General features: G+C 40.2%; 7 protein-coding genes across 20 annotated transcripts in view; all 7 read right to left on the bottom strand.

Moving 5' to 3' along the window:
- LOC106091530 (putative inorganic phosphate cotransporter) overlaps positions 1–4,710 on the bottom strand; it is a 7,100-nt gene extending 2,390 nt beyond the window's left edge. The window contains exon 1 of the mRNA XM_013258073.2: positions 4,587–4,710. The gene's annotated coding sequence lies outside the window, so the exon portion shown is untranslated. The remainder of the gene's footprint in view (positions 1–4,586) is intronic.
- Positions 4,711–21,241: 16,531 nt separating this feature from the next.
- On the bottom strand, positions 21,242–22,662 carry LOC106091528 (putative inorganic phosphate cotransporter). Its single transcript, XM_059369892.1, has 2 exons — positions 21,559–22,662; positions 21,242–21,497 (listed from the first exon to the last, which is right to left on the bottom strand). The coding sequence occupies exons 1-2, from the start codon at positions 22,660–22,662 to the stop codon at positions 21,252–21,254; spliced, it is 1,350 nt and encodes a 449-aa protein (XP_059225875.1). The 3' UTR covers positions 21,242–21,251.
- Positions 22,663–36,708: 14,046 nt separating this feature from the next.
- On the bottom strand, positions 36,709–43,869 carry LOC106091527 (putative inorganic phosphate cotransporter). Its single transcript, XM_059368989.1, has 4 exons — positions 43,727–43,869; positions 38,201–38,337; positions 37,057–38,130; positions 36,709–36,974 (listed from the first exon to the last, which is right to left on the bottom strand). Exons 1-4 carry the CDS (start codon positions 43,752–43,754, stop codon positions 36,726–36,728), a joined length of 1,488 nt encoding a protein of 495 aa, XP_059224972.1. The 5' UTR covers positions 43,755–43,869; the 3' UTR covers positions 36,709–36,725.
- Positions 43,870–48,950: 5,081 nt separating this feature from the next.
- LOC106087755 (putative inorganic phosphate cotransporter) lies at positions 48,951–58,971 on the bottom strand. 2 transcript variants are annotated; one of them, XM_013252896.2, is made up of 4 exons: positions 58,908–58,971; positions 50,450–50,586; positions 49,315–50,388; positions 48,951–49,245 (listed from the first exon to the last, which is right to left on the bottom strand). In XM_013252896.2, the coding sequence occupies exons 2-4, from the start codon at positions 50,570–50,572 to the stop codon at positions 49,003–49,005; spliced, it is 1,440 nt and encodes a 479-aa protein (XP_013108350.2). In that variant the 5' UTR covers positions 50,573–50,586; positions 58,908–58,971; the 3' UTR covers positions 48,951–49,002. The 2 variants fall into 2 exon arrangements, with proteins under 2 accessions (XP_013108350.2, XP_013108348.2); XM_013252894.2 differs by lacking the exon at positions 58,908–58,971 and adding an exon at positions 58,536–58,722.
- An 8,404-nt stretch (positions 58,972–67,375) lies between these two features.
- On the bottom strand, positions 67,376–78,472 carry LOC106087760 (putative inorganic phosphate cotransporter). 2 transcript variants are annotated; one of them, XM_013252912.2, is made up of 4 exons: positions 78,379–78,472; positions 74,601–74,737; positions 67,786–68,874; positions 67,376–67,724 (listed from the first exon to the last, which is right to left on the bottom strand). In XM_013252912.2, the coding sequence occupies exons 1-4, from the start codon at positions 78,398–78,400 to the stop codon at positions 67,512–67,514; spliced, it is 1,461 nt and encodes a 486-aa protein (XP_013108366.2). In that variant the 5' UTR covers positions 78,401–78,472; the 3' UTR covers positions 67,376–67,511. The 2 variants fall into 2 exon arrangements, with proteins under 2 accessions (XP_013108366.2, XP_013108367.2); XM_013252913.2 differs by having other exon boundaries at positions 78,365–78,453.
- A 16,976-nt stretch (positions 78,473–95,448) lies between these two features.
- Positions 95,449–102,045, bottom strand: LOC106087761 (putative inorganic phosphate cotransporter). The gene is made up of 4 exons (XM_013252914.2): positions 101,945–102,045; positions 97,035–97,171; positions 95,879–96,964; positions 95,449–95,819 (listed from the first exon to the last, which is right to left on the bottom strand). The coding sequence occupies exons 1-4, from the start codon at positions 101,964–101,966 to the stop codon at positions 95,622–95,624; spliced, it is 1,443 nt and encodes a 480-aa protein (XP_013108368.2). The 5' UTR covers positions 101,967–102,045; the 3' UTR covers positions 95,449–95,621.
- Positions 102,046–120,754: 18,709 nt separating this feature from the next.
- On the bottom strand, positions 120,755–280,149 carry LOC106087756 (arginine kinase). 12 transcript variants are annotated; one of them, XM_059369207.1, is made up of 20 exons: positions 279,933–280,149; positions 236,514–237,115; positions 202,649–202,708; positions 190,045–190,205; positions 189,660–189,971; positions 189,358–189,501; positions 189,176–189,270; positions 182,246–182,507; positions 179,881–181,488; positions 168,782–169,060; positions 168,018–168,164; positions 167,798–167,951; positions 162,677–162,834; positions 152,600–152,720; positions 127,949–128,020; positions 127,328–127,882; positions 127,115–127,266; positions 121,841–121,952; positions 121,634–121,731; positions 120,755–121,571 (listed from the first exon to the last, which is right to left on the bottom strand). In XM_059369207.1, exons 2-20 carry the CDS (start codon positions 236,572–236,574, stop codon positions 121,389–121,391), a joined length of 4,734 nt encoding a protein of 1,577 aa, XP_059225190.1. In that variant the 5' UTR covers positions 236,575–237,115; positions 279,933–280,149; the 3' UTR covers positions 120,755–121,388. The 12 variants fall into 12 exon arrangements, with proteins under 12 accessions (XP_059225190.1, XP_013108361.2, XP_013108358.2 ...); XM_013252904.2 differs by lacking the exons at positions 120,755–121,571; positions 121,634–121,731; positions 121,841–121,952; ... (1 more) ...; positions 127,328–127,882; positions 127,949–128,020 and adding an exon at positions 138,353–139,988 and having other exon boundaries at positions 168,749–169,060; positions 179,881–180,056; positions 180,903–181,488; XM_013252897.2 differs by lacking the exons at positions 120,755–121,571; positions 121,634–121,731; positions 121,841–121,952; ... (1 more) ...; positions 127,328–127,882; positions 127,949–128,020 and adding an exon at positions 138,353–139,988 and having other exon boundaries at positions 168,749–169,060.
- Positions 280,150–288,358: the final 8,209 nt, after the last annotated feature.

The raw sequence follows: 288,358 nt of genomic DNA, 5'->3' as shown, positions 1-288,358 counted from the left end.
GGAACAGAAGAAGAAAAATGCCTTCCAGTTCCTACCGTTGAGGCATTCAGATCGCTTTAAAAAGCCCAATAACTTGCGAATGTTTACATCCGCCAAATCAGACAGGTATTCAAAGAAATGAGAACCTAAAGTGGAACTCCTTCTGACTGCTAGTGCGGAACACACACAAAGAAGGTGTTCTATAGTCTCTTCTTCTTCGATGTCCCTACAGCTTAAGCAAAAGTCGTTACTGGCAACCTTTAGTCTGTCATCATGTTTTCCGATTAGACAGTGACCTGTCATGACGGACACAATGACTGAGACGTCTGTTCTAGCCAATGACAGCAAAGCAGTAGTCTAGATTAGGCCACATAGTTTTCGAATGCTCACAGCCCCCTCTTTGTGACCATCTCTCATTCGTTATCCTTCGGGCCCAGTCCTCAAAATTATGCTTACATGTCGCTAGAGGCCAGTGTCCCTGGACATCATCCGCCTTACAATTCCCTGGGATATCTTGTGATATATCACAAAACTCATTTGTTACTTAAAATTGGATTAAAATTTGTTGTTGAATTAGCATTGCATTGGGTGATGTGATAACATCAGATAGACCGTTTCAGAGATTGTACATGGACATAATTGGCCCATTACCACGATCTATGTCAGGTTACATTGGGATTTTATTGTAGTAGTCTTGGATCACTTTTCAAAATTCATATTTGTAAAACCACTGCGTCGGCTAAAATCCAAGCCCATTATTGATTATTTGAAAAGTGACATTTTTAAATGTTATGGTGTCCCAGAGCTTGTAGTAACAGACAACTGCTCACAATTCACTTGCAAGGAGTTTAACAAGTTTCTAGGGAAATATGGCATAAGACACGTTTTGACCGCACTATATAGCCCACGCTAGTAAAAATGAGTAAACCGCGTAATAAATGAAGCTTTACGCACTTATGTAAGGAACGACCTCAGAAATTGGGATATTTTTCTCGAAAGCATTAAATGTGCTCTCCGGAACAGTATTCATCAAAGCACTGGACGGACGCCTTATGAAATAGTGTATGGCCAGAGGATGCTGAGCCACGCCAAAGACTACGAACTGTTAAGAAATCTTAAAATTTTATCTGCGACTGATACTGACATTGAAAGAATGCATCAATTTCCAGTAATACGAGAGTCCATAAGGAAATGCATGAAGAAGGCTTATCAGCGAAATCAGAAATATTACAATACAATGGCTTGTGTTAAGGAATTTGAAATAGGCCAAGAAGTTTTCAGAAGAACTTTCTTTAATTGGCTATGACAGAATATTTGTTCCACAAGCCGAACGTAGAATAGCGTTCCAAGCGCCTCGATCTTCTGCGCTCATTCTAAAACTCCTGGCACCAAGTTTCGAGGTGTCTCCCACCACTTGATCTTTCCATGGGGCTTTTGGTTTTCCCGGTTTGCGTGTAGGACCGTATTTGCCTTCAAAAGACTTCTTTGCTGGAGCTTCTTCATCCATTCTGACAACATGACTTAGCCGACGAAGCCGTTGTATTTTGATGCTATCGTCGTCATATAGCTCATACAGCTCGTGGTTCATACGTCGCCTATATTCTCCATTTACGCAAACTGGTCCATATATTTTACGAAGGATCTGTCTCTCAAACACTCCAAGCACTGCCTCATCTGCTTTCACAAGTACCCATGCTTCAGAACCATATAACAGCACGGTTAGTATCAATGTCTTGTAAAGTGTAATCTTCGTCTGTCGAGAGGTGGCATTGTTTCTAAACTGCTTACTTAGTCCAAAGTAGCATCTGTTTGCCAGTATTATTCTTCGCTTAATCTCAAAACTGGTGTCATTCGTTTCGGTTACGGCCGTGCCGAGGTAGATAAAGTTACTGACTTTCTCAAAGTTATGGTACCCAACTTTCTCCATTTTCTTTACCTGCTCGATTGTAGAAGGCGTTTTGGGAATTGAAATCATCCATCTTATCTCCATTAACTGCCAGACCCATTTTCACTGACTCTCTTTCGATTCTTTCGAAGGCTGCAGTTACTACTTCCGGTGACCGATCTAAAACAGAACACCGCATGCAAAATTTCAGCCAAATCGGACAAAAATTGTTGCTTCTAGGGGTTCAAGAAATCGGGAGATCGGATCACGTTACAGACCGATTTGATTCTGACTTGGCGCAGTCGTTAGAAGTTATAAGAGAACACTATGTGCAGAATTTAAGCCAAAATGAATGAAAATTAAGGCATCCAGGGGCTCAAGAAGTCAAAACGGGAGATCGGCTTACATGGGAGCTATACCAGGTTAAAGACCGATTTAGACCTCACTTAACACAATTGTTGGATTGTTGTGCAAAATTTCAGCCAAATCGGACAAAAATTGTTGCTTCTAAGGGTTCAAGAAGTCAAATCGGGAGATCGGTTTAAAAGGCAGCTATATTACGTTGCAGACCGATTTGATTCTGACTTGGCGCAGTCGTTAGAAGTTATAAGAGAACACTATGTGCAGAATTTAAGCCAAAATGAATGAAAATTGAGGCTTCCAGTGGCTCAAAAAGTCAAATCAGGAGACCGGCTTACATGGGAGCTATACCAGGTTATAGACCGATTTAGACCGCACTTAACACAATTGTTGTAGGTCATAAGAGAACACCATGTGCAGCCAAATTAGATGAAAATTGTGGCTTCCAGGGGCTCAAGAAGTCAAAACGGGAGATCAGTTTACATGGGAGCTATACCAGGTTAAAGACCTGGTATAGCTCCAATACCTTTATTGGGAGATCGGTATATATGGCAGCTATATCTAAATATAGTCCAATCTGAACCGTATTTAGGTCAGTGGTCGGGAGGCTTAAAATAACCCACTGTTTTAAATTTCAGCGAAATCAGATATAAAATACAGCTTTTATGGCCTTGAGACCCTTTATTGGGAGATCGGTATATATGGCAGCTATATCTAAATATAGTCCAATCTGCACCATATTTGAGCCAGATGTCGTGAGGCTTCAAAAAAAAACCCTCTGATTTAAATTTCAGCGAAATCGGATAATAATAAAGCTTTAGTGGGCTTCAGACCCTTTATCGGCAGATTGGTCTATATGACAGCTATATCTAAATATGGACCGATCTAATCCATATGCAGGTCAGATATCGGGAAGCTTAAAATAACCCACTGTTTCAAATTTCAGCGAAATCGGGTAATAAATAAAGCTTTTATGGCTTTCAGACCCTTTCTCGGGAGATCGGTCTATATGGCAGCTATGTCTAAATATAGTCCGATCGGAACCATATTTTGGTCAGATGTTCGGAAGCATTAAACTCACTCACTGTTTTCAAATTTCAGCGACATCGGATAAAAATAAAGCATTAATTGGCATTAGACCCTTTATCTAAAAATCGGTCTATATAGCAGCTATATCCAAATATGGACCGATCTTATCCATATGCAGGTCAGATGTCGGGAAGCCTTAAACTACTCACTGTTTTCAAATTTCAGCGACATCGGATAAAAATAAAGCATTAATGGGCATTAGACCCTTTATCGAAAAATCGGTCTATATAGCAGCTATATCCAAATATGGTTCGATTTTTCTTGTTCAAGAACTTAACCAAAGTGCATCAAAAAGACGTATCTGTGCCAAATTTCAGCTATATATCTCAATTTTTCGAGGCTGTAGAGTGATTACTGATTGATATTTCGATGTGTTGCAAACGGAATGACTAAATGAATATACCCCATTTACTACGGTGGTGGGTATAAAAAGTCATCACCCTAATATATATACTTTATAGGGTTTCAGATGAATATTTCGAGGTGCTACAAACGGAATGACTGGATTAGGATATCCCCATCCTATGATGGGTTTGAAGTTTTAAATTTTTTGTGGTCTTGGCTCAAGATTAGGGGCTTAAATTATTGCATTATATACATATGATTTTTTTTTTTTTTTTGATCAACAAGCTTCCAATAATCTAAATATGGGTCTTAATGGTAAATAAATTAGTATCACATTTTATTTTGCATAAAAACGCGCTACAATACAATCCTCGAAAAGTCATCAAAAAAAAATTTCGGTTTATCACCAAATAAGTACGTCACTTGTACATATGTTTGCATTTACATACCTACATTTATACAAAGCATGCGTATTCATTTTCCAAATTTAAGGTAAACAGACCAAGTCCACTAGGACTAAAAATGTGGTGGTGATGGAACCTTCATGTCAAACAAATTAACTATTAAAGTTTAAAGAGGAATTCATATATTGTCGGACTAAACTATAGATTATTATTTTTTGCTATGGAAATATGAGTAACCTCAATCTTGAGATCTTATATTGGCAAAACACAACACTTAAATCCAAATGGACTTGGTCTATTTCTGCAGTATCACACCCATTCATTTGGCGGCATTTGTTGTCACGCATTAATTTTTTGTTACATATTCATGGGAAATTAATGTGTTTTCATTTCACTTCCAATGGGAGTTACGAGCAGTATTTCGCTTTTACATTCCTTATCCATTGACATTATTTACACATTTATCGCAATGATAACAAAGCTTTGCTGAAACAAAATTTGTTTAAAATATTGTATATACATACTTAGTGTTATAACTTTCTTGTGGGTTAATAAAACGAAAATTTTATGGCTTCATTGCCACAAATTAACACAAAAATTACAATTAAATTCGACAATGTTTGAACGTTTCACAAGAGATGTTTACTTTTCCACTACACTACAGCAAGTGAAGCAAGAAAATAAAAACAACATAAGAATTACTTGTGCGTGCACGGGAAAGCAAACACATGGTTAGTCACTCATGTGTTTGACAAACTGACCAACCGAGATAAACAATGAAAGAGAACAACACCAAAATAAAAGAAGAGAACTTTACTCACTGAGAGGGAGGGAGAGAGAGAGAAAGAGAGTAAGATGGGTATGAATGGAATACATGAATGGGTGAATCAGGGAAGATAAATGTGGTGGGCGAAATGGTATTAAAAATAATTTAAAAAAGTACTTTTTGTAGACAAAAGGTAAAATTTTTAACTTAATACGTGTAGTGTTGCTGACCGATATTCGAATTGGCAAGAATTGGACTACAAACCTAAAATTTCACTCTTGGTTCAAAGTTGCATATTAAAACTAGTAAATTACTTAGCACCCCATTGTTTTTATACCCACCACCGAAGGACGGGGGTATATTCATTTTGTCATTCCCTTTGCCACACATCAAAATATTCATTTCCGACGCTATCTTTTATATAAAATTCAATTTGTTTTAGACGGTTTGTTTGTTTGTTCCGTATAGACACAAAAACGGCTAAACCGATTACCTTGAAATTTTCATGGATTGTGTAGGTTGGTCTGGAAGGAAACGTAGGCTGTATAATTTTTTGATATCGGGAGGGGGATGGACCCTCCCCCTTACCCCAAAAGTACTACCCATAACTAAAAGTGGACCGATCGGGACAATATGGGATTAAAATGAAAGATATTCAAGAGTAGAGTACGAATTTCATAATAAAAGTTGGGTCCTCATACCTGGGGGGACGCCCCAGCCCCAAAACCTCTTAAAATAGGTTTATTTTCCAATCATGACAATATTGGTATCAAATGAAAGGTATTCGGGAGAAGATTACGAACGTGGTCAGGAAGTAGGAATAGGCTTTATAATTTATTGATAACGGAAGGGGCGGACCCTCCACGGCTACCCCAAAAACACCACCCTGAATCAAAAGTAGACCGATAAACACAATATGGGTATCAAATGAAAAGTATGCGGGAGTAGATAACGAATCTGGCATACTAATTCATGTCGAAGTATAGGCGGTCACCCCACCCCCACAAAAACGCCCAAAATGGCCACATTGGCTAATCACGGATATATGGGACTCGGTTTGTTTGTTCCGTATAGACTGAATAACGGCAGAATAGATTTTCTCGAAATTTTCGCATATTGTGTAGGTTGGTCTGGAAGGTATCGAAAGGGGGCGGAGCCTCCCCCTTATGCCATAAACACCACCCAAAATCAAAAGTGCACCGATGGGGCCAAAATAGGTATCAAATAAAACGTTAAAATTTGAGTCTAAGTATCCATGGGGCCGCCCCAACCCCAAGACTCCCTCAAACAGACATATTCGGGAGTAGTTTTCGAATCTGGTATACAAAATCAGATCGCAGTACAAAATCAGATGAGTCTAAGTACCCATCGGGCCGCCCCAACCCCAAAACTCCCCCATAGAGACATATTCGGGAGTAGATTTCGAATCTGGTAAACAAAATCAGATCGAAGTATAGGGGGTCACGCCACACCTCAAAAACGCCATAAGACCCATTTTGACTATATGATACTTGGCTAAACCGATTTTCTTAAAATTGGTCATAGATTGTGTACGTTTGTCTGGAAAGAAAAAATACTGTATAGTTTTTAGATATCGGGTGGAGGTGGACCCTTACCCCAAAAACGCCACCCATATCCGAAAGTGGTCCGATGGGCATAATAAAGGTATCAAATGAAAGATATTGGGGACCAGAACTCGAATATGATATTAAAATTTGGGTCAAAGTACCTAGCGGGCCCCCCCAACCCCAAAACTCGTGTAAACAGATATATTCGAAATTCATGCCAATATGGGACTCAAATGAAAAGTATTAGGCAGGTCCAAGTAATGGGAGGTCGCCCACCCCCAAATTCCCCCAAATGGGCATATTAGACGACCATGGCTATATGGGGCTCAAGTGAAAGGTATTTGGGAGTAGATTACGAATATTAAATTAAATTTTGCGTACAAGTATAGGTGGCGCTTTTCCTCCTAAAGATAAGTCAAATGGGTTATTTGACCCATTGGGACTCAAATGAACGGCATTTGAGAGTATGAAACTAATTTGATAGCCAATTTTGGAGCTAAGTGATTTGGGGTACGCCCTAAAGCACCCCCTAAACTGAACTTCAATTCCGTTGGGAATAAAGATCGAATTTGATATCTATTTTTAGTGAAAAGTGCCGGTGGCCGCTCCAGCCTCAAGACACCCTTCAAAAGGTTCATATTTACCAGCCATGGCAATATGGGGCTCAAATTAAAGGGCTTTGGAAATACAGCACGAATTTGATATAAAGATATCAAATTTGTTAAGTCGAAATGTATGAAGTGCCATTCCTCCCCTGGGGTGCCATCCTTACCCTAAGGAAGAACATTACCACCAGGTAATGTTTGAAATCGTGCTACAGTCTTTGAAACTTTGCACAGATTCTTTTTTTGTCCATAAGCAGGCTAAATTCGAAGATGGGTTATATCGGACTTTATCTTGATATAGCTCCCACATAGACCGATCCGCCGATTTTAGGTCTTAGGCCCACAAAAGGCGCATTTATTGTCCGATTTTGCCAAAATTTGGGCCCTTTGATTTATTTCTGCAATTTATCCAATGTAGGTCCAGATTTGGATATAACTGCCATATAGACCGATCTCTCGATTTGAGGTTTTGGGGCCATAAAAGGCGTATTTATTGTCCGATGACGCCAAAAATTGGGACAGTAAATTGTGTAAGGGCCTTCGACATCCTTCTTCAATTTGGCTCAGATCGACGTAGATTTGAATAGAGCTGCCATATAGACCGATTTCTCGATTTAAGGTCTTGGGCCCATAAAAGGCGCATTTATTGTGCAATTTCGCCGAAATTTGGGGCAGTGAGTTGTGTTAGGCTTTTCGACATCCGTGTCGTATATAGTTCAGATCAGTCTATATTTGGATATAGCTACCTAAAAGACCAATATGGGGGCATAAATTATGCATTCTTCATCGGATTATGACGAAAGGTGGTTAACATATATACCCGCGGTGGTGGGTATCCAAAGTTCGACCCGGCCGAACTTAACGCCTTTTCACTTGTTGCCCTTCACTTAAGATTCATTCATTTGTGCTAATGCAAAGCCATATAACAACAACAGTAGTAAGGTAAAAATATGAGAGAAACCCGTTAGGTGTAAGACATACACAGTCGCCCCCACAAATAGAGTACCATAATATGAGAGCACTAGGTTACAGTATGAGAGATAAAAGTTGGATGCGTGAAAGATAAAAATCACTGTTGCTTTGGGCTGTTGTAAAGGCGGGTGATGTGCGTGGCTTAGGTTAGAGTATGAGAGATAAAAGTTGGACGCGTGAAAGATAAAAATCACTATTGCTTTGGTGTGTTGTAAAGGCGGGTGATGTACGTGTTTTTTTTCATAAGGAGTTCAATTGCGTGTATATACTTCTTCTTTAGACTTTGTATTTTGTACTTATTGTTTGATTTGTTGTTGTAGTTGTTGTAGCAGTGTGTTGTACACTAAGGTGGCAGCCTTTGCCGATGGAGGATAACATATTCTTTTTGTTTTATCTCATTATGTCAAAGTGCTGCTTTGTTTGAAAGTTTGTGTATTGGCATGCTACATTAAGTCTCCAAAACGGCTGAATCGATTTTCATGAAATTGTCATGGAATGCAAACCCAAGGTGTTAATAGTGTACTTCACTTTTCAATATAAAATCGTTAAAATTTCTTTATCTTGATATGTGTGCGCAGATTTAAGAATAAAGCAAATGAAAAAAAACCTAGTATAAAAATAAAACCAAAAATTAAAAAAGTAGTGTGAACGGTTTTGGTAGATTTTCTCATATCAAGTGGATTTGGGTTGTAGTGTAAACGTCGTAGTTTATTTTTCCAAATAGTTTTGGCAAAATCTTTCTACAACTACAGAAAATCAAAACCACCTGGATTCGAACCCAGGCGTTCAGCGTCATAGGCGGACATGCTAACCTCCACCATAGGATGGGGGTATACTAATTTCGCCATTCCGTTTGTAACTCATTGAAATAACGATCTGAGAACTATTGATCGTCTTGACGTTAGATAGACTTACTATTTTTTGAATGAGTGAAGCTAGGCGCTTGAAATTTTTCACAAGTATATAAAAATCAATTTGTGTTTGTTAGGCGGTTCGTTTGTGTGTTTCTCAAAAACGGCTGAACCTATGATGCCGTGGTGAAAATAGGGTACAACATTTTTTGACATCTGGGTGGGGAGGGGCGGATCCTCACCCCTACCCTAATTTTCAGAAACGCCAGATCTCGGTGATGGGTGGTGCGATTTAAGCGAAATTTTATATACTCTCTTATAGTACTCTAAAAATAACAATTTGGTATCCAAGATTCGGTTGGGGTACCCACCCTAAAACCTACCAAATATATATTTAGACCAATCACGACAATATGGGACTCAAGTGAAAGGTATTTAGGATAAGAAGACGTATATGATATCAAATTGTCGGACTAAGTGTTAGGGGGTCCACCCCAACCCCCAAAACACCCCTAAATCGGATATATTTATCGACCTTCGCAATATGGGGCTCAAATGAAAGGTAGTTGCGAGCAGAATACGAATCTGATATCCGAAAGTGGGACCAAGTTTCTGGGGGTCCAACCCTTCTCCAAAACACCCCCACCCCCCTCCAAACAGGACTTATTTACTGACCATTGAAATATGGGGCTTAGATAAAAGTTATTTGAGTGTAGATTACGAATCTGATATCCAAATGTGGAGCCAAATGTTTGGGGGTTCCCCTCTCAAAAGCATCCCTAAAGAGGATAAATTTACGACCATAGCAATATGGGGCTCAAATGAAAGGTCTTTGGGAGTCAAGAAGGAATCTGATATCAATATTCGGGAAAAGGTGTCTATGGGGCCACCTACACCTACACCATCCATATAGGAAGTATTTGCTGACCATTCCAATATGGGGGCTGTAATAAGAGGTATTTAAGAGTAGAACACAAATTTTATATATATTTTCTGGGCCAAGTCACTGAGGGGCCCATCCCTCAAAACACTCCCCAAACCGGTCATGTTTGGGACTATGGAAATATGGGGCTCAAATGAAAGGTATTTGGGAGTAGACCTCGAATCTGATATCAACATTTGGGTCCAACTGCCTAGCGGACGTTCCACCACCATCATAAGAACCCCCAAATGGGACGGATTTTTGTACCATGACATTTTGGGTATTAAAGGGTGTGGATCTCGATTTTAGGGCCCATTGCCCAAACCGGACATATTTGCTGACTTTTGCAATAAGGGGTTAAATGAAAAGTATTAGAGGTTAGAAATCGAATTTGATATACAAATTTGAGGCCAATGCCAATGTGGAGTTCAAATAAATGATATTTGAGAGTAGAGAACGATGCTGATGTATTTTCAGGGCTAAGTGTTTGGGGGACGAATCCTTTCCCCATAACACCCCTAAATCGACCTTATTTACCGACCACGTCAATTTGGGGCTCAAATAAAGGTATTTGACAGTTAAAAACGAATCTGATATCTAAATATGGGGCCATGTATTTGGGGCACCGCCCCTTTTTCAAAACAGCCCCCAAAGAGTAAAAATTTTGAAGCCAAGAGTTTAAGGACGCCTCATCTCATAAACTCCCCTTAAACCAATGACAATATGGAGTTTAAACAAATGGTATTTGAGCATGATGCTGATATTTTTTCAGTGCCAAGTGTCTAGGGGACCACCCCGAAAACACCCCCGAATCGGACATCATGACAACAGCTGACTGAAATAAAGACTTTTAAGAATAGAGTATATCAAGCACCTAGACGTTAATGACCCCAAACCCTCCTAGCGAATTCATAGACCAATAAAGATCATATAGGATTCAGATAAAGGCATTTATATTCTGATACTTTTAGTCAAGCGATATACATATACTATTTTCGTAGCATGGTATTTCACTAAAGGCTCTTTTATTGCCGAAAATACAAATTCGAAGAATAATTTTGTTCCATATAAAGTAAAACAAGGCGCAGCGGAGCGGGCCCAGTTTAGCTAGTATTTCTTATAAGTGCATATCGGTTGGGATTGTAAATGGGCCAAATCGATCCGTGTTTTGGTATAGATGCCATATAAACTCCTTGAGCCTCTAAAGGACGCAAATCTTGTCCGATTTGGCTGAAACTTTGCAAGTAGAGGTTCATAATCTGATATAGCAACCATATAAACCGATCTCGGGTCTCGATTTCTTAAGCTATTACAGTTCGTAATTCTCATCCGTTGTGGCTGAAATTTTGCGTATGTTGCATACGATTGCTATGAAACTAGATATAATATATCTATGTATCTTGTAAACATTGTTCGCATAGATTCATATTTCGACGAAGGTATGTACTACAATAATATTAAAGAAATACCTTACGAATAAGAAATGTATTTCGAACCGAACACTGATTTTGGTAATAAAATTCAATGATTTGCAAGCGTTGCTCGTTAGTAAGTCTATTCATGATGAAATGTCAAAGCATACTGAGCATCTTTCTCTTTGACACCATGTCTGAAATCCCACGTGATCTGTCAAATACTAATGCATGAAAATCCTAACCTCAAAAAAATCACCCTTTATTAGATAGGTTATGCTAATGTCAATTGGCGAATTCGAGATTTTTTATTTCTTGAGTCTTCAGTCTATGTACATCTATAATGAAAAATTGTTATTCCTGAAAAAGTACTAAATGACTCGCCGGGGTACAATGGAACTTTTGATGTTTAAAAAGTATCAAAAAAGTACCAAATTATCAAAGATATCATCCCTGGCATGAATTGTTTTGGTGGCAATGAGAATATTACATTTAAGTTCTCCCTTTTGCTCTCCTTCTCTTACCAACACCGGCTTACAACAAAAAAATAATTGTGGAAATTTTGCGTGTTTTAATATTTCTCTGATCGGCAGACGATACAAAACAATTAAATAACATACAATTGTGTAAACATGGGAAGATTTGCCATCAATTAAAATATTGTTGCAATTACATCGATGTATGTTGATTTCAGTAAATTTATTTTATTTGCTCGAAAGTGGGCTGTAGAAGCACTAAATGTCCGTTACCAATTCAAAACCAGTGTAAAATGTCAGCCAATTCGAATAAGAATTGCGCCCTTTGTGGGCTCAAGAAATAAAGTAGAGAGATCGATTTACATGGGAGCTGTATCAGGCTATAGACCGATTCAGACCATAACAAGCACGTATGATGATGGTCATGAGAGGATCCGTCGGACAAAATTTCAGGCAAATCGGATAAGAATTGCGCCCTCTAGAGGCTCAAGAAGTCACTATCCCAGATCGGTTTGTATGGCAGCTACATCAGGTTATGAACCGATTTGAACCATACTTGGCACAGTTCTTGGAAATCATAACAAAACACGTCGTGCAAAATTTTACGCCCTCTAGAGGCTCAAGAAGTGAAGACCCAAGATCGGTTTATCTAACAGTTATATCAGGTTATAGACCGATTTGAACCATACTTGGCACAGTTGTTGGATATCATAACAAAACACGTCGTGCAAAATTTCATTCCAATCGGATAAGAATTGCGCCCTCTAGAATCACGCTCAAGAAGTCAAGACTTAAGATCGGTTTATATGACAGCTATATCAGGTTATGGACCGATTTGAATCATGCTCGGCACAGTTGTTGTATATCATAACAAAACACTTCGAGTAAAATTTCATTCCAATTGGATAAGGATTGCGCCCTCTAGAGGCTAAGAAGTCAAGACCCAAGATCGGTTTATATGGCAGCTATATCAGGTTATGAACCGATTTGAACCATACTTGGCACAGATGTTGGATATCATAACAAAACACGTCGTGCAATTCATTACAATCGGATAAGAATTGCGCCCTCTAGAGGCACAAGAAGGAGGACTTCCAAAAACCTAGGAAGTCCCTCATTTTATAAGATTATGTAGTTTTGTAATGATTGCATATAAAATTTCAGAAATCTGTCCCCTTCTATAAAGAAAGTACCAATTAGTAGCAAAAATAACAATCCACCGGAAATATCATTATGTCGCCCAATATATATTGACAAGGTATATATGAATCCCACTTTCGAGAGTTTTAGCTCAACTCTTAAAGAAAGTACCACCTTGTATGTTTTAGTACCTAAAATTTTACATTTTATAACAAAATTTATGGTCAAGGTGTGGCTGTATCCCAATTTTGAGATCTTAAGATCATTTTGTAAAGAAGAATGAATGAATAAAAAATATCTTCTAGTCGCCCAATATATATTTTCGAGGTACCATTTACACCACACTTTATGCGTTTTCTTTCACATGTCGTATTTTTGTAAAGACTGCGATAATGTTTGTCAATTGGCTTAGCTTTATCAGTCCCCGTTCGCTGTAGCCCAAAATAAGCTATTTCGTACTGTTTTGCACTTTTTGGTACCAAAATGTACGAGTTTTGTATAAATCATTTAGTCACCCATTATATATTTCCTTCTTGTACCTACATGCCAAATTCCAGACCTTTAGCTCCATCTTAAAAAAAGTACTAAATGGTACCAAAATGTTCGGATTTTGAATAGATTATTTAGTCCCCCATCATATATTTCTTAGTTGTACCTACATGCCAAATTTCAGAACTCTAGTTCCATATATGAAGAAGGTACCGATTTTGGTACCAAAATGGGCGAATGGGTCATTTAGCCAACCATCATATCTTTCTTAGTTTTACCTACATGCCAAATTTCAGACCTCCAACTCCATCTGCACAGAAAGTACTAAATGTTACCAATATTGGATCCAAAATGTACGAATTGTAAAAAGATCATAGTCACCCATTATATATTTCCTTCTTGTACCTACATGCCAAATACCAGACCTCTAGTTTCATCTGTTAAGAAGGTACCAAATGGTATCAATTTTGGTACCAAAATGTATGAATTTTGAATAGATCATTTAGTCACCCATCATCATTTTTTTTCTAGTTGTAACTACATGTCAAATTTTAGACCTGTGTGTCCCGTTATGATACCAATAGCTATGCTGACCTCCTTCTTACTTCCTTTCAGTAATAGCCTCCTTTTTTCTCACGATCTGGAGCGCCCCATAGGATTTTTGCCATCCTACCGACCGTTTCGCTGTTCCACAGGGTTGAATGTGCATTCGTTGCCCATGCCCTTAACTCGGACTGGGTCGACCCGAAAGGCTTACTTTGTTTCAGTAATAGCCTCGTCTTCTCACGATCTGGAGCCCCCCATAGGATTTTTGCCATCCTACCGACCGTTTCGCTGTTCCACAGGGTTGAATGCGCATTCGTTGCCCATGCCCTTAACTCGGACTGGGTCGACCCGAAAGGATGCCCTTTCATACACCCTTACTCCGTTATGGCCTCAAAGAAGGCGTTAATCTCCTTCTTACACTGCAAGACGTGACCTTACCGTCCTGGTTGTTATTGCCCTTAAGGCAATTTTACTGTCGGTAAAGATGTTCACACTCGACGTTTTCGTGTTAGCACCACACCACATCACGCATTCCGTGATCGCATTGATCTGCGCCTGCGGGACCATATAATGGTCAGGCTGTCTAAAACAGATCTCAGTCCCTGGGTTCTCAATGTACACACCCAGGCCCACTCGGTCCTCTAGCTTTGATGCATCCGTGTAACATGATCTTACGGATGGCAAATACTAGGGTTCCGTCAGTCCAAGACTGTGCCGCTGGCAGCGGGGCCTCGCAGTCGACCTCAAGTGTCGTCTCAGGTATCCGATCGGAAACCTCTCCTCTTCCTTCCAGGTTTCCTATCGTTGCCTCGATTATCCGCGATGGTATGCTGGCCGATGGCTGCTTCCATCCTCAATCCATTCTCCTATCGCCTTAAGTCTCATAGCCGCAATGGCTGCCTCACACTTAATCTGTATGTCAATGGGTAGGATATCTAGAATAGTCTCCAGTGCCCTAGTGGGCGTGGCCCTTATCGCTCCGTTAATGCCAAGACAACATGTTCTCTGAACCTGTTGTATGTTCCTTATGTTGCACTTTTTTCCATAGCAGTTCACCAAACTACTGAGGCGTAAGCAAGTATTGGTATATTCACGCTCCCGTCCAGCCAGTTGAATATCCTCGAATTCAGGCTCCATTTCGAGCCTACGACCCTTCAAAATAGTACCCAATCTCTGTGAGCCTTCTCAGTACGCTCCTGAATATGACACTTCCAATTCAATTTCCTGTCCAAGATCACACTTGAGTATTTGACCTTGTCAAATATCGAAATCGTCTTATTGAGGAAACGTGGTGCGTTCAATTGACCCGTTTGGATCCTTGCCCCTTAGAAGTATTGGGTTGCCCAAAAAGTAATTGCGGATTTTTCATATAGTCAGCTTTGACAAATTTTTTCACAGCTTTTGACTCTGTAATTGCATTCTTTCTTCTGTCAGTTATCAGCTGTTACTTTTAGCTTGCTTTAGAAAAAAAGTGTATAAAAAGTATATTTGATTAAAGTTCATTCTAAGTTTTATTAAAAATGCATTTACTTTCTTTTAAAAAATCCGCAATTACTTTTTGGGCTACCCAATATATACCAAGCCATCAATTTAGTAAAATTATTTGGAAGTTTTTATTACATTCCACTAATCGAGATCTCAAATCACCATTTCATTCAATTCATAAATTGTATTTTAAATTCATAGGTGAGCTTATATGATTTATACAAGTAGCAAACAGCATAGAATGCCCAATCTGTAGAATATTTACAGTGTATTTTATTTTGTTTATTCAATCAGACATTTAATTGATCAGCAATCATAGAGCACCCACAATGTAACATTGCGGATAACCCCGAAAAAACCCAACATTGTATTTGACAACTTTTTTCTAGTTACTCGATTGTTCTCTTGCATTTTTTAACTTTAAAGAGAATGGAGATTGAGAGTACTTTTTCTGAGAATTAGATAATTTCACTAAAGCACTTTAAGAGAATACTCTCTTAGAAAATACAACAGAGATATATGAGGCTAAATGGCTTATAGAAGCTAATATGTATTGACACCAATTGCCTATTAATTATGTTGTACTTTTGCCGCTGGGCTAAGTTGTAATCAAGTGTGAACGAATAGCCACCAAAAAATTGATTAGGTCAATAGCATCTAGAAAAATGTGACAAATGTTTTGTGCGCAAGGTTAAGTTATCTTATCTCTAATTGGAATTTCTCTATAGGATGGGGGTATACTAATTTCGTCATTCCGTTTGTAACACCTCGAAATATCCGTCCAAGACCCCATAAAGTATATATATTCTCGTTCGTCAAGACATTTTAAGTCGATCTAGCCATGTCCGTCCGTCTGCCTGTCTAAAGTACACCAGTACGCTCTATACCGGACAAAACGACCTATGCAAAATTTCATCCAAATGGGATAAGAATTGCGCCTTCTAGAAGCTCAAGAAATCTAATCAGGAGATCGGTTTATAAGGCAGCTATATCGGGTTATGGACCGATTTGAACCGAACTTAGCCCAATTATTGGAATTGATATCAAAACGTGCTAAATTTTAGTCACTTCGGATAACAATTGCGCCCTCTAGCGGCTCAAGAAGTCAGGACGCAAGATTGGTTTATATAGCAGCTATATGAAAACATGGACCGATTTTTCCATTCTCAACCGACCTGCACTAATTAGAAGTATTTGTGCAAAATTTCAAGCGCCTAGCTTTACTCCTTCGAAATTTAGCGATAACAATTGCGCCCTCTAGCGGCTCAAGAAGTCAGGACCCAAGATTGGTTTATATAGCAGCTATATGAAAACATGGACCGATGTTTCCATTTTCAACCGACCTGCACTAATTAGAAGGATTTGTGCAAAATTTCAAGCGCCTAGTTTTACTCCTTCGAAAGTTAGCGATCTTTCGACAGACAGACGGACGGACATGTCTAGGTAGACTTAAAAAATCTTGTCGATCGAAAATATATATATTCTATGGTGTCATAGACGCATATTTCGAGGTGTTACAAACAGAATGACGAAATTAGCATACCCTTATCCTATGGTGAAGAATATAAAAAAACAAGTAAAATCTAAGTTCGACCGGGCCGAATCTTGGGTACCCAGTAGTCTCAAGAATTCATATCGGTACTTAGGGGGAAAGCTTTACGCGATCATGGCTAGATCGACTCACAATGTCGAGACGATCCAGAATATATATATATGGTTGCAGATCAATATTTCGAGGTGTTTAACACGGTATGACTAGATTAGTATACCCCCATCCCATGGTTGTGATTATAAAAAGCAAATTTTTTAGCTGAAAATGGGCAGGCATGACTGCTGTTTTAGCAAACATTTCGGCCTGTTAGTTTAACCAGAACAAGTAAGAGCGTGCTTAGTTCGGCCGGGCCGAATCTTATGTAAGCATAATCGGGAGATCGGTTCATATGGGAGCTATATCAGGCTATAAATCGATTAAGAGCATATCGGACATGTATGTTGAGGGTCATGGGAGTAGCCGTTGTACAAAATTTCAGCAAACTCGGATAAAAATTGCTATCTCTAGTGGCTAAAGAAGTCAACAAGATCTCTGATCGGTTTATATGGCAGCTATATCAGGTTATGGACCGATTTGAACCATACATAGCACAGTTGTTGGAAGTCATAACAAACAAATTTATGCAAAATTTCAGCGAAATTAGACGAATATTGCGCCCTCTAATGGTTTAAGAAGTCATAATCTCAGATCGGTTTATATGACAGCTATATCAGGTTATGAACCGATTTGAACCATACTTAGCACAATAGTTGAAAGTTCTAATAACACACTTCGTGCAAAATTTCAACCAAATCGAATGAGAATTGGGCCCTCTAGTGGCTCAAGAATTTAAGATCTCAGATCAGTTTATATGACAGCTATACCAGGTTATGAACCGATATGAATCATATTTAGCGCAGTAGTTGAAAGTTCTAATAAAACGCTTCGCGCAAAATTTCAGCCAAATCGGATGAGAATTGCGCCCTCTAGTGGCTCAAGAAGTCAGGATCCCATATCAGTTTATATGACAGCTATATCAGGTTACCCCGATCCGAACCAGCTAAGCAGATTCGCCGAAAGGGTCTTGCATATGGCATATGACGGGGCTAGACCCAGAGGTCTCAATGTTAAACCAGAGAAGACTGAAATATGCCTGTTCATGAGGAAGACGAAGGTGGGTCAAATTAACGCACCACGTTTACGCAATAAGACGATTTCGATATCTGTCAAGGTCAAATACTTTGGTGTGATCTTGGACAGGAAACTGAATTGGAAGTGTCACATTCAGTAGCGTACTGAGAAGGTTCACAGATGTCGGGCACCACTATGTAGACGGGTAGTAGGTTCAAAATGGGGCCTGAATCCAAGGATTGTCCTCCGGCTCTTTACTTACTTTAATTCGCTATGACAGAATATTTGTTCCACGAGCCGAACGTAGAATAGCGTTCCAAGCGCCTCGATCTTCTGCGCTCATCCTTCCCGGTTTGCGTGTACCACCGTGTTTGCTTTCAAAAAACTTCTTTGCTGGAGCTTCTTCATCCATTCTGACAACATGCCCTAGCCAACGCAGCCGTTGCACTTGAGACTATTCTAGATATCCAACCCATTGACATTCAGATTAAGTGTTAGGCTGCCACTGCGCCTATGAGACTTAAGGCGATGGGAGAATGTATTGAGGATGGGAGCAGCTCATACCATACCTGGAAGGAAGGGAAGAGGTTTCCGATCGCATACCTGAGATGAACCTTGAAGTCGAGTGCGAGGCACTGCTGCCATCGGCACAGTCTTGGATTATCGGAACCCTAGTATTGCCATCTGGAAGATCATGTTACACGGATGGATCAAAGCTAGAGGACAGAGTTAGCCTGGGGGTTTACATTGAGAACCCAGGGACTGAGATCTGTTTTAGACTGCCTGACTATAATACGGTCCTGCAGGAGGAGATCCGGGTGATCACGGAATGCGTGAGGTGTGTGTTGCTAACGCGAGGACGTCGAGTCTGAACATCTTTTCCGACACTAAAGTTGGCATAAGAGCAATAACAACCAGGACGGTAAGATCACGAACAGTCTTGGAATGTAAGAAGGAGTTTAACGCCTACTCAGGATGGCAAAATCCGCATCGTGCCGGGACATAACGGAGTATGGAGGAATGAAAGTGCAGACGATTTGGCAGTGAACGCCAGAGAAATGCCGTCAAAAAACTTGGTTAACCCGAAGCCTTTCGGGTCGACGCTGTCCGAGTTAAGGGAGTGGGCGACGGAAGCGCACGCAACATTGTGGAACAGCGAAACGGTCGGTAGAAAGGTGAAAATCCTATGGACGGATCCAGATCGTGATAAGACGAGACTATTACTGAAAGGAAGGTAGAAGGAGGTCAGTATAGCTATTGGCATCATAACGGGACACATAGGACTGCGAGCTCACCTATGTAAAATCGGTGCCGCAAGTAATAGCATTTGTAGGGCATGGGGGTAGATTATGAGACGTTGGAGCATTTCCTTTGCTAATGGCTGGCTTTCGTGGCTAACAGATATTGACAATGAGGTGGGGACACAATACCAGACATGAACCAACTTAGAAGCGTGGTATGGAAAACAATTAAGAATTTTGTAAGTAGCCTTGAATTCGTAACTTAGATTTTCTTTTTCGAGGTTACTTTTTTAGTATGAAGAGCGCACAACAATTCAAATACTGGTTTAGGTGTATGTCCACAGTGGCATGGGGCGAATTAATATCTTTTCAACCTAACCTAGCCTTCTTTTAAGACGCCTCGGCGCGACTTGCTGGAATGCTTTTGTAAAATCAACCAGTTTGCCTTCGTACAAGTTTTGTACCACAAAAGCAGACGACAAGAAAAATACTTTGTCTGAAGCAAATTGTACAACATACACTCACTGAAATCTTAATCAATCTCTTTTTATAACCTCCAACATATGGGGGCATACGAATTTCGTCACTCCGTTTGTAGCACCGCGAAATGTGTGTCTAAGACCCCTTAATGTATATATATTCTTGATCGTCATGACATTTTAAGTCGATCTATGTCCGTCCATCTGCCTGTCGAAAGGACGCAAACTTTCGAAGAAATAAAGCTAGCCGCTTCAAATTTTGCACAAATACTTCTTATAGGTGTAGGTCGGTTGGGATTGTAAATGGGCCATATCGGTCCGTGTTTTGATAAAGCTGCCATATAAACCGATCTTGGGTCTTGGCTTCTTGAGCTTCTAGAGGACCCAATATTTATCTGATTTGGCTGAAATTTTGCACATGGTGTTTCGGTATCACTTCCGACAACTGTGCCTGGTATGGTCTAATATAAACCGACCTTGGGTCTTGACTTCTACAGCTTCTAGCGTGCGCAATTCTTATCCGATTTGGCTGAAATTTAGCATGAGGTGTTCTGTTATGACTTCCAACAACTGTGCCAAGTATGGTTCAAATCGGTTAATAACCTGATATAGCTTCCATATAAACCGATCTGGGGACTTGACTTCTTGAGCCACTAGAGGGCGCAATTCTTATCCGATTTGAATGAAATTTTACTCGAAGTATTTTGTTATGATATCTAACAAATGTGCTAACTATTGTTCAAATCGGTCTATAACCTGATATAGCTGTCATATTAACCGATCTGGGGACTTGACTTCTTGAGCTTCTAAAGGACGCAATTCCTATCCGATTTGGCTGGAATTTTGCAAGACGTATTTTATTATAGCTTTCAACAACTGTGTCAAATTAGGTTCAAATCGGTTCATAACATGATATAGCTTCCATATAAACCGATCTGGGATCTTGACTTCTTGAGCCTCTAGAGGTCGCAATTATTATCCGATTTGCCTGAAATTTTGTACGACGGATCCTCTCATGACCATCAACATACGTGTTTATTATGGTCTGAATCGGTCTATAGCCTGATACAGCTCTCATATAAATCGATTTTTCTACTTTACTTCTTGAGCCCCCAAAGGGAGCAATTCTTATTCGAATTGGCTGACATTTTACACAGGTCTCCAACATATAATTTAATTGTGGTCAAAACCGGACCATATATTGATATCGCTCTAACAGCAGAGCAAATCTTTTCTTTTATCCTTTTCTTGCCTAAGAAGAGATGCCGGGAAAAGAACTCGACAAATGCGATCCATGGTGGAGGGTATATAAGATTCGGCCCTGCCGAACTTAACTCGCTTTTACGTGTTGCATTTACTCTTCTCTCCCAACAGTAGGAAATCTCCTCTTTCGCAGGATGTTACTTTCGAATTCCATAAATCAAAAAAGTTTCTTTTTGGCATTTTTCATCGTAACTTATACTAGAATTTTAATGGTACCATTCAGAAGTCTTTTTGGCACTTCATCCATATCCAAGGCTTTCTAGTGAGTACCCAGGGTACCATGTGGACAAATTTGAATACTGTTTCCTCTTTTTATTTTTCCGCTTTATTTAAGTCAGATATATTTGTCTCCAAATCCATTCCCTTATTATACACCCCCAAATCATCTATGCTTTTGTTATATCCCCTTTCAGAACTCTGCGAAACCTTGGGTATTAAGAAGTCTTCAGCGTCCCAAGGTTGAGTATCCGTGGTGCCACAGGTGATGTAGAAAAAATTGCCAAAGAAGAAGATAGCAGCTGCAATGGCAAACACTATTTGCCACAAGGAACGTTCATGCTGAAAATACCAAAGCCATTAATTGGGTAAGTCTTAGAGCTATTACATCATTAAAACTTACCACATCGGTGACTATGACCCCCACCACTAAAGGCGATATGAAAGGGGTGAAATTTGACACAGTATTGACCACAGACATTAAACTGCCAGCATGATTGGGTGCCAAATCGATGGTATTTAAGGCACTGCCTATTATATTGCCACTGTTGATGGCCACACTCAAGGTCATTAGGGAAATGGCCAAAGGTTTATTGTCACCATCCAGAAATCCAATGCCTATCAAACCACATGCGGGTATCCAAAATGAGACTGTGTTAAAAACTCTACGCACTCCTTTTAGGGTTAGAATCTTTTTTCGCCTTAGTACATCCTCAAGCATCAAATAGACAAAGGACATCACCAACATGCCCATAAAGGGCAACGATGAAAACAGGCCATTGGCTTGGATTTCCATATCTAAAACTCCATTGAGATAAGACGGTATTTGAGACTGCATTGTAGATAAGCCCCAGTTTTGTGCAGATCTGGCAACTATTAAGGCATAAAAAGGCAAGGACGTGAGTACAGCCTTCCAAGGAACCGGAATTTTTTGGTCTTGAGAATCATTCTTGTGAGCCACACTTAGCTCCAAATACTGTTTTTCGGACTCAGTAATGAATTTTGATTCATTAGGGCTATTGGATCCCAATATTAGCCATAGTAAACACCAAGCAAAGCAAATTCCTGCAGATACATAAGATATTCCTGGCCAACCCATGGACCCTTTGGCTATTATGCCACTTATGGCCATGGCTAATATTGTGCCACAATCCACTCCGGTCATACTGAATCCGCCCAAGCGATTTCTTTCTTCTGCTGGGGACCACAAGGCCAAGTGTTCGTATATGCAGGGAAATATCACGCCTTGAACCAGGCCTTGTATTACTCGTATGGCACAAAACACTTGCCAACCCCCCCAGCCCACACACCATGGCGTCAAAACAGTTAACAGGGCTGACACAAAGGTTGATACGCCCATATTTATTTTGGCTCCAAATTTCTTGCACAGAATGCCACCGAGAAACTGTGTACACACATAGCCCCAAAAGAAACTGGACAATATGTAGGATATCTCCTTCTCGGTCCAATCATATTCCTGAAAAGTGGAAAAATAAATATATTGCATGTTAATTTTTCTTTCCAGATGAGTTTAATGATCAAAATTTTTATACAATCGAAAAATTAAAGCCATAGCCTATACACCGAGCAGTAATCGACTTGTTGTGCGCTCTGAATACTTAAAATTTACTTCGAAAAAGAAAATCTAAGTCTGGAATTCCATGCTACTTACAAAATCTCGAATTGTTTTCCATACCACGCCCCTACGTTGGTTCATGTCTGGTATTGTGACTCCAATTAAGTGTCGGTGTCTGTTAACCGCGAAAGCCGGGCAATGATATAAGAAATGCTCCAAAGTGTCATCATCTTCTCCACATTTCCCACACATGCTATCACTTGCCGTATCGATTTTGCATAAGCGATCTCGTAGTCCCATGTGTCCTGTAATGATAGCAAAAGCTTCACTGACCTCCTGCTTACTTCCTTTCTGTAGTATCCTCGTCTTCTTACAATCTGGATCTCCCCATAGGATTTTTGTCGTCCTGCCAACCGTTTCGCTATTTCACAGTATTACATGCGCGTTTGTAACCTACGCTCTTAACATGGACTTCGTCTGCCAGAGAGGCTTCGGGTTCACCAATTTTATCGACGGCAATTCTCTGGCCTTCACTGCTAAGTCGTCTGTTTTTTTCATTTCTCCTCACTCCGCTATGACCCGGCACCCAAATGATGCTGATCGTGCCATCCTCAGAGAAAGCTTTACCGTCCTGGTTCTTATCGCCCTTGGCCAGTTTACTGTACGTAAACATGTTCACACTCGACGTCCTTGTGTTAGCACCACACCACGCATTCCGTGTTCGCCTATATCTCCGCCTTCTGGATCGTGTTATGGTCAGGCAGTCGAAAACAGATCTCAGTCCCTGGGTTCTCAATGTAGACCCCCAGGCTCACTCTGTCTTCCAGCTTTGAACAATCCGTGTAAAATGATCTTCCAGATGGCAATAGTATGGTTCCGTCAATCCAAGACTGTGCCGCTGGCAGCTGTGCCTCGTACTCGACCTCAAGTGTCGTCTCAGGTATCCGATTGGAAAACTTTTCTATCTCGTCCTAATTACGCTACTGTAGAGCCAGCAAGGACAATCCTCGGATTCATTGCCCTTTTCGCACTTTTGGTTGCGAACAAGTTCTTATGATGTAGAAAAGCGTTTAAGGAGCCACTTCATGTCACTATGAAACCCATATTTAGACTAAAGTCTACATCTGGGGGACCGGTATGAACGTCGCTCCACGAACATCCTATCATCAAGGCGACCTAAAAGAAGAATCTAAGACAGCCTAACATCCCCTTTTGTCAGTTCAGAAACAGTAAACTAATAGAAATCCTCTTTTTAAATCTGTACGGAACAGCCATGTAACTCACTAACAGACTTTTTGGGTTTCTTTTTTATAAAGGGTGATTTTTTTGAGGTTAGGATTTTCATGCATTAGTATTTGACAGATCACGTGGGATTTCAGACATGGTGTCAAAGAGAAAGATGCTCAGTATGCTTTGACATTTCATCATGAATAGACTTACTAACGAGCAACGCTTGCAAATCATTGAATTTTATTACCAAAATCAGTGTTCGGTTCGAAGATCTCTAAAAACTAGTTTTTGTACCCTCCACCATAGGATGGGAGTATACTAATTTCGTCATTCTGTTTGTAATACCGCGAAATATGCGTCTAAGACCACACAAAGTATATATATATTCTTGATCGTCATGACATTTTAAGTCGATCTAGCCATGTCCGTCCGTTCGTCTGTCTGTCGAAAGCACGTTAACTTTTATTAGTGTAGGTCGGTTGGGATTGCAAATGGGCCATATTGGTCCATGTTTTGATATAGCCGCCATATAAACCGATCTTGGGTCTTGACTTCTTGACACATGGTGTTCTGATATCACTTCCAAAAACTGTGCTATGTATGGTTCAAATCGGTTCATAACCTGATATAACTGTCATATAAACCTATCTTCGGTCTTGACTTCTTGAGTCCCTAGAGGGCGCAATTCGCGTGCGATTTGACTGAAATTTTGCTCGTGATGTTCTGGTATCACTTCCAACAAAGTATGTTTCTAATCGGCTCATAACCTGATATAACTGCCATATAAACCGACCTTGGACTTTGAGCTCTTCAGCTTAGTGAGCGCAATTCTTATCCGATTTGGCTGTTTTTTTTTGCAAGTAGTGCTTTGGTATTTTTTCCAACAACTGTGCTAAGTGTGGTTCAAATCGGTTCATAATTTGATGTAGCTGCCGTAAAAACCGATCTGGGATCTTGACTTCTTGAGCCTCTAGAGGGCGCAATTCTCATCCGATTTGGGTGAAATTTAGCATGAAGTGTTTTGTTATGACTTGTAACAACTGTGTTAAGTATGGTTTAAATCGGTTCATGACCTGATATGGCTGCCATATAAACCGATCTTGGATCTTGACTTCTTGAGCCTCTAGAGGGCGCAATTCTCTTCCGCTTTAGCAGAAATTTTGTACAACGGCTTCTCCCATGACCTTCAATATACGTGTGCAATATGGTCTGAATCGATCTATAGCTCCCATATAAATCGATCTACCAATCTTGCTTCTTGACTTTACATTTTACACAATGACTTCTACAATGTTCAGAAAAAAATGCAAATTTTGCTCATGAACATTCCACTAAGGAACAGCGGCATACTTCTCACATAACGATGAGTGCAATCCGATTCAAGTTAAAGTAAAGTTAAAGTTCAATGAGTTGCCGAGTCCGAACGGCATGCCGTAGTGCGACACCTCTTTGGAGAGAAGTTTTATTTACATGGCATAGTACCTCACAAATGTTGCCAGCATTAGGAGGGGAAAACCACAGCTGAAAAATGTTTCTCTCGCCAGGATTAGAACCTAGGCTTTCAGCGTCATAGGCGGACATGCTAACCTCTGCGCTACGGTGGCCTCCAGCAGCATTCAATTCATTTATGGTCGGAATCGGACTGTAAATTGATAGAGCTCCAATATCATAACAGTTCTTATTCATTATTCTTTGTTTGCCTAAAAAGAGATACCGCGCAAAGAACTCGACAAATGCGATCCATGGTGTAGCGTATATAAGATTCGGCCCTGCCGAACTTAGCACGTTCTTACTTGATACTTTTTCAGTAGTTTTTATTCAGTTTCTTTTTTATTTTTCATTTTACTTACGCGAAAGTCCGGATTTGTGGTATTGGCATTTGTCATGGCTACTACAGCAACTCCAATATTAAGGCGACTGCAATATATAGCAGTAACATTGAAAAAAATCAGAAAGGTTTGTACATGCCGCATTCCAAGTATGGGACCTGCAAATAGAAGAGTCAAAGAGTTGTTTCAATGTGTAATGAATGATTTATCTATCGAAAATATGAGTAATAAATATGATTTTGGAAAGGTTAAACAGGACAAAGTTGATATTTAAGGCATATCAATTAATATTTGTTTTTTTTTAATGGATGGTACTTAGTAAAGGTATTGGAATCCTTGCATATGTTGTTAACACACAATATGTCCTGCTACACATTCGACGTTCTTATAATATTTATATAAATCGCTAGCTGAACCGGGCCCGCTCCGCTGCGCCTTCTTTAACTTTATATGGAACAAAATTATCCTTTGAATATATGTTTTCGACAATTAAAGAGTATATGCAAATCGCTTGACTAACAGTATAACAAAATATAAATGCCTTTATCTGGATCCTATATGAATTTTTTGGAGTACAAATTAATGTCATTTAAGTTTGGATATTAGATGTACTCCATTCATAAAAGACTTTATGATGTCCCATTTAGGGGCCTTTTCGGTGGTAAGGTGGTCCCCTAGTCACTTGGCCCTGAAAAAAAATATCAGCATCATGCTCTTCTCTCAAATACGATTTGTCTATACCCTGTATTGCCATTGGATTAAGGGGAGTTTATAGGATGAGACGTCCCCCAAAACTGGTTATCAATTTTTGGTTTTCTTATCTCAAATACCACCGTAGGCCACCGTAGCGCAGAGGATAGCATGTCCGCCTATGACGCTGAACGCCTGGGTTCGAATTCTGGCGAGACCATCAGAAAAAATTTTAGCGGTGGTTTTCCCCTCCTAACGCTGGCAACATTTGCGAGGTACTATGCCATATGAAACTTCTCTCCAAAGCGGTGTCGCACTGTGGCACGCCGTTCGGACTCGGCTATAAAAAGGAGGCCCCTCCTCATTGAGCTTAAACTTCAATCGGAACCATATTGACATTGACCTCGAAATTAGATATCAAATTCGTTTTCTAATCTCAAATAAATACCTTTAATTTAAACCCCTTATTGCAAAAGTCAGTAAATATGTCCAGTTTGGGGTATGGGCCCTAAAAACTTTCAATATTGAGCTCCACTGTCTTGCAGACCCAAATTGCCTTGGTGAGCAAATACGTCCTATTTTGGGGTTTTTATGGTGGCGGGAGGTCCCCTAGATATTTGGTCCCGAATGTTGATATCAGATTCGTGGTCTACTCCCAAACAACTTTCATTTTTGCCCCATATTTCCTTAGTCGGCAAACATGACCGGTTCAGGGGGTGCTTTGGGTGATGGGGCAGCCACTCAGTGACTTGGCCTCTAATGGCCACGAATATATCATATTCCTGTTTTACTCTAAAATACCTGTTATTTGAGCCCCATATTGCAATGGTCAGCAAATACTTCCTATATGGGTGGTGCTATGGGGGTGGAGTGGTCTCATAGACACTTTTTTATACCCTCCACCATAAGATGGGGTATACTAATTTCGTCATTCTGTTTTGTAACTACTCGAAATATTCGTCTGAGACCCCATAAAGTATATATATTCTTGATCGTTGTGACATTTCATGTCGATATAGCCATGTCCGTCCGTCCCTCTGTCCGTCTGTCTGTCGAAAGCACGCTAACTTTCGAAGGAATAAAGTTAGCCACCTGAAATTTTGCACAAATACTTCTTATTAGTGTAGGTCGGTTGGGATTGTAAATGGGCCAAATCGGTCCATGTTTTGATATAGCTGCCATATAAACCGATCTTGGGTCTTGACTTCTTGGGTCCCTAGAGGGCGCAATTCTTATCCGATTGGAATGAAATTTTGCACGACGTGTTTTGTTATGATATCCAAACCAACTGTGCCAATTATGGTGCAAATCGGTTCATGACCTGATAAAGCTGCCATATAAACCGATCTTGAGTCTTGACTTCTTGAGCCCCTAGAGGACGCAATTCTTATCCGTTATGACTTCCAATAAGTCTGCCAAGTATGGTCCAAATCGGTACATAACCTGCTATAGCTGTCATATAAACCGATCTGGGTGCTTGACTTCTTGAGCTTCTAGACGGTGCAATTCCTATCCCATTTGGCTGAAATTTTGCTTGACGTATATAAGCCGATCTTATATCTTGACTTTTTGATCCTCTAGAGGTCGCAATTATTATCCGATTTGCCTGAAATTTTGTACGACTGATCCTCTCATGACCATAAACATAGGTGTTTATTATGGTCTGAATCGGTCTATAGTCTGATACAGCTCCCATATAAATTGATCTCTCTTTTTTACTTCTTGAGCCACTAAAGAGCGCTATTCTTATTCGAATTGGGTGACATTTTACACAGGTCTCCAACATATAATTTTATTGTGGTCCAAACCGGACCATATCTTGACATGGCTATAATAGCAGAGCAAATCTTTTCTTATATCCTTTTGGGCCTAAGAAGAGATGCCGGGAAAAGAACTCGATAAATGCGATCCATGGTGGAGGGTATATAAGATTCGACCTGGCCGAACTTTGCTTTGCTTTTACTTGTTTTATTGATGTCAAATTCGTGCTATACTTCCAAAGATCTTTCATTTTTGCCCCATATTTCTATGGTCATTAATTTGGCTTCTTTGAGCAATGTTTTTGGGGAGGGACGGCTTCCTAAATGCTTGTTAACACATTTCGATATCAAATTCGTATTCTACACTCGAATAGCTGTTATTTAAGCCCCATGGTCAGCAAATAAATCATGTTTGGGGAGTGTTTCGGGGAAGGGGTGGGCCCCCAAAAACTTGATCCCACATTTGGATATCAAATTCGTATTCTACTCGTAAATAACTTTCATTTGAGTCCCATACTGCCATGGTGGGTGAATATGTCCGATTTAGGGGTGTTTTGGGAATTGGGGGGGTCCCCCAAACACTTGGTCCGACAATTGGATATCAGATACGTGTTCTAATCTTAAATGCCATTCATTTGAGTCCCATATTGTCGTGATTGGTCTATATATATATATTTTGCAGGACTTGAGGGTGGGGCGGCCCTCCAGGTACCTTATTCGAAATTTGGATACCAAATTTTTGTTTTTGGGTTACTATAAGAGAGCACACAAAATTTCGCTTAAATCGCACCACACATCTCCAAGATCTGGGGTTTCTGAAAATTATGGTAAGGGGGAGGGTCCGATCCCCCTATAGATATCAACCAATTTAATACCTTATTTTCACCACGGGATCATTATGCACTATTTGTTAAAAATTCAAGAAAATCGGTTCTTGCAAGGGGGAGGGTCCGCTCCGCCTTCAGATATCAAAAAATGTTATACCCTATTTTCACTACGGGATCAGTATGCACCATTTGTTAAAATTTCAAGAAAATCGCCGGCGTCTTTCTTCTCTTTTACCTGTGGTATCACAACGTCTAAGTGAATCTGATGTCAGACTGCTACTTAGTACAACCTGACCTAGGGTCTAATTATACTTAACAAAAAAAAAACGTGCTTAGTTTGGCCGGCACAATACTGGGTACCCACCACAATGGATTCCGCTTTAATTTCTACCCTTAGGAACTCAGTTTGTACTTGAATTATTCGGTCTTTAACCTGATATGGCGTCCATATAAACAGATCTTCCTATTATCTTTATTCGGCTCCTTGAAGCTTTAATTTATGCCTGGTTTGACAAAAATTGGGTACGTAGAATAAAAGTTTGCCCTTCAACTCAATTAATTTTGTGCACATTTTTGACAAAATCCATGGTGGTGGGTTCTCAAGATTCGGTCCGACCGAACTCAGCACGTTTAAACTTGTTATCAAATTAAAATAATTAATAACACCAAGGTTTAAATCAGTATATACAATATTTTGTATTCAATTAACGATAGTATGTAATTGTTGTAATTTTATCGAATTTTTATACATCTTTATGAGCGTTGACTAATTATTCGCTGGGAAAAAAAATTATTTAATTTGTTTTTTGTTTTGTTTATTAAATTTTGTTTTGTTGTTATTAGTGCTGGAGCCCGAAAACTATATGGTCATTGAAAATTGTATAGAGGAGGTGATACACACAATAAGTGAAAAAAAGTCTGAGCTGTTTTAATTGTCATAATTGAATAAAACTAATATATAAATAAGTATGTTATAGCCACCACCGAAGGATGGGGTATATTCATTTCGTAATTCCGTTTGCAACACATCGAAATATCCATTTCCCACCCCATAAAGTATATATATTCCGGATCAGCGTTAAAAATCTAAGACGATCTAGACATGTCCATCTGTTTGTCTGTTGAAATTACGCTAGAGTCTTGAACAAGTAAGAGCGTGCTAAATTTGGCCGGGCCGAATCTTATATACCCTCCACCATTGATCGCATTTGTCTAGTTCTATGCGCACTATTTTTTTTTTAGACAAACTTAGAATATTGAATAAGAACTGTTATGCTATTGGAGCTATATCAAGTTATAATCCGATTCGGACCACAAATGAATGCTGAACATTGTAGAAGTCATTGTGTAATATTTCAGTTCATTCGGATAAAAATTGCGCCTTGTAGGGGCTCAAGAAGCAAAATCGGGCAGCTGTATCAAGCTATTGATCGATTCAGACCATACTAGACACGTATGTTGAAGGTCATGGGAGAAGCCGTTGTACACAATTTCAGCCAAATCGGAAGAGAATTGCGCCCTCTAGAAGCTCAAGAAGTAACCTGAAATAGCTGTCATATAAACCGATCGTAGGTCTTGACTTCGTGAGCCTCTAGAGGGCGCAATTCTTATCCGCTTGGAATAAAATTTTGCACGACGTGTTTCGCAATGACTTCCAACAACTGTGCTAAGTTAGGTTCAAATCGGCTCATAACCTGATATAGCTGTCATATAAACCGATCTGGGATCTTGACTTCTTGAGCCGCTAGAGGTGGCAATTATTATCCGATTTGCCTGAAATATTGTACGACGGATTCTCTCATGACCATCAACATACGTGTTTATTATGATCTGAATCGGTCTATAGCCCGATACAGCTCCCATATAAATCGATCTCTCTATTTTACTTCTTGGGTCCCCAAAGGGCGCAATTCATATTCGAATTGGCTGACATTGTACACAGGTCTCCAACATATAATTTAATTGTGGTCCAAACCGGACCATATCTTGATATCTTGATATGGAGCCCACAAAGGAGCATTTTCGTCATATTTTACTTTATTATTTCCGTAAAGGAAAAAACGCGGAGCAGGTTGCTAAAAAGTTACGAGATGTGTATGGTGATAAAGCCTTAAAAGGAAGACAGTGTCAAAATTGGTTTCGCAAATTCCGTTCTGGAGATTTTTCACTTAAAGATGAGCCACGTTCAGGTCGGCCAAATTAAGTTGATGATGACCAAATCAAAGCATTAATCGAATTGGATCGTCATGTAACTGAGCGTGAGATAGGAGAGAAGTTAAATATACCAAAATCAACCGTTCATTATCACATAAAAAGTCTTGGACTGGTGAAAAAGCTTGACATTTGGGTACCACATGTATTGAAAGAAATTCATTTAACAAACCGAATCAACGCTTGTGATATCCACCTTAAACGCAATGAATTCGATCAGTTATTAAAACGAATCATAACTGGAGATGAAAAATGGATTGTTTACAACAACGTTAGTCGAAAACGATCATGGTCCAAGCATGGTGAACCAGCTCAAACCACTTCAAAGGCTGATATCCACCAAAAGAAGGTTATGCTGTCTGTTTGGTGGAATCCAACCAGGGTGTGGTATATTTTGAGCTGCTTCCAAGGAACCAAACGATTAATTCGAATGTTACTGTCAACAATTGGACAAATCGAATACAGCCATCAAGGAGAAGCGACCAGAATTGGTCAATCATAAAGGTGTCATATTCCACCAGGACAACGCTAGACCGCATACATCTTTGGTCACTCGCCAAAAACTGAGTGAGCTTGGCTGGGAACTTTTAATGCATCCACCATATAGCCCTGACCTTGCACCATCAGACTACCATTGATTTCGATCTTTGCATAACTCCTTAAATGATAAAACTTTCGGCAATGATGAGGCTATAAAATCGCACTTGGTTCAGTTTTTTGCAGATAAAGGCCAGAAGTTCTATGAGCGTGGAATTTGGCAGGAAGATGGCAAGAGGTTATCGAACAAAATGGCAATTATATATTTGATTAAAGTTCATTCTAAGTTTTATTAAAAATGCATTTACTTTCTTCTAAAAAATCCGCAATTATTTTTTGGGCAACCAATATCAGAGCAAATCTTTTCTTATATCCTTTTTTTGCCATAGAAGAGATGCCGGGAAAAGAACTCGACAAATGCGATCAATGGTGAAGGGTATATAAGATTTGGCCCGGCCGAACTTAGCACGCTTTTACTTGTTTACAATTGAAGTTTACTTATCGAAAATACCGTTTATAGCTTATATATTAATTTTTTGCGTGTATACACCTGCACCCATATGGAGGCTTAAACAGCATCTCATACACTGGTGATGTGGTTCGGTGGTCGGCACTCTCACAAATCTAGCTACTGTTCAAAAGTCAGACGGAACCAAAAGATGGTTTGTTTGTCCAAGTTTTAGGAACACACCGCACAGCCACCCAATTGTATTATTGCTCCCTCTCTATATTTGGTCCATTTGGACCATGCTCTGCGATTCAAAGTGTGAGAGCAGTGCAAATACCGAGTATAGAGTTAGTTTCACACCGGCTTATTCGAATTGCAGACTGGCTACTGGACGATGATCAGAACCAGTAGAAGAAGAAGGGTGAGTTCAGTTACGGCAGCCGGCAAGAACAGGTTCTCATCAATCCCATGGCAGCTGGTTGTACGTACCGGATTGACCCCATGGAATTCCCCATCGGCAAGGGCTGCAGCCTCAATGTACAACACACTACTACAACAACAATAACAGATTCTAGTTGAGAATAGTCGGAAGGCGAAATTGGCTCACTTTTATTTTTCTGCTGGTTTCGATCATCGGTCAGCAGCCAGTCTGCAATTCGAATAAGCTCCAGGGTGAGCGTGAAACTAACTATCCACTCGGTATTTGAATTGCTCTCACATTTGTATCGCAGAGCATGATTAGAGCAAATATAGAGTGGGAGCAATTGGGTGGATGTGCGGTGTGTGCCATTAGCTTGCTTACAGATGTATTGAGGAGGACACTACCTAGTTCACTGAACTGAATGTTACACTTAAGGCCTCTAGGTATTTCCTTTGTTTTATTTTCACAGTAACTTTATAATCATAATTGGCGATTTGCCTGTTTTAGTATAAATAATCAATTAGGTTGTTATTTATATTGAACTGCAAGCAGGTTTGAATGAAATTAGTTTTCTTTTTTTATTGTGTGTTTTTGTTCTTTTTATTTATTTATTTTTTATTTAATTTATCATGGCCCATTGATACCTTTGTTAATTTTAGATTCCATTGTTTTATATTATATAGAGCGCACTTATTAAATTTAATCGCCTTGTTTTACCAAATTAGCAGACTATGGGAATGCAAAAGCTAATCTATTTTTCAACCCAAACACTTCTACATCACTCAGCAGGTGAATAACTAATGAAGTCGTATCAACAGCAGTTCTACAACGGTAAAGATTGCAATAAATATTCTAAAATGAAAAAAAAAAACACATTCCAAAAGAGTAGAGAAAGTTATCGGATTTAGAACTTTGAATAGGAGGATTATATATAGATGTAAGGTATTTCAAAAATTTAATACGAATGAGAGTAGTTGAACCGTGTTCATATTTCTCATTGCATGTATAACACTTTCAGTATGACAAATAATTCTACTGTTAAGTATAACACGTTATATGGTGGCAATTGGAGTACAGTGAGTTGTTTTCTGTCCATTATATAGAGCTTTTAACGGAAACTAAAGCTTAAAGCTTGATACTGTTATTTTGCGTGATACTATGTATTGGCAAAGATGGGATTCTAACCGGTATTTCCCAGATGTATGGGGAAATACTAGGTAAATATCTTATTATACCCACCACCGAAGGATGGGGGTATATTCATTTTGTCATTCCGTTTGCAACACATCGAAATATCCATTTCCGACACTATAAAGTATATATATTGGGTTGCCCAAAAAGTAATTGCGGATTTTTCATATAGTCGGCGTTGACAAATTTTTTCACAGCTTGTGACTCTATAATTGCATTCTTTCTTCTGTCAATTATCAGCTGTTACTTTTAGCTTGCTTTTGAAAAAAAGTGTAAAAAAAGTATATTTGATTAAAGTTCATTCTAAGTTTTATTAAAAATGCATTTACTTTCTTTTAAAAAATCCGCAATTACTTTTTGGGCAACCCAATATATTCTTGATCAGCGTAAAAATCTAAGACGATCTAGACATGTCCGTCCGTCTGTCTGTTGAAATCACGCTACAGTCTTTAAAAATAGAGATATTGAGCTGAAACTTTGCATAAGCAGGTTCATTTCGAAGATGGGCTATATCGGACTGTATTTTGATATAGGCGCCATATAGACCGATCCTCCGATTTAGGGTCTTAGGCCCATAAAAGCTACATTTATTATCCGATTATGCCAAATTTTGGGACAGTGAGTTGTGTAGGGCCACTCGACATCCTTCTTCAATTTGGTCTTCAATAGACCGATCCTCTGATTTAAGGTCTTAGGCCCATAAAAGCCACTTTTATTATCCGATTATGCCAAATTTTGTGACGGTGAGTAGATCGGTTCAGATTTGGATATAGCTACCATATAGACCGATCCTCCGATTTAGGGTCTTAGACCCATAAAAGCCACATTTATTATCCGATTTTGTTGAAATTTTGGACAGTGAGTTGTGTTAGGCCCTTCGACATCCTTCGTCAATTTGGCTCAGATAGGTCCAGATTTCGATATAGGTACCATATAGACCGATCCTTCGATTTAGGGTCTTAGACCCATAAAAGGCACATTTATTATCCGATTTTACTGAAATTTGGGACAGTGAGTTGTGTTAGGCCCTTCGACATCCTTCGTTAATTTGACGTAGATCGCTCCAGATTTGGATATAGCTGCCGATTTAGGATTTTAGACCCATAAAAGCCACATTTATCATTCGATTTTGCTGAAATTTGGAACAGTAAGTTGTGTTAGTCCCTTCGACATTCTTCGTCAATTTGGCCTAGATCGGTTCAGATTTGGATATAGCTGCCATATAGACCGATCAGCAGATTTAGGGTTTTAGGCACATAAAAGGCACATTTATTATCCGATTTTACAGAAATTTGGGACAGTGAGTTGTGTAAGGCCCTTCTACATCATTCGTCAATTTGGCTCAGATAGGTCCAGATTTCGATATAGCTGCCATATAGACCGATCCTCCGATTTAGGGTTTTAGGCTCATAAAAGCCACATTTATCATTCGATTTTGCTGAAATTTGGGACAGTAAGTTGTGTTAGGCTCTTCGACATCCTTCGTCAATTTGGCTCAGATCGGTCGAGATTTGGATATAGCTGCCATATCGACCGATCTCTCGATATAAGATTATGGGCCTATAAAAGGCGAATTTATTATCCGATTTTGCTGAAATTTGGGACAGTGAGTTAGGTTTAACCCCTTGATATACTTCTGCAATATGGCCCTGATCGGTCCAGATTTGGATATAGCTGCCATGTACACCGATCTCTTGGTTTTAGGTTTTGGGGCCGTAAAAGGGGCATTTATTGTCCGATGTCGCCGAAATTTGGGACTGTGAGTTCCGTTAGGCCCTTCGACATCCTTCTTCAATTTCGCTCAGATCGGTTCAGATTTGGATATAGCTGCCATATATCCTCCGATTTAGGGTCTTAGGCCCGTAAAAGCCACATTTATCATTCGATTTTGCTGAAATTTGGGACAGTGAGTTGTCTTTTGCCCATCGACATCTTCCTTTATTTTGGCCCTGATCGGTTCAGATTTGGATATAGCTGCCATATAGTCCGATCTCTCGATTTAAGCTAATGGGCCTATAAAAGACGCACTTAATGTCCGATGTCGCCAAAATTTAGGACAGTGAGTTAAGTTATGCCCCTCGACATAATTCTGTAATATGGCGCAGATCGGTCCAGATTTGGATATAGCTGCCATATAGACTGATCTCTCGATTTAAGCTAATGGGTCTATAAAAGGCGCATTTATTGTCCGATGTCGCGAAAATTTAGGACAGTGAGTTAAATTAAGCCCCTTGATATACTTCTGCAATATGGCCCTGATCGGTCCAGATTTGGATATAGCTGCCATATAGTCTGATCTCTCGATTTAAGCTTATGGGCCTATAAAAGGCGCACTTATTGTCCGATGTCGGCAAAATTTAGGACAGTGAGTTAAGTTAAGCCCCTTGATATACTTCTGTAATATGGCGCAGATCGATCCAGATTTGGATATAGCTGCCATATAGACCGATCTCTCAATTTTAGGTTTTGGGGCCATAAAAGGCGCATTAATTGTTCGATGTTGCCGAAAATTGGGACAGAAAGTTAAGTTAAGCCCCTCCACATATTTCTGCAATTTGGTCTAAATCTATCAAGATTTGCATATAGCTGCCATACAGATCAATAAAGCGATTTAAAGTCTTGGCCCCATAAATGGCCCATTTATAATCCGAAAGGTGATTTACATATATAACCGATGTGGTGGGTATCCAAAGTTCGGCCCGGCCGAACTTAACGTCGTTTTACTTGTTTACCTTGATTCTACCATTTTTCTACTCTAGGTGTTGTTTGTTATTTTAAGTACTTAAAAAAAGACAACTTTTATTCTAAATTAATCTAAGTTTATTTTAATTTGTTACATTGCTCTATTACCTAATCAGTTTTTCCCGCATTTGATTTAATTGATGTAATAGTCCCCAAAGTTGGAATAGTTGTTTTAGAATTATCTTCATTAGTTGCCTGATTTTCTTTGGAAACAGTTTCCGTATCTTTTGGCACCAAGTAATCTTCGGCATCCCAGGGTTGTTGTGCAGTTGAGCCCCATATAAGGTAAACGATGTTGCCCAAGAAGAAAACCACAGCGGAGACGGCAAATACAATTTGCCATTCGGTGCGATTGCTCTGAAAATTTAAATATGATGAATGAAACATAATAAAAAAATGAAATATGTTGCTTCGTTAAGGCCATAGCCCTAGAACTTACCGAATCGGTGACTATAACGCCCACCACCAAAGGTGATATCAATGGCATGAAATTCGCTATGGTATTGTTAATGCCCATCAGTATGCCAGCATGATTCGGTGACAAATCGATGGTATTGAGCAAACTTCCTATAGTCGCTCCACTATTAACGCCCACACTTATTGTCATCAAAGCTATGGCCAAGGGCTTGTTGTCGGCATCCAAAAAGCCTATGGCTATCAATCCTGCAGCTGGTATCCAGTAAGCACAACTGTTTATGGTTTTGCGTATGGCGGATAAACTTAAAATCTGTTTGCGCTGTAAAATATCTGCCGCAATTACATAGACATAGGACATTACCCACATAGCCAAGAAGGGTAGGGCCGAGAACAAGGCATTCGATTTGATTTCCATACCCAACACCCCATTCAAGTAGGAAGGTATTTGGGCTTGCAAGGTGGTTAGTCCCCAACCTTCGGCACAACGTGTTATTAGAAAGGCATTAAAGGGTACCGACAACGATATGGCCTTCCAAGGTATGGGAATCTGTTTCTTGTGAAAATCTTCAGCATGTTCCAATGATGTTTCTATGTAGCTCTTCTCTGATTCGGTGGCAAATCTGGACTCTGTGGGGTTATTGGCAGCAAATATAAACCATAGAATGCACCATCCAAAGCACAAGCCTGCGGAGATGTAAGAAATACCCGGCCAACCCATGGGACCACTGGCAATGACACCTGTAATACCCAGCGCCAAAACGGTGCCACACTCAATGCCTGTGTGACTTAAAGCACCCAGACGATTACGTTCTTCCAATGGCGACCATTTGGCCAGATGAGCATGCACACAGGGAAACAACATGCCCTGAAATATGCCCTGCACCACTCTTATGGCACAGAAAGCCTCCCATCCTCCCCAAGTAACGCTGACCGGTGTAACTGCACTCAAAATCGCTGAGAAGAATGTTGCAAGGCCCATAGTTATTTTGGCACCGAAATGTTTGCTCAAGGCACCTCCCAGAAATTGGGTGCAAACATAGCCCCAATAGAAACTAGAGAGGATATATGAAATTTGCTTTTCACTCCAATCGAATTCCTGAAAAGATACGAATTTAGTTTAGTGAGAAAGGAATATTCGTTTACTTCGTTATTGGTTGTAAAATTACCGGAAAATCAGGATTCGTGGATTCAGCTTTGGTCATGGCGACCACAGCCACTCCAATATTCAGGCGGCTGATATAGATAACCACAATATCCAGGAATATCAGAAGGGCTTGCATGTGACGCATGCCCAGTGTGGGTCCTGCAAATAATCACCAGAATGAAATCTACAAATAAGTGGGGGAAATATTCGTGTTTGATAGAAGGTAAAACAAAAAAACGCCTCAAGTTAGGCTGGGTCGAACTTTGGATATCCATCACCTCGAATATACATATTAACCCCTTAACGCCTGACCTTCTATTCCCTGGTCCGATTTTGATGATATTTCATGGGTTCATTATTTAGAGATACACCGGTCTTCTGTGAAAAGGTGAACCGGTCAAATGTATAGACCATCTTATTTGAGTTCCCTCCAATACAGTTATGGTTATTTTCAATATAAATACAACATGTTATTGTAAACACTGTTGGAATTGCAGAATTTTATAATCTCTACCTAATTCAACACTTCGTTTTGCCTTTGCTAAATCAGCATGCTTATCGTATTTTGTTATCTTGGAACGATTAATAATCCAATAATCTGGGAATATAAATTTTTATACGCCACGATAGGATGGGGTATACAAATTTCCTCATTTCGTTTGTAACACCTCAAAATATTCCTCAAAGTACCCTTAAGGTAGACGTATAGGTTGGCAAAAACGCCCTCAGGCAGGCAGCCATCCTCCTCATCCTCATTTCGTTTGTAACACCTCAAAATATTCCTCAAAGTCCCCTTAAGGTAGACGTATAGGTTGGCAAAAACGCCCTCAGGCAGGCAGCCATGCAGCCACTAAATTCTTAGTTACTTTAATTGGCTATGACAGAATATTTCTCCCACTAGCCGAACGTAGAATAGCTTTCCAAGCGCCTCGATCTTCTGTGCTCATTCCAAAATCTCTGACACCAAGTTTCGAGGTGTCTCCCACAACTTGATCTTTCCATCGGGCTTTTGGTCTTCCCGGTTTGCGTGTACCACCATGTTTGCCTTCAAAAGACTTCTTTGCTGGAGCTTCATCATCCATTCTGACAACATGACCTAGCCAACGCAGCCGTTGTATTTTGGTGCGTGTAAATATGCTATCGTCGTCATAGAGCTCGTGGTTCATACGTCGCCTTTATTCTCCATTAACGCAAACTGGTCCATATATTTTACGAAGAATCTTTCTCTCAAATACTCCAAGCACTGCTTCATCTGCTTTGACAAGTACCCATGCTTCAGAACCATATAACAGCACGGGTAGTATCAGTGTCTTGCATAGTGTAATCTTCGTCTGTCGAGAGGTGGCCTTGTATCTAAACTGCTTACTTAATCCAAGTAGCATCTGTTTGCCAGTATTATTCTTCGCTTAATCTCAAAACTGGTATCATTTGTTTCGGTTACGGCGGTGCCGAGGTAGATAAAGTTACTGATTGTCTCAAAGTTGTGGTTCCCAACTTTCTCCATTTTCTTTATCTGCTCGGTTGTGCAAGGCTTTTTGGGAGTTGAAACCATCTGTCTGCCTGAAACCATCTACCTGCCAGACCCATTTTCACTGACTCACTTTCGATTCTTTCAAAGGCTACAGTTACTACCACCGGTGATATCGATGTCGTCGGCATAGGTGAGTAGCATGTGTTCTCTTGGGATTAGTGTGCCATATCTATTCACATCTGCATCTCGTTTAATCTTCCCCAACAGGATATTTAAAAGATCACATGATAGGCTGTCTCCTTGTCTGAAACCTCGTTTGGTATTAAATGGTTCGGAGAGATTCTTTTCCATTCTTACTGAGGAACGCGTATCAGCAAGTGTCATCCTGCAGAGTCTTATTACAGGAATACCAAACTCAGCATGGCTTGAAATACCTTTGAACATAAAGGAGTATCGAAGGCGGCTTTGTAGTCACCAAAGAGATGGTAGGTGTTGATTTGTCCTTCTCGGGTCTTTTCCAGGATTTGGCGCAGTGCGAATATCTGGTCTAGGGTGGATTTACCAGGTCTAAAGCCACATTGATAGGGCCCAATTATCTCATGGACTTTAGGTTTTAATCTTTCACACAGTACGCTCGAGAGTATCTTGTATGCGATGGGGAGGAGACTTATTCCTCTGTAGTTGGCACAATCCGTCTTGTCTCCTTTCTTGTGTACAGGACATAGTATGCTGAGGTTCCGATCATCGGGTATGCGTTCTTCTAGCCCGAATGCGCAGATAAGCTGATGCACACGCCTTATCATCGTGTCGCCTCCGGTCTTAAATAGTTCAGCGGGTAACCCATCGGCTCCTGCTGCCTTGTTGTTCTTTAGTCGGGTCACTGCAACTTGGACCCCATTCTGACTAGGAGGTAAACAGAACCATCATCAGGGATTGGTTCTGCGGTATCCTCTTCGCCGCCAACGTCGGACACTAGCAGTTGGGTAAAATGTTCTTTCCATATCCTCAGCATGTTATCTTTGTTAGTGACCAGATTTCCTTCTTTGTCTCTGCAGGAGGATGTGCCTGCACCAAAGCCTTCGGTTTGATGTTTAATTCTTTGGTAGAATTTCCGGACTTCATTCTGACTCCTGTACATCTCAATTCGCTCACACTCACGTCTTCCCATTTTCTTTTTCTTTCTGCTGAATAGAAGTTTCTCCTCTCTCCCTTTCTCCCGAAACTTCATCTGGCGTTGCTGCTGATTGCAGGGTTGCTCTATATGCCGCATTCTTGGCTTCAGTAGCATCTCGACACTCTTGGTCGTACCATGGGTTTCTTGGAGGAGGCTTTCGGTACCCAAGTACGGATTTCGCGTCATTTTCAATGGAGTGGGCAATAGTTTGCCACTGCGCCATTATATCATAGGAACAAGGAGTGCTTTCATCAAGCAGTTGGGTCAGTCGTGTGGAGTATGCCGCTGCCATTTGCTGTGTTTGCAGATTTTCAATGTCCAGCTTCCGTGCAGTGTCAGATCGTACCTTCCTCGCCATAGTCAAACGGGTGCGAACCTTTGCTGCAACGAGGTAATGATCCGAATCTATATTCGCTCAACGGATAGATCGTTCATCTAATGAATGCCTTCCATCTATCACAACGTGATCAATTTGGTTTCTCGTGTTTTGATCGGGTGACAGCCATGTGGCTTTGTGAGTATTTTTATGTTGAAATCTGGTGCTACTAACTACCATGTTTTCTGCCGCGGCGATATCTATGAGCCTCAACCCATTACTGGACGTTATCTCGTGGAGGCTCGAATTTTCGACTGTTGGACCAACGATGCCTTCCTTCCCTATCTTCGCATTAAAATCACCCAGAACGATTTCAATATCATGGGCGAGGCAGCGGTCGTATTCTCTCTCTAGGCGCTCGTAGAAAATATCCTTGGTCTGCTCGTCTTTGACTTCCGTCGGGTCATGGGCACAAATAAGGATGATGTTGAAGAATTTGGCTTTTATGCGGATTGTGGCTAGCATCTCATCCACCGGAGTAGAGCTGGAGACAAGGTGTTCCAGTCTCCGACTAACCACAAATTCACAGCCAAATTCATGCCTCGTGTAATGGCAGCTATAGTATAGTTCGTCAGTTCGCCATTCCCAGTCCATCGCACTTTCTGTAAGGCGGTAATATCTGCCTTGTATTTCTCTAATACATCCGCCAGCGCGTATACTGCACCTTCTCTATAAAGAGTGCGGACATTGCAGGTGCAGATCCGCAAATCCTGGTCCTTTTTTCGTTTGCGTGGGTCGTCAACGTTGGGGGGGTCCGTTTTTACTATTCCTTTGTTTCTTTTAGCAGTTCTCAGTTTTCCGGGGGCGGGTTACTGGCCCAGCGCCCCAACCGCATGGGTTTTGTGGGATTGCACGTGTATCCCTCGTTGTGGCGAGCTGCTTGCTTCAAGATCCGACGCTCGCCGCCAGCCGCACTTAACCCGGAAACAGACGTTGATGTTAGCCATTGGTTATTTGAATGCGCCATCGCGAGTATCATTGGCACTCAGTATTTAATTAAGAGCCAGTGCCACCTGACTCCTCACTAAGACTCTCCTCTCGAAAATCGCTGACTGCCCGCGGCCGCATTTGCAGCTACTCCGCATAAAAACGGAGCTTTCTACCATCCGCAACCTTCTGGACGCGCCTGGTAGTTTTCAGCTAAGCTTTCCGTGATAACGATGGGCACCACACAAGTCGGAGCACAAAGTTCCAGCCTGGGTGGTGCTCATAGTTATCCCGTATCGGCCGGGAGCCACTAAATTCAGATCTCAAATTTCTCAGCGAGATGGTCGAATATTTCAAAATTCACCTGTTATGCCTCTAGCGACATGTGAGCTAGTCTTCAGGATAAGGTCCGAAGGACAACAGATGACAGATGGTCACAATCATTATGTGGCCTATCGCTGGCTAGAGCAGACGTTTCAGTCATAGTGTCCATCATGACAGATAACTGTCTGCACGGAAGATGTGCTGACAGACTGAAGGTTGCAAGTAACGACTTTTGCAGAAGCGGTGAGGAAGTCGAAAAAGAAGAGACTATAGAGCATCTGCTGTGTGTGAGTGTCCCACCCTGGCACTCAGAAGGAGTTCCACTACACGGAAAGAAAAATGTAAAACTCCTCTCCAAAGAGGTGTCGCACTGCTGCACGCCGTTCGGACTCGGCTGTAAAAAGGAGGCCCCTAATCATTGAGCTTAAAATTGAATCGGAGAGCATTCATTGATTTATGAGAAGTTTGCCCCTGTTCCTTAGTGGAATGTTCATGGGCAAAATTTGTATTTTTGTAAGGACATCGAAGAAGAGACTATTGAATACCTTCTGAGTGTGTGTGTCCCGTACAAGCAGTCAGAAGCGTTCCACTTTAAGTTCTCATTTCCGTGAGAACTTGTCAGATTTTGTGGATGTGAATAATCGCAAGTTAATGGGGTTTTTACAGCGATCTGGATGTTTCAACGGTAAGAACTAGACGACCTTCTGTTCCTGTGGTATCACAATGGACCAGACGTTTTAGTTAGTCTGATGAACCTAACATACTTTTGCTTTTGAAGTCACTCGCAAGGTTTTGGTTTGGCTATGTTGGAGTTTTAACAAGATATTTGGAACACTTATCACTGTTTAGGGCAAAATTAGGGCAAAATTTGCATTTGCAATCACTGTTTATTTAAGCAAATTAACAAAACAGGATTTTTTTCTTCATCATGAATACATATTCTTGAAAATATTTTTTTTCGTATGTTGTTTTGTTTTACTTTTTTCTTAATATATTTATTTTTTTAAATTTTTTTTGTTAATTTTTTTTTATTTTTTTTTATTTATTTTTTTATTATTTTTTTATTTTTTTTTATTATTTTTTTATTTTTTTTTTTTATTTTTTTTTTATTTTTTTTTATTTTTTTTTTAATATTTTTGAATTTTTTAATATTTTTTTATGTGTTCGATAGTTTTTAATCCCTTCCACTCTTCCGATTGGCGCACATCCACATTAAATTTCTCGATCTTAGTTGGTTTATCTCAATAGTTGTAATTGTCTTGAAATTTGCATGTACCTTTATCATTGGCGGTGGTAGTGGTCATATTTCTGATAAATTAATCCAAAACTGGTAAAAATTTAATTCCTCTCTTGTTTTGAAGGCAGTGCCATAGTCGAAGTTTAAATCCAATTACGTCTACACCAAGCTAAAGCTTCACAGCGTTTAAAACATTCGTAAACATTTTGCTTCTGTGACTGAAATTGTTCACATTCCTTAGTACTACCCGTTGGGGGTATATAAATTTAATCGCAATTTATGCCGATAAACCGGTTGTTGCTGTTTATTGACCTTATTAGCCCCTATGATATGGCTTTTATTTATTTTTTGTGCTTTTTTTTCTACAACACAAATCCTAATTATCAACAGCTATCTATCAGAAGATAAGCAATCAAATAGGATTCACTAATAGTTCCGGTTTTATTTACATAAAAAATTGATAAATTTTTCTGAAACGCTTTTGAGGCCAAAATAAAAATTATCGCAAAAATATGGGGAACATTTTGTTGACACATTTTTTTTAATTTTTGAAATTTTCGTTGTTCAGTTTAAATTTTCTGAAAAATATTCCTGCAAAAATTTCCTTTCTTTAAAAAAAAAGTTCACAATCTTCTGTAATTTTTGCTCTATGTATCTGTTTTTATACCCTCCCCAATAGGATGGGGGCATACTAATTTCGTCATTCTGTTTGTAACACCTCGAAATATGCGTCTGAGACCCCATAAAGTATATATATTCTTGATCTTGATCTTGATGTCATTCTGAGTCGATCTATTCATGTCCGTCCGTCCGTCTGTCTGTCGAAAGCACGCTAACTTTCGAAGGAGTAAAGCTAGCAGTTCGAAATTTTTTACAAATATTTTATATAAGGTCAGTTGGTATTGTAAATGAGTTAAATCGGTCCATGTTTTGATATAACCGCAATATAAACCCGGCCGATACGGGATGACTATGAGCACCACACAGGCTGGAACTTTAAGCTCCGACTTCTGTAATGCCCATCGTTATCACGGGAAGCTTAGCTGAAAGTTACCACAGCTTGCGGATGGTGGAAAGCTCCGTTTTTATGCGGAGTAGCTGCAAATGCGGCCGCGGGCAGTCAGCGATTTTCGAGAGGAGAGTCTCAGTGAAGAGTCAGGTAGCACTGGCTCTTAATTAAATACTGAGTGCCAATGATACTCTAGATGACAAGGCGAGTTATTGGCGCCTTCAAATAACCAATGGCCAACATAAGCGTCTGTTCTCAGGTTAGGGGCGGCGAGCGTCGGAACTTGGAGCAAGCGGCTCGCCACAACGAGGGATACGTGTGCAATTCCACAAAACCCATGCGGTTGGGGCGCTGGGCCAGTAACCCGCCCCCGGTAAACTAAGAACTACTATGAGAAACAAGGGAATAGTAAAAACGGACCCCCCCCCAACTTTGACGACCCACGCAAACGAAAAAAAGTCCATGATTTGCGGATCTGCATCTGGAATGTCCGCACTCTTTATGGAGAAGGTGTAGTATACGCGCTGGCAGATGTATTAGAGAAGTACAAGGCAGATATTACCGTTTTACAGGAAGTCCGATGGACTGGGAATGGCGTCACTACAACACCAAACGGTGACGAACTATACTATAGCTGCCATGACACGAGGCATGAATTTGGCTGTGGATTTGTGGTTAGTCGGAGACTGAAACACCTTGTCTCCAGCTTTACTCCGGTGGATGAGGGGCTAGCCTCAATTCCCGTAAAAGCCAAATTCTTCAACATCAGCCTTATTTGTGCCCATGCCCCTGACGGAAGACAAAGACGAGCAGACCAAGGATATTTTCTACGAGCGTCTAGAGAGAGAATATGACCGCTGCCCAGCCCATAATATTAAAATCGTTCTTAATGCGAAGATAGGAGAAGGAAGACCTTTTTGGTCCAACAGTCGGAAAGTTTAGCCTCCACAACATAACGTCCAGTAAAAGGTTGAGGCTGATAGATTACGCCGCGGCAAAAAACATTGTAGTTAGTAGCACCAGACTTCAACATAAAAATATTCACAAAGCCACATGGCTGTCACCCGATCAAAACACGAGAAACCAAATTGATCTCGTTGTGATAGATGAAAGGCATTCATCCAGCGTCTTAGATTCGGATCATTACCTTGTTGTAGCAAAGGTTCGCACCCGTTTGAACATGGCGAGGAAAGTACGATCTCACGGAAGCTGGACATTGAAAAGCTGCAAACACAACAAATGGCAGGGGCATACTGCACTCGATTGACCCAACTGCTTGATGAAAGCACTCTTTGTTCCTATGATATAATGGCGCAGTGGCAAACTATTGCCCACTGGGTACCGGAAGCCTCCTCCAAGATACCCATGGTACGACCAAGGGTGTCGAGATGCTACTGAAGCCAAGAATGTGGCATATAGAGCTACCCTGCAATCAGTAGCAACGAGCCAGATGAAAAAGAGGTATCGGGAGAAAAGGAGAGAGGAGAAACGTCTCTTCCGCAGAAAGAAAAAGGAACTAGAAAGACGTGAGTGTGAGCAAATTGAGATATAGAGATATACAGGAGTCAGAATGAAGTCCGAAAATTCCTACAAAGAATGAAACATCAAACCGATGACTTTGGTGCAGGCACATCCTCCTGCAGAGACAAATAAGGAAATCTGGTAACTGACACAGATAACATGCTGAGGATATGGAAAGAACATTTTACCCAACTGCTAGTGTCCGACGTTGGCGGCGAAGAGGATACCGCAGAACCAATCCCTGATGATGGTATAAAATGTTTACCTCCTAGTCAGAATGAGGTCCTAGTAGCAGTGACCCGACTAAAGAACAACAAGGCAGCAGGAGCCGAAGGGTTACCCGCTGAACTTTTGAAGACCGGAGGCGACATGCTGATAAGGCTTATGCATCAGCTTATCTGCGCAATCTGGCTAGAAGAATGCATACCCGATGATTGGAACCTCAACATACTATGTCCCGTACGCAAGAAAGGAGACAAGACGGAATGTGCCAACTACAGAGGAATAAGTCTCCTCCCCATCGCATACAAGATACTCTCGAGCGTACTGTGTTAAAGAGTAAAACCTAAAGTCAATATGATAATTGGGTCCTATCAATGCGGCTTTAGACCTGGTAAATCCTCCCTGGCCCAGATATTCACATTGCGCCAAATCCTGGAAAACACCCGAGAAAAACAAATCAACACCTACCAACTCTTTGTTGACTACAAAACTGCCTTCGATACTCCTTTACGTTCAAAGGTATTTCAAGCCATGTCTGGGTTTGGTGTCCCTGCAAAATTAATAACCCTGGGCCCGATATTCACACTGCGCCAGATCCTGGAAAAGACCCGAGAAGGACAAATCAACACCTACCATCTCTTTGTTGACTACAAAGCTGCCTTCGATACTCCTTTACGTTCAAAGGTATTTCAAACCATGTCTGAGTTTGGTATCCCTGCAAAATTAATAAGACTCTGTAGGATGACATTTGCTGATACGCGTTCCTCAGTAACAATAGGAAGGAATCTCTCCGAACCATTTAATACCAAACGAGGTTTCAGACAACGAGACAACGTATCGCGTGAACTCTTTAATATCATTCTGGAGAAGATAATACGAGATGCAGATGTGAATAGATATGGCACACTAATCACAAGAGAACACATGCTACTCGCTTATGCCAACGACATCGATACCATAGGTCGGTCACCGGAAGTAGTAACTGCAGCCTTTGAAAGAATCGAAAGAGTGTCAGTGAAAATGGGTTGGCAGCAAATGGAGATAAGACGAAATGGATGGTTTCAACTCCCAAAAAGCCTTGCACAACCGAGCAGATAAAGAAATTGGAGAAAGTTGGGAACCATAACTTTGAGAAAGTCAGTAACTTTATCTACCTCGGCACCGCCGTAACCGAAACGAATGACACCAGTTTTGAGATTAAGCGAAGAATAATACTGGCAAACAGATGCTACTTTGGGCTAAGTAAGCAGTTTCGATACAAGGCCACCTCTCGACAAACGAAGATTACACTATACAAGACACTGATACTAGCCGTGCTGTTATATGGTTCTGAAGCCTGCGTACTTGTCAAAGCACATGAGGCAGTGCTTGGAGCATTTGAGAGAAAGATTCTTCGTGGAACCAGTACTAGTTCGCATTAACGGAGAATATAGGCGACGTATGAACCATGACGACGGCAGCATAGTTACTTGCATCAAAATACAACGGCTGCGTTGGCCAGGTCATGTTGTCAGAATGGATGAAGAAGCTCCTGCAAAGAAGCCTTTTGAAGGCGAACACGGTGGTACACGCAAACCGGGAAGACCAAAAGCCCAATGGAAAGATCAAGTTGTGGGAGACACCTCGAAACTTGGTGTCAGAGATTGTAGAATGAGCGCAGATGATCGAGGCGCTTGGAACGCTATTCTACGTTCGGCTAGTGGAACAAATATTCTGTCATAGCCAATTAAAGAAGAAGAAGCTATATAAACCGATCCCGGGTCTGGACTTCTTGAGCCTCTAGAGGGCGCAATTCTCGTCCGATTTGACTGAAATTTTGCACGTGGTGTTTTGGTATTACTTCCAACAACTACGCTAGGTATGGCTCAAACAACTACGCTAGGTAGGGTTCAAATCGGTCTATGTTTTAATATATTGGGTTGCCCAAAAAGTAATTGCGGATTTTTCATATAGTCGGCGTTGACAAACTTTTTCACAGCTTGTGACTCTGTAATTGCATTCTTTCTTCTGTCAGTTATCAGCTGTTACTTTTAGCTTGCTTTAGAAAAAAAGTGTAAAAAAGTATATTTGATTAAAGTTCATTCTAAGTTTTATTAAAAATGCATTTACTTTCTTTTAAAAAATCCGCAATTACTTTTTGGGCAACCCAATAGCTGCCATATAAACCGATCTTGGGTCTTGTTTTCTTGAGCCTCTAGAGGGCGCAATTCACATCCGATTTAGAAGAAATTTTGTACAACGGCTTCCCCCATGATCTTCAATATACGTGTCTCTTATGATCTGAATCGATCTATAGCTTGATACAGCTCCCATATAAACCGATCTCTCGATTTTGCTTCTTGAGCCCCTACAAGGAGCAATTGTTATTCGAATGAACTGAAACATTGCACAATGACTTCTACAATGTTCAGCATTCATCTATGGTCCGAATCGGTCTATGACTTGTTTAATAACAGTTTGGATTTAAATTTGGATCTAATTTTTTTATTAACAATTTTTTTTGTTATAACATTAAAATTAACTACAAAATTAAAACTACATTAATTTGTATCAAATGTGGCTGCTAATTTTCTTTCACTCCATCTTCTGAATTATCTGTAATTTCCAACGCTTTATTAGTATATCCACTAGCACTTTGATTGTTGTCATTTGCTTTGGAAGAACTCTCCGCATCCTTTGGCATTAAATAATCCTCGGCATCCCAGGGTTGAGATACAGCAGTGCCCCATATGATGTAGACTAAATTGCCAACGAAGAAGACCACTGCTGAGATGGCAAATACAATTTGCCATTGGGTTCGATTGGACTTTAAAAAGAAAATTTATAAAAATTAGGTATTACATCAAATTGGCTCAACTATAAAAATTTCACTCACCGAATCTGTTACTATGACCCCCACCACCAAAGGTGAAAACAAGGGCATAAAATTCGCTATGGTATTGACAATGCCCATTAAAATACCCGCATGATTCGGTGACAAATCAATGGAATTCAGAGAACTGCCAATGGTTGCTCCACTATTTACACCCACACTCAGTGTCATAAGGATAATGGCCCATGTCTTACTGTCACTATCCAGAAAGCCTATTGCAACCAAACCCACAGCTGGTATCCAAAAGGCAAAACTGTTCATGGTTTTGCGTATGGCCGATAAGGTTAAAATCTTTCGACGCTGTAAAATATCCGCCGAAATCAAATACACATAGGACATCACCCACATGGCTAAGAAGGGCAGGGCTGAGAACAAGGCATTCGATTTGATCTCCATATCCAAAACACCATTCAGGTAGGAAGGTATTTGGGCTTGTAAGGTGGCTAGGCCCCAACCTTCAGCACAGCGGGCCAATAGCAGCGCATTAAAGGGTACTGACAACCATATGGCCTTCCAAGGTATGGGTATCTTTTTCTTATGAAAATCATCAGCATGTTCCAAAGACGATTCTATGTAGCTTTTCTCGGCCTCTTTTATAAACCGTGATTCTGTGGCATTATTTGCAGCGAACACAAACCAAAGCAGGCACCAAGCAAAGCATAGAGCAGCTGAAACATATGAAATACCCGGCCAACCCATGGGCCCTCCAGCAATGAGGCCTGTAATACCCAAAGCCAAGACCGTGCCACACTCAATGCCGGTGTGACTTAAGGCTCCCAGGCGATTACGCTCCTGCAATGGTGACCACTTAGCCAGATGTTCATGTATACAGGGGAAAAGCATGCCCTGGAAGATGCCTTGCAAACCTCTGATAACACAAAATGCCTTCCATCCTCCCCATGTTACAGAGACCGGTGTCACTGCACTCAAAATGGCGGAGAAAAATGTGGCCAGACCCATGGTAATCTTGGCACCAAAACGTTTGCTCAAGGCTCCTCCGGGAAATTGGGTAAACACATAGCCCCAATAGAAACTGGAAAGAATGTAGGAAATTTGTTTTTCACTCCAATCGAATTCCTGCAATGGAAAATTTAAATTTAGTTAATAAGACAATAAAACTAGTCTTGTCTTGTTTTACCGGAAAATCTGGATTTGTTGTTTCGGCATTTGTCATGGCAACCACAGCTACTCCGATATTAAGGCGGCTAATGTAGACTACCACAATATTGAGAAATAAAAGTAGGGTCTGCATATGGCGCATGCCAAATGTGGGTCCTGCAAGAAATTAAAAGAACGAGTATTGGTAAATGTGTAAATTAGGTTAGGTTAGATTAGAAGTAAATACTAAAAAGTAAAAGCGTGCCAAGTTCGACCGGGCCAAATTTTATATACCCTCCACCATGGATCGCATATGTCAGGTTATTTGCCCGGTATGTCTTTATAGGCAAATAAAGAATAATGGATGAGAATTGCTATGCTATTGGTGTCAGGTTATAGACCGATTCGGGGCATACTTGATTTCGATGTTGGAGACTATACCAGAAGTCATTGTGCAAAATTTCACCCAAATCGGACAAAAATTGCGCTCTTTAGCGGCTCAAGAAGTAGAATGGGGAGATCGGTTTATATGGGAGCTATATGAGGTTATAAACCGATTCCGACCATGTTTGGCACGCATTTTGAAGGACATAGTAGAAGTCGTTGTGCGAAATTTCAGCCAAATCAGACAAGAACTGGGACGTCAAGGGGCTCAAGAAGGGCAATCGGGAGATCGGGTTATATGGGAGCTATATAAGGTTTTACACCGATTGACAGGTTTGTACGAGGTCATAAGAGAAGTCACTGTGCAAAATTTCAGCCACATCGGTTAAAAATTGCCCTCTATAGGGGCTCAAGAAGTAAAAACGAGAGTTCGATTTATATGGGAGCTATGTGAGGTTATGGGCTGATCCATACCATATTTGACACGTATGTTGGAGGTCATAGCAGAAGACACTGTGCAAAATTTCATCTAAATCGGATAAGAATTGCGCCCTTTCAGCCACATCAGATAAGAACTGCGACGTCTAGGGGCTGAAGAAGTGCAAACGGGAGATCGGGTTGTATGGGAGCTACATCAGGTTTTAGTTCGATTAAAATCATACTAGGCACGTAGGTTGGAGGTCATAAGAGAAGTCACTGTATAAAGTTTCAGTCAAAACGGATAAGAATTGCGCCCTCTAGAGGCTGAAGGAGTTTAATCGGAAGATCGGTTTATATGTGAGCTTTATCAGGTTTGGATCCATACTAAGCACATCTGTTGATGGTCATAGAAAACGTCAAATTATATAATTTCAGCCAAAGCGGATAAGAATTGCGCCCTCTAAAGGATCAAGAAGTCAAGATCGATTCACATGGGAGCTATATCAAAACATATACCGATAGAGGATCCAAAAGTCAAGATCCAAGATCGGTTTATATATACCGATTTCCGCCATTCTTAGCACAGTTGTTGAAAGTCATAACAAAACACCTCTTGCAAAATTTCAGCCAAATCGGATAAGAATTGCGCCCTCTAGAGGCTCAAGAACTCAAGACCCAAGATCGGTTTATATGGCAGCTATTTCAGGTAATTTACCGATTTGCGCCACACTAAGTACAGTTATTGGAAGTCATAATAAAATACTTCATGCAAAATCTCAGCCTTAAAGGATAAGAAGTGTACCCGATTTGAACCATACTTGGCACAGTTGTTGGAAATGATACCAAAACTCCACGTGCAATATTAGGGCTAAATCGGATAAAACTTGCGCCCTCTAAAATCTCTAGAAGTTAAGACCCAAGATCGGTTTATATGGCAGCTATATCAGGTTATGAACCGGTTTGAACCATACTTAGCACAGTTGCTGGAAGTGATATGAAAACACCTCGTGTAAAATTTCAGTCAAATCGGACGAGAATTGCGCCCTCTAGAGGCTCATGAAGTCAAGACCCAAGATCGTTTTATATGGCATCTATATCAAAACATGGATCGATTTGGCCCATTTGCAAACCCAACCGGCCTACACTAATAAGAAGTATTTGTTCAAAATTTCAAGCGGCTAGCTTTACTCCTTAAAAAGTTAGCGTGGTTTCGACAAACTGGCGGTCCGACGGACGGACGGAGGGACAGACATACATGGCGAACTATAATGTCATGACGATCAAGATTATATATATTTTATGGGATCTTAGACGCATATTTCGAGGGGTTACAATCAGAATGATAAATTTAGTATACCCCCATCCTATGGTGGAGCGTATAGTTTGTACCCAAGACCTATGTGTCCGCACATAGTTGTATGTGTTTGACACACTGATCCAATCTTTAGACTAGTAAAGGGTGGACCGGGTCCAAAGAAACTGGATAAGCGGTATGCTAAGGAACTGGCTAATAAATGTTGGTTCCCATGACATAAAGATAAAGGAGAAAGTGGTACAACGCATGCCACAGGGGTCATTTTATCGCCACTACTATGGGTGACAACTACTCTGCTTGCCATAACCGCACATATTTGCCATGACTTCCATCAGCCCAGGCCATGTGATATGACGTTTCTCGTGGCACTGAACCTATTGAAGTCATTCGACACTGCCATTGCAATCTATTTGAGGACATCGCCAATACGTTCCTTCAGCCAGGCCTGAAACGCTGGGTCGGGAATTATCTGTGTTGTCGCCAGTCATTTGTGGAATTTAGGGATAAGAAATATTGGGTTGCCCAAAAAGTAATTGCGGATTTGACAAATTTTTTCACATCTTGTGACTCTGTAATTGCATTCTTTCTTCTGTCAGTTATCAGCTGTTACTTTTAGCTTGCTTTAGAAAAAAAGTATATTTGATTAAAGTTCATTCTAAGTTTTATTAAAAATGCATTTACTTTCTTTTAAAAAATCCGCAATTACTTTTTGGGCAACCCAATAGACCTCTACTTATCCTCCATTTCCCCCACTTCGACGTCATAGAGATCGTATCATATGTGGCGCACACCTTAAGCCCAGTCCAACCGGATGGCTCACCCAGACAGGGTTTGTCGGGTCCAGTTTCGATGCCTTCCTCTCCTGTTTCGATCGTGACAGAGGTATTTTAAGTCTCCTTAAATCCGACAGACTTTAGCGTTGAGGTCGATAGTTCCTCAGGCAAGTGTTCAGCAACAACTGCTGAGCTGTCTCTTGTTTCCCCAACCCCACCGCTTCTATAGACCTTCAGTTTCAACTTGTTGAATACGTAGGATACAACCCCTTCAGACTTGTTGAGGTCTGCGGGACACCCGGAGTTTAGTACGAATGCTGCATGTCTCCGATCGCCATCAGCCTTATCCAATATACCAGTCGGTGGTTGAAAGATTGGCATTACATTTCCTTAGTCTTCCAAGTTTGGATTCAGGATTTGAGAGAATCCTTGGTATCCAAGCATGCTTAATTGGTCAAGAAGGAATATTCTCTAATCTAGTGCTGCACCTGGCCAGATCTCACCAATATTTTTAGTGCAGAATGATACATTTCAAATGATGTCCGCAAGGACATCCGAGTGTCTTGATGACAGTTCATTGACTATCCCACTCCAATTTGTTTTCCCTTTTCGACAATTGCCATCACCAAACTGTCCCTAGTGACATTAGCAAATATTCTTGGACCCATCTTGTGTGTTCTACAACCTACTCTAGTTGGGTTGGTATGTAGAGCACCACAATCCATTTAACAAATTCCGCTGATAAAGATACTTGGTGAAGCAGAAATCGCAATACAGATTGCCGGTCAAATGTTTTTTTTAGCAACATCACACATTTTTGCCTTACTTTTGAAGGTTCCTTGCTGTGCTATTCTTTGAAAAGAAAGTATTGAACGAAACGGTCTATAGCCAGACAATATCCTGGAATGGAATCTAGATATTAAATAAATTCAAATCAGAACTGAAGTCTTCCTACTACATTTCCAAATTACGATCGCATTAAAACTGCGTTCTGAAGATTCTTTAGAAGGCAAGTTGAAGGATTAGTTTATACAGGAGCTGTATCATGAGGATGTTAATATTCACGTTGAAAATGAGGGGAGTCCAAGATTGTTCTTGACTTTGCCAAATTGAAGGTAGTAACAACCGACAACCAAGGTACCCATTATCTTCGACGTCATCCCACCCAATATACAATACAATATTGAGATACAAGAAGGCTTTATATTTAAAATTATTTTTACCATTTTTCGATTGTTTTCAAACAACAATTCTCAATTCTGCAGGTGATAAGAGTGCAGTAAAGTTAACCTTTACCATACCAATACCATACGCATAATCCTATTCAGCGATAGACTACACGTTTAGCGATAGCATTGATAAGGCCACTTTATTGCAATTATTACCAATCACTTCAATGAAATTAAACATACCCTAAACCCAAACATGCCTTATCTTAAATTTATTGGTAATTAAAAACGCGTTATCGGCAAATATAAACAAATGGAACATAGGTGGACAGAATAAGATAATCCATTGGTGTTCTTTTCTATAAATAATACCCAGTTATGTTGGTTCACGATAAAAGTCAATATGAAGCTTTTGTGAAAAGAAATTGTAGGACCTCCAATAGGTTTTGGGTTGATTCTTTTACTCACGATTTTTAGTGTGGGTGAGTATTAGGGTTAATAAAATTGTGTAAACTTTTCATTTATTCTTTATTCAGTTAGTTGATAATAATGATTGTCACATGGTGTTTGGATTTTACTGAAGCTTGAGGTCAAAGATAGTGATTTAATTAAATTACTGTCATACAGTAAATCTCAAACAATAGATCCTAAATTACTACAGGTATGAATGATACCGACAGATTTATATGACGATCCATAGTGTAAGGTGTGATGCAGATTAGTTCTCCCGTAGACATCATCCTCCTACAGATGTGGTTTTTTGGGAAACCAAATACAGCAGAGGTACTAAATCAACCGAAAATGAAGATACTTGTTTAAATATCTTTGTTGGTGTGGCTATAAAATTTGTATACCCTCCCCCATAGGATGGGGGTATACAAATTTCGTCATGCTGTTTGTAACTCCTCGAAATAATCGTCTAAGACCTTATAAAGTATATATATTCTTGACCTTCATGACATTTTAAGTCGATCTAGCCATGTCCGTCTGTCCGTCCGTCCGTCTGTCTGTCGAAAGCAAGCTAACTTTCAATGGAGTTAAGCTAGCCGCTTTAAAATTTTGCACAACTAATTCTTATAAGTGTAGGTCGCTTGGGATTGTAAATGGGCCATATAGGTCCATATTTAGATATAGCTACCATATAAACAGATCTGGGATCTTGACTTCTTGAGCCTCTAGAGGGCGCAATTCTTATCCGATTTGGCTAAATTTTTGCATTAGGTGTTTTGTTACGACTTCCAACAACTGTGCCAAATAGGGTTCAAATCGGTACATGATCTGATATAGCTGCCATATAAACCGATCTTGAATCTTGACTTCTTAAGCCTCTAGGGGGCGCAATTATTATCCGATTTAGCTGAAATTTTGTACAACGGCTTCTCTCATGACCTTTAACATACGTGACGAAAATGAAATCAATCGGTTTATAGCCTAATGCAGCTCCCCTATAAACGGATCTCCCTATTTTACTTCTTCGGCCCCTAAAGTGCGTAATTCTTACTAGATTTGGCTGAAATTTTACACAATGACTTCTATTATGGTCTCTAATATTCAGTTCAATTATGGTCCGAAATGAACCATAACCTGTTTTATTCTATTTTATTATATCATAGGATGGGGGTATACAAATTTCGTCATGCTGTTTGTAACTCCTCGAAATAATCGTCTAAGACCTTATAAAGTATATATATTCTTGACCTTCATGACATTTTAAGTCGATCTAGCCATGTCCGCCTGTCCGTCCGTCCGTCTGTCTGTCGAAAGCAAGCTAACTTTCAAAGGAGTTAAGCTAGCCGCTTTAAAATTTTGCACTACTACTTCTTATTAGTGTAGGTCGGTTGGGATTGTAAATGGGCCATATAAGTCCATATTTAAATATAGCAGCCATAGAAACCTATCTGGGATCTTGACTTCTTGAGCCTCTAGAGGGCGAAATTATCATCCGATATGGCTGAAATTTTGCATGACGTGTTTAAATAAGACTTTCAACAACTGTTATAAGTATGGTTCAAATCGGTCCATTACCTGATATAGCTGCCATATAAACCGATCTTGAATCTTGACTTCTCGAGCCAATAGAGGGCGCAATTCTTATCCAATTTGGCTGAAAATTTGCACGGCATGTTTTGTTATAATTTCCAACAACTGTGTCAAATAAGGTTCAAATCGGTTCATAATCTGATATAGCTGCCATATAAACCGATCTGGGATCTTGACTTCTTGAGCCTCTAGAGGTCGCAATTATTATCCGATTTGCCTAAAATTTTGCATGACTTGTTTCAATATGACTTCCAACAACTGTGCCAAATATGGTTCAAATCGGTTCATGACCTGATGTAGCTGCCATATAAACCGATCTGGGATCTTGACTTCTTGAGCCTCTAAAGGGCGAAATTCTTATCCGATTGGAATGAAATTTTGCACGACATGTTTTGTTACGATTTCCAACAACTGTGCCAAGTATGGTTGAAGTCGGTCCATAACCTGATATAGCTGCCATATAAACCGATCTTGGGTCTTGATTTTCTTGAGCCTCTAGAGTGCGCAATTCTTATTTGATTGGAATGAAATGTTGCACGACGTCTTTTGTTATGACTTCCAACAACTGTATTATGAATGGTTCAAATCGGCCCATGTCCTGATATAGCTGCTATATAAACCGATCTGGGGTCTTGACTTCTTGAGCCTCTAGAGGTCGCAATTCTTATCCGATTTGGCTGAAATTTTTCATGACGTATTTTATTCTTACTTTCAACAATTGTGTCAAATAAGGTTCAAATCGGTTCATAATCTGATATAGCTGCCATATAAACCGATCTGGGATCTTGACTTCTTGAGCCTCTAGAGGTCGCAATTATTATCCGATTTACCTGAAATTTTGTACGAAGGATCCTCTCATGACCATCACCATACGTGTTTATTATGGTCTGAATCGGCCTGATGCAGCTCCCATATAAATCGATCTCTCTCTATTTTACTTCTTGAGCCCCCAAAGGGCGCAATTCTTATTCGAATTGGCTGACTTTTTACACAGGTCTCCAACTTGTAATTTAATTGTGGTCAAAACCGGACCATATCTTGATATTGCTCTAATAGCAGAGCAAATCTTTTCTTATATCCTTTTTTTCCTTAGAAGAGATGCCGGGAAAAGAATTCGACTAATGCCATCCATGGTGGAAGGTATATAAAATTCGGCCCGGCCGAATTTAGCGAGCTGTTACATGTTTTTTGTTTAATGACAGACACTCTGTCTGCGACAAATTACACTTCTTCCGTACTACACATGATTTGGTGCATCTGTTGGAAGTTGTATTGATGGCTTCGAACGCTAACACAACGTCAATGGCTCTCGCTGTTGCTCCGTGCGCCTAGGTTCGAATCCTGCCCGTGCTCTGCCGAATTTTTCATTTTTCAAGTTTTTTGCGTGTTTGGGCGAGATCATTAAATTTTACAATTTTTGTTTGTTTCTCTTGCGAGACGAGCTCAATGATCGGAGATGCAAATGATCTCGACCTAACAGGCAAAAAACTTGAAAAATTAAATTTTGTCTTTATAAAAATTTTGTCTACCGAGGAAATTTTCACTGAAATATTGGGAAAGCTTCGTCTCTAAAGAAAATTTTATAGAAATTTAGTCCAATAAGACAATTTTATAGAAATTCAGACTATAGAGAAAATTTCATTGAAATGTTTTCTCAAGAAGAAATGTAGACAGTTTTTCTTTTGAGAGAAAAATTCGAAGTTATTTTCATTGTGTATTTATTTCTTTCATTAGGAAAACATTTATTTAGATTTTTTCTAAAGAGCAAAATTCATTGGAAGTATAGCTTTTGGATGTTTTCCTATATTCCATTACTGTTATTTAATTTTTACTGAATTAATCCTTTCAGTTGATTTATTTCCACTCTTCATTCATTCATTTTTTAGTCACGGCGGTAGCCTTTCACTTTTTATAAACATTTGACTATAAATTTATAACACCATACGTAGCTATGCAATAACCGTCGATTGCTTTGTTTACTCTTGGATTTATTAACGTTTCGTTTATTTATCACCAATAATATACCTTTATCCTCGACGGCTGTCATATTTATGGTCTATTTATTTCTGCAATTAAAACTGAAATATTCTTCAAATTTGTATTTAGGTAGTCCTTTGATTTTTTGAAATTTCCATTCTATTTCCGAAACGACGACAACATCTTGACCGTGCCAACGAACCGAGTTATTTAAACTTGAAAAACAATATTTGAAACATACTAGGTCTGGAATTTCTATGGGATTTCTCGCTGATTATGATTCTTAGTGCTAGTAACCACCATTCATATGGGGCGAAATATAAAACTAATCTCGTATGACGATTAAATATATACGACGATAAAAATAACAGCAACTTTATGAGCAGGCTGCCTGGTGAGAATTGTTTTGCTGGTATTTACTTTGTTTTATTGGGCCTACTATGGTGGATGTTTGAAAACGTTTTGCTGCCAATCATCAACGGCCTCATGATATATGCGACTATTACTGATTTTGTCTACAGTAACCTCAGATGCAAACATTTATCTAAACGATAAGTAGCATTGCTGGGTTAGCTTCGATGCACTTCACTGCTTCTTAGGGAAAGATAACTCTTCAATGTTATTTTCTCTTAGGCTGTGTGCCCATTGATATAAAAGTTGCAGGGTTTGTAAATTTATGACGTTCGGGTGTGGTGAATAAGTTTTGAGTAGCCCAGGGGTTAGTAAGATTTTTTACAGAAGCAAGGCAAATTTTGACGTTCATAGAGCAGAGTTGCATTTTGGTATTTGTGAATAGATACGCAGCTGTAATAAAATTTGCGAGCGGCGATTGCTACCCACTTACACACACATATATATTTGTTTATTGATTCCCAGCCGAACCGGACCCACTCCGCTGCGCCTTTAGCTCTCTGATATCTTTTTAGGGTGGGGACACTTTGCCCTGAATGTGAATATCGAATTAGTGCCACTGTAGCCTATGTCCTCCTTGACGCTAAACGCCTGCGTTCGAATCCTGGCGAGAACATCGGACAATATTTAAAGCGGTTGCTATCCCCTCTTAATGCTGGTGATATTTGCGAGGAATCACGCCATGATGGTCATGTAAAAAAATTCTTCCCAAAGAGGTGTCGCTCTGCGGCACGCCGTTGGAACTTGGCTATAAAAAAAAAGTCCCTTATAATCGAGATTAAACTTGAATCGAAAGGAACTCATTGATGTGTGAGAAGTTTGTTCCTGGGCTAATTTTTCTCCTACTCTGAAATGCCCTTCTTTTGAGTCCTATATTACCGAATTGGTAAATTGCGTGGTCATGTAAACAATTCTCCCCAAAGCGGTGTCGCACTGCGGCACGCCGTTGGAACTCGGCTATAAAAAAGGTCCATTATCATTGAGTTTAAACTTGAATCGGATAGCACTCATTGATGTGTGAGAAGTTTGCCCTTGCTCGGTTTCTGGACAAATGTTTACTCTACTCTCAAGTGCCCTTCTTTTGAATCCTATATTACAGTATTGGTAAATATTTCCGGTTTAGGGGTTATTTCGAAGTTAGGGTGCCCAGCCAAACACTTGGCTCGTGCTCTAATTTCAAATACATTTTACATGAGTCCCATATTGGCATGATCAGTAAATAACTTCTGCTTGAGGGTGTAGCGGACCCCTGGTCTTTGTCCCGAAAATGGGTATAAATTTCCCGAGTCACATATAACCATGGCCAGTAAAATTTTATATGAGTCACATATTACCATGGCCACTAAATACGTCCGATTAGGGAGTTATTTTAGGGTATGGTGGCTCCCCAAACACATGGCTCTTCAATTGGATATCATATTCGTTTTTATACACTCTACCTTAGGATGAGGGGTGTACTAATTTCGGAATTCCGTTTGCAACACCTCGCCATATGCATCTAGGACCCCACAAAGTATACATATTCTTGATCGTTGTGACATTTTAAGTCGAACAGGCAATGTCCGTCCGTCTGTCAGTCCGTCTGTCGAAAGCACGCTAACTTTTGAAGGAGTAAAGCTAGCCGCCTACAGTTTTGCACAAATACTTCTTATTAGCGTAGGTCGTTTGGGAGTGTAATGGGCCATATTGGTCCATGTTTTGATATAGCTGCCATATCAACCGACCTTGGGTCTTGACTTCTAGAGCTTCTATAGGGCGCAATTCTTATCCGATTTGACTGAAATTTTGCACGTAGTGTTATGATATCACTTCCAACAACTGTTTTAAGTATGGTTTAAATCGGTTCATAACCTGATATAGCTGCCATATAAACCGTTCTTGGGTCTTGACTTTTTGAGCTTTTAGAAGCCGCAATTCTTATCCGATTTGGCTGTAATTTTGCAGGTGAAGTTTTGGTATCACTTCCAACATTTGTGGAAATATGGTTCAAATCGGTCCATAACCTGGCATAGGTGCTATATAAACCGATCTTGGATCTAAACTTATTGAGCCTCTGCAGGGCTCAATTCCCATCCGTTTTGGCTAAAATTTTGTAGAGGTGTTTTGATATTACTTCCAACAACTGTGAAGAGTATGGCGCAAATAGGTACATAACCTGATATAGCTGCCATATATACTGAACTGGGATCTTGACTTCTTGAGCCTCTAGAGAGCGCAATTCACTTCCGATTTGACACAAATTTTGTACAACGGCTTCTCTCATGGCCTTTAACATACGTGTGCCATATGGTTTGAATCGATCTATAGCTTGATACAGCTTCCATATAAACCGATCTCCCGATTTTGCTTTTTAAGCCTCGAATCTGACTATAACTTGATATATTGGGTTGCCCAAAAAGTAATTGCGGATTTTTCATATAGTCGGCGTTGACAAGTTTTTTCAACGGCTTGTGACTCTGTAATTGCATTCTTTCTTCTGTCAGTTATCAGCTGTTACTTTTAGCTTGCTTTAGAAAAAAAGTGTGCGAAATTTTGTTTACATTTGTTTGTTTGGCGTCAATTTTAATATGGAGCCCACAAAGGAGCATTTTCGTCATATTTTACTTCATTATTTCCGTAAAGGAAAAAACGCAGAGCAGGTTGCTAAAAAGTTACGAGATGTGTATGGTGATAAAGCCTTAAAAGGAAGACAGTGTCAAAATTGGTTTCGCAAATTCCGTTCTGGAGATTTTTCACTTAAAGATGAGCCACGTTCAGGTCGGCCAAATGAAGTTGATGATGACGAAATCAAAGCATTAATCGAATTGGATCGTCATGTAACTGAGCGTGAGATAGGAGAAAAGTTAAATATACCAAAATCAACCGTTCATTATCACATAAAAAGTCTTGGACTGGTGAAAAAGCTTGATATTTGGGTACCACATGTATTGAAAGAAATGCATTTAACAAACCGAATCAACGCTTGTGATATCCACCTTAAACGCAATGAATTCGATCCGTTTTTAAAACGAATCATAACTGGAGATGAAAAATGGATTGTTTACAACAACGTTAGTCGCAAACGATCATGGTCCAAGCATGGTGAACCAGCTCAAACCACTTTAAATGCTGATATCCACCAAAAGAAGGTTATGCTGTCTCCTTCTCCTCCGTACTTATTCATTATTCTTGGTTTGTCTAAAAAGAGATTCTGCGCAAAGAACTCGACAGACGCGATCCATGGTGGAGGGTAAATAAGATTTGGCCAGGCCGAACTTAGCACGCTTTTACTTGTTTCTCTTAAGCAGCTTTCGTTTGAGCTCTATATTGCCGTGTTTGGTTCATTTGGCGGCTTTTGGGTGGCTCCCGAGGCACCCGCCCTCAACAATAGAACCGATATGGCTGAAATTTTGCATGGCGTATTTTGTTCTTACTTTCAACAAGTGTGTCAAATAAAGTTTAAATCGGTTCATAACCTGATATAGCTGCCATATAAACCGATCTGGGATCTTGACTTCTTGAGTCTTTAGAGGTCGCAATTATTATCCGATTTGCCTGAAATTTTGTACGACGGATTCTCTCATGACCATCAACATACGTGTTTATTATGGTCTGCATCGGCCTATAGCCTGATACAGCTCCCATATCAATCGATCTCTCTATTTTACTTCTTGAGACCCCAAAGGGCTCAATTCTTATTCGAATTGGCTGACATTTTACACAGGTCTCCAACATATAATTTAATTGTGGTCCAAATCGGACCATATCTTGATATCGCTCTAATAGCAGAGCAAAACTTTTCTTATATCCTTTTTTGCCTAAGAAGAGATGCCGGGAAAAGAACTCGACAAATGCGATCCATGGTGGAGGCCCGGCCTAACTTAGCATGCTTTTACTTGTGTTTTTTTTTTTAATTTCAAAGATATTTTCTCAAAACTTAAAACTTTTATAAAATTTTCTCTGCAGACAAAATATCTAAAAAAAAAATTTCTACAAAATTTTTACCGAATATAGATTTGGACAGGCAGCCAATCAATTACCTGTCTTTTGGACAAAACAATTAAATAGCATATACTCCAAGTTGATGCTATTTTGTGGTGGTATTTATTTACTACGTAAATTGATAAGCTTACCATTGGCGATTGAAAAAAATTCCACCATTATTTTTTTAAATATAAATTGGCTGTATGTTATCGCGTTACTGCTGTTATCGATTTTTTCGAACTTAGCACGGACAAGAACCTCAGCAACCAAGTTGCCAACTTTTTTAAAAAAACAATTTGCCATCATTTTGTTTACCTTTAGTTAGTCACTTTTATTAAAGTTGTTAGGGTGGTGTGTGCGGTTGCCATAAAGGTATATATATTATATAAAATATATATTTTAGATCCTATATACTTGCTGTATTTTATTTAAGTACTAGAGTAGACAAGCCGCGAAGGGCAAAAATAAAAAGCAAAAAAATTTCCTGTACAAGTCTGCTTGTTTGCCATGAGGCGGTAACGCTATTTGCCAACCTGTCAAACAATGCAAGAAAAAATGTTCAAATAATTGCAAAACCTATTGGGTTGCCCAAAAAGTAATTGCGGATTTTTTAAAAGAAAATAAATTCATTTTTAATAAATCTTAGAATGAACTTTAATCAAATATACTTTTTTTACACTTTTTTTCTAAAGCAAGCTAAAAGTAACAGCTGATAACTGACAGAAGAAAGAATGCAATTACAGAGTCACAAGCTGTGAAAAAATTTGTCAACGTCGACTATATGAAAAATCCGCAACTACTTTTTGGGCAACCCAATATAAATAAAATTTGCAGAATCTACGAGTGGCCACGCTTATTTGTGAAAAACATATCATGGCAACCCTGACCACATATGTTCTACTTAAGCCTGCACTGGTAATATATCCAGAACTTTGTTATTCTGGATAGATGTCATTCTCATCCAAATTTCATTGCACCGAAACATCGGATATTGTATCAAGGATAACACAGTGTCAGTAGCCGCCACACGACCAATGAGAAAGCACACTTAACCTCAAGGCAATGATCGCTGCAATTTGGGTAGCCACAATGTCCAAAGGCATTAGATGTAGCATTAAATTCAGTGCATAAGATGGTATAGTCCTAAGTGCGGCTGTGATACAGAAGCAAGCCATCCTTTGGTTAAGTATTGAGCAGTAGATGGACTTTTGAAGCGCCGTCCACCAGACCACAACACCATATATCATTATAGGTCTAACAACTGCAATATATATATACAGTGGATGACACGCGGTCCAAGCCCCCAACTTTTGCCAATGGTCTGACAACTGCAATATATATCCAATGAATGGCATGCGGTCCAAGCCCCCAACTTTTGCCAATGGCTCTCTTGCAGATGTATAGGGCAAGAGTTGCTTTTCTTGGTCTTTCCAAAATGTTGGATTTGAAGTTCAATTTCCTGTTCAGCAAAACACCCAGATATTTTGCGCCTTCTATAAATGGAGCATTCTCACCACCCAAGTAGACAGGTTCCACTGTAAGCAACTTGTATCTCCTGCTGAACAACTTGGAACATATGTGCATCACAGCCGCACTGAGGACGACACCATCTGATGCGCTGAATTTTATGCTACATCTTATGCCTCGGGACATTGTGGTTAGACAAATTGCTGCGACCATTGACGTCAGGTTATCCTTGATAAAATATCCGAAGTTCCAGGCAGTGTGGATAACACCCTACCTGAGCCGCTTTTTGATGAAAAGTAATGTACCACTATACCTGACAGAATCGATTGGAACTACGATATCCCTGGTAACAGAAGTTACATAGACTTCTATGTGGATGTTTCCAAACCAAACGACCAGGTGGGCTTCATGGTGTACTCTAAAGATCTAGAACTGGTAATATGAAAAATTTTACCGCACCACTCCAGTGTGTATCAAGCGGAAATCGTTGCAATTAAGGAAGTAGTAGAACGACTAAGATACAATATCATTATGACGATTGGCATAAATATCATCTCAGACAGCCAGGCATCGCTTAAAATACCTGGAGAACGTATGGTTGCCCAAAAAGTAATTGCGGATTTTTCATATAGTCGGCGTTGACAAATTTTTTCACAGCTTGTGACTCTGTAATTGCATTCTTTCTTCTGTCAGTTATCAGCTGTTACTTTTAGCTTGCTTTAGAAAAAAATGTAAAAAAAAGTATATTTGATTAAAGTTCATTCTAAGTTTTATTAAAAATGCATTTACTTTTTTTTTAAAATCCGCAATTACTTTTTGGGCAACCTTTCTGAAAACAAAAACCGCCCTCGGCTGTGTCAGATCTCTTAACGAGATGGCTGAACAGTTCAAAATTCATCTGTTTTGAGTGTCGGGCCACAGAGATATCACTGGGAATTTTAAAGCGGACGAGCTTGCGAGACTAGGAACTACCCTACACATTCCAGGGATACTGGAATCTGTGGATATGCCTCTAGCGACATGTAAGCTAAGTTTTCAGGACCAGACCGAAAGACATCGTATGATTGATGGTCACAAAGAAGGGCTGTGAGCATCCAAAACTATGGGGCCTAGTCTAGACTTAAAGAGGTCTACCGCTTTGCTGTCATTGGCTAGCACAGGGGTCTCAGTCATTGAGTCCGTCATGACAGGTCACTGTGTAATCGGAAAACATGCTGACAGACTGAAGGTAGCCAACAACGACTTTTACAGAAGCTGTTAGGGCATCGAAGAAGAAGATACTATAGAACACCTTCTGTGTATGTGTCCTGCACTAGCAATCAGAAGGAGTTCCACTTTAGGTTCTCATTTCTTTGAGAACCTGTCTGATTTAGCGGATGTGAACATTTCCAAGTTATTAGGCTTTATAAAGCGATCTGGATGGTTCAACGTTAGGAACTAGAAGGCATCTTCCTACTTCTGTTTCTGTGGTATTACAATGGGCGAAAACGTCTAAGTGAGTCTGGTGGCAGACTGCCACTTCAAACTAACCTAACCTAACTATGTACGGGCAAATCTAATTTTTAAGTTACAATGTGTTGTTGTTGGCATGTCTGACCAAAATTAAACCAGTAAGGAAAGCCAGAAGTCGGGCGGTGCTGACTTTATAATACCCTACACCTACCCTATAGATACAAAGTGGGAGCTATGCCTTATTCTAAACCAATTTTGATGGACCTCGCCGGATGTTTGCGGATGGGTTATTAAACAATCCGTATCACATTTCGAGCAAATATGTCCAAACTGTAATAACTTCGGTTCACATATGACAACATTATTGCAAATTACCCAAAATTTGATAATGTGGTGCTCTTCGAGAAAAGCGTTGTGCAAAACTTTAGCAAGATTGATCAAAAAATACCCTTGCAGTGGCTCTAGAAGTGAAAATCGGGCGATATACGTATATGACAGCCATATCTAAATCTGAACCGATTTCTATGAATTTCATCTATAATGTCGAGAAGCAAGAGAAAATCGTTCCGCCATATTTCGAGAGAATCGATTAACAAATGAACGTTTGATTGCAATATTATTGCAAATGAGAGCTATATCTATGGTTGCCCAAAAAGTAATTGCGGATTTTTTAAAAGAAAGTAAATGCATTTTTAATAAAACTTAGAATGAACTTTAATCAAATATACTTTTTTTTCTAAAGCAAGCTAAAAGTAACATCTGATAACTGACAGAAGAAAGAATGCAATTACAGAGTCACAAGCTGTGAAAAAATTTGTCAACGCCGACTATATGAAAAATCCGCAATTACTTTTTGGGCAACCCAATAAATCTGAACCCATTTCGAGCAAACTTTATAGTCATTGTGGAAGTCGTCGAGGAAAGCGTTGTACAAAATTTTGGGAAGATTGGAGTGCAAATCGGACGAATATGGGAGCTATATCCAAATCTGAACCGATTTCCATGAAATTCACCTAAAATATTATGAGTCATAAGAAAGCCCTTCCTGCCAAATTTGGAGAAAATCGGGTAACAAATGACAATTTTATAGCAGTATTACTGCAAATCAGACGAACATATATATGAGAGCTATATCTACATCTGAACCGATTTTTTCCAATTTTAATAGGCTTCGTCTCTAGGCCGAAAAACATGCCCATACCGAATTTGAAGACGATCAGATGAAAATTGCGCCCTGTTGTTAGTACACAAATTAACATGGACAGACAGACGGACAGACAGACGGACAGACAGACGGACGGACAGACAGACAGACGGACAGACGGACAGAGGGACAGACAGACAGACAGACAGACGGACAGACAGACGGAAATAGCTTAATCGAATCAGAAAGTGATTCTGAGTCGATCGGTATACTTATCAGTGGGTCTATCCACAGTGGGTACCACAGTAGTGGTACTGCAAAAAAACGCTTTTATTTATTTACTATAAAAGTGTAAATTTGCTAAATTCCACCAAAATACAAATTTCTTTTTATTTATAAAACCATTTGTGGGAGTATTCTATTTTTCTACAAATTTGCTAAATTCCACAAAAATACAAATTTCTTTTTATTTATAAAACCATTTATGGGAGTATTCTCTTTTTCTACAAAAATAACGTGTTTTATCTGCCATTTTTTATCACAGGTATTTTTTTGTAAATATTTTTTCAAACTTGATCTTATTTATATTAAGCTACAAATATTTGTTTGTATTTTTCAGTTACTTCTTTAACAGCTGCACCATTCTTATGCTGCTCATTGCAGTGATGTTTTGCAACAAGGTAATGCGGATCATCCCACTCCTGCAAATTTGTTGTTCCAAAAATGATATAAAACAAATTGCCAAAAAAGAAGACAGTCGCTGATATGGCAAAGACAATTTGCCAATGTGTGCGATCACTCTGAAAAAATCAAAAACACAGAATGTTAATGTGTTTCGCCTTTGTACTCTCTGAAATTTACCTCTTCCTTAACTATAGCGCCCGCCAAAAGAGGCGTCACAATGGGCCATATACTGGCCGAAGCATTGGTCAGGCTCATCAAGACGCCGGCATGATTGGGTGACAAGTCAATGGTGTTCAAGCCACTGCCTATCATGTTGCCAGAATTGAAGCCCACTATGACGATCATCAAAACAACGGCCAACGTTTGCTGGTGCGAGTCCACAAATCCCAAAGCTATGAGACCCGCTGCTGGTATCCAAAAGGCTATGGTGTTATACGTCTTCCTCAAGCCATTCAAGGTAAGTAGTTTCCGATTTAACAAGGTATCTGCCAATACAAGATACACATAGGCCATACACCATAGCGTAATGTAGGGCAAAGCTGAAAAAATGGCATTTTTTCGCATGTCCATGTCAAAGACTCCTTTCATGTACGAAGGCACCTGTGTCTGTATTGTGGTAAAGCCCCACATTTCGGCACTTCGAGCCATTAGCAAAGCCCACACGGGCATGGAAGTAAGAATTGCTCTCCAGGGTACTGGGATTTTCTCTGCCCTTCCTTTGGAATCCTGCTCTTTCTTCATTTTATTTATGGAAGATTGAATGAAATTGAGCTCAATTTCAGTTATCCGTTTCGATTCGTTAGGAGTGTTGGCAGCATATATCAACCAAAAGATACACCACACCACACCCATGCCGCAGGAAACATAGAAAATGCCAGGCCATCCCATGCTGGAGGCAGCTATCATGCCGCTAAGAAAGATGGCCAATACAATGCCAGTCTCAATGCCAGTACTTGCCATTGCTCCCAAACGATTTCTCTCCTCCACCGGACACCACACCGCCAAATGGGCATGAATACCGGGTAGCTCAAGGCCCTGGAACATGCCTTGCACAAATCGAATGGCACAAAAGATCTGCCATCCACCCCAGTCCACGGTGAATGGCACAAGCAGGCCCACCACAGATGACCCCAATGTGGAAACGAATAGAGTCTTCTTCACTCCGAAATAACGACAAATATTTCCAGCGGGAAATTGGGTAATAACAAAGCCCCAAAAAAAGCTCGAAAGGATGTAGGACTTTTCCATTTGACTCCAGTTATATTCCTGAAAATAAAAAAAAAAAACAATTATTACTCAAGGATTTGCAGAGTAAAATATTCATGGTTGTACTAAAATCGGACTTTGCTTTAGAATTCAAGCTATATAAGAACTTATGGCACTTTAAGTGGTGCTCCACAATATGGACAGGATCCTATTGAAATACCTTTGAATTTGGAATAAAGTTCCTGAAGAGCATTGTATACATATATATTATACCCTTCATCATAGGATGGGGGTATACTTATTTCGTCATTCCCTTTGTAACAGCTTGAAATATTCGTCTAAGACCCCATAAAGTCTATATATTCTTGATCGTCATGACATTTGAAGCCGATCTAGCCATGTCCGTCCGTCCGTCCGTCTATCGAAGCACACTAACTTTCGAAGGAGTAGACCTAGCCGCTTGAAATTTTGTATAATTATGTTTTATTAAAGTAGGTCGGTTGGGATTGTTAAAGGGCAAAATCGGTCCACGTTTAGATATAGCTCCCATAGAAACCGGTCTCCCGAATATACTTCTTGAGCCCATAGAGGGCGCAATTCTTATACGATTTTGCTGATTTGCGCCATCACTTTTGCGCGATGACTTTGCCTATGACCTCCAATAGATGTACTAAGTATGGTTTCAATCGGTTCAAAACCTAATATAGCTCCGATAGAAACTTGTCTCCCGAATATACACCTTGAGCCACTAGAGGGCGCAGTTCTTATCCGATTTTGCTGAAATTTTGCACGATGACTTTTCCTATGACTTCCAACTGATGTACCAAGTATGGTTCTAATCGACTCAAAACCTGATATAGCTCCCATATAAACCGATCTCCCGAATATACTTCTTGAGCCACTAGAGGGCGCAATTCTTATCTGAGTTTGCAGAAATTTTCCACGATGACTTTTTCTATGACTTCCAATTGATGTACCAAGTATGATTCTAATCGACTCAAAACCTGATATAGCTCCCATATAAACCGATCTCCCGAATATACTTCTTGAGCCCATAGAGGGCGCAATTCTTATCCGATTTTGCTGATTTGCGCCATCACTTTTGCGCGATGACTTTGTTTATGACCTCCAATAGATGTACCAAGTATGGTTTCAATCGGTTCAAAACCTGATATAGCTCCGATAGAAACTTGTCTCCCGAATATACACCTTGAGCCACTAGAGGGCGCAGTTCTTATCCGATTTTGCTGAAATTTTCTACGATTGCCTTGCCTATGATCTTCTATAGATGTACCAAGTATGGTTTTAATCGGTTCAAAACCTGATATAGTTTCCGTAGCAACCGGTCTCCCGAATATACTTCTTGAGCCCATAAAGGGCGCAATTCTTATCCGATTTGGCTAAAATATTGCACTAGAACCTTTCCTATGACCTCCAACAGATGTATGGAATATGCTTCTAATCGGTACAAAACCTGATATAGCTCCCATATAAACCGATCTTTTATCCGAGATATTACCGAGTATGGTTCCAATCGGTCCAAAACCTGATGTAGCTGCCATATTAACCAATCTCCCGAATATACTTCTTGAGCCTCTAAACGGCGCTATTCTTATCCAAGCTTGTACAAAATCCACGTGGGTTTCTTGTTTTTATCCTTTTTTTGTTTCTGCCTTGAAAGAAAAACCATTCGAAGAACTTGACAAATGTGATCCATGGTGGAGGGTATAAAAGATTCGGCCCAGCTCGTTTTTACTTGTTTTTGATTGATATGTTGCGCTTTGTTTGTTTCGAATAGAAACGAATGAACCGATTTTCATGAAGATGGTAGAGTTTAGCTCCCACCGTCAAAAGGGTACTTCATTCCGTGATATTCCCGAGGGGGCGGACCCTGCCCCTAATCTCAATTTTTAAAAACGCCAGATCTCGGAGACGGATGCATCGATTAAAGTGAAATTTTGTATGTCACCTTATGGTAACCCAAAATCTCACAACTGGTGTCAAATAACCGGGGGGACGCCCTACCGCGAAACCCATCCAAATGGACATGTTTATTGATTGGTACAATATGGGTATCAATTGAAAGGTATTTAAGAGTAGAAAACGAACTTGATATACAAATTCGACCCCACGTGGCGAGGTGCCCTCCCCACCCCCGGAAAACAGGAAAATTACATGTTTTCCGTTTGGGGCAAAATGGGTATCAAATGAAAGACAATTGGAAGTAGAATTGGAAACTTGTTTAAAAATCTGGGGTCAAGTCCAAGAGGGGCCGCCCCATCCCAAAAATCACCCCTTCCATGTATGCCGATCGGAACAATATAAGACTCAAACGAAAGGTATTTTAGAGTAGAAAACGAAAATTGAAGGGGAGTAACCCCATCCTAAAACTATGTCCCAAATGGATATGTATATCAAACGGGACAATATGGGGTTCTAATTAGAGTTGTTTGAGAGTTAAATACGAATATAAATAATTTTCAAAATTGGACCATGTCAAAAGGAGGAAGCAAACATTTATGGGTGTAGCGAAGCACACCGGGCCAGCTAGTAACATATAAAAATTACTCCCAAAAGAAGTGTCGCACTGGGGCTCGCCATTCGGACTCAGCTATTAAATGTAGGTCCCTTATCATTGAGCTAACATTTCAATCGGACAACACTCATTGATATGTGAGAAATTTGCCCCTATTCCATTAAGGAACAAAGAGGGAAACATGGGTGCAGGCTACTTCACTTTGGCGGACTTCTTGGATATATAGAAGGGGCTTTTAATAACGTGGTGTTGGAGTCTATTCGTCGTTCTCTGGTTGATATGTTAGTCCCTTCTCTTCTGGTGAACTGGATTGATATTATGCTCAAGGGTTGAATTATCAATGCACCACTTGCGAACCCTCTGCAAGTGGTGCATTGATATTGTTGAGGAAAATTGTGACCAGGGTGACGCCACAGGGAGTTGGGGGATTGTCCCCTCTCTTGTGGCTCTTGTCACCAGTAGGATTCTTAGGTTCCTCTAGGAGGAAAGAGAAAAAGTGGTTGCCTTCACTGAGACGTCGTAATTTTGAGTGGGGTCGCTTTCTCTTTACTGTCAGGGATATCCTTCAGATCACGCCAAGGAAGTTGACGAGATCGGCGAGGGCCAATGGTCTTGGCGTAAACCCCAGGAAAACAGAGCTCATGTCGTTCTCGATAAGGAAGAGATATGGCAAGTTTAGAGGACCGGTATTTGATGGAAAGGAGCTGGATTCTATTCTTGACCAGAAACCGAACTGTTAAAGTAACGTTGATGATGAGTCAAAATTTAGCTGAATGGGCTCAACTGCCTTTGGCGTCCTTCATTGATATAGACGGGGCTTTTAATAACGTTGAATTGGGGTCCATACGTCCTTCTCTAGTTGATATGGGAGTCCCCTAACTTCTGGTGAAGTGGTTTAATTTTATGCTCCAGGGTAGAAATGTCAAAGCATCACTGACTGAGTGTTCGGTTAGGAAGATTGTGACCAGGAGGACGCCGCGGGGTTGAAGGATTTGTCCCGCTCTTGTGGTTCTTGATTATCCATGGGTTTCTTAAGTCGTTCGAGGAGAAAAGAGTGAAATTGGTTGCCTACGCAATTGACTTCGTTATTTTGAGTGGCGGTCGCTTTCTCTCTATTGTCTAGGATATCCTTCAGGGCGCGCCGAGGTAGCAGCCGAGGCTTTATACTGCTGTGGTTGGGCCGATCCTCACCTATGGCCCTCGAGAAGGTGTGTCTTCGCGGTGTGTTGTTAAAGGGGCTGGGTATTGGGGCGGTGCTGCTATCGGGAGCCAAGAGAAGTGCTTCGTGTGCAGCTTGGACCCATCCGTCTCTCTGTCTACACGGAAGGGTCCAAGCTGCATGGAGGCACCGAGCCAGGGGTTTTGTTGAATTCCTAGGAATTAGGGAGTCCCATAGTCTTCTGTATGGGTGCAGTGTCTTTCACGCAGAGGTTTTCGCGATGCTTGGAAAATTTTGCACTGTCACTATTTATGTGGATAGTCAGGCGGCGTTAAGGGCCTGGCTCCGGCCCGCGTGAGTACGAGCTTGTCGGTAGATGCAAGCGGCGTCTCGTACGTTTGTGGGCCTGCTTCCAGATTAAGCTAAATTCCGAGAATGGACCTCTGTCTGCACGGATGGCTCCAAGCGGCATAGGGGCACCGGGGTAGGGGTTTCTGTTGAATTGATAGGAATTTGGGTGTCACATAGACGTGCACTGTCTTTCAGACAGAGGAGGCGTTGAAGGCCCTGGCTACGACTCGCATGTGGTCGAAGCTTGTCGGGAGATGTAAGGAGCTTCTCGGACGTTTGGGCCTGCTGTTAGATTGCGCTGGGTTCCGGGAACGGACTATATGCAGGGCGGATCTTTCTTCGATGGCGACCTAGAGGTTGTGTTGCTGGGGAGGGAGCTTTGAACTGGGGGCGTCCCGTCGTTCTTGGGTCTCTCTATCTACACTTATATGTCCAAGCTGCATGGGGGCATCGGGGTAGGGGCTTGTGTTGAATTATTAGGAATGAGGTAGTCTCTTGGAGTTCTGCATTGGTTCATTTTCTTTCAGGCAGAGGTTTTCGCGATCCTTATGGTCTTGGATGGGATCTTGAATCAGGAGTTTCGAGCTTCTCAGGCTGTCAAGATTTCTGTAGATAGTCAGGAGGCGTTGAAGGCCCAGGCTAAGAGTCGCGTAAGATCAGGGCTTGTCGGCGTGGGCTGGCGTTGTAGGTTGTCGGGTTGCCAAGACCCTGTGGCCGAAATTCTCTACAACGAGGACGTTGGTTGGTCTCGAGCTGAGGAAGAGTAACCTTGGATTATTGTTTGTTGTTGTTGTAGCAGTGTGTTATACACTGAGGCGGCAGCCCTTGCCGATGAAGAACTCCATCGAGTCAATCCGGTACGTCAATGTCATGTTGCTGACATGGCAAGGGGCTTGGAAAGATGAGTATTCAGACAATGTCATGTTGCTAACATGGCAATGGGCTTGGAAAGATGAGTATTCAGACAAGGTCTTTGGGGATGCAAAAGGAGTTGGAGGTGGTTTAGCATTTGCTGTGCCAGTGCACCGCGATGATGAAAAGAAGACGTTGGATTATAGTTGAACACCTCTTCTCTTCACTGAGCTCTCTATAGTCTCTCGAGTCATTTTGCAATTTTAGGATAGCTGACAGATAGACCCCCTAGTTGGTGAGACTTCTTCGGTCTCTATGCCGTTTCTCTCTTTTCTTAGTTTCTCTCCTTTCTCCTATTTCTTTTCTTTCTAGAACGATCACAATAGACAAATGGCTTCCGAGTGAAGAGGTTGGCACCTGCGGTTGCCAGGCCCTTGTCCTTTAAGTTAACTAACCTTATGGAATGTTTATGGACTTATTTGCATAGCATGCTGGCAATGTCCGTTCGTATGTTCATGAGTCCCTACTTTCCGTCCGTTTATGAATCTCAACGTTTGCCTACTAAGTTCTCCCTAACTTAAACCCTTCGTATTGACATTCCATTAATGAACAGGTGCAAACATCCCACATGTCACTGAGTGGTGTCCGATTCCAGTCTGAACGGCGTGCCGCAGTGCGACACCTCTTTGGGGAGAAGTTGTTACATGGCATAGTACCTCACAAATGTGGCCATCATTAGGAGGAGATAAATACAGCTGAAAAAATTTTCTCTGATTTTCTCAGCAGTTTTCGATCCCATGCGTTTGTTGTCATAGGCGGACTTGCTAACCTCTGCGCTACGGTGGCTTGTTAGGTCTTTAATTAGATTATCTTTTTGTTTGAACTTACCGGAAAATTTGGATTAGTCGTTGCCGCGTTCGTCATTGCAACCACACATATTCCGGCATTAAACTTTGTCATATAGTTAACCACATGGCAGGTATACAAGAAAATTATTTGCACATGTCTTTGTCCCAAAACAGGTCCTGTAGGAATAAAAAAACGAAAACAACAATAAAGTTGAGTTGATAAATGTAATATGAACTTGCTTGTGTTTAAAATGAAAATCAGCTAAAACTTATTCCGTTAACATTGTTATACCCTCCACCATAGTTAGATAATCCACTAACTTCGTCACTCCGTTTGTAACACATCGAGATATTGATCTGAGACTCAACGAAGAGTATATATACCTGATTCTCTTGATATTCAAAGTCGATTTAAACATGTCCCTCCGTCTGTCTATCGATTCTTATTGTCATATTTTTTATTCCCATAAAGATTGAAGTACACTATCTAAAAATTTTTCTGAACTATTTAAAAAAGTGCTAGATAATGTAAATTCTTCATACAAGTTTCTTTCGATAAAAAAATGTAACTGTCAACTCTTATCAACACTTAGCTATGAAAAATTATCAAATAATTTTTTTACATTCCAACAGCATGCTATTTAAGACGTGCGATTGGGCTATGATGCAAGTGAATGTGTAACTCTACGAAAGTTGTAAATCGGGTATTTAAATTCAAAACTTAAAACCAATATCAAATTTTGGTCTTGCACATTGTACACATTTTTATACCCACCATCCATAGGGAGTATATTCATTTAGTCATTCCGTTTGCAACACATCAAAATATCAATTTCCGACCCTACAAAGTTTATATTGGGTTGCCCAAAAAGTAATTGCGGATTTTTCATATAGTCGGCGTTGACAAATTTTTTCACAGCTTGTGACTCTGTAATTGCATTCTATCTTCTGTCAGTTATCAGCTGTTACTTTCACCTTGCTTTAGAAAAAAAGTGTAAAAAAGTATATTTGATTAAAATTCATTCTAAGTTTTATTAAAAATGGATTTACTTTCTTTTAAAAAATCCGCAATTACTTTTTGGGCAACCCAATATAAAGGGTGATTTTTTTGAGGTTAGGATTTTCATGCATTAGTATTTGACAGATCACGTGGGATTTCAGACATGGTGTCAAAAAGAAAGATGCTCAGTATGCTTTGACATTTCATCATGAATAGACTTACTAACGAGCAACGCTTGCAAATCATTGAATTTTATTACCAAAATCAGAGTTCGGTTCGAAATGTGTTCAAATTTTGACAAATTTTGTTCAGCGATGAGGCTCATTTCTGGTTGAATGGCTACGTAAATAAGCAAAATTGCCGCATTTGGAGTGAAGAGCAACCAGAAGCCGTTCAAGAACTGCCCATGCATCCCGAAAAATGCACTGTTTGGTGTGGTTTGTACGCTGGTGGAATCATTGGACCGTATTTTTTCAAAGATGCTGTTGGACGCAACGTTACGGTGAATGAACACATTTCGAACCGAACACTGATTTTAGTAATAAAATTCAATGATTTGCAAGCGTTGCTCGTTAGTAAGTCTATTCATGATGAAATGTCAAAGCATACTGAGCATCTTTCTCTTTGACACCATGTCTGAAATCCCACGTGATCTGTCAAATACTAATGCATGAAAATCCTAACCTCAAAAAAATCACCCTTTATATTTCGGATCGTCGTAAAATTCTATGACGATTTAACGATGTCCCTGTATATGTCCGTCCGTCTGTTGTTATCACTCTAGAGCCTTTAAACATTGAGATATTGTGCTGACATTTGGCACAGATATGTCTTTTTGATGCAAATCGGATCATATTTAGATATATCTGCTATATAGACCGATTTTCCGATAAAGGGTCTGAAACCCATAAAAACTAAATTTTTCATCCGATTTTGCTGAAATTTTAAACAGTGAGTAGTTTGATGCCTCCCAACATAGGACCCAAATATGGTTCAGATCGGACTATATTTAAATATAGCTGCCATATAGACCGATCTCCAAATAAAGGGTCTGAAGCCCATAAAAGCTTTGCTGAAATTTGAAGCAGTAAGTAGTTTGACGCCTCCCAACATACGACTGTCATATAGACCGATCTGACGATAAATGGTCTGAAGCCTATAAAAACTTTATTTTTCATCCGATTTCGCTGAAATTTAGATCAGTGAGTAGTTTATGGCCACCCGCCACACGACCAAAATATGATAAAAATCGGGCTGTATTTATATATAGCTGTCATATAAACCGACATGCCGGTTAAGGGTCTGAAACTCATTAAAATTTGTTCAAATTTCATTCAAATTAAAATTTGTTCAAATTTTAATTCGAATACAAATATGCATCGATTTTTGTTTTTCTTTTTTTTATACCCTCCACCATAAGATGGAGGGCATACTTATTTCGTCATTCTGTTTGTAACTACTCGAAATATTCGTCTGAGACCCCATAAAATATATATATATTCTTGATCGTCGCGACATTTTATGTCGATCTAGCCATGTCCGTCCGTCTGTCCGTCCGTCTGTCTGTCTGTCGAAAGCACGCTAACTTCCGAAGGAGTAAAGCTAGCCGCTTGAAATTTTGCACAAATACTTCTTATTAGTGTAGGTCGGTTGTTATTGCATATGGGCCATATCGGTCCATGTTTTGATATAGCTGCCATATTAACCGATCTTGGGTCTTGACTTCTTGAGCCTCTAGAGTGCGCAATTCTTATCCGATTGGAATGAAATTTTGCACGACGTGTTTTGCTATGATATCCAACAACTGTGCCAAGTATGGTTCAAATCGGTTTACAACCTGATATAGCTGCCATATAAACCGATCTTGGGTCTTGACTTCTTGAGCCTCTAGAGGGCACAATTCTTATCTGATTGGAATGGAATTTTGCACGACGTGTTTTGTTATGATACCCAACAACTGTGCCACGTATGGTTCAAATCGGTCCATAACCTGATATAGCTGTCATAGAAACAGATTTGGGGATTTGACTTCTTGAGCTTTTAGAGGGCCTATCCGATTTGGCTGAAATTTTGTATGACGTATTTTATTCTTTCTTTCAACAACTGTGTCAAATAACGTTCAAATCTGTCTATAACCTGATATAGCTGCCATATAAACCGATCTGGGATCTTGACTTCTTGATCCCTAGAGGTCGCAATTATTATCCGATATGCCTGAAATTTTGTACGACGGATCCTCTCATGACCATCAACAAACGTGCTTATTATGGTCTGAATTGGTCTATTGCCCGATACAGCTCCCATATAAATCGTTCTCTCTATTTTACTTCTTGAGCCCCCAATGGGCGCAATTCTTATTCGAATTGGCTGAAATTTTACACAGTTCTTCAACATATTATTTAATTGTGGTCCGAACCGGACCATATCTTAATATCGCTCTAATAGCAGAGCAAATCTTTTCTTATATCCTTTTTTGCCTGAGAAGAGATGCCGGAAAAAGAACTCGACAAATGCGATCCATGGTGGAGGGTATATAAGATTCGGCCCGGCCGAACTTAGCACACATTTACTTGTTTTTTCATTCAAATGTTTTGAAAAGCAATACTCGTATCAAAACTTTTCAAATCAACCACATTTTTTTTTGTTCTTGTCTAATGTTTGTTGCACCAAACTAAATACTGTTTTTTTATCTGACACTTCAAACTGAATTTATTATTCCCTTGGGCTAGCAACGACCGATTGCAAAATCTCATTTAATTTTTCTTTAACCATTGTGGTACACTGGTCTTAAGTCTCCTTCCCACCTTTTTTGTTCTACCTTTGTCCGCACTAGCTGTCATAGTAGTGCTCTTTCCGGATATTTTTCAATTTTGCTTTTTTGTTCTAGACCGAGGGATCGAATACCGCTTCCGTTAACGTTCAACAATCAACTAATTGTTTCAATCAACTCTCCACACAATCGAAGACCTAAGTTGCTCAGCTAAATAGCAGCATACATTGTAATTAAAACTTTTTTTTATATGTGCATACGCATATAACAAGCAATAGTCGACATTGTAGTGGTTGGTCTATGGTACTTTTGAGTATTATTTGAAATTCTCGCATCAAAAGTTAATAATTGAACGTTAATATCAGGGAATTTGTGGGTGTTAAGTAGAATTTGAGCACGTTTTCATGGTTGATTGCATAATAAATTGTTCTTAACTGAAATTGAAGCGTGCAAATTTATGATTTGGTTCCAACACATGAAAGAAAACAATTAAAAACGTGCTAAGTTCCGCCGAATCTTAGGTATTCTAAGATTCCACCATGGAATCTGGCAAAAATGTTCTCTTATTAACTCAGTTTGTAGTTGAATTATTTTGGAACAATCAAATAGGGTATTGATTGAGGCTTCTATATTCCCAAGAAATCATATTGGGGTACCGCCTTTGAAGTTGATTCCGCAAACGGCACGGACGGACGGATATGGCTAGAATGTCAAGAGGATAAAGATATATACACTTTACTAGCCGAACAGGGCCCGCTCCGCGACGTCTTCTTTAACTCTCTAATATCTTTTTAGGGTGGGAACACTTCGCCCTCAATGCGGATATCGAATTCGTGCCATTGTAGCCTATCACGCTGAATGCATTCGAATCTTGGCGAGAACATCGGACAAAGCGGTGTCTAACCCCTCTTAATGTTGGCGACATTTGCGAGGTACAATGCCATCCATGGTCATTTAAAAAGTGTTCCCCAAAGAGGTGTCGCACTGCGGGACGCTGTTCAGATTCGGCTATAAAAAAAGGTCCCTTGTCACTGAGTTTAAACTTCGGAAATCGGAAAGCACTCATTTAAAGTTTGCCCCTGCTCGATTCCTGGTGTTATTAAAAATTAGGGTAATGAGAAGTGCTTTTTAGGGAGGAATGGCATCTCAGGTATTTGGACTCAAATATGGGTATTAAATTCGTGCTGCACTTCCACATAGCTTTAATTTGAGCCCCATATTGATGGCCGGTAAATATAAACCATTTGGAGGGTGTTTAGAGGCTGGGACAGCCACCGGCACTTTGCACTGAAAATAGATATCAAATTCGTTCTTTATTCCCAAAGGAAATGAAGTTCAGTTTCATTTCCGGCAGGGCTTTAGGGCCTACCCCAAAACAGTTGGCTCCAAAATTGGATATCAAATTCGTTTTCTACTCTCAAATACCTTTTATTTGAGTCCCATATTGTTATAATGGGTTAAATAACCCTTTTGACGTTTCTTTAGGAGGAAAAGCGCCGCCTAGACTTGAACGCAAATGTTAATGTCGTATTCGTAATCTGCTCCCTAATACCTTTCATTTGAGTCCCACATAGCCATGGTCGGCAAATATGCCCATTTGGGAGTATTTGAGGGTGGGCGACCTTCCATTACTTGGACCAAATGTTTTATGCCATGTTTGTAATCCATTACCTGGTTTGGGGTTGGGGGCGGCCGCCCGCTGGGTACTTAGACGCAAATTTTAATAACATATTCGTTTTTTGGTCTCCAATACATTTCATTGATACCCTTATTGTGCCCATCGGACCACTTTTGGTAATGGGTTGCGTTTTTGGGGAAGGGTCCGCCTCCACCCGATTTTTAAAAATTATATAGCCAATGTTTACTTCCAGACAAACGTACACAATCTATGAAAATTTAAAGAAAATCGGTTCAGCCAAGTATCATATAGTCATAATGAGTCTAATGTCGTTTTTGAGGCGTGGCGTCACTCCCTATACTTCGATCTAATTTTGTATGCCAGATTCGAAATCTACTCCCGAATACCTTTCATTTGAGCCCCATATTGAAATGAACGTCCAATTTGTCTGTTTGGAGGAGTTTTGGGATTGGGGCGGCCCAATGGGTACTTGGACTCAAATTTTAATACCATACTCGTATTCTACTCTTCAATACCTTTCATTTGATACCTATATTGTCTCGATCGGTCCACTTTTGTTTTTGGATTGTGTTTTGGGCATAAGGGGGAGCGTCCGTCCCCCTTCCGATACCGAAAAATTATATATCCTATCCAACCTACACAATATGCGAAAATTTCGAGAAGATCGGTTCTGCCGTTTTTCATTCTACAAACAAACCGAGACCCATATATCCGTGATTGGCTAATGTGCCATTTTTATGGGGGTGGGGGGTCCTCCTATACTTCGACATGAATTTGTATGACAGATTCGTTATCTACTCCCGCATACTTTGATACTCATATTGTCCTTATCGGTCCACTTTTGATTTTGGGTGGTATTTTTGGGCTAACGGTAAAGGGTCCGTCCCCTTCCGTTATCAATAAATTATATTACTTCCTGGTCATATTCGTAATGTACTCCCGAATACCTTTCATTTCAGTCCCATATTGTCATGATAGTCAAATAAACCTATATTACGGGGTCTTGGGGCTGGGGCGGCCCCCAGATACTTGGGCCCAACTTTTATTATGAAATTCGTACTCTACTCTTGAATACCTTTCATTTGAATCCCATATTGTTCCGATTGGTCCACTTTTATTTTTGGGTAGTACTGTTGGGATAAGGGGGAGGGTCCGCAAGGGTCCATTCGTATCTCTGTCTATCGAAAGCACTCAATGCGCTTTAAGTTCGGCTGGGACGAAACTTATATACCCCCTCTTAATAGATTGCATTTGAAAGAATTTTCCAAATGTATAGTAGATCATCAAGTTATGGACCGATATCGACCATATTTGTCATGACTATTAGATAAGGTTAGATTAATGGCAGTCTGTCATCAGACGCACTTAGACGTTGTCGTCCATTGTGATACCACAGGAACAGAAAAAGCAAGATGCCTTCTAGTTCCTACCGTTGAACCATCCAGATCGCTTTAAAAAGCTCAATAACTTGCAAATGTTCACATCAGACATGCTCTCAAAGAAATGAGAACCTAAAGTGGAACTTCTTCTGACTGCTAGTGCCGGACACACACAGAAGGTGTTCTATAGTTTCTTCTTCGTCGATGTCCTCATATCTTCTGCAAAAGTCGTTGCTGGCAACCTTCAGTCTGTCAGCATGTTTTGCGACTAGACAGTGACCGTCATGACGGACACAATGACTGAGACGTCTGTTCTAGCCAGTGACAGCAAAGCGGTAGACCTCTTCAAGTCTAGATTAGGCCACATAGCTTTGGAATGCTTTCGGCCCCCTCTTTGTGACCCTCTATCATTCGTCGTCCTTCGGGCCTGGTCCTGAAAACTTAGCTTTCATGTCGCTAGAGGCTATTCCATTATCCCTGGAATGCATAAGATAGTTCCTAGTCTTGCAAGCTCGTCCGCTTTACAATTCCCTAGGATATTTCTGTGGCCGGCACCCAGAATAGGTGAATTTTTAACAGTTCAGCCATCTCATTGAGAGATTTGCGACAGTCGAAGGCGGTTGTTGTGTTCAGATACGTTCTCCAGGGATTTAAGGGCTGCCTGGCTGTCTGAGAAGATATTTATGCCAATCGTCGTAATGACATTATATCTTAGCCATTCCACCACTTCATTAATTGCAAGGATCTCTGCTTGATACACACTGCAGTGGTCCGGTAACCTTTTCGATATGACCAGTTTTAGATTTTACACCCCAAAGCCCACCTGATCGTTTGGTTTGGAACCATCCGTATAGAAGTCTTTGTAACTTCTGTTACCAGGCAATCGCAGTTCAAAACGGTTCTGTCATTAATAGGTAATGTGTTATCCACGCTGCCTGGAACATCGGACTTTGAATCCAGGATAACACAGTGTCCGTAGCCGCCACATGGTCAAAAACAAAGCTCCCTTAACTTCACGGCAGTGGTCGCGGCAATTTGCGTAGCAACAATGTCCAAAGGCATAAGATGTGGCATTAAATTCAGTGCATCAGATGGTGTCGGTGTAGTCCATAATGCGGCTGTGATGCACAAACAACCCATCCTTTGGATCCGGTTAAGTATTGAGCAGTAGGTGGACTTTTGAAGTGCCGTCCACCAGAACACAACACCATATAGCATTATAGATCTGCCAACTGCAATACACATCCAATGCGAGACACGCACTTTAAACCAGGGCTGCGAAGTCTAGCCCTCGAATACATTCCCGGGTCGAAGTCGGGGAAAGCGATATCAACTCTGAACCAAAGTCCGACTCCTGCTCAATAGTCCGACTCCGGCCTCAAAAACTCGACTCCGGTCGACTGCGCAGGTCTGGTTAAAACCACCAAATTTTTGCCAATGCAGGTGAATAGGGCAAGATTTGCCATTCTTGCTTTCTCCAAAATATTTTATTAGAAGTTCAAACAAGACAGCCAGGTATTTTTCGCTTTCAGTAAATGGAAAACTCTCTTCCCCCAAGGTAACTGCTACCACCGTGGGTAACTTGAAAATCCTACCTAAAACAAAAACTTCTATCTTAGACAGATTTACGCCTAGACCACCTTCATTAGCCCACTTCGTGTCGTACGTAGAGCTTCCTGATGCTATAGCCACATCAGCAGTATTCGCCCCCGCTTGTACACTTATTTCTTCCAGATACAAACATATATTATTAATGGCTATATTTCAAAGTAGAGGAGGCAGTTCTCGCCCTTGAGGTATTTCTGCTGACCCACTTTAAGATCTACAGGTCCAAGCCTCACCTTTTGGTAAGTAAGTAAGTTTATTAACAAACTTTCTTACAGTAGTGCTGAGGCATAGAAACTCCAGCTCCTTGATGATTGACGTCGGTTTTACAATATTGTTTTATTTGGCAGCGAGAGAACCTTTCTTTTTAAAATAGCCCAAATGAAATAGTCGGCCGGATTGGCATCTTGCGAATTGGATAGCTACTGTGGTTAACATGCGCGGTATGTGACGGTGCCGAGTCTTTGCCAGTCCTTGACTCGCCCATGGCTCCAAAACAGGTTCCAAAATGATTTCCCTATAAAAAGTCGCACTAGCTTTGACATCTTGGGCTCGGTCAAACCATTTGGAGAGAGGCCATTGACGGTCACAGCTGCCTATACCATCACTTGAAATGAAATTTTGAAAAATTCTGGCTGAAATTCTCGTACGTGTACTCGCTTTAGTAAGTACGATCATCTTGGGAGATTACGAATTGCACAATGTTCGGAAATTTACCACGTTTGTGCATTTGGCTTTACCTTGACCACGGTTTTCAATATATGGTGCATTCAATCACAGGATATTTTCAGATCCTTATCCATTTGATTGTCAAGTTATGGATTTAGTTGAATTCAAGCTTCACTCGCCAGAATCTTTCAGGTATTGCTGCAGTATTTTTGGCGTTTGGCAGCGTTACCAGTTTCATTATAATGATTCATGGTGCGAAACACAAACATTTTGTTCACTTTGAGGTGTTTGAGTTCGCCAACAATAGGGGGTTGTGATTTTCCAGCCATATATAATGCAATCACACTATTACGCTTGAAATTCCATCACGAATAACTCTCTTTTTAAATTACCACAGAGCCAAGTGACTTGAAAACAATATAATGAGCTGTCAGCAGAACAAATATCATGTAGCTGTAAATTCTAGTTTAACAAATATACCATTGTGAACTGGCAACACTTCATGCCACCTAGCCTATACCACCTAATCTGTCTATGAAAAGATTTTTCAAAGAGGTTGACAAATGCGATCCATGGTGAAGGGTATGATTGATTCGGCCCTGTTAAGCTAAACGGACTCACATTTGTTTAACTTCATTGGATGATGATGATCGTTAACTTCATTTGGATGAGAAGAAATTAAAAAAACCCACTCTGCATTAAAGTTCCTAATCATTCGTTTTCCAGCAGTGGAATTTGGGAGTATGTAGTAATTATTTAGGCCTTATTTTCTCAAGGGATGTAGGTAAGATTAGTTTAGTTTGAAAAGCAGGTGTGTATGCTGTCACTTGGCGCACCGTTTTTGCATAAGTGTGGTCGTAGTCCTATGCGTTCCGTTAGGATACAGAAAGCTATACTGACCTCCTTCCTACTTGCTATCAGTATGACCCTCGTCTTCTCATGATCCGTGTCATTGTTCTACCGACAGGTTCTCTGTTTCACAGTGTTATATGTTCGACGCCCTCGCCCTTTATTAGGATTGCGTCGCCCCGAAAGGCTTCGAACAAGCCAAGTTTATTAGCGGCAGTCCTCCGGCCTTTAAATCGCCCTACTCATCTCCGAGATCTGGTGTTTTTGAAAATTATTGTTAAGGCCCGTCTTAGAGTGGGAAAGTTAAAAAATAAATGCTGTATGATTTTGACCACTCTGCCCTCTTTCTGTTCATGTTGGCTTCTTCAAATTAGCGCCATTTACTGGCTGTTTTCAATTGGATCAACTAAATCTATGTGAAAACAGCCAGTAGATGGCGCTAACATAAATGTTAATGCTACTACTGGTATGGAATGGCTTAACTCCTATAACATTGATTATCATGTGGGGGTTGTCTATAAATTACTATATCACTATACCTATTAAATAGACATTTTTTAGTTTTTTTTTTCAAAATCAAATCAAATTGCCATATTAATCGATTTTCTGTGGTAAAGAACTAATTTGCCAGTCTATATATTTGATGCGGTGGCGATAGTTCTTACTATTAAACCATGTAAAACTTTTGAACAAAAAAGTATTGCCCAGCAGCACGTCGTTTGGTCTTGTCTATCGATGAGCTAAAAATGGTTCAAATCTTAACGTTTAGATTTGCAACTCCCCTTACACGCTGAACGTCATAATTTTGGGGGTAGGGCGGCCTACATATATTTGTGCAGTTAGGCGACCCCTTGAATGTTTGAACCCAATTTTTAATACCATATTCACATTCTGCTCTCCAATAGCTTTCGTTGGATACCCATACTGTCCCTATCGGTTCACTTTTGATTTTGTGTGGAGTTTTTGGGATGACGGGGAAGGGTCCGCCCCCTTCCAATATCAACAAATTCTAAAGCCTATACCTAATTTCCGACCATATTCATAATCTACTCCCGAATACCTTTCATTCGAGTCGTATATTGTCATTATCGTCCAATAAACCTATTTTAGGGTGTTTTGTGGTCGGGGCAGCCCCCTAAGTACTGGGACCCACATTATGATATGAAATTTGTTTTCTACTACCGAATACCTTTATTTTGAGTCCACTATTGCCCCGATCGGTCTACTTTTATTTTTGGTGGTAAATTTGGGGAAAGGGGGAGAGTCCGCCCGTCCGATCGAGACCGAGGCCCTGGAACCCCTAAATGTTTTCCGACCTGGATGAAATTCTGCACGGTGTGCTGTTATGACTTTCAATATCCGTGGTTAGTATGGTTCAAATCCATCTTTACCTACACTTGATAGAACACCCATATAAACCATTTTCCCAACTAGATTTCTACGGCCCCTAAAAACTTCGATTTATGCATATTTTGGTTAAAATTTGGTACATGAAGTACAACTATGCCCTTGAACTAAGTTTATCATGTTTAGATTGTTAGCAATATAAATGGGGGTGGGTTCCTAAGATTTCGCAGGGCCGAACATAGTATGATTTTACTTGTTTGAAATTGGTTTGCATAGTTTCACTTAGATTACTTTGTCATGCGAGCGCGAATTGTTTTGTACATTGTATTAATCGATCGGAGACCATCGTAGCGCAGAGGTTAGCATGTCCGCCTATGACGCTGATCACCTGGGTTCGAATCCTGGCGAGACCATCAGAAAAAATTTTTCAACGGTGGTTTTCCCCTCCTAATGCTGGAAACATTTGTGAGGAACTATGCCATATAAAACTTCTCTCCGAAGAGGTGTCGCACTGCGGCACGCCGTTCGAACTCGGCTATAAAAAGGAGGCCCCTTATCATTGAGCTAAAACTTGAATCGGACTGCACTCATTGATAGGTGAGAAGTTTGCCCCTAATGGAATGTTCATAGGCAAAATTTGCAATTTGTTTATCGAGACCTCAATGAATATACTCAAGAATTGAAGTATTTTCGTATTGTCATTCTAACACATCGAAGTATCTATTTCTGACCCTACGATGTATACATACAAAACACATATGTATGTATTTAAAGAACGTCATCAAATTCTTTTGATTCAAAAGGCCTCAAAATGTAAGACCTACCGAAATTCCCTCGCTGTATTCTTGGACTACCCACAGCATCTTATGCCTGCAGTTTAAGAGAACTGATAAAACCCTCATTCCACTCATGCCATACACTTTAGTCAGTGACTATATCATACATTGACTCACATAATAGACCAGACTCACTTGCATTTGAGATAACCCTTAGTCGCAAAAAAAAAAAAGTTTATCAGCTGACTCAAACAGTATCTTCTTGCACAATATGCTTGAAATATTTTCTATTCTTAAGTACAACGAACTTTTCTATTCTTGTCTTATGGACTGACTAGTATACTAAATAGAAAATGCAGTTCAATTTTAAATCTCAGACAGTGGAATGGAAAGAAAATAAAGTGGAAAAAAGTTCGACATATTTGAATGGTTAGATAATTTTTGCAAAATTTTATATCGTAATGCCTAAAATGGAAGTTATAGCATATCCTTGACTGATGTTGAAAATGTTTGACAATTCATTAGAAAAATGTCAGAATACCTAAAATCGGACAAAAACTTTACTGATACGAAAACAAGGACTGGTGATGCCCATTTCTAGCGCCAAGTATATATTGGGTTGCCCAAAAAGTAATTGCGGATTTTTTAAAAGAAAGTAAATGCATTTTTAATAAAACTTAGAATGAACTTTAATCAAATATACTTTTTTTACACTTTTTTTCTAAAGCAAGCTAAAAGTAACAGCTGATAACTGACAGAATTACAGACTCACAAGCTGTGAAAAAATTTGCCAACGCCGACTATATGAAAAATCCGCAATTACTTTTTGGGCAACTCATTCAATACGTTTCATTGTCAAATTTCAAAACTATATCGGTTCGAATAATTCGGTCTCTTCAACTTTACTGATAATTAGAAACTATACATATAATGGGTCTTAAAACATTTTTTGTCCTAACAAGGCCAAACTAAATGAAAAAAGCTTTTTTGGCCAAAAAAAATACAAAAATAATTTTTTTTAAATTCACCCTCACAGTATCATGTATCATGGACTAAAGAATTGGCACTTGTCACAAAATACAAGATCAGCTGTGATCAAAATTTAAAAAAGCTCGAAGCCCTAGTATTTAATAACAGCTCGTAGTATTTTACAACAACAAGTAAAAGCGTGCTAAGTACGACCGGGCCGAATCTTATATACCCTCCACCATGGATCGCATTTGTCACGTTCTTTGTGCAATATCTCTTTATAGACAAAACTTGAGCCAGAGGTAACACGGCCAGTAAGCTCTTCCCCTAGAAAAACAATGGTTCTTTTGCTTGTGTGACTGGTAGCGCTGTCTTGTTGAATGTAAACGTTGTGCAGATCGATATCATACAACTCCGACCATAAAAAAATCATCTCTCGATAGCACAATCCAAGTGTCATGCATTGGGTATATACTGCAGTTGTCATACCTATTATGCTATATGGTGTTGTGGTCTGGTGAACGGCGCTTAATACTTAACCGGATCTAAAGGATGGCTTGTTTGTGCATCACAGCCGCACTGAGGACGACACCATCTGAAGCACTGAATTTAATGTTTCATCTATGCCTCTGGAGGCCACCGTAGCGCAGAGATTAGCATGTCCGCCTATGACGCTGAACGCCTGGGTTCGAATCCTGGCGAGACTATCCAAAACAATTTTCAGCGGTGGTTTTCCCCTCCTAATGCTGCCATGTAAAACTTCTCTCCAAAGAGGTGTCGCACTGCGGCACGCCGTTTGGACTCGGCTATAAAAGGGAGGCCCCTTATTATTGAGCTTAAACCTAAATCGGACTGCACTCATTTGTATGTGAGAAGTTTGCCCCTGTTCCTTAGTGGAATGTTCATGGGAAAAATTTGCAATTTGCATAGATGAGCAAACAGAGGGAAGGACAAATATTTTTTTTATCGGCTCATAAATTGATTCAATGTCAATCAATTACGTCTGCATTCTCAAATAAATCCACGCAATAGATACCAAACTATAGCAGCGTGACATACTAAAAGGTGTAACAGATAACGCTAACATAGTCAAAGCTCTTGAGCTTCTGTGGAAAACGATACGTACCCGCTGTGCTATCTGGAAGTCGTCATAATAATAATAAATTAATTGACGGTTATTGCAACTGATAGTAGTTGAAACATGTTTTCCAAGCAGCACAAAAACAATTTTGCAAACTGGACAAATCGAATAATGTTTATATTTTTATTATTTTAAATAAAAAGTGGTCATAGACTTATATGTAAGGTAAATCCCCTCATGCATGACTTAGATGAGGTATTCAACAAATTATGAATAATAATGTAAGACACATATCAGATATAATAAAAACATGTGAATAATTATAGCCGCGAAGACAGACAAACTGTGTTTATCTCTACTGAGGGATTTTTTTGTACTTTTGAAGTACATATGTATGTACAACCCTGATACAGATTTGGATTTTCCCATTGCAATGATTTATTAAAGCACCGTAATATGCTTGCGATGCAAAAAATAGTACATACTTGAATAATGACTTTGGGTTAGGTTTAAGTGGCAGTCTGCCATCAGACTCACTTAGAAGTTTTCGTCCATTGTGATACCACAGGAACAGCAGTAGGAAGATGCCTTCTTGTTCCTACCGTTGAACCATCCAGATCGCTTTAAAAAGCTCAATAACTTGCGAATTTTCACATCCCCTAAATCAGACAGATTCTCAAAGAAATGAGAACCTAAAGTGGAACTCCTTCTAACTGCTAGTGTGGGACCCACACACAGAAGGTGTTCTATAGTCTCTTCTTCCTCGATGTCCCAACAGCTTCTGTAAAAGTCGTTACTGGCAACCTTTAGTCTGTCAGGATGTTTTCCGATTAGACAGTGACCTGTCATAACGGACACAATGACCGAGACGTCTGTTCTAGCCAATGGCCGCAACGCAGTAGACCTCTTCAAGTCTAGATGAGGCCACATAGTTTTGGAATGCTCACAGCCCCCTTTTTGTGACCATCTATCATTCGTTGTACTTCGGGCCTGGTCCTGAAAACTTAGCTTACTTGTACCTAGAGGCATAGCCACAGATTCCAGTGTCCCTGGAGTGTGTAAGATAGTTCCTAGCCTCGCATGATCGTCCGCTTTACAATTCCCTGCGATATGTGTGTGGCCCGGACCCAGAACAGGTGTTCTGCCATCTCTTTAAGAGATCTGCTACAGTCGAGAGCGAATTCTGTGTTCAGAAATACGTTCTCCAGCAATTTAATGGCTGCCTGAGAAGATATTTATACCAATCGTCGTAATGACATTATATCTTAGCCATTCCACCACTTCATTAATTGCAAGGATCTCTGCTTTATAAACACTGTAGTGGTCCGGTAACCTCTTCGATATGACCAGTTCTAGATTTTTAGAGTACACCCCAAGGCCCACCTGGTCTTTTAGTTTGGAACCATTTATATAGAAGTCTATTTAACTTCTGTTACCAGGGATATCGTTCCAATCGGTTCTATCAGGAATAGTGGTACAGTAATTTTTATCAAAAAGCGGCTCAGGTAGGGTGTAATCCATACTGCCTGGAACATCGGATATTGTATCAAGTATAACATAGCGTCCGTGGCCGCCACATGACCAATGAGAAAGCTCCCTTAACCTCACGACAGTGGTCGCTGCAATTTGGGTAGCCACAATGTCCAGAGGCATAAGATGTAGCATTAAATTCAGTGCAGTGCGGCTATGATGCACAAACAAGTCACCCTTTGGATCCGGTTAAATATTGAGCAGTAGGTGGATTTTTGAAGCGTCGTCCACCAGACCACAACACCATATATACCCAATGCAGTATATATCCAATGCATGACACGTGGTCTAAATCCCCAACTTTTGCCAATGGCTTTCTTGCAGATGTATAGAGCAATAGTAGCCTTTCTTGCCCTTTCCAAAATGTTGGATTTGAAGTTAAATTTTCTGTCCAGTAGAACTCCCAGCTAATTTGCGCTTTCTGTAAATGGAACATTCTCTCCTTCCAAGGAGACAGGTGCCACTGTCGGTAACTTGTATCTTCTGCTGAAAAGAACTACTTCTGTCTTACACGGATTTATAAATAGACCACTTTCGGTAGCCCACTTCGCTGTGGCAAGTAGAGCTTCCTGAAGTATATCTCTTAGAGTGCTGGAATGGAGGGTTTTCCACAGGGAGGAGGAGGAGGAGGAAAGAGCTCTCCCTGGGGAAGACATTGAACAAGTCTCCGTGACAAGTTTGGCTATCTGTGGAATGCTGGAAAACTTTTCCCTAACCACAATTGTCACGTCATCAACATACGCGACCACTTTTACTCCTTTTTTTCCAGACACAATAATAAAATTAGTAATGGCTATATTCCAAAGTAGAGAAGGCAGAACACCTTGAGAAGTTCCTCAGCTGACCCATCTTTTTAGATCCACGGATCCCAAGCCTACCATAATGCATTAATTATCTTACGGTAGAATTGATGCCTAGAAACTCCAATTCCTTCATGATTGACGTCGGCTTTACATTATTGAAAAAACCTTCAATGTCAAGAAATGCTACCATTGTATATTTCTTGACAACGGGAGAACCCTCTATGTAGCCGACTAGGTCGTGAAGGGCTGTTTTAGGGGATTTGCCTTTGCTATATGCATGCTGCTTCCGCGACAGGCGATCTCCAGGTATTTTTGCTCTAAGATTTGTTTCTATCAACCTCTCAAGAGTGTTCAGCCTAAAGGATGACAGACTAATAGGACGAAAATCTGTCGCCTTCGTGTGGTAGGGTTCTCCTGCTTTCGGAATGAACATGACTTACGTGTACCTCCATCCCACCGGCATATATGACATTCTGATACAAGCAGAGCAATCTCCCTAAGCCAGGAAGCCAGTCTATCAGACACAACTGGTGATACATCATCAGGGCCTGGCGACTTAAAGGAGTCGAAACTTCTTATCACTCAAAGGATTTTCGGCTCAGACGCAATTTCCCTAATGGTCTCCGACGAATGCATATCAGTGACAATATTGACTTTAAGAATTCGTTAAATCGGCCCATGCTGAAAACTCTGATCATCGACTTAAAACAAAAAATTTTAAGTAAAGGTTATCCTTCTAGAAAAAGTTGCAGACTTCATGCAATACAAAAAGTCTAAGCAAAATATGAGCATTTTGGGCGAAGAAAATATATCGCAGAAATTTTTTGCCTAAAAAGATTTTTTTTTAGAAGAATTCAGAATTGGAAAAATTACTTTATATCTGTCTGTTGTTGTTGTTGTTGTAGCAGTGTGTTATACACTGAGGCGGCAGCCCTTGCCGATGAAGAACTCCATCGGGTCAATCCGGTACTCACAACCGGCTGCCATGGAATTGATGTCTGTCTGTCTTCAGGGTAGGTTAGGTTAGGTTGAAAAGAGGGTGCGTATATTTAACCGGCAATCGCCTTGTTGTAGGCTCTAAATGCTAAAAAGTAAGCTCGAAAAAGAACATTTATGTCATGAAATCCGTGTTGCTTCCAAAATCCCTAATAATTTCCCCAACACGCCCCTTAGTTGGTTTATGTCTGGTATTGTGTCCGCACCTAAGGGCCGGTGTCTGTTAGCCGCGTAAGCCCGGAAATGACATAGGAAATGCTCCAAACTATTATCCTCTTCCCCCACATGGCCTAGTCATGCTATCACTCGCAGCTCCTGAGTTAACTTGTAGTCCTTAATGTGCCGTTATGATGCCCACAGCTATACTGACATCCTTCTTAGTTCCTTTCAGCAATAGCCTCGTCTTTTCCCATAGCAGTTTCGTCGTCCTACTGACCGTTTCGCAGTGTTAAATGCGCATTCATAGCCTACGCCCTTAAGTCGGAATACGTCGACCCTAAAGGCTTCGGGCTAACCAAGTTTATTGACGGCAGTCCTCTGGCCTTCACTGCCAAATCGCCTGCTGTTTTGTTCCTCCTAACTCCGCTATGGTCCAGCACCCAAATGATGCAGAACGAGCCATCCTCAGAGAAGATATTAATCTCCTTATTACACTCCAAGACTGATTGTGATCTTACCGTCCTGGTTTTTATTGCACAGTTGTTGGAAGTCATAACAGAACACTACATGCAAAATTTCGGCCAAATCGGAAAACAATTGCGGCTTATAAGAGCTAAAGCAGTCAAATCGGGAGATCGATTTATATGGGAGCTATATCAAGTTCTAAAAATATTCGGACCGTACTTGGCCCAGCTGTTGGGAGTCATAACAGAACGTTTCGTGCAAAATTTCAGCCGAATCGCGTAAAAATTGCGGCTTGTAAGGGCTCAAGAAGTCAAATTGGGAGATCAGTTTATACTGGAGCTATATCAGGTTCTTGATTGATTCGAACCGTACTTGGCACAGTTGTTGGAAGTCATAACAGAGCACTATGCCCAAGTTTCAGCCAAATCGGATGAAAATTTAGGCTTCCAGGGGCTCTGGAAGTCAAATCGGGAGATGGGTTAATATGGGCGCTATATCCAAATCTGAACCGATATGGCGCATTTGCAATCCCCAACGACCTACATCAATATTAAGTATCTGTGCAAAATTTTAAGCGGCGTAGAGCTTTACGCGTTCGACCGCTATCGTGATTTCGACAGACGTCTGTCCATCCGTCTGTCCGTCCGGAGTAAAGCTAGCCGCTTGAAATTTTTCACGAATACTTCTTATTAATGTAGGTCGGTTGGGATTGTAAATATGCTATACCGGCCCATGTTGTGATATAGCTGCCATATAAACCGATCTTGGATTCTTCAGCCTCTAGAGGGCGCAATTCCTATCCGATTTGACTGACATTTGGCATGAGGTGTTTTGTTATGACTTCCAACAACTATGCTAAGTATGGTTCAAATCGTTTTATAATCTGGTATAGCTGTCATATAAACCGATCTTGGGTCTTGACTTCTTGAGCCTCTAGAGGGCGCTATTCTCATCCAATTTGCCTGAAATTTTGCTATGACTTTCAATAACTGTGCTAAGAATGGCGCAAATCGGGACATAGCCTAACATAGCTGCCATATAAACCGATATGGGATCATGATTTCTTGAGCCCCTAGAGAGCGCAATTCTCGTCCGATTTGGCCCAAATTTTGTATAACGGCTTCTCTCATGACCGTCAACAAAAGTGACTTATATGGTCTGAATCGATCAATAGCTTGATAGAGCTCCCATATAAACTTATCTCCCGATTTTGCTTCTTGAGCACCTACAAGGCGCAATTCTTATCCGAATGAACTGAAATATTACACAATGACTTCTACAATGTTCAGCATTCATTTATGGTCCGAATCGGACTACAACTTGATATAGCTCCTATAGCATAGCTGTTCTTATTCAATATTCTTTGTTTGCCTAAAAAGAGATACCGCACATAGAACTCGACAAATGCGATCTATGGTGGAGGGTATATAAGATTAGCATCTTAGTGGGAGAAATGGAGGGTTTGCAGCCTAAAGAACAGGAAGCATACGATGACCACATCACCCACTCCCAAGAACCCCATCTAATGGAGGACCAATGATTGAAGTCATCCAGATAAACCTTAGATGAAACTATGTGCTCAATTTCAGTCAAATCGGACAAAAATTGTGGCTTCCAGGAGCTCAAGAAGTCAAATCGGGGGATCGGTTTACATGGGAGCTATATCCAAATCTGAACCGATATGGTTCATATATCTGTGCAAAATTTCAGGAGGCGTAGAACTCAACGCGTTTCACCGCTATCGTGATTTCGACCGACAGACGGACAGAGCTAGATCGACTCAGAATATCGAGACGGTCAAGAATGTGTAATTTATGGGGTCCTAGACCAATATTTCGAGGTGTTAAAAACAGAATGACTGATTTAGTATACCGCTGGCTGAATGGCTTCGTCAAAAAGCAAAATATGTTTTATATTTCATGAGTCATTATGTCATTCCGAAAAAATTACGGTTTGGTGTGGATTATGGGCCGGCGGCGTCATTGGGCCGTACTTCTTCCATGACGATCAAGACCGACACGTTACTATGAATGGGAAACGCTACCGTGCAATGATAACAGTACATTTCTGGCCCCAACTAGGACGGCGCCACAAGCCACACAGCTAATGTCACAATCAATTTATTGGAAACCAAGTTTGGAGAAAGTGTAATCTCACGAATTGCTCTAGTCAATTGGCCGCTTAGGTCGTGCGATATGACGCCGTTAGACTACATCAAGTCTGTGCGACTATGTCAAGACTATGGTCTATGCGAACAAGCCAGCAACGATTAAACTTCGTACGAACATCGAACGCGAAATTGAAGCAGTATCGGTCAATTTATGCATGAAAAACATCGAAAATCAGGTTCAGTGTCTGGACTTCTGCAAGCGTGCCCGATTTTCTAAAAGTTTTCACTGATGGTGCACAATGATCCCGTGGTGAAAATAGGGTACTAAATTTTTTAATATCTGAAGGGGGAGCGGACCCTCCCCCTTACCCTAATTTTCAGAAACGCCAGATCTCGGAGATGGGTTGTGCGATTTAAGCGAAATTTTGTGTGCTCTCATATAGCAACCCAAAAACAAAAATTTGATATCCAAATTTCGGATGGGGTACCTATGCCATGTACATGGCATAGTTCGAATCCTGACGAGAAATCCAGAAAACATTTTTACCGGCGGTTTTACTCTCCTTATTTGTCTATCCTTTCCTATATGGCTACTATCTCATGTAGATGGCATAACAGCTATGTGAAAACTTCTCCCCAAGTTTTTTCTCTTTTTTCAGGCAAGAGATTGATTCCAACTCATAGAATTTTTTTATCCTTTCTAAGAAAAATATGTTTTATATCTTTTTTTGTTTTCCTTTGATTTCTTCCAATAATATATTGGCTCATTTGGTTTATTTGCTATAGTTTTTATCCTAAAATTCTTAATTCAAACAATACTTTTTTTGAACAGGCATACATAAACATATCACATGATGCAGCAATACATATTCTGATATTAGCTAACTAGTCTAAGACTATGTTTGGTGAGTATCCTAATATTTTTCCTTATTCTCTATGGATTTTTTTTCGGTGGGGTAGTCTTCATTTTGTGTTTCTTGGGAGGACTTAAGGAAATTTTCATCATCCCAAGGCTGGAGTTGGGTTGATCCAAAGACAATGTAGAACAAATTGCCTAAGCCGAAGACAATGGCTGAAATTGCAAAGACAATTTGCCATTCGGTACGATCCTCCTAATTAGAAAATGGAAATTAAATCATTATTACTTTATATAAAAAAACCTTAACTTTACCTCATTTTTCACAATCAGGCCCACCAAAAGGGGTGTTAAAATTGGTATGAAATTCGCCGAGGTATTCACTATACCCATGAGAATGCCTGCATGATTGGGTGACAAATCGATGGTGTTTAAAGCACTGCCTATGGTAGAGCCTGCATTGATGCCCACATTCGCTGTCATCAGAACAATGGCCAAGGTTTGTTGATCCTCACCCACAAAACCCACAGCTATCAAGCCAATTGCCGGCACCCAAAAGGCCAAAGAATTGAAGGTTTTCCTAACCCCATTTAAGGTTAGGACCTTGCGTTGCAACAAAATATCCGATAGAATAAGGTATACATAGGACATGCACCACATGGTAAAATAGGGCAGAGCCGAAAACATTGCATTGCTCTTCATGTCCATGCCAAGCACACCATTCATGTAGGAGGGGATTTCGGCTTGCAGCGTGGAGAAACCCCAGGATTGAGCTGATCTGGCCACCAGTAAAGCCCAGAAAGGCCATGATGTCATTATGGCCTTCCAAGGCACAGGAATTTTTTTCGGTGTCTCCTTGACATCCATCTCCTTCAGGGCATTCTTGGAGGTCTCAATGTAATTAAGCTCTACCTCTGAAATCAATTTTGATTCACGTGGTGTATTTGCTGCAAATATTAGCCACAAAATGCACCAGAAGACTCCAACAGCACATGAGACATAGGATATGCCAGGCCAACCCATGCTGGAGGCTGCTATTATGCCACCCAAGAACATGGCCAACACTGTCCCACACTCAATGCCAGTATTTGCCAGGGCGCCCAAACGATTTCGTTCCTCCACAGGACACCAGGCGGCCAGATGGGCATGAATGCAAGGAAAGAGTAGACCTTGAAATAGACCCTGGATCACACGTATGCCACAGTAGACTTGCCAACCACCCCAATCCACGGTAAAGGGTATAAGAAGTGCGGCAAGAGCCGAGCCGATGGTCGATATGAACATGGTTATTTTCGCTCCAAAGCGTCTGCAGAGATAGCCACCGGGAAATTGCGTCACAAAGTAACCCCAGAAGAAACTCGACAAGATGAAGGACTTTTGCATTTCATCCCAGTCGTATTCCTGAGAAAAAATTAGGAAAAAAATTAAAGCCTCATTTTAAAGGATATGCTTTGAAGTCTAGTCAACTTACCGGAAAGTTGGGATTTGTAGTTTCCGCATTTGTCATGGCCACCACTGCTACGCCGGCATTAAATTTGGCAATGTAGTTGACGGTAATGGAAAGGAAGAGCAAGAAAATCTGCAAATGTCTCTGGCCCAATATAGGCCCTGCAAAGGAAAAAAAAATTGGCAACATTAGAGAAATGTGTTCGCTGGGTTTAAATGTAAGAAATACCAAAGGCCTCTCACCATTTCTAGTTACACTCCATTACAAAAGAAAAGAAAAAAAAAACGTTATGGACTTTCTGAATGAGAAATGAAACTTGCGGACCCTCCCCCTTACCCTTATTTTCAGAAACGCCAGATCTCGGAGATGGGTGCTGCGATTTAAGCGAAATTTTGTGTGCTCTCATATAGTACCCTAAAAATAAAAATTTGGTATTCAAATTTCGGATGGGGTACCTAGGGGGCCGCCCCAACCTAAAACATACCAAACATACATTTATACCAATCACGACAATATGAGACTCAAATGACATGTATTTACGATAATAAAACGTATCTAATATCCAATTGTCGAACCAAGTGTACAGGGAACCACCCCAACCCCCAAAACACCCCTTAATCGGACATATGTACTGACCATGGCAATATGGGAGTCAAATGGTAGGTATTTGCAAGTAGAATACGAATCTAATATCCAAATGTGGGACCACGTTCCTGGGGGTCCACCCCTTCCCCAAAACACCCCCCAATCAGGACTTATTTACTGACCACGGCAATATGGGGCTTTAATAAAACGTAATTGAATGTAGAATGAGCATCTGATATCCAAGTGTGGGGCCAAGTGATTGGGGGGCCGCCCCTGCCAAACACATTCCGCCAAGGGGACAAATTTACGACCATATCAATATGGGGCTCAAATGAAAGGTCTTTGGAAGTAAAGCACGAATTCCAATATGGGGCTGTTATAAGAGGTATTTTATTTATTTAAGTTAGGAATTTCGTGCTAATTACAAAATCCTTAATTGTTTTTCATGCCACTCCCCTAACTTGGTTTCAATGTCTGGTATAGTGTCCCCACCTAAGTGCCGGTATTTGTTAGCAAGAAAGCCGGTCAATGACAAAGGAAATGCTCCAACGTATTATCATCTTCCCTGCATGTCCTACACATGCTATCACTTGCCGTACCGATTTTACATAAGTGAGCTCGTAATCCTATGTGTCTCGTCATGACACCAATAGCTATAGTGCCCTCGTTCTTACTTCGCTTCAGTAATAGCCTCGTCTTCTCACGATCTGAATCCCCCCATAGGATTTTCGCCGTCCTACCGACTGTTTCGCTGTTTCACAGAGTTGCCTGCCCTTAACTCGGACTGCGTCAACCCTGAAAGCTTCGGGTTAACCAATTTTCTTGAAGGCAGTCCTCTATCCTTCCCCGCCAATTCGTCTGCTTTCTCATTCCCAGTTACTCCGTTATGGCCAGGCACCCAAACGATGCGGATTTTGCCATCCTCGGAGAAGGCGTTAATCTCCTTTCTACGCTGCAAGACTGTTCGTCAACAGTGTTGAGGTTTTTTGTTGTATGTTCCTACCAAAATTGGTAGGTTTTTATTCTCTTGGTAGGTTGGTAGGCTGACCTCTATTTTTGGTAGGTTTTTCCAATGCATAAAAACCAAATTAATCACTAAAAAAATTGTTATGGAGCCATGTCTTCAAATCAAGAGATCGGTCTATATGGCAGCTATATCCAAATCTGAACCGATCTTGGCCAAATTGAAGAAGTATGTCGAAGGGCCTAAACACAACTCACTGTGCCAAATTTCGGCGAAGTTGGACAATAAATGCGCCTTTTATGGGCCCAAAACCTTAAATCGGGAAATCGGTATATATGGCAGCTATACATCGGTATATAGCAGCAAAGACGTCAAAGAGCCTAACACAACTCAAAAATTGCACATTTCTTGCAAATTTTGCCAATGAACATTCCACTAAGGATTCAAGTTTAAGCTCAATAATAAGGGGCTTCCTTTTTATAGCCGAGTCCGAACGGCGTGCCGCAGTGCGACACCTCTTTGGAGAGAAGTTTTACATAGCATAGTACCTGACAAATGTTGCCAGCATTAGGAGGGGAAAACCACCGCTGAAATTTTTTTTCGATGGTCTCGCCAGGTTTCGAACCCAGGCGTTCAGTGTCATAGGCGGACATGCTAACCTCTGCGCTACGGTGGCCTTCTAACACAACTCACTGTCCCAAATTTCAACGAAATCGGACAATAAATGCGCCTTTCTTGGGCCCAAAACCTTAAATCGAGAGATCGGTCTATATGGCACCTATATCCAAACCTGGACCGATTGGAGCCAAATTGAAGAAGGATGTCGACTGGCCTAGCACAACTCACTGTCCCGAATTTCAGCAAAATCGGATAATAAATGTAGGTTTTATGGGCCTAAGACCTGTAATAGGTGGATCGGTCTATATGGGGATATATCAAGATATAGTCCGATGTAGCCCATCTTCGAACTTAGCCTGCCTATGGACAAAAAAAAGAATCTGTGCAAAGTTTTAGCTCAATATCTCTATTTTTAAATACTGTAGTGTGATTTCAACAGACGGACGGACATGGCTAGATCGTCTTACATTTTTACGACGATCAAGAATATGTGTACTTTATAGGGTCGCAAATGGATCTGCCCCATAGAAATGGATCCGCCCGGAAAATAGGGCTACATGATCAGATCTGCTTCATACTCACTGTTACGGCGTAAATAGGTAGTAAATGAGTATTTATGGGCTCAAGACCTAAAACCAGGAGATCGCTCTATCCAAACTCGACGAGTTTGTTCATTGCAAATGGGGTAGAAAGACGACTTTTGTGAACTCAATAAATCATATCGTGAAAACGGTGTGTGCTATATCAAGATATAGGCCATCTTTGAACCATGCGTATGACTCTCGACATTACTGGTGAATTTCATGAAAACCGGTTCAGATTTAGATACACATCGTTGGATTTTCGCTTCTATGGTCACAGCAAGGACAATAAATGCCGAAAAATGCAGCAGTCGGTTTGGAAGAAAGTCTGTGTTAAACATTTAAATCAAAAATGATTTATATTTTTCTGCGCTGCTATTATTTTGACCGCAACTGTATGTCCCATTTTGTTTCTCATAGAAGAGGCAACATATTTACCATTTTGGCGACACTATACTTAGTAAGTAGAACTATTCTAAGAACGTATGTGCAAAAAAATCAAAATTTTATAGAGCGGTTAATTCTTTGTCCTCAAAGGGTTCATTAAAATAACTCTGCGCCCTGTATTAGCACACTAACACCGGTCTATCGAACAAAAATGGTAATCCAACTTTAAACTAGGGGAGAAACTTTCAATAAACGACATGGATAAGGCCATGCATTCTGTAGGGAACCATTCTAGGCGTTTGATGTGCTCTTTACTAATACGAGGGCTGCTATATAAGTTTCTGGTTCACGACAGCACTTAGTGTTGCCAGGTCCTATCAGATATTTCCATAGGAAAGTTTGATGTTTTCTACCATAATCGTACTCAGAACATTTTGACGAACGACCATCGTTTGTGTTGTTTGCAATGACTAGAGGCCACCGTAGCGCATAGGTTAGCATGTCCGCCTATGACGCTGAACGCCTGGGTTCGAATCCTGGCGAGACCATCAGAAAAACTTTTCAGCGGTGGTTTTCCCCTCCTAATGCTGGCAACATTTGTGAGGTACTATGCCATGTAAAATTTCTCTCCAAAAAGGTGTCGCACTGCGGCACGCCGTTCGGACTCGGCTATAAAAAGGAGGCCCCTTATCATTGAGCTTAAACTTGAATCGGACTGCACTCATTGATATGTGAGAAGTTTGCCCCTGTTCTTTAGTGGAATGTTCATGGGCAAAATTTGCATTTTGCAATGACTTGACAAAAAATGGAATTTACTCGTGAACATTTTCATGCGATCAATTTTCACAACTTTCGACGTGGATTATCAAGACGAGAGTGCATTGATTAACACTTTAATCTTTGTATGGCAATGAAACGCCTTCCTATAGCGCTGTGGAAAACTGGTTTAATGAATTCATAGCCATAGCAACCGCTCGCACACAGTCGAATTCCGCGAACCTTGACCAAAAAAAGGCCACTGTACCAGAGAAAATAAATTCCGTCCGTGAACTTATAATGCAATATCGTCATGTGACATACCCTTAGATAGATGCATGCTTGGGCATTTCTTCCACTAGCATACATTCGGATAGTCTGCAGTGCCTTGGTGTGCGCCGTCCTCATCGCCTCGCCTATGCCAAGACAACATATTCTGGGAACCATCTTTAGTGGCGGAACTGTTATAGAGTACCTCTTCTAAAATTTTTCGGTGCAGTTAGGTTTGATATCCTTTCGAGCGATGTGATCATTAGCTGAGTTTCATTGTAACTGGTTAACAGAGATCCAAACCCGATCCTTGGTGCTGGGTAAATTAAGTTCGACACTCACGATCTTTACTCCATTTTTGTTATTTTGGTGGCACCGTGGTGAATAGATGAACATGTTAGCCTATAAATACTGAAAGCCTGGCCTTGAATTGTTGAATCGCGTATAAAAAGGAGTTTAGCTTATTAAGCTGAAACTCAAACAGTTAATGCGAAAATTCTCAGGCTGTTCTTTAAAGTAAAATGGGTAAGACGTGCAGTTTTATGAATCATTGTATTTGGAACTTTAAGAGTTTAAAATTGTGTCGATAAGTACGATTTTTTAATGTCCTTAAGGATTCAAAAATGTTGTTTTCTTCCTCAAATATTTTTAATTTTAATTTATGTTTTATGTGCATTTTTTTTTCTTTCCTTTATTCAAAAATGGTTGTTATCCTTTGGTATTTCCTTTGCACATATCCTTTTTCACCACACTTGGCATTCACTTTGTTTTACCCTTTGCTATATCCGCTGTCATTTTTCACAATTTCGCACTGGCTCGTTCTTCCTTCTTCACTGCCGTAACCCACTACCGTTTGGGTAAACGTTCGTTAATCGACTCATATTTAGGGCTCATTATCCATTAAAATGAAAACTTTGACCATACTATGGCCAGTTAAACACAATCACTGCCGATTTTTATTTGCTTCATTAAAGAAACAAACAAATATAAATCAAAGTCAATAGAAAGAACATTGATAATGAATGATAACCACAAACACCGATGATAGGGCTAAATACTATAGATAGCCAAAATGGTAATCCGTAGTAAATTTTGAATAACATTAATAAGGGCTTGGACGAATTGAATAGACCATACCCAAATATATTGGATTAGCAATTGTGATGTGTCTTCGACAGAAGTAGAAGGATATAAGAATGCTATCGAAATCAAAGCTCTTGATAAGAAATGGTAATATGGTCAGACAAAATTTCTTTCAAATTATATTACCATAGAAAATTTCTTAGAAATTTAAATTTTGTAAAGATTTTATTGAAATTAAAGGTCACTAGATGAAGGAGAATTGGCGAATGAAGAGATGGTGTACAGCAGGCAGCATTTGTTGGTTTGTTGTGGTACTTAGATTCCATGGGAAATCCTATTTGTATTCTAAGCTTAAATACCAGGGACAAACAAGTCATAAACTGTGAGCCCGCAGACGGTAGGCTCAGTGAACACAATGGCGCTGATGATTGGGCCCTAAAGCAACTGAAACGCCTGCCAGTAGTGTCTTGTCTGTGTTCATTCCGCCTGTATCTCAGGCGATATTTTTATTTATAATCAACTAACTGTACCCGGCCCACTCTCCTGCGCCTTCATTAGCACCATACGAAAAACGAGTTTCTTACTTACTACCATATGTATCTCCCCAGTACAATTGGTTTATCTACCACCAAATACCTTTTATTGAACCCCTATATAGCAATGATTGACAAATATTCACATTTTGATAAGTGTTTTGAGAGATAGGCAACCTCCTATCACTTGAACTTGATGTTTAATACCATATTCCTAGTCTACTCCTGAATACCTTTTATATGAGTCCCATATGTTCATGTCCATCTAATATGTCCACTTGGGATGGTTTTCGTTTTGGGACGGCCCCCTTGGTAACCAATACACAATTTTTAATATTCGATGATCATACTCGTACTCTACTCTCAAATACCGTTTATTGAAGTCCCATATTGATCCCATCGGTTTAGATTTTGGCCGGTTCTGTTTGGTGCGGTTTTGAACCTAGGCGGCTCCTTAGACCCTTGGATCCAATTTTCGACACCGTATTTGCATTCTACTCTCTTTCAACCTTTCACTGGAGTCATGTATTGTACTGATTAGTCCACTTTAGATTTTGGGCACCACGTTTGGGCCTGGGACGCCTCCCTAGATACTTGAATCCAATTTTCCACACCATATTTGTATTTTACTCCCTTTCAAGCTTTCACTGGAGTCATATATTGTCCTGATTGGTCCACTTTTGATTTTGGGCACTACTTTTGCGGAAGTTTTGGGTTTGGGACTACTCCCTAGGTACTTTGGATCAGATTTTTGGCACCGTATTCGTATTCTTCTCTCTTTCAACCATTCATTTTTTGGGCCTGGGGCGGCTACCTAGATACTTGGATCCAATTTAAAACAAATTTAATACCTTTCATCCCGATCGGTCCACTTTTGATTTTGGCACTACTTTTGGGCCTAAAATATCATATTCGTACTTTACTCCCGAATACCTTTCATTGGAGTCCTATATTGTCTCGATCGGTCCACTTTTGATTGTGGGCACTACTTTTGGGTCGGTGTTGGGCCTAGGGTGGCTCCCTAGATACTTGCATCCAAGTTAAAATAAATTTAATAAAATATCATAGACATACTCTACTCCCGAATATCCTTCATTGGACATATTGTCCCGATCGGTCCACTTTTGATTTTTGCCACTACTTTTGGGCCTAAAATATCATATTCGTACTCTACTCCCGAATACCTATCATTGGAGTCCTATATTGTCCCGATCGGTCCACTTTTTATTTTGGGCGGTACTCTTGGGGCAACACCCTAGGTTCTTGGATCCAATTTTAGACAGCATATTCTTATTTTACTCCCGAAAATTTTTCATTTGATTCCCATATTGTCCCGATCGGTCCACTTTCATTTTTGACAGTACTTTTTAGGAGGTTTTGGGCTTCGGACCGCTTGGACTTGGACACAATTTTAAATATCATATTCCTAGTCCCATATCGTCCAGATCGGTCCACTTTGGTTTTGGGCACTACTTTTGGGCCCGGGGCGGCCTCTTAGACGGTAATTGGACCCAATTTTAAATATCATATTCATACTATACTCTCAAATAGCTTTCATTTGAGTTCCATATTGTCCCAATCAATAAAAATGTCTTGCTGGAGACTTTTGGGGAGTGCGGAGGCCCCTCAGACACTAAAGAATAAATTTTTATGTTATTTGATTCCCATATTGCCGAAAGCGGTAAAAGTGTAGGTATGGTTGGTGTTTTTGGCGATTGGAGACCCCCCCGACACGTAGGTCGCCTTTTTTAAGCCAATTTCCCACTCTACTCTTAAATATCTTTCATTTGATACCTATATTGTCCCAATCGGTAAACATGTCCGTTCGAGTGGGGATGGGGCATCCCCCCAGGTTATTTGTTCCCAAAATTTTATACGAATTTCGTGTTTTGCTTAAATCGGTGCATGCATCTCCGAGATCTGTCGTTTTTGAAAACGGTGGTAAGGGGGAGGGTACGCCCCCTGGTTAGCAAATTCGTTTTCTTATCTCAAATAACTTTTATTTGAGGCACATATTGTCATGGTCGAAAAATTTTTACCTTTTGGGAGGTGTTTTACATGGTCCTACATTTGGATATCAAATTCGTATTCTACTCCCAAATACCTTTATTTGAGCCCCATATTGCGATGGTCAGTAGAAAATAGCTATTTGTGGGGTATTTTGGGAAAGGGGTAGACCCCCAGAAAATTGGTCAGTAAAGTGGGTATCAATTCTTGCTCTACCCCCCAATTCCTTTGATTTAAGCCCCTTATTGACATGGTCGGTAAATTTTCCCGATTTAGGGATGTTTTGTGGAATGGGGGGCCCAAAACACTAAGCTCTGATAATAAATATATCAGCAACGTGCTCTATTCTCATATATTTGAACCCCATATTGCCATTGGCTTCAAAATTGGATATAAAATTCGTTTTCTAGGCTCAAATACCATTCACTTATACCCCTTATTGAAAAAGCCAGCAAATATGTCCGGTTTGGGGTATGGCCCCTAAAAACTTGGAATATTGAGATCCACTGTTTTGGTGAACAAATACTTGGAGGTTGTTATGGTGATGGGACATCCCCTAGACAGTTGGTCCGAATGTTGATGTCAGATTCATGGTCTATTCCCAAATACCCTTCATTTGAGCTCTATTTTTCCATAGTCGGCAAACATGACCGGTTTGGGGGTGTTTTGGGAGATGGGGCACCCACTCAGTGGCTTGGCTTTGAAAATATATATCATATTCGTGTTCTACTTTAAAATATCTCATATTGCAATGGTCAGCAAATACTTCCTATTTGGGTGGTGTTATGGAGTGTGGTGGCCCCATAGACACTTTTCCCGAACATTGATATTACATTCGTGCTTTACTTCCAAAGACTTTTCATTTGAGTCCCATATTGCTATGGTCGTAAATTTGTCTTCTTTGGGGTATGTTCTCGGGGATGGGCGGCCCCCTAAACGCTTGGTCCCACATCTGGATATCAGATTGGTATTCTACATACAAATACCTTTTATTTAAGCCCCATATTGCAATGGTCAGTAAATATGTCCTCTTTGGGGGGTGTTTTGGGGAAGGGGTGAACCCCCAGAAGCTTTATCCTAAATTTGGATATCAAATTCATTTGAGTCCCATATTGCTATGGTCGGTATATATGTCCGATTTAGGGGTTGGGGTGGTCCCCCAAACACTTGGTCCGACAATTGGATATCATATAAGTTTTCTAGTCTTAAATAACTTTCATTTGAGTTCCATATTGTTCAGCCGTTTTTGAGCCTATAAGGAACACGCAAACAAACAAACACAAATTGATTTTTGTATATAAGAAGACTAGTGCGTTTCGCTACACCATAAAATTGATTTTTCTTTAAGGATTTTTAATCTGGTGATCAATCTGGTGATCAATACAATTAATTTTTTTTTCGTATTGGTTGTGTACTTTCAAAATCATACGCAGAGCTACCACGTGGTCCTCAGGTCCTTCCTAAGTCTATCCGAAAAATCATAAAAAAAAATCCAAAATATTCAATTAGTGCAAGTTCATGCAGCTGAAAGAACTGAAGAACACTAAAAAAGAATTAGGGAATTAACATATCGCGTATTTTGGGAACCATAAAAAAATGCTACGTACAAAATTCCTGCCAGATCGGACAACAATTGCGACTTCCAGGGGCTCAAGATGTTCAGTCGGGAGATCGGTTATATGGGAGGCATATTAGGTTATAGACGGATTTAGACCATATTTGGCACGGTTGTTGGAAGTCGTAACAGAACCCCCGTGTAAAATCGGTTAACAATTGCGGCTTTAAAGGGGTCAAGAAGTCAAATCAATGGACAATTTTGTATGGTAGCTTTATCCAAATCTGAACCGATATAACCCAAATGTCGACAAAGAATGTCAAGACGATCAATAATACCTATGCTTTATAGGCTCCCAGATCAAAATCTCAAGGTGTTGCAAACGTAATGATGAGGTCACCGTAGAGCAGAGGTTAGCATGTCCGCCTATGACGCTGAACGCCTGGGTTCCAATCCTAGCGAGAACATTTGAAAAATTTTCAGCGATGGTTATTCCATTCTTATGTTGGCGACATTTGTGAGGTACTAAATCATTTGGTATGGAACCCATGTAAAAACTTCTCTGCCAAGAGGTGTCGCCTTGTGGCACGCCGTTCGGACTCTGTATAAAAAGTAGACCCCTTATCATTGAACTTAAACTTGAATCGAACAGCACTCATTGATATGTGAGAAGTTTTTCCCTGTTGTCGACTCAGAATGTCAAGGCGATTAAGAATACCTAAGCTTTAAAGGCTCCCATATCAAAATCTCAAGGTATTGCAAACGTAATGATGAGGTCACCGTAGAGCAGAGGTTAGCATGTCCGCCTATGGCGCTGAACGCCTGGGTTCCAATCCTAGCGAGAACATCAGAGAAATTTTCAATAGTGGTTATTCCTTCCTTATGTTGGCTACATTTGTGAGGTAATATCCCAAGCAAAACTTCTCCCTTAAGAGGTGTCGCTCTGCGGCACGCCATTCGGTCTCTGTTATAAAAAGGAGACCCCTTATCATTGAGCTTAAACTTGAATAGAACAGCACTCATTGATATGTGAGAAGTTTTTCCCTGTTCAATTATGGAATGTTCATGGGCAAATTTGCATTTACAAACGGAGTGACTAGGTTAGAATACCCCCTCATCCCATGGTGGTGGGTATAACAAAATCGGACATTAGTTGTGGCTTTTATGCACCTAAGAACAGTGAGTTAAATTGAAATTTTCTTCATTCTTGCCGAATATTAACCAATTCGTACCAAGCTTGAGTATAGCTGCCTTTCGGGAGGAGCTCCTTCGATCTTTCGTTTTAAGGTCTTGGGGTCCATAAAAAGGCGCATGGATTACCCGATTGCACTAAAATTTAGTACGGTGCGTAGTATTGAACCCCTAAGCATCTGTGCCTTGTACGGTTGAGATCATTGTCTTCGGAACTAAGGACCCATATCCAGTCAAAAGCTCATTGATTTCCTTAAAAATTTATAGAAAAAAGTTTTCACTTAACAATTTTCTCAACAATTAATGTTCGCAGTCTGTCTTCCTTAGTCTAGTCTATGATTAACCGATATTGCTCTTACCCCTACAGTGCAAATCCATAAAAAGCGATTAAGATTTACCTTAGCTGCTTACAAAATGCTTATTTTTCCTTCATAAAACTTGAATGGGCATCTAAACAAAAGGAAAAAAAACAAAAAACCCTGAAATCCACATTCAATGAAACTTACAAAAATCTTATCGAAACTGTTGACCGATTCACTCTAGCAACAACACCATGAATGTCAATGGTAACCAAGACTTTGGCCCTCAGGCCATTTCGGACGAATTCAGCCATAAACTGGGAATTTTCCCTCATATACCTGCGCTCTTATCATCTCGTTCAATCAGTTGGCATTGTTATTGTGTGAAATTAAAAGAGCTGCAAGGACTATAAATCAGGGTGAAGCAAAATTACGACAGTGAATTAAGCATAAAACGTCATCTTCTTTGACCCCCACCTATATTAAATTCGATTAGTTTGTTATCATAGGCGCTGCTCTAATCTTATCTTGGATTTGTCAAAGGCGGCTACTCACCTGCATTTACTGATGTTCTCGCAGCGTTATCATGTATCAGTGGGCATTTTTGACAGAACTCTCAATCAACTCTCAATGGGTATTCCCTATCGGCAATCACAGCTGGGCCACTCGAAATACTTCGTCGCATGCTTCAAATTTCATTGAATAGTTTCTCTTTGGGTCTGTAAGAGACGAGATAAGTCATAAAATGTAGGATTCATTGTAGACAAAATGATAATCAAATTTAGATAAGACCGCCACATGTTGATGTATGTTTACAAATTTAAACAATGCAAGCAGTTTGCGATTAAGCGAGTACAAATCAATCGAAATTTTTGACTAGTCAGCAGGTTACTGACGCGACCCATGCAGTTTTGTTGTGGCTTTACGGTCTTTAAGGCGTTTGTGTGATGGTATTATTAAATATTTTAAAGTCAATTTTTTACAAATCAATTCTCGGTCGGTAGGTTAAAATGGAGGCCACCGTAGCGCAGAGGTTAGCATGTCCGCCTATGACGCTGAACGCCTGGGTTCGAATCCTGGCGAGACCATCAGAAAAAACATTTTTCAGCGGTGGTTTTCCCCTCCTAATGCTGCCAACATTTATGAGGTACTATGCCTTATTAAACTTCTCTCCAAAGAGGTGTCGTACTGCGGCACGCCGTTCAGACTCGGCTATAAAATGGAGGCCCCTTATCTTTGAGCTTTAAACTTGAATCGGACTGCACACATTGATATGTGAGAAATTTGCCTCTGTACCTTAGTGGAATGTTCATGGGCAAAATTTGCATTTATGTGCTATATAAACCGATTCTGGGTCTTGACTTCTTGAGCCTTTAGACGGTGTATTTTTTTCTGATTTGACTGAAATTTTGTATAAGAAGTTTTGTTATGACTTCCAATAACTGTGCCAAGTGTGGCTTAAGTATGGGCCCTGGGATCGAAATGGGCCCTGAATCCGAGGATAGTCCACTGGCTCTACAGGAGCGTGATTAGATCAATACTTACTTACGCCTCAGTAGTAGGCAAGACTGCTATGGAGAAAAAGTGCAACATAAGTGCAACAGGCTCAGAGAACATGTTGTCTTGGCATAAAGGTAGCGATGGAGACCACGCCCTCTAGGGCACTGGAGACTAATCTAGATATCCGACCCAACGACATACAGATTAAGTGTGAACCAACAACTGCGGCTATGAGACTTGAGGCGATGAAAGAATGGATTGAGGATGGCAGCAGTTCATAGCATCGCAATATTATCGAGGCGACGACAGGAAACCTGGAAGGTAGGGAAAAGGTTTCCGATCGGAAACCTGAGTTGAACCTTGGTCGATTGCGAGGCACTGCTGCTAACGACATACTCTTGGATTGATAGAACCCTAGTATTGCCATCTGGAAGATCATGTTACATTGATGGATCAAAGCTAGAAGACAGAGTGGGCCTGGGGGAGTACATTGAGAACCCAGGGACTGTTATTTGTTTTAGACTGCCTGACTATAATAGGGTCCTGCAGGCGGATATCCGGGCGATAACGGAATGCGTGAAGTGGTGTGGTGCTAACGCGAGGACGTCGAGTGTGAATATTTTTGCGGACAGTAAAATTGTCGTAACAGCAATAACAACCAGGACGCTAAGGTCACGAACAGTTTTGCAGTGCAAGAAGGAGATTAACGCCTTTTCTGAGGATGGCAAAATCCACATTGTTTGGGTGCCGAGCCATAACGGAGTAAGGGGGAATAAAAGGGCAGACGATTTGGCGGTGAAGGCCATAGGACTGCCGTCAATAAACTTCGTTAACCCGAAGCCTTTAGGGTCGACGCAGTTCGAGTTAAGGGAGTGTGCGATGAATGCGCATGCAACCCTGTGGAACAGCGAAACTGTCGATAGGACTGCGAAAATCCTATGGGGTGATCCACATCGTGAGAAGACGAAGCTATTGCTGAAAGGAAGTAAGAAGGAAGTCACATAGGGCTATGAGCTGACTTATGTAAAATCGGTGCGGCAATTGGTAGCTTGTTTTTTTTTTCTATCAACCAACACGCAGAGGATGTCCCCTATATATGCAGTGCATTGCGTTGGAGAGGATAGTTAAGGATAGTAGGGGGGGAAAGAGGGAGAAGTGTTTATTCACACTTGGTTTGAATTTCTGGATGTCTTAAGTAGCGAGAAACACAACCGCGGGAAGTCCAATCCACATACGAACCGTCCTTGCGAAAAAAGAATTCTCTCGGTAGTGCATGATCTGATCAGCTGGTCAATCGATTACAAACCGGTGCGCGCTTCTACAAATTCCTATATTTCTGACAAACACCCTCAAGTCAAGAATCAGAAGACTGATTTCCAAAGAACCCACACTGTGGAAGAATCGATAGAACAGCGCCACACAACTCACATTTCGACGATATTTAATTGAAACAATAAAGTTGGATACCCTTCCATCTCCAATCAACACCAACGCCCGCCTCTGGACACGGTCAAGCAGCTCCAAGGATGATTTTGGAGCTCCGGCCCATATATGCGAGTTATATTCCATCTTCGGCCTGATGTACGTCGTGTAGATATTAAGAAGATCAGAGGGAGTGAAATATTTCTTACACCGCTTAAGACATCCGAATCACTGGAATGTTTCTTTCGACACTTGGAATAAATGTTGTGATCAACGGACATCACATTGAATCTTCATGCCCAAAATATCAAGAGCCTCTGACTTTTTGATATCTACTACGTGGATAGATATTGACGATTGTTAAGTGACAGTGAATGATTGAAATCTACTCTGTTCATTCGGCCCCCCTCAGAAATGGCCAGCAAATCCTGGCAGAGTGGTATGTCCATAATCCGCCTCCTGTCTTCAATATCTTGAAGACTCGACCTATGATCGAATAAAAATAAATGACAGAGGTTGCTGTCATCCGCGAACGAGTAGATCGGATTTGAAGTCAGACCCAGTAGATCGTTAATGACCATAAGAAAAAAAGAGGGAAAAAGGACAGAGCCTTGTGGTAGTCGTACGGTCAATTTATATTCGTCAGATGAGAACCCTTCTACAACAACTCTTATAGTGCGATCTCTGAGAAAACTCGACATAAATCGATATAAGTTATTACCTACACTAAAAGCGACAAGACCTTATCAAATGCCTTGGAGATATCCAGAGCCACGACCTTACTCTCACCCAACTGGTGAATAGAGCGACTCCAACGTTCAGACAGGAATGCCATCAGGTCACCCTTGGAGCGATTTCTGCGAACCCCATATTGTAGGTCGCTAAGAAGACCATTGGACTCTCTCAAGATGGTAATTGATCATGCTCTCCATAACCTTGAAAAGCGCAGAGTATAACGCTATTGGTCGGTAATTCGCAGGGTCGGTTGCTTCACCCTTCTTGGGGATAGGCTGCACGTTCGAAATCTTCCAACGCGCCGGGAATACACCCGCACCGCAAGCAAGGTTGAAAAGATTGCGTAAAGGACGAGCGAGCGAGAGCGAGAAAAACACATGCATAAAACAAACGACGACATGCCATCCGGGCCAGGGGATTTATTTACGTCGAGATCTGCAAGAACCCTTTTGACTTCACGTGTTCGAAAATATATCTGAGGCACGGAACTAGATACGTCTTCAATAACTGGGAGTGGTTGATCGCTTTCCGGCAGGGAAGAATTTCCCGCAAACATGTCAGCCAGCAGGTTAGTCTTATCAACCGGGTCAGTGAATATCTAGTCGTCTTTGATGAGAGTCGATGAATTCACTTTTTTCTCAAACGACCAAAAACTTTTGCTTCCCCTTGGAGAAGCAAGAATTTGGCACGAAAACGCTTTTCGCGTCTAAGTACTCTGGCACACAAGTTCTTGTCTGTTTGCGCAGCAATTCATTACTGTCATTTTCATATGAACGCCAATTTCTGAATGCCTCCTCTTTCGATTTGACGGCATTCCTGCACGCCTGGTTAAACTACCTTTTGTCCTTCGATTTAACCGAAATTATTTTGGTTCAAATAAATGACTCTCTTTTAATTAAGCTTACCTTCTCTATCATTTCAGCTGCCGCATCTACGTCACAATTAGGTAAGCAAAGCTTCCAATTGAAATTGCGGAAGAAATCATTGAGCTCAGCCCAACGAGCTTAAGCGTTCATAAAAATTGTCCACTTTGGGGCTGCAGATAAAGCGGCACAAAGGGTAGAATACGATAAAGATGCTGAAATAATGCAATGATCGGAGTTACCAAGAGGTGAAAGTACATTAACTTCCTACTTTTCAGAATGCGAAGATGATGAGACGTTGGAGCATTTCCTTTGCCATTGTCTGGCCTTCGCGTCTAACAGATACCGGCTCTTAGGGTCGGATACAATACCAGACATGAACCAACTTAGGGGCGGGGTATAGAAAACAATTAAGGAGTTTCTGATTAGCACGGAATTTCTAACTTAGATTTTCTTTTTAAAGGTTACTTTATAGTTTTTAGAGCGCACAACAAGCCGATTACTGGCTTAGGTGTATGTCAATAGTGCCATAGGACAAATTAATATCTGCACCCTCTTTTCAACCTAACCTCACCTATGGCTCGAATCGGTGCATTACCTGATATAGCTGCCATATAAACCGATCTGGGATATTGAATTCATGATTCTCTAGGGGGCACATTATTATTCGATTTGGCTGAATTTTTGCTCAAAGTGTTTTGTTTTGTCTTGCAACTACTGTGCCAAGTTTGGTCTAAATCTGATATGGGACCCATATAAACCGATCTCCCGATTAGACTTCTTAAGTCTGCAGAGGGTCTAATTATTATCCGATTTGGCTGAAATTTTGAACAACGGCTTCTCCCTTAACCTTCAACATCGCTGTCAAATAGGGTCTGAATCGATCTGTAGCCTAATACAGCTTCCATATAAATCAATCTCCCGATTTTACTTCGTGCCCTATAAATGGCGCAATTCTTATCCGAATTGGCTGAGATTCGACAGAATAACTTCTACTATGGTCTTCAACATTCAGTTCAACTATGGTCCGAACCATGACTTGACATAGCTTCAACAGCTTAGGCATTCTTATCCATTATCCTTTGTTTGCCTTAAAGAAGATTCCGGGCAAAGAACTCGACAAATGCGATTCCTGGTGGAGGGTATATAAGATTCGGCCCGGCCAAACTTAGCACGGTTTTACTTGTCTTTTTTTACGATGAACTGAAATTGCATTATTGATATTTTAAAACCCAAATGGTATCTTAGTTCATGCTTTTTCGTTGCATTTCTGGTATCTTTGTTCGGATTGCTGATACTATCTACCATACGCTTGCCCCGATATGTATGTGCCAATCTTTAAATTTTCAGTTAAAAAATATGCCGATTATAGAATTAGTACAAGTAAAAGCGCTTTAATTTCAACTTGACCGAACCACATGTTCTCAACTAATGCTCTTCATTGAGTCTTCAAATTGAAGTACAGAGCTAAGAAACTTCAAATATGAAGCAAACTGCAATTTGCTGTATTGACAAATTGCAACATATGTCGGATAAATGTTATGAGTTGCGTGATTTTTAAAAATGCTGACACGGCCAAATGTTGGATGCATACATTTCGGTATGCCATACATGCACATAAAAAAATACGAGGGGTAAACACACAACTATGTTACTAATAAGCTTCCACAGGGATCGAGTTCCTCAGAGACTTATAATGTTTTCTCAGAAACTTAAAATCCCACTCAAGTTGAATAAGAAGTGTGTAATTTAGCTGAGCGAAACTTTAAATCGGCGCCTTACTTACTCACGCGGAGAAATGGGAAGTCTTCCACAGGAAAGAGAAGGAGGGATGCACTCTCCTTGGGGTGGGCATTGATCAAGTCTCCGTGACAAGTATGGCTAAGACTAAAGTCATGATATACTACGAGGGCAAGGCTGTCTTTTTCAAGATTGGGAAGACTAGAATAGGCAAATACCCTTATATTGAGACATCAGGCCAATATGAAGATACCTAACGAAGGGGAGCCAATGACAAGACCATCTTCGACTTTCTCAATATTGGGAAGACCAGTATTAGCAAAGATCCTCAACTTTGTTATACCCTCCACCATAGGAAGGGGGTATACTAATTTTGTCATTCTGTTTGTAACTACTCGCAATATTCGTCTGAGACCCCATAGAGTATATATATTCTTGATGTCCGTCCGTCCGTTTGTCTGTCTGTCGAAAGCACGCTAACTTTCGAAGGAGTAAAGCTAGCCGCTTGAAATTTTGCACAAACACTTTTTAATAGTGTAGGTCGGTTGGTATTGTAAATGGGCTTATGCGGTCCATGTTTTGATATAGCTGCCATATAAACCGATCTTGGGTCTTGACTAATTGAGCCTCTAGAGGGCGCAATTCTCGTGCGATTTGATTGAAATTTTGCACCTGATATTTTGGTATTACTTCCAACAACTGCGCCAAGTGCTGTCCAAATCGGTTTATGTTTTGATAAAGGCGCCATATAAACCAATCTTGGGTCTTGACTTCTTGAGCCTCTAGAGGGCGCAATTCTCGACAGATTTGAAATTTTGCGTGAGGTGTTTTGTTATGACTTCCAATAACTGTGCTTAGTATGGCGTAAATCGGTATAGAACCTGATATAATTGCCATATAAACCGATCTGGGATCATGAGCCTCTAGAGGGCGCAATTCTCGTCCGATTTAACGGAAATGTTGCATGTGGTGTTTTGGTATTACTTCCAATAACTGCGCTAAGTGCGGTCCAAATCGGTCCATGTTTTGATATAGCTGCCATATAAACCGATCTTGGGTCTTGACTTTTGAGCCTCTAGAGGGCGCAATTCTCGTCCGATTTAACTGAAATTTTACACGTACTGTTTTGGTATCACTTCCAACAACTGTGCTAAATATGATTCAAATCAGTTCTTCTTGAGCCTCTAGAGAGCGGAAATCTTATCTGATTTGAATAAATTTTTGCACGAAGTATTTTGTTATGGTATCAAACAACTGTGCCAAGTATGGTTCAAATCGTTCAAAACCTGATAAAGCTGTTATATAAACAGGACTTCACTTCTTGAGCTTCTAGAAGGCGCAATTCCTATCTGATATGGCTGAAAATTTGCATGATGTATTTTATTCTAACTTTCAACAACTGTGTCAAATAAGGTTAAAATCGGTTCATAACCTGATATAGCAGCCATATAAACCGATCTGGGATCTTGACTTCTTGAGTCTATAGAGGTCGCAATTATTATCCGATTTGCTTAAAATTTTGTACGACGGATCCTACCATGACCATCAACATACGTGTTTAATATGGTCTGAATCGATTAATAGCTTGATACAGCTCCCATATAAACCTATCTCCCGATTTTGCTTCTTGAGCCCCTACAAGGCGCAATTCTAATTCGAATTGACTGACATTTTACACAGGTCTCCAACATATAATATAATTGTGATCCAAACCGGACTATATCTTGTTATCGCTCTAATAGCAGAGCAAATCTTTTCTTATATCATTTTTGCCAAAGAAGAGATGCCGGGAAAAGAACTCGACAAATGCGCTCCATGGTGGAGGGTATATAAGATTCGGCCCGGCCGAACTTATCACGCTTTTACTTGTTTTTTCTTTTTGTTGATCTGTTTTTTTATAGTTCAGTTTTCATAGTACAGCTGGTAGCCCATTGGCTATTAATGCCTCGTAATTCTTCTACTGGTTTATTACTACACTTACCTCATTCCGAATGGTCGGTATATATACTTACTGTCATCAGGGATTGATACTGTGGTATCCTCTTCGCTGTTACTATCGTATACAAACAACTGGGAAAAATTCCCAGTTGTTGGTTGGTTGTCCTTCGGGCCTGGTCCTGAAAGCTTAGCTTACATGTCGCTAGAGGCATACCCACAAATTCCAGTATCCCTGGAATGTGTAGGGTAGTTCCTAGTCTAGCAAGCTCGTCCGCTTTACAGTTTCCTGGGATATCTCTGTGGCATGGCGTCCAGGACAGGTGAATTTTGAGAGATCTGCGACAATCGTCGTCCTCCACTTCCTTAATTTGCAAGGATCTCCGCTTCATACACACTGCAGTGGTCGGGTAACCTTTTCGATATGACCAGTTCTAGATCTTTAGAGTTCACGCCAATGTCCAACTGGTCCTTTAGTTTTGAACCATCCGTATAGAAGTCTATGTAACTGCTGATACTGAGGATATCGTAATTCCAGTCGGTTCTATCAGGAATATAAAATACAGTACTTTTTATCAAAAATCGGCTCAGGTAGGGTGTAATCCACACTGCCTGGAACATCGGATACAATGAGAAGGCTCCCTTAACCTCACGGCAGTGGTGCAATTTGGGTAACCACAATGTTCAGAGGCATAAGATATGGCATTAAATTCAGTGTATCAGATGCTGTCGTACTTAGTGCGGCTGTAATGCTGAAAACAAGCCATCCTTTGGATCCGGTTAAGTATTGAGCAGTAGGTGGATTTTTGAAGCACCGTCCACCAGACCACAACACTATATAACATAATAGGTCTGACAACTGCAGTATATACCCAATGCATGACTCGCGGTCTAATCCCCCAACTTTTGCCAATGGCTCCTTTGCCGGTGTTTAAAGCAAGAGTTGCCTTTCTTGCTCTTTCCAAAACGTTGGATTTGAAATTCTGTAAATGTAACATTCTTTCCACCCAAGGATATAGGTTCCATTGCAGGCAACTTGTATCTCCTGCTGAAAAGAACTACTTCCGTCTTGCATGGATTTACGCCTAGACTACTTTCGGTAGCCCACTTTGTTGTTGCATGTAGAGCTTCCTGAAGTATATCTCTTAGAGTGCTGGGAAACTTAGCCCTAAACGCAATCGCCAAGTCATCTGCATACGCATAATATATTGTTAATGGCTATATTCCAAAGTGGAGGAGACAGTACACCTCGTTGAGGTGTTCCTTTGCTGACCCATCTTTGTAGATCTACAGATCTCAAGCCTGCCGTAATGCATCTTTTAGTAAGTTAGTTATTAATAAACTTGTTTACGGTAGACTTGATGCCTAGAAACTACCACTCCTTTATGATTGACGTCAGTTTTACATGTTTGAAAGCACTTTCAATGTCAAGAAATGCTACCATTGTATATTCCTTGACAGCGAGAGAACCCTTTATGTAGCCGACTATGTCGTTGTGGTGGATCCAACGCGAGCAAATATTTTTTAACGGTCAAATGTTCATGCAGTATTTAATGAATTCTGATCCCACTTATGCCTGAGGTTGTCTCAATCTCAAAATAGGTCACATGACGATCTTGCAATATCAGCGCCAACTGTTCAATGATATCAAAGGGTTTTTGGAACAACAACTGATTTTGGACGACCTTCACGAAATTCGTCTTGGAGTGAACTACGATCTCGTTTGAATTAAATTTAATTAAATCAGCGATGCACTGTTGCTGAGTTAATCCATGTCGAACATTGTAAAAAATAATCGCACGAAAATGTTTACGATTTAATTGCATTTTTTAGGCGAGATGAATAGCGCTCGTTTGTCAAAACGTTCTAAGTATGTTAAAACTCAAAAATTTCAAGCTTTACGATAGAGCTGTCGCTTGGCAGATTGCAGCACAAGGGTTGTCCAATCTCGAAATATAAAAGGCAACCCTCGTATATTTTGTTTTTTTTTTTAATTTAGTTTATTTATATTGTTAAATAAATTGTTTGTCTCTTTTGCTTTATACCGTCCTTTTTATTATTACTAACATTTTTTATATGTCTTCTAATTCAGATGCAGTTAAACAATCTACCGATCTCATATGTTCATCACCTGGAGAAACCATTTATTATGTGATTTGGGTGAACCATTTATTATGTGATTTGGCATATATATATATATATGCAATGGATATATATGAGGTCCACAACCTCATATATGACTTTCAACATCCTTGGTAAGTAAGTTTCAAATCGGTCTAAAACCTGATATGTCACCCCCATAAACCAAGCTCTCTACGAGTATTGGTCTTCTGCGGCCCCAAAAAGCTTAAATTGTTGGCTTATTTGGCAGAAATTTTGTACGTATAGTACACTTGTGTCCTTCAACTAAGTTTATATGTGTAAATGTTTATTAGAATCCAAACCGAACCGAACCGAACACTGATTTTGGTAATAAAATTCAATGATTTGCAAGCGTTGCTCGTTAGTAAGTCTATTCATGATGAAATGTCAAAGCATACTGAGCATCTTTCTCTTTGACACCATGTCTGAAATCCCACGTGATCTGTCAAATACTAATGCATGAAAATCCTAACCTCAAAAAAATCACCCTTTATGTTTGTTTATATGTTTGTGTGTTCCTTATAGACTCAGAAACGGCTGAACCGATTTTCTTGAAATTTTCAAAGATGGTGCATAATGACCCCGTGGTGAAAATAGGGTACTACATTTTTTGATATCTGAAGAGGGGGCGGACCCTCCCCCTTACCTTAATTTTCAGAAACGTCAGATCTCGGAGATGGGTGCTGCGATTTAAGCGAAATTTTGTGCGTTCTCATATAGTACCCTCAAAATAAAAATTTGGTATCCAAATTTCGGATGGGGTACCTAGGGGGGCTGCCCCACCCTAAAACCCACCAAACATATATTTAAAACAATCACGACAATACGGGACTCAAATGAAACGTATTTAGGATAAGAAAACGTATCTGATATCCAATTGTCGGACCAAGTGCTAGGGGGACCACCCCAAGCCCCAAAACACCCGTAAATCGGACATATTTACCGACCATGGCAATATGGGAATCAAATGAAAGGTATTTGCAAGTAGAATACGAATCTGATATCCATGTTTCTGGGGGTCAACCCCTTTCCCAAAACACCCCTAAAACAGGACTTATTTACTGACCATGGGAATATGGGGCTTAAATAAAAGGTATTTGAATGTAGAATACGAATCTGTTATCCAAATATGGGACCAAGTGTTTGGGGGGCCGCCTCTCAAGAAAAACTTCCCCCAAAGGGGACAAATTTATGACCATAGCAATATGGGGCTCAAATGAAAAGTCTTTGGGGGTAAAGCACGAAATTGATGTCAATATTCGGGAAGTGTCTATGAGGCCACCCCACCGCCACAACACCACCCAAATAATGAGTATTTTCTGACTATTGAAATATGAGGCTCAAATAAGAGGGTTTTTAAATTGGAACACGAATCCGATATATATTTTTAAGGCAAACTCACTGAGTGGCGCCCATCCCCCAAAACACCACCTAAGCCGGTCATGTTTGCCGACTATGCAAAACATGGGGCTCACATTAAAGGTAATTGGGTGTACACCACGTATCTGAAATCAACATTAGGGTCAACTGTCTAGCGGACGTCCCACCACCATAACAACCCCAAATAGGACGTATTTGCTTACCAAGACAATTTGGGTCTTAAAGAGAGTGGAATTAAATATTCATAGTTTTTAGGGCCAATACCCCAAACCGGACATATTTGCTGACTTTTGCAATAAGGAGTTTAGAAAACGAATTTGATATCAAATATTAAGGGCAATGGCAATATGGGGTTCAAATAAATGATATATAGTGTAGATATATGAGAATAGAGCACGTTGCTGATATATTTTCCGGGCTTGGTGTTTGGGGTACTACCCCAATCCTCAAAACACCCCTATATCGGGCATATTTACCGACCATGTCAATGTGGAGCTTAAACGAAAGGTATTGGGGGGTAGAGTAAGAATTGATACCCATTTTCGGGACCAATTTTCTGGGGGTCTACCCCTTTTCCAAAATACCCCCAAAGGGAATAAAATTTTTGGACCGTGCCAATATGTGCCTCAAATGAAAGGTATTTGAGATTATAAAACGAATTTGATAACCTATTTTGGGGCAATGTGTTTGGGGAACGCCTCATCCAATAAACTCCCCTTAAACCAATAGCAATATGGGGTTTAAATAAATGGTATCTGAGAGAAGAGCACGATGCTGATATTTTTTTAGGGCCAAGTGTCTGGGGGACCACCTCTCCTCCGAAAACACCACTAAATCAGACATCATGAGAATATCGGGCTGAAATTAAGTATTTTAAGAAGGGAGTACACCTTACATCCAAACTAAAATTCGTAGACCAATAAAGATCAAGTGTGATTCAGATAAAGGAACTTAAATTGTCAAACTGTTGGTCAAGTTAGCATGGAATTTCACTAAAAGGTCTTTAATTGTCGAATATAAATATTCCAAGGAAACTTGGTGTTTATATATATGTTTATGTTTATCTATAACTAATTTTTCTTTTATTGAGAAAGTTGTACCACCAACTAACTTAGCCTTTAGTCAGAATGAAAAGTCATTATCTGCTTGGTTTTGTTAGTTTATTACTAATTAAAAATAAGACATCTCAAGTGTTTCCTTATATCTAAAAAATTCCTATACGCTAGACTTTTTCAATAATAATAAAAATAAGTAAATTCGTATTGAATTATATTTTCTTCGTAGTTTATATCGCATTTCAAATTATAGGCGATGTTGAAATTAAGAATGTAAAACATTTACGGCCTTACTCACAAAACTTAATAAAGCCTTAAAATAGGTTTATATGACGTTCTGTAAAGGAAATCTTTAAAATAATCACATTTCAAATCTACATTAAGTTTTGTGAATAGGGCCGTAAAAATTTACTAAGAGATTGAGCACATTGTTTCTCTGTCTGTCTGTCTCACAATGTCTGAAGGCACTTAATGTTAAATTCTCATAGAAACCACATCAAATAAGTGCACTTTGTTTTCAATTGCTTTTTGTTATATTTTACTTAAAACTAAACATTTGACACACTACATTTTCATTCATTTTTGTTTTAGATTCTCTGCTTTAGTTTTGTAAAATAGCTTTAACTTAATACTCTTCAATTCCACTCTTTAAAAAACATTCGGTTAAAATTAGGCAACAATTTCCGTTATCAAAAAAGTTAAAGGCTTCGGGGGGTTTTTGTGGGTGTTTTATTGTTGTGACTTAGCTGTGGGTTGGTTGTGATTGGGTTGTTTCACCTATCGACTTTCATCTTCCTCCTCCTGCAAGCGTAAAATATCTGCCTTATTCATGAAATAGTAACTCGGTTGTCGTCCTTTCAGATCTTTATTTGTTCGTTTGGCTCCATTCTGTATAAGAATGCGACTCAAGCCCTCGACAATGCTGGTGCCCATGGCATAGTGAAGAGGGGAACGTTCCAGCTGAAACATATATTGTATGTTAAAGGTTTTGGTTATACCCTCTAAGTTGCACTACTACTCACATTATCGCCAATTTTCAAAGCATCTGGACAGATTTGAACAAAATGTTCTACCAAATCTTCATTTTCTTTCAGAATGGCTATATGAAGCGCGGTACGTCCTTAAATGAAAGAAAATATGTGTTCATATACATTCATATTATTTTTATTTGTTGAGTTTGAAAGAGAGGGAAGAATAGGATGTCTACTTAATTTTTATAACACACTTACCATAATAATTTTTGGCCATAATCAACCATTTACCCTCTTCACTACTGACGATCTCCTTAACTCTATCATCTTTATGGTCCCGTATCATTTGATGCAGTTCTTCGCGTAACTCCTAAAATTGATAGAAATAAAGTAATACAAGTTAAAACTTTTATAGGAGAGGATATCGCATCAGCTATGAAAAAAGGCCGAATGGGATCTTGAGGATTGCAGACGAAGGAGTCTGGGCGTTAATTCTGAGAAAACTGAAATCTGCGAGGAAAACGAAGATAAGCAAATTTGAGGCGCCACATGTCCCTTAAAGAATGGTTTGGATATCCAACAACGTCAAATACTTTGTAATGATCATGAATAGGAAACTGAGCTGTAAGTGTCCCATTCAGGTGCATACTGCATAAGCTCACAGATGTTGAGTACTATGTAGACGGGCCATAGGACCTACGGCTTCTACAGAAGCATAATTAGACGAATTCTAACATTCGCCTCAGTAGTTTAGAAGACGGCGATGGAGAAGAATTTCAACATAAGAACCACGGCTGCGGAGTCTAGCCCTCCAATCCTACCTCGGAGTCGGAGTATTAAGCCGGAGTTGGAGAGCGGTTTGGAGTCGTGACTAACGTGCTCAACTCCGAACTAAACTCCGACTCAATAGTCTGACTCCGACTTCGACTCCAGCCTCAAAATCTCGACTCCGCAGCCCTAATTTTCTTATCGTAACATTACAAAAAGTTCAGAGAACCAGTTGTCTTATAGCCTGTTTGTCGATGTCGAACGGTTGCTTTTCGTTCGTCTGGGCTTCTTTTTCCTATCTAAATTCGTCTATATAAACGGTTTTAAGTTTATATTTTTGATGAGTTTTGAGCTTGAGCTCAAAGTCAAGATTGCTCGAATTGCAGTTTAAACAAACTGTTGAGTGACGCGAAAAATACGTTTCGAGATAGACAAACAAGCTATTGGTGCACGTGGGACAATAGGAACAATGCCTACAAGGGCACTAGTCATATTCCTAGAGATCTGACCCATAGAAATACAGTATAAACTATGAGACTTAAGGTGACGGCGGTAGTGGATAGGAGCAGGTCATACCATCGCGGGATAATCTAGGCGACGATATTAAATCTAAATGGATTGGAAGAGGTTTCTGTTCCGATAGCTGAGGAGACGCTTGTGGTCGTGTGGGAGACACTGTTGCCAGTGACTCAGGTGTTCAGTGTCACAGGCGGGGCTATAGGAGAAGTAACGCAAGACTCATAAAATTACAGTAACCCTCAACCTCCACGGCAGTTAGATGATGTAAAGAATGAGGGATACCATCCAACTGTTTTGACCGACAATCTTGGCTTTCCCCTCATCTGAATTATGGGCACTGACCCTCACATGGCACAAGGAGAAAATAGCAAAAAACTAGTAAAAATTAAAAACGGCTAGAGATATCTCTTTGAATGGTTAGAGCTGAGGTGCTAGCAAAATCATCTGCAATATTTCAAAGCCTTAGGTTGTTCGGGCACCTTTTGGCAGGCCCCTAAGTCATCTTTGCCCGAAAGGGATATTTTGGGGATTTTTATAAAAAATCGGGGCAGAATTTATTTTTGGTTTTTTAAGGACATTTTTATCTGCAAAATTCAAAAAGTATTTCGAACATTACTCGTTTTTTTCTTTCGTGATGAAGTTCACGTGTAGCGTTTTATTTGTCTGGAAAATCACAACCGGCTATTGTTGGCGAACACAAACACCTCAAAGTGAACAAAAGGTTTGTGCAACTCACTAAAATTTGTTATTATCGATCTATACGGATCATACTTAGCACACATGTTGAAGGTCATAAAGGAAGTCGTGGTGCAAAATTTCATCCAAATCTGATAAGAATTACCTGACCAAGAAGATTTATCGGGAGATCGGTTTTTTGTGAGCTATATCAGCTTATGTACCGATCCGAATCATAGTTGTCACAAATGTTTATTGTCACAAAAAAAAGGCGTTGTGCAAAATTTCACCCAAATCAGATAGGAATTGCGCCTTCTAGAGGCTCATAAAGTTAAATCGGGAAATCGGTGTATATAGAGGACCTGTATCAGGTTATAGACCGATGTGAATCATGCTTGGCACAAAGGTTGATGGTTATAAGAGAAGTCGTCGTGCAAAATTTCATCCAAATCCAATGAGAATTGCCCGCTCAAGAAGAATAATCCAGAGATCGCTTTATATGGGAGCTATATTCAAACGTTTCTTCCGCAAGAATAAGGAAATGGGAAGACGTGAGTGTGAGTGTGATGTTCAGGAGGAAGTCCGAAAATTCTAACATAGAATTAAAAATCAAAACTTGGTACAGGCACATCCTGTACCAATATATTAAGATTAATTTTTCCCAACTGCTGGTATCTCACGATGGTGGCCATTAGTATACCGCACAACCACACCCTGATGATGGTAAAGAATGTACCACCTAGTTAAAACGAGGTCCACTAGCAGTAACACGGTTAAATAACAATAAGGAAGTAGGAGCCGATGGTTTGTCAGCTGAACTGTTTATGACCAGTTTATATTGGCTTATGCATCAGCTCGTCTGCTCAATTTGATAAGAGGAACGCATACCCGATAATTGGAAACTTGGCAACAACATAGGATTAATTTTCCTCCACATCGCATACAAGATACTCTCGAGTGTACTGTGTGAAAGACTAAAACCTAAAGTCAACGAAATAATTGGGCCCTATCAGTGTGGCTTTAGACCTGGTAAATCCACCATAGACCAGATATTTACACTGCTCCAAATCATGGAAAAGAGCCGAGAATGAAAAATCAACACCTACCACATTTTGGCTGACTACAAAGCCGCCTTCGACAGCCCTATACGTTCAGGTCATGTCTGAGTTTGGTATCCCTACAAAACTGATGGGAATTTGCACGATGACGCTTGCTGATTCACGTTCCCCAGTTAAAATAGTTAATAACCCCTCCGTACCGTTCATTACCAAACGTGGTTTCAGCAGGAAGACCGCTTATTGTGTGATCTCGTTCATAATTTGCTGGAGAAAATTAAACGAAATGTAGGTGTGAGAACATATGCTACTAGCCTATGTCGACGAGATCGAAATTATGGGTCAGTCACCGGAAGAAGCTATCGCAGCCTTTGAAAGTATCGAGAGAGAATCAACGAAATGGGCAGTAAATGGAGATAAGACACAGTGGATGATATCAACTCCCACAAAGCCCTGTTAACCCTATTAGATAAAGAAAGTGGAGAAAGTTGGAAACTACAACTTTGAGATAGTCAGCAACTTTATCTACCTCAGCACCGCCGTAACCAAAACAAATGACACCAGTTTTGAAACAAAACAAAGGTTAATATTGGCTAACGGTTGCTTTTTTGGACTGATAGACAAATGATACACTGTACAAGACACTGATATTACCCGTGTTGTTATATGGCTCCGAAGCATGGGTACATGCAAAAGTAGATGATAAAGTACTGGGATTGCTTGAGAGAAAAATCCTTTGTTAAATATAACGACCAGTTTGCGTTAACGGAGAATATAGGTGTCGTATGAACCACGATAGCATTGTAAAACGCACCAAAATACAACGGCTGCATTGACTAGGTCATATTGTCAGAATGGATGGAGAAGCCCCAGAAGTCTTGTAGTCGACCATAAAAGAGAGCGATATCTCGAAACTGGATATCAAAAATTGGAGAAGAAGCGCAGAAGATCGACGCGCTTGGGCATCTCTTCTACGTTCGGCTAGAGGAATAAATTTTCTGTAATGGCCAGTTAAGGTAAAGTAAGTAAAGCATATCCAAACATGAACCGATTTGATCCATTCACAGTTTTTACCGACATACGTCAATGGGAACAACTTTTTGCAAAATCACGAAAGTCTAGCTTTTCTCGTTCGCAAGTAAGCAGACGGACATTGCTAGATTGACTTTAAATATCATGGCAAGAATATTTGTACTTTGTGGGGTCTTAGGTAATTTTTTGAGGTTTTACAAGCGGAATTAAGGAGTCATTATAGCCCCATTCTATTGGAGGGTATACAAATTATGCCGGTATGGATACACTGAAGAAAGTCTTTCTACGGGGATGCGCCAAAATTCCAGCAGCTTACATTCGTGCAGCTTACAACTCGTCTTTTTACCCGATTCAGGTCATATCGAGCAAATAGACTCTGAAATTTTGATGTATTCCACACTCCTTTGCCGGTTCAGTCAAGAAAATAATATTGATTGTCCAAAAAGTAATTGCGGATTTTTCATATAGACGGCGTTGACAAATTTTTTCACAGCTTGTGACTCTGTAATTGCATTCTTTCTTCTGTCAGTTTTCAGCTGTTACTTTTAGCTTGCTTTAGAAAAAAAGTGTAAAAAAAGTATATTTGATAAAAGTTCATTCTAAGTTTTATTAAAAATGCATTTACTTTCTTTTAAAAAATCCGCATTTACTTTTTGGGCAACCCAATACTTTCAAACAAAAAGGAGCTCATTTGAATGGGTAACACTTTGTGTCAGCTACCCTGTACACTCAAATATGAATTAAGTGGGCAATTCAGGAACAAAGCCAACTCACGCCGGACAAATATTACACTACCACTACTGTATTGTTGTATGGTTCCGAATGATAGGTTCATGTGAAATCCGGCGAAGCAGTACATGGAGTATTTGAGAAAAAGATTTTTCGTAAGATTTATGAACTAACCTATGTTTTTGAGGAATATCGGGCTGAATGAATGCTTTGTCTAGGTCATAATAGATGAAAAAGCCGCAGCTTAAAAGCCATTTGAATGCAGAAGAGAAAAACCTCCGATAGAAAGGCCAGACCGGTAGAGAAAGCCATCTTGATTGATTAAGGTGCTTGGAAATCTATTCTGAGTTCGTTTGATGGATAAAACGGTCCGTGAAGTCCAACTATATCTAGTACTTATTTTGTTGAATGTCACAGACCGTTTGATTTATCAGCCGAACACAGAATTGGTGAGTATTGTGAATAGGCCAAAATTAATTTTATATAGCAACCTATGAACCGATCATCCGATTTGTCATCCTGAACATTTGGAAGAAATATTTTTAATCGATTTGGCTTAGTCTTTGCGGATGGTGAACTTTTATGATTGATTCTAATATACCGCACATTTTTTGCTATTTCCCTTTTGAGGAGCAATTATGCATGTACCATGACTTTTAACTACACTCGAAAAATTTCTGCCTTTAACATGGGAAACTTTAAAAATATTATGACTTGTCCGAACTAAACCTGTTGGACTTGTTACTTCGCTTACCTCCATGGGTCTTACGCCCCTCAAATAGGTTGCTAATTCTGAATGTCCCTTGGATTCGGCCACATCAATAATGGGTGTATCATTATCATCCATAACATCGATAATGTGATCATAGCCGGATATGGCAAAGTATTCAAATGGCTTGACATCACCTGTGTAAACAAACAAAAGATCAGTTTCCCTATATTCCAATTCATCATCATTCATATTTACCCACTACCGCCAGCGAAATCAAATACCGATCTATATCCTTGGCATTGATAACTTGATTGGCCTGTAGTGCCACATCCCTAGCAGTGCGATACAATTCATCGCGGTATGTTATATCAGCATTGGATTCTTCGATTAGTTGCATTATGCCACCACGACGATGGGATCTGGCACTGGCAAAATGCAACATACTTTGGCCATGTTCGTCGCGTTCCTCCAATCTCTTCGATAACATGGCATCTGATTCATCAGCATACTCCTCATCCATTTGTTGGGCTGTATCGGCTTCTATGTCATCGGCATTTTCGCGTTTCACATGACCATTCATGCGAGAGGTGGGTATTATTTGTCGTGTTGGAGGTGTGGGATTTGATTTGACCAAGGCCGTGGAGTTTGTGTGACTGCTACCCGAATGTACTGCGGCTTGCACTATTGTTCGGCCATTAGTATGGCGTGTAGCTACAAAATTTTGCAAATAATTGGTCAAGTACTGAAGCGGATCCTGTGGTCGTTTGTGTGCAACTTGTGTCAAAGCCTTGATAAGGGGATCTGCAAGGTCTGTAATGCAAAGTCAAATGTTAAGATTTAGTAATATATGTGAGCATAAAACCTTCAAACACTTACTATCGGCTAAATATTTGCCTTGTTCGGTCTTAAATATGGGATTTTCTTGAAAACTATGATTTTCCACTTCACCTGGAATAAGAAAGTATCACAGTGATGTTAATGTATGTCAAGGTTATTTATCGTCAATACTAAACTTCACTACAGCTATGTTAATAGAGGTCTAATAAAGCATTAAAAAGCTGTAATATTTAAATAAAGAATTTGTCTCAGTAACTACAACAACTTTAAGCTTCTGTTTAATTGTATTCTATCTCTCAAGAAACTGGGATCTTTCAATACAAAATATTTTTTTACCCACTATTAAAGGATCATGCATGAGACGTTTGAGCCATGATAAAACTGGTCTACGAAGTGGTGGTAATGTCGCCAAGCGGCAAGCTGTTCGTACTTGGCATCAAAAAGGAGGTGAAATAAAACTTTAATCGGACTGCAATCAATGATCTAAAGGAACTGGGGACACTGTTCCTTTATGGAATGTTTATGGGAAAATTTATATACTGCCAAGGTAAGTGGCATTAGCAAATTTCAAATTTGTCTACGTGAATTAAGAAACAGCTAGGAGTGCCGCTTTATGCAAGCTTTAAGCGCAATAGAAAATATTCTTTAGATTCCCAGTAGTACTGGTTCCGAAACTGTGTATTCTTTGCCTGTTAGGGCGATGACCATTAAATTTTACAATTTTTGTTTGTTTCTCTTTCGAGACGAGCTCAATGATCGAAGATTTTCTTTGCAAATGGGAAAGGAAAGACAGAGATAGCAACACACACCAACCGTCCCACGGTGGTTGGTGTGTGTTGCTATCTCTGTCTTTCCTTTCCTTTCCTTTCCCATTTCCCGTTTCAACTTTGGTTAGAAGACGTTTCAGCCATATTAGGTGTTATGGCTTCAAGGGCTATGCGTTGGTATCTTGTATTTGAATCGTATTATTCGCAAGAACGCCTCTATGATACACTTACCACATTAACCACGCTCGACAACCCTGTCTATTAGCTGTACTTTTCCCAATGCCTGTGTTTTTGTGAAATGACAGACTTTTTTCCGTGACAATTACACTACTTCCGTGGTACACACGATTTTGTGCATCTTTTGGAAGTTGCATTGATGGCTTCGCACGCTAGACAATTGCAACGGCTCTCGCTGTTGCCACTACTTCCATAATAATCAGTTCTAAAGTAATCAGGACTTCACTAGTTCCAAAGTAATCAGGACTAGTTCCACTTTTGCTTACTTTCAGTGTAAACAACTGTTGAATTTAACATGGGTTTGTCTTTGGTGTAACCAGTTGACCCTGGAACTAGTATTTCCGCTAATTCCAACTAACTAGTTCCGTAATTGATTTCTTGTGACATTTGTCAATGTTTGAAAAAATATTTTTTTATTTTTCTGCTTGCTCTCGATTTTTGTTCTCTGTCACTCTCTCTACTTCAACAATTTTGTAAGTTTTGTCAGTGGTCGACGAGGTGAAAGAAGCACGATAATTTTTTTAAACCGGCCCCTATCAGCAGTTTCTGTTACTAGTTCGGTAAATAGTATTTGAGATCCAAATGCATAAATAACAAAATTTTTTAGAATTTTGGGTAAAATGGAACTGCAAGTTAAATAGGTGGCGTGTGGTCCCAGTAGGATCTTTGTCTCATGATATAGGTGCTCCACGTGAGAATTGATTTACTAACCTAGTATTACAAATAAAAAACATTCCTTTTAAGGAAAAGGGAATGTTAAAAAGTTGAACATTAGGTAAGGCTTGGTTGGTGAGAGCGTGCGAATATTTGTCCACCCTATGCCACTACGGACATACACCTAAGCCAGTAATCGGCTTATTGTTCGTTGTGCAAATTTGCCCATGAACATTTCATTAAGAAACAGTGGCAAATCTTCTCACCTCTCATTGAGTGCTGTGCGATTCAAGTTTGGGCTCAATGATAAGGGGCCTCCTTTTTATACCCGAGTCCGAACGGCGTGCCGCAGTGCGACACTTCTTTGGAGGGAAGTTTTAACATGGCATAGTACCTCACAAATGTGGCAAGCATTAGGAGGGGAATACCACCGCTGCAAATTTTTTCGGGTGTTCTCGCCGGGATTTGAACCCATGCGTTCAGCGTCATAGAAGGATATGCTAACCTGTGCGCTACTGTGCCCTCCCGTTGTGCGCTCTTAATACTAAAATAACCTCGAAGAAGAAAATGTAAGTCAGGTATTCCGTGCTACATACTAAATCCCTAATAGTTGGGTCATATCTAGCATTGTGTCCCCATCCAAGTACCGGTGTCTGTTAGCCGTGAAAACCCGGTAATGACATAGGAAATGTTGCCAAATCTTCGCCACATGTCCTACATATGCTATTACTTACAGCACCGATCTTGCATAAGTGAGCTCTTATTGATTCGTATCCCGTTATGATACCGAAAGCTATACTGATATGGCCAGTTTACTGTCCGTAAAGATGTTTACACTCCTCACCATCTCACGCATTCGATGATCGCCCGGATCTCCGCCTGCAGGACTGTATTATGGTCAGGCAGTCTAAAACAGATCTCAGTCCCTGGGTTCCCAATGTAGACCCCAGGCCCACTCTGTTCTCTAGCTGTGCTCCATCTGTGTAGAATAATCTTCCAGATGGCAATACCAGAGCTCCGTCAATCCAAGACTGTGCCGCTGGCAGCACTGCGTCGCACCCGACTACAATTGTCGTCTCAGCTATCCGATCGGAAACCTCTTCCCTTCCTTCCAGGTTTCCTATCGTCGCCTCGATTATAGCGCGATGGTATGACCTGCTGCTATCCTCTATCCATTCTCCCGTCGCCTTAAGTTTTAAAGCCACAGTGGCTGCCTCACACTTAATCTGTATATCTATGGGTCGAATATTTAGAATAGTCCCCAATGCCCTAGTGGGAGTGTATTTGACCTTGTCAGACATTGAAATCGTTCTTCGTCTTTCTGGTGAGCAGGCAGATTTCAGTCTTCTCTGGATTAACATTGAGACCTCTGGGTCTAGCCCAGTCGTGTGCCTTCTACAAGACCCTTTCGGCCCTTCCGCATAGCTGGTTCGGATCCTTATCCCTTAGAAGTATTGTAACATCGTCTGCGTAGCAGAAGGGTTCAAATCCCTCCTCAGTCAACATTCGCAATAGATTATTTATGGTGGTCACCCATAGGAGTGGCAATAAAATGTCCCCTGTGGCATGCCCTGTACCAATTTCTCCCTTATATTTGTCTGGGACCCACAATTTATCCACCTTCCTAAGCATATGGTTTATCAGGTCTCTAAGGATTCGGTCCACCCGGTACAGGTCTAAGGATTGCATCAGTGTCCATCTCTACCACCAATGTACACGTCTTGTCATCGAAGAATTCTTTTACTTTATACACAATCTCGTGTATCCACCGATTTTCCCTTAACATAGGGATGCTGTTGGTATTTGAGCTTTTTATCATGGTATCCAACAATACGTTCCATGTTTTTGAATAGAAAGGACTTGAGGCTTATAGGTCTGTCGGCTTTTGGTATCGCATAACTTGCCTTGTCGGGCTTGGGTATAAATACCACCCTTGGCTCCTGCCAGGCTTTCGGAGTGCAAGTCCTAGGAATATTCCATCTGGTCCTAGTGACTAGGTTTGAAGCTTCTCAAGGCTTTCTTTAAAATAAATTCTGTATTACTAAGCCTTCGATCAACCTCACTATTCCAAGATTCCGGTGCTTCTGGTCTCCCTTGTCTCTGCTCTCACTCCCATGTCGTCTACTAACGTTTCAGTTTGGACATGGGTTAGGTTAGGTTAATTGTAAAAGGCAGTCTGCCATCAAACTCACCTAGACGTTTTCGTCTATTGTGATACCACAGGGACAGAAGGAGGAAAATGCCTTCTAGTTCCTACCGTTGAACCATCCAGATCGCTTTGAAAAACCCAATAACTTGCAAATGTTCCCATTAGCTTAATCAGACAGGTTCTCAAAGAAATGAGAACCTAAAGTGGGACTCCTTCTAACTGCTAGTGCGGGACACACACAGAAGGTGATCTATAGTCTCTTCTTCTTCGATGTCCTCATTGCTTTTGCAGAAGTTGTTGCTGGCAACCTTCAGTCCAAGTTTTCCAAGTTTTTAAGTTTTCCGATTAGACAGTGACCTGTCATGACGGACGCAATGACTGAGACGTCTGTTCTTCCCAATGACACCAAAGCGGTATATCTCTTCAAGTCTAGATAAGGCCACATAGTTTTGGATGAGGCCACATAGTTTCATAGTCCCCTTTTTTGTGATCATCTATCATTCGTTGTCCTTCGGGCCGGATCCTAAAAACTTAGCTTACATGTCGCTAGAGGCATACACACAGATTCCAGTATCCCTGCAATGTGCAGGGTCGTTCCTAGTCTCGAAAGCACATCCGCTTTACAATTCCCTGGGATATCTCTGTGGGCCGGCACCCAAAAGAGGTGAATTTTGAACTGTTCAGCCATCTCGTTGGACCATCGGATATTGTATCAAGGATAACACAGTGTCCGTAGCCGCCACATGACCAATGAGAAAGCTCCCTTAACCTCACGGCAGTAGTAGCTGCAATTTGGGTAGCCCCAATGTCCAGAGGCATCAGATGTAGCATTAAAATTAGTGCTTCAGATGGTGTCGTCCTCAGTGCGGCTGTGATGCACAAACAAGCCACCCTTTGGATCCGGTTAAGTATTGAGTAGTAGGTGGATTTTTGAAGCTCCGTCCACCAGACCACAACACCATATAGCATTATAGGTCTGATAACTGCAGCATATACCCAATGCATGACACGCGGTCTAAACCCCCAACTTTTGCCTAAAGCTCTCTTGCGGTTGTATAGGACAAGAGTGGCCTTTCTTGCCCTTTCCAGAATGTTTGATTTGTCGTTCAATTACAATATGCATGCTGCTGTCGCGACAGGCGATCTCCAGGAATTATTGCCCTAAATTATGTTCTTATCAACCTCTTAAGAGTCTTCAGCATAAAGAATGGCAGACTAATAGGACGAAAATCTTTCGCCTTTATGTGGTGGGGTTTTCCTGCTTTCGGAACGAAAATTACCTTCGTGTCCCTGCATCTGCCTAAGCCAAGGAATTGTAATTCTGAAGCTGTGTCTGAATATACCCAACAGTAAAATACATATAGCATTTTTTAACTCGTCTATTATTTTATTACACAAATTGGTTAAAATCGGTTTAGATTTATATATAGCTCTGTATATATATGATCGTCCTATTCTCGAGGATAGAATCTTCCATAGCCTAGAGGCCTCAGATGTATCCTCCATGGAGCTGCAGAATACTACACAGGATTTGTTTTGAGCCTTTCTAAGCTCGCCCTTATATTTTCTTAGCTCAGCCTTATAGATGTCCCAATCATGTGGTGCTCTTGTGGCTTTTGGTCTGTTGAAGAGTTTTCTGCTGTCCTACCTTAGACCAACCAGCTCTGGGGTCCACCATGGCGGTCTCTCTTTGCCCCTTGACTTGGCACTAGGACATGCTGACACAAGCGAGTCATTGAGGGCTTTCGTGATCCACATGAACGTTATGTCTATATCCTCCGCGGCTTCCACTTCCTTTTCTGGTCTAGAAAGGATGGACGTGCAGAATTTTTTCTGTTAAGCCAAGGGACCACTTCTGCAGTATATTCTCTAAGTCTGAAACTAATATAACGATGATCAGATAAGCTGTGGTCATCTAACACATTCCAGTCGCATATTCTTGAGGTCATATCGTCCGATACAAAGATAATATCTAGTACCTCCTGCCTGTTCCTGGTAATAAAGGTCGGTTGATCCCCTTTATTACAAATCGCCAGATTGCAACTTATAATATATTCGATAAGCAGCTCATCCCTTTCATTGGAAGTGATGCTGATATGCATTAGCATCACTTCGCACAATGAGCCTCTTCTTCCCTAGAGAAGCGGCTGCAACCAGTGTCTTAAGGTTTGAAGGCGCCATCTCTGAATCGTGTGCCATATATAGTAAAACCAGCCAGTAATGAGACTTGTTTATTTCAAGGGTGGCTACTACTAAATCTTCAGTGCTTAGCATCGGTAGAAGAAAAATATTTAGACTACTCTTTGCGTGAATACACGCTTTGTGTCTCCCATTCCTCATACCCTTGAGTAGTTTAAATGCCGGAATTCTTAGTCCACGAACCATTCCTTCACACAGCCATGGTTCCTGGATAAGAACCACATCAAATCCCCCCGCCATCAGGAGGACCTTTAGTTCCGCCCAAGCGGCGTTACAGTGGTGAAGATTTATCTGTAGAAACCGAACCATAGTCAGGATTCAGAACTTCCACCACTGTTGTGTTTGCCTCGTCTTCTCATTTAGCCAGGAGTGCATCCTCACAAGATTAGTTTGATTTTGTCATGATGAGCTTCCGTACGCATCCAGGGACAGGTGAGAAAGTAGTGGAACCACTCTTCCTCAGCAGACTGGACACTTGCGGTGTGAACGATTCCTCCTTAGATGCCTCACTAGCTGCTGAAGTACTTTTTGAGTTCTGTGCTTCCCCGCTGGCGCATACCTTGTACCCATTACAACTGGATGACCCATGTCATCTTCTATGACTCCTTCTAGGTGTATGGAATTTCGTCGAAATTGGGTCATATTTACATATGAAAAAAGCAAATTTGCCCATGAACATTCCACTAACGAACTGGGGCAAACTTTTCACATATCACTGAGCGCTGTCCGATTCAAATTCTAAGTTCAATTATAAGGGCCCTCCTTTTTATAGCCTAGTCCGAACGGCGTGCCGCAATGCTCTTTGGTTAGAAGTTTTAACAGGGCATAGTACTTCCCAAATGTCGCCAGTATTAAGAGGGCATAACCACCGCTGAAAAATTTTTTCTGATGTTCTCGCCAGGATTGGAACTCAGGCGTTCAGCGTTATAGGCGGACATGCTAACCTTTGCGCTAAGGTGCCCTCCGATTTGCATATAGCTCCCATATATGTGTCCGATTTTAGCTAATATTGCAATTATGTGATCATTTGTCCACCAATCCTCACAAAATTTGGCTCGTATGATGCGTTAATGACACTTGAAGTTTTTACAGAATTGAAATCGGTTCACCTTTAAATATAGCACCCATGTATATATATCGCCCTATTTTCACTTCTGAATTCTTGACAACCCCATTTATTTACCGATTTCAAAATTTTACACAATATTTTCTATTACTACTGCCGCTAAGTCTTGATGGAATCGGATCAGATTAGGATATAACTCCCATTAAATGTATCGTCCAGTTTTCACTCTGAGGGTAATACAATTTTACACCGATATGCACGACATTTAATGAGAACTGATTTTTATACCCTCCACCATAGGATGGGGGTATACTTATTGCGTCGTTCTGTTATAAAGCTCCAATAGCATAGCAGTTCTTATTCAATATTGTTGGTTTACCAAAAATGAGATACCGCGCATAGAACTCGACAAATGTGGTCCATGGTGGAGGGTATATAAGATTCGGCCCGGCCGTTATAGTGGATGTCCTTTATAGACTCACTTACACTGTTTAAAGTCCATTATGATACCACAGTGGGGACCGAGAAGTGCCACTGGTGGGAATCAAACCCATGTCTCCCGCACTAATAGTTGGAGCACGCTACCAGGACGCTTATATTTCACCTAAATCGGCTCTGATGTAGATATTGCTCTCATTATATATGCACCCTTCTGAACACTTTCGCCATTCTCCGTCAGTATCCATCAAAAATCGAAAAATTTTCGCTGGAACTGCTCGAGATGCTCTATATTTTGGGCCTCGAAGCATTATTTTGAAGTTTTAAAACCTAGTTAACGGCGCAGTTCAAATTAATCATCATCATCTTTCTTATATATAAAATTGAATTTGTGTTTGTTTGCTTGTCGGTTTGTTTGTTTGAAATTTTCACAGATTATGTAGGATGATCTGGAAGGATTTTGGGAGGGGGACGGATCCTCCCCCTTACCCCAAAAGTACTACCCAAAAATAATAGTAGAGCGATCAGGACAATATGGGATTCAAATGAAAGGTACGAATTTCATAATAAAAGTTGGGTTCAAGTACCTTGGAAGCCGCCAAAGCCCCAAAACTCCTTAAAATAGGTTTATTTGATGATCATGACAATATGGGACTCAAATGAAAGGTATTCAGGAGTAGATTACGAATATGGTCAGGAAAAAGAAATATCCTTGATATCGGAAGGGGGCGGACCGTCCCTGTTACCCAAAATCACAAGTGGACCGTTAAAGACAATATGAGTATCATATGAAATGTATGCGGGAGTAGACAACGAATCTGGAATACAAATTCATGTCGAAGTATAGGGGGACACCCACCCCCACAAAAACGCCCAAAATGGGCACATTAGCCAATCACGGATATATGGGTCTCGGTTTGTTTGTTCCGTATAGACTGAAAAACGGCAGAACGAAAAACGGCAAAGGGTCCCATAAGGGGGAGACGGACCCTCCCCCTTTTGGCAACCAAAATCAAAAATGGGCCGATCGGTACAATATGGGTATCAAATGAAAGGTATTCGGGAGTACAAAATCAGATCGAAGTGTAGAGGGTCACCCCACCCTCCAAAAACTCCCCAAATGGGCATATGCCCCATCATGACTATATGGGACTCGGTTTGTTTTATTTGTTCCGTAGAATCAAAAAAGGAAACATAGGCTATATAATTTTTAGATATCGGTTAATGGCTGACCCTCCCCCTTACACCAAAAACGCCACCCAAAACCAAATGAGGGTACAATATGGGTATCAAATGAAAGGTATTGGAGACTAGAAAATGAAAATCATATTAAATTTTGGATCCAAGTACCCAGGGGGCCGCCCCAACCCAAAAACTCCTCTTAACAGAAATATTCAACGTTCCTATCAATATGGGACACAAATGAAAAGTATCCGGCAGTAGATAACAAATATATCATACAAAATTAGGTCCAAGTAATGGGAGGTCGCCTTACCCCCAAATGGACACATCAACCGACCATGGCTATATAGGATTCAAATGAAAGATATTTGAGAGTAGATTATGAAATACGACATTACAATTTGCGTTCAAGTCATGGTGGGTCTTTTCCTCCTTAAAATACATCGAATAGATTAATTTACCCATTATGGCAATATGGGACTCAAATGAAAGGTTTTTTTGAGAGTAGAAAACGAATTTGAGATCCAATTTTGGGGGTACGCCCTAAATCACCCTTAAACTGAATTTTATTTCCGACTACAGCAATATAGAGCTCAAATCAACGGTATTTGGGAGTAAAGATCGATATCTGATATCTATTTTCAGGGCAAAGTGCCCTTGGCCACCCCAGTCCAAAAAAAAACCGGGTTTCTATTGTTGGGGACGGGTGCCGCGGGGACACGACAATATAGAGCCATGTGTTTGGGAGCCGCCCCACCCCAAAATACCTCCTTATTATATAAAAGCTATTTGGGGTGGATATTTATTGATTTTCCGGAAATTTGTATTCATTTTCGGCACAAAGACCCTGGGGTCCACCCCATCTTCAAACACAACTTTTTACCGATCATGACATTATGGGACTCATACGAAATGTTTCTAAAAGTAGATCACGAATCTTATATTTACTTTGATGGCCAAGTGACCACCACCACCACAAATACCCCCTAAACCCGAAATATTTGCCAATACAGTAATATGGGGCTCAAAAGAAAGACATTTGGGAGTAGAGTAAAAATTTTCCCAGCAACCGAGCGGGGGCAAGCTTTTCATACATCTATGGGTACTTTCCGATACAAGTTGAGTTTATCAACGATAAGGGACCTTTTTTGTAGCCGAGTCCGTACGGTGTGCCGCAGTGCGATATCTCTTTGGGGAGAGTTTTTTACATGACCATGCATGGATTAGTAGCTCGCAAATGGCGCCAGCATTAAGAGGGGGGATAACCACCGCTTTAAATTGTGTCCGAAGTTCAGCCAGGATTCGAACGCTGGCGTTCACCGTCATAGGTGGACAGCAGTACAGTAGCACGATATCCACATTCAGGGCGAAGTGTCCCCACCCTAAATAGATATTAGAGAGTTAAAGAAGGCGCACCGAAGCGGGCTCTCACCAGCCAGTCAACCAAAACACAATTTTGGTTTGATTTAACCAAACCACAAGCATTAAAACATTTAGACATCAGATCTTTTCCTTTACTTTCTACAAAAAATTTATTTGTCATTAAATATAAGTCATGGAGGTTTTTTTTTAATTAAGATTACGAGAAATACTAGAAAATTAAAAGCATGACTACAAAAGAAAATTCGAGATTCAATCATACTTGGCAGCAAATAAGGCTCAAAAATTCAGACAAGACAAAAAACCAAAAGGATTCAAACTCTACAAAACATCAAAAGTAATCAAATCAAATGAAACTTACGAGCTGAACCCATAGCTTTAGAGCAGTTTTGGTATGTTTTTTTTTGTACAAAAGTTCAGGAACAAAAGCGGGGGAAAATGACAAAAAATACTCGACTTGGAGGGGAAGAAAAACAAGGTTTATTGTTTGTATAATACAGTTGCCTATGAGTTGAGTTGATGGCAAATTTTGCGTTGCATCGGCTTTTGTATTTACAATTCTTTATGTTGGCTGCTGGATTGATGGCTGGATTGGATGTGTGTGGGTGCGGTGGTTTGGGGGAAGTTGTTGTGGTTGTGTGGACATTTCTAAGAGTATTCAGTGGCGTTCCGCTAAGCTATTTTTCTTACGACGAAATATTTTCACCAACATTGAGGCAATGTGCTTGGAATTGGTCAGCGACATATCCTTCTCCAGCGACAGTATATTGGTGACAGCCGTACAATAATCCTGGAAGAGTACATGCTCCACCGAGCCCATGGACTGCATATTTATAAGGCGTACACTCAGCCTCGATTGGCCGTTGGTGCTTAGAACCAGACCTCGCACCGAGCACAAGTGGCGCAAATTGTCCATTTCCTTCATGAGATTTGGCAAACGTATTATGGTGGTCATCTTCAGACCAGTGCCCAGAAATGAGGGCCTCGACTGCAAATAGCCCAGCAAATAGCTTTCCTTAAAATGCAGCTGTTGCTCCAGAAATGTTATGGCTCGACCCACGCGGGTGTAGGCGATGCCAATGTCGGCAGCCTCCTTGGAATTGCTGGTGGAAAGGATGCGCATATGTTCTTGGCAATTGAGCCACAAAGCCATACTGTTGGAGGCACTGACGTAGACGCCTCTGCCATATGGCCAAAGACTGCCATTAAAGGCTGTTGATTCCGCCTGCTGAACAGGATCGTTTTGATCCAGCAAAGGAATGAGAAGACCGTACTCGTTGAGCATGTCATAGACCTCGGATTTGTCTTCCAACACTTCGGTCAAGGTGTAATAGCTGCCAGGCTCATCCTCCTCAATGGCCTCAATAAAAGCGGCGGTAAAGATTTTGGCCATCATTAAACGTTCGGCCTGCTCAATTTGCCCTATGGTCAAATTCAAAGGCAACTCAAAAGAGTCCAAATTTCTGGAGCATTCCACCAAGCATCGTACCACCAAATTGGAATCATCATCAAATACAAAATAGGCGGTATTGAGTCGTTCGGCATTTTCCATGGGGAAATAGGCTATGCGTGGGTGGGGCTTAAAATCGGCCGTTACACTCATGCAATGCATATCCTTGATAAGAGTCACCAAAAACTCCTGAAACACCACATAGACATCAAAGTCGGGAGCTATGAGACCACTATTTATGTCCTCCTCCAAATGACGATCCTTGGAGGTCTTCCTCAAGGCCGGCCACAAAACATCAAATAGACTGTGATCCAAACGCGTTTGTCTTCTCTTAATTTTCTCATACACCGAAGGCTTTAGAAAACGGCTCAGATATGAGGTCACCGCTAGCTGCAGCGAGCTGGTGCCCGCTAAGGGCTTTTTCTGGGCCAATGCTGAGGCTGTAGTGCCACTCCATGCCTTACTCGACTCTTGGATGACACTGAAGCAACGATCCAAGGTACGTTGCACATCACCATCCTGCAGCAGACGTCTCGAGCTATGCAAATCGTCCGGTACTAAGGGGGAATGTTAAAATATGGTGGTGGTTGGAGATGATTTAGGTCGTAGGTCGCAGTTTATGATTTGGATTAGCAGTTGGCACACAAACGCACACATCACGATCACACAGGGAGGTTGAGTGCGTCGAGAAGACAAAAGAAGAGGAAGGAGAATGCAGAGAAGTGCAGAAGTTGAAGTCACTTTGGTTTTGGTATATACATTAAGGATAATTCATACAACGCCATCTATATGTCACACATCACAGTGTCATACAAGAACGTATTTACACAACAGAAGATGAGATAACACAAAGAAAAAAAAAGTAACAGAAACATTTAATCGAGCCCTAGAGAAAGGAAAATTTTAAACCCCAAATAGAGGATGTTTAGAAAACACTTAAACTAGGAGAGTATTTTAATTAAAAAAACTTTAAAAATATTAAAAAATAAGTTTAAAATAAAGATTTAAAATAATTTTTAAATTTTAAAACTATGGCACATTTCCACTAAAATTAAAATTGACATTGAGTGATTTTTTTGAAAAAGCAGCCGTGTGCAAATTATGGAGGGCATGACAAACACTTTTGATTAGGTGAGGTTAGTTGGTAAAAGAGGCTTAAGGTATAAATCAGTTGGCTTGTTGTGCACTCTAAGTATTATAAATGGTATCAAGAAAAGCATAAGTTAAGCATTCCGAGCTTCACACATGTCTAAATCTTTTCTCATTCTAGGTTTTGGATTGCTTCAAGTTTAGTATGACTTCCCATCCAAATAGGTGGGACCGTACTCTAGCGAACGCTGCACAGTTTATCCAAATCACGGAAATAATTTTGGAACTTTTGTATAACTAGAGATACACGAATCTTTACGAAGTCAATGCTGAGGTTTTTATACCCTACACCACTACTGTCCGTGTGTCCGTCTGTCTGTCCGTCTGTCCATGTTAATTTGTGTACAAACTACAGGTCGCAATTTTCATCCGATCGTCTTAAAATTTGGTACAGGCATGTTTTTCGGCCTAGAGACGAAGCCTTTTGAAATTGGAACAAATCGGTTCAGATTTGGATATAGCTCCCATATATATGTTCGTCCGATTTGCAGTAATGCAATAAAATGATCATTTGTTAACCGATTCTTTCGAAATTTGACTGGAAGGATTTTCTTATGACTCCCGACATTACAGGTGAATTTCATAGAAATTGGTTCAGATTTGGATATAGCTCCCATATATATGTTCGTCCGATTTACAGTAATACATCAATAAAATGGTCATTTGTTAACCGATTCTCTCGAAATTTGGCAGGAAGGATTTTCTTAAGACTCTCGATGTAACTGTTGAATTTCATAGAATTCAGTTCAGATTTGGATATAGCTCCCATATATATGTTCGTCCGATTTTCAGTAATACAGCAATGAAATGGTAATTTTTTAACCGATTCTCTCTAAATTCGACAGGAAGGATTTTCTTAAGACTCTCGATGTTACTGGTGAATTTCATAGAATTCAGTTCAGATTTGGATATAGCTCCCATATATATGTTCGTCCGATTTGGAGTAATACAGCAATAAAATGGTCATTTGTTAATCGATTCTCTCGAAATTTGACAGGAAGGATTTTCTTAAGACTCTTGATGTTACTGGTGAATTTCATAGAAATCGGTTCAGGATTGGATATAGCTCCCATATATATGTACGTCCGATTTGGAGTAATACAGCAATAAAATGGTCATTTGTTTATCGATTCTCTCGAAATTTGGCGGGAAGGATTTTCTTATGACTCTCGATATTACTGGTGAATATCACAGAAATCGTTCCAGATTTAGATATAGCTCTCATATATATATATATATATATATATATATATCGTCCGATTTTCACTCCCAGAGCCATTGCTAGCGCATTTATTGACCAATCTTCCCAAAATTGTGTACAACGCTTTCCTCGACGACTTCCACAATGTTTATAAAGTTTGCGTGAAATCGGGTCAGATTTAGACATAGCTCCCATATATATATTCGTCCGATTTGCAGTAATATTGCAATCAAATAGTCATTTGTTAATCGATTCTCGAAATATGGCATAAAGGATTTTCTCTTGACTCTCGACATTATAGATGAATTTCATACAAATCGGTTCAGATTTAGATATAGCGGTCATATATATCAAAATATCACCCGATTTTATCTTCTAAGGTCACATCAAGCGCATTTATTGACCCTACTTGCTAACATTTTGCGGATTTTGAGGAATATTGCAAAAAAGTACTCATTTGTTAACCGATTCTCTCGAAATTTGGCAGGACGGATTTTCTTATGACTCTGGACATCACTGATGAATTTTTTAGAAATCGGCTCAGATTTAGATATAACTGTCATATATGTATATCGCCCGATTTTCACTACTAGAGCCACTGCAAGCGCATATTTTGCCCATTCTTGCCAAAATTTTGCAAAACGCTTTTCTCGACGAATAACACATTATCTGGGAAGTTTGCTCAAAATCGGTTTAGAATTAGATATAGTTCCCATATAAATGTTCGTAAAATTTTCAATAATGAACCGTTTTTATTACAGTTTGAACATATTTGATCGAAATGTGCTACGGATTGTTTAATAACCCATCTGAAAACATCCGGCGTGGTCCATCAAAATTGGTTCAGAATTAGACATAGCTCCTTTGTACCTATAGGGTAGGTGTAAGGTATTATAAAGTTGGCACCGCGCGACTTTTGCCTTTCCCTACTGGTTTCCAATAAATATGCAAAATTTGAGGATCCTAGTTGGTTCAGAGGCTGATCCCAGGGGTTTGAAATTTGGTCACCTCAAGCATTACAAATTGGTCACCTCAAGCATTACAAATTGGTCACCTCGAACATTACAAATTTTGTATTGCTTGTCAAACAGTCATTTATGGGCCGATTGTCTTGATTCTATTTTTTAAGATAGAGGTCGTAAAACCCTACAATAAACATGGCAAAGTATATAATGGCTAGTATATCTGTAACCATTCAGGAGTTATTGGACTTTTTTTTTTGAAAATTTTTCTCAAGGTGTCGTGGTATTTCTGAAATTTTGGGACAATTTTTGAACCGATTGAAAAATTGTTCACATCGTTGAAAAAGTTAAATAATTCTAGGAGTATTTGAAAACAACTTGTGCAAAATGTCCATTCCTATTAAAAGTTATTCGATTCGAAATCTTTAAAATTTATTTCATCATTTTCAAGTTTTTTTGTCTGTAAGGGCCAGGATCATTCAATTGTACATCCTTTGTTTGTTTCTCTTTCGAGACGAGCAAAATAATTAGAGATTTTCTTTGCAAATGGAAAAGGAAAGCCAGAGATCGCAACACACACCAACTATTATGGAACTCCTTTCGTTTTTGGTCAGAAGACTTTTCAACCATATTAGGTGTGTAATGCTAGATTTTTTGTCTACAACAAATTACACCGCTCCCATGGTACGCACATGATTCTGTGCATCTATTGAAGTTGTATTGATAGCTTCGAACAAAGATTGTAAAATTTAATGATCTCACCCTAATAGGTAAAAAACTTGAAAGCGAGGAAATTCGGCAAAACCCGGCCGGGATTCAAACCTGGGCACACTGAGCAGCAGCGAGAGCCTTTGCCGTTGTCTACATCCAGAAAAATTGGTCTGCTGATATCAGCAAACACTGTCAGCTGACATAAAACTGAAAATTTTAAACTTCTGAAAAAATCCATTCCTAATTTTTTAACTTCTAAACAATAATTGGGGGATTTGCTATACGGGGAGTGGAGTGATCCGTCATCAGCGGTTGGTTTTCCTGATTTCTTGGAGGAACAATCAGATTTGACTGTTTTGTGTTGTTCTAGTAGTATGATTGCGACATGTCCAGTTTTTCCGAAAAAAACAGGGGATCTTTTGCTTGGAAGTGGTTCGTGCGCAAGCAACTTTTGTTGGATTTGGCTCATCTTGAAACACATAACACTCGACTGCTGTTTACTTTTGAGCTCAAACGCGTAAATCCTCTCACTATGTCATAGACGTGTTTTGAAGCACCGTGATCGTATTTTTGAACATTTCTTTCGACCAATCCACATGAGCCTTTTTTTGAGCGAGCCGCTTACTCCAAGATCCGACGGTCGCCTCCAGCAGACGCTTATTTTAGTCATTTGTTAACTCGCCTTGTGATCTGGAGTATCGTGCCAATGATATTTAATTAAGAGCCAGTGCCACCTGACTCCTCACTGATACTCTCTTCTCGAAATTCACTGACTGTCCGCGGTCGCATTTGCACCTACAAGCTCTATCTTCAAAAAAAATAAAAAAAACAAGATGATCTACCCATTAACGACTGTTTGGCAAGCAATTCAAAATTTCACATGCTCAAAGTGACCTACTTTCAAGCCCCATGGATCGGCCCCTGGACCCAGTAGGATCCCCAAATTTTGCGTACTTTTTAAAAAATACGTCAATATCGATTATATTTAGTTGGTGTTCGTCCTACTCACCGTCATTCGTTATCCACGCCGTTAACTTGGACCGTGTCTACCCGAAAGGTTTCGTATTCACCAAGCTGATGACAGGTCCTCTAGTCCCTATGGCCAATTCATCTGCACTTTCATTTCCCCCACTTTGACATGGTTTTTAAACGGATAGAGATATATCCGTTTAAAAGTTCCAGAATTATTTCCAAGATTTTTCGATTTGGCAACACTGTGGAACGGTCAGCAGCACGATACGCATCGTTTGGGTGCAGAGCCATGTCAAAGTGGGGGAAATGAAAGTGCTGATGAATTGGCCATAGGGACTAGAGGGGCTGTCATCAGCTTGGTGAATACGAAACCTTTCGGGTAGACACGGTCCAAGTTAACGGCGTGGATAACGAATGACGGTGAGTAGGACGACGAAAAATCTAAGAAGGGATCCGGATCTCAAGAAGTCTAGGCTGGAATCAAGAAGGAGGTTAGTATGATTATGGGTATCATTGAGGGTCATTATGACTACGGCCGCACTTATGCAAAATAGGTGCGGCAAGTGATAGCGTGTGTTGGGCATGTGATGAAGATGATGAGACGTAGTAACATTTCCTGTGTCAATGCCCGGCTTTCACAGTTGCCTGATGTCTCAATGTTAGGATCTTTGCTTATCCGAATCTTCCGCTGAAATTTCGAAAGTGGTATTTTTTTATGACTCCTAACAGCCATGACAATTACGGCCCATAACTTGATGGAGCTCAATTACATTTGAGGGTATAAGAGACTCACACAGTAATGACGATTATGATAAAATTAGGAAAATTGTCAGGGATATAGTCGAAGTGTTAAACAGATTATGTGCAAAATTTTAGAGACCGGGGCATTAAAAGTCGATTATCTTGACCTTGAATGCAAAACTTTTTTCCCAGAACTTTTTTGTTTTAGGGATTTCCTTATTTTTATTTTCAATTTTTCGAAATTCTCTTTCGGATTCAAAACTATGGCAGATAACCATCACAAATCTTTTATTTTTGAATAGTAGTTTAAGTGTAATTTACTTTGTCGTTTTATGGGAATCCTTTGAGTTTTTGAATGCACAATTTTAAACGCTACTAACAGTCTAGGACACCTTGTTTTTTTAAACCCCAAACGCAAAATATTTTATTGTATGTCACTTACCAAAAATATCATCAATATTTTTGATAATGTGATTGAAAAACTGACGGTTTTCCATGTTGCCTAGGACAACGTCATTTAACACAACGGCAATTACAAATTCAAAATTTTAACATCAATAACACGCAAAGCACGAACGACTAAAATCGATTTTAAAACACGCCGCCGTCCAAACGTGTATCTCTTAATGAAAGGCCAAAGAAAAACAAACTGATATCGATGTCTTGAACGAAAGGACAATTTAAGTGACCGTAACGAGCAGCACTAAAACAAAGACTAGTCGAAAGGAGTTCATGAAAGAAACCCACAGCCTGTCTGTCTGTCTGGTGTCCATCACACAAAAAGCAGTGACATCGATGCCCAGGCAGACCGACCACCCATCATTGTTCACCTGGACTTTTTAAAGGCAGTATTGACCCTCAAGTTTAAGGCTGACCCATATGGTCATTGTCATAAGGTATGAAGCAGTGGAAGCAAATCAAACACTATTTATTATTAAAAACTTGCATGATGACCAACCCCAGGAACTGAATTAAATGCCTCATAAAAATTACACCAACTACCACTAAGTAGAACTAATTCAAGCTATAGCCAACTTTATTCAATGTTTTGACTAACAGAGAACATGCAATGCAAGGCGGCAACACCTAATAAAAAAAAAAACAATTTTATTTTAAACACCACTGGAATATTAAAAAGAATCCTAGAAGACCTAGTTTGTATAACAAAACCATGTCACCTTCATGCTACATGCCTGTGTAAAACTAGCCACCGGAGATCCTTGGCCCGGCGGTGGGAGGTGCAAAAATCAATGCATTACTGCGCAGTGGGAAGATATGACGTACTTAATGTTGATCTGTCGTAGCCTGTGATAAGAGCCACCATGGTGTATAGTTGCTAAACGCTTGGCAAGAACATCAACAAGAAATTTTCTCTGGTGGTGAAGGTGTTTGTTCCCTTACTTATATTGTTTCGGTTTCATAAATCAATTCATACGCTCCCCCGGCACATTGGTCGAGAATACAAAAACCAAGTTAGAGCGTGCTAAGTTTGACCGGGTCGAATCTTATATACCCTCCACTATGGATGGCATTTGTCGACTTCTATGCGCGGTATATCTTTTTAGGCAAACAAAGAATATTGAATAAGAACTGTTATGCTATTGGAGCTATATCAAGTTATAGTCCGATTCGGACCATAAATGAATGCTGAACATTGTAGAAGTCATTGTGTAATATTTCAGTTCATTCGGATAAGAATTGAACCTTGTAGGGTCTCAAGAAGCAAAAGCGGGAGATGGGTTTATATGGGAGCTGTATCAAGCTATTGATCGATTCAGACCATATTAGACACGTATGTTGAAGGTCATGAGAAAAGCCGTTGTACAAAATTTCAGCCAAATCGGATGCGAATTGCGCCCTCTAGAGGCTCAATAAGTCAAGATTCCAGATCGGTTTATATGACAGCTATACCAGGTTCTATACCGATTTACGCCACCGATACGCATAGTTATTGGAAGTCATAACAAAACACCTCATGCAAAATTTCAGCCAAATCGGCTGAGAATTGTGCGCACTATTGTCTCAAGAAGTCAAGATCCAAGATCGGTTTATATGACAGCTATACCAGATTATGAACCGATTTGAATCGTACTTAACACAGTTTTTGGAAGTGATACCTTAACACTACGTGCAAAATCGGATGAGAATTGCGCCCTCTAGATGCTCAAGAAGTCAAGACCCAAGATCGGTTTATGTGGCATGGGCCGATTTGAATCATATTTAGCGCAGTTGTTGAAAGTGATACCAAAACACCATGTGCAAAATTTTAGTCAAATCAGACGAGAATTGCGCCCCCGAGAGGCTCAAAAAGTCAAGACCCAAGATCGGTTTATGTGGTAGCCATATCAAAACATGGGCCGATTTGAATGATACTTAGCGCAGTTGTTGAAAGTGATACCAAAACACAACGTGCAAAATTTCAGTCAAATCGGGCGAGAATTGCGCCCTCTAGAGGCTCGAGAAGTCAAGACCCAACATCGGTTTATATGGCAGCTGTATCAAAACATGGACCGATTCAAACCATACGTAGCGCAGTAGTTAGAAGGAATACCAAAACACCACGTGCAAAACTTCAGTCAAATCGGTTGAGAATTGCGCGCTCTATTGTCTCAAGAAGTCAAGATCCAAGATCGGTTTATATAACAGCTATACCAGATTATTAACCGATTCAAACCATACTTAGCGCAGTAGTTAGAAGAGATACCAAAACACCACGTGCAAAATTTCAGCCAAATCGGTTGAGAATTGCGCGCTCTATTGTCTCAAGAAGTCAAGATCCAAGATCGGTTTATATGGCAGCTATACCAGATTATGAACCGATTTGAATCGTACTTAGCACAGTTGTTGAAAGTGATACCAAAACACTACGGGCAAAATTTCAGTCAAATCGGATGAGAATTGCGCACTCTAGAGGCTCAAGACGACAAGACCCAAGATCGGTTTATATGGCAGATATATCATAACAGGGACCGATTTGGCCCATTTACAATACCAACCGACCTACACTAATAGAAAGTATTTGTGGAAAATTTCAAGCGGCTGGCTTTACTCCTTCGAAAGTTAGCGTGCTTTCGACAGACAGGACGGACGGACAGGCGGACGGACATGGCTAGATCGACTTAAAATGGCATGCCGATCAAGAATATATATACTTTATGAGGTCTCCGACGCATATTTCGAGGTGTTACAAACAAAATGACGAAATTAGTTTACCTCCCATTCTATGGTGGAGGGTATAAAAATAGAAAAAAGGCATTTAGTTTGGCCGGGCCGAACTTTGGTTACCCACCACCTTGGATATGTATATCAACAACCTTTCATCATAATACGGTAAAAAAAAATTTTACATTTATGAACCCATAGTCCGATCTCCACCTTATTCAAAAAGGCCATAAAAGGTTCTAACACAATTCGTTGTACCAAATTTATAGATTAAAAAAAATTCACCTTTTATGGGCCTAAGAACTTAAATTGGGAGATCGGTTCATGTATGGGGCAGTTATATTCATATATACACCGATCTGAACCATATAAGACTCGGATTTCCAAGAGCTTAATAGGGCTCGCTATGCCAAAATTCACTGAAATCTGGCAATAAATGCGCATTTTATAGGTCGGGAGATCAATCTTTATGACAGCTATATCTACATTTATACCCATCTGGGCCATATTGAACTCCAACAACCTTACACAGTCCACGGTGTAGAATTTCAGCGAAATCGAAAAAAACGTGCTTTTGTTGTCCCAAGAACTTGAAACGGGAGATCGGAATATATGGGAGATAAATTCAAAATGCATTTGTATTTTTGCATAACACAGCTCACTGTACCTAACTTCTGCGAAATCGGACAATAAATGTGGCTTAAATCGGCAGATCGGTCTATATGGGGACTATATCAAGATAAAGTCCAATATCTTTGGACCAATATCCTACAAACAAAAATTAAATCTGTGCTTTTTCAGCTTAATATTCTTATACCCACCACCATAGGGTAGGGGTTGACTAATCTAGTCATTCCGTTTGTAATAAATTGCAAATTTTGTCCATGAACATTCCACTAAGGAACAGGGGCAAACTTCTCACATATCAATAAGTGCAGTCCGATTTAAGTTTTAAGCTCAATGATAAGGGGCTTCCTTTTTATAGCCGAGTCCAGTTTTTGTCCGATTTGGCTGAAAATTTGCATGTAATATTCTGTTGTGGCTTCCAATAACTGTGTTAAGTATGGTCCAAACTGGTCTATAACCTGGTAGAGCTCACATATAAACCGATCTCCCGATTTGACTTCTTGAGCCCTTATAAGCCGCAATTTATGTCCGATTTGGCTGAAAATTAGAATATAATGTTCTGTTGTGACTTCCAATAACTGTGTTAATTACGGTCCACATCGGTCTAAAACCTGATATAGCTCCCATATAAAACGAACTTCCGTTTTGATTTCTTGAGTCCTAACAAGCCCCAAATTTTGTCCGATTAGGCTGAAATTGTGCACGTGGTGTTCTGTTATGGCTTCCAACAATTGTGAGAAATATGGTCCAAATCGGTTATAACCTGATATAGCTCCCATATAAACCGATCTCCCGATTTGACTTCTTGAGTCCTTACAAGCCGCAATTTTTGTCCAATTTGGGTGAAATTTTGCATTTGGTGTTCCGCTATGACTTCCAACAATTGTGACAGATACGGTCCAAATCGGTCTATAACCTGTAAACCGGTCTTTCAAAAGGAGGGCATATACATTTTTAGTTTCGAGAGACGACCCGCCCTAATATATCTACTTTATAGGGTCGCAAATGGATATTTATGTGTTGCAAACGTAATGACAAAATGAAAATATCCCCATCCTTCGGTGGTGGGTATAAAAACATCTTTGTATTTTCCCTTAACGTCTTCGACCGAAGCATCATAGAATATAAAATGGGAAATCCGTGATAAATTGCAAGTGTTTAAATCTTCTGTCTGCAGCCTTTCCTGACTTGGAAATTACGAATATGTCTATGTATTTTTAGGAATTGCAGCGATTGTTGCTTTTCTTGCAATTAATTCAACATGTCGTAGCATGGCTATGTAGTATGAATCGATGAATCGTCTCCGTTACCAGACCGTATTGTCAAGTCCCAGCAATCCCGATGACAGTGCAACTAATATTATGCTATGTTTCTTTTTCTTCTTAACGATGCTGGAGGAGGGGAAATGGTCGAGTACTAAGGCTCGAGTGCTAAGTACGGCCGGGACGAATCTTATATACTCCCTTCACCATGGATCGCATTTGTCCAGTTCTTTGCCTGGTATTTATTTGTAGGCAAACCGAGGATAATGGATATGAATCGCCATGCTATTGGAGCTATATTAGGTCATGCACCGATTCGGGCCATACTTGGTTTTCTTGTTGAAGACAATAATAGTAACCATATTGCGAAATCACAGCCAAATCGGATAAAAATTGCTCCCTATGGGGGCTCCAGATGTAAAATCGGGAAGCAGGTTTATGTGAGGGCTATATGAGCTAACGGATTGATTCAGTCCATACAAGATTTTACCAGAGAAAGAAGAAGTCTTCGTCAGATGACTCTGAACACCAGTCCCTTGTCAACTAGTATAGCTCGGTGGAACCGCTCCATCAATCGAGGTTCTATTGGTATTTTCCAAGACAATGTTGTTCCCTTCACAGTTTGGAGAAATTCCATCTTAGTCATTACATTCGTAGGTTAGATTGAAAAGACGATGGATTCTAACGCAACTCGTGCCAGGCTATAGACCGATTCAGATCATAATAAACACGTTTGTTGATTGTCACGAGAGGATCCGTCGTACAAAATTTCAGGCAAATCGGATAATAATTGCCACCTCTAGAGGCTCAAGAAATCAAGTCCCCAGATCTGTTTATATGACAGCTAAATCAGGTTATGAACCGATTTGAACCATACTAGGCGCAGTTGTTGGATATCATAACAAAACACGTCGTGCAAAATTTCATTCCAATCGGATAAGAATTGCGCACTCTAGAGGCTCAAGAAGTCAAGATCCGAGATCGGTTTATATGGCAGCAAAACATGAACCGATTTAAACCATACTTAGTGCAGTTGTTGGAAGTGATACCAAAACATCACGTGCAAAATTCCGACCAGAATTGCGCCCCCTAGATACTGAAGAAGTCAAGACCCAAGATTGGTTTATATGGCAGCTATATCAAAACATGGACCGATATGGCCCATTTACAATACCAACCGACCTACACTAATAAGAAGTACTTGTGCAAAATTTCAAGCGGCTAGCTTTACTCCTTCGAAAGTAAGCGTGCTTTCGACAGACAGATGGACGGACATGGCTAGATCGACATAAAATGTCGCAACGATCAGGAATATATATACTTTATGGGGTCTCAGACGATTATTTCGTGTAGTTACAAACAGAAATTATTATACCCCTATCCTATGGTGGAGGGTATAAAAATCATGTTTTAAAAGCCTTTGTCCTTCTTAAGTCTAGAAGGCTTCTCACTATAGCTGGCAAACTATCGATTTTTGCAATATTCGATATTTGCGATATTTCTTGTAATAAATATCGAAAGTATCAATACTATCGTTAATTTCCCATCACCTATATGTTGAACGAAAATGAGAAGTAAAAATCCGCAAATCGATGCACATAGAAGCAATATAAATGCACAGACCGTATAAAAGCAAATTTAGTAAAGTCAGTTGGAAGGCATGAGAGAAATCATTGTACAAAATGTTAGTCCAATTTGATAAAAACTGTGACCTCTATAGGCGCAATGTATCTTTTGGGACACATTCAGTTTCAGATCGCTTATTTTTCTTAAATTTTGAAAAGCAAATGAACTTTGCCGCTAATATCGATAGGAAAAATATCAACCGATATTCATACAAAAATAGAATATCGATAGTGTCGACAGTGCCATCGATATTTTGTCAGCTCTACTTCGCACTGCTCGGTTATTTACTTAAAAAGTTGTAAATTATATCCACTTTTGTTATGTTTCGGACCACTGTGCATTCGTGTTTTAAAAATTGCATATTTTAGCTTAATCGTTAATAAATTTTAACAAGCAGTGACTGTAAAAAAGCTTTTAATTTTTTTTCACAACAAATATAAATGTGGATTAAAACCATAACAAAAAAAAGAAAAAAGAGAGAGAGAATCAAAGTAATAAAACATGCGCCCAATTACAATGACATCCCTTTTGAAGCCAATTAAAAAGAAAATTCGAAAAACAAATCGTTAACATATACAAAGGACAAACTCAACCACATATACACATGCACATGCACACACACACAAACATTTACAACAAATAATAAAACGGTTAGGAGACTATAAAGCTGCCCACCCAAAACCCCATTAACTAACAAAGAAAGAGAAATTGATAATACACCAATCCTTAGAGACAAGAATTCTTGACCCACTTACCTTGGTCGTTGAGCAGTTGAGATTCTAAGTCCTCGGCCCCAAAATTCTTTAGAAGTAGGCCATAGTTGAGGTTTTCTTTGAGACCATCATCAGCTAGATATTGTTCGGGTGTCTTACCCATCTGTAGGGAGGAAGTAGATAGTCATTTTAATATTTACCGTTAATATCAATAATTTTAAATTTGTCACTTCAAATCATTAGCAATGAAATCGATATGTATCGAAATGGGTAATTTTAATTGCACCACTGGTCTGGTTCCCTTGGATGGCGCAACCATTTTGCTGGGCACATATGTTTATTCTCAGACATTTTTAGACCTTAGTTAATACCCCTAGATGACCAAGGGCTATATTTAAGATGTCAAAACTAAGTGGGCCACATAAACCATATTCAAGGTAAGAGAGTTAACGCGGCCATGCTTGCCTTGTTCGCCACCATCAGATAAATTAAACATTTAGTTTGCTGTTCATAGCAGACAATTTTCGTGTAAAAATGGGTTTTATCATACAGACTTTAGTGAAATAATACCATGAAAGACTAATGCCCAAAAAATCAGCCACGAACTGTAGATAAGGGGTGTATCGTATGTAGACAATTTATTGAAAATACCTGAAATAGGGTTGTACCTTTTATATACATACTAGCTGGCCCTTTGGATGTGGTCCAAATTTTAAAGTAACTTATATTCGTATTTCACTCCAAATACCCCTCGTAGGCCACCGGAGCGAAGAGGCTAGCATGTCCGCCTATGACGCTGAACGCCTGGGTTCGCATCCTGGCGAGACCATCAGAAAGAAATTAATGCTGGCAACATTTGTGAGGTACTATGTCATGTAAAACTTCTCTCCAAAAAGAGCTGTGGTATAATTTTGTGGTGTTGGGACCCTCCGGAAATTGACGCAAGTTTTTATATAAGTTTCGTATTGTACACTCAAATATCTTTCCTTTGAGTCCCATATCGTCCCATTCGGTTTACATGTTTATTTGGGGGATAATTTTAGAGTAAGGTGACCAGTCTGGGAATTGACCCAAATTTGTAGGTATGTTGCGTGTTCTACTCAGAAGTACCTTGCGTTTGAATCCCAAATTGTCCCGATTGGCCTACATTTTTGTATGGTGGATTTTGGGGTGCACTTGAGCAAATTTTTATACAAGTTTCGTATTCTAAATACTTCCTATGAAGAAGAAACAACAGCGTGCAGCACGTTAATTTTTATATATAGGTGCTATATATAGCCCCTACCGTGGCGGTATTGTATAGTTCTACGAAAACGTGGACCGATACTAAAGGGTGATTTTAAAGCTTTGTGTTTTTACTAAAAAATTAATAAAACACTTCAATTTGCATCATCCTTGCCAAGTCATTCCGTTTGTAACACCTCGAAATATCGATTTGCAACTTGAGCTTGACTTGCATGACATGTGGTTTCAACAAAACGGTGCCACATGCCACACAGTACGCGTAACAATGGAGGGGCGAGTTCGGTGAACATTTTATTTCACGATTGAGACCGGTCAATAGACCGCCTAGATCATGCGATTTAATACCCTTAGACTATTTTTTGTGGAACTGTGTTAAAGCTCATGTCTATACATACAAGCCCGCTTCAATTAACGCATTGGAAGACAACATTGAAACATTTATTCGTAAGATACTAGCCGAAATGTTGGAAAAAGTATGCTTAACAAGTAAGAGCGTGCTAAGTTCGGCCGGGCCGAATCTTATATACCCTCCACCATTGATCGCATTTGTCGAGTTCTATGCGCGGTATCTCTTTTTAGACAAACATAGAATATTGAATAAGAACTGTTATGCCATTGGAGCTATATCAAGTTATAGTCCGATTCGACCATAAATGAATGCTGAACATTGTGGATGTCATTGTGTAATATTTCAGTTCATTCAGATAAGAATTGCGCCTTGTAGGGGCTCAAGAAGCAAAATCGGGAAATAGGTTTATATGGGAGCTGTATCAAGCTATTGATCGATTCAGACCATGTTAGACACGTATGTTGAAGGTCATGAGAAAATCCGTTGTACAAAATTTCAGCAAAATCGAATGAGATTTGCGCCCTTTAGAGGCTCAATAAGTCAAGATCCCAAATCGGTTTATATGGCAGCTATATTATGTTCTATATCGATTTACGCCATACTTAGCACAATTATTGGAAGTCATAACAAAACACCTCATGCAAAATTTCACCCAAATCGGATAAGAATTTCGCCCTCTGGAGGCTCAAGAAGTCAAGACCCAAGATCGGTTTATATGACACCTACACCAGATTATGAACCGATTTGAACCATACTTGGCACAGTTGTTGGATATCATAACAAAACACGTCATGCAAAATTTCATTCCAATCGGATAAAATTGCGCACTCTAGAGGCTCAAGAAGTCAAGACCCAAGATCGGTATATATGACAGCTATACCAGATTATGAACCGATTTGAACCATACTTGGCGCAATTGTTGGATATCATAACAAAACACGTCGTGCAAAATTTCATTCCAATCGGATAAGAATTGCGCCTTCTGGAGACTCAAGACCCAAGATCGGTTTATATGGCAGCTATATCAGGTTATGGACCAATTTGAACCATACTCGGCGCAATTGTTGGATATCATAACAAAACACGTCGTGCAAAATTTCATTCCAATCGGATAAGAATTGCGCCTTCAAGAGGCTTAAGCAGTCAAGACCCAAGATCGGTTTATATGGCAGCTATATCAAAACATGAACCGATATGGCCCATTTACAATCCCAACCGACCCTCACTAATAGGAAGTATTTGTGCAAAATTTGAAGCGGCTAGCTTTACTCCTTCGAAAGTTAGCGTTCTTTCGACAGACAGACGGACGGACGGACATGGCTAGATCGACTTAAAATGTCGTGACGATCAAGAATATATATACTTTATGGGTCTCAGACGAATATTTCGAGTAGTTACAAACAGAATGACGAAATTAGTATCCTATGGTGGAGGGTATAAAAATAGACTAAGTGGACCTCACGATCAACATTTAAATGAAATAATCCTCAATCATTACATTAGATTGGCGTCAATATCGATTGAAATAAAGACTTCATGAATTTTTCTGAATTTTATGTGTTTTTTTCGAAAAGCTTTCCTATAGCTCTTAAAAATAACCCTCTTAAAAAATAACCCCTCTGGACGGTGTAAAACCCTTTGAATAACAAAACAATTTATATTTTGAAAATTCTGGCGGGGGACTAAAATTTTTCTGGGGGTGCTAAGCCCACCCCAGAGTTCATTCTACGCCTATGGCCTCCAAATAAACCGATCTGCGAATTTGACTTCTCGAGCTTCTAAAAGTTTTTGTTTTAACACGATTTGGCTAAAATTTGGTACGTGTAGTATACTTGTGTCCTCAAATCCTCACAACGATTCCCACCCTGATAGGTTCCTATATATAGGTCTTTCAAAACCGATACCTCGCTATGATTTTTTGAGACAATAGAAGCCTTAATCAAAATAATTGAAATGAGGATTCACTACCATCATTAACACTAGTCGCTACAGCGGCGAAAAGAGGGAGGGATGGACATGCACCTTAGCCAGTAATAGGCATTTTGTGTGCCCTAAATACTAAAAAGTAACCTCTACAAAAATTTTATTTAGGAATTCCGTGCTACTTACTTACTTGGTAATAACATAGCACATGATCCAACGTCTCATCATCTTCCCGACATGCCCTAAACATGCCTTCACTTGCCGCACCGACTTTGCATAAGTTAGGTCGCAGTCCTATGTGTCCTGTTATGATACCGAAAGCTATACTGACCTCAAAAAGCCTCGTCTTCGACGTCCTACCGACGCTATTCCACTGCATTACATGCTTACTTAACTCCGACTGCGTCGATTCGAAGACCTTCACTGCCAAATAGTCTTCTTTTACATTCCCCCTTACTCCGCTATGGCCCGGCACCAAACGATGCTGATTGTGCCATCCTCAGAGAAGGCATTAATGTCTTACACTCCAAGACTGTACGTGACCTTACCGTCCTGGTTGTTATCGCCTTGATGGCTAGTTTACTGTCCGTAAAGATATTCACGCTCGACGTCATCGGATAATAAACACACCACCTCACGTATTCCGTGTTCGCCCGGATCTCATCAAATCAGATCTCATTCCCTGGGTTCTCAATGCAGAACCCCAGGCCCACTCTGTCCTCTAGCTTTGATGCATCCGTGTAACATGATCTTCCAGATGGCAATACTAGGGTTCCGCCAATTCGCTGGCAGCAGTACCTCACACTATCTCTCTATGGGTCAGATATCTAGAATAGTCTCCAGTGCACTAGTGGCCGTGGTCCTCATCGCTCCGCCTATGCCAAGACGACTTGTTTTCTGAACCTGTTGTATTATCAGTCAGCATCCGTAATAGGTCATTTATGGTGGTCACCCATAGGAGTGACGAACAAATGCCCCCCCGTGTGGTGTCCTGTGCCACTTCCTCCCTTATATTTATGTCATGGGATCCACAAACCACCTGGTAGTGGTCTAAGGATTGGATCAGTGGGTCGGTCTGCACATTGTTAAAACCCCCTCGATGTCAATGCATACCTCCAATGTTTACATCTTGGCATCGTATTTAGGCAGTTCACTGGATGTCCTACTATTTATCATGGTATCCACAATACGTTCCATGGTTCCACAGTACGCCCTTTGGTGTCGCATAACTTCCCTTGTCGGGCTTGGGTATAAATACCACCCTTGCCTTCTGCCTGGCTTTCGGAGTATATGGAAGTCTTAAGCACGCTGTGAAAATATAAGCCAGATGTGGCGCCAAATAGTTTGCCTCCTTTTGAAGTAGCGCCGGAAATATCCCATTAGGTCCGGTCGACTTAAATGTTTGGAGGCTTCCCAAGGCATCCTTTACCATGAATTCTGAAATGATAAGCCTTCGATCAATCGATCAACTACCATGTCGTTTTTGCGACGTGCTCTGTTATAAAGTCTGTGGACCTCTTTCCCAATATTGCGTATCTCCCCGGTCATTCAGGGTTTTTCTTGGGCTGATGTCCTTTCTCGAAGAGGACAACTATCTTCGAAAGACCCACTGGTGCAGTTGCAATCCTGTTGACATTGTCTTCAATATCTTGGGAAATCTAAATTATCTTGCCCAAGTATTCTTCTGAGTAGTCTTCCGAATTTTGGCAAGTTAATTTTCAACTTATTACGAAAGCTTGTCAGATTCAGCGTTGGCCGTGTTATTCTAAACCTAAAGTAGCGATGGTTTCAGAAGGAATACTCCATGGAGACTCCAATCCTTAATCTCATCGATTAGATTTTCCGAACATATGGTCACATCTAATACCTCTTCCCTAATCCTATAAACAATCTCATTGTCCGTTCCCCGCTTGTCCAACAAAGTAAATTTGGTGCGAAATTGTGTGATAATCAAGAATTGTTGCTTCACTAGGCCAACTATGACGACCATAAAAATGTCGTAGCAAACGATTTGTAACAGAACACGAATTGTATTAATTCATTTTATTTGCAATCGTTGAACGTGTGTTTATGAAATGGCAGAGTATATTGAACACTTGTCACTATCACAGATGACGCTTGAACGCAACTATCAACCACTGCTGCCGCCCAAAAATCTTATCTAAAAATACCAGACATTAATAATTTTCTAGAAAGAGGCAGGCGAGTTGATAGCGTGCTACGATTACCAATGCGTAGGTCGTGGGAGGTCCCATTAGTCAGACGATATATGGGAGCTACGCCAAAGCGTATACTGATATTAAACATTTTTTGCAAATTAGGTTTTTACCCACACAGTTATCGAACAGCCAAATTTTTGGCTCAATTTTTGTCCGCTTTGGCTGAAATTTTGCATATGGTGCTTTGTTATGACTTTCAATAGCTGTAGCCAATTATGATTCAAATCGATCTACAGCCTGATATACTTCCCATATAAATCGATTTACCGATTTGTTTTCCTGAACCCTAACATGCCGCGATTGTAATCCGATTTGGCTGAAATTTTGCATATAGTGTTCTGTTATAACTTTTAACAACTGTGCCAAGTACGGTCAAAATTGGTCTAAACCAGATAATATAGCTTCCATATTTAAGTTGAATCCATGATGATGGGTTCCCAATATTAGAGCCGGCCGAACTTAGCACGCTTTTACTGGTTTCAGTTTAGGTATGAGTTACCGGATTTAGGACTAGGGGATGAAATAACTAGAATGACTAGGGGATGAAATAACTAGAATGAGTCCTCGGAATAAAGAGCAAAGTAGACGAAGACGCTGTTGGCCTTGTACTTCTGCAAGAGGACTTTCGGTAAGAATAAGCTCAGGGATGAACTACTGAATAGACACAGCCACAACAAGACTAGTTATGAAATATGTGGCAGTGATATGGTGGAAAGCTGTAAACCGGGAAAATCTTGTCTTTGATAGCTCACGAAAATCCAAGGTTCAGCCAGCGTTGGATTCGCTGTATTTACTGAAACCTACATCGCGGAATATGCTTCTATTCTAGGTCTATATTCGAAATTGTGGCCCCAAGGTTGGGTCTAGGTTGAGAGATTTGAGCATGATGGAGGAGGAATGTCGTTTTTTTTTATACTTCATATATTCAGGATATACATCAATCGAAATCATGCGCAAAATGATATTGTGGATGTCCAAAGCCCTTCTTAAGACCACTGCTGACAAATGGCAGTGGAATATTGTAAAGCTGTGAAAAGAAAGCCTTACTTCGAGAGTTCAAAAAGACCCATTGTGATCTGAATATACCCTATTGAGATAAAAGAGCAGAAAGAGCCACCATGGAGGGTAGCATGTTCGCCTATGCGCGCACCGGTAGCCGAGTTGGTAGCGTGTTTGAATTACAAGTGCAGGGGTCGTGGGTTCGATTCCCGTCAGAAGCCTTGGTCTGTCGCTACTGTGATATCACAATGGACCTAAAATTGTCTAAGTGAGTCTGTAAAGGTATGCCACTCTTACCTAACCTAACTATGTCCGCCTATGACGCCTGGGTTTAAGTCCCGGCGTAAACATCAGCAAATTTTTCAGCGGTGGCTTTTTCCTTACTAATGCTGGATACGTTTGTGAGTTATCCTGCCATGTTAACGCCGTTCGGTTTCGGCAAACAAAAGAAGGCCCCTTATCATTTGAGCTTAAACATGTATCGGATTGCACTCATTGATATGAGAGAAGTATACCCTATTCCTAATTGGAATGTTCATGGGAAAATTTAGTTAGAGATCTATTTATGGTACTGTTCCAACAAGGTAACGCTTAACTTGAAGGAACTCAACTTTTCTACAGAATTGCAGAAACGACCACTGTTCCATTTAAGAAATGGGAATAAAAAAACTGAAGAGAGCCTCGGACTACCAAGCACGGAAACCAACCTAAGATAGAATCTCTGGAACATGCTGTTTTTTTTTAGGGAAGTGGATGAATATAACTAGAGGGCGCAATTCTCTTCCGATTTTACTGAAATATTGCACGTGGCGTTTTGATATCACTTCCAACAACTGTGCTAAGTATGGTTCAAATTGGTTTATAACCTGATATAGCTGCAATATAAACCGATCTTGGGTCTTGACTTCTTGAGCCGCTAGAGGGCGCAATTCTCATCCGATTTGGCTAAAATTTTGCATGAGGTGTTTTGATATGACTTCCAAAAACTGTGATGAGTATGGCGCAAATAGGTACATAACCTGATATAGTTGCCATATATACTGATCTGTGTTCTTGACTTCTTGAGCCTCTAGAGAGCGCAATTCTCATTCGATTTGGCACAATTTTTGTGCAACGGCTTCTCGCATGGCCTTCAACATACGGGTGCAATATGGTCAGAATCGATCTATAGCTTGAAACGGCTCCCATATAAACCGATCTCCCGATTTTGCTTCTTGAGTCCCGAATTGGATTATAACTTGATATAGCTCCTCTTCCTCCGTCCTTATTCATTATTCTTTGTTTGCTTAAAAAGAGATACTGCGCAAAGAACTCGAGAGATACGATCCATGGTGGAGGGTATATAAGATTCGGCCCGGCCGAACTTGGCACGCTTTTACTTTTTTTTTTTTTTGTTTAGCGTAACCACAATCCTAGGAAGGAGTATCCCGCTTAGGAGACTCAAGTTTTCTATGAACAGTATGGTCTTGAATATAAGAGCGGCCAAGTAGAAGTGCATGGTGAGCGGAGGTAACCATGACGCTGTGATTACTTTGACCACCTATGACAAATAGCCAATTTCGGTATAACGTCAAACTGGGTCCTTATTATCCATCAAAGGATAATCGGCATGGAGAGTATACAGAGTCTCCCATGGGGACGCTCTTTGAGAATAACCATCAGTTGTCTTTTCAACCAAGACTGAAACGTTAATAGTAAACTACAAGCAAAAAAATAATTCATTAGCCATAAAAGAATTTTTCACCAAGTAAACTTCTTTTACGAAAAACGTTGGGACCTTGTTTACGATAAAATTTCAAGAATTTGTGACAAATACATAGGATGAGTATTTCTTTATGGCGCAAAATAGAAATTTTTGTCGTATTGGGTTGGGTGTTTGTAGAAGTATTGGGTTGTAATTGCGGATTTTTCATATAGTCGGCGTTGACAATTTTTTTCACAGCTTGTGACTTTGTAATTGCATTCTTTCTTCTGTCAGTTATCAGCTGTTACTTTTAGCTTGCTTTAGAAAAAAAGTGTAAAAAAGTATATTTGATTAAAGTTCATTTTAAGCTTTATTAAAAATGCAACCCAATATATTGATTGTTTTATTTTTAATACAAGAATTTTTCACCTAAAGGAAAATTTGAGAAATTGTCACTTTTCAAGTTTACATCCCCACACGATCGCGGCCCTCCCAATAATGACAGCTGACAAATTGATATTTATCTGTAAAAAAAAAAACAAAATTGGTCTCTTTTCAATCTACACTCTCTGCCAAAGAAAGAAGAGATGCAAGAAATAAAAAATCATCTTTTCATGTAACAAATTATCATTTGCTGTAAACGATGCACGTTTGGCTTAAAAGAAGTTTTGAATTTTTAGTTAAAGAGCCATCCTTTACCACAAACGAGGGTCATAAAAGTTCCACCATAACCGAAGTGACTTTAACATCAAAATTTGGAAAATTCACGACTAACGTTCAACAGTGGGGGAAAATGTTGCACAGTTACTATAAAAACAGTACATCCACAACAAAAAACAGATTTATTTGTCGCAAAGATATTCCAAACCCTTTTTTTGTTAATGTGTTGTTTCGACGTCAGTACATTCTTAGCCCGAGCCTCTGTTATGCAATTTGTAATCACTACATGAAGTCAAGTTAACTTTGTTGACAATAGATATGCCCTACACCACTACTGTGGTACAAGATATTATAATTGAGTGCATTTGTTTGTAACGCCTAGAAGGAAGATAGCTAGATCCATTGGTAAGTATACCGATCGCCTCATAATCACTTTCTGATTCGATTTGTCTGTCCGTCTGTCTATCCATGATAATTTGTGAAGAAAGTATTGGTCACAATTTTCAACCGATCTTCTTCAAATTTGACAGAAGGTTCTTTTTGGCTTTTTGGCCAATGGAAATTGGAAGAAATCAGTTCAGATTTGGATGTAGCTCCCATACATATGTTCGGTTTTGGTTTAAGTCGATTCAGATTGGACGGACATTTGCCACGAAAACTTCTCTTATGATCACTGGTGAGTCTCTTAGAAATCGGTTCAGATTTAGATATAGCTCCTATATACCTCCTTATTTTTACTTTTAGGGTCTTTGCAACGCATTTATCGGCCGATCATCTCAACAGTTTTCACAGCGATTTCCTATATGACCAAAACAATATGTACGGATTTTGTTCGAAATTCAGCATTTCAAATTTAGGCAAGTTTTAATTTTAACAGCTTAGCGTACATACCCAATGTGGTGTAGGATATCAAAAGGTCGGCTTTGTCCGACTTTAGCCCGTTCTCAATTGTTTTCGCTTTAATTTTATTTCGATCATTTGTTGCAACATTTCATTAATGGTTTGAAACTATTTTTAAAATTTCTTTTTATGTTGCTTACCTTATCAGGTGCTTTTGGATTGGCACCTAACTGCAGCAAGACATTGTAGAAATGCCCATTGTCCTTAATAACAGCGGCATAATGGAGAGCTGTACGACCATCAACATCTGTAGTGGTTGTGGTCTCTGGAAACCGGGCAGCCAAGTAACGAACGATATCTGAAATTGGAATATTTTGGTAAGTGTTTTTTTAGTTTTTCTTAAAGCTAAGACTATAAGCTCAACACAGGCTTGGGTCATCTTTTGGGTTAAGTTGAGAAATTAATTTTTCCTATAGAAGATAAGGTTAGGTAAAGTAAGGTTGAAAGGCACGCGTCTAGTAACCTTGTAAGCTGCCTGCGACATTCGTAGAATTTAGACTCTTGTGTTCGCCTTAAGAAATGAAAATGATTATAGCGAAAGGTTCATCACACTACGGTGCAAGGCAACAATACAAAAAGAGGAGTGGGAAACCAACGCACCCGATAAAAAGAAGGAATACGGGAGGACCGAGGAAGAGTGTTAATCGATAAGAGATTCCCCCATCAGTCATTTGATGCTTTAACAATAAAGAGGTTTTCACTAATAATCCAGTGACTTGTCCCCGCAATTGCGGACGGAATTACTGATTATTTACAAGGGGATAAATGGGAGCAACCTGGCAGGAATCCTAATTGAATGTTTTGGAATCATGGAATCATATACGCCTCTGGACTGTTGAATCGTCTTTCAGAAGGAAATTTTCGCGGTCCAGAAGGCATTGGGGACGTTGTCGATGCTGGAGCGACGGGCGGATCAGGCAATAATGATAAACATGGACAGTCAGCTGAAGCACAGTGGGAGAAAATCGAAAAAAAAAACTAGAAAAAAATATGCTGCGTGAGAACGGGAAGATTTATCACTTTGAAATTTGGAATGATTGGAGTTGAGGTGTGTAAAGTAAGTAAGTAAAATGTGGACACATTTTGCGACAAATCGTTGTAAATTTTGCCACAAATCCAAATGCCTTCGTAAATTGCAAAATACGGAGTAGGTCTCAATGAAAACTGTAGGGATTTTTGAGCAAAATTTGAAAAATCGGACCACAAACGAAGATTTGGCAAACCCAACAAATTTTCGAAATGACCAAATTAGGGCCTTGAAATTTTGCAATCAGCTCTAGCCATTCCAAATTTCAAGGTGATATCTTTACCCGTTCTCCCTCGGCATAATTTTTATTAGTTTTTTTTTCGATTTTCTTGCACCGGGCGGCGCTTAAGGTTCTGGCGTCAGGCTATCTGAGGTCCTGACTATTTAGAAGATGCAAAAATCTTCTTCGAACCATGCGAAATACTGTCAGGCTTTGCTGGGTCCTGGACCATCAAGCGAAGGGAAAATGAAGTCGAACACCAGCTGGCCAGGAATAGATCGCCAATTGTGTAGATCATGCTAAGGAATCTATCAACCTTCCCCTGTGCGAGTGGCTTATTAGTAGGGTGGATGACTTTTCGATGACCACGCGAACGAGTCGTGGACTGTTGGAATAGGTTGAAAGTTGGGGAAAGCCTAGTGGCTGAGTATATCGTTAAACTAGAAGTCGCTTATCCTGGAGCTTAGGAAGCACACTTCGGACAGCTGACAGCTGCTCCTCGAACCGTCATGTGCTTGATGTCGCATTGGGCACAGAGAGAGAGGCAGAATTCTGTAGTGTATGCGATAACGAGGAAGAGTTGGACACGGTCGAGCATCTGCCTACAATTGCGAGTTTCATTATACCTACCATCGTTGGATAAGGGGTGTATCCATTTATTCATTCCGTTTGCAAGACATCGAAATATCCATTTCTGACCCTACAAAATATATTTCGGATCGTCGTAAAATTCTAAAGCGATTTACCGATGCGCGTTGTAATCACGCTATAGCCTTCAGAAATTGAGATTTTGAGCTGAAATTAGGCACAGATACGTATTTTTGTTGCACGAAGGTTAAATTTTTGAACGGGTTAAATCGGACTATATTTAGATATAGCTGCCGTATAGACCGATCTATCGATTAAGGTTCTAAAACCTATAAAATCTACATTGTTTTCCTGATTTTGATTTGAAACAGTGAGTTGCATTAAGCCTCGGATCGGACGATATTTAGATATAGGTGCCATATAGACCGATCATCCAATTTAGCGTCTCAATCCTATAAAAAGCGGATTATTTACCCGATTTCGCTGAAACTGTTACTTGCATACGAATTCTTGGGACCTAAATCAAATATGATCCAGACCAGCACCCATTTAGATATAACTATGGATATGGGAATGGAGTATTAATAAATTAGGATGATTAATATACCCATGGTTGTGGGCATCCAGAGTTTGGCACGGCCGAAGTTAACACATTTTTAGTTGTTTTTTCTGTTTTTTATGCTGTCTTGAAATGTGCTATGCTGTAGCTTTATCTCTTTTTGCCGGTCTTTTTTTATTTTCTACCTCGATCTAGAAAGAACGAAATGGAGCTTGCCAGATGCTTCAATTTAAGGTTGTTAGTCGCACGCCTTTAAGCAACCTTAACCTTCACTGAACGATTTCGCCAGAATTCGAAACCAGGTTGGGCGTCATATCAAAGGTGGGCTAAGACCAGGTCATATCATATGGAAAAAATCGAGGCGGCGCTAGTTAACCTGGTAGAATCGAAATTGGATTGGATTTCTGAGACAACACTGGGTGGGTCAAGTCCTAGACAGTGTTTAGCTACACTATTGGATTAACGGAACTCTGGTATTACCATCTGATATACGGGAGAGAACGGGAGTTGGCACACATTGAAAACCCAAAGTCTAAGTCCTACTTCCGCTTGCATGGCCATATGAAGGTTCGGGTTAAGCTTCGTGGAAGAAAATGTCAGCCCAATTGACTACAAATTGAGGTTTCCAATGCCTCAATACCCTAACCTGTCCAGTCTTTCTAGAGTTCATACCAACCGTTGACCATTCAGATAACTTCGTCAATTGTGGGTCTCATTCATAGGGTGGAATGAGACCCACAATAGAAAAGAGACATCATCCAACCACCATGATGACCAATTTATCCGCGTAAGCAAACTTTCTTTGTTGTAATCCTCATATTTTTCCGGGTGGGCCAGTAGGCCCAGCGCCCCAACCGCATAGGTTTTGTGCGATTGCACATGTATCTCTCGATGTCGCCAGCCTCTTGCTTCAAGATCCGACGATCGTCTCCAGCCGCCATTTACCTGAGAACAAACGCGAATGTTGGCCATTGGTTATTTGAAGACACCAAGTACTTGCCTTCTCATTTCGAGTATCATTGGCAACCAGTATTAAAGAATGTGCCACCTGATGCCTCACTTAGACTCTCTTGTCGATATCGCTGACTACCCGCGGCCGCATTTGCACCTACTCCTCACAAATACGAAGTTTTCCACTATCCGCTACCTGTGGAAGCGCGTGTTAACGATGAAAAACACACAAATCAGAGCTCAAAGTTACAGTCTGTTTACAGCTCACAGTTAGTTAACCCGTGTTGGCCGGTTAAGCGACAACTTTCACCTTTTCCAACTCGAAAGTCAATTACATTGATAAACAAAAGCCACAAAAGAGAGTCAGAAATTCTTCCCTGTGGAGTTGCTCTAGTCACAATCTTTCTAATACAGCATTCACTAGGGATTCGTCTATAATCCGGCCACCTGAGAGTCTGGTCCTTTTATGACCAGAAGGCTGGCAATTTGAAGTTGCCTATCTCCAAATTCCCTTCTGTAGTTAACCATATCATGAAGGGAGTTTTCAAACGACCGGCCCTGATATTTGCATGTATCACCAGGTCCCAGCATAAGTTGAAGCTGACTTGTTCCTGTATTAGAGTGATTAACAACCCCACAGGGATAAATGGCACACACTGGGATGGGATTGAAAGAACTGGAAAAATTGTAGCGTTTAAGAACGGGTACAGATAACCCCTTCAAATTGTTCCAAGCTCAATATTTTTGAAAATCGGACCACAAATGAATACTTGGTAACCCAAACAAATTTAATGACCAACTTCAGGGGTCCGCCAAGAAGAGCTGGCACTATTGATATTTAATTTTTTTACTCAATATTGATTGATTTTTTTCCAATGGGTACTATCGGAAAAGTTAATTTTTTTTGGAATATTAAACAACAAAAATAAGCGATGCGACACTAAATGTATCCTTTAAAACACGATTAGACTAACATTTTGTACAATGATTTCTCTCATGACTTTCGTCATGTCCGTCCGTCTATCGAAAGCACGCTATCTTTCGAAGGAGTAAAGTTAGACGCTTGTAATTTTACCCAAGTATATATATAAACCGATCTTAGGTCTTGACTGGCTAGAAATTCGCACATGGCGTTTAGGTATCACTTGGAACAACTACGCTAAGTATGATTCAAATCGGTGCATATCCTGATATAGCGTTCATATAAACCGATCTTGGATCTTGACTTCTTGAGCCACAAGAGGGCGCAATTCTTATCCGATTTGACTGAAATTTTGCACGAAGTGTTTTGTTATGACCTTCAAACACTGCTAAGTACGGTTCATATCCGTACATAACCTGATATAGCTGCCATATAAACCGATCTTGGATCTTGACTTCTTGAGGCAATAGAGGGCGATTTGGCTGAAATTTTGTACAACGGCTTCTCCCATGACCATCAACATACATGTCGAATATGGTCTTAATCGATCTTAGCCTGATACAGCTCCCATATAAACCGATCTCCCTATTATGCTTCTTGAGCCCCTGCAAGGCGCTATACTTATCCGAATGGACTGAAATATTACTCAATGACTTCTACTATGGTCTTCAACATGTACTTCACTTATGGTCCGAGTTGGATAACTGGATATATCTCCAATAGCGCAACAAATCTTATCCATTATTCCTTGTTTTCCTAAACAGAGATACCGCACAAAGAACTTGACAAATTCGATCCATGGTTTATCTTGCAATTACTACAACTTAGAGCATGAAAATGTGTTGGTGTTCCAAACATGACAGGTCATTTATTTCGGTTTCTGCAGCTCTTTAATAAACCACAATAACCACCCAATTAACTCTCACTTCCAAAATATATGGCATTTTATTGAACTATTTGGGGTGCAATTAAATTTTTTAATAAGCTAACTTACCACTATGACCAAATAGTACCGCCACATGTAGAGGTGTCGCTCCATTTGGAGATATTTCATCTTTGGCTATGGCAAACTTTCGTCTATCCAAGGCCTGTTGCAAGTTTAACAAACTACCATTGCGCGAGGCCTCATGCACTCTCCTTATTTTGTCCTTAAAATCAAAATAAACAAAAAGTCTTAAATAAAGAATTCCATCCGATTTCCTTTCCCCACTTACCATGTAATTAGGCACATTTCTTAGAAATGCTTGGATTTCGGGCTCTGTTGCATTCACATCCAGCAGCTTTTGACCATCGCCGTTCAATACAATCTGGGCTAACTTTTCCATATCTCCTGAGGCTATGATCTTGTCAATGCGTGACTCCTTATTTTTGGTTGTGGTGTTTTTTTGTTTTTTTTTTTTTTTGCATAAAGGATGGAGTAGGAGGGTTTCGTGATGATAAAATATGGCAGGGTTAAGTAGATGTATCACCAAATAAATATAATCAAATTTTTAAACACATAAAATGACGCAAAAAAAATAATGGATTAAAGAAAAAATCGAACAGATGTACAAAGACAAGGAACCTAAAAAGAGCATCAAAGGAAAGGTGCGGATAAGGTGTTTTTTAAGAAATGGGGGAAAACTACTGAGAGCTAAAGAAGTTAATAGCCAAAATAGAAAGAATCAATTGGGAGAGAAAGCTTTCAGGGATGAAGACTCTAAGGGTTTAAACTACAGCAATAGAGAGAGAGAAAGAGAGAGAGGGAAAACAGGATACTAAAAACGGGTGATGTTTGACGTTCGAAGGATGTGTGTATGAGTTATAGCTAATCAACTTATCGATCGTTTAAAACTCATAAGAAATAAAAATATCGAAAGTTGTAACAGCGTCGTAATGGTTTGTTTGCTGAGAGGAAAAAAATAAACAAACAGGACAACAATAGGAGTTTTTTGAAAAGTTATACTTCATCATCATCATCATCATTATCATCATCAACATAAGCAGCAGTTTGAGACTGAACTGTATTATCTTCAGCATCGCCATGTACAAAACCCTCTATGGCCAGCGAGGAGGTGGGAGAATCGGCATCACCTTCAGCATCCTCCTCAGGGTCTCCGCCATTACCATCTGCCTCATTGGCATCCACCTCCTTGGCATCAAGCTCTTTGGCATCCACCTCTTTGGCATCAACCTCATCGGCTTGATCCTCAACTTTTTCGACTTCTTTTTCCTCCTCTTGGCTAGTTTCATGGACTACTGTTGCCACCTCAGGCTCCTGGGAATATATACAAGGGGAAAAAGATTTTGTTGTGGAAAGGAAGACAATAACATACGTTTGGCCAATTTAGCTAAAATGCATCAAAAACTACAAAAAAATCTACAAAATCATGCACTGCATTCTATGTTGTTTTTGTTAAAGAAAACTATGGCTTAAACTCTCTACTTGAGCTGTTTATGCATGCTATTTGAGTTTTAAACTTTAGGGTTGATAAGAAATTAAAACCACATCTAATTTTATGGAATCGCCTGTGTGGAAACTAATGATTATTTTTGTTTTTTTTTTATACCACCACCATAGGATTGGGGTTAGACTCGTTTTTGTTATTCCGCTTACAACACTTCAAAACATTCATTTTCCACCCCACGGATCATAATATTCTTGATCATCGTAAAATTTTAAAACATTTCAGGCAAGTCTTTATTGCTGTCTATCCATTAGTTGCAATTGCACAACATCCTTTAAATATAAATCCTTTGTATTGATAGTCGAAAAGATCCGCATTGTGTCCAAACCCAGCATGAGTTTTTGAACGGGCCAAATCGGGCCATAGATCTTGATATGATTTTGCTGCAATTTCGAAGAAAACCTGGAGCACCCTTGACCATTATGGTCCCCATCGAACGATATTTAGTTATAGCTGTCACCTAGAACTACCTCATATTTATGAACTAATAGCTGGCGCGGTGCGCTTCTCTATACCATAGAATGGTTTTTATACCCTCCACCATAGGATAAGGGGTATACTAATTTCGTCATTCCGTTTGTAACACCTCGAAATATGCGTCTATGGGGGAGGTATATATTCTTGATCGTCATGACATTTTAAGTCGAGCTAGCCATGTCCGTCCGTCTATCCGTCCGTCCGTCTGTCCGTCCGTCTTACAAAAGCACGCTAACTTTCCTAGGAGTAAAGCTAGATGCTTGAAATTTTGCACAAATCATTCTTATTAGTGTAGGTCAGTTGGGATGGTAAATGGGCCAAATAGGTCCATGTTTTGATATAGCTGCCATATAAACCGATCTTGGGTCTTGACTTCTTGAGCACCTACAGGCCGCAAGTCTTATCCGATTTGGCCGAAATTTTGCACGTGGTGTTTTGGTATCACTTCCAACAACTGTGCTGAGTATGGTTCAAATCGGTTTATAACCTGATATAGCTGTCATGTAAACCTATCTTGGGTCTTGACTTCTTGAAACGCTAGAGGGCGCAATTCTTATCCGATTTGGCTGAAATTTTGAGTGAAGTTGTTTATTATGACTTTCAATAACTGTGCTGAGTATGGCTCAAATCGGTCCATAACTTGATGTAGCTGCCATATAAACCGATCTTGGATCTTGACTTCTTGAGCCGCTAGAGGGCGCAATTCTTATCCGATTTGGATGAAATTTTGCATGAAGTTGTTAATTATGACTTTCAACAACTGTGCTAAGTATGGTTTAAAGAAAAAAAGAAGAGGTGTCGTTCTGCGGCGCGCCGGCCTCGGCTATAAAAGGAGGTCCCACATCATTGAGCATAAAATTTAATGGGACAGCACTCATTGATTTGTAAAAGGTTTGCCCCAGTTCCTTAATGGAATGGTCGTGGTCAAATTTGCATTTGTATTTTCTTATGGCTTTCAACAACTGCGATAAATATGGTTCAGTTCTGTAAATAACGTTATATAGCTGCCATATAAACCGGTCTGGGATCTTGACTTCTTAGCCCCTAGAGGTCGCAATTCTTATCCGATTGTGCTGAAATTTTGTACAACGGCTTCTCTCATGACCTTCAACATTCGTTTCCAATATGGTCTTAATCAATCGTTATTCTGATACAGCTCGCATATAAACCGATCTCCCGATTCTGTTCTGTTCTTATCCAAATGGACTGAAACATTACACAATGACTTCTACTTCGGTCTTCCACATTCAATTCACGTATGGTGAGAGTCGGACTACAACTTGATATATACCCAATAGCATAACAATTCTTATCCATTATTCTTTGTTAGCCTAAAAAGAGATACCGCGCAAAAAACTCGACAAACGCGATCCATGGTGGAGAGTAGATAGGATTCAGCCCGGTTGAACTTAGCATGCTCTTATTTGTTTGAAAATGGATTTTTCTTTAAGCATTTTTAAGCTGGTGATCGAGACATTCAGGGCTACGGGTATCTTTCAGATCCACACTAATTAGTTCTGTTACGACTTCCGACAACTGTGCCAAGTACGGTCCAAATCGGTCTATAACCCGATATAGCTCCCATATAAACCGATCTACCGATTTGACTTCTAGAGCCCAAAGAAGCCACAATTTTTGTATGATTTGTCTAAAATTTTGACATAGTGTTCTGTTATGACTTTCAACAAATGTGGCAAGTGGGGTCCAAATCGGTCTATAACCTGATATAGCTCCCATATAATCCGATCTCCCGATTTGACTTCTTGAGCCCCTGGAAACCGTAATTTAGTCCGATTTAGCTAAAATTTTGCACATGATGTTCTGTTATGACTTTAAACAACTGTGCCAAATACGCTTTAAAACGGTCTATAATCTGATATAGCTCTCATATAAACCGATCTCCCGATTTGACTTCTTGAGTCCCACAAGCCTCAACTTTTGTCCGATATAACTGAAATTTTGCATGTGGTGTTCTGTCACCACTTTCAAGAACTATGCCAAGTACGGTTCAAATCAATCTATAATCTCATATAGCTCCCATATAAACCTGTCTAGTACTCGTCCCTTTGACATCTGTGTCAAATATGACGCGTTGTTAAAAATTCTTGCCGAGTGTGGTCTAGAGCAGACCCAGTTAGGATGTAGCCCCTATATATACTGATCCCCTCATACAAAGTCTTGAGCTTCTAAAACCACATTTATTACCTGAGTTAGTTTCAATTTGGTACGGTAAGTTATATTCGCTCTTTTGACATCCGCCGAAGTATTGAGCCGAAATTAGAGACCGGTTTGTAGTTACATAATGCCAGATAAATAATTCTTACTATATAACCGGAGGCGTTGAGGTTGATGTCAAGTTCGGAGTTGAGGATCAGCCCCCACAACCTTTTTTCGAATCGGACCATATTTGGATATTTTGCAAAAATTTCATACATACATTCCATTAAGCAACTGTACGTGCTGTACGATTCAAGTTTTAAGCTTAATGTTAAAGGACTTTTTTCTATAGCCGAGTCCGAATGGTATGCCACAGGGCGACTCGTGTTTGGGGAGAAGTTGTTACTTTTCCGCTAAGCCATGTATCCCACAAGTGTCCGCTACTGAGGGATTTATCAACCGAGGTCGTTAGACGCGTGCCCTTTTCCCCGACCAAGGTTAGATTGAAAAGAGGGCGCAGATATAAATCCGCCCCTGGCCACTATGAACATACACCTAAGCCAGAAATCGGCTAATCTAAAAGTAAGTAAATAATCTATAAAGAAAATTTTAGGTTAGGAATTCCGTGTTACTTACAAAATCCTTAATTATTTTCCATACCACTCCCCAAAGTTGGTTCATGTCTGGTATCGGGTTCCCACCTAAGTACCGGTATCTATTGGACGCGAAAGCCGGGCAATGACAAAGGAAATGCTCCAATGTGTCATCATCTTCTCCTCATGCCCTAAACATGCTATCACTTGCCGCACCGATTTTACATAAGTGAGCTCGTAGTCCTATGTGTCCCGTTATGATACCAATAGCTATACAGACCTCCTTCTTGCTTCATTTCAGTTCAATAGTCTCGTCTTCTCACGATCTGCATCCCCCTATAGGATTTTCACCGTCCGTTCGCTGTTCCACAATGTTGCATGCGCATTCGTCGCCCACTCCATTAACTCGGACTGCGTCGACTCGAAAGGCTTCGGGTTAACCAAGTTTATTGACGGCAGTCCTCTGGTCTTCACCGCCAAATCGTTTGCCTTTTCATTTCCCCTTACTCCGTTATGGCCTGGCACCCACACGATGCGAATTTTGCCATCCTCAGAGAAGGCTTTAATCTCTATCTTACACTGCAAGACTGTTCGTGACCTTACCCTCCTGGTTGTTATTGCCCTTATGGCAATTTTACTGTCGGTAAAGATGTTCACACTCGACGTCCTCGCGTTAGCACCACACCACCTCACGCATTCTGTGATCTCCCGGATCTTCGCCTGCAGGACCGTATTATGGTCAGGCAGTCTAAAACAGATCTCAGTCCCTGGGTTCTCAATCTATACCCCCCAGGCCCACTCTGTCCTCGAGCTTTGATCCATCCGTGTAACATGACCTTCCAGATGGCAATACTAGGGTTCCGTCAATCCAAGACTGTGCCGATGGCAGCAGTGCCTCGCACTCGTTTTCAAGATTCATCTCAGGTATCCGATCGGAAACCTCTTCTCTTCCTTCCAGGTTTCCTATCGTCGCCTCGATTATACCGCGATGGTATGAGCTGCTCCCATCCTTAATCCATTCTCCCATCACCTTAAGTCTTATAGCCGCAGTGGCTGCCTCACACTTAATCTGTATGTCAATGGGTCGGATATCTTGAATAGTCTTCAGTGCCCTAGTGGGCGTGGTCCTCATCGCTCCGCCTATGCCAAGACAACATGATCTCTGAACCTGTTGTATGGTCCTTATATTGCACTTTTTCTCCACAGCAGTCCACCAAACTACTGAGGCGTAAGTAAGTATTGGTCTAATCACGCTCCTGTAGAGCCAGTGGACTATCCTGGGATTCAGGCCCCATTTCGAGCCTACCCAACCTTACTACAGTGTTGAATTGCATTTCCAAACCTGTGCCATAACTCATAGATTTTTTAGATGGTACTTTGCGAATATCGAATGCCTATGTCCGAACCCATTTGTCCCAATTCCGTAGACTCTGTCTCTAGACTTCATCTGTGATCAATCTGAACTTTGACTACAAGAAAAAATCGTTAGACAGAACATCAGGTAGATTGGCAGGCACACTTAGCTTAATCAACTCAAAAATATCTGCTAAACCAATTGGAATGTTTATTCATGGTATTGAAACAATTTCCGGCATTGCTGTAGGTTATAGAATGATACAACACTTTGTGCTGCAGAGCTGTGCCGAGAATTGACTTGCCTGTATTTATGGGTTGTATTTATGGGTTGCCCAAAAAGTAATTGCGGATTTTTCATATAGTCGGCGTTGACAAATTTTTTCACAGCTTGTGACTCTGTAATTGCATTCTTTCTTCTGTCAGTTATCAGCTGTTACGTTTAGCTTGCTTTAGAAAAAAAGTGTAAAAAAAGTATATTTGATTAAAGTTCATTCTAAGTTTTATTAAAAATGCATTTACTTTCTTTTGAAAAATCCGCAATTACTTTTTGGGCAACCCAATACAATATTGCTGCGTAAATATTTTTTATTTAATAAAATTCAAATAGATATATTTTGCATATATTTTGCAATATTAGAAATTACCTTAAATTCCTGACAGACAAAATCTAATGCAAATGTTACTCCATGTCATTCTATCAGCTCTTCGTATCTATTTACTACGAAGGAAACTTGTCAGAGTATCTCATATCTGCGACTCACAACTGACGTTTCATTACAAAATATGAAAATAAAATAAAAAATTACAAAAAGAAAACAAATTTAAGCTTTCCTACACATGGACTGTTGCATGATTAGATGCCATTTTAGATAGAATTTGCAACGAACACCATGAGAAACGATTTTTTGACAGTTACAACAGGAAAACGAAAAGGGAAACTTTAAACGCCAAGCATTTCAACTATTTCTAGGTTAAAGTCAATTTGAATATGAAAATGCATAACTTCTAATTTTAAGCTATTTGAGGGGGGTGGGGGTAAAAAAATCGGGCAAGTGGGTATCGAATTTAGTATGTCAATGAGTAATCAAAAAAAAAGTTGTTGATGTTTACACATGCAAAGTTTTTTTTTGTTCCTTAAATTGTGAATAAGGAGGTTGTACTTACATGTGTTAAATTTTTATGTGTCAAATTCACGCGTCATAGTATTTGCGACGAAGGGTTTGTTCTCAAGGATTAATAGAGGTTTTTAAAATTAGACTACTTCATTATGGCAACAATTTTAAACCCAAAATAATAATTTGGAATCTTAGAGCAAAAATACCTATCTGTTGATTGTGTGATATTTTTACACTCTGGCGGTGGTCCATGCTCGAAATCCATTGGTTTTAAAACCATATCTTGTTATTTTTTTTTGGTAGTAGGTAGTTTGCTTGATTGGAGCCACCGTGGCGCAGAGGTTTACTACATGTCCGCCTATGACGCTAAAAGCCTGGGTTCGAATCCTGGCTAGAACAGCAAGAAATTTTTCAGCTGTGGTGATCCCCTTCTATGTACAATGCTGGCGACAAAATATTAGCTATACCATGTAAAAACTTTTTCCCAAAAGAAGTGTCGTTTTGGGGCAAGCGGTGGTTCGGATTCAGATATAACAAGTAAAGGGTGATTTTTTTGAGGTTAGAATTTTCATGCATTAGTACTTGACAGATCACGTGGGATTTCAGACATGGTGTCAAAGAGAAAGATGCTCAGTATGCTTTGACATTTCATCATGAATAGACTTACTAACGAGCAACGCTTGCAAATCATTGAATTTTATTACCAAAATCAGTGTTCGGTTCGAAATGTGTTCAAATTTTGACAAATTTTGTTCAGCGATGAGGCTCATTTCTGGTTGAATGGCTACGTAAATAAGCAAAATTGCCGCATTTGGAGTGAAGAGCAACCAGAAGCCGTTCAAGAACTGCCCATGCATCCCGAAAAATGCACTGTTTGGTGTGGTTTGTACGCTGGTGGAATCATTGGACCGTATTTTTTCAAAGATGCTGTTGGACGCAACGTTACGGTGAATGAACACATTTCGAACCGAACACTGATTTTGGTAATAAAATTCAATGATTTGCAAGCGTTGCTCGTTAGTAAGTCTATTCATGATGAAATGTCAAAGCATACTGAGCATCTTTCTCTTTGACACCATGTCTGAAATCCCACGTGATCTGTCAAATACTAATGCATGAAAATCCTAACCTCAAAAAAATCACCCTTTAAAAGCGTGCTAAGTTCGGCCGGGCCGAATCTTATATACCCTCCACCATGGATCGCATTTGTCAAGTTCTTTTCCCGGCATCTCTTCTTAGGCAAGAAAAGGACGAAAGAAACGATTTGCTCTGATGTTAGAACGATATCAAGATATGGTCCGGTTCGGACCACAATTATATTATATGTTGGAGACCTGTATAAAATGTCAGCCAATTCGAATAAGAATTGCGCCCTTTGGGGGCTCACGAAGTAAAATAGAGAGATCGATTTATATGGGAGCTGTATCGGTCTATAGACCGTTGATGTTGATGGTCATGAGAGGATCCGTCGTTCAAAATTTCAGGCAAATCGGATAATAATTGCGACCTCTAAACGCTCAAGAAGTCAAGATCCCAGATCGGTTTATATGACAGCTTTATTAGGTTATGAACCGATTTGAACCATAGTTAGCACAGTTGTTGGATATCATAACAAAATACTTCGAACAAAATTTTATTCAAATCGGATAAGCATTGCGCCCTCTAGTGGCTCAAGAAGTCAAGACTCAAGATCGGTTTATACGGCAGCTATATCAGGTTATGGACGGATTTCAACCATACTCAACACAGTTGTTGGAAGTCATAATAAAACACCTCATTCAAAAGTTCAGCCAAATCGGATAAGAAATGCGGCCTCTAGAGGCTCAAGAAGTCAAGATCCCAGATCGGTTTATATGGCAGCTATATCAGATTATGAACCGATTTAAATCTTATTTGGCACAGTTCATAATAAAATACGTCGTGCAAAATTTCAGCCAAATTGGATAGGAATTGCGCCCTCTAGAAGCTCAAGAAAGCAAGTCCCCAGATCGGTTTATATGAGAGCTATATCAGGTTATGTACCGATTTGAACCCTACTTGGCACAGTTGTTGGATATCATAACAATATACTTCGTGCAAAATTTCATTCAAATCGTATAAGAATTGCGCCCTCTAGTGGCTCAAGAAGTCAAGACCCAAGATCGGTTTATACGGCAGCTATATCAGGTTATGGACCGATTTCATCCATACTCAACACAGTTGTTGGAAGTCATAATAAAACACCTCATTCAAAAGTTCAGCCAAATCGGATAAGAAATGCGCCCTCTAGAGGCTGAAGAAGTCAAGATCCCAGATCGGTTTATATGGCAGGTTATGAACCGATTTGAACCATACTTGGCACAGTTGTTGGATATCATAACAAAATACTTCGTGCAAAATTTCACGATCGGTTTATATGCCAGCTATATCAAAACATGGACCGATATGGCCCATTTACAATCCTAACTGACCTACACTAATCAGAAATATTTGTGCAAAATTTGAAGCAGCTAGCTTTACTCCTTCGAAAGTTTGCGTGCTTTTGACGGACAGACCGATGGACATGGCTAGATCGACATAAAATGTCACGAAGATCAAGAATATATAAACTTTATGGGGTCTCAGACGAATATTTCGAGTAGTTAAAAACAGAATGACGAAATTAGTATACCCCCATCCTATGGTGAAGGGTACATAAAGAAGGTTACTTATCATTGAGTTTAAAATTTGAATCGGATAGTGAGAAGTTTACCTACTGTTCTTTGGTGATTGGCATGTACCACGCTTTATATACTGACTGCCCAAACCTAAGGCTGGTGTTATGGCTTTGGACCTCGCTAATCCAGGCTAGGCTAATGATAGAGTTCTGACAATCTTTCGCAATGTTCGTTCACTGAAGTCATATTAAACGAAGGGAAATACCTACTACTCCAGATTTTTTCTAAATAAGGATAAGATAGGAATCGTCAACCGTCTGTTGTGACACAGCTTCCTAATTATGTTTTGGTAACTGAAGGTTTACTCATATTGCCCCATAAGATATTTGTTTGAAGTGTTCCGATACCAGACATCGTCATCATCAAAGTATGAAAAGATTCGAGCAATTTCGTTAGAACGTCGAAGTGTATCGATGACAGTCCATTGCGGGATGGCTGGCTTGGTTTTTTCAGAGTACTTGAAAGCAGGAAGCTCTTTTTCTTCTTCAGCATTTTAGCAGTGTTATGTTCTTCGGGAGATCTGATTCTTTTTCCAGCTTCCGTAGAAGTGCTTGGAAAGTCAGTTCGACTGCGATGTCGGTACATACTCCTCCGTTTCCTTCGTCGTGCCCCGGATTGTTTCCCTGTCTGCTTGAGAGCTTAGCAAAGCCATCGTTCACTTCTGCCGTCATCCCGATGCCCTTATCTCTCGATTTGGCTGCGGTGACTGTTTCATTGATACCGTCGCTGTCTGAATCCGAGTCAGAAACACCACCTTTACTTAAAGACTGGAGACAAACTGTGCATCCCTCTGGTTTATCCGTCTCTCCCACATTAATTACTCTGACGACTAGTTGTGCGCTTGCATCATGACTCTTGCATGACCCTTTTCGGTCAGCACACATGACCCTTTTCAGCCAGCGTGTCCCTTTTCGGTCAGCATGACCCTTCTATAGGTCTAGGTGCCTTGGGAAGAACACCGCAATTATTGGATTTCTGGAGTCCATTTCTAGCCTACCCCAAAAATTCTTTACGGTGATAGTTTTAACTCAGTCATCGCTCGTTTGCTTCATACACATTCACAGCACCACCGCAAAATCATTTGTGTTTTTGTAAGAGTGTTTGCAATGATTAGAGTTGAATGATTGCGTTGATTCGAAGAGACAAGTGTTTTCGCGGTACACCGCAAATTCGATACAGACCTCTGCACCAAATCCCTCAGTAAACTAAAGAGTAAGACGAGAACTTTTTTTTTGCATCCTAGTATAGCCGCTCCACTAGTGGAGATTTCAGCAGCAACATGCCATAGCCTGGTACCAGCCATAAGTCAAATCTTAGCAAACTCCGGGGCTTTATTACTGCCGCCCATTGGAGAACTATCTACTTCGAGGTGAAGAGCTATTGTATTATTGTGGAACATATTGAAAAAACGTCTACTCAATGGTTTTAACCAAAATGAATACGAAGTGATCTTTAAAAGGTAAAGTGTAGACAATTCACCGCCCGAATACAAATTTCATATAACTTTTCAGTGTTATTTAATTTGTGAAATTCAATAATTTTTATAATATTTTTCATCTAAGCCTTATCTAACATATCTCCTCTAAAAACCCTGACATTTTTCTCCTCAACAGACATTTTAGCTTTTTTCAGTTACAAAATTTGGAAAAAAATCCTCAACACAAAACCAAAAATAATAACAAAATTCAAATTTCATAATATTTCATAAAATATATAGTGTTTTATTAATAATTATTATAATTTCTTGCTCATCGATTAAGAATTTTTAAAACAATTACACAATACTTATAGAAAAGTTATTATGCCATTAAAATTAGTACAAGTTACAAAGGTTGCACATAGTAAGTAGAAAATTTTGAATTTGATCAAGTCGAATGGGAGACCAAAAGACTACTACGGTGCCATTGAGATTACACAGACATGTAAAAAATGTATTCAACTACTAATTGCAAATAGGAAACATTTCAAATTAGTTACTAAGACAATGGTTTGTTTTGTTATTTATTTCTACTGAGATTTGCTTTGTCATCTAAACAAATCCAAAGTGCAACAATGGGTTTTTAGAGAAGGGGCAAGTGAGGTAAGTGGGTGTTGTGAGAAGATATTTGTTTTTTTTTTTTGGTGGAATTTAATTTTTGTCATAAATATTCCAATTAACTATAGAAGTTTTGTTTGGTTTTTGTTTTTTTTGTTAGATAGAGAACGAATTGAAAGTTTAGAGTGTGCCAAATTGTACCTCATCTTCGTCATCGGCCAAATCATCACTACTCTCGGTGCCACCACCAACATTTTTGGCACTTTTCCTACTACCGCTTCGTATGCCATTTACTTTGGGATGATCTTTGGACTTGGGCGAGGCGCTACCTAAGACCACATCACCAGATTCAGTTTCATCGGTTTTTCCCTTGTCATCTGAAGAGGTAAAGATATTTGTGATTTTATTAGACAATTCTTGTATGTTATCATTGAGATTTTCGGAGATTTCATCGAATTTTTGTGTCAGACCCTCGCGAATATCTTGTAGAAGACTTTGTTCGGTTTCCTGAGAATCTTCTTCATTGGAGGGTTCAGAGTTGTCTTTTTTCTCAATATGCGAAGAAGAGTTTTCGAGTTGCTGAGTTTCAGCCTCTTCGGTTCCATTTTGAAGACTTTCATCGTTTGTGTTATTATTATTCTCATCCTCGGTGCTGTTGTCCTTGTCATGAGAAGAAGAATCTTCCGGAACTTCATTTGGTTTGGCTTCATCGAATGCCTTATTTTCAATATCATTCGTCTTAGTTTCCACACCATTGGCTTCAATTACAATATTATTGGATTCAGTTGCATCACCTTTGGTCTCATTTTCAATATCATTGGGCTCATCTGGAACTTCTTTGGTTTCATTCTCCTCTTCTTTCTCTGGTTCATTTACATTCTCATCTTCAAATTGTTCATTTTCATATTCATCGCCCTCGTGATTATTTTTTTCTTCTTCTCCTCCTTTGGATTTGTCTTCTTCCTTACCAGCTTCATGGTCATCTTCATTATTTAGTTTTTCATTGCTTTGTTCTTTATTATTTAGTTCTTTATTATTTAGTTCTTCATTATTTAGTTCTTCATTATTTAGTTCTTCATTTTTTTGTTCTTCATTATTTAGTTCTTCATTATCCTTACCCGTTTCGTTTGTTTCAGTATTGTCTTCCTTATTTTGCTCACTGATTACTTTGCTTTCTTCTCCATTATTATTAATATTTTCATTTTCATCATCATCTTGCTTACCTTCACCATTCATTGTTGCTGCTTCATTCTCAGACTGTTTCGAATTTTCTTCATTCAACAGGTTTTCTTTATGGGACTCCTTCTCTTCAGAATCTTTACTCTCAACTACATTGTCAACTTCCTTATTGCTTTCATTATCTTCTGTGGATTCTGTTTCATTTTCTTCCTTATCATTTGTTTGTTCTTTCGTTTCATGATTATCTTCCAGTTGTTCCCCGTTTTGTTTAGGTTCCTCACTGGCTGCCTCTTCTGTAGATTCTTTCACTTCACTATCGGCTGTGGTATTTTCATTGTTGACTTCTTCATTGTTTGTCTCACTCACTCCCTTTTCATTTTCTTCCTTATTGCTCTCTTCGTTTTCTTGAGTTCCTTCTTCTTTATTTGTATCATTGTCTTTAGATTCATTTTCATTAGTCTTGTCATGGTTTTCTTCACCATTATCAGCACTATTAGTCTCTTCTGCAGCTTCATTGGTTGTAATATCAGTTTCTGGTTCCACTTCCGTTTCTGCTTGTGCTTCCGTTTCCTCATTTTCTTTTGGCTCATCCATAATGGCATTCGATTCATTTACAGACTGTGTTTGTTTCTGTAAAAAGTAAACAATTGTCGACTGATTTCTTTCGTTTTGTCTTTTGCGTTTATTAAACTTTTTTTTGCAACTTTCAATAAAATGCAAATATGAGATTTTCTTGTTTTTGCTTAAAGCAATTTTGAAAATTAATAACTAAAAGGGAGTAAATGGGGACTAAAATAACAAAACTTAAAAAAATCAATACCATCACATATTGTAAAGGATTTAAAAGAATAAAAAAAGGCCGGTAGGGATTATGGAGGTATGAAATCCAGGCCGACAATGGCTTACTTTTAACAGACAGCTTTCGGTTAGGCGATTTTCTTTCTTTTGATTTTGTAACTCTTGTTGTTTGTTAGTAAAACATTGTGGTCTATAAACTTAAGCAACTAGATTTACAAAAAATTAAGCTAAGCTTTAAAAGCAGTTGTGCCAGCTTCAAAAACTTAAAGGGAATAAAGCTTTATTATATACATAGGGTCTTGGTTCAAAAAACAAATGTTTAAGCTACTTTTTCCAATTCCAAATAAATAGTTGTTCCTTATATACACAAACAATCCCAATTGTTCTTTCCAAACAATAATACAAAAATTAAAAAAAAATTAAAGCTCATGCCCTAAGCAGCTTTGGCAACTGTTTAAGTTTTTTCTTGCTTGTCTTGTACTTTTGTTTTGCTCGAATAACCTAACGGTTTTGTTTAGTTTAAGTGCAGTTTGAATTGCAGATTTTTTTTTACAACCACAAAGTAAATATTACAAAAAACAGTACTTACTTCATCTTGAGGTTCGTCTTCTTTGTTTTCGGTAGCGTCTTGTTCAGCCTCTTGGGCTTCTTCGGCTTCATCATCTTCTGCCCCCACTTCTTCGTCATCAGCTTTGGCATCCTCTTCGTCGGCAGCAGGTGCATCTTCTTGTGCTTCTTCGGCCTTCTCTTCTTCGTTTGCTTCCTGCTCTGCTGCCTCTTCTTTCTCGGGTTCTTCTGTGAGCGCTTCGTCGTCTCCTCCTCCAGCATCTTCATCATCAGCCGCACTCACACTTGATTTAGACATGCAATAAAAAATAAATACTCGTAATATATGGAGAAAATTTGTGTATATGTTTATAAAAGCTTATTAACATTAAAAAGTTTTATGGATTTTTTTCCATTCCTGTAAAAAAGATCCCATGGAAAATGGCTTCATTAAATTTGTATGCTATTCAGCAAAATCGCATTACAATTGCGGCCTCCAAGGGCTTAAGATGTCAAACCGGGAGATAGTTTGATGTGGGTGGCATCAGACCGTAGCATAATGTCTGTCACTCCTACAAATATGGGTGCCTTGTACCCCGCAGTCGAGAGTAATGCTTCAAGCTCACAACCAGTAGTCAGACTAACGAACGAGCAAGATGTGAATAACCCAATGGGATTTCGCATTTCGTCCCCAGTAGTCAGACTAACGAATGAGCAAGAGATGGATAACCCAATGGGATTTCGCATTTCGTCCCCAGCCTTTAAGTAAAAGTAGTGTTTCTTCCGATTCAGTCTTAGACAGCGACAGTGTCAATGAAACAGTGGTCGCAGCAAATCGAGAGTCTAGTTTAGGTAAGATTACCGGAAGCGAGGGCTTTGCTAAAATCGCAAAAAGACCTAGAAAATAATATGAGTTACGACGAAGGAGACTGAGAAGTATGCACTGTCAGCGCTATCGGGCGATAGTGTAGGATGCTCGATGGATTGGAACTGAGACTACAACCACTTTTACGGAAGCTGGAAAAAGAATCAAGTCTCCCAAAAAGCAGAACACAGCAAAACCGCTAAAATAGAAAAAGAGCTTGAAGCTTTCAAGCGCTCTGGGAACCGTCGTCATGTACGATATAAGCACGCACGGCTCCTGTGTCTTTAAGGAGGACTTTGATTTTTAAAAAGATGCCACAGATTTCTCGGAATGGAAAGATAGTGGCGAAATGGAAAGGTCAACACCTTGGAGAGGGTCCACCCATACAAATTATGAGCTGCGAGTATAGAGGGATAACTTGGGAGCGCGCAAAGCACGACTGATGAGAAAGTTGGACCTCCCCTAGCTCACAAAAGCGACGGTCTTCATCAAAGAATCAGGCACCAAATTTTTGATCGAGAACATGGTGAAAGTCTTAAGCGAGCAAAACCAAGGTTTGGTGGTAAAGAAATAGTAGATCTTCCACAGGGAGGATACGGAGGAAAGAACTCTCTTTGCGGTGAGCCAAGACCAAGTGTCCATGACAAGTTTGGCTAAGACTTAAGACATGGCATTCTACGTGCCCGAGGCAGTCATGATTGAGAAAAGTAGGATAGACTAAGATTAGAATCTTAAGACATCAGGTAGTACAGTGTCAGGAGTTTCAATACTGAACCAATTCCTTATGAATTTCGTTGTAAGTTAATCCATTTGCCACTTTGGCAGGTAGTCCAGTCTCAGGAGATTCAATACTGAACCAATTCTTTATGAATCTCGTTGTAAGTTAATCCATTTGCCACTTTTCTAAGCATTTTATTTGTTTTATTTTTTGAAGATTAGATTGTTCCTATCACATTCCCACTCTCAATCCAATTATTGTTCCTTGTGATTTGAAATAGAACTAATTATGCCATGAATGAGCCAATTATAAGAACCCTCAGGGAGTTCAATAAAATTAATTTTATTTATGATATCGATTTCTCTTTTAACACAAATGCATTTAAAAGGCTGTTAAAGTTATTTTACTATTAATCAATTGTCTGTAAGGGTTATAATCCGTAGACTGAATAAATTGCGGATAATTGCGGATTTTTCATATAGTCGGCGTTGACAAATTTTTTCACAGCTTGTGACTCTGTAATTGCATTCTTTCTTCTGTCAGTTATCAGTTGTTACTTTTAGCTTGCTTTAGAAAAAAGGTGTAAAAAAGTAAATTTGATTAAAGTTCATTCTAAGTTTTATTAAAAATGCATTTACTTTCTTTTAAAAATCCGCAATTACTTTTTGGGCAACCCAATATAATAATGGAAAGTCTAAGATAAACAAAGATTCTAATATTAAAAAACATCAGGAAGTGCAAGAACGAGACATTCAGCACAACCTTACGAACGAGGGACCGACGAAGAGATCTCGGCCCACTCCCAAGAGGCCCATTTACTGAAGGACTAATAATAGAGGTCATCCAGATCTCCGCCAGAGCGAGACGGCTACACAACCTCTGATAAAGAGGAAGACCCGGAACAAACTTTTTCGACTGAACCATGTCATCAACAAATTATTCAATGCTAAGATAGATACTCGTCCGAGGACCTATGCTATTTGTCATAAAAATTTAAATTATATATTTTCCCCAGAGTTGTCAACGTCCGATGCAACAGTATTGAGACAGGATGGCGTTGGAGCATACCTGGCATCACTTTATCTGCCTTGCGACTCTCCGACATTGCCACCCACGTCGTAGCTGAGACGACTGGTGAATAAGGAAAGACAAATAGGAAATTAGGCACTAATAGGTCGAGTTACGAACTCTTACGACATTTCGCAGGGCCAAGTCCTGGTAGAATTCTTAACACTTCATATTGGTAACACCATTTTCTTTGTTAATAGGATTAAGGCAGGAGGTTTTAGATGTTACAATATGTTCTGAAAATCTATTCGATGAGATTCAGGTTTCGAGGTTCTTCATGAAACACTCCTTCTCCCTTCTAGGACCATCGCTACAGTAGGTTTAGAATAGCAAGCCCAGCGCCGGATGCGATAACTTCCAGAATAAGGTGAAAACAAACTACAAAATTCGGAAGACTACTTAGAACAATACTTGGCCAAAATGCTTATGATTGTCCAAGCATAGAAGACATCGACGGCTATGTCAACAGGATTACGACTGCAATAGTGATAATAGTAAGGTAATTAGCCTGGATGACCGGGGAGATTCACAACATTGGGGAAGAGGTCCACAGACCTTACAACAGAGAGTAAATGTAATGCAAATTCGCCCATGAACATTCCATTAAGGAACTGGGGCAAACTTCTCACAAATCAATGAGTGCTGTCCGATTCAATTCAAAGCTCAATAGTAAGGGATCTTCTTTTTACAGTCGAGTCCGAACGGCGTTCTGCAGAGGGACACCTCTTTGGGGAGAAGTTTTTACATAGCAAAGTACCTCACAAATGTCGCCAGCATTAGGAGGGGATAACCACCGCAGAAAATTTTTCTGATGTTCCTGCCAGGATTCGAACCCAGGCGTTCAGCGTCATAGGCGGACATGCTAACCTCCAACAACAAAGAGCTCAAAAACGCGACAGTTATTATGATGTGTATTAAACACGTCTCGTGGAATGCAAAACGTGCCGCCTGAAAGCTTGCCTGCGAACAGTTCGATAGTGTCAATGAAGCCGTCAACGCGGAAAAGTTTCTTTTAAAAACTCATGTCAAAACAGAAACGTTAGTGAATGGGAGTAAATACTATCCATTCCAAATTTTGCAAAAGAACATTTCATTAAGAACAATTAATAGCCTATTTCGACTGGGAAGCACTTCTTAGTACAGAAGATTTACTTGGCCTTCACATCTGTCGCCAGCATAAGTCAGAAAATATTATTCTTATGTTCTCGCCAGCCCAAGCTTTTATTATTATAAGAGGACAAACTAATCGTTTGAACCCTTGAGTTGAGCGGACGTATTGTTATTTCGCTCCGCAAGAAAAATCTGTGGCCTCCTTCTTTATGACGAGGCCGAACTGCGTGCCGCATAGCGACACCACTTGGAAAAGAAATTTTAACATGGGAGGATACCTCTCAAATGTAGCCAGCACTTGTAAGGGAATAACCACCACTGACAATTTGGTATGATGTTCCCGCCAGCATTTGAACCTAGGCGTTCGAGGTCATAGGCAGACATTCTAACCTCTGCGCTACGAGCCTACGGCCCGTCTACATACTGACCAAAATACAATATGTTAGCCTTCTCGGTACACTCCTGAATGTGACACTTCCAATTCAGTTTCCTGCCTAAGATCACTCCAAAGTATTTGACCTTGATTGTACGTCAAATTGTCCCACCTTCATCTTCCCCGTGAACAGGCTGATTACAGTCTTCTTTGTGTTAACATTGAGACCCCTAGGTATAGCCCAGTTGTATGCGCTTTTTAAGAGGTTGGAATAATAAAAAGCGCATAGCTCTCAGGTTTATAGAGAGGCTTGGTTGGAATGATCCTAAGACTCTTTACTTAATTCGGCTCGGAGATGCGCTGCACAGGCTACCCCAAAAGCCACCAGTCTAGATTCGTAAACAGTGCAGCAGTCAGCCAAAATGCTGCCGTCACCTGGAAGGCATTACATGCCCAAAAAAACTAAAGCGAACAATAGCGTAATGGTAGTTGCCGACAAGAAAGAAGAACAGGGCTGCATACCTAGGAATAATTGAAATCGTTAGGCAATAGGCTGCCATCTGTAAACTCTCCTTGCGGAATTGCCTGGGCTTCTTCCAGTTTGTGATAATGCTGGCTGGTATCGGTACCGAGATAATTTAATTGCTTTCGGGAATCAACGCAATACATCGTTGCGCCCTAAAAAAACGTCGAAATCTGGGCTGGCGCAGCACTGGATATAGTCAAGAAGAAATGTATTCTTCTTGGCCAATGGCACACTTATGTATATTCAGATTATTAGATCCTAAAACCATACTTGAGAGACTAAGGGACTGTAATCCCAATCTTTCAATTAACGACTGGAAGATTGGTAGGGTGGATGAGGCTAATGGTAATCGAAGACATGCGGTATTCATCTTGACTCCGGTTGTCTCACAGAACTCAACAGGTCTGAAGAAGTGGTATTCTACGGGTTCTTAAGGCGAAGAGTGGTGGGATTTGGGTGTCAGAAGACGATTCAGCAGTTGTTGCTGATCACTTGTCTAATCAACTATCGACCACATCTCTAAAGTATGGCGGATTGCAGAATACTGAAAATCCACCTGTCACGATTAAAGGAGGAGATAAAGAAGATATCGAGACAGAACCCGACAAGCCCTTTGTCGATGGGTCATCTGGTCGGATTTGCCACAAGGTGTGCACCAACGGAGAAGAACAGAAGTGAAAAGGTACCTTGACAGCATCAGCTAAAGAATCATCTAAGGAAAAATCGTCCACACCACAAATATCCAGTGTTCTTAGGAAAAGTAGTTCCACTGCTTTCTCAACTCCCCCTGGATGCGTAAGGAACTTCATTATGACAAGATCGAACGAATCTTATGAGAATGAACTCCTGGCGGACTCAGAAGACGAGGCTAACGCAGCAGTGGTGGAAATTCTAAATCCTGACTACAGTCCGGTAGTCCGGTTCAGCAGATAAATTTCGACCTTTGTAAGGCTGCTTTGGCGGCACTAAAGGCCTTTCTGAAGGCAAGAAGATTTGACGAGGTGCTTAACGAGAAACCATAGATGTATGAAGTAATGGTTCGTGGACTAGGAATTCCCGGATGTAAACTACTCAAAGTTCCGGAGAATGGGAGACACAGAGCCTATATTGTTGCAGAGAGTAGTCTTACTGTTTTTCTTCTTTTGTCGCTAAGCACGGAAGATTCAGTAGTAGCTGCCTTGAAATAATAAGCCTCATTACTGGCTGGCTTTCCTATATATGGCACACTATTCAGAGTTGCCGCCTTCAAGCCTTAAGTTTCTGGTTGAAGCCGCGTCTGAAGGGAAAAAAAGCCTCATTGAAGAAAGTGATGCTAATGTACATCACTAGATATGGAGAAGTTCCGATATAAACGAAACGAAAACAAAAAGTATGCCAAAATTGGATAAGCGGATGGCCATTTTGAGATTTGAAACAATCATCCTTTATATTGGGATGCCCAAAAAGTAATTGCGGATTTTTTAAAAAATAGTAAATGCATTTTTAATAAACCTTAAAATGAACTTTAATCAAATATACTTTTTTTTCTAAAGCAAGCTAAAAGTAACAGCTGATAACTGACAGAAGAAAGAATGCAATTACGGAGTCACAAGCTGTGAAAAAATTTGTCAACGCCGACTATATGAAAAATCCGCAATTACTTTTTGGACAGCCAGGCCATCTCAATCTGTCTGTCGAAATCACGCTAACTTTCGAAGCAATAAAGCTAGGCGCTTGAAATTTTGCACAAATTCTTCCTACAAATGTAGGTCACTTGGGATTGTAAATGGGCCATATCGGTCCATATTTTGATATAGTACCCATATAACCCGTTCTGGGATGTTGACTTCTTGAGCCTCCAGTGGGCTCAATTATAATCCGATTTGGCTGAAATTTGCATAAAGTTTTATGCTTTGACTTCCAACAAGTGGGCCAAGCATGATCTCCAATATTTGTGCCAAGTATGGCCTGAATCGGGTAAAACCTGTTTTAGCTCCCAAATAAACCGATCTCCCGATTTTACTTCTTGAGCTCATATAGGGCGAAATTTTTAATTGCATTTGGATGAATTTATCCACAATGACTTCTACATCTCCAACATCCAAACCAAAAATAGTCCAAATCGGTCTTTAGCCTCATATAGCTCCAATAACAATTCTTATACATCATCCTATGTTTGCCTATAGAAAGACAATTGGCATAGAACTTGACAAATGCGATCTATGGTGGAGGGTGTATAAATTTCGAGCCTACCGAGCATAGAACGCTTTTAGTTGTTTCATTTATTTTTTTTTATCCTCTTAGAGTTCTTTCCAATTTATTTGCTTTACTTACCCCTCTGTCATTTCGGCTTCCGAGGTGTTCTCATTGCTTTCCGTATTTGAGTGTCTTCCGAATCCATTCATTTCTGGAATTCTTATATCAAGCTTCTGTGCGTTGTTGAGAAAGTTAAATCAGAAATTTATTTTTCCTACTTAAATTTTTCCATAAATAAACCAAAAAGTTACCACCCTTACCTTGCCACTACCGTTGTCATCGCTCAAGGCATCCCAATCTGTGGAGATATCCGGGGAGACACGCGGCGCTTCCGGTACATACGTCAGAAATGCCCTTTCAATTTCATTCGGCTTATGGCGATAGAACGAAGGAGTTTTCATTTTCTGCGGCAGTTATGACAAGGCAAAATTGTGTCACAAAAATTGAAAAAGAAAAAAAAAAAAACAAAAATTAAAAAAAAAATTAAAAAAATTGTAATAAAAATGCAACTGCAATTCAATCAATTTCTTAATTTTGAGTTTGGGAGGGTGGGAAAACTCACATAATCCACGGCTTCTTCGTCACAGCCAGCTTGCGTGAGCAGTGTGTAACAGCGCATATTATTTTTGGCACTGGCAGCCCAATGCAAGGGAGTCTTGCCGGTTATGTCGCATTCGTTAACGCCATCGGGCCAGGTGGCGATTAGATACTCCAAAATGGTGGCATGCCCAAGGCCTGCCGCTTTGTGGATGAGATTTAAGCCATTGACGTCGCGACACGTCACCAAGGCTGGCGGTACGGGTGGCTCCAAATTCGCTTGCAGATTTTCCAAGTTATTCTCGATAACAGCCTGATGGACATCTTTAATGGAGTTCTGAAAGTGGAAGTGGGACAAAATCATAGAGATATTAAGTTTAAAAAAGCACTAAAATATTGCTTATGCTCACCATAACATAAGGCACTGTGGATAGAAATCTCTTGACCTTGGGATTGGTGCTGGCCTGTTGCCTTAGGCGATTTCCCTGACCAGCCCATAGTATGCGGGTTAATTTTCCAATATCCTTTTCGTGCATCCATATGCGTATAGTTGATAATTTTACGGAAAAATCTATCATAAAGTAAGAAAATATGAAATTTACCAATTAGCTTTAGTTTCCTTCAAATTGTCCTTATTTCTAGGTGGTTTTGCCTTCCTACTCTTCCTTTAGTCAAGTGTGAAAATTAATTTAAAGTTTTTCCTTCACCTTCCTCTATTGCTATGGCAGTCCTTCTTGCAGAAAGTTGTCCCTTTTGATTTTCTTTTGGTTTTTTTTTTTTTGCTATTCAATTATTTCTCATCGCATGCTTGCACGTCAATCACGCCATTTTTGTCAGTTGAGAAATGCAGTGCTTTTGCTTCAGTCTCCTTTTTTGATGACTTCCTTCACACGGTGAATATTTAAATAAAATAAAAGAGTTAATAGGTAAAGTTCCGGTGCTCCATTGAAATGGGTTGTGATAAAAGTTTCAAGGAATTCGGTTTCAAGTGCATTCATTGAAGTCAATAAAATGAGCATTACTTATGAAAGTGAATTTTCAAAGTTACAAGTAACTGAAAATTGCCAAAGAAAGTTCTGCTAAACACGCGCTATATTTTGGTCACAGGCAAAGTGTGAACAGGGGATAATATGGGATGGGAGCAAACCAAATTCAAATTTTGCCCATGAACAATCCACTAGGATAGGTTAGGTTTAAGTGGCAGTCTGCCATCAGACTCACTTAGACATTTTCATCCATTGTGATACCACAGGAACAGAAGAAGGAAGATGCCTTTTATTTACTACAGATCGCTTTAAAAAACCCAACATCTTGCGAATGTTAACATCCGCTAAATCAGACAGGTTCTCAAAGAAATGAGAACCTAAAATGGGACTCCTTCTGACTGCCAGCGCGGCACACACACACAGAAAGTGTTCTATAGTCTCTTCTTCTTCGATGTCCTCATAGCTTCTGCAAAAGTCGTTACTAGCAACCTTTAGTCTGTCAGCCAGTGACAGCAAAGCGATAGACCTCTTCAAATATAGATTAGGAATCATAGTTCTGGAATTCTCACAGCCCCCTCTTTGTGACCATCTATCATTTGTTGTCCTTCGGGCTTGGTCCTAAAAACATAGCTTACATGTCGCTAGAGGCATATCCAGAGATTCCAGTATCCCTGGAATATGCAGAGTAGTTCCTAATCTCGCAAGCTCGTCCGCTTTACCATTGCCGGGGATATCTCTATGGCCCAGCACCCAGAACAGGTGAATTTTGAACTGTTCAGCCATCTCGTTGAGAGATTTGCGAGAGCCGAGGGCGGTTTTTTCAGTTCAAAAATACGTTCTACAGAGATTTAATGGCTGCCTGGCTGTCTGAGAAGATATTTATTCCAATCGTCGTCATGACATTATATCTTAGCCATTCCAACACTTCCTTAATTGCAAGGATCTCCGCTTGATACACACTGCAGGGGTCGGGTAACCTTTTCGTTACCCCCATCCTATGGTGGTCGGTATAAAAATTTCCCAAAGTGCCACATGTTTTGCGGCTCAATCGGTAAGTTCGCCCAAAATGCGGCTTGCCGCTGTACGACTTCTCTTTGAAAGAAGTTTTTACATGGCACTTACATGCTGACATGGCTGACAAATTGGTATACCCTCCACCATAGGATGGGGGTATACTAATTTCGTCATTCTGTTTGTAACACCTCGAAATATGCGACCCCATAAAGTATATATATTCTTGATGGTCGTGACATTTTAAGTCGCACTAGCCATGTCCGTCCGTCTGTCCGTCCGTCTGTCTGTCGAGAGCACGCTAACGTTTGAAGGAGTAAAGATAGCCGCTTGAAATTTTGCACAAATACTTCTTTTTAGTGTAGCTCGGTTGGGATTGTAAATGGGCCAAATCGGTCCATGTTTTGATATATCTGCCATATAAACCGATCTTGTGTCTTGACTTCTTGAGCCTCTAGAGGGCGCAAGTCTCATCCGATTTAACTGAATCTTTGCACGTAGTGTTTTGATATACTTCCAACAATTGTGGTAAGTATGGTTTAAATCGGTTCATAACCTGATATAGCTGCCATATAAACCGATCTGGGATCTTGACTTCTTGAGCCTCTAGAGGGCGCAGCTCTCGTCTGACGTTATTGAAATTTTGCACGTAGTGTTTTGGTAGCACTACCAACAACTACGCAAAGTATGGGTTAAATCGGTCCATGTTTTGATATAGCTGCCATATAAACCGATCTTGGGTCTTGACTTCCTGAGCTTTTAGAAGGCGCAATTCTAATCCGATTTGGCCGTAATTTTACACGTGGTCTTTTGGTATCACTTCCAACAACTGTGGGAAGTATGGTTTAAATCGGTCCATGTTTTGATATAGCTACCATATAAACCGATCTTGGGTCTTAACTGCCTGAGCTTTTAGAAGGCGCAATTCTTATCCGATTTGGCTGTTATTTAGCACGTGGTGTTTTGATATCACTTCCGACATTTGTGCGAAGTGTGGCGCAAATCGGTTCATAAACTTATATAGCTGCCATATAAACTGATCTGGGATCTTGACTTCTTGAGCCTCTAAAGAGCGCAATTCTCATCCGATTTGACACAAATTTTGTACAACGGCTTCTCCCATGGCCTTCAACATACGTATGGTCTGAATCGATCTATAGCTTGATACAGCTCCCATATAAACCGATCTCCCGATTTTCCTTCGTGATCCCTGAATCGGACTATAACTTGATATAGCTCCGCCTCCGTCCTTATTCATAATTTTTTGTTTGCATAAAAAGAGATACTGCCAAAAAACTCGACAGATGCGAATCTTGGTGGAGGGTATATAAGATTCGGGCCGGCCCGGACTTACCACGCTCTTACTTGTTTTTCTGATATTCTCGCCGGGATTCTAAACGAGGCATTCATAGTCATAGGCGGACATGCTAGCCTCTTAGCTACGGTGACCTTTCCTATCTTCGCCTCAATTATCTCGCAATGTTATAACCTGTTCATATCTTCCCCACTTACCTTAAGTCTCAAAGCCGCTGTGGCTGCCTATTACTAAGCCTGTCTGTACCAAGTCGCATATAATCTGGGCAGCTATCTGGGCAGGTATCTGAATACCTGTCACTTATAAGGAGTATAATGTAGTCTGCGTAGCAAAAAAATTCAATACCTTATGATATAGGATCCGTTGCATGCTATATATGGTTGCGGTAACCCCTGTGTGGGGTGCCCTGTGACGCTCTTCCCCTTATGGTATCTATGGACCCGGTGCTGGCGTACAAGTTGCATCAGTGCCTTAGTCCTGCTAAAAGTCCCCTCGATGGAATTGTTTAACCTTTTTATTACAAAATCAAACACTAATGATTAGGGAATTTCACTGAAGCTATCAATTTCAATAATAATAGTTTTCAGTGACACTGATGATTTAATTTATTTCATTTGCTTTACCTTCTTTACTCGATTAACTCATTCCCTGGGATCCTTTACACTTGGCGTGCCAGGGAAATGTAACAATCTGGCATGCGTTTTAAAATGCGATTTAAACAACTATTTGTGTGTGTCCTTCAAAAGTATTCTTTGTGTTTTTGTTTTTGTTCTTTTTAGGGTTTCCCAAAGACAGTTGAATTTAGTACTGTTGCCATGGATAATTTTGGTGAAAAGATATGACGCCTAGGCCCATATATAAATATTACATTAAAATAAATACAATGACCGTGATCTAATTTTATTTGTCAAGTGAATGAGTGCTTCACCGCATATTTGTCAAAAATAAATAGTCTAGTTATTTTTACAATCAGTTTATAGAATATAAAGAATTTGATTTATTTTAGGCATGTCCAAAAAAGGATATGATTTAAGTTTTTCTAGAAGACCTATAAATTTAATTGGGTTTGAGAAATTATAGCACACTTCCAAAAAGTTCTACAAACACCAGGTCGTCTAGTTTTGAGCCACCCGTGTGGAAGCCTACATACCTTCAATTACCAGGGATATTAAAGTTCCAGTCGGTTCTATCAGTAATCGTGGAATAGTAATTTTTTATCAAACAGTGGCCCAACAAATGTGTAATCCACACTACCTGAGATATCGGACATAGTATCAAACATAACACAGTGCCTGTAGCCGCCGCATGACTAAAGAAAAATTCTCTTAGCCTCACTGCAGTTGTAGCAGCAATTTGTCTAGCCACAACGTCCTAAAGGATTAGTTGTAAGATGCAAAAAAAAAATCCTTTCCTCATCGCCTCAAGAAGTCAAATCTAAAGATCGGCTTATATGCCAGCTTTATCAGGTAATGAACCGATTTGAGTTATATAGGGCTAACATATTGTGCAAGATTTCAGCCAAACCGGATAAGAATTGTGCCCTCTAAAGCTCAAGAAGTCAAGATCCGAAATCGGTTTACATTGCAGCTATATCAAAACATGGACATTTACTTTTCTTTAATTGGCCTTTACAGAAAAGGTATACCTTTAGACCCGGCCAACGCAAACGTTGTATTGTTCGTGCGACGCCTATATTCTCCATTAACGCAAACTGGTCCATATATTTTGTATGCTGAGGTTCCAATCATCTAGTATGTGTTCTTCTAGCCAAATTGCGCAAACGAGCTGATGCATACTCCTTAACACCGTGTCGCCTCTGGTCTTAAACAGTTCAGCCGGCAACCCATCGACTCCTGCTGCCTTATTGCTTTTTATCTGGATTACTGCTACGTGGACCTCGATTGTTTCTGCGATATACTTATGACCACCATCATCAGATGCTAGCAGCTCTGCAGGAGGATGTGCCTGCACCAAAGCTATCGGTTTGATGTTTAATTCTTTGGTATAATTTTCGAACTTAACTGGTTTCTGAACATCCACTTTTGATTTTGGTCGGTACTTTTGTTGCGGTTTTGTGCTTTTTTTTTTGGGTGCTGCTTGAGCCCCAGGTACAAATACAAAATGCAAAATTTGCCCATGAATATTCCACTACGGAACAGGGGAAAACTTCTCTCATTTCAATGAGTGCAGTCCGATTTAAGTTTAAGCTCAATGATAAGGGCCTCCTTTTTATAGTCGAGTCCAAACGGCTTGCCACAGTGAGACACCTCTTTGGAGAGAAGTTTTTCATGGCATATTACCTCACAAATGTTACCAGCATTAGAAGGGGAAAAAACACCGCTGAAAATTTTTTCTGATGGTCTCCTCAGGAATCGAACCCAGGCGTTCAGTGTCATAGGCGGACATGCTAACCTCAACGCTACTGTGGCCTCCCAGGCGCCCCAGGTACAATAGGATAATCGAATATTAAAAATTGGGTGTAATTACCAATTGGGCTGCCTCAAAACAAAAACCATCACAAGTAGACAATTTAGACAATCATGATAATACGAACAGCGGTCCGAACATAAAAAGTGGACCCGAATAAAAGGTATTCCCAAGTAGATTACGAATATGGTATTAAAACAAATGTGAATATATGTCTACCCCTACCCCTTCAAAATGTGAATATATGTCAATCATGGCTTTATGGAGTTAATAAAAGGTATTTGGTAGCAGATAATTAAATTGTACTGGGGAGATGCATATGATAGTAAGCAAGAAACTTATTTTTCGCGTGGCGCAGCAGAGCGGGCCGGGTAGAGCTAGTAGCGCCCATATAAACCGATCTCCACATTATACTTTTTGTGCCTCTAAAGGCGGCAATTCTTTTCAGATTTGGCTGAAATTTTGTACAATGACTTCTCCTATGACCTTCAACGTACGTGCGAAATGTGGTCTCCATCGATGCATAACCTGATGAAGCTCCCATATAAACCGATCTGCCGATTTTATTTCTTGAGCCCCTATATTTGGTTGAAATTTTGCACAAAGACTTCTACCATGGTCTCCAACATCCCAATTAAGTATGTCCCGAATCGGTGCATAACCTGATATAGCTCCAATAGTATAACAATTTTTACCCATTATCCTCTTTTTCCCTATAAAGAATTACCAGGCAAAGAACATGACAAATGCGATCCACAGCCCGATTGAACTTAGCACGCTTCAGTTTAGCAGTAGTATATGTCCAATATTCTAACAGGATTTGTAGTTTAATTGCTATCATATCTGCTTTCCCATTTTCAGCAAACTGATGTTTAAGAAAATTTTACGCTCTGTGGCGAAGTAAAAGTTGGCTGACCATTCAGCTCAGAAAAGGGGATTTTAATGTAATTTATATCCTGCAATTCAAAATAGCAAACCGATCACCATAAATATATTTATGCAACAATACACTTAAAATTGTGATTTTTGACAAGCCAATTTTTTTGCAATACTTGACCTTAGATTAGGTTAGTTTAGTGGCAGTATAACAGTGGTGGTATGGAGTCTCAAATGGTACAGGGTAGCCGACATGACACACTGGTCAAACTACAACAAGCAAAATAGTGCTAAGTTTGGCCGCGCCGAATCTTAGGAACCCACCACCATGGATTCGACTAAAAAAGTATACAAAATAATTGTATTCTACATTCCAAAATTCTGTCAAACCAGCAAAAATTAAAGCTTCTTGAAATCAAACAAGGATGATCGACAGACCAGTTTACATGGGAGCTACATCAGGTTTTACACACTCATTGGAAGTCGTAGTAGAACACCACATGGAAAATTTCAGTCAAATCGGACAAAATTTGCGGCCTGTAAGAGCTCAAGAAATTAAATCGGGAGATCGATTTAAATGGGAGCTATATCAGGTTATACAGGGTGGCTGATGAATATTGCTACAATGATGAATATTGCTACATTTTTTTTTCGGTGTATGGAATACATTTTTCTTTTATTCATGTTAAATTAAATTATTAAATTAATTATTAAATTATTATTAATTAAATTAATTAATTAATTAATTAAATTAATTATTAAATTATTATTATTAAATAGAAAAAAAGTTATTACATTTTTTTTTGGTAGCGGCTTTCATCAGCCACCCTGTAGATCGATTTGGACTGTACTTGGCACAGCTGTTTAAAGTCACAACCGAAGACTACATGCAAAATGTAAGCCAAATCGGAAAAAACTGCGGCTTCCAGCCGCTTATTAAGTCAAATCGGGATATAAGTTAATATGAGAGCAATATCTAAATCTGAACCGATGTGGCCCATTTGCAATCCCCAATGGCCTATATCAATTTTAAGTATCGATGCAAAATTTCAAGCAGCTAGCTTTACGCGTTCGACCGCTATCGTGATCTCGACAGACGGACGTGCGGACATGGCGAGATCGACTCAGAACGTCGAGACGATCAAGAATATATATACTTTATGGGGTCTTAGACGAATATTTCGAGGTGTTACGAACAGAATGACTAGATAAGTATATACCATCCTATGGTGGTGGATATAAAAATGGTATTTGTTATACCCACCACCGAAGGATGGGGGTATATTCATTTTGTCATTCCGTTGGCAGCACATCGAAATATTCGAAATAGAGTATATATATTCTTCAGCGTAGAAAAAATCTAAGCCGATCTAGTCATGTACGTCCGTATGTCCGTCCTTCCGTCTGTGTGTTTAAATCACGGTAAAGTCTTTAAAAATAGAGATGTCCGTTCGTCCGTCTGTCCGTCTGCCTGTTGAAATCACGCTACAATCTTTAAAAATAGAGATATTGAGCTGAAACTTTGCCCAGAGTGGTGTTTTGTCAATAGGTAGGTTGATGGTCTATATCGGACGATATCTTGATATAGTCCCTATATTGACTGATCTGCCGATTTAAGGTCTTAGGCCCATAAAAGCCACATTTGTTATCCGATTTTGCTTTTGGTACAGTAAGTTGTATTAGGCCTTTCGATATCCTTCTTCAATTTGACCCAGATCGTGTCAGATTTGGATATAGCTGTCATATTGACCGATCTCTCGATTTAAGATCTTGGGCCCATAGAAGGCATATTTGTTGTCCGATTTCGCCGAAATTTGGGACAGTGAGTTGTGTTAAGCCTTTCGACATGCTTTTTTTATTTGTTTTAGATCGGGCCAGACTTGCCCATATAGGGCGCACAGAATTATGTGTATGCCATGAGAGTAGCGCAGACAAAAAATTCGCCATTACACAAACACATGCATTGGGAAAGAAACAGCTAGGGGACAGGGTTGTCGAGCGTGGGTAATGTGGAATTTGTGTCATAGAGGCGTTTTCGCAATAAATACGATACAAATACAACATACCAACGTATGGCCCTTGAAGCATTCTCACCTAACATGGTTGAAAGGTCTTCTAACCAAAGACAAAACGCGTCCCATTGTGGATGGTGTGTGTGGTGATCTCTGGCTTTCCTTTTCCATTGCAGAAAAACTCCAATCATTGAGCTCGTCTCGTTATATAAAAGCGCGAATAACTCGCCTTGTCATATCGAGCATCGTAGGTACTCAGTATTTGTGCAAGAGTCGGTGCCGCCCGACCTCTCACTGAGACTCTCCGCTCGATACCGCTGATTGTCCGCGACTGCCGTTGCAGCTACTTCGTATAGGGCATTCCACTATCCGCAACCAGTGGACGCGCCTTGTAGCTGTCAGCAATGAACACCACATTGGTAAATGAAGGCTCGACAAATACTTGCCACTACTGGCCATCAAATGGCTTAAGATCTGAGATTATATCTCGAAAGGATGCAAAATAAATTGAAAAACAAGCACAATGTAAAGCCTTGCAAGTTCCAAATGACTCACGATTACACACCAAAACAATAAAGTTAAACTCGAAAGAGCATAGGAGTTGCTGCGCTTGCCTGAACGTGGTGAATTTTCAAACTCACGTGCGTGCGATTTTGAGGCTACTAAAGGCCACCCGAAGAAATTTGGCTGCTCAAGAAATGGTATGGGCAGCAGGGACCGCCGATGACCGCTCGTTTTCATCGAGCTTGGCGTCACAGTCAATGCGACTTATTATCGGTAAAACATATTGGAAGCTGCTTTGGAACTTTGCATTTGCTTTTGAGCTTATTTAAAAAGAAAGTTATTCGTGATTGAGTTCAAGCACTGGTATGATTGGGTTATATGTGGCTGAAAAATCACAATCGACTGTTGTTGGCGAACTGCAACACCCCAAAGTAAACATCAGGTTTGACAAACGCCATGGTGGTGGTCCAAAAAAACTGCAACGGCAATTCTTAAGCGGTATAAGAAATATTTCACTCCCTCTGATCTTCTAAGTATCTACACTACGTACATCAGGGCGAAAATGGAATATAACTCGCATATATGGGCCGGAGCTTCAAAATCATTCCTGGAGCTGCTTGACCGTGTTGATTGGGGATTGAAGAGTATCCAACTCTACTGTTTCCCTTCAACATCTTCGAAATGTGTGTTGTGTGAGTCTGTTCTTCTTCTTCCACGGTGTGTGTTCTTCGGAAATCAGTCTTCAGAGATTCCTGACTTGAGGTTGTTTGTCAGAAATACAATATTTTCTAGAAGCTCACAACGAATTGTAATCGATTGGCCAGCTGATCAGACCATGCACTACCGAGAGAATCCTTTTTTGTAAGGGCAGTTATTATTTGGAATCGACTTCCGGCCGATGTCTTTCCCGCTACCTACGACATCAAGAAATTCAAAAGTGAGTCTGCCATCAGACTCACTTTGACGTTTTCGTCCATTGTGATACCACAGGAATAGAAGAAGGAAGATACCTTCTAGTTCCAACCGTTAAACCATCCAGACTGCTTAAAAAAGCCCAATAACTTGCGAATCTGAACATCGGCTTAATTAGACACGTTCTCAAAGAAATGGTTTTTTTGTTCAGAAATAAGTTCTCCATTGATTTAATGGCAGTATATACCTAATGCATGACACGCGGTCGAAACCCCAAAGTTTTGCCAATGGCTCTCTTGCAGGTGTATTGGGCAAGAGTTGCCATTCTTGGCCTTTCCAAAATGTTGGATTTTAAGTTCAATTTCCTGTCCAGCAAACCAACCAGGTATTTTGCGCTTTCTGTAAATGGAACATTCTTTCTACCCGTGGAGACAGGTTCCATTGTGGGCAACTTGTATCTCCTGCTAAACATAACTACTTCTGTCTTGGATGGATTTATACCTAGCCCACTTTGCTGTTGCACGTAGAGTTTCCTGAAGTATATCTCTTAGAGTCATCAGCATACGCGACCACTTTTACGCCGTTTTCTTTCAGAGACAATAATATATTGTTAATGGCTATATTCCAAAGTAGAGGAGACAGTGCACCTCCTTGAGGTGTCCATCTGCTGACCCATTTTTTTAGATGCACAGATCCCAAGCCTGCCGTAATGCATTTAGTAAGTAAGTTATTAATAAACTTTCTTACGATAGAGTTGACGCCTAGAAGGGTGGGTCGATTAGTTAGGAAGAATAAAATCTTAATGGGACCTTCGTGTTTCTAATTTTTGGGATTGTACTGAGTAAAAAACTCCACTAGACCATACGCCTACGGTAAAAATCAAGCCTCCAGATTTTGAATTCTCAGACTTTTGTCAAGTTTGTTTTTTTTTTTTAATTATTGGCCTATGACAGCTAAACCATTGAGATCTTCCATCTTATACTGAGACAAGAATTGTAGCCAAGACAATAGTTAAGAACTCTCTAGGACATCGCAAAAGCATTGGAACGCTCTTTCAGGGTAATTTGGCCCCGTGAAAGTGCAAATTATTCCAAATGCCTCGAGATTTTGATTTTTCAAACTTTTGGCACTTTTTTTTTTGATATTTTGGCTTATGACAGCTAAACCATTGCGATCTCCGATCTAATACCAGAACAAGAATTGTAGTCAAAACAATAGTTAAGAACTCTCTAGTACATCGCTAAAGCTTTGGAACGCTCCTTCAGTTAGTTTTGGCCTTGTGAATGCGCAAATTATTCCAAATGTCTCCAGATTTTTATTTCTCAGACTTTTGTCAAGTTTTTTTTTTGATATTTTGGCCTATGACAGCCAAACCATTGAGATCTCCGATCTAATACCAGAACAAGAATTGTAGCCAAGACAATAGTTAAGAACTCTCTAGGACATCGCAAAAGCATTGGAACGCTCCTTCAGGGTGATTTGGCCCTGTGAAAGTGCAAATTATTCCAAATGCCTCCAGATTTTGATTTCTCAGACTTTTGTCAAGTTTTTTTTTTGATATTTTGGCCTATGACAGCCAAACCATTGAGAATTTCGATCCAATACTAAGACAAGTATTGTAGCCAAGACAATAACTAAGAACTCTCTAGTGCATCGTAAAGGCAATGTAACACTCCTTTAGGCAGTTTTGGCTTTGTGTAAGTGCAAAGTTTTTATGAAAATATTAGTAAATTACCATGAACAACTAGAAATGGTCTCGGCAAATTGGCAGATCGGCCCATATAGCAGCTATATCGAAATATACTCCGATTTGGACCATATTCAGTTCGGCCATTGGTAAGCATAGTACAACTCACCGTTCCAAATTTCAGCGAAATCGGGTAATAAATGCGGTAATTATAGGCTTAAAACTAAAAATTGGTAGATAGGACCATATGGGAGCTATATCGGAGTATAGTCCGATTTGGACCATATTCGGTTCTGAAATCGTTAGGCATAGTACAACTTACCGTTCCAAATTTCAGCGAAATCGGGTAATACATATGACTTTTACACTCAGAAAAATTTGTTAATAAAAGCAGCCTAAATGTTTGCTGTAACAGCAGAAAGTCTGCTGAAAATGGTACAGCAGTATTTTTTTTGCTAAAATAGCAAAGATTTTCTGCTGTTTTCATATAGCAAAAATTTTAAATTGGCCTTAAATTATTTTAAATAAATAAACAATTTATATGCTTCACCTCATCCTTAAAATTTAGGGGCATAAAGCGTAAACTTTTTTTTTGTTAAATTTGATCATTTTTTAACGAATACCAGACCAAATAACTACTAAAATCATATTAAGGCTTAAAAACAAGAAATTAATGACTAAAATTAGGAAAAATTTATATCAATAGGTTGCCAGTGCTTCAATTGTTGCTAGGAAGTTCAAAAATTTCCTAAGAATTCCCCATGTAATGTAAAAATTTTTAATTTTATATCGGCAGACAGTGTTTGCTAATATCGGCAGACTAATTTTTTTTGGGTGTATGTGTTTTTGGCCGCTCTTTCCATACAAGTCCGACCACAGTGCAATGGTTGCATCATATTATCCTACACCTATCTACAATGTCTTTATGCATTATGTGCTCAGCTACATTAATTGCTCATTTCCTTTCGATCTCTCTGAGTATTGAAAAGGATTTTTGAAGTACAATATTGTCAAATAACATTATGGTTTGACAACTGAAGTGAACAGCAAGATTCGCCGTTTAAATTTCCAAAATTTGCCAATAGCCATCTTTTTAAATGCACTGAGAAAAATTTACTTTTTTTGGCTTTAAGATTCAATCATCCCAAAGAAAAACATCATAACTTAGGGAGCCAGTGACACATTATCGAGGTCGGACGATTTACTTAACCCTTCAAATTTTCAAATGTTTACCTATATATTTATTTTTCTATTGACTCATTTTCCATTTCATTTCGAACTTACCATCACTACCTCGCCTCCTGCGGGCGCTGTCATTTGGCAGCTGACCATTCATGGGTAATACTGAAAGACAAAAACAAAAAAACAAAAGATTAATTTATTAAACTCCTTAGTAATTTTTCATTTTCGAAACACTCATATACACACATATTGACCTGCTTCACGGACAACCTTAACGAAAGCACAAGGACAAAGACAATTCACAAGGGAATTTAAAACGAATCAATATTTTATCAATCAATCAAGCAAAACTTCATTGCACTAATTCACAATTAGATATATTTTCTAGTATTTTATGCTCCGAAAGTCCAAAAACCACGCAGCCAGACATACAAATGAACGTTGGCCAGTTTTCTACAATAATGATGGACACCGTTGGTCTTTCCGTTTTTTTCCAGGACAGCTAAAATCGAAATTGAAATGGACACGTGTAACACCTGACAAAGCCGGTTAACAACTAAATCAAAAACTAAGTTCATAGAACCTTTTAACAAACCAAAAAAATAAACACAGTAACAAAAAAAAAAAACGAAATAAGGAAACTCCCCAATAAAAATGTCGCAGTGGTTAAGGAGCGAAGCCAGCCAGCCAGCCGGCTAGTGGGGTGTTGCACACACAGTGGAGCACAAAACTGTGGAGAACTAAACTTTAAAGTTATAAACACTTTCATGGTGTTTATAACGTATGCTTATATTAGTCCGATCAGGGGTATATGCGCAAGTAGTCAAAACTATTGGGTTGCCCAAAAAGTAATTGCGGATTTTTCATATAGTCGGCCTTGACAAATTTTTTCACAGCTTGTGACTCTGTAAATGCATTCTTTCTTCTGTCAGTTATCAGCTGTTACTTTTAGCTTGCTTTAGAAAAAAAGTGTAAAAAAAGTATATTTGATTAAAGTTCATTCTAAGTTTTATTAAAGATGCATTTACTTTCTTTTAAATAATCCGCAATTCCTTTCGCTTAGCCCAATTTGCCATACTCTATCCAATATTTCGGCCGATATCACACGAATAAATGTTTCAATGTTGTCTTCCAATGCGCCAATTGAAGCGGGCTTGTCTAGTCCAAAAGGAGTAGATCGCACGATCTAGGCAGCCAATTGACCGGTCGCGAACGTGAAATAATATGTTCACCGAACTCGCTTGTGGCACTGTCTTGTTGAAACCACATGTCATGCAAGTCAAGCTCTTGCATTTTGAGCAAAAAGAAGTTGGATCTCATCTCACGGTAGCGTTCACCATTCACAGTTACGTTACGATTCGCATTATTTTTGTAGAAGTACGGTCCAATGATGCCACCAGCCCATAAACCGGACCAAACTGTGACTTTTTCTGGATGCATTGGTAGCTCTTGCAATGCTTCTGGCTGATCTTCACTCCAAATTCAACAAATCTGCTTATTAACGTACCCATTTCTTAGCAGAGTACGGATTTTGATAATGAAATTCAATAATTTGCCAGCGTTGTTTGTTAGTAAGACGATTCATGGTTAAATAATAGACCAAACTGAAGATGTTTGATACTGAAACAAAACATCAAACGTGCGCGAGCTATTTAAACCAGTGTTGCCGAAAATATAATAGAAAACAAATACCCATTATAACACAGTGTCCATAGCCGCCATATGACCAAAGGGAAAGCTCCCTTAGCCTCACAGCAGTCGTCGCAGCAATTTGCTTCAATGCGGCTGTGATGCATAAACAACCCATCCTTGGACACGGATGAGTATTAAACAGTAGGTGGACTTTGAGACGCCGTCCACCAGGCAACTATACCATATAGCATTACAGGTATGACAACTGCAGTATATACCCAGTGCATGACACACGGTTTAAACCCCAACTTTTGCCAATGGTTCTCTTGCAGGTGCTTAGGGCGAGAGTCCCCTTTCTTGACCTTTCCAAAATGTTGGATTTGAATTTAAATTTTCTGTCCAGCACAACACCCCAACTCTTCCCAAGGAGACAGGTGCCACTGTATGTAAATTGTATCTCCTTCTGAAAAGAACTACTTCTGTCTTGCATTGTTTATGTTCCAAAGAAGAGGAGACGGTACACCTCTTTGAGGAGTTCCTCGGCTGAGCCATCTTTTAAAATCTACAGATCCCAAGCCTGCCGCAATGCATCTTTTAGTAAGTAAGTTATTAAAAAAGTTTCTTACGGTAGAGTTGACGCCTAGAAAGTCCAACTCTTTCATGTTTGACATCGGGTTTTCATTACTGAAAGCACCTTCAATATCAAGAAACACTACCATTGTATATTCCTTGACAACGAGAGAACCCTCTATGTAGCCGTCTAGTTCGTGAAGGGCTGTTTCAGTGGACTTGCCCTTACTATATGCATGTTGTTGCCGAGACAGGCGATCTCCAGCGTTCTTAGACCTAAGATATGTTTCTATCAACCTCCCAAGTGTCTTCAGCATGAAGAATGACAGACTAATCTTTCGTTTTCGTATGGTTCGGTTTTCCTGCTTTTGGAATGGAAATGACCTTTGTGTTCTCCGTCCCACAGGTATATATAGCTACTGGCGACTTTGCTAAAATATTGAATGTTGCGATTATTGAGTTTAGCAGCTACAGTCTAAAGCCCATAGACCTTAAATTGGAAAATCGGTTTATATAGGGGCTTTGTAACATATTGTTCGATCTGGACTATATTCGATATGGCGGTTAAGGTTTCTAAGACTCACTATATCATTTTTTAGGGAAATCGGGTAATAAATGCGGGTTATATGTGCCTAAGACCTTAAATCGAGAACTCGATCCATATCAAGACATTATCCGATTTGGTTTCTATTTTGTTCGCATATCGATGGTTCCAAGATAAAGCATTGTGCCATGATGATCCATCGTGAGTCTTCTGGGCGGTGGATACCTATCTATATAATGATGATTTGGATGTTCCCTGTGATAGCAACCCAAAATGTATTGCTTAGACAGCATGTTGTTATGTCTTCGCACGGGTAGGATCATTGTTTGCTGATCGGCATTATGACAGGTCTGAATAGTATTCCACTACGCTTCATATAGCTAACGAGACCATACTGGAGATGAATATCTTACCACAAATTAGCCAATTGCTTTGTATGGTCAACAAAGTTCCTTTTTCAGCGCCCCAAGTTTTGCCGGTAAGTGACTTGAGGACTTTGTTTTTGCTTTTGACTTAATCGGAAATTGCTGTGGCATGTGAGGAGAATCTTGAAGAGCAGTCAAATGTGACACCAAGTATTTAGAGACACTTGATGGTCAGAACAGTTACTCATTATTCACCTCACATTTAGTGGCAGATATCTTCAAATCTCTTGCAGAGGAATAAGCAGCAAGTTCGTCGAGGTAGACGTTTACCTATCGCAGATGCCAACAATGGGGGGCCTAGTGCCATAACCGTATAATCGTCCGCGTATGATACAATCTCTATGCCTTCCGGAGGGGGTGGAATAGAGAGTAGGTAAAGGTTAAACATTGGTGGAGGTATCACCCCACATTGGGGAAATCCTTTTACACGGTTCTTCGACTTCTTATCCCTGATTTCCACAAATTACTGGCCGATAACTCGCGACCCACTGTTTAGGCCTGGCTAGAGCGACCTGTTGGCGATGTTAACAAAAAGTTTATCATTGCTGATCGTGTTGAATGCTTTTGATAGGTCCAGTGTCACGAGGACCTTCCGATCACATGGCTTAGACTGTTTGAAAGCACGGCAAATTTGTGCGGTAATGGCATGCAAAGCAGTTGTTATACTATGCAATCTTCGAAATCCATGCTGACGCCCAGCGAATTGAAATTCTACAAAGAGGTTCGGGAGGAGTAGTCCCTCAAGCGTCTTGGCTATAGGTGAGAGAAGAGAGATCGGTCTATACGATTTCCCCTTATTCGAATCCTTTGCAGGCATCAGTAGTGGAATCACTCTTCCCATCTTCCAAAAGTCGGGTACTATTACAATGCTCAAAGACAGATTGAGGACAGTTATAAGGTACTCGACTCCAGTTTCTTCAGCATGAGTGACAAGATTACGCCGGGCCCAACGTCTTGGATGACTTGGCGCTACGGATGACATTCCTAAATTCGTGATGTGTAAAATGTGATGGCTGTCCATCGGATCTTAGACCGAGGATACGACAAATGACTCTTCTCCTTGCCTAGTTACTCTCCGGATGTACAATAAATTAACGGTTGAACAACCTGGCATCTCTTTGGATTGGTCATAGTTAGGTCGCCAAAAGTGACTGAGGTTCTGTCATCCCATCTACCGGGTTTTGAGAGTGACTTAACAATAGGCCAAGCTTGCCTAAACCGGTGCCGAAGTAACATTGCTCAACCTGGCGCATCTCTTCGGATCCGTCACAATTACGGCGCCAAAAGTGACTGAGGTCCTGTTATTCCGTCTATCTGCGGAGTGCTTGCTTAAAACGGTACCTTAGTCACATTGTTCCTAATGTTTCAGCCACAGATTCCGCTTAAGATCGTTGACTATCATGCTTTTTTTTTTAAATTTAGCTCGCTGATTCTGGGGTAAGTGGGGTTAGTGCAACGCCCTTTACGCTCGTCTGCGAGTACCACTGCCTACGCCGGGAAATTGGGCTGCACTTGGGATATTCAACCGCCTGTTATAAAGCGAGCAGCTGCTGTGTTAATGATGTCTTGGAATTTCCTCTCGACAACTAAAACAGTTCAGTGGGGGTTGTCAGTTCACTGAAGCGGCAATTGGTGTACTCTCTGAAGCGGACTCAATCGGCATTCTTCCGATTGATAAACGTTCTGCGCTCATAGGTTATGAAGTCGGTTAAGGTAAGTCGATGGTAAGAATTATGGGGAAGTGGTCTGATCCCAAAGAAATGATGGCTTGCCAGGATACGTCAATAAAGAAATCAGGGGATGTAATACAAATCTCTGAGAGCTGTTGCAGCCTTCAATCTGCTCTGCCAAAGCGATGGCCCGCAGATCTTTACCTGGAGAAGAATGCCATGAAACGTGATGCGCATTAAAGTCTCCTAGAACCAGGCGGTTAAGGCCATTAAGCTTAGCCATTAGTTTAGGTTTTGTGTAGCAGTATGTCATCATACTCACTTAGACGTTTTCGTCCACTGTCACAGGAACAGGAGAAGGAAGATATCTTCGAGTTCCTACGGTTGAACCATCCAGATAGCTTTGAAATACCCAACAACTTGCGAATATTCACATCCGCCAAATCCGGCGAGTAAACAGCGACAGCAAGCGGTAGACTTCTTGAAGTTTAGACTAGACCACATAATATTGGAATCCCCATCGTTTTATTGAGTAAACGTGACCCACCTTCGTCTTCCTCGTGAACAGGCATATTTCAGTCTTCTCTGGGTTAACAATGAGACCTCTGGTCATATGCCATATGCATGGCCCTTTCGGCCTTTCTGCATAGCTGGTTCGGATCCTTACTCGTTAGAAGTATTATAACATGGTCTGCGTAACAGACGGGTTCAAATCTCGTCTCAGTCAGCATCCGTAATAGGTCATTTATGGTGATCATAGTGGCGATAAAATGCGCCCACTGTGGCGTGCCACTTTCTCGCTTATATTTATGTCATGGGACACACAATTAATCCACCTGTTCCTTAGCATATGGTTTATCCAGTCTCTAAGGACCGGGTCCACCCGGTACATGTCTGATGATTAGATCAGTGTGTTGGTCCGCACATTGTTAAACGGCCCCTCGATGTCAATGCATACCGCCAGGGTGTACTTTTTGGCATCGAAGGATTTTTCTATTTAATGCACAACCTCGTGCAGGGCAGTCTCCACCGACCTTCCCTTGACATAGGCATGATGTTTGTATTTGAGCAGTATCCAGCGAACTGCTCAAATACAAACATCATGCCTATATCCTACTCTTTATCATGGTGTCCACAATGAGGTCCATGGTTTTGAGTAGAACAGACATAAGCGTTATAGGTCCGTAGGTCTTTGGTGTCGCTTAACTTGCCTTACCGGGCCTGGGTATAAATACCACCCTTGCCTCCTGCCAGGCTTTCGGAGTATATGCAAGTGCCAGGCATTATCGTCAAACAATTTTTCACATTTATACGCCCCACTGTATGGCCCGGTATGACACCTAATACACTCTCATAGTTTTGTATTTTCTTTTCCCACTATTTGTGTGTTAGTGACTTGGTCAACAAAATGACATGTTCAATATGTGGAACACAGTAGAAACAACAAAGACATCGTCGTCACCAGTCCGCTGCACTCCCCCGCTCAAACATTTAGACCTACTTTCATAGTTATTATTTGGTAGCTAGTGAACATGGTGACTCCTTCGTCCTTTCTATACCACTTATCTCAAAATACCAACGACCAAAATCTAATGTCCGCCGGTTGTTACTTTATGAAAAGTCATATTAACAAAAAATTATTTGTGGTTTCAACATGTTGTTGCTGCTTGTTCTATTTCTTTTTTTTTTTTACTTTCTGGGGAGAGAAGGAGGTCAATTTTGGTAGAGGGTTTCATCACGATTCTTATTAATTTGTCTGGCTGTTGTGCATTTTTGGCGTGTCAGAAATTGCCAGAAGGCTAACAGGAGCCGAGTCATCTAATAACTTAATGGCATATAGTAAAAAATATAGATGACATATAAACCAGACTTTGTATATGATTTTGGTAACGTAAATGTTTTTTACAGATTAGAAATCGCAAAACGATTTATTACATTCATAAGGTGGAAGGTAACTAACTTTGTCATTGTAAATATCTGTACGAGCTCTTAATATTAGTCTAAGACTCAATCTTATACATAACAAGTAAAAGCGTGCTAAGTTCGGCCGGGCCGAATCTTATATACACTCCACCATGGATCGCATAAGTCGAGTTCTTTTCCCGGCATCTCTTCGGCAAAAAAAGGATAAAAGAAATGATTTGCTCTGCTATTAGAGCCATATCAAGATATGGTCCGGTTCGGACCACAATTATATTCTATGTTGGAGACTTGTGTAAAATGTCAGCCAATTCGAATAAGAATTGCGCCCTTTGGGGGCTCAAGAATTAAAACAGAGAGATCGATTTATATGGGAGCTGTATCAGGCTATAGACCGATTAAGACCATAATAAACACGTACCTTGATGGTCATGAGAGGATCCGTCGTACAAAATTTCAGGCAAATCTGATAATAATTGCGACCTCTATAGGCTCAAGAAGTCAAGATCCCAGATCGGTTTATATAGCAGCTATATCGGGTTATGAACCGATTTGAACCTTATTTGGCACAGTTGTTGAAAATCATAATAAAATACGTCATGTAAAATTTCAGACAAATCGGATAGGAATTGCGCCCTCTAGAGGCTCAAGAAGTCAAGACGCCAGATCGGTTTATAAAGCAGCTATATCAGGTTATTGACGATTTGAACCTAACTTAGCACAGTTGTTGGATGTCATAACGAAACACGTCGTGCAAAATTTCATTCAAATCGGATAAGAATTGCGCCCTCTAGTGGCTCAAGAAGTCAAGATCCCAGATCGATTTATATGGCAGCTATATCAGGTTATGAACCGATTTGAACTTTATTTGGCACAGTTTTTAGATATCATACCAAAATACTTCGTGCAAAATTTCATTCAAATCGGATAAGAATTGCGCCCTCTAGTGGTTCAAGAAGTCAAGACCCAAGATCGGTTTATATGGCAGCTATATCAGGTTATGGACCGATTTGAACCATACTTAGCACAGTTGTTGGAAGTCATAGCTAAACACATTGTGCAAAATTTCATTCCAATCGGATAAGAATTGCGCACTCTTGAGGCTCAAGAAGTCAAGACCCAAGATCGGTTTATATGGCAGCTACAAGTCAAGACCCAAGATCGGTTTATATGGCAGCTATATCATGCTTGACACAGTTATTGGATATCATAATAAAACACGCCGTGCAAAATTTCATTCCAATCGGATAAGAATTGCGCCTTCTAGAGGCTCAAGAAATCCAGACCCAAGATCGGTTTATATGGCAGCTATATCAAAACATAGACAGATATGGCCCATTCACAATCCCAACCGACCTACACTAATAAGAAGTATTTGTGCAAAATTTCAAGCGGCTAGCTTTACTTTTTTAAAAGTTAGCGTGCTTTCGACAGACAGACGGACGGACATGGCTAGATCGATATAAAATGTCACGACGATCAAAAATATCTATACTTTATGGGGTCTCAGACGAATATTTCGAGTAGTTACAAACACAATGACGAAACTAGTATACCCCCATTCTAAAATCAATTTGAGTTTGTTTGTAGGATTGTTTGTTTGTGTGTTCCTTGTATACTCAGAAACGGCTGAACTGATTGTCTTGAAATTTTCACAGATGGTGCATAATAACCCCGTGGTGATAATAGGGTACTACATTTTTTGATATCTGAATGGGGGGTCGGACCCTCCCCCTACCCATATTTTGAGAACCGCCAGATCTCGGAGATGAGTGGTGCGATTTAAGTGAAATTATGTATGCTCTCATATAGTACCCTAAAAGTAAAAAATTTGGTATCCAAATATTGGATGGGGTACCTAGGGGAAAGGTATTTAAGAGTAAAAAACGTATCTGATATCCAATTGTCGGACCAAGTGTTAGGAGGACCACCCCAACCCCCAAAACACCCCTAAATCGGACATATTTACCGACCATGGCAATATGGGACTCAAATGAATGGTATTTTGCGAAGAGAATATGTATCTAATATCAAAATGTGGGACCACGTTTCTGGGGGTCCACCCCTTCCGCAAAACACCCCCGAAACAGGACTTATTTACTGACCATGGAAATATGGGGCTTAAATGAAAGGTATTTGAGAGTAGAATACGAATCAAAATGCAAATTTTGCCCATGAACATTCCACTAAGGATCAGGGGCAAACTTCTCACATATCAATGAGTGCAGTCCGATTCAAGTTTAAGCTCAATGATAAGAGGCCTCCTTTTTATAGCCGAGTCCGAACGGCGTGCCGCAGTGCTACACCTCTTTGGAGAGAAATTTTACATGGCATTGTACCTCACAAATGTTGCCAGCATTAGGAGGGGAAAACCACCGCTGAAAATTTGTTCTGATGGTCTCGCCAAGATTCGAACCCAGGCATTCAGCGTCATAGGCGGACATGCTAACCTATGCGTACGAATCTGATATCCAAATATGGGACCAAGTGTTTGGGGGACCGCCTCTCACCAAAAACATCCCCAAAGGGGACAAATTTACGACCATTGCAATATGGGGCTCAAATGGAAGGTCTTTGGGAGTAAAGCACGAATCTGATATCAATATTCGGGAAAAGTGTCCATGGGTCCACCCCACCCCCACAATACCACCTAAATAGAAAGTATTTGCTGACTATTGCAATATGAGGCTCAACTAAGAGGGTTTTTAGAGCAGAACACGAATCCGATATATTGTAGGTATATGATATATTTTCAGGGCTTAATGGTTGGGGGACCACCCTAATCCCCAAAACACCCCATAAACCGGGCATATTTACCGACCATGTCAATGTGGAGCTTAAATGATATTGGGGGGTAGAGCAAGAATTGATACCCACTTTCGGGACCAATTTTCAGGGGGTCTACCCCTTTCCCAAAATACCCCACAAACAGCAATTTTTTACTGACCATCGTAATATGGGGCTCAAATAAAGGTATTTGGAAGTAGAATACGAATTTGATATCCAAATGTAGGACCATGTATTTAGGGCATCACCCATTCCCCAAAACAGCCCCCAAAGGGAAAACATTTTTCGACCATGCCAATATGTGGCTCAAATGAAAGGTATTTGAGATTAGAAAACAAATTTGATAACCAATTTAGGGGCCATGTCTTTGGGGGACGCCCCATCCTGTAAACTCCCCTTAAAACCAATGGCATAATGAGGTTTAAAAAATGATATTTGAGAGCAGAGCACTATGCTGATATATTTTCAGGGCCAAGTGTCTGGGGGACCACCTCACCCCTGAAAACACCCCTAAATCAGACATCATAAGAATATAGGGCTGAAATAAAGTATTTTTTGAATGGAGTACACCCTTCATCCAAAACTTATGAGATTCAGATAAAGGCACTTATATTGTTAAACTGTTAGTCAAGCGATATACTATTTTCGGTATTTCACTGAAATAATTGTCGAAAATAAATACTAAAAGGAAAATTTTGCTCCATATAAAGTAATAGAAGGCACAGTGGAACGGGCCTGGTTCAGCTAGTAAAATATATATACTTGGTCACTTTGAGATTTATTACCTCTTGCCTGTTCCTGGTAACAAAATTGGTTCAAATTTCATTGCTAGTACTTCAGTGCTTGGCAATGGAAGAAGGAGACCATTACATGTAAACCTCTCCAAATTCCACCAATATCAGCTCATAATCAGAAATTTTTCGTCCAATTAAGATTTCCATGAAAACTTTGGTCAATATGAGACTCCCATAAAATTTTCTTCTTTGTTCTCAATCCAAATCCATGAAAAATTCTATCACTCCTCCAAGTTTCCTGCGCATGACAATGTGTTCCACTTTTTCCAGCTCTTAGGAAATATTTGCATATTAACCAAGGAAAATGTAACTAAGGATACAATATGTGAGCTGGAATGTTAATCTCCTTTTACACTTAATTTCATTTTGTTAATCGTCTAATTAAGTGCCATTTAATTATGTTGATTTAAGGCTCATTTTATATTTATTTACATTTTTCCTTATTAATGAGCTCACATGTACTTCAGCGAAACAATTAAACTGAACTTTGTCATGGTGTTATGAAAATGTTAATGGAATTGTTGGCTTCACTGACAATACCAAATGACTAGTAGTGGAGTTCTAACAAAACGGGTATATTGCTAGTTGGGGTATATGCAGAAGGTAGGAGGAGTTTACTATCAAAGTGTTGGGAGAGCTCAATCACATTCCAACAGTTCCGAAAATCAAATAAAGAATATATTTTGGTTTTCCGAAGTCAGATAATGGAATAATAAATCATTTGTGTGCAGAAAAAATATTAATAACTCAAAAGTTTTTCCTATGTAGATATTGTCAGAAGTTTGAATCATATTGTAAATTAAGAGGAAAAGGATAAACAAAGCCATAAATAACCACAGTGAAAGAGATAACACACATTTTATAACGTCATCTACATAAGAATAGAATTGAAATGTACTGGATATTAATCCGCCCCATGCCACTATGGACATACACCTGGGCCATAGTGGCATGGGGCGGATTAATATCCGCACCCTCTTTTCAACTTAACCTAATCAAATTGAGCCAACATTCAGTTTTTCACGTTAACAAGTTTAGGTGCAAAGCACCTACCGACTCTAAAGAGAAGTTTCACCCATCACCCCATTATGCCGCCCATATTTTATGTCATTGTTCTACCATCAATCAAAATGAGTGGTTTATGCAGGGTGCCCTAGAGAAACTTACTTATATGAAAGATTCATATTGCTTTAATTCTGGAGCCACGGACGACCCGGAACAAAGTTTCTGGACTGAACCATATCAACTACCAATTATTCTATGCTAACACTAGTAGTCGGCCGAAGACCTGCGTTATTTGTCATAAAAATTTGAATTATATCTTTTCCCCAGAGTTGTCAACGTCGGATGCAACAGTGGTGGGACAAGGAGACGGTGGAGCATACCTGACATCACTTTATCTGCCTTTCGACTCTCCAACGCCGCCACCCACGCCGGATCTGCAACGGCTGGTGAGGAAAGCAAAACAGACTGGTAACGAGGTACTAATAGGGTGTGATGCGAACTCTCACCACATTTAGTGGGGTAGTACCAACACTAATAAGCGGGACCAAGCCCTGGCAGAGTTCTTGAATACTAGCGACCTAATAACACTTAATATTGGTAACACCGCTACCTTTGTTAATAGGATTATGGAAGAGTTATTAGATGTGACAATATGTTCGGAAAATCTAAGCGATGAGGTTCAAAATTGGAGGGTCTCCATGGAACACTCTTTCTCCGACAATCGCTTAACTAGGTTTAGAATAGGAATAAGTTGAAAACCAAGTGGACAAAATTCGGAAGGCTACTCAGAAAAAGACTTGGGCAAGATAATTTAGATTGTCCAAGCATAGAAGACATTGACGAAAATGTCAACAGGATTACGACTGCACTGGTGGGGTTCTTCGAAGATAGTTGTCCTCTTCGATAAAGAAAATCAGCTCAAGAAAAACTCTGGATGGCCGTGGAAATTCGCAATATTGGGAAAGAGGTCAGCAGACTTTTTAACAGAGCACGTCGTTAAAAGGCGAAAGTATATTGAGATGTGTATTACACACGGCTTAAGGAATACAATAAGATTACCAGAGCGGCAAAACGTGCCTCTTGGAAGCTTTTCTGCAAACAGGTGAAAGAGTTTCTCTCAAAAACCCATGCCCAAACTGAAACTTTAGTAGACGACATGGAGTGAGAACAGAGACAACGGACAACAAGTTAAAGTTTTTGATAAAACTCATTTTCCACAGGCTACGACGGGGCTCAAGGAGACCCCTCAATCCTGGAATAATGAGATTGATCGAAGGCTTATCATGATGGAATTTATGGTCACGAAAGCCTTGAGGAGCTTCCAACCCGGAACTGATGGAATATTTCCGGCGTTACTACCGAAGGAGGCCGACTATCAGGCTCTCATCTGGCCACTTTTTACAGCGTGCCTAAGATTTGCATATATTACGAAAGCATGGCGGGAGACAAGGGTAGTATTTATACCCAAGCCCGGCAAGGCAAGTTATGAGACACCAAAGGCCTACAGACTTATAAGCCATACATCCTTTCTACTCAAAACCCTGGAACGTATTGTGGGCATCACAATTAAGAGTAGGACATTTAGCGAACTGCTCAAATACCAACAGCATGCCTATGTCAAGGAAAGGTCGGTGGAGAGTGCCCTGCACGAGGTTGTACATAAAAAAGAAGAATCCCTCGATGCCAAGACGTACACATTGGCGGATTGTATTGACATCGAGGAGCTTTTAATAATCCTTACCCCAGTACCAGGTGGACCGGGTCCCTAGAGACTGGATAAACCACACGCTAAGGAATAGGTTGATAAATTGCGGGTCCCATAACATAAATATAAGGGAGAAAGTGGCACAGTGTACGCCACAGGGGGGCATTTTATAGCCACTCCTTTGGATGACCACAATAAATGACCTATAACGGATGCTGACTGAGGACTGATTTGAAACCGCTTGCTACACAGACGATGTTTAATACTTTTTAGGGGAAAGAATCCGAGCCTACTATCCAGAAGAGCCGAAAGAGTCTTGCATATGGTATATGACTGGGCTAGACTTAGGGGGTCTCAATGTTAACCCAAAGAAGACTGAATATGCCTGCTCACGAGAAAGACGAAGGTGGGCCAATTTGTCGCACCACCTTTCCTCAACCAAACGATTTCCATATCTGACAAGGTCAAATACTTAGGACTGAATTGGAAGTGTCACATTCAGGAGCGTACTGAGAAGTCTCACAGATGTTGGGCACTATGTAGACGGGCCGTAGGCTGAACCCGTTGACAGTCCACTGGCTCTACAAAAGCATGATTAGACCAATTCTTACTTATGCCTCAGTAGTTTGGTAGACTGCTATTGAGAAAAAGTGCAATATGAGGACCAAACAGCAGGTTCAGAGAACATGTTGTCTTGGCATAGGCAGAGCGATGAGGACCACGACCACTAGAGCACTGTAGACTATTCTAGATATCCGACCCATTGACATACAGATTAAGTGTGAGGCAGCCACTGAGGCTATGAGACCTAAGGCGATGGGAGAATGGATTGAGGATGGGACCAGCTTATACCATCGCGATATAATCGTGGCGACGATGGGAAACCAGGAAGAAAAGGAAGAGGTTTCCGATAGTTAGAGGACAAAGTGGACCTGGAAAACAACTTTAAGAACCCAGGGACTGAGATCTGTTTTAGACTGCCTGGCCATAAGACGGTCCTGCAGGCGGAGATCCGGGCAGTCACGGAATGCGTGAAGTGATGTGGTGCTAACGCGAGGACCTCGATTGTGAACATCTTTACTGACAGTAAAATTGCCATAAGGGCAATAACAACCAGAACGGTACGGCCACGAACAGTCTTGCAGTGTAAGAAAGAGATTAACACCTTATCTGAGGATGGCACCATCCGCATCATTTGGGTGCCGGTCCATAACGGAGTAAGGGGGAATAAAAGGGCAGACAATTTGACAGTGAAGGCCAGAGGACTGCCGTCAATAAACGTGGTTAATCCGAAGCTGTTCGTTGACAATGGCCTCGTGAATATTGTTCTTGAGGTGTGCTATGGTTCGTGGTCGATCGACATAAACCATGTTATGCTTGTTGACGCAGCCAGAAATGTGAAAGTGATCCTCGTCACTGGAAAAACTACCGCATCTTCAGGCAGCTTGCCAACCAGAGTTTCACATGCATTTTGACGGGCAACAAAATCGCGTTCAAATAATTCTTGCACAACAGCCAATTTACAGGGATGAAATTTAAAGTCTTGGAAAATTCGTCGATCAGTCAGGCAGCTATTAAATTCCTGGAAAAAGTTTTTCTGAATTCAAAGTTGTGGAAACGAGACGGCTGAACAGTTCAAATTCACCTGTTCTGATTGCTGGGGCACAGAGCTATCCCAGAGAATTGTAGACCAGACGTGCTTGCGAGACTAGGAACTACCTTACTTACCTTACACGTTCCAGAGGAACTGTAATCTGTGAAAATGTCTTTAGCGACATGCAAGCTAAGTCATCAGGATCAGGCCCAAAGGGCAACGAATGACAGACAAGTTACTGTCTGATCCATAAACATGCTGACATACAAAAGCTTGCAAGTAACGACTTTTGCAGAAGCTGTGAGGATGTCGAAGAAGAAGAGTCCATACTGTGTGTGTGTCCCATACTGGGAGGACGAAGGTTTACCACTTTAGATTCTCATTTCTTTGAGAACTTGTCTGATTATGCAAATGTAAACATTTGCGAGTTGTTGGGCTTTCTAAACCAATCTGGATGGTTCAATGGTAGGAACTATAAGGCATCTTCCTTCTCCTGTTGTATCACAATGGGCGAAAACGTTTCAATGAGTCTGATGACTGCCAGTTAAATCTATTTAAATCATGCTATCACATGCCGCACCGATTTTACATAAGTGAGCTCGTAGTCCTATGTTTCCCGTTATGATACCAATAGCTAAACTGTCCTGCTTCTTACTCCTACTTTCAGTAATAACCTCTTCTTCTCACGATCTGGATCACCCCATAGGATTTTCGCCGTCCTACCGACTGTTTCGCTGTTCCACAATGTTGCATGCGCATTCCTCGCCCCTCCCTTAACTCGGACTGCATCGACCCGAAAGGCTTCGGGTTAACCAAGCAGTCCTCTGGCCTTCCCCGCCAAATCATCTGCACTTTCATTCCCTCTTACTCCGTTATGGCCCCGCACCCAAATGATTCGGATTTTTCCATCCTCAGAGAAGGCGTTAATCTCCTTCCTGCACTGCAAGACTGTTCATGATCTTACCGTCCTGGTTGTTATTGCCACTATGGCAATTTTACTGTCGGTAAAGATGTTCCCACTCGACTTACTCGTGTTAGCACCACACCGCTTCACGCATTCCGTGATCGCCCGGATCTCCGCCTGCAGGACCGTATTATAGACAGGCAGTCTAGAACAGATCACAGTCCATGGGTTCTCAATGCAAACCCCCAGGGCCCACTCTGTCCTCTAGCTTTGATCCATTCGTGTAACATGATCTTCCAGATGGCAATACTAGGGTTCCGCCAATCCAAGATTGTGCCGATGGCAGCAGTGCCTCGCACTCTCGACCCCCCGGCTAACTTGAGTAATTTTTTAGCAGAATTCAAGATGTTGAATATGCAAGGTTCTATACAGCCGAATTTAGTGTATCTTTGACTATTGTTTTCATAGGAATTGCTGTTGATTTTCCCTTTCTATCAACCAACCATTATTTCGTGCAATTTCTTGAAATTCGCATTAGACTTTGTAATCAACTTGTTGCCTTAATCTGGTAGATATTTTGTGGCGAAAATTATTTTCGTATGCAGATGAAGATATACATATTATAACTGATATAGAGTCGCCACCATCTACATGTCTGCGGTGCCATATACATTCAAACAGGCCAATGGGAGAGGCGTTGATGCCACAAGGCCACACCACTAAGGGTGAGGCTAAACTGCCATAATCCGTCACAACACAAGAAGGACACGCAAAGTGTGTGTCTTTTTGTTTTGTTTTTTTTTTTTTTTTTTGCTGTCATTAATAACGTTTTGCTTTATTTTGTGCGGTGCGTGCCTTGGGTGTCATCGGCAAAAGGAAAATTTCACTTTGAGCAGTTTTTCTTGCTTTCAAATTAAGTGCGGTAAGGGATTGCATGTTGGGGTGAAATAAAAATTATCGAAAACACTTTGCAGATTGAATTGGCAATTAAACAATGTTTACACGTAAGCTTGAGGGACTTTTCATTGCTAATATGTATTCATAAGCCATAATTAAGACAATTATGTTCACTTTATTGATGTTTGCTTTCACTGTTTCCAATTTTTTTTGGGGGGATTTCATGGAAAAGATAAATAAATGCCAACCAATTCCGAAGTTATGGCGTGCAATATCCGCAAAAGAAAAGGTGAACTAAACGCAATTCGTGTTGGGGAAGGTAATGCGAATGAAGGTCGCAAATTAAGGACTTACAAAAACTAACGGAAAGCTAAACACTTTAGCCCTTAAGTTGAGTGGTGTCAAGAGAAATTGTTCTTTGCAACGAAACGTGTGACTAACTTTTGAAGAATCTATCATCTTCAGTCTGGAGTATGGCAGTTGGGCTAGGTAAGTTTGTAACAAGTAAAAGCGTGCCAAGTTCGGCCGGACCGAATCTGATATACCCTCCACCATGAATAGCATTTGTCAACCTCTCTTCCCGGTATCTCTTTTTAGGCAAAACAAGTAAAAGCGTGCTAAGTTCGGCCGGGCCGAATCTTATATACCCTCCACCATGGATCGCATTTGTCGAGTTCTTTTCCCGGCATCTCTTCTTAGGCAAAAAAGGATATAAGAAAAGAGTTGCTCTGCTATTTAAACGATATCAAAATATGGTCCGGTTCGGACCACAATTAAATTTCAGCCAATTCGTGTAAGAATTGCGCCCATTGGGGCTCACGAAGTAAAATAGAGAGAACGATTTATATGGGATCTGTATCGGGCTATAGACCGATTCAGACCATAATAAATACGTTTGTTGATGGCCATGAGAGGATCCATCGTACAAAATTTCAGGCATATCGGATAATAATTGCGACCTCTAGAGGTCAAGAAGTCAAGATCCCAGATCGGTTTATATGGCAGCTATATCAGGTTATGAACCGATTTGAACCTTATTTGACACAGTTGTTGAAAGTAAAAATAAAATACATCATGCAAAATTTCAGCCAAATCGGATAGGAATTGCGCCCTCTAGAAGCTCAAGAGATCAAATCCCCAGATCTGTTTATATGACAGCTATATCAGGTTATGAACCGATTTGAACCGTACTTGGCACAGTTGTTGGATATCATAACGAAATACTTCGTGCAAAAATTCATTCAAATCGGATAAGAATTGTGCCCTCTAGAGGGTCAAGAAGTCAAGACCCAAGATCGGTTGATATGGTAGCTATATCAGGTTATGAACCGATTTGAACCGTACTTGGCACAGTTGTTGGATATCATAACGAAATACTTCGTGCAAAAATTCATTCAAATCGGATAAGAATTGTGCCCTCTAGAGGGTCAAGAAGTCAAGACCCAAGATCGGTTGATATGGTAGCTATATCAGGTTATGGACCGATTTGAACCATACTTGGCACAGTTGTTGGGTATCATAACAAAACTCGTCGTGCGAAATTCCATTCCAATCGGATAAGAATTGCGCACTCTAGAGGCTCAAGAAGTCAAGACCCAAGATCGGTTTATATGGCAGCTATATCAGGTTATGGACCGATTTGAACCATACTTGGCACAGTTGTTGGATATCATGGCAAAACACGTCATGCAAAATTTCTTTCCAATCGGATAAGAATTGCGCACTCTACAGGCTCAAGAAGTCAAGACCCAAGATCGGTTTATATGGCAGCTATATCAAAACATGGACCGATATAGCCCATTTACAATACCAACCGACCTACACTAATAAGAAGTATTTGTGCAAAATTTCAAGCGGCTAGCTTTACTCCTTCGGAAGTTAGCGTGCTTTCGACAGACAGACGGACGGACGGACGGACGGACGGACGGACGGACAGACGGACGGACGGACGGACAGACGGACGGACATGGCTAGATCGACATAAAATGTCACATGTGAGTGAAGATAAATTCCGAATTTAACTAGTGGAGACACAAACCACTGACTTAACAGTCCTCTGTTACCGCCATTAGCAGAACACTGTTAAGGAACTTTGTAGGCAATTAATTAATTTAAAAAAAAGTATTTGTTCATAAAAATTAAATTTCAAACACACAAAAACCAAAAAAAAGATCTAGAAAATAATACGGTGATCCAACATTAAAATTTAGTTTCCTCAATAACCGCAAGGTGTACTAACAAGATAAAGAAGATTGTAAAATTCATTGATCCACTGTGCACAAATGGAAAATAGTAAGGCGACGAGACCGGCATCAAACGACAGCTAGGGAAGCCTAGTTTCTCATACATATGCCCACATTTTCCAAATAATAGTCTAACTATCGAATTTTAGGCAAAAACTTGAAAAAATTACCCAAATGACTCGATAAGCTAATTTTGGGTGAACCACTGTGCGAAAACGGAAAATAGTAAGGCGATAAGACCGGCATCAAACGACAGCTAGCGAAGCCTAGTTTCTCATACATATGCCCACATTTTCCAAATAATCGTCCAACTATCGAATTTTAGGCAAAAACTTGAAAAATTACTTAAAAAAACTGAAAAAGTAAATTTTGCGTGAACCACTGTGCGAGAACGGAAAATAGTAAGGCGATAAGACCGGTATCAAACGACAGCTAGCGAAGCCTAGTTTCTCATACATATGCCCACATTTTCCAAATAATCGTCCAACTATCGAATTTTAGGCAAAAACTTGAAAAAATTACCCAAAAAACTGAAAAAGTAAATTTTGGGTGAACCATTGTGGGAAAACGGAAAATAGTAAGGCGATGAGACCGGCATCAAACGACAGCTAGGGAAGCCTAGTTTCCTACACATATGCAAACATTTTCCAAATAATCGTCTAACTATCGAATTTTAGGCAAAAACTTGAAAAAATTACCCAAAAAAACTGAAAAAGTAAATTTTGCGTGAACCACTGTGGGAAAACGGAAAATAGTAAGGCGATGAGACCAGTATCAAACGACAGCTAGCCTAGTTTCTCATACATATGCTCACATTTTCCAAATAATCGTCTAACTATCGAATTTTAGGCAAAAACTTGAAAAAATTACCCAAATGACTCGATAAGCAAATTTTGGGTGAACCACTGTGCGAAAACGGAAAATAGTAAGGCGATAAGACCATCAAACGACAGCTAGCGAGGCCTCGTTTCTCATACATATGCCCACATTTTCCAAATAATCGTCTAAATATCGAATTTTAGCCAAAAACTTGAAAAAATTACCCAAAAAACTGAAAAAGTAAATTTTGCGTGAACCACTGTGCGAGAACGGAAAATAGTAAGGCGATGAGACCGGCATCAAACGACAGCTCGGGAAGCCTAGTTTCTCATACATATGCCCACATTTTCCAAATAATCGTCTAAATATCGAATTTTAGCCAAAAACTTGAAAAAATTACCCAAAAAACTGAAAAAGTAAATTTTGCGTGAACCACTGTGCGAAAACGGAAAATAGTAAGGCGATAAGACCGGCATCAAACGACAGCTAGGGAAGCCTAGTTTCTCATACATATGCAAACATTTTCCAAATAATCGTCTAACTATCGAATTTTAGGCAAAAACTTGAAAAAATTACCCAAAAAACTGAAAAAGTAAATTTTGCGTGAACCACTGTGCGAAAACGGAAAATAGTAAGGCGATGAGACCGGCATCAAACGACAGCTAGGGAAGCCTAGTTTCTCATACACATGCTCACATTTTCCAAATAATCGTCTAACTATCGAATTTTAGGCAAAAACTTGAAAAAATTACCCAAAAACCTGAAAAAGTAAATTTTGCGTGAACCACTGTGGGAAAACGGAAAATAGTAAGGCGATGAGACCGGCATCAAACGACAGCTAGCGAAGCCTAGTTTCTCATACATATGCTCACATTTTCCAAATAATCGTCTAACTATCGAATTTTAGGCAAAAACTTGAAAAAATTACCCAAATGACTCGATAAGCAAATTTTGGGTGAACCACTGTGCGAAAACGGAAAATAGTAAGGCGATGAGACCGGCATCAAACGACAGCTAGCGAAGCCTAGTTTCTCATACATATGCCCACATTTTCCAAATAATCGTCTAAATATCGAATTTTAGCCAAAAACTTGAAAAAATTACCCAAAAAACTGAAAAAGTAAATTTTGCGTGAACCACTGTGCGAGAACGGAAAATAGTAAGGCGATGAGACCGGCATCAAACGACAGCTCGGGAAGCCTAGTTTCTCATACATATGCCCACATTTTCCAAATAATCGTCTAAATATCGAATTTTAGCCAAAAACTTGAAAAAATTACCCAAAAAACTGAAAAAGTAAATTTTGCGTGAACCACTGTGCGAAAACGGAAAATAGTAAGGCGATAAGACCGGCATCAAACGACAGCTAGGGAAGCCTAGTTTCTCATACATATGCAAACATTTTCCAAATAATCGTCTAACTATCGAATTTTAGGCAAAAACTTGAAAAAATTACCCAAAAAACTGAAAAAGTAAATTTTGCGTGAACCACTGTGCGAAAACGGAAAATAGTAAGGCGATGAGACCGGCATCAAACGACAGCTAGGGAAGCCTAGTTTCTCATACACATGCTCACATTTTCCAAATAATCGTCTAACTATCGAATTTTAGGCAAAAACTTGAAAAAATTACCCAAAATACTCGAAAAGTCAAGCTTGCGTGAACCAATTATTTTATTGTTTTTCATGAGGATTTTCACAAAGTGTACATGAAAGGATTTTGGATTACTTAATTTGGAATAGTGTTGCTGACAGCCATTGCACGTTTGGCGACCACATACTTGGCATTCGATTCCATCTGCTGAAGAAAACTAGGCTTCCCTAGCTGTCGTTTGATGCCGGTCTCATCGCATTACTATTTTCCGTTTTCGCACAGTGGTTCACGCAAAATTTACTTTTTCAGTTTTTTGGTTAATTTTTTCAAGTTTTTGCCTAAAATTCGATAACTAGACGATTATTTGGAAAATGTGAGCATATGTATGAGAAACTAGCCTTCGCTAGCTGTCGTTTGATGCCGGTCTCATCGCCTTACTATTTTCCGTTTTCCCACAATGGTTCACGCAAAATTTACTTTTTCAGTTTTTTGGGTAATTTTTTCAAGTTTTTGCCTAAAATTCGATAGGTGGACGATTATTTGGAAAATGTGGGCATATGTATGAGAAAGTAGGCTTCCCTAGCTGTCGTTTGATGCCGGTCTCATCGCCTTACTATTTTCCGTTTTCGCACAGTGGTTCACCCAAAATTAGCTTATCGAGTCATTTGGGTAATTTTTTCAAGTTTTTGCCTAAAATTCGATAGTTAGACGATTATTTGGAAAATGTTTGCATATGTATAGGAAACTAGGCTTTCCTAGCTGTCGTTTGATGCCGGTCTCATCGCCTTACTATTTTCCGTTTTCCCACAGTGGTTCACGCAAAATTTACTTTTTCAGTTTTTTGGGTAATTTTTTCAAGTTTTTGCCTAAAATTCGATAGGTGGACGATTATTTGGAAAATGTGGGCATATGTATGAGAAAGTAGGCTTCCCTAGCTGTCGTTTGATGCCGGTCTCATCGCCTTACTATTTTCCGTTTTCGCACAGTGGTTCACGCAAAATTTACTTTTTCAGTTTTTTGGGTAATTTTTTCAAGTTTTTGCCTAAAATTCGATAGTTAGACGATTATTTGGAAAATGTTTGCATATGTATAAGAAACTAGGCTTCCCTAGCTGTCGTTTGATGCCGGTCTCATCGCCTTACTATTTTCCGTACTCGCACAGTGGTTCACGCAAAATTTACTTTTTCAGTTTTTGGGTAATTTTTTCAAGTTTTTGCCTAAAATTCGATAGTTAGACGATTATTTGGAAAATGTTTGCATATGTATGAGAAACTAGGCTTCGCTAGCTGTCGTTTGATGCCGGTCTCATCGCCTTACTATTTTCCGTTTTCACACAGTGGTTCACGCAAAATTTACTTTTTTAGTTTTTTGGGTAATTTTTTCAAGTTTTTGCCTAAAATTCGATAGTTGGACGATTATTTGGAAAATGTGGGCATATGTATGAGAAACTAGGCTTCCCTAGCTGTCGTTTGATGCCGGTCTCATCGCCTTACTATTTTCCGTTTTCTCACAGTGGTTCACCCAAAATTTACTTTTTCAGTTTTTTGGGTAATTTTTTCAAGTTTTTGCCTAAAATTCGATAGTTGAACGATTATTTGGAAAATGCTTGCATATGTATAGGAAACTAGGCTTCCCTAGCTGTCGTTTGATGCCGGTCTCATCGCCTTACTATTTTCCGTTTTCTCACAGTGGTTCACCCAAAATTTACTTTTTCAGTTTTTTGGGTAATTTTTTCAAGTTTTTGCCTAAAATTCGATAGTTGGACGATTATTTGGAAAATGTGGGCATATGTATGAGAAACTAGGCTTCCCTAGCTGTCGTTTGATGCCGGTCTCATCGCCTTACTATTTTCCGTTTTCTCACAGTGGTTCACCCAAAATTTACTTTTTCAGTTTTTTGGGTAATTTTTTCAAGTTTTTGCCTAAAATTCGATAGTTGAACGATTATTTGGAAAATGTTTGCATATGTATGAGAAACTAGGCTTCGCTAGCTGTCGTTTGATGCCGGTCTCATCGCCTTACTATTTTCCCTTTTCACACAGTGGTTCACGCAAAATTTACTTTTTTAGTTTTTTGGGTAATTTTTTCAAGTTTTTGCCTAAAATTCGATAGTTGGACGATTATTTGGAAAATGTGGGCATATGTATGAGAAACTAGGCTTCCCTAGCTGTCGTTTGATGCCGGTCTCATCGCCTTACTATTTTCCGTTCTCGCACAGTGGTTCACGCAAAATTTACTTTTTCAGTTTTTTGGGTAATTTTTTCAAGTTTTTGGCTAAAATTCGATATTTAGACGATTATTTGGAAAATGTGGGCATATGTATGAGAAACTAGGCCTCGCTAGCTGTCGTTTGATGGTCTTATCGCCTTACTATTTTCCGTTTTCGCACAGTGGTTCACCCAAAATTTGCTTATCGAGTCATTTGGGTAATTTTTTCAAGTTTTTGCCTAAAATTCGATAGTTAGACGATTATTTGGAAAATGTGAGCATATGTATGAGAAACTAGGCTTCGCTAGCTGTCGTTTGATGCCGGTCTCATCGCCTTACTATTTTCCGTTTTCCCACAGTGGTTCACGCAAAATTTACTTTTTCAGTTTTTTGGGTAATTTTTTCAAGTTTTTGCCTAAAATTCGATAGTTAGACGATTATTTGGAAAATGTGAGCATGTGTATGAGAAACTAGGCTTCCCTAGCTGTCGTTTGATGCCGGTCTCATCGCCTTACTATTTTCCGTTTTCGCACAGTGGTTCACGCAAAATTTACTTTTTCAGTTTTTTGGGTAATTTTTTCAAGTTTTTGCCTAAAATTCGATAGTTAGACGATTATTTGGAAAATGTTTGCATATGTATGAGAAACTAGGCTTCCCTAGCTGTCGTTTGATGCCGGTCTTATCGCCTTACTATTTTCCGTTTTCGCACAGTGGTTCACGCAAAATTTACTTTTTCAGTTTTTTGGGTAATTTTTTCAAGTTTTTGCCTAAAATTCGATAGGTGGACGATTATTTGGAAAATGTGGGCATATGTATGAGAAAGTAGGCTTCCCTAGCTGTCGTTTGATGCCGGTCTCATCGCCTTACTATTTTCCGTTCTCGCACAGTGGTTCACGCAAAATTTACTTTTTCAGTTTTTTGGGTAATTTTTTCAAGTTTTTGGCTAAAATTCGATATTTAGACGATTATTTGGAAAATGTGGGCATATGTATGAGAAACTAGGCCTCGCTAGCTGTCGTTTGATGGTCTTATCGCCTTACTATTTTCCGTTTTCGCACAGTGGTTCACCCAAAATTTGCTTATCGAGTCATTTGGGTAATTTTTTCAAGTTTTTGCCTAAAATTCGATAGTTAGACGATTATTTGGAAAATGTGAGCATATGTATGAGAAACTAGGCTTCGCTAGCTGTCGTTTGATGCCGGTCTCATCGCCTTACTATTTTCCGTTTTCCCACAGTGGTTCACGCAAAATTTACTTTTTCAGTTTTTTGGGTAATTTTTTCAAGTTTTTGCCTAAAATTCGATAGTTAGACGATTATTTGGAAAATGTGAGCATGTGTATGAGAAACTAGGCTTCCCTAGCTGTCGTTTGATGCCGGTCTCATCGCCTTACTATTTTCCGTTTTCGCACAGTGGTTCACGCAAAATTTACTTTTTCAGTTTTTTGGGTAATTTTTTCAAGTTTTTGCCTAAAATTCGATAGTTAGACGATTATTTGGAAAATGTTTGCATATGTATGAGAAACTAGGCTTCCCTAGCTGTCGTTTGATGCCGGTCTTATCGCCTTACTATTTTCCGTTTTCGCACAGTGGTTCACGCAAAATTTACTTTTTCAGTTTTTTGGGTAATTTTTTCAAGTTTTTGCCTAAAATTCGATAGGTGGACGATTATTTGGAAAATGTGGGCATATGTATGAGAAAGTAGGCTTCCCTAGCTGTCGTTTGATGCCGGTCTCATCGCCTTACTATTTTCCGTTTTCGCACAGTGGTTCACGCAAAATTTACTTTTTCAGTTTTTTGGGTAATTTTTTCAAGTTTTTGCCTAAAATTCGATAGTTAGACGATTATTTGGAAAATGTGAGCATGTGTATGAGAAACTAGGCTTTCCTAGCTGTTGTTTGATGCCGGTCTCATCGCCTTACTATTTTCCGTTTTCGCACAGTGGTTCACGCAAAATTTACTTTTTCAGTTTTTTGGGTAATTTTTTCAAGTTTTTGCCTAAAATTCGATAGGTGGACGATTATTTGGAAAATGTGGGCATATGTATGAGAAAGTAGGCTTCCCTAGCTGTCGTTTGATGCCGGTCTCATCGCCTTACTATTTTCCGTTTTCGCACAGTGGTTCACGCAAAATTTACTTTTTCAGTTTTTTGGGTAATTTTTTCAAGTTTTTGCCTAAAATTCGATAGTTAGACGATTATTTGGAAAATGTTTGCATATGTATAAGAAACTAGGCTTCGCTAGCTGTCGTTTGATGCCGGTCTCATCGCCTTACTATTTTCCGTTTTCACACAGTGGTTCACGCAAAATTTACTTTTTTAGTTTTTTGGGTAATTTTTTCAAGTTTTTGCCTAAAATTCGTTATTTAGACGATTATTTGGAAAATGTGAGCATATGTATGAGAAACTAGGCTTCCCTAGCTGTCGTTTGATGCCGGTCTTGTCGCCTTACTATTTTCCATTTGTGCACAGTGGATCAATCAATTTTATAATTTTCTTTATCTTGTTAGTACACCTTGCGGTTATTGAGGGAACTAAATTTTAATGTTGGATCACCTTATTATTTTCTAGATCTTTTTTTGGTTTTTTGTGTGTTTGAAATGTAATTTTTATGAACAAATACTTTATTTAAATTAATTAATTGCCTACAAAGTTCCTTAACAGTGTTCTGCTAATGGCAGTAACAGAGAACTGTTAAGTCAGTGGTTTGTGTCTCTACTAGTTAAATTCGGAATTTATCTTCACACACATAAATGTCACGACGATCAAGAATATATATACTTTATGGGGTCTCAGACGAATATTTCGAGTAGTTACAAACAGAATGACGAAATTAGTATACCCCCCATCTTATGGTGGAGGGTATAAAAAGGAAACAATTGCTATATTATTGCATCAGTATCAAGTTATTGTTAATTTCGGACCATAATTGAATTGAATATTGGAGACCATAGTAGAAATCATTTTGTAAAATTTAAGCCAAATCTAGTAAGAATTACGACCTTTAGGGTCTGAAGAAGTAAAATCTGCAGATCGGTTTATAGGGGAGCTGTATTAGGTTTTAAACCGATTCAAACCATATTCGACACGTATGTTAAAGGTCATGGGAGAAGCCGTTGTACAAAATTTCAGCCAAATCGGATAAGATTTAGCGTACTATAGAGGCTCAAGAAGTCAACATCCCAGATCGGTTTATAAGGCAGCTATATCAAGTTATGAACCGATTTCAACCATATTTGGCACAGTTTATGAAAGTCATAACAAAACACCTCATGCAAAATTTCAGCTGAATCGGATAATAATTGCGCCCTCTAGTGGCTTAAGAAGTCAAGACCCCAGATCGATTTATATGGCAGCTATGGACCGATTTGAACCATATGGACCGATTTGAACCATACTTAGCACAGTTGTTGGAAGTCTAAACAAACCACGTCATGCAAAATTGGTTATGAATTGCTCTCTATAGAGGCTCAAGAAGTCAAGACCCCAGATCGATTTATACGGCAACTATATCGGGTTATGAACCTATGTGAACCACATTTAGCACAGTTGTCGAAAGTCATAATAAAATACGTCATTCAAAATTTCAGCAAAATCGGATAATAATTGCGCCCTCTAGTGGCTCAAGAAGTCAAGACCCCAGATCGGTTTCGACCATATTTGGCACACTTGTTGAAAGTCATAACAAAACACCTTATGCAAAATTTCTGCTAAATCTGATAATAATTGCGCCCTCTAGTGGCTCAAGAAGTCAAGACCCCATGACCGTTTATATGGCAGCTTTATCAGGTTATGGACCGATTTGTACTATTCTTAGCACAGTTTTTGGAAGTCATAACAAAACACGTCATGCTAAATTTCAGCTAAATAGGATAATAGGCCCTCTAGTGGCTCAAGAAGTCAAGATCCAAGATCGGTTTATATGACAGCTATATCAAAACATGGAGCGATTTGAACTATTCTTAGCACAGTTGTTGGAAGTCATAACAGCACACGTCTTGCAAAATTTCATTCCAATCGGATAAGAATTGCGCCCTCTAGCGGCTCAAGAAGTAAAGACCCAAGATCGGTTTATATGGCAGCTATATAAGGTTATGGACCGATTTGAAACATACTTAGCACAGTTCTTGGAAGTCATAGCGAAACACGTCATGCAAAATTTCATTCCAATCTGATAGGAATTGCGCCCTCTAGAGGCTCAAGAAGTCAAGACCCAAGATCGGTTTATATGGCAGCTATATCAGGTTATGGACCGATTTGAACCATACTTAGCACAGTTGTTGGAAGTCATAGCGAAACACGTCATGTAAAATTTCATTCCAATCTGATAGACTCAAGAAGTCAAGACCCAAGATCGGTTTATATGACAGCTATATCAGGTTATGGACCGATTTGAACCATACTTAGCACAGATGTTGGAAGTCATAACAAAACATCTCATGCAAAATTTCAGCAAAATCGGATATGAATTGCTCCCTGTAGATGCTCAAGAAGTCAAGACCCAATATCGATTTATATGGCAGCTATATCAGGTTATGAACCGATTTGAACCATACTTAGCACAGTTGTTGGAAGTCATAGCGAAACACGTCATGTAAAATTTCATTCCAATCTGATAGGAATTGCGCCCTCTAGAGGCTCAAGAAGTCAAGACCGCATATCGATTTATATGGCAGCTATATCAGGTTATGGGCCGATTTGAACCATACTTAGCACAGTTGTTGAAAGTCATAACAAAACACGTCGTGCAAAATTTCATTCCAATAGGATAAGAATTGCGCCCTCTAGTGGCTCAAGAGTCAAGATCCAAGATCGGTTTATATGGCAGCTATATCAAAACATGGATCGATATGGCCCATTTACAATCCCAACCGACCTACACTAATAAACCGATTCATTCTTGCAAAGAGTGGTCTAAATGTTTCTCTTCTTCCGTCGCTAAGCACTGAAGGTTTAGTAGTAGACAGACTTGAAATAAGTCTCATTACTGGCTGGCCTCCTCTATATATGGCACACGATTCAGAGATGCCGCCTTCAAACCTAAAGTCGCTGGTTGTAGCCGCTTCTGTAGGGAAGAACAGCCCCATTGTAGGAAGTGATGCTAACGCACATCACCAGATTTGGGGAAGTTTGAATGTCGACGCAAAGGGTGAGCTGCTTATCGAATATATTGTAAGTTGCAAACTGGTGATTTGTAATAAAGGGGATAAACCGACCTTTATTACCAGGAACAGACAGTTGGTACCAGACATTACCTATGTATCGGAAGATATAAGTGGAAGGATATGCGACTGTGAAGTGTTGGATTACCACAGATTCTCTGATCATCGTTGTATTGACTTCAGCCTTGGAGAAAATACTGCAGAAATAGTCCCCCGGCTAAACAGAAGAAAGGAGGATTGGGATAAATTTCGGCACAAACTCTGCACGTCCATCCCTTCTAGACCAGAAAAGGAAGTGGAAACTAGGGAGGATATAGACATAGTGGCCAAGCGGATCACGAAGGACCTGAATGACCCAGTTGTGTCAGCATGCCCTAGTGCCACGCCAAGGGGCAAACGGCGTCCGCAATGGTGGACCCCAGAGCAGGTTGGTCTAAGAAAGGACTGCAGAAAACTCTTCAACAAAGCAAAAACCACAAGAGCACCACACAATTGGGACGTCTATAAAGCTGAGCTAAGAAAATAGAAGGGCTAGCTGAGAAAAGCTCAGAACAATCCCTGGGTAGAATTCTGCAGCTCCGTGGAGGATACATCTAAGGCCTCTAGGCAAAGGAAGATTCGGTCCTCGAGACCTATTACAGTGGGATATATTCAGAAGTCAGAGAATGTATGAACAATGTCTAGTGAGGAAATACTAGAACTACTCTCTTGATACACATTTCCCTGGAAATTCTCCAACTGACAACATGGCGCCAGAAGAGTTTGTCACCGGTATGCTTTCGTCGGAGGCTATTAGGGAAATTGTGTCTGAGCCGAAAATCCTTTGGGCGATAAGAAGTTTCGACTCCTTTAAGTCGCCAGGTCCTGATGATGTATCACCGGTTAAATTACAAGCTGTGGCTGATAGACTGGTTCCCTGGCTTAAGGAGATGTACTCTGCTTGTAATAGAATGTCATATGTACCTGTGGGATGGAGGGACACGAAGGTCATTTTCATTCCGAAAGAAGGAAAACCCTACCACACGAAGGCGAAAAATTTTCGTCCTATTAGTCTGTCATCCTTTATCCTGATGACTCTGATGGAAATATATCTTAGGGCAAAGATCCCTGGAGATCGCCTGTCGCAGCGGCAGCATGCATAAAGTAAAGGCAAATCCACTGAAACAACCCTTCACGGCCTAGTCGGCTACATAGAGGGTTCTCTCGCTGTCAAGGAATATACAATGGTAGCATTTCTTGACATTGAAATGCTACATTCAATAATGTAAAATCGAAGTCAATCATGAAGGAATTGGAGTTTCTAGGCATCAACTCTACCGTAAGAATGTTTATTAATAACTTACTTACTAAAAGATGCATTACGGCAGGCTTGGGATCTGTGGATCTAAAAAGATGGGTCAACAGAGGAACTTCTAAAGGAGGTGTACTGTCTCTTCTACTTTGGAACATAAGCATTAACAATATATTATTGGCTCTGGAAGAAAAAGGTATGCTGATGATGTGGCAATTGCGGTTATGGGAAGGTTTCCTAGCACTCTAAGAGATATACTTCAGGAAGCTCTACGTGAAACACCGAAGTGGTCTACCGAAAGTGCTCTAGGTATAAATCCGTTCAAGACAGTAGTAGTTCTTTTCAGCAGGGGATACAAGTTACCTACCGTGGAACCTGTCTCCTTGGGTGGAGAGAATGTTTCATTTAGAGAAAGCGCAAAATACCTATGTGTTTTGCTGGACAGCAACTTGAGCTTCAAATCCAACATTTTGGAAAGGGCAAGAAAGGCAACTCTTGCCCCTACCACCTGCAAGAGAGGCATTGGCAAAAGTTTGGGGTTTAGACCGCGTGTCATGCATTGGGTATATACTGTAGTTGTCAAACCTATAATGCTATATGGTGTTGTGGTCTGGTCAACGGAGCTTCAAAAGTCCTCCTACAATACTCAACCGGATCCAAGGGATGGCTTGTTTGTGCATCACAGCCGCAATGAGGAAGACACCATCTGATGTACTGACTTTAATGCTACGTCTTATTCCTCTGGACATTGCGGCTAGACAAATTGTAGCGGCCACTACCGTGAGAAAGCTCCCTTACTTTCTCATTGGTCACGTGGCGTCTACGGACATTGTGTTATCCTTTACACAATATCCGATGTTCCAGGCAGTGTGGATTACACCCTACCTGAGCCGCTTTTTGATAAAAGTACTGTACCACTACTCCTGACAGAACCGATTGGATCTACGGTATCCCTGGTAACAGAAGTTACATAGACTTCTATACGAATGGTTCCAAACTAAACGACCAGGTGGGCTTTGGGGTGTACTCTAAAGATCTAGAACTGGTCACATCGAAAAGTTTACCCGACCACTGCAGTGCGTATCAAGCGGAGATCTTTGCAATTAAGGAAGTGGTGGAATGCCTAAGATATAATGTCATTACGACGATTAGCATAAATATCTTCTCAGACAACCAGGCCAGTATTAAATCCTTGGAAAATGTATTTCTGAACAGAAAAACCGCCCTCGACTGTCGCAGATCTCTCAACGAGATGACTGAACAGTTCAAAATTCACCTCTTCTGGGTGCCGGGCCTCAGAGATATCCCCAGGAATTGTAAAGAGGACAAGCTTGCGAGACTTGGAACTATCCTACACATTCCAGGGATACTGGAATCTATGGGTATGCCTCTAGTGACATGTAAGCTAAGTTTTCAGGACCAGGCGTGGAGGACAGCGAATAATAGATGATCACAAAGAGAGGGGCTGTGAGTATTCCAAAACTATGTGGCCTAATCTAGTGTTGAATAGGTCTACTGCGTTGCTGTCAGTGGCTAGAACAGACGTCTCAGTATTTGTGTCCGTCATGACAGATCACTGTCTAATCGGAAAACATGCTGGCAGACTGAAGGTTGCCAGCAACGACTTTTGCAGAAGCTGTGAGGACGTCGAAGAAGAAGAAGAGACTATAGAACACCTTCTGTGTGTATGTTTCGCTCTAGCAGTCAGAAGGAGTTCCACTTTAGGTTCTCATTTCTTTGAAAACTTGTCTGATTTAGCGGAAGTGAACATTCGCAAGTTATTGGGCTTTTTAAAGCGATCTGGATGGTTCAACGGTAGGAAAAAGAAGGTATCTTCCTTGTGTCAGCATGTCTTAGTGCGCAGTAAAGAGGCAAATAACGACCGTCATGGTGGACCCCAGGTCTGGTTGGTCTAAGGAAGGTCTGCAGAAAACTCTTCAACAGAGCAAAAGTCACAAGAACAAGGCTGAGCTAAGAAAATGTATGGGCGAGCTGAGAAAGGCTCAAAACGAATCCTGGCGCGGAGGGAAACGAATGATAGATGGTCACAAAGAGAGGGGCTGTGAGTATTCCCAAACTACAATATGGGGCCTAATCTAGTCTTGAAGAGGTCTGACATGACAGGTCGCTGACAGACTGAATGTTGCCAGCAACGACTTTTACAGAAGCTGTGAGGACATCGAAGGAGAAGAGACTATATAACACCTGTTGTGTGTGTATCCCGCCCTAGCAGTCAGAAGGACTTTCACTTTAGGTTTTAATTTCTTTGAGAACTTGTCTGATTTAGCAGATATGAACATTCGCAAGTTATTGAGGTTTTAAAGCTATTTGAATGGTTCAACGGTAGGTACTAGAAGGCATCTTCCTTCTTCTGTTCTGTGGTATCACAGTGGACGAAAACGTCTAAGTGAGTCTGATGGCAGACTGTCACTTAAACCTAGCCTAACCATGGACAATTCTTATTCATAATCCTTAATTTGCTTAAAAAGAGATACCGGGCAAATAACTCGACAAATGCGATCCATGGTGGATTGTTTATACGATACAGGAAGGCCGAACTAAGCACGCTTTTTATATCCTCCACCATAGGATGGGGGTATATTAATTTCGTTAGTCTGTTTGTAACACCTCGAAATATGCGTCTGAGACCCCATAAAGTATATATATTTTTGATCGTCATGTCATTTTAAGCCGATCTAGCCATGTCCGTCCGTCCGTCTTTCTGTCGAAAGCACGATAACTTTCGAAGTAGTAAAGCTAGCTGCTTGAAATTTTGCACAAATACTTTTTATTAGTGTAGGTAGGTTGGTATTGTAAATGGGCCAAATCGGTCCATGTTTTGATATAGCCGCCATATAAACCGATCTTGGGTCTTGACTTCTTGAGCCTGTATATGTCGTAATACTCGTCCGATTTAAATGAAATTTTGAACATAGCGTTTTGGTATCACTTTCAACAACTACGCTAAGTATGGTTTACATCGGTCCATGTTTTTATATAGCTGCCATATGAACCGATCTTGGGTCTTGACTTCTTGAGCCAATAGAGAGCACAATTCTCATCCGATTTAACTGAAATTTTGAGCGTAGTTTTTTGGTAACACTTGAAACAACTACGCTAAGTGTGGTTTTAATCGGTCAATGTTTTGATATTGCTGCCATATCATATTGCTGCCATTTTGCATATAAATCGATCTTGGGTCTTCACTTCCTGAGCTTCTAGAGGGTGCAATTCTGTTCCGATTTGACTGAAATTTTGCACGTGTTTTGGTATCACTTTAAACAACTGTGCTAAGTGTGGCGCAAATCGGTCCATTACCTGATATAGCAACCGATCTTGGATCTTGACTTCTTGAGCCAATAGAGCGCGCAATTCTCATCCGATTGGGCTGAAATTTTGCAAGAGGTGTTTTGTTATGACTTCCAATAACTGTGCTTAGTATGGCGTAAATCGGTATAGAACCTGATATTGCTGCCATATAACCGATCTGGGATCTTGACTTCTTGAACCTCTAGAAGGCTCTATTCTCATCCGATTTGGCTGAAATTTTGCACGAGGTGTTTTGTTATGACTTCCAATAACTGTGCTCTGTATGGCGTAAATCGGTATAGAGCCTGATATAGCTGCCATATAAACCGATGTGGGATCTTGACTTCTTGAACCTCTAGAGCGCGCAATTCTTATCCGATTTGGGTGAAATTTTGTACAACGGCTTCTCTCATGACCTTCAACATACGTGTCTCATATGGTCTGAATCGATCCATAGCTTGATACAGCTCCCATATAAACCTAGCTCCCGATTTTGCTTCTTGAGCCCTTACAAGGCGCAATTCTTATCCGAATGAACTGATAACACAATGACTTCTACAATGTTCAGCATTCATTTATGGTCCGAATCGGACTATAACTTGATCTAGCTCCAATAGCATAACAGTTCTTATTCAATATTCTATGTTTGTCTAAAAAGAGATACCGCGCATAGAACTCGACAAATGCAATCAATGGTGGAGGGTTTATATGATTCGGCCCGGCCGAACTTAGCACGCTTTTACTTGTTTTCTATTCCTCTTGCTTCGTGGCACATTTTCAGGTCCTTCATTGCACCCATTGTCTTTCCCAGATAATAATTACTATTTTTAGTTTTTTTTTTTTTTTTTTTTCTCTGTATGCATAAATTCTAAAAATATCAACAAAATGGTCTTCACTTACCTTTTGGCGGTGACGAATGATAATAAAGGCCTTGAAATCGACGTCGACGTTTAGGGGGCATTTTCAATATATAATTGTTGGAAAACAATTCCCTCTAATTATTTAGTCACGTACAGCGATGTCATCAAGGCTAGTAGTGTTCTATGGTTCGATTTTCGTTTTACAATTCTCATCGGTGAAAAGGACACAAAGCGGTGGCGTTAGTAGCGTTGACAACAAACCGACTGCGAATACCAACTGTTAGCGCTTGTATGACAAATGTTTTATGGTGGAGAATTTTTGGAATTTTCTCAACACTCGCGCTATTTTTTTTTCACCTTTGTTATCTTTACAAAACTGATTTATATTATTCACTGTATGTCTTTCTTTCTATCCTTTTTGCTGAAAGTCCATTTATCTTGGCGTGTGTAACTCCGTTCACCTCATTTTAAAATCGTGTCCAAAACTAATTTGTCAATGCATGTTATGAAGAAGTTTTGAGTAGGTTTTCCACTTAGTTTTGACTACAGCCCATTTATTTTTTTTTTTTTTCATTTGTTTATTTGCAGTCGTAGTAAAACTTTATATTTTTTCACATTCTCCACATTTATTTTGTCACTATCCTGTTGGAAAATTTCAATAATAAATATTTGTTTGCTGTAATGACGTTAAGTGGCATACACACGCTCATGGTGCATTTAACGCCCACAACAATAATGAATATGAGGCATTTCCTTTGATGATATCGCAAAAAAGAGATAAATTTCCGTTTCCGTTTCCGTTGTAAGTCAATATTCTTTAGACTGCAGATAAGCTGAAGCTAAGACCTACAGCAACACACAACCATAGAACAAGAAATTGATTGTGTTGATACCTTCATTACCCCTGTTGTAACACTAAGAAGTATTGATCTAAGACCATATAAAGTATGCCAATTCTCGATCGACATAATGCATCTGGCATTGATATGCCAAAACTGAATTCTGAGTAAAATTGAAAATTTTGCCCATTAACATTCCACTAAGCAACAGGGGCAAACATCTCACACATCAATGAGTGCAGTCCGACTCAAGTTTAAGCTCAATGATAAGAGGCCTCTTTTTTATAGCCGAGTCCGAACGACGTGCCGCAGTGCGACACCTCTTTGGAGAGAAGTTTTACATGGCATAGTACCTTACAAATGTTGCCAGAATTAGGAGGGGAGAACCACCGCTAAACATTTTTTTCCTGATGATTTGGCCAGGATTCGAACCCAGGCGTTCAGCGTCATAGGCGGACATGCTAACCTCTGCGCTAAGGTGGCCTCCATTCCAAGTAAACTCACCTATATGGTGAGCTCTCCATATAGTCCGATTTAGGACAAACACAACACGGACGTCGCACAGTGGGAGAAAATCGAAGAAAACTTGTAAAATATATTTCGTGTGGGATAGGGTAGAGATATATCCTAGAAATTTGAAATGGTTAGAGCTGAGGTGTTAGAAATGGTTAGAGGTGAGGTGCGTGCAAAATTTCAAAGTCTTAGGTTGCCCGGGTGCCTTTTCGCCGGCCCCTAAAATTAGTCACCTCGGTATTTCGAAAAATTGTTCGGGCTGGCAAATCTTCATTTGTGGTCCGATTTTCAAATTTCTTTTTTTGGAAAAACGAATTTTGAGTTTTGCAGATAAAAGTGTATTTAAAAAAGTAAAAATTAAATTTCCCGATTTTTTTACAAAAATCCCCAAAATTCCCCTTTCGGGCAAAAATGGTTCAAAATCAGCATTTTTTAGTAAATTTTCTGTTGAGGCTACAAACATAGTTAGGTGCAAAACATTTTTTGTGTGCAAAATGTCAAGGCCCTAGGCTGCCTGAATGCCTTTTGGCGGCCCCTTAAAATGGTCGCCTCGGTATTTCGAAAAAGTGTTCGGGCTGCCAAATCTTCATTTGTGGTCCGATTTTCAAATTTCTTTTTTTTTTTTTTTTTTTGGAAAAATGAATACAGATATTTTAGTACTTCCTGTTTGAGTTTAGAAGATAAAAAAGTCCTTAAGAAACTAAAAATTAATTCTCCCCGATTTTTTTACAAAAATCCCCAAAATACCCCTTTCGGTAAAAAATGGTTTCAAAATCAGCATTTTTTAGTAAATATGCTGGTGGAAAAAATTGTTTGCTAAAGGATGACATATGAAGGGTGACTTATGAAGTAATAACAAGTAAGAGTGTGCTACATTCGGCCGCGCCGAATCTTATATACCCTCCACCATAGATTGCATTTGTCGAGTTCTATGCGCGGTATCTCTTTTTAGGCAAACAAAGAATATTGAATAAGAACTGTTATAGCATAAGCATGGAGCTATATCAAGTAATAGTCCGATTCGGACCATAAATGAATGCTGAACATTGTAAAAGTCATCGTGTAATATTTCAGTTTATTCGGATAATAATTGCGCCTTATAGGCGCTCAAAAAGCAAAATCGGGAGATAGGTTTATATGGGAGCAGTATCAAGCTATTAATCGATTGAGACCATATTCGACATGTATGTTGAAGGTCATGAGAGAAGCCGCTGAACAAAATTTCTGCCAAATCGGATGATAATTGCGCCCTCTAGAGGCTCAAGAAGTCAAGATCCCAGATCGGTTTATATGGCAGCTATACAAGATTATGAACCGGTTTGAATCATACTTAACACAGTAGTTGGAAGTGATATCAAAACACTACGTGTACGTCAAGACCCCAGATCCGTTAAATCGATCTATATCAAGACATTGTCCAATTTATACCATATTCGATTCGATATCGCGGGTCTAATACAACTCATTAGACCCGCCTTAGACCTTTAATCGGGAGATCCGTCAATATAGGAGCGATATCAAGATATTGACCGATTTCACACACATATACCGTGATATAACCCACACAGAGACCTACCTCACTTTAATCGGGAAGTAGGTCTATGTGTGGGGTATTACGACATTGCTCGATTTGGACCATTTTCGACACGGATATCGTGTATCTAAGACATCTCATAATGCCAAATTTCAGCAAAATCGGGTAATAAATGCGACTTTAATGAGCCTTAGACCCTAAATAGGAAGATCGGTCTGTATGGGAGCGATATCAAGATATTTACCGATTTCAGCGAAATCGGGTAATAGATGCGCCTTCTATGGATCTTAGACCTTTTTACGGGAGATAGTTCTATGTGTGGGGTATATCAAGACATTGTTCTTTGATTGGTACCATATTTGATATGAATAAATATGATATGAATATAGACAACTCACTGTGCCAAGTTTCATTTGGTTTCTTTGGTCCTTAGACCTTAAATCAGGACATGGTTCTATATGGGAGCTATATCAAGAATATTTTGATTTGCACCATATTCAATCGAACGTTAATAGGCCCAAGACAACTCACTGTGGCAAATTTCAGCGAAATCAGGTAATAAATTGCGACTTCTATGGGCCTTAGACCTTTATTCGGGAGACCGGTCAGTATATCAACGCATTGTCCGATTTAGAACGAATTCGATAAGGATATCGAGGGTATAAAGATCACAATTCACTGTGAGAAATTTCAACGAAATCGGATAAAAAATGCAGCATCTTTGGGCAGTCGACCATAAATCGGACGATCGACCTATATGGGGGTACAACAAGATATTGCCCGATTTGAACCATATTCACTGTGACAAACTCAAGACAAGACAAGACAACTCACTGTGACAAATTTAAACAAAATCGGGTAAAACATGCGACTTCTATATATAAAGTCATTGTCCGATTTGGACCATATTTGAATATCGAGAGTGTTAATAAATGTGGCTTCTATGGGCCTTAGACTTAAATCGGGAGATCGGTCTATATCATGACATTGTCCGATTTGGAGCGTATTAGATACGGATATCGAGAATCTTAAGACAACTCACCCTTAGACCATAGGCCTCAGATGAGTCACAAATAGACCTTATACCTTAAATCGGTGGATCGGTCTATATCAAGACATTGTTCGATTCGATATGGATATCGAGGATCTTAAGACAACTCTAATACTTAACTTTTTCACCTTCACCATAGGATGGGGGTGTACTAATTTCCTCTTTCTGTTTGTAACTTCTCGAAATATTCGTCCAAGACCTCATAAGGTATACATATTCTTGATCGTCATGACATTTTAAGTCGATCTAGCCATGTCCGTCCGTCTATCTGTCTGTCGAAAGCAAGCAAACTTTCGAAGGAGTAAAGCCAGCCGCTTGAAATTCAGCAAGAATACTTCTTATTTGTGTAGGTCAGTTGGGATTGTAAAAGGGGACATATCGGTTCATGTTTTGATATAGCTGTCATATAAACTGATCTTGAATCTTGACTTCTTGAGCCTCTAGAGGGCGCAATTCCTATCCGATTTGGCAGCAATTTTGCATGACACGTTTTGTTATGGCTTTCAACAACTGTACTAAGTATGGTTCAAATCGGCCATATAACCTGATATAGCTGTCATATAAACCAATCTACCGGTTTGTCATCTTGAGCCTCTAGAGGGCGCATTTGTTATCTAATTTGGTTGAAATTTTGCATATGTGGTTTTGGTATGACTTTCAACAACTCCGAAAGTCAAATCTGTCTATGACCTGATATAGCCGCCATGTAAACCAATCTCTCGATTAGACTTCTTGAGCTTCTAGAGGGCGCTGCTCTTTTCCGATTTGGCTGAAATTTTACACATATCGTTTCGGTAACAAATGTGTTTGATCCAATTCAGTTCATATCCTGATGAAGCTGCCTTCTTGAGTCCTAGACAGCGCAATTCTTATCATATTTAGCTGAAATTTTGCATATGGTATGACTTCCAAAAACTGTGACATATATCATCCAAATCGGTTCATAACCTTATATAACTGCCATATAAACCGATCTCCCAATTTGACTTTCTGAGCCTCTTGAGGGCGCAATTATTATTCAATTTGCCTGAAATTTTCGAGGTGATATTTTTCTATGACTTGTACGGTCCATAGCGGTCAATAACTTATAAAGCTCATATATATTTGAAAAAGTAATTCAAAGAACTTGGCAAATAAGATTCATGGAGGAGGCCCGGCCCGGCCGAACTTACCATGCGTTTACTTGCTTTTTACTAAATGCGGCTTCAATGGGCCTAAGACTCTAAATCGGGAGATCGGTTTATGTGGGGCCATATCCAGATATAGTACGATGTAGTCCATCTCCGAACTTACCTATGGAATTCATTTTTAAAGACTGTAGCGTAATAACCACAAACAGCCGGACAGAAGAAGAATAGACGGTCGGACGGGCATGGCTAGATCGTCTTGGAGTTTTACGTCAATCAAAAATATATACGGTTTTTAGGGTCGAAAGTGAGTGCACCATGGCGCAGAGTTTAGCATGTCCGGCTGTGACGCAGAACGCCTGCGTTTAAACCCCAGCATGAACACCAGAAAAATTTTCAGCGATGGTTATCCCTTTGTTTATCCCTAACAAGTTTTGTCCTATACGTTAAGGGGTCTCCTCAAAATATTAGAGGAGACCACTTAATGATATATGTGCCGGATCAACTACATTGAAGAAGTAATGCATCTCCAAATCGAGAATCTGTTCTCCTAATACCGGGAACAAACCAAGTGTAACAAATTTGAGGGATTCTCACGCGCGCTGCCATAGGACATATAGTGCAGTACATGGTTCTAAGCCTTTTTGGAGTGCTCAGAGCTCCTTCCGAAAGGAAACCGATCCTCTATCCATTTCTATCGGATATCATGCCCGCGATTATTGTCAATCCGGCATTAGTATATAGAGTCTCTTGTCAACCCCGCATTCGCATTGGGCATCGCCTTTAACAAGTTTAGTAGTTCGAAAAATTAAAGGTACGAAAAATTTACAACCGAGCCAATAACCAAAGACCATCCCTTTCTAGCTTATTCGTCGCCTTCCCTTGAAATTTGTCCTTAAACTCAGTTCATATTTGTCCTAAGTGTAAAGATTTTTCAAGGACTATACAATCCACCACGCATTCAGACCCAACCATCCTCGAGTTCAAAGCTCTGAACGCTGCTGAACTTTTCAAAGGTTAGGTTAGGTTGAAAAGAGGGTGCGGATATTAATCCGCCCTATGCCACAATGGACATACACCTTAGCCAGTAATCTACTTGTTGTGCGCTCTTAATACTAAAATACTTTTCATTTAAGATTGAATATCGGAATTTCAATTGAGGTGATATTTCGTACACTCGTCCAGCAGTTCCAGTGACCGACTGATTTCATACCCCCAGAGATGGGACCTACACACAGAACTTATCTTGCTTCCCCAAGGCAGCCTGCTAGGGATCGCAACTTCCCAATGCAAGTATGTGTCTACAAGAACATTCCGATTTGTGAACGATTGTACGATCATGCCTTCACACCCCTACGATGGTGACATATGCGATGAATGGAACGTCAACCTCACCGTCGTTTCTTCTTAGTTCGTGGGAAGAAATTTTAAGATATGCGCCACTAAATCCCTATAGGGATGATTGAGCGTCGAACATTGTGTCGTGGAAAATGGAACCTCGAACTTATCGGATGACTTCAGCCTTCCATTGGACGAGTGTATGGCCTTTCAGGCAGATAAACGTAAACTCGTCCAGCAGTTCCAGTGACCGACTGATTTCATACCTCCAGAGATGGGACCTACACACAGAACTTATCTTGCTTCCCAAGGCAGCCTGCTAAGGATCGGAACTTCCAAATGCAAGTATGTGTCTACAACAACACGTTGTACGATCATGCCTTCACTCTCCTACGATGATGACATATGGCGATGAATGGAACGTCAACCTCACCGTCGTTTCTTCTTAGTTCGTTGGAAGAAATTTGAAGATATGCGTCACTAAATCCCTATAGAAAGATAGGGAAGATGGAACCTCGAACTTATCGGATGACTTCAGCCTTCCATTGGACTCTTTTTGACTACAAAGGAAGTACATCAGCTTTTAAATGGGAAAATCGAGTGCGTCCCACTTGTAACAAGGTAGGCCTAGCCAAACCGTCTTGTCTACTACCAGATCACCGTGGACGCATCTCATTTAAGTTGTACAGTTCCTAGATCTGAGTATTAAACAGAACCAAAAAAGGAAATTCAGCAGATGCAAAGACAATCTCACAGTCCTGGGGCTCAAGGCTCTGAATACCCAGGCGGTTCTGTGGCATACCATTTACCGTTTATCTGACTGAAAGGCTATACACTAGTCCAATGGAAGGATGAAGTCACCCGATAAGTTCGAGGTTCCATTTTCCTCGACACAATGTTCGACGTCCAATCTTCCCTAAAGGGAATACGTACAATCAAGATCCTATCCTGAAACGGTCTGGGTGACAGATAGTCTAAGACCCTCCCCAGTTTCTTCCGAGCATCCAAAGAAACAAAATATTGTAGAACTGCAATCATATCCCTCTTTCTTCTGCTTGCTAAGTTTCATGTTTCATAGCCAATGTTCATAGTCTTTAACCGATGAGTTCCGTTTCTGAGACACTGTGAGCCTTTTTTTTAACAGTATTAATATTTGAATTCCCTAAACCCCACATGCTTCTTAACGGCAACTACCTAAGCCAATCCAACTTTCAGAATTTTGTATGATTGAAATGGCTTAGCCCTCAAGGGTCTATTAGCGATATGAGATCACTTGTCTGTTGTTGTTGTTTTTCAAATTAGAAGCAATGAAATCACTCATATCTCACTTCCTGCGACATGCAATACAATCACAGACTCGCACACATCCATAAACACTATTCGCATTTCGACACCATTAGTATTTCATAGCCCATCCTTTGCATACCCTTTAGTGGGACACTCATACTTATGTTGGTCACTTAGTTGGCGGGTTTGTCTTACATTATAAAAGTTATAGTGGTTGTGGGAATTCATTAAGAGCCACACGTTTTCACATTAGTAAACTCCTTCCGTTCGAGCACTTTTTTTTTGTTGTAAACGTACTTTGTAGGCTAATAATTCGACTTGCCTTACGATTTTTTTTTCTATTATTATTGAACTTCTTTTTGTTCGATTTTATTGACCGGATTCTTGTTTTGTGTCCCGAAGGCGTTGAAGGCCCATAACGGTGTGTCCTTAACTCTAAACATTTAACATTTCATTTCCGTTTAATTCGAAATAAAAAGCGTTAACAGCACCAATACATTCACAACTAAATTGTAGGCTAAATGCATTTGAATAGGATATCGAATTCGAGGAATTGTTATGGGGCTAGACCGTTGTATCTGCCTGGTAGGAGTCTACATGGGCATTGGTTAATGTTCGAAACTGGCGCTATGACCATTAAAGGATAATCAACGTTCGTGTTTGGCCATCATACACGAAGATAGTAAAAATGTTCTCTCCCTCTCTGGAAAAGCGGCTTGGAGGTCGCCGACAATGTTCTGTCATTTCTAATATTGTTTTTCGTGTCATGGCACTCTCTTTGGCAATAGACTCGGTCTTGCTGGATTTATTCTTTCTCTCGGTTTTATTTGTTTTTTTTTTTTTTGGTTCGTGTCTTTTGTCTTTTAAACGAAACTTTATGGTTTTAGATGGTCATTTTGTCTTTTTACGTGCTCCTGGTTTCATTCATCCTTTATAGCATGTTGCATTTGTAATGAGTCGTAATAACATGGCCCACCATAATAAACTGGGAGAAACCCATATGAAAAAACAGTCACACCTATGGCACCTGAAAATTACGTTAGGTTAGTTTGATAAAAGGGTGTGGGTTTTAAGCAGCTTTATGAACATAAAGCTAGGCCATTAATCGTACTTATTGTACTCTCTAACTAATGAAGAAGAAACTCAAAAAGTCTATATGAGGAAATCCGTTCTCATTTTATTATCCCTTATCCAAATTTGGTTTTGTCCTTTCACCTACATGACGGAATCTTTAACCGTGAAAGTCGGGCCTAGTAAAGCCATAAAAAGGCTCCATGCCACACCTTTTTAGCTAAATGTGCCCATAGCCCTATATCTCCTGTAATGATATCGACAGTCATACTGATCGCCTTCTTTTTCCTCCTAAGTATGAGCCCCGTTTTGTCAACAATTGTGTCGACTGTCCTTAACAAACAATAAAAAATGGTTGACCTTATCGAAAACCTTTCATAAATCAAGTGTCACTATCACCCATGTCACATGGTTTTGTTTGACCTATCGTTGAGATATCGGCACATGTTGATGACATAGAAAGCACAGTACGAAGTAGGCCATAGTGACATTCCGGAATATCGAGGGGAACGTGATAGACGGCGCCCTGGACCCCATGGTGGAAGGACTAGCATGCGTCAGAATCGCGGAAGCGTTGAGATCGTAGCCAGGACGGTTGAACTTGTCGGTGGACCCTCTTCCATATCATAATTTTCAAATAATGTCATATCTCAGAGACTTTTAGAGCAATTCAGCAATTTTTTGTATCCTTACTGTAGTCTAAAAACAAGAATTTGACATGCAAATATGGGGTGGGATTTGGGGGAAATTTTGTCTTCTGATAATAGTTTGTTGAGTTTGAGAAAATAAAAACTTTAACAAAATGTTGTCTTTAGGGAAAGGTTCTTTGAAGCGCCTGCTCTTGGCAGGGCCTTTAATGGATAGTGCTCAAAATTCTTATGAAACAAGTAAAAAGGAGTTAAGTTCGGTCGGGCCGAATTGAACCATATACGACCCAAATTTCGGCGAAATCGGACAATAAATGCGCCTTTTATGGGCCCAAAACCTTAAATAGAGAGATCGGTCTATATGGCAGCCATATTCAAATCTTGACCAATATGTGTCTTATTGCAGAAGTATGTCGAGGGGCTTAACTTAACTCACTGTCCCAAATTTCAGCGACATCGGACAATAAATGCGCCTTTTATGGGCCCAACCCTTTAAATCGAGAGATCGGTTTATAAGGCAAAAATTAAAAGAGATCGGTTTATATGGCAAAAATTAAAATTTTGCCTATGAACATTCCACTAAGGAACAGGGGCAAACTTCTCACATATCAATGAGTGCAGCCCGATTCAAGTTTAAGCTCAAAGATAAGGGGCCTACTTTTTATACTCGAGTCCGAACGGGTCACTGTCCCAAATTTTGGCAAAATCGGACAATAAATAAGCTTTTTATGGGCCCAAAACCTTAAATCGAGAGATCGGTCTATATGACAGCTATATCCAAATCTACCTTAATCAAGGCCAAATTGAAGAAAGATGTCGAAGGGCATAACACAACTCACTGTCCCAAATTTCAGCAAAATCTGATAATAAATGTGGCTTTATGGGCCTAAGACCCTAAATCGGCGATTCGGTCTATATGGGGGCTATAACAAGATATAGTCCGATATAGCCCAACTACGCACTTAACTTGCTTATGGACAAAAAAAAAAGAATCTGTGCAAAATTTCAGCTCAAAATCTCTATTTTTAAAGACTGTAGCGTGATCTCAACAGACAGAGAGGGCTAGATCGTCTTAGAGATTACCAAATTAGGGGGCCCTGCCAAGAGGCGACCGGACCATCTAGAGCCTTGATATCACCTCAGTTTTAACCATTTTAAAATTTTACAAGTAAGAGCAGGCTAAGTTCGGCAGGGCCGAATCTAATATACCCTCCACCATTGATAGCGTTTTTCGAGTTTTTTACGCGATATCGATAAACAAAGAATAATGAATAAGAACTGGTATGCTATTGGAGCTATATCAAGTCCGATTCGGACCATAAATGAATTGAATGTAAAACATTGTAGAAGTCATTGTGTAATATTTCAGTCCACTCGGATAAGAATTGCAAATTGTAGTGGATCGGTTTATATGGGAGCTGTATCAGGCTATAGATCGATTCAGACCATATATCACATGTATGTTGAAAGTCATGGGAGAAGCCGTTGTACAAAATTTTTGCCAAATTGAATAATAACTGCGCCCTCTAGAGGCTCAAGAAGTCAAGATCCGAGATGGGTCTATATGGCAGCTATAGCAGGTTATTAACCGATTTAAACTGTTTTTATCACAGTGGTTAGAAGAGACACCAAAACACCACGTGCACAATTACAGACAAATCGGATAAGAATTGCGCACTCCAAAAGCTCAAGAAGTCAAGACCCAAGATCGGTTTATATGGCAGCTATGTCAAAACATGGACCGATTTGGCCCATTTACAATCCCAACCGACCTACACTAATAGACATGGCTAGATCGACTTAAAATGCCATAACGTTCAAGAATATATATACTTTATGGGGTCTAAGACGCATACTTCTTGGTGTTACAAACAGAATGACGAAATAAGTATACCCCCATCCTATGGTGGAGGGTATAAAAAATTATCTCTATCTGTTCTCAAATGACATATTTTTTAATAGTTTTTTTTTTTTGATTCCATCCCACTGTGCAAAGATGGGTTAGCGAGAACATGTTATGTACTGTCTCCTCTACTTTCGAATATAGCCATTAACAATATATTATTGTCTCTGAAAGAAAAAGGTGTATAAATGGTCGCGTATACAGATGACAAGCTATTGCGGTTAAGGAAATGTTTCCCGTCAATCTATTCGACAGCGAAGTGGGCCACCGAAAATGGTCTAGGCTCAAATCCGTCTAAGATGGAAGTCGTTCTTTTCAATTGGAGATACAAGTTCCCCACAGTGGCACCTGCCTCTTTGGGAGGAGAGGATGTTCTGTTTGTTGAAAGCGCAATACATCTGGGTGTTTAGCTGGACAGAAAATTTAACTTAAAAACAAACATTTTGGAAAGGTCAATAAAGGCAACTTTTTATCCTATACACTTGCAGGAGAGCCATATTCAAAAGTTGAAAGCTTAAACTGTGTGCATTATGTGTATACTGTAGTTGTCAGACCAATAAGGCTATATGGTGTTGTGGTCTGGCGGACGACATTTCAAAAATCCTTCTACAGTTCAATTCTCAGCCGGATTCAAAGGATGGGTTGTTTGGGCATCATAGCCGGACTAAGGAAGACATCATCTGATGCACTGAATTTAATGCTACATCTAATGCCTCTTGACATTGTGACTAGACAAATTGCTGCGACCATTGTTATGAGTGTAAGGGAGCTTTCTCTTCGGTCATGCGATGGCTACGGACGCAGTGTCATTCTAAATACAATGCCTCTAGACTTGAAAAGGTCTACCGCTGTGCTATCGGTGGCTAAAACAGACGTCTCAGTCATTGTGTCCGTCGTGAAAGGTTACTGTCTGATAGGAAAACATGCTGTCAAACCGAAGGTTGCAAGTAACGGCTTCTGCGGAAGCTGTGAGGACGTCGAGGAAGAGGAGGCCATAGAACATTTGCTATGTGAATATGCTGAACTTGCTGGCAGTAGGAGTTCTTCTTTAGGTTCACATTTCTTTAAGAACTTGTCTGAGTTGGCGGGTTGTTCCTTCTTCTATTCCTGTGGTCTCACAATAGGCGAAAACGACTAAGTGAGTATATTCTCATACTGGCACTTAAACGTAACCTAACCTCACCGAGCTCATATACGTGAATTTGAGCCTACGAACGGCCAATAAAAGTAAATTGTATACCCTCCTCCAAGGTGTACTAACTTCGTAATTCGTTTGTAACACATCCAGATATTGGACTAAGATGCCATAGAGTACATATAAACTTGATCGCCATGACAAGCCCATCTTTCAATTTGCGTCCGTCTGTCTGTCTGTCGAAAGCACGCAAACTTTCGAAGGTGTAAGCTATGCGCTTGAAATTTTGCACAAACAGTTCCTCCTAATATAAGACGGTTGAGATTGCAAATGGGCCATATCGGTCAATGCTTAGATATAGGTTAGGTTAAGTTAAAAAGAGGGTGCAGTTATTAATCCGCCCCATGCAACTACGGCCATACCCCGAAGCCAGTAATCGGCTTGTTGTGCGCTCTAAGAAATTACAAACTAAACTCGAAAAAGGATATTTTAAGTGAGAATTCCGAGCTACTTACAAAATCCTCAATTATTTTCCACACCACTCCCCTAAGTTGGTTCATGTCTGGTATCGTGTCCCCACCTAAGTGCCGTTATCTATTACCCGCGAAAAGCGGGCGATGACATAGGAAATGCTCCAAAGTCTCATCATCTTCCCCACATGCCCTACAAATGCTATCACTTGCCGCACCGATTTTACATAGGCGAGCTCGTATTTCTATGTGTACCGTTATGGAACCGAGAACTATAATGACTTCCTTCTTATTTCCTTTCAGTAATAGCCTCGTCCTCTCACGATCCGGATCACCCCATAGGATTTTTGCCGTCCAATCGACTGTTTGTCGCCCACGCACTTAAAGATTGCGTCGACCCGAAAGCCTTTAGGTTAACCTAGTTTATCGACGGCAGTTCTTTAGCCTTCACTGCCAAATCGTCTGCCATTTCATTCTCTCTTACTTTGTTATGGCCCTGCCATCTTCAGAGAAGGCTTTAATCTACTTCTTGCACTGCAAGGCTATTCATCATCTTGCCGTCCTGGTTGTTATTGCCCTTATGGACATTTTACTACCCGTAAAGATTTTCACACACGACGTCCCCCCGTTAGTACCACACCACCTCACGCTTTTCCTGATCGCCCGGACCTCCGCCTGCAGGACCGTATTATGGTCAGGCAGTCTAAAACAGATCTCAGTCCCTGGGTTCTCAATGTAGACCCCCATGCCCACTCTGTCCCTTAGCTTTGATCCATCTGTGCAACTTGATCTTCCAGAAGGCAATATTAGGGTTATGTCAATCCAAGACTATGCCGCTGGCAGCAGGGCCTCACACTCGACTACAAGGTTCATCTCAGGTATCCGATCGGAAACCTTTTCCATTTCTTTCAGGTTTCCTATCGCCGCCTCGATTATACTGCGATGGTATAAGCTGCTCCCATCCAGTCTCCCTTCGCCTTAAGTCTCATAGCCGCAATGGCTGACTCATATTTAATCTGTATGTCAATGGATCGAATATCTAGAATAGTCTCCAGTGCCCTAGTGGGCGTGGTCCTCATGGCTCCGCCTATGCCAAGACAACATCTTCTCTGAACTTGTTGTATGGTCCTAACTTTGCACTGATATTTTGATATAGCTGCCATGTGAATCGATCTTCCGATTTGGCTTCTTGAGCCTCTAGGAGCCGCAGTTCTTGTCCGATTTGGTTAAAATTTTCCACAATGAATTTTCCTATTACCTTCAACATCCATGCCGAAATGGTATGAATCGATGTAGCTGATTTAGCTCCCACATAAACCGATCAACCGATTTTACTTCTTGATACCCTATAGGGTGCAATTCATATTCGATTTGGCTGATCTCATATGGTTCCAATAGCATATCAGTTGTCATCCATTATCATTTTTTTTTTGCTATAAAGAGATACGGGGAAAAAACGTCCCAAATGCGATCAATGATGGAGGGTAAATAAAATTCGGCCCTGCTGAACTTGGCACGCTCTTACTTGTCTATCTCAAATGGTGTTATAGATAATTGATACCATCAATGGCCGCACTCCAATCGTTTTCATCGGGCTTTAAAGTAAATACCACTTATTTTCGAGAAAATATTTTGCAAACTGCTGTGGGGCCTTGGCCAAGAAAATATTTCAATCGTAGGCCATGGACGCACTAACTCTACACCGTAGCATAAAGTATGTCTAAACAAGTAAGAGGGTGCTAAGATTGGCCGGGCCGAATCTTATATACCCCCCACCATGGATCGCATTTGTCGAGTTCTATGCGCAGTATCTCTTTTTAGGCAAACAAAGAATATTGAATAAGAACTGTTATGCTAATGGAGCTATATCAAGTTATAGTCCGATTCGGACCATAAATGAATGCTGAACATTGTAGAAGTCATTGTGTAATATTTCGTTCGGATAGGAACTGCGCCTTGTAGGGGCTCAAGAAGCAAAATCGGGAGATCGGTTTATAGAGGAGCTGTATCAAGCTATTGATCGATTCATGCCATATTAGACACGTATGTTGAAGGTCATGAGAGAAGCCATTGTACAAAATATCTTCCAAATCGGATGAGAATTGTGCCCAAGAAGTCAAGATCCTAGATCGGTTTATATGGCAGCTTGTCAGGTTATGTACCGATTTGTGCCAAACTAAGCACAGTTATTGGATGTCATAACAAAACACATCATGCAAAATTTCAGCCAAATCGGATGAGAATTGCGCCGTCTATTGGCTCAAGAAGTCAAGATCAAAGATCGGTTTATATGACAGCTATACCAGATTATGAACCGATTTTAATCATACTTAACACAGTTATTGGAAGTGATACCAAAACACCACGGGCAAGATTTCAGAAAATCGGACGACAACTGCGCCCTCTAGAGGCTGACTTCTTGAGTGGTGGATATAAGTATATGGTGGTGGGTATAAACATACATAGATTCGGTTTATAACCTTGGAGAAGCAAATCTTCTTCTGAACACACACACCTCGAAACTTGATGTTTGAACCATAATTTCGTCGAAATCTAATTTCCATCACCAAAAAATGCTTGAAAAATCATTCCTTGTAGCCAGTGGGCAACCACTCTATGCCGATTGCATTTCCAGAAATAACCATCGTTCCTATTTTTAACACACCGGCAAAATGTTTTTCCAAAGCCCCTTTCAAACATTGTAGCCAGAATGCAATTGAGTGTTAGTCATAATAAATAATTTACATATCTATAGCAAAGATTGAACGATATGTAGATGGCATGAACGAAAACCATTATAGCTGTCAACATTGGAATGCAATTTTACGGCAGTTCACAAGCCTGTGTTTCCAACATGGTGATTGGGTTCTGTAATTTTCGTTGTTAACCAAAGGAGAGCAATTCACTAAACGAAGTGCGATTAATTCGAAGTGATAACAAAAAATTGGCTGATTCTAATCCTTTTCCCCAATAACAACTATGTTAACATGAAGTTTCAGCAGAAATTGTTTTTTAAAAAAACTAAAAATTCATTGGCACGAGTTTTGAGGAAAAATGATTCAATATAAAGCTGGCATTGAAACAATATTGGGTTGCCCAAAGAGTAATTGTCGGTAATATAGTAGTAATATAGTCGGCGTTGACAAATTTTTTCAACGGCTTGTGACTCTGTAATTGCATTCTTTCTTCTGTCAGTTATCAGCTGTTACTTTTAGCTTGCTTTAGAAAAAAAGTACGCGGAATTTTGTTTACATTTGTTTGTTTGGCGTCAATTTTAATATGGATAACACATGTATTGAAAGAACTGAATCAACGCTTGTGATATTCACCTTTAACGCAATGAATTCGATCCGTTTTTAAAACGAATCATAACTGGAGATGAAAAATGGATTGTTTACAACAACGTTAGTCGAAAACGATCATGGTCCAAGCATGGTGAACCAGCTCAAACCACTTCAAAGGCTGATATTCACCAAAAAACAAGGTTATGCTGTCTGTTTGGTGGGATTGGAAGGGTGTGGTATATTTTGAGCTGCTTCCAAAGAACCAAACGATTTATTCGGATGCTTACTGTCAACAATTGGACAAATTGAACACAGCCATCAAGGAGAAGCGACCAGAATTGGTCAATCGTAAAGGTGTCATATTCCACCAGGACAACGCTAGACCGCACACATCTTTGGTCACTCGCCAAAAACTGAGTGAGCTTGGCTGGGAACTTTTGATGCATCCACCATATAGCCCTGACCTTGCACCATCAGACTACCATTTATTTCGATCTTTGCAGAACTCCTTGAATGGTAAAACTTTAGGCAATGATGAGGCTATAAAATCGCACTTGGTTCAGTTTTTTGCAGATAAAGGCCAGAAGTTCTATGAGCGTAAAATACTAAATTTGCCAGGAAGATGGCAAAAGGTTATCGAACAAAATGGCAATTATATATTGGATTAAAGTTCATTCTAAGTTTTATTAAAAATGCATTTACTTTCTTTTAAAAAATCCGCAATTACTTTTTAGGCAACCCAATATATGGGAGGTATATCTAAATCTGAACCGATTTCGAGCAAACTTCACAGATATTGTGGTAGTCGCCGAGGAAGCGTTGTGCAAAATTTTGGCAAGATTGGTCAATAAATGCGCTTGCAGTGGCTCTTAGATTGAAAATTGGGCGATATATATATATGGCAGCTATATCAAAAACTGAACCGATTTTTATGAAATTCATCAGTAGTATCGAGAATCAAGAGAAAATCCCTCCTGCTTCATTTCAAGAAAATCGTTAAACAAATGACCATTTTATTGCACTATTACCGCAAATCGGACGAACATATATATGGGAGACATACAGGGTGGCTGATGAAAGCCGCTACCAAAAAAAAATGTAATAACTTTTTTTCTATTTAATAATAATAATTTAATAATTAATTTAATTAATTAATTAATTAATTTAATTAATAATAATTTAATAATTAATTTAATAATTTAATTTAACATGAATAAAAGAAAAATGTATTCCATACACCGAAAAAAAAATGTAGCAATATTCATCATTGTAGCAATATTCATCAGCCACCCTGTATTTAAATCTGAACCGATTATTTCGGATTTCAATAGGCTTCGTCTCTAGGCAGAAAAACATTCCTGTACCAAATTTGAAGACGATCGGATGAAAACTGCAAGCTGTACTTTGTACACAAATTAACATGGACAGACGGACGGACAGACAAACAGACAGACGAACGGACATAGTTAAATCGAATCAGAAAGTGATTCTGAGTCGATCGGTATACTTATCAATGCGTCTATCTCTCTTCCTTCTGGCTGTTACAAACGAATGCACTAAGTTATAATACCCTGTACCACAGTAGAAATGTAGGGTATAATAACATATTTAGTTTGTGGTAATTCAATTTCTTTTTTAGGCCAACGTAGATCAGAGGTTAGCATGCTCGTGTATGCGCCTGAACGCCTGCGTTCGAATCCTGTCGAGAATATCAGACATTTTTTCAGCGATCGTTATCCCGTCGTTGAAGACACCGGTACGTAGGTGGGGACACAATACCAGACAGAATCAACATAGACGAGTGGTATGGCTATAATTAAGGAGTTTTTAATTAGCACAGAATATCTTACTAAAAATTTTCTTTTTCGAGGTTACTTTTTAGAGCGCACAACAAGCTGATTATTGGCTAAGATGTATGTCCATAGTGGCATGGGGCGGATTAATATCCGCACTCTATTTTCAACCTTACCTAACCTATCCCGTCCAAATATTTCCGGCATTTGCGAGGTACTATGCCATGTTAAAACTTCTCCCCAAAGAATTGTCGCACTGCGCACAACTATAAAAAGAAGGTCCTTTATCCTTGAGCTTAAACTTGAATCGCGCAGCACTCATTGGTGTGTGAAAAGTTTACTTCTGTTGCTTAAAGGAACGTTCATGGACAAATTAAGATTAATTATAGATTTTGTATGTGGCTAGAACACTACAGCCGCAGAAGCGTAGATATTAGCATGTCCGCCTACTACGCTGAAAGCATAGGTTCCAATCCTGGCGCGAAAATCAGAAAATTTTTCAGCGGTGGTTATCCCATCCTAATGCTGGCGACATTTTTGAGGCACTATGCCATATAAAAACTTGTCCCCAAAAAGGTGTCGTTCGGACTCGGCTATAAAAAGGAGGTTCCTAATCATTGACCTAAAACTGAAATCGCAAGCACTCATTGATATGTGAGAAGTTTGCTTCTGGTTGCTTAAAGGGAAGCTCATAAGGATTGCTTAGAGATTTTGTATGTGGCTTCTATGCGAAAAGGGAACAGAGCGCAGATATCAGCATGTCCGCCTATGTCGCTGAACGCCTGGATTCGAATCTTGGCGAGAACATCAGAAAATTTTTTAGCAGTGGTTATCCCCTCCTAATGCTGACGACATTTGTGAGATACTATGCTATATAAAACTTCTCTGCAAAGAGGTGTCGCACTGTGGCACGCCGTTCGGACTCGGCTATAAAAAGGAGGCCCCTTGTCAATGAGTTTAAACCGTAATCGGACTGCACTCATTGATATGTGAGAAGTTTGGCCCGGTTCCTTAATGGAATGTTCATTGGCAAAATTTTCATTTGCATCATTGAGCTTGAACTTGAATCGCGCTGCACTCATTGGTATGTGGAAAGTTTGCTTCTGTTGCTTAAAGGAATGTTCAGAGGCAAATTAGGATTGCTTAGAGATTTTGTATGTGGCTTCTATGCGAAAAGGAAACAGAATAGGGGGTAGAATACTACCGCCGAAATAGCGCAGATATAAGCATGTTCGTCTGAGAACATCAGAAAAAATTTTCAGCGGTGATTATCCTCATCTAGTGTTGGTAACATTTGTGAGGTGCTATGCCATGTTAAAACTTCTCCCTAATGAATTGATTGTCGCACTGCGGCACACCGTCTGGGCTCGGCTATAAAAAGGAGGCCCCTTATTATTGAGCTTAAAATTTGAATCTGACAGCATTCAGTGATATGTGAGAAGTTTGTCCTAGTTCCTTAGTGGAATTTTTATGGGCAAATTTTTATTTTCACACTACTGTCGTGGAACGTTTACTGCCGTCTGCTACATCAGACAATACCACAACAGGCACCAATGCCAACACAACATCATGAACTCGTACAAATGAAACCGAGCCCGCAAATGGAAGCACCGACTGCATAACCCCAGCTCCAGAAAAGGCCATAACTGTTAAGCCGAGGCCTTTCATTGATCCTGCCCCCAAAACCAGGAATGGTGGTTAGGAGAGTGCCCATAGGACAAGGGTATCTCACTCAAATGACAGGCAGCGATCTGTTTATACGAAGGCGCATGAAGGTAAAGGGCTAAGAAATCGACCAGTTTGTAATCAGCACCTGAACTGCAAGTGGATATCCTGGGCCGGTGCCATCCTAAAGGCCAGCTATTCACGAAAAGATGGCTGATGCCTTAACCCTTTTGCGCTGGCTGAATACAGAGCTGGTCATGATTGATCAAATCCCCCGCTGGACGTAGTTGCGGGTGTGAATACCTCCTGCTGTATAGGAGTATGAAGCCATACGTAGGCTGCTTAAAAGGCAGAACTGTATGTTGTAAAGGGACGAACAAGGGATAAAGGTAATGGCAAGGATCTATGGATAATGGTTGGTTCAAATCCTTGTCATTTCTGAAGTCCTCGCTTGGAGAGAATATGGTACTAAGTGGCAGAAGGGCGTCAAGGCCATTGGATGCGGAAATGAGATAGCATCAGCTTTTCTTTCGACCTGCATCAACGGCCTTAGCTCTCTTTGGCCTGGCTGAATACAGAGCTGGTCCTGATTGATCAAATCCCCTGCTGGACAACGTTGCAGGTGTGAATACCTCTTCCTGTATAGGAGGATGAACCCATACTTAGGCTGCTTAAAAGGCAGAACTGTACGAAGTTAGTGCAGATTAACCTGCACCACTCATAATCAGCCACGAAAGAGCTTCTGAGAACTATGGGAAGAGACGCCACGATGTGGCTCCCATTCGGGAACAGTGGTTACGAGGTTCTTGGACTCAGATTACGTAATCTAAAACTCAACTCTCCCCCAGTAGAAGCCCAATTCTCATTTCTTGTTTCAGCGATGAAGACTTAACGAAATGGCCTTGGAGAGACCGCGCAATGTATTATTGGTACTGACCTCCATTTACCTACCAAATGATGCGAGAACAATGGGCATAACCTTGTGCTAGGGTGCGACTTCAATGTATACCACAGTCTCTGGAGAAGCACAAATACCAACAATAGGTGTGAGTCACTTTTTGATTACATTTTATTCACGTTGTTGGTTCGGTTGTATGAAATAGAGGCAATGCCCTTACATTCTGCAACCAGATCAGGGAACAGGTTATAGAAATCTTGTAACAAACAGGGACTTGGTTAAATTGGGCTTGGGCTGGAATGTCTGCACCTAGTGCTCCTTTTCGGAACACTTTGCCTTATGTTTTCAGGTCTAGCACGAGATAAGGAGGAGGAGACCATAAAGAAATCCGAGAAAAACCAATTGGGAAAAGTTTAGGGACGCACTCAACATCAGTATGTCTCTGAGATTACCGGACGAGTGTGAGGTCTTTCAGGCAAAGGTCTGTGCCATTACATTCGGGTAAGGGATCTGCAAATTTTTGGAAATTGGATGCATTTGGAGGGGAAAATCACCGCTGAAAATTTTTTCTGATGGTCTTGCCAGGATTCGAACCCAGACGTTCAGCGTTATAGGCGCACATGCTAACCTCTGCGCCACGGTGGCCTTTAGGGATCTATCGACCTCAAAACTCAGAATTTATGTGGACAGTATGGCGCCGCTCAAGGCCTTGGGTTCGATAACAGTGAGTTCGAGGTGTGTGGCGGAATGTTTGGAGTCCTTGGATAGGCTTCGGGTCCACGACGTAATGCTGATGTAGGATCCCAGATGAAGAAAAAATTTCAGGAAATGAATGAGCGAACGAATACAGATGGAGGTGTTCGTCGAACCAGTCACCGGTTTTGCCTACATGCCATTTATCGAGATACTGAACATAGTAGATGATATGGCCAAACAGGGGTCGGTGGCGAAATGGAACTCAGTTTATAGTTGCCGGACCGAGAGGACAAAAGAGTTACTGACGTTCGTTATGACATTGAGGAAGGTCATAACTGGACACTGTGCCATAGGCGGAGCGCAATGTCGCACAAAGAGGTGTTGTCTTGACAGGGGTTGAGCAGGAGACTTTCGATGTCTTGTTCTGTTTTTGTCCAGGTCTGTAGTAACAAATTCTCTCCAGTCTGGGAAGGCGTTTCTTCTACGATCTGTGGGATCTTGTGAACGTACCACTGGGAGGTCTCCTGAGATTTGTGGGTGGGATGGGATGTTTCCGACGGAGGGTGCGACAAGATGTGGCAAATGGGACTCAGTGGATGGTTGCCGTACCGCTAAGTCGCTCTGGGCTATCATCGACCGGAAGAGGAGAAAAGAGTTACTAGAGTTCGATAAAAGTTCGGTGAGCACATTGATTGGGGTCATAACCGGATAAGCGGCAGGGATTGTCTTGACGGAGATGAGAAGGAGATTATTGAACTCTTGTTCTGTTTATGTCCAGGTCTGCTGGAACACAGACTCTCCTTTCTGGGGAGGCGGTTCTTTTGCGATCTGTGGGATCTTGCGAACATACCACTGGGAGGTCTCCTGAGATTTGTGGGTGTGATGGGATGTTTCCGACGGAGGGTGCGATAAGATTTGGCATTGACCGGAAGAGGACAAAAGAATTACTAGAGTTCGATAAGAGGTCACTGAGCACATCGACAGGGGTCATAACCGGGCACTGTGCCATAGGCGGCATGGTGGAGCGCAAGGGAATACCGCACAAAGACTTTTGCCTCTTTTGTCTTTATGAGGATAAGGTTGAGACAATCGAATTTTTATTCTGTTTATGTCCAAGTCTGCTGTAACAAATTCTCACCAGTCTGGGGAGGCGGTTCATCTGCGATCTGTATGATGTTGCAAACGTACCACTGGGAGGTCTCCTGAGATTTGTAGGTGGGATGGGATGTTTCCAACGGAGGGTGCGACAAGATGTGGCAAATAGGACTCAGTGGATGGTTGCCGTACCGCTAAGGTGCTCTGGGCTGTCATTGACCGGAAGAGGACAAAAGAGTTACTAGAGTTCGATAAGAGTTCGCTAAGCACATTGCCGAGGATCATAACCGGACACTGTGCCATAGGCGGCATTGCGGAGCGCAAGGGAATACCGCACAAAGACTTTTGCCTCTTTTGTCTTGATGAGGATAAGGTTGAGACAATCGAATTTTTATTCTGTTTATGTCCAAGTCTGCTGTAACAAATTCTGGGGAGGCGGTTCTTCTGCGATCTGTGTGATGTTGCAAACGTACCACTGGGAGGTCTCCTGAGATTTGTGGGTGGGATGGGATGTTTCCGACGGAGGGTGGAATGTTTCCGACGTAGGGAAACATCCCATCCCACCCACAAATCTCAGGAGACCTCGCAGTGGTACGTTTGCAACATCACACAGATCGCAGAAGAACCGCCTCCCCAGAAAGGAGAGTCTGTATTCCAGCTGACTTGGACATAAACAGCGTGCTTGCGTGAAGGATAGGCGTTTCACCCCCCGCTCTGGTTCTCCATTCTTGCTGTTTCTTTTATTCATGTATAACCTCTGGATATGGTCCAAGGTTTCACATCTTGTTGCTCTTCTCTTTATTTAGGTATCACAATGGGCTAAACTGGCCTCCGAGCGAACTCACTTAAGGTGGGCAGCTCATTCAACATAACCTAACCAATTGGATAGATGCCCATTTCTAGCCATGACAATTAAAAATGTGCTAAATAACTACTCATTCTGCTATTGTTGAAGCATCCATGCTTTCAGCGCTCTTTTTAGTATGATGATGTTGTGTGTGGCAGCTAAAACTTGTTGTATTTTTAAGTTTACTGCCCTTGAAGATGCCAATAAATTACAAATTTGACTTCATCTACAACAAAGTAACCTTCAATACCGACACCTCTTCAAAATCATTCAAATCGAAACAAAAAGAATTTTTTGTTCAAGTAGACTTTGCAAATTAAAAAAAAAAAATGGAATAGTTGCGGCAACATACCATTCGTCATTAAGTAAATTGTGCGCGCATGTGATAGCCACAAAAAAAATAATAATTACTTTTTTACAAATGCCTGTCATTTACATCGCCATTAATATTCAAGGTGAAAAGCTGATGACCACCACCAAAAAATGGTAGCCTATCCAAATGACAGTAGGCGATAATCACAATAATCAATTGACACACATTTGGTACAACGACCGACCAAATGACCGAATGACCAATATGTTCACCTCACAAAAAAAACCCAATTTAGTGTTACCCGTTGTCCCATACAACAAAAATTAGGTCAAATTGTCAAAGTAACCTCGAAAAGTTTAGAAAACAAAGGAAAACAAGACAAACAAAACTCCTCCACCCTGTATGGAACTAAGCAAATAAATGAGTGAACAAAGGAATATACCGACCAAGTCAAACATAACTATAGCAAGAAATAGACAACTAAGGACGATTGCTTTCCATTTTAGAAGTTTTCTCATAACTGCCTATTCATTCTGAACTGTAAGTGGACATGACATGACATACAATCAAAAAGGAAAATAGTTTTTTTTTTTTTGATAAAACAAAGAACTTCAATGAAGTTTCAAGGATATTTTAGCTATACAGAATACTGCGTGTGATATGGCGAGAAACAATGACAAAATTGGAAAAAGTCTACAAATCCAATCAATAACCATACAGACGAAATTTTCATTATACTATTACTACAAATATATGTACGAAGTCTTTTTTTAGAAATGGCTAGCTGGACAGGGCTCGCCCTGCTGTGCCTTCTTTCACTCACTTATTTTATCTGGGCCCTATACTGGCATGATCAGGAAATAAGTCCTGTTTTGGGGTACTGGTACTACCTTTCAGATTTTTCACCCAAATGTGGATAACATTTTTGTGCTCTATTCCCAAACACCTTTCATTTAAGCCTTATATTGCTGTGGTCGGTAAATATATCCGGTATGGGAGTATTTATGAGGGTGAGGTGTCCATATATCAGATGCGTACTCTATTTGACGGGTTTTGGAGGTGGCTCGGTACCCTAAATATCCCACCCTAAATAAGGATACCAAATTCCTGTTTTTGAGTTATTATAAACAAACTAAATATCGTTTAAATTGCCCCACCCATCTCCGAGACCTGGCGTTTGTTTGCTTGAATGTTACATCTACTCCATTCTCTTGGTTTTGGTGGTGGATTGGAGTAGCTAAACCCTTTGCCTTGAAAGTGCATATCAGATTCATACCCTACATTTGAGCTACATATTGCTATAGTCGGTATATATGTGTGGTTAAGGGGGAGTTTGTGAGGTGAGCCGTCCCTGAAATACTTGGCCATAAAACCGATATCAGATTTGAGCCCCTTTTTGCCATTATCCACAAATATGTCGAGTTTGTGGTGGACACCCACGCGCTCAGACCTGAAAAAATATCAGCATCGTGCTCTACTCTCAAATTTATTTTATTTGAGCCCCAATTGCCATGGGTTTAGGGGAGTTTATGGGGTGAGACGACCCCATTTGGCCTCAAAATTGGATGTTAAATTCGTTTTCTACTATAAAATACCTATTATTTATTGGCAAATGGGCCGGTTTGAAGGGAGTTTAGGGGCGGATCCTGAAATAATATCGGCATCGTGCTAAAACACGGTTTTATTTGAGCCCCATAATGTCAAGCATTTCAGGACCAGAAAAGTGGCCCCAAAAGTGGGTATTCATTTCGTGGTCTACTCCCAAATGCCTTTCATTTGAGTCCCATATTGCCATGATCGCTAAATACGTATGTCTGCTTTAACAGTTTTTTTCGGAGGTGAGGTGGTCCCCCAGACACTTAGCCCTACTCTAATATACCATACCATTTATTAATGAAAGCCCCATATTCCATATGTAAAGCCCCATATTGCAATTGGTTTAAGGGGAATTTATTTGATGAGGGGTACCCCCAACAAATCTCAAATACCTTTCATTTGAGCCACATATTGGTAAATTTGTACTCTTTGTAGGGTGTTTTGGGGAAGTGGGGGCGAAAACGTTTATTTAAGACCCATATTGCGATGGTCAGTAAATAATTGCTGTTTGTTTTGGGGAATGGGTAGAAATTGGTCCTCAATACATTTCATTTGAGCCCCACACTGACCTGGTCGGTAAATATGTCCCATTTAGGTGTGTTTTGGGGTGTGGGGTGGTCCCCCAAACACTTAGCCCTAAAAGTAAATCAGCAAATATCATTTATTTGAACCCCATATTGCATTGGTCTCAATATTGGATATTAAATTAGTTTTATAATCTCAAATACCTTTCATTTAAACCCCTAATTGCAAAAGTCAGCAAATATGTCCGATATGGGGTATTCGCCCTAAAAACTATAAATATCGAGCTCCACTCTCTTTAAGACCCAAATCGAGCTCTACTCTCCTTAAGACCCCCCGTCCTATTGGAGGGTTGTTATGGGGGTGGAACGTCCCCTGGGTAGTTTGTCCCGAATGTTGACTTCAGATTCGTAGACTACTTCCAAATACCTTTCATTTGAGCCCCATATTTCCAAAGTCGGCAGACATGTTCGGTTTGGTGGTGTTTTGGGAGATGGGGCGGCACGTAGTGACTTGGCTCTGAAGATATCTATCAGATTCGTGTTCTACTCTAAAATACCCCTTAATTGAGCCCCATATTGCAATTGTCAGCAAATACGTCCTATTTAGGTGGTGTTATGGGTGTGGGGTGGCCCCATAGATACTTTTTCTTGAATATTGATATCAGATACGTGCTTTACTCCGAAATACCTTTCATTTAAGACCCATATTGCTATGGTCGTAAATTTGTCCTCTTTGGGGGTTATTTCTGGAGAGGGTGGACCCCCAGAAACTTGGTCCCACATTTGGATATCCGATTCGTATTCTACACGTAAATACCTTTTATTTGAGCCCCGTATGTCATGGTCAGTAAATAAGTCATATTTGGGTGTGTTTTGGAAAAGGGGAGGACCCCCAGAAACTTGGTCCCACATTTGGATATCGGATTCGTATTCTATTCGCAAATACCTTCCAGAAACTTGGTCCCACATTTGGATATCCGATTCGTATTCTATTCGCAAATACCTATCATTTTAGTTCCATATTGCCATGGTCGGTAAATATGGCCGATTTAGGGGTGATTTGGGGATTGGAGTGGTCCCCCAAACACTTGGTTCGACAATTGGATATCAGATAAATTTTCTAATCTTAAATACCTTTCATTTGAGTCCCATATTCTCGTGATTGGTCTGAATATATATTTGGTAGGTTTTGGGGTGGGGCGGCCCCCCTAGGTATCCCATCCAAAATTTGGACACCAAATTTTTGTTTTTAGGTTACTATAAGAGAGCACACAAAATTTCGCTTAATTCGCACCACACATCACTGAGATCTGGCGTTTCTGTAAATTAGGGTAAGAGGGAGTGTCCGTCCCCCTTCAGATATCAAAAAATTTAGTACCCTATATTCCATACGCGATCATTATGCACCATTTGTGAAAATTTCATGAAAATCGGTTCAGTCGTTTTTGAGGCCATAAGGAACACACAAACAAACAAAATCAAATTGATTTTTGATGTGTAGCATTTGCTCTGAAATATGATATTAAAAGTAATAAAATTCTAATCCTGTCCCAATAGGGGGAAATACTACATGCCACCTTTGTACAAAAGGATATTAGCGAAAGAATGGATAAATCAAAGTTTTTCTTAATCTAAGACGTAGGGAAAGATGACGTACGGTATGAAGGATACCACTTAACTATTCTAAGTGGCCTTAACATAGCAAAGTCCTGTGTCATTAATGACCAATGTCACCTTGAGAACCTACGGCGTAGGTGACACAAAGTAGAAATAAGTTCTACATGTTATTGCTTACAAGCATTTGCCCCATGCTGATGGTCTAACAAAACTGAAACTACACCTGAAATGGTTCGGCTCGAATTCAACGAAATCCACGCCGTAGTGGCAACAAATGGCTAAATGTCTTAACATCCTTAGTGAAAGGACACCTCATATATCGAAATATGAGTTCAAGGTAAAGCCTTCCAAACACACGATCTCACACCTAAGCTAAAAAAGCTATACTCGAAAGAGCATAGGAGTTATTACGCTTGCATGGAACGTGGTGAATTTAGAACATGGTGTTCTCTGAACAATTTTTCCGATTGAGCAATTCGTAAACTCCAAAATGACCGCTTAAACACAAACAGCATGCCTATATCAAGGGAAGGTCGGTGAAATCTGCCCTGCACGAGGTTGTGCATAAAATAGAAGAATTCTTCGATGCCAAAACGTACACCCTGGCAATATGCATCGGGGGGGCTTTTAACAATGTGCGGACCGATACACTGATCCAATCCTTAGACCAGCACCGGGTGGATCCGGTCTTTAGAGACTGGATAAACCATATGCTATGGAACAGGTGGATAAATTGTGTGTCCCATGGCATAATTATAAGGGAGAAAGTGGCGCAGGGCAAGCCACAGGGGGGCATTTTTCGCCACTCCTATGTGTGACCACCATAAATAACCTATTACGAAAGCTGACTGAGGAGGGATTTGAACCCGTCTGCTATGCAGATGTTGTTATAATACTTCTTAGGCGTAGGGATCCGAACCAGCTATGTAGAAGGTCCGAAAGGGCCTTGCATATGGCATATGACTGGGCTAGACCCAGGGTCTCAATGTTAACCCAGAGAAGACTGAAATATGCATGCTCACGAGGAAGACGAAGGTGGGCCAATTTGACTCACAGCGTTTCCTCAACAAAACGATTTCGATACCTGATAAGGTCAAATACTTAGGTGTGATTTTGGACAGGAAACTGGCTCTACAGGAGCGTGATCAGTCCAATACTTTCTTACGCTTCAGTAGTTTGGGACACTGCTATGGAGAAAAAGTCCAACATAAGGACCATACAATAGGTTCAGAGAACATGTTGTCTTGGCATAGGTGGAGCGATGAGGACCACGCCCAATAGGGCACTGGAGACTATTCTGGATATACGACCCATTGGCTTACAGATTAAGTGTGAGGCAGCCACTGCGGCTATGAGACTGTAGGCAATGGGAGAATGGATTGAGGATGGAAGCAGCTCATACCATCGCGGTATAATCGAGACAACGTTAGGAAACCTGGAAGGAAGGAAAGAGGTTTCCGATCGGATACCTGAGATGAACCTTGAAGTCGACTGCTATGGCACTGCTGCCAGCCTCACACTCTTGGATTGACGGAACCCTAGTATTGCCATCTGGAAGATCATTCTACACAGATGGAGCAAAGCTAGAGGACAGAGTGGACCTGGGGTCTACCTTGAGAACCCAGGGACTGAGATATGTTTTAGACTGCCTGTCCATAATACGGTCCTACAGGCGGAGTTCCGGGCGATCACGGAATGCGTGAGGTGGTGTGGTGCTAACGCGAGGACGTCGGGTGTCACCATCTTTACGGACAGTAAAATGGCCATAAGGTCAATAACAACCAGGACGGTAAGGTCACGAACAGTATTGCAATGTAAGAAGGAGATTAACGCCTTCTGTGAGGATGGCAAAATCCTCATCGTTTGGGTGCCGCGCCATAACGGAGTAAGGGGAAATGAAAGGGCAGACGATTTGGCAGTGAAGGCCAGAGGATTGCTGTCAATAAACTTGGTTAACTCGAAGCCTTTCGGGTCGAAGCAGTCTGAGTTAAGGGTGTGGGCGACGAATGCGCATGCATCACTGTGCAACAGCGAAACGGTCGGTAGGACGGCGAAAATCCTATGGGGGGATCCAGATCGTGAGAAGACGAGGCCATTACAGAAAGGAAGTAAAAAGGAGGTCGGTATAAGAGATCGCTTGTGCAAATTCGTTGCGGCAAGTAATAGCATATGTAGGGCATGCGGTTAAGATGATGAGGCATTGGGGGGGGGGGGGATGATGAGGCATTGCTTTGTCATTGCCCGGCACTTAGGTGGGGACACAATACCAGACATGAACCAACTTAGGGGCGTGACATGGAAAACAATTAAGGATTTTGTAAGTAGCACCGAATTCCAAACTCAGATTTTCCTTTTCGAGGTTACTTTTTTTATTCCCACAACCGTAGTATGGGGGTTATATTCATTTAGTCATTCCGTTTGCAACACATCGAAATATCAATTTCCGACCCGGATCGGATCGTCGTAAAATTCTAAGACTATTGAACGATGTCCGTGTGTCTGTCCGTCTGTCCGTCCGTCTGTTGTAATCACCCTATAGCCTTCAAAAATTGAGATATTGAGCTGAAATTTGGCACAGATACGTCTTTTAGATGCACGCTGGTTAAGTTCTTGATCGGGCCAAATCGGACCATATTTGGATATAGCTGCTGTATAGACCGATTTCCGATAAAGACTCTAATGCCCACAAAAGCTTTATGTTTTAACAGATTTCGTTGAAATTTGTCCTTAGCCTCCCGACATGTGACCGGAATTTGGTTCAGATTGGACTATATTTAGATATAGCTGCCATAAAGACCGATTTCACATTTAAAGGTCCGAAGCCCATAAAAGCATTATTTTTTAACCGATTTTGCTGAAATTTAAAACAGAAAGTAGTTTTAGGCTTCCCAAAGTAGGAGCCAAATATCGATCGAACTTTATTTAGATATAGCTCTCATATAGACCGATCTGCCGATAAGGGGTCTAAAGCCCATAAAAGCTTTATTAATTACCCGATTTTGCTGAAATTTGAAACAGTGAGTTGTTTTAAGCCACCCCCCATCTGACCCAAATATGGTTTGGATCGGACTATATTTAGATACAGCTGCCATATAGACCGATCTCCCGATAAAGGGTCTGAAGCCCATAAAAGCTTTATTTTTTAACCGATTTCGCTGAAACTTAAAACAGAGAGTTATTTTAGGCCATCTGACCTGAATATAGTTCAGATCGGACTATATTAAGATATAGCCGATCTCCCGATAAATGGTCAGAAGCCCATAAAAACTCTATTTTTTATCCGATTTAACTAAAATTTAAAACAGTGGGTTATTTTAAGCCTCCCGACATCTGACCTATGTATGGTTCAGATCGGACTATGTTTAGATACAGCTGCCATACATACCGATCTGCCGATAAAGGGTCTGAAGCCCATAAAAGCTTTATTTTTTATCCGATTTAGTTGAAATTTAAAACAGTGGATTATTTTAAGCCTCCCGACATCTGACCTAAGTATGGTTCAGATCGGACTATATTTAGATATAGCTGCCATATAGACCGATCTACCGATAAGGGCCTGAAGCCCATAAAAGCTTTATTTTTTATCCGATTTAGCTAAAATTTTAATTAGTGGGTGGTTTTAGGTCTCCCGACATCCGTCCTAAATATAGTTTTGATCGGACTATATTTAGATATAGCTGCCCTTCAGACCGATCTCCAGATAAAGGATGTGAAGCCCATAAAAGCTTAATATTTTATTCGATTTTTAGGTCACCCGCCAGCTGACCTAAATATGATAAAAATCGGACTGTATTTAGATATAGCTGCCATATAGACCGATATGTCGGTTAAGGGTCTGAAGCTCATAAAAGCTTTATTTATTACCCGATTTTATTGAAGATTGACATACAAAATTTAACAGTGACTTATGTTTATTAGACCACTCAATATTGGTGCCAAATTTGGGTGCATAAGTTATCCAATTTCAACCGGATTGTGACGAAAGGGGTTTCCATATATACCCGAGGTGGTGGGTATCCAAAGTTCGGCCCGGCCAAACTTAATGCCTTTTTACTTGTTAGTGTTTAGAGCGCACAACAAGACGATCACTGGCTTTTATATTTTATTATTAAGTCTATAGACAACTAAGGATTTTTATACCAAGTTCGTACTGTACTCTTAAATACCTTTCATTTGTTACTTATATTGTCCCAGTCGATGAGAATACCCGTTCGAGTCGATTTTTAGCAAATCAGACCAGAAATGACGATTTGACAGCCCAAACCGAGGTGACTAACTTTAGAGTCCTGCCAAGAGTCCGACGCACTACTTAGGGCTTTAAAATGTTGCGCATCATCTTCCTGGCACCGTCAGCTCTAACTACTTCACATTTTAAATCCAATCTCATAAGTTATGTTTTTTACTTGTTTTCGATTTCATCCCAATGGGTGTCATAGGCAGACAAAAGAATCCAAATTAATTTTTTTAAACGGAATGGCAAAATTAGTTTAACCCAATCTATAGTACCCCTCACCAAGCTAATGAGGGTTAAAAATTTTTAATGGTTCTGCAGTTGTAAGGGTTTCGAAATATCCTTGGTATTTGGATATTTCAGAATACAAGTTACCCCAGCCTAAGGCATTTTCCTTAACAATAAAAGCTTGGAAGATTATGCGATTAAACTAATTTTTGTTAATTGATTTCCATTGCAATAACCTTCAATGGACAATTTCATCGTATTGGAAATAGTTACCAGCGAGCTGTCTTTGTCAACAATACAATTAAGAAGAATGGCGTGTTTTATCACTAATGACAATTGAATTAGAATAGAACGTCCTTTGTGGTGATGTGATAGACATTTTTTTTTTGTGTATCGTATGGCAGGATACCAGCTACAAGAACAACGTGAAAAAGTGTTGTTAGTCTATTCATAGCCATATGCAAAATGGCAGCAAAAACAACAGCAACTACACCATGGCAAATAAAATTTTAATTTTTTATAAGTCTCGCTAAGAAGGGAACTACGGTGTGAGTGTTCCTATTGCATGGTCTAGTTAAATTATAATGGAGGTTTTACTTTTTTTTTCATTCAATTAAAAGAAAAGTATTCTCAACCCCCTTTTTGCGAGGTAAATAATTTTGTAACTGTCAATTTTGTTATACGACAGCCAATGAAATGATTTCTACTCTATGTATTTCTCATTGGAGGTGGATAATTTGCGTAAACCGTTTGTTTTCAAAAAGAAAAAGGAAAAACAGCCTTGATGGTAATTGGAGCGTAGCAATCTTATCACAAAATATCAAATTTAGGACAATTTCAACATACGCCCCCTAGATGTGAAAACAATGATTAAAGACATAGACTAGCTTTTACGAAAAGAGTACAACAACAGTAAAATACTTCGAACAGCCAGAATCACATTAACTCAAAATGAACTCGTAAAAGCGCAATGGGATCGGCCTTGTCCCAATTTGGATACCCTCTACCTTGGATATGCATTTTGTTATATTTGTGATGAATATATACTGCCGTAGCACAGAGGCTATGTTGTTTTTATGCAGGTCACCAAGGGGTCAATGATACTCGAGATGACAAGGCGAGTTATTGGCGCCTTCAAATAACCAAGGGCCAACATCAGCGTCTGTTCACTGGTTAAGTGCGGCTGGAGGCGAGTAGCGGATCTTGGAGCAATCAGATCGCGACGACGAGGGATACATGCGTGATCCCACTAAACCCATGCGGTTGGGGCGCTGGGGCACCATGAGAAAAAAAGGAAGAGAAACAAGTAAAAGCGTGCTTAGTTCAGCCGGGTCGATTCTTTTATACCCTCCACCAAGGATCGCATTTGTCGAGTTCAGCATCTTTTCTTAGGCAAAAAAGGATAAAAGAAAAGATTTGCTCGGTTGTTAGATCGATGTCAATATATGGTCCGGTTCGGCCCACAATTAAATTATATGTTGGAGACCTGTGTAGAATGTCAGCCAATTCGAATAAGAATTGCGCCCTTTTGGGGTCTCAAGAAGTAAAATATAGAGATCGATTTATATGGGAGCTGCATCTGGCTATAGACCATAATAAACACATATGTTGATGGTCATGAAAGATCCATCGTACAAATTTCAGGCAAATCGGATAATAATTACGACCTCTAGAGGCTCAAGAAGTCAAGATCCCAGATCGGTTTATATGGCAGCTATATCAGGTTATGAACCGATTTGAACCTTTTTTGGCACAGTTGTTGAAAGTCATAACGAAACACGTCGTGCAAAATTTCATTCCAATCGGATAAAAATTGCGCCCTCTAGAGGCTCAAGAAGTCAAGACCCAAGATTGGTTAATATGACAGCTATATCAGGTTATGAACCGATTTGAACCATGCTTGACACAGTTGTTGGATATCATAACAAAACACGTCGTGCAAAATTTCATTCCAATCGGATAAGAATTGCACCCTCTAGAGGCTCAAGAAGTCAAGACCCAAGATTGGTTAATATGACAGCTATATCAGGTTATGAACCGATTTGAACCATGCTTGACACAGTTGTTGGATATCATAACAAAACACGTCGTGCAAAATTTCATTCCAATCGGATAAGAATTGCGCCCTCTAGAGGCTCAAGAAGTCAAGACCCAAGATCGGTATATATGGCAGCTATATCAGGTTGTAAACCGATTTGAACCAAACTTAGCACAGTTGTTGGAAGTCATAGCGAAACACGTCGTGCAAAATTTCATTCCAATCGGATAAGAATTGCGCACTCTAGAGGCTCAAGAAGTCAAGACCCAAGATTAATTTATATGGCAGCTATATCAAAACATGGACCTATATTGCCCATTTACAGTCCCAACCGACCTACACTAATAAGAAGTATTTGTCGTAAGAGGCATACCCACAGATTCCAGTATACCTGGAATGTATAGGGTAGTTCCTAGTCTCACAAACTTGTCCGCTTTACAATTCACAGATATTTCTGTGGTCCGGCACCAAAACAGGTGAATTTTGAACTGTACAGTCATCTCGTTGTGAGGAATGCGACAGTCGAGGGAGGTTTTTGTGTTCAGAAATACGTTCTCCAGGGATTTAATGGCTGCCTGACTGCCAGAGAAGATATTTATGCCAATCGTCCAAATATCCATTCCAACACTTCCTTAATTGCAAGGATCTTCGATTGATACAAACTGTAGCGGTCGGGTAGCCTATTCGATATGACCACTTCTTGATCTTTAGAAATCACCCCAAAGCCCACCTGGTTGTCTAGTTTGAAACCATCCATATAGAAGTCTATGTAACTTCTGTTACCAGGGATATCGTAGTTCCAATCGGTTCTATCAGGAATAATGGTACAGTAATTTTTATCAAAAGCGACTCAGGTAGGGTGTAATCCACACTTCGATTATTGTATCAAGTGTAACACAGTGTCCGTAGCCCTCACATAACCAAGGAGAGAGCTTCTTTAACCTCAACGTAGTGGTCGCTGCAATTTGTCTAGCCACAATGTCCGGAACCATTAGAAAATGCATTAAATTCAGGGCATCAGATGGTGTCGTCCTCTGTGCGGCTGTGATGCACACACAAACCATACTTTGGATCCGGTTAAGTATTGAGCAGTAGGTGGACTTTTGAAGCGCCGTCCACCAGACCACAACACCATATTCCATTATATTGTAGGATGGTATCGTCCTCAGTGCGGTGGGATGCACAAACAAGCAATCCTTTGGATCCGGTTAAGTATTGAGCAGTAGGTGGACTTTTGAAGAGCCGTCCACCAGACCACAACACCATATAGCATTATAGGTCTGACAACTGCAGTATATACCCAATGTATGACACGCGGTCTAAACTCCCAACTTTTGCCATTGGCTGTCTTGCAGATGTATAGGACAATAATTGCCTTTCTTGCCCTTTCCAATAATTGCCTTTATTGCCCTTTCCCTTGACAGCGAGAGAACTCTCTGTGTAGCCGACTAGGTCGTGAAGGGCTGTTTCAGTGGATATGCCTTTACAATATGCATGCTGTTGCAACAGTCGATCTCCAGGAATTTTTGACCCAAAATATGTTTCTAACAACCTCTCAAGAGTCTTCAGCATAAAGGATGGCGGACTAATAGGACGAAAATCTTTCGTGTGGTAGGGTTTTCCCGCTTTCGGAATGAAAATGACTTTCGTGTCCCTCCATCCCACAGGTATATATGACATTCTGATACAAGCACAGTATATCTCCCTAAGCCAGGTGGGATCTTCCTTAGCCTAGAGACCTCAGATGTATTCTCCACGGAGCTGCAGAATTCTATCCAGGATTTGTTCTGAGCCTTTTTCAGCTCGGGATGTACGAGTTTTAATTTTTATCTGTTGAAATTTTGGCCGAGATTTGCTTTGTAGTTTGCGATTTGCGAAAGCATTTGTGGTTCGATTTTTATTTTTATCAATGATTTGAATTCGCGACAAAAATTACAACGACCTTGCCGCAACAAATCTTCACATCTGATTATTCAGGTATATGTTATGCAGATTTTAAATCAAAAACAATGAGGAAAGGCTACAGTCGGGCGGAGTCGACTATATAATGCACTACATCTCCCCTACAATTCTAAATTCGTGCAATATATATATGTTTTTGAGAATAATATCTGTGAACAGACTTTTTTCGAACGGATCGTTCGAAAATTGTTGTTACTATCGCCACATAAGTGCAAATCGGGCGATACATATATATGGGAGCTATATCTAAATCTGAACCGATACTGATGAAATCTTGTGTATATGTAAGGATCAGTAATAAAACAATCGTAGCCAAAGTTTATGCAGATCGGTTGAAAATTGTGGTAACTTTGGCCATTTTAGTGGAAATCGGGCAATACATATATATGGGAGCTATATCCAAATCTGAACCGATTTTGATGAAATCTTGCGGATATGCCCAGATTAGTAACAAAACAATATGTGTCAAATTTTGTGCAGATCGGTTGAAAATTTTTGTAACTACGGCTATTTAAGTGCAAATCGGGCGATACATATATATGGGAGCTATATCCATATCTGAACCGATTTTGATGAAATCTTGCGGATATGCCCAGATTAGTAACAAAACAATATGTGTCAAATTTTGTGCAGATCGGTTGAAAATTTTTGTAACTACGGCTATTTAAGTGCAAATCGGGCGATACATATATATGGGAGCTATATCTAAATCTAAATCGATTTTTACTAAAATCAAAAGCTATCGTCCTTGAGCCAAAAAAGTGACATGTGCTAAATTTGGTGACGATTGGACAACAAATACGACCTGTACCTTCATTACAAGAATACATGATAGACAGATAGATGGACAGAAGGACGGATGGACAGACGGACATGGCTAAATCGAATCAGAAAGTGATGCAAAGTCGATCGGTATACTTATCAATGATTCTAGCTCTTCTCCTTCTTAGAAGGACGGATGGATAGACGGACAAGGCTAAATCGAATCAGAAAGTGATGCAAAGTCGATCGGTATACTATCAATGAGTCTAGCTCTTCCCCTTCTTTGCGTTGCAAACAAACACCTCGAAGTATGCGTCTAAGACCCCATAAAGTATATATATTCTTGATCGTCATAACATTTTAAGTGTCTGTCTGTCGAAAGCACGCCAAATCTCGAAGGAGTAAAGCTAGGCACTTGAAATTTTGCACAAATACTTTTTATTAGTGCAATCCCATGGCAGCCGGTTGTACGTACCGGATTGACCCGATGAAGTCCTTCATCGGCAAGGGCTGCCGCCTCAGTGTACAACACACTGCTTCAACAACATTAGTCTAGGTCGGTTGGGATTGTAAATGGTCCATGTTTTGATATAGCTGCCATATAAACCGATCTTGGATCTTGAGCCGCTAGAGGGCGCAATTCTCATCCGATTAGGCTGAAATTTAGCATGTAGTATTTTGTTATGACTTCCAACTACTGTGCTTAGTATGGCGCAAATCGGTACATAACCTGATATAGCTGCCATATAACCGATCTGGGATCTTGACTTCTTGAGCCTATAGAGGGCGCAGTTAATATCCAATTTTGGTGAAATTTTGAACATCGGCTTCTCCTATGACCTTCAGCATACATGTGAAACGTGGTCTGAATCGATCAATAGCTTGACACAGCTCCCATATAAACCGATCTTCCGATTTTGCTTCTTGAGCCCCTACAAGGTGCAATTCTTATCCGAGTGGACTGAAATATTACACAATGACTTCTACAATGTTTAGCATTCAATTTATTTATGGTCCAAATCGGACTACAACTTGATATAGCTCCAATAGCATAACAGTTCTTGTTTTCACCCTCTTCAGGGCCGTGACGATAGTTCAAACCAAAGCAGTGTCCCTGGTCTTAGTCCCCAACACCTGTCTATCGATTATCCGACAATAGTAGTATGTCTTCAGTTACAGTTTAACTTTCTCTTCGTCATTTCTTCTCCAGTTCAATTTGTGGTCAAAAATTACGTCCACGTAATTGGCCTTCTGAGAAAGCGGCAGCTCACACTTTCCAGGACGAGTTATTCTTTGTTTGTCTTAAAAATTATACCGCGCAAAGAACTCTACAAATGCTATCCTTGGTGGATGGTACATAAGATTCGGCCCGGCCGAACTTAGCACGCTATTACTTGTTTTTTTTTTAATGGAAAAACCACAGTTTTTTTTTACTCCATATATCCCCAGGCTAATTAACTAAAAAAATCCGATTTCCAATCCACCTCTGGCCAAAAGGGCAGGATTTTTGAAAAAAATTAGGGCAAAAGTTATTTTTGGTTTTTTAAGAGTTTTTTAAGGGCACTCTAATCCGTAAAATTAAAAAAAAAAAAAAACATTTTATTAAGATTTCTCAATTCGCCTTTTTGCAACCTCGTTGCAACCTCATTATTCCTTCTTTGCACTAATTTTGTTGTAATAAATGCACAACAATTACATGGCTTAGTTTATAACGCTATGTGAAAACTATAAAAGTATATCCACAAAAGAATATAAAAACCCACACATCACGAACAATTTCAAGTAGCCTCTTGAAATCTGCCTTTGTTACATTGTGGAAGAATCTCACAAGAAAATCTATTGACACACACACACACACAAGTAGTAGATAATTGGGTGTACTCTTTGAATGTTGGCCTCCATAGCGTATGAGTGCTTGAGACAATAGAAACAATTGCTCATACGCTACATGGTACATGCATTAGTTTGCCACAAACTATGTACCTGCATATATGTATGAACTGTATAACAGCAGAATCCTTCAATCCTTCGGTATAAAATAGTTTCTACATCCGAGTTTTTACAATATTCAAATTTTTATTTTTTTTTTTTTTTTTTGGAAAATGTTGAAAAAACAACTTAGGGTTTTGAGCCCATAAAAGGCGCAATTATAATCCGATTTTATAAATTTTTAAATTGTGGGTTGTACATAGTCCCTCGAAATATAGGGTCCCGATAGCTGTCATGTAGACCAATCTCCCGACATAGTATCCTAAGCCCATGGCATGCGCATTTACTACCCGATTTCGAAGAAATTCGCCCCCCGGCGCCTGAAACTATGGTTCTGATCGAACGAGATTTACATATGGATAAAGGGTGTTAATCCCATAAAGGGTGTTAATCCCATAAGAGGCTCATTTATCGTCTGATTTAGCTGAAATTTAAAATACCTATCCCATGCTGCAATATACCCAACAGCAGCATCATAGCCCCAATATTGCCGGGCCAATTCCGGGATGTGTATCATTCTTGCAATTGAATTGCAACGTTTTCCGAGGCAAAATGGATAAGATAGTAGATTTTGCAGGTGGGGTATTGGCCTTCGTGATAAACCATTCCTTAGTTACTTTTGGCCAAGTAACTCTGACTGATTCGAAGAGATGCGCCAGGTTGTTCAATCGTTAATTTATTGTGCGTTCCGAGAGTGACAAGGCAAGGAGGAGAGCTACTCGTCATAACCGTGCTCTCCGAACCTATGGACAGCCATCACAATTTACCGTGGACGAAGCTACAAATGTAATCCACGGCGCCATGTCATTTAAGGCGTTGGGCCCCGACGGAATCTCAACATTGATGCTGAAGAATCTAGATTTACCTGGAGTCGAGTACCTTATAAATGTTGTTAACCTGTCTTTGAACACTCTGATAGTTCCCGATGTCTGGAAGATGGGCAGAATGATCCCGCTACTGAAGCCTGGAAAGGACCCGAGTAAGGGTAGTAGCCAAGACGCTTGAAGCACCACTCCTCACGAGCCTCATTGGAGAATTTCCATTCGCCGACCTTAGCATGAATTTTGAAGACATCTTAGCACAACAACTATTGCATGCCATCACCGCACATTTCACTGTGGCGTTAATAAGCCCAGGCCATGTGATAGCACACTCCTCGTGGCACACTCATCGAAAGCATTTGACACAGTCGGCCATGCCAATCTCCGTAGAGTGTAACAGGGAGTTCCCCAAGACGGGGTAATAGCTCCAGCACTGTTTAACCTCTATCTATACTGCATTCCACCCCCTCCAGACAGCATAGAGATCGTATCATATGCCGACGATTGTACGAACATGGCATCAGTCCCCTCACCCATTGATGACATCTGCGAGAGGTTAGAAGTCTACCTCAACGAACTTGCCACCAAATGAGGTGAATAATGAACTAAATATGATAGTCGATGGAGAAACGATTCCGACCATAAAGTGTCCTAAAATACTTAGCTTCACATTTGACAGCTTTTAAAGAATTTCACCACATGCCACAGCAGTTTGCGATAAAGTCAAAAGTATAAACAAAATTCTCAAGTCACTTGCCGTCAGCACTTGGGGTGCTAACAAACAAATCTTGTTGACCACGTACAAATAAATTGGCCGGTCTTGTGGTTTTGTCAGCTATGTGACACGCAGTGGAATTATATTCAGATCTGTAAGAATGCCACTCTTCGAACTGCAATGTGCAAATGCAAATTTGCTCGGGAACAATCCACCAAGGAACTGGGGCAAATATCTCACATATGACTGAGTGCTGTCCGGACATGCTAAGCTCTGCACTACGGCGGCCTCTTCGAACTGCAAGGTACTGTCTCCTCAGTTCTCACGTGGACCATCTCCATCAGGACATAAAGATCCAACCCCTGCGAAGACATAACTAGCAAAATTTTTTGGTATGTTCTAGCAGGGACCATAAAATCAACATCTTGTATATAAAGGTATCCACTGCCCAGAAGCCTTTAGGTTGATCCACACGAACCAGAGCATGAGGTTCAGCGCTACAAGAGAGAACCTCTGGATGAAGCGGCATATCAAGCAGGTCTAGACAACTTTCATGCAGTCATGATACCGCGGTGAATAGCTTACAGATGAATTTGGTCCTTGGAGAACGAACGCCTCCCATTATTTCACCTGAAAAAAATTACCTCCTCTGCCAAACCAGTGTAGTTCTGACTCGCTTTAAATCCAGCAGATGCAGCCGACTCAACTCCTCCAGAAAAGGATTGATGTCAGCATCAGTGCAGGATGTCTGTCCTGAGACCATACGACAGCCCCACCTGTCTAACTGCCCAGCCAAACCCAGATCCCTTACCACGTACCCCACCATAGTCGCAGAGTTCCTAGATCTGGATATATTTAACAGAATCAAGCAGACGAAGAACACATCACACTGCTACAACAACAACACGGCACGGGATAGCTGTGAGCAACACACAGACTAGAACAATGAAGTTTGATATGTGTGGTGTTTAGTGCTGTCACGAGAAGCTTAGCTGCCATCTACCGGGCGCGTCCACAGGTTGAGGATACTGGAATGCTCCATACGGAGTAGCTGCAACGGTAGAAGAGCGGTGAGAGGCCGAGCGGCACCGGCTCTTGCACAAATACTGAGTGCCTATGATGCTCGATATGACAAATCGGTTTATTGGCACCTTTAAATAACATTCGAAACATTCGTCTGAGACCTCATAAAGTATATATATTCTTGATCGTCGTGATATTTTAAGTCGATCTAGCCATGTCCGTCCGTCTGCCTGTCGAAATCACGCTAACATTCGAAGGAGTAAAGCTATCCGCTTCAAATTTTGCACAAATACTTCTTATTAGTGTAGGTCGGTTGGGATTGTAAATGGGCCATATCGGTCCATGTTTTGATATAGCTGCCATATAAACCGATCTTGGATCTTGACTTCTTGACTCATTAGAGGACGCAGTTTCTCTCCGATTTGGCTGAAATTTTGCCTGAGGTGTTTTGTAATGACTTCCAACAACTGTGCCAAATATGGTTCAAATCCATCCATAACCTGATATAGCTGCCATATAAACCGATCTGGGATCTTGACTTATTGAGCCTCAAGGGGGTAAAAGAAGATAAAAACATTATTTCAAATTTGAATGTTCATCGTTATACCCTACACCACTACTGTGGTACAGGGTATTATAACTTAGTGAATTAGTTTGTAACACCCAAAAGGAAGAGAGATAGACCCATTGATAAGTATACCGATCGACTCAGAATCACTTTCTGATTCGATTTAGCTATGTTCGTCTGTCTGTCCGTCCGTCCGTCTGTCTGTGCGTTTGTCCATGTTAATTTGTGTACAATGTACAGGTCGCAGTTTTCATCCGATCGTCTTCACATTTGGTACAGGCATGTTTTTCGACCTAGAGACGAAGCCTATTAAAATTGGAAAAAATCGGTTCAGATCTGGATATAGCTCCCATATATATGTTCCTCCGATTTTCAGTAATAATGCAATAAAATGATCATTTGTTAACCGATTCTCTCGAAATTTGGCAGGAAGGATTTTTTTACGACTATGAACATTCCTGGCGAATTTCATGGAAATCGGTTAAAATTGGAAAAAATCGGTTCAGATCTGGATATAGCTCCCAAATATATGTTCCTCCGATTTTCAGTAATAATGCAATAAAATGGTCATTTGTTAACCGATTCTCTCGAAATTTGGCAGGAAAGACTTTTTCGACTGTCGACATTACTGGTGAATTTCATGGAAATTGGTTCAGATTTAGATATAGCTCTCATATATATATATCGCCCGATTGTCACTCCTAGAGCCACTGCAAGCACTTTTATTGACCAATCTTGCCAAAATACTGCACAACGCTTTCCTCGATGACTATCACAATATACATAGAGTTTGGTCAAAATCGGTCCAGATTTAGATATAGCTCCCATATATATGTTCGTCCGATTTACAGTAATATTGCAACAAAATTGTCTTTTGCTAACCGATTTTCTCGAAATTCGGCAGGAGAGATTTTCTCTTGACTCTCAATATTACTGGTTAATTTCATGGAAATCGGCCCAGATTTAGATATAGCGGTCATATATGTATGTCGTCCGATTTTCACTTTAAGAGCCACTGCAAGCGCATTTATTGAGCAATCTTGCCAACATTTTGCACAACGCTTTCCTTGACGACTACCACATTATCTGAGAAGTTTGCTCGGAATAGTTTCAGAATTAGGTATAGCTCCCATATATATGTTCGTCAGATTTTGGATAATTTGCTATAATGTTGTCATTTGTCAACCGTAATTTTTACAGTTTGAACATATTTGCTCGCCGAGGTCCATCAAAACTGGTTCAGAATTGGACATAGGTCCCACATTGCACTTATAGGGTAGGTGTAGGGTATTATACGGTCGGCACTGCCCGATTTTTACCCTTCCTTACTGGTTTTAATTAACAAACTATTGATGGAAACATTTAAAGTTTTTTTTCCATTATCTGAAAATGTATGTTAAGTCTTTTTGCTTTTCAGCTTGCCACAATCAAATTTTTCCATTCACCAATGCCACTATTGTTTTTTATTGACTTCTTAGTCATTTAGTTTGCCAATAAATTAATAAATAATTATTATCGATTTTGTGCTTCTTCCTCTTTTTAAAAACACCTCAAACCTTTAGTCCTCCTTTCACATGTATGACGATTTCAATTCACTACACACAGTAACAGAAAAAAAACTGCACATATAGAATCGATGGCATGTTCAACACTTAAACTCACAAGCGCACACACATTCACTCACACTGACACTTTCGCACTTGGTTGTGTTTTTTTATTAAGTCTAGCAAAAGTTGCACAATGACCCTGTGACTTCGTCCAGTGGTTATGGTCAATGTCCTATTGAGTTTCCAATTCCTTAATGTATGCAAATTTATGCAATTTCATGCAAAAGCTGACGGAATGCAAGAAAACAGTATCAAACTTAGGTTTTTCAAACCTTTTACTTGCTCTTTGTCAAACAAAGGGCATAGACGACTTCACACGAAACATAGACCACACTTTTTTTTCTTCTTTCTCTCTCTTCACTTGGTAATTTATTTAATTATAGTTGTGTTATTTTCTTAGTTGTTTTAAATATTTTTAGTCTGTTTTTTCTGTTTATTATTTTCCCCAAGAAGCGTCTTTCGAGTTCGCGTATCCTTCGATGACTGTGTCATATCCGGTTCATGCACTTTTTTTTTTATCTAATTTTTTCCCTATTCTCCTGCCAGGCTTTTCTATTTTATTTGTTTCATAGCCATAATATTGCCTTTGCACTACAAAGCAATTTGCCAAAGAGCAAGAGAATGGGTTAATAATATAAAAGAGAGATAGCTTGGTTCACATAACCAAAGAGAGTAAGAGAACGTAAGTGTTTGTCAATAGTTTTGTGGTCATACACTTGTTGTTAGTACGTGTTCTTGTATTTAATTGTTTACAGCGTGCCAAGACCGTAGAGGTATTCGTGGTGGTGCCAGTTGGGGGGGAGGCGGTGTTGGCTGATGGTTGTAGTTGGTCTTGTGTATTGGTGCTGTGCATTTTATTTCAACTCTCAACACTGAGTTTAGTGAGGGAATTTCTCATACAGCAGCATTTGCTAGCATAATGCATACATTAGTTTGATTAAGGTGTGAGTGTGCCTGTAAGTTTAAAGCAGGGTTCGAGAATGTCGCAAATAAAACAAGTAAAAGCGTGCCAAGTTCAGCCGGGCGGAATCTTAGAAACCCACCACCATGGATTCTGCTAAAAGTGAATACAAAAGAAATTTAGTTGAAGGTCATAATTTTATCCTACATACCAAACATCTGTCAAACCAGCAAAAATTAAAGCTTCTAGGAACCGAACAAGGATAATCGAGAGACCGGTTTATATGGGAGCTATATCAGGTTAGAGACTGATTTGGACCATATTTGGCACAGTTGTTGGAAGTCATAACAGAACACTATGTGCTAAACTTTAGCATGGTCGGACAAAAGTTGCGGCTTGTAAGGCCTCAAGATTGGGATAAATTTCGGCACAAATTCTGGGAATTTTTTATAGACTAGCATTTACCAGCATAATACAAACATTAGTTTGACTAAGGTGTAGGTGTGCCTGTAAGTTCAAAGCAGGGTTCGAGGATCCATTCTGCACGTCTATCCCTTCTAGACCAGAAAAGGAAGTGGAAACTAGGGAGGATGTAGACAAAGTGGTCAAGCGGATCACGAAGGCCCTGAATAACTCGCTTGTGTCAGCATGTCTTAGTGCCAAGCCAAGGGGCAAACAGCGACCGCCATGGTGGACCCCAGAGCTGGTTGGTCTAAGGAAGGACTGCAGAAGACTTCAACAGAGCAAAAGCCACAAGAGCACCACACGATTGGGAAATCTATAAGGCTGAGCTAAGAAAATATAAGGCGAGAGGAGACAGGCTCAGAAAAAATACTGGGTAGAATTCTGCAGCTTCGTGGAGGATACATCTGAGGCCTCTACACATGCTATCACTTGCCGCACCGATTCTACATAAGCGAGCTCGTAGTCCTATGTGTCCCGTTATGATACCAATAGCTACACTGACCTCCTTCTTACTTCCTTACAGTAATAGCCTCGTCTTCTCACGATCTGGATCCGCCCATAGGATTTTCGCCCTCCTAGCAACCGTTCCGCTGTTCAACAATGTTACATGCGCATTAGTCGCCCACTCCCTTAACTCGGACTGCTTCGACCCGAAAGGCTTCGGGTTAACCAAGTTTATTGACGGCATTCCTCTGGCCTTCACCTCCAAATCGTCTGCCCTTTCATTTGCCCTTACTCCGTTATGGCCCGCCACACAAACGATGCGGATTTTGCCATCCTCAAAGAAGGCGTTAACCTCCTTGTTGCACTGCAAGACTGTTCGTGAGCTTGTCGTCCAGGTTGGTTTTTGCCCTTATGGCAATTTTACTGTCAGTAAAGATGTTCACAATCGACGTCCTCGCGTTAGCACCACACCACTTCACGCATTCCGTGATCGCCTGGATCTCCGCCTGCAGGACCGTATTTTGGTCAGGCAGTCTAAAACAGATCTCAGCTCCTGGGTTCTCTATGTAAACCCCCAGGCCCACTCTGTCCTCTAGCTTTGATCCATCCGTGTAACATGATCTTCCAGATGGCAATACTAGGATTCTGTCAATCCAAAACTGTGACGATGGCAGCAGTGCTTCGCTCTCGACTTCAAGGTTCATCTCAGGTATCCGATCGGAAACTTCTTCCCTTCCTTCCAGGTTTCCTATCGTCGCCTCGATTATACCGCGATGGTATGAGCTGCTCCCATCCTCAATCCATTCTCCCATCTCCCTTAAGTCTTATAGCTGCAGTGGCTACCTCACACTTAATCTGTATGTCAATGGGTCGGATATCTAGAATAGTCTCCAGTGCCCTAGTGGGCGTGGTCCTCATCGCTCCGCATGAGTACTCGTTGATACACATTTCCCGGAAAGTTCTCCAACGGACAAAGTGCCGCCAAAAGTGCTTGTCACTGGTATCCATTCGTCGGAGCCTGTTAGGGAAATATTGTCTGAGCCGAAAATCCTTTGGGCGATAAGAGATTTCGACCCATTAAAGTCGCCAGGCCCTGATGAGGTATCACCGGTTGAACTACACACTGTGTCAGATATACTGGTCCCTTGGCTAAGGGAGATACACATCCTGTGGACTGGAGGGACACGAAGGTAATTTTCATTCCGAAAGCAGGAAAACGCTACCAGATTTTCGTCCTATTAGTCTGTCATCCTTTATGCTGAAGACTCTTGAGAAGTTGATAAAAACATATCTTAGAGCAAAGATCCCTGAAGATCGCCTGTCGCGGCAGCAGCTTGCATATAGTATAGTAAAGGCATATCCACTGAAACAGCCCTTCACGACCTAGTCTGCTACATAGATGGTTCTCTCGCTGTCAAGGAATATACAATGGTAGCATTTCTAGACATTGAAGGTACTTTCAATAATGTAAAACCGACGTCAATCATGAAATAGTTGGAGTTTTTAGGCATCAACTCCACCATAAGTAAGTTTATTAATAATTTCTTACTAAAAGATGCATTACGACAGGCTTGGGATCTGTGGATCTTAAAAGATGGGTCAGGTGTACTGTCTCCTCTACTTTGAAATACAGCCATTAACAATATATTATTGTCTCTGGAAAAAACAGAGAGATATACTTCAGAAAGCTCTACGTTCAACAGCGAAGTGGGCTATCGAAAGTGGTCTAGGTATAAATCCGTACAAGACAGAAATAGTTCTTTTCAGCAGGAGATACAAGTTACCTACAGTGGAATCTGTCTCCTAGCTGGAAACGAAATTTTAGCTTTAAATCCAACATTTTGGAAAGGGCAAGAAAGGCAACTCTCTTCCTATACACCTGTAAGAGAGCCATTGACAAAAGTTGGGTTTAGAACGCGCGCCATGCATTTCGAAAACGACCTTGAATTTTTACGCCCAAAAATTATAGGCTTTTGCTATATTTTTCACAAAAAACTTTACAGCATTGCTTCATCTAGCATCACCAGGGAAAAAGATTTTCCCCAAAGGTGTCTGAAAACTTTTGCAGTTTGCAAAACTAAGGAAGTTACAGCTATTCCAAATTCACGTTGGTTTTTTTTTTTTAATTTTTTGGATAAGAATTATGTGATTTTATAGCAATGCTCTAAAGTTTTCAAGGGTATAGGAAAGAGTATTGGTTCCGCTAGCACTACGGAAAGAGATTTTTCTCACGAATCCAACGGTGTCCTCAGAATTTTAAAATTCGCAAAACTAAAGATGTTACAGCAATTTCAAACCCACATTGATTTTTTTAGCATTTTTCGGATATTAATTAGACGATTTTGAGCTTGTTTTTTGGAAAAAAAACATAGGAGTTGCACTTAACCGAATTTTTTGCCATAATCTTCAATACTGCATACTCAACTCGAAAATTTTTTTCGCATTTAAAATTGAAAATTTTCATAAGGGGTTAGCCTTTGCTAAAAAAATGCAAAAAAAAATATAATGTGAAATTTCAAGTAATTCTGTTTATGGTTCGAATCGTCTTCGAATTTCGAACTGCGGAATGGTAGAAAATTTTTGAAATTCGAAAAAATTAAGAAGTTTCAGCGTTTTTGGACTTGGAAACGACCTTGAATTTTTCCGCCCAAAAAATATTAGTTTTTACGATGTTTTTCACAGAAAATTTAACAGTATTGCTTTATCTAGCACCACTATGGAAAGAGATTTTCCTCACGAATTTAACGGTGTCCTCAGAATTATGAAATTCGCAAAACTAAAGATGTTATAGCAATTTCAAACCCACCTTGATTTTTTAGCATTTTTCGGATATTAATTAGGCGATTTTGAGCTTGTTTTTTGGAAAAAAAACATAGGAGTTGCACTTAACCGAACTTTTTGCCATAATCTTCAATACTGCATACTCAACTCGAAAATTTTTGTCGCATTAAAAATTGAAAATTTTCATAAGGGGTTAGACTTTGCTAAAAAAATGCAAAAAAAATAAAATGTGAAATTTCAAGTAATTCTGTTTATGGTTCGAATCGTCTTCGAATTTCGAACTGCGGAATGGTAGAAAATTTTCGAAATTCGAAAAAATGAAGGAGTTACAGCGTTTTTGGGCTTGAATCTTTTCACAGAAAATTTAACAGTATTGCTTTATCTAGCACCACTACGGAAAGAGATTTTCCTCACGAATCCAACGGTGTCCTCAGAATTATGAAATTCGCAAAACTAAAGATGTTGTAGCAATTTCAAACCCACCTTGATTTTTTTTAGCATTTTTCGGATATTAATTAGGCGATTTTGAGCTTGTTTTTTTGGAAAAAAAAACATAGGAGTTGCACTTAACCGAATTTTTTGCCATAATCTTCAATACTGCATACTCAACTCGAAATTTTTTTGCATCAAAAATTGAAAATTTTCATAAGGGGTTAGCCTTTGCTAAAAAAATGCAAAAAAAAAAATAAAATGTGAAATTTCAAGTAATTCTGTTTATGGTTCGAATCGTCTTCGAATTTCGAACTGCGGAATGGTAGAAAATTTTCGAAATTCGAAAAAATGAAGGAGTTACAGCGTTTTTGGACTTGAAAACGACCTTGAATTTTTCCGCCCAAAAAATATTAGTTTTTGCGATGTTTTTCACATAAAACTGCTTCATCTAGCACCACTACGGAAAGAGATTTTCCTCACGAATCCAACGGTGTCCTCAGAATTATGAAATTCGCAAAACTAAAGATGTTATAGCAATTTCAAACCCACCTTGATTTTTTTAGCATTTTTCGGATATTAATTAGGCGATTTTGAGCTTGTTTTTTGGAAAAAAAAACATAGGAGTTGCACTTAACCGAATTTTTTGCCATAATCTTCAATACTGCATACTCAACTCGAAATTTTTTTGCATCAAAAATTGAAAATTTTCATAAGGGGTTAGCCTTTGCTAAAAAAATGCAAAAAAAAATAAAATGTGAAATTTCAAGTAATTCTGTTTATGGTTCGAATCGTCTTCGAATTTCGAACTGCGGAATGGTAGAAAATTTTCGAAATTCGAAAAAATGAAGGAGTTACAGCGTTTTTGGACTTGGAAACGACCTTGAATTTTTAAGCCCAAAAAATATTGGTTTTTGCCATCTTTTTCACAGAAAATTTAACAGTAGGAGTTGCACTTAACCGAATTTTTTGCCATAATCTTCAATACTGCATACTCAACTCGAAAATTTTTGTCGCATCAAAAATTGAAAATTTTCATAGGGGTTAGCCTTTGCTAAAAAAATGCAAAAAAAATAAAATGTGAAATTTCAAGTAATTCTGTTTATGGTTCGAATCGTCTTCGAATTTCGAGCTGCTGAATGGTAGAAAATTTTCGAAATTCGAAAAAATGAAGGAGTTACAGCGTTTTTGGACTTGGAAACGACCTTGAATTTTTCCGCCCATAAAATATTAGTTTTTGCGATGTTTTTCACATAAAATTTTATAGTATTGCGGAAAGAGATTTTCTTCACAAATCCAACGGTGCCTTCAGAATTTTAAAATTCACAAAACTTAAGATGTTACAGCAATTTCAAACTCACGTTGATTTTTATTGCATTTTTCGGATATTAATTAGGCTATTTTGAGCTTGTTTTTTGGAAAAAAAAAACATAGGAGTTGCACTTAACCGAATTTTTTGCCATAATCTTCAATACTGCATACTCAACTCGAAAATTTTTTTCGCATCAAAAATTGAAAATTTTCATAAGGGGTTAGCCTTTGCTAAAAAATGCAAAAAAAAAAATAAAATGTGAAATTTCAAGTAATTCTGTTTATGGTTCGAATCGTCTTCGAATTTCGAACTGCGCAATGGCAGAAAATTTTCGAAATTCGAAAAAATTAAGGAGTTACAGCGTTTTTGGGCTTGAAAACGACCTTGAATTTTTAAGCCCAAAAATATTGGTTTTTGCCATCTTTTTCACAGAAAATTTAACAGTAGGAGTTGCACTTAACCGAATTTTTTGCCATAATCTTCAATACTGCATACTCAACTCGAAAATTTTTGTCGCATCAAAAATTGAAAATTTTCAAAAAAAATGCAAAAAAAAAAATAAAATGTGAAATTTCAAGTAATTCTGTTTATGGTTCGAATCGTCTTCGAATTTCGAACTGCGCAATGGTAGAAGATTTTCGAAATTCGATAAAATGAAGGAGTTACAGCGTTTTTGGGCTTGAAAACGACCTTGAATTTTTAAGCCCAAAAAATATTGGTTTTTGCGATCTTTTTCACAGAAAATTTAACAGTATTGCTTTATCTAGCACCACTACGGAAAGAGATTTTCCTCACGAATCCAACGGTGTCCTCAGAATTATGAAATTCGCAAAACTAAAGATGTTGTAGCAATTTCAAACCCACCTTGATTTTTTTAGCATTTTTCGGATATTAATTAGGCGATTTTGAGCTTGTTTTTGGAAAAAAAACATGGGAGTTGCACTTAACCGAATTTTTTGCCATAATCTTCAATACTGCATACTCAACTCGAAAATTTTTTTCGCATCAAAAATTGAAAATTTTCATAAGGGGTTGCCTTTGTTAAAAAAATGCAAAAAAAAAATAAAATGTGAAATTTCAAGTAATTCTGTTTATGGTTTGAATCGTCTGCGAATTTCGAACTGCGGAATGGTAGAAAATTTTCGAAATTCGAAAAAATGAAGGAGTTACAGCGTTTTTGGACTTGAAAACGACCTTGAATTTTTCCGCCCAAAAAATATTAGTTTTTGCGATGTTTTTCACATAAAACTGCTTCATCTAGCACCACTACGGAAAGAGATTTTCCTCACGAATCCAACGGTGTCCTCAGAATTATGAAATTCGCAAAACTAAAGATGTTATAGCAATTTCAAACCCACCTTGATTTTTTTAGCATTTTTCGGATATTAATTAGGCGATTTTGAGCTTGTTTTTTTGGAAAAAAAACATAGGAGTTGCACTTAACCGAATTTTTTGCCATAATCTTCAATACTGCATACTCAACTCGAAAATTTTTGTCGCATCAAAAATTGAAAATTTTCATAAGGGGTTAGCCTTTGCTAAAAAAATGCAAAAAAAAATAAAATGTGAAATTTCAAGTAATTCTGTTTATGGTTCGAATCGTCTTCGAATTTCGAACTGCGGAATTGTAGAAAATTTTCGAAATTCGAAAAAATGAAGGAGTTACAGCGTTTTTGGACTTGAAAACGACCTTGAATTTTTCCGCCCAAAAAATATTAGTTTTTGCGATGTTTTTCACATAAAACTGCTTCATCTAGCACCACTACGGAAAGAGATTTTCCTCACGAATCCAACGGTGTCCTCAGAATTATGAAATTCGCAAAACTAAAGATGTTATAGCAATTTCAAACCCACCTTGATTTTTTTTAGCATTTTTCGGATATTAATTAGGCGATTTTGAGCTTGTTTTTTGGAAAAAAAAAAACATAGGAGTTGCACTTAACCGAATTTTTTGCCATAATCTTCAATACTGCATACTCAACTCGAAAATTTTTGTCGCATCAAAAATTGAAAATTTTCATAAGGGGTTAGCCTTTGCTAAAAAAATGCAAAAAAAATAAAATGTGAAATTTCAAGTAATTCTGTTTATGGTTCGAATCGTCTTCGAATTTCGAACTGCGGAATGGTAGAAAATTTTTGAAATTCGAAAAAATGAAGGAGTTACAGCCTTTTTGGACTTGAAAACGACCTTGAATTTTTCCGCCCAAAAAATATTAGTTTTTGCGATGTTTTTCACATAAAACTGCTTCATCTAGCACCACTACGGAAAGAGATTTTCCTCTCGAATCCAACGGTGTCCTCAGAATTATGAAATTCGCAAAACTAAAGATGTTATAGCAATTTCAAACCCACCTTGATTTTTTTTA

This window comes from Stomoxys calcitrans, chromosome 5, assembly GCF_963082655.1.
Source record: "Stomoxys calcitrans chromosome 5, idStoCalc2.1, whole genome shotgun sequence".
NCBI classification, from domain to species: domain Eukaryota; kingdom Metazoa; phylum Arthropoda; class Insecta; order Diptera; family Muscidae; genus Stomoxys; species Stomoxys calcitrans.
This window is presented reverse-complemented; position numbering and strand designations above follow the sequence as displayed.

What these genes read in the sequence shown, in the direction of transcription:
- LOC106087761 (XM_013252914.2), bottom strand. Translation starts at nt 101,966, where the DNA reads ATGACAGCGGATATAGCAAAGG. An exon ending in GACAGCGGATATAGCAAAGG is followed by an intron (nt 97,172 to 101,944) that starts GTAAAACAAAGT and finishes TTTCCTTTGCAG; the next exon opens with GGCCTATATTGGGCCAGAGA. An exon ending in GCCTGATTGTGAAAAATGAG is followed by an intron (nt 95,820 to 95,878) that starts GTAAAGTTAAGG and finishes TTTTCTAATTAG; the next exon opens with GAGGATCGTACCGAATGGCA.
- LOC106091528 (XM_059369892.1), bottom strand. Translation starts at nt 22,662, where the DNA reads ATGCAATATATTTATTTTTCCACTTTTCAGGAATATGATTGGACCGAG. An exon ending in GGGTCATAGTCACCGATGTG is followed by an intron (nt 21,498 to 21,558) that starts GTAAGTTTTAAT and finishes TGGTATTTTCAG; the next exon opens with CATGAACGTTCCTTGTGGCA.
- LOC106087755 (XM_013252894.2), bottom strand. Translation starts at nt 58,557, where the DNA reads ATGACAGCCGTCGAGGATAAAG. An exon ending in GACAGCCGTCGAGGATAAAG is followed by an intron (nt 50,587 to 58,535) that starts GTATATTATTGG and finishes AATTTCTTGCAG; the next exon opens with GACCCACATTTGGCATGCGC. An exon ending in CAACAAATCCAGATTTTCCG is followed by an intron (nt 50,389 to 50,449) that starts GTAAAACAAGAC and finishes TTTCCATTGCAG; the next exon opens with GAATTCGATTGGAGTGAAAA.
- LOC106087756 (XM_013252897.2), bottom strand. Translation starts at nt 236,574, where the DNA reads ATGCCCCCTAAACGTCGACGTCGATTTCAAGGCCTTTATTATCATTCG. An exon ending in ACGAAGAAGCCGTGGATTAT is followed by an intron (nt 189,502 to 189,659) that starts GTGAGTTTTCCC and finishes TAACTGCCGCAG; the next exon opens with AAAATGAAAACTCCTTCGTT. An exon ending in ATGATGATGATGATGATGAA is followed by an intron (nt 168,165 to 168,748) that starts GTATAACTTTTC and finishes ACCAAAAATAAG; the next exon opens with GAGTCACGCATTGACAAGAT.
- LOC106087760 (XM_013252912.2), bottom strand. Translation starts at nt 78,400, where the DNA reads ATGACAGCTAGTGCGGACAAAG. An exon ending in GACAGCTAGTGCGGACAAAG is followed by an intron (nt 74,738 to 78,378) that starts GTAGAACAAAAA and finishes TTATTCCTACAG; the next exon opens with GACCTGTTTTGGGACAAAGA. An exon ending in CGACTAATCCAAATTTTCCG is followed by an intron (nt 68,875 to 74,600) that starts GTAAGTTCAAAC and finishes TTTTATTTTCAG; the next exon opens with GAATATAACTGGAGTCAAAT.
- LOC106091527 (XM_059368989.1), bottom strand. Translation starts at nt 43,754, where the DNA reads ATGACCACTACCACCGCCAATGATAAAG. An exon ending in CCACGAATCCTGATTTTCCG is followed by an intron (nt 38,131 to 38,200) that starts GTAATTTTACAA and finishes GTATCTTTTCAG; the next exon opens with GAATTCGATTGGAGTGAAAA. An exon ending in GCGTTATAGTCACCGATTCG is followed by an intron (nt 36,975 to 37,056) that starts GTAAGTTCTAGG and finishes TTAAATTTTCAG; the next exon opens with AGCAATCGCACCGAATGGCA.